The following is a 288,358-nucleotide window of genomic DNA, read 5'->3' as shown; positions in this document are numbered from 1 at the left end:
AATACCTCTAACACCAGGTGATGGCATTTCAACAGTACTACAAATGATACTGAGGTAAACAAGGAGTAATAACACTAGCTAACATTTATTGGGAGCAAGTCCTTTGTTAAGGACTTTTCATGATTTAATCCCCAGACTGGTCCTATCAGGTAAACTATTTATTTCCCCCATGTTACAGATGAAAAAATGGAGACATGAAGTAGTTGAGTGACTTGCCCCCCAAAGTCAAATGAACAGTAAGTTTCTCTTGTGGCATGCATCATGGTCTTCCATTTATTTTCCTAAACTTAACACAACATAGATTTTTGAGTTCCCTTCGATGTAAGACCAATCTAGCTGATGTTTTCACAGTTAATAAGAGAGAAGCTAATTCCTATCCCAGAGACATCAGCCAAAGAATGATGAACAGTCCCCTCTTCTGTGCCCAAACATTATGGCTATGGAAAACATAATGGGTTACTGACTCAAGTGAGAGAAATGTGTTATATGATAGGGGCACGGTTCAGAACAATCTAGAGTTTTGCTTGACTTCTCTTTATGTGTCTACCCTACATTTGTAATCTTGTATCTTTTGAATTAATTGTTCCACAGGAAGAAATCTTGAATTAACTCTTATCTACTCTTCATGGAATGTGGGATTGAAGAACCATTGATTTTTTTTTTTCCCACAGAAAAAGATATCTTCAGTGGTCTTCCATCTCAGCCCTTGTATTTGCCTCATGGAAAAGTTGAGTCTCAGAGAGGTAAGACAACTTGCCTCAGGTCATCTCACAGAGCCAGGGAGAGGAGCCAGGGTGTCTTCAGATGTCTAGGACAGAGGTCTTTCTAATCAAGCCCTTGTTTCTTGCTTAAAGACCACGTGTGGAACTTGGAACCAGTCTCCATGCCCAGAAAGGAATGAAGTCAGCCATCTTCATTTCTTTGGTTTTCAGCGGAATTTTGCTTAGGAATTGTACCTTCTTTTTTTTGTGTGTGTGCAGATATTGAAATGACAAGAAAGGAAGCTATTTAAAGCATAAAAAGGAGTATTTTAAGTGTCTGAAAATCCAACAAAGAAGGCTTGGAGGTCATTTGTCTCTTCTTCTTGGGTCAAATTGCCCCTAACTTGAACTGCAGTAAATACCTCTCTGGTACTTAAAGATCCCCCTGAGAAGGAATATATTCTGCCTCCAATGGGCAACCACTTAACAATCTCTAGAAATTTCTTCCTTATTGCTAGCCCAATTCTCTGGTTTTGTGACTTCGTTCTAGTTTCTTTTATTTGGCACCCAAAATTTTAAAAACTAAGAGCTGAGAGGTTACTATGTGCTAAATGCTATTCATAATCTATGTACTATAACAGTGAACATAGTGGCTAGAGCTAGGGCTCTGGACTCTGAAATTTATGATCAAATCTCAATTCTGTAACCTACCAGCTCTATTATGTTGAGCAGGTTCCTTAACCAGACTATGCCTTAGTTTTTTGCATCTGTAAATTGGGCAAAAGTGGTTCTTCCTCATAGGTTATTGTAATGATTAAAACAGTTAACATACATGAGGTGATTGGAACAATGTTAGCTGCCATGATTATCTCATTAACTCTCATGTAACTCTCATTACAGTTTATAAGATAGTTATTATTACCGACATTCATGTTTTGCAGATGAGTAAATTGGAGCATGGAGAAGTTGAGATATCTATGGACATAGAGCTTATAAGGGAGGAAGTGGGATTCTGAAATCCCAGCAAGTGAGGCTCAGGTCCACTATCTCCCACTTTTCCATGTGTCCTTGCTGGATGAACTAGATAGGAATGGGGAGGGAGCATGCTGTGAGCAAGAGACATGGCCACTGTGAAGAGTCTCAACATCCAAAGCTCCCTTTTCTCTGGGTTTAATTACCTGTGAAGATTGCTTTTCCTCACAGGGAACAGTTCTGAATCCCTTCTTGGGATATAAGGTCTAACTGTGGATCCCACCTCACTCCCTCAGGTCCCCATCATGGTGCATGCATGGGAAGTCTTTGGAGTCATTCACTCCTGGGCCTGACTCAGCTCCACCACTAACTATGCAATTTGGGCACACTATGTGGTCTATCTCTCTGTGTCTTAATTTCCTCATCTGTGTAATCAAGAAGATGATCCTCTGCCTTGACTTTGGAAGATTAATGCTTCCAGAACATAGGCCCTCAACAAATGATCCTTTTCTCTTCCCTATATGAGGAGCCCGAAGTGTCCCAAACTCTAACCTAGAACACTTTCCAACCTATCATGGTCAATAAACTATTATTCCTTGATCAAGTTGCTTACTGTTTGAGCTTAAAATCGTCCACCAAGATGATCTCCTTTAACAATTGAGAGGGGGTGTGGTTAATGATACTAGTAATAGCCCATTCTATAATGGACAGAGCTTCATTCATGAATATGAGAATGACACCGAGGGATGGGAGTTGTGTAGGATATGCCTTCTGAAGACACCTGTAAGAAACCATTTTAAAAAACCACATTACTTTTTAAAAATTACTTAAACATTAACATCCAATTTACCCCTTCACTACATATGATGTTTTAATATATCAATCAGCTCACCAATCCCCAAACTTATTAGGAGGGGCAGCTCTCAGGTGATTATCACAGTAGCAACATTTTCTATTTGTTTATACATAATTTTCCTGTTATATGGATAAAATCCATGTTTTTTCTATTAATCTTCAAAAGATGTATATCCACTTGAACATCCAACGTTCCCCAAAAGGAATCCCTATTCCTCCCCCATCTCCAAATTACCTTCCTTGCCAGAGGCCTTCTGTCATTGCCACCACCTTTTCCCCATGTTCTCAGACCATCAGTCTTTATTGACACAAACCTCTACTCCACTGCTATAAAGTGGTAGGAAACTTTTCAAAGAATTATGCTTCACACATTTTTAATATAATACTTTACAATTATTAAATGCTTGCCATATGCTAGATACTAGCTTACTCTTTATTTTTAACATCTTTATTGAGGTCTACTTTGTATATGATAAAACTCACCTATTTTAAAGTGTAAAATTGTTTTTTTATAATACAGAGTTGAGCAACCATTACTACTGCCAAATTTTAGAATATTCTCATCACACTAAAAAGAAACTCCATACACATTACCAGTCACTTGCCATTTCTCCCCAACCCATTCCACCCCCACTTCCTTTCTCCAAAGGAAACCACTAATCTCCTTTCTATGTCTAAAGAATTGTCCATTCTGGCCTTTCCATATAAATTGAAACATACAATATGTATTTTGTATGACTAGCTTCTTTCAGTTAGCATAATGTTTTCAAGGTTAATCCATGTTCTAATGTATCAAAACTTCATTCCTTTTTATTTTCAAGTAATATTGCATTGTATGGGTATGCCACATGTTTATCCATTTATCAGTTGTTGGACATTTAAAATGTGTTCCATTTTGGGGACAGTTATTAATGCCACTGTGAACATTCTTGAACAAGTTTTGTGTTGGCATATGTTTTCATTTCACTTATATATACATCTAAGAGTGCAATTTCTAAGTCATAGAACAACTCTGTTTAACAATTTGATGAACCACAGTAGTGTTTTCCAAAGTGACTGTACCATTTTACATTACCACCAGTAATGAAGGAGGTCCTAATTTCTCTACATCCTGGACAACACTTGTTATTATCTGTTGTTTTGATGATAGCCATCCTTGTGGGTGTGAAGTATTATCTAATTGTAATTTTGATTTCCATTTCCCTAATAACTAATGATGTTCAGCATCTTTTCATATACTTGTTAGCCACGTGTATATCTTTTTGGAGCAATGTCTAAGCCCTTTGATTTTTTTATATTGAGTTATAAGAGTTATTTATGGCCAATTGATTTTTTTAATATGAAATTTATTGCCAAATTGGTTTCCATACAACACCCAGTGCTCATCCCAACAGGTGCCCTCCTCAATACCCATCACCCACCCACCCCTTCCTCCCACTCCCCATCAACCCTCAGTTTGTTCTCTGTATTTAAGAATCTCTTATGGTTTGCCTCCATCCCTCTCTGTTTGTAACTTTTTTCCCCCTTCCCTTCCCCCATGGTCTTTTTAATGGATTTTTAGGATTTTCTATATATAAGATCATGTTATCTGAGAGTAGAAATAATTTTACTTCTTCCATCCCAAGATGGATGCCCTTTATTTCTTTTTCTTGCTTGGCTAAAATATTGAATACAAGGTTGAGGTCACATATACTTGTTTTTTGTCTTCATATGGGGAAAGCTTCCACTCTTTTACCATTAGGAATGATATGGGCTTTTTGTAGATGCCCTTTACTAGATTGAGGAAGTCCCTATCTACTCCTTGCTTGTTGCATGTTTTTAATCATAAATGGTGTTGGATTATCTAAAATGCTTTTTTCTGTATCTATTGAGATGATAGTATGCCTTTTGTCCTTTATTCTATTAAGATGATGTACCACATTGATTGATTTTTCAGAGTTTGAACCAAGTTTATATTGTTGGCTTAAATGCCACTTTGTCCTGTTGCATATAATCTTGTTTCTATTCTGTTAGATTCAGTTTGCTAATATTTTCCTGAGGATTTTTACATTTATATTCATAAGGGATGCTGCTCTTCCATTTTCTTCTCTTGTGATGTTTTCTTCTGGCTTTGGTATCAGGGTAATATTGACCTCATATAACGAGTTGTGGAGTGTTCCCTTCTCTTCTATTGTTAGGAAGACTTTAGCAAGGATTGGAGCTAATTCTTGTTTAAACTTTGGTAGAATTCACCAGTAAAGGCATATGGACCTGAGTAGTTTTTTAGTTACTAATCCAATCTCTTGTTAGAGATCTACTCAGATTTTCTATTTCTCCTTGAGCCAGTTTTGGTAGTTTGTGTGTTTCTAAGAATTTGTTCATTTCTTCTAGTTGTCTAGTTTCTTGGGAGACCATTGTTATAGTACTCCTTAATAGTCTTTTATTTCTGCAAGGTCAATAGTGAAGTCCCTCTTCCAATCCTGATTTTGTTTATTTTTTTCTTGGTCAGTTTAGCTGAAGTTTTATTAATTTTGTCGATCTTTCAAAACACAACTTTCTGTTGGCTTTCTTTATTGTTTTTATGTGTTTTTTCATGTATCTGTACTCTAGAAATTTTAAATCATTCTTTTTCATGAATTTCTCCAGTCATCTAGTTATTTTGTTGAGAAGAAATGCTATACTCAACATTCTGCCATTCTGGAAGGAAGACTAAATCCATATATTTCTTAAAAATGTAAAGTAATTTTTAAAAATGTAAAGTAATTGCCAACATAAAACAAAATCCAGACTTTTGGACTCTGATAAATCAAACATTTGTCTCACTGCAACCATCTTCCCTGCTGATAGCACCTCCTCTGACCAGAGTCAGAGTTGCTATAGTTACTCACAGCATATGTTCCCCTGTTTACCAGAGCCCTCATATAGCAGATCTGTATAGACATTTGAGTTGCATCCCCTGAGAGTGCAAGAATGTTTTAGGCAAAGGCTGCAGTACAGATGAATGCACAGGGGCACAGAAGAGTACACACTGTTTGAAGAACTACACTGCTCAGCCTTAGTGACAAAAGATAAGGCTGGACAGACCAGCAGGACCAAACAATGGTTAAAAAGAGTAAGTAGAGGAACTGAAGCCTTTTAAGCATAGGACAGGTATAATAGGTATGAAGACCTCAGCTAAGACATACTCTGAAGAATGAAAAGAAGAACAATAGTCTCAATCTGATTTCCTAGTCACTTGACTATTGTGAACTGGTAGGGGGTTGGAGGAAGGATACCATACCATAATGCTTCTCAAGCTCTAGATGCATACAAACTACCTGAAGATCTTGATAAAAGGCAGATTCTGGTTCAATAATTTTGGGCAGAATCTGAAATTCCACATTTCTAACAGACTGTCAGATAATGCCAATGCTGTAAAGAGTGTGGTACAATGAATATGAGCAAGTAAGCGCAAAGTCTGCAAATAGACCTGTATTCAAGTCATAGCCCTGGCACTTTTTATTTGTATGATCTTAAAAAAATTACCTGCCCTATTTGTGTTTTCTTTACCTTACCTATAAAACAGTAGTAGTAGTAATAATAACACTCACGTCATCGTTGTTTAAGAAAAAAACTTGCCCTATTTTCCACTTATGTAGAAAAAAACAGTTTGTCTCCCTTATTACTCACATTATTACTTCACAGACCACTTCAATTTTAACACTTCTGGTCACCAACTGTGTGTGTCTTTTCCCACACCAAGCAAGTCTCTCTGACGGCAGCTGGATATCCTATAACTTAACTCAATTTTGGTAGTATCTACTTGGAGGTAGCATTAGATTCCATAAGTTAAGGGCTCAGTCTTACAAGACTGTACTCATCCTACTTCAGATGCCAGTTGCAGGTAGTAGGTCGCCAGCTTACCCACGAGTTTTGTCAGACTTGGCTACAAATTGAAGGTTCCTATTACTCCCTCCTCAGGTTCAACTAATTTGCTAGGGTCACTCACAGAATTCTGGGAAACACTAGCTTATGTTTACCAGTTTACTTAAGGATCTGATAATGGATACAAATGAACAGCCAGCTGAAGAGATACATCAGGCAAGGTCTGCGAGGGTCCTGACTGCAAGACCTTCTGTCACCATGGAGCTGGGGTGTATTACCCTCCTTGTGTAGATGTGTTCACCAACCTGGTCTCCAAATCCCATACTACTGGGATTTTATGGGGGCTTCCCTACAGGCATGACCAAATATTAATTCTATTTTCAGTCTCTTTCCCTTCTCTGAGGGATGGGGGGTGGGGCTGAAATTTTCAAGCTTCTAATTATGGTAGATCTTTCTGGTAACCAGCCCTCATCCAGGAGTCCATTCAGAGTCACCTCATCAGAACAAAAGATACTCATAGTGTTCTTATCACTTAGGAAATGACAAAGCTTTGAGCTCTGTGTCAGGAACTGGAGGCTGAGACAAATATATATTTTCTATGATTTCACAACAGTATAATTATGAGGGTCAATATAATAATGTGCATAAAGTGCTCAGAATAAAAGAAGGGCTCATTAAATGTTAACTGCTTTTATTATTACTTTGGTAATTATTGCTGTTCTTGTTGTTCTTATATTTGTTACTTGAATCGTGGCACCTTTCATTGAACTGGGAACAATGAGAGGAGAAAAAGTAATGGACATGTTTTGGTTTGGTCTTGTTGAGTAGGAAGTACCTGTGAGTCACACTAGGGAATTCCCCAGCAGGTCATTGCAAATATGGTCCTGGGGCCACAGCTGAACAATCTGGATTGAAGACATGTGAATTTAGGAGTCATTACCATGTAAGTGGTGGTTAAATTCACAAGAGTTGGATAAAATTACTCAAGTTACATGCAGAAAGGAGACTTGAGCTAAAGCCTGAGGATCATCAATATTTAAAGCAAAGGCAGAGGGATGTAAGAGATAAACCTTAAATTCTTTCAAGCTCAGTGGCAGCTCTTAATGTCCAGTACAGGTTGCTTATATATAAATATGTATTTTTATTAATTTTTAAATTAAATTCAAGGTAGTTAACATACAGTGTAGTAGTGATTTCTGGAGTAGAACCCAGTGATTCATCACTTGCATATAACACCCAGTGCTCATCCCAACAAATGCCCTCCTTAATGTCTATCACCCATCTAACCCATCGCCCCACCCACCTCCCCTCTAGCAACCCTCAATTTATTCTGTGTATTTGAGAGTCTCTTATGGTTTTCCTCCTACTCTGTTATTTATCTTATTTTTCCTTCCCTTCCCCTATGTTCATCCATTTTGTTTCTTAAACTCCACATATTAGTGAAGTCATATGATATTTGTCTTTCTCTGACTGACTTATTTCACTTAGCATAATATACTTTAATTCCATCCACGTTGTTGCAAATGGCAAGATTTCATTCTTTTTGATCACTAATATTCATCAGTCAGTGGACATTTGGGCTCGTTACATAATTTGGCTATTGTTGATAGTGCTGCTATTAACATTGGGGTGCATGTGCCCCTTTGAATCAGCATTTTTGTATCCTTTTGACAAATACCTAGTAGTTCAATTGCTGGATCGTAGGGTAGCTCTATTTTTAATTTTTTGAAGAACTTCCATACTGTTTTCCAGGGTGGCTACACCAGTCTGTGTTCCCACCAAGAGTGCAAAAGGGTACCTACCCCTTTCTCTACATCCTCATCAACATCTGTTGTTTCCTGAGTTGTTCATTTTAGCCATTTTGACAGATGTAAGGTGATATCTCATTGTGGTTTTGATTTGTATTTCTCTGATGATGAGTGATGTTGAGCATCTTTTAATGTATATGTTAGCCATCTGGACATTTTTGGAAAGGTGTCTATTCATGTCCGCTGCCCATTTCTTCACTGGATTATCTTTTTGTTTTTGGCTGGGGGTGCTGAGTTTGGTAAATTCTTTATAGATTTTGGATACTAACCCTTTATCCAATATGTCATTTGCAAATATATTCTCCCATTCTGTTGGTTGATTTTTAGTTTTGTTGATTGTTCCCTTCACTTTGCAGAAGCTTTTTATCTGGCCCTAATAGTTCATTTTTGTTTTTGTTTCCCTTGCCTCCAAGACATGTCTAGTAAGAAGTTGCTGCAGCTAAGGTCAAGGAGGTTGCTGCCTGTTTTCTCTTCTAAGATTTTGATGGTTTCCTTTCTCACATTTAGGTCTTTCGCATGTATTTAGTTGAGAGTAAGAGTCAGTCTTCTCTTCCCTCTAATCCACATAATCCAACCATCTACAGATTTTCTTTCTTCCACTCAGTCTCCCTTGCTTCCTTTTGAATACTTACTCGGCTATAATCTAAATGCTTTAATAACACTTCTCTTATCCACACTCCACATTCTCCTACCCACCTTATATCAAGAGAAACAAGAAATGTGGCTCCTGCCGTTCCAAAAAGAATGATCTCCCCTTCCTCCTTGCTCCTTATCACCTGACCTGGAATGGTTAGACCAGCTCTGTTCAATAGAATTTTCAGCAATGATGGGGGCATCTGGGTGGCTCAGTCAGTTAAGCGTCTGACTCCTGATTTTGGCTCAGGTCATGTTCCCACAGTTCATGGGTTTGAGCTCTGTGTCCAGCTCTGTACTGAGAGCCTGGAGCGTGAATAGTATTCCCCCCCTCCTTGTCTCTCTGCCCCCTTCCCCGCTCATGTTTACTCACATTTTCTCTTTCCCTCTCTCTCAAAATAAATACATAAACATTAAAAAAGAAATCTTCAGAAATTATGGAAATGTTCTAAACCTGTTCTGTCCATTATGATAGCCACTAGTCATGTATGGCTATTGAGCACTTATAATGTCACTAGGGAACCAAAAACTAATTTTTTATTTAATTAAATTTTGATTAATTAAATTTAAATACTTACATGCGACTAGTGGCTACCATATTGGGCAGTGCAGCAAAAGATACTGAAAAATATTTATTAGTTGGATGACAGTTACAGGAACTGATCTTTGGCAACTCCTTCCAACATAAGACCACAATCTCTCCATTCCCCCAACAGCAGAAGGGCACAATAGGAGAAATTGATAAGGTAGCTTCTAGGTGTTAGATCTAGAAAGATAAACTTGTGTATATCACAAATTTACCTGAAACTATCATTGTGTATAACAAACCAATACACACATATCGAAACAGGCTTTAAACAATTGTAAAATATATTCTTGCATTGGGATTTCCCAAGGCAAGTTATGCCAGCAGCAAGGCAAGCTTCCTGGGTGTGCATCCTATGCAGTCACACAGGTCACCACACTTACTGAGTTAACTTGGCTTAATATTTTGCTAACACCATCTTGAAATTCTTCACAGTTTTTGAACAAAAGATCCTACATTTTCATTTTGCACTGGGCCCAGCAAATATTGTAGCTGGTCCTGGCCACAGCATTTTGGTAAACTCCCTATTAGAGATTAGCTGTTAAAGCTATGCCTTTGCATGTGTCTAATTGTTTGCTGGTATTTAACATCTACTTATGGAGCGCCTGAGTGGCTCAGTTAAGCATCTGACTTCAGCTCAGGTCATGATCTTGCAGTTCGTGAGTTCGAGCCCCACACTGGGCTCTCTGCTGTCAGTGTGGAGCCTGCTTCTGATCCTCTGCCCCTCCCTCACTTGCACTCTCTGTCTCACTCCCTCTCAAAAATAAATAAATAAACTTAAAAAAAAATCTACCTAAGCTCAATAAAGTAACTGGCCAATTCTCCAATTCCACACAACACTCCCGTGAGTGGACTTTCTCCAGTCTTTGAAAGGTAAAGAGAGGACATGACAACAGAAGAGCTGCCATCTTTCTGGTCTCAGATAGCTATCCAGAAAACTGGGGAAATAGGGATTATAATCACTTAGGCATCTCACTTAGCAGGAAGCTGCATAGAAGTCTATTCTTATCTTATAATTCTGTATAATAATACTTCTCACTAAGTTATTTCTCTCAAAGAAATTTAGTGGAGTAGTCTTCCTATAGTTTTAGACCATAATGGTTTCCAGAATGCTTTAGTTCTGAAATCTCTCTATGTCTGAGCCACAAGGATTTTTTATGAACAGCAAGGATGAAGAGTACTCATTTGGTTTATAAGTATCGGATGTGACTTAGATGTTATTCAAGTATATGTAGATACTTGATTCTTAATATTTTGTATCCATAGTAATACTTTCTGACAAGCAGTTTTGTGAGTTAATCCTTATGGAATTAAATCTGGATGCTCCAAAATTAATAAATGCAATGCAGCTTCAGTTACCAACTTATCCCAGCATATTATCTTTATGCTTAAAGATCTAAATTATGCAATCAACCCAAGAGAAAATGTATGAGGCCCTACTTGTGTCCTGGCTCACAAGTGGCAAGTACTGACACATGTCCTCCCCTCTCATGATGGAGGACATCACTAACACATCACCCATGCCTTTAATCATACAGACTCAAAAGTCTTCCCACCACAGTACTCTAGGCAGTCACTACCAATCAACTGGAGTTGGCATGAAAGATTAAATTTTGTTACCATCCTTGTATAAACTAATTAGGTAAAAGATTTCTCTAAATGCCTTCAGGATTATTTTACATGCTGAGATGAGTGAGTCTCAGTGAAAAGGTAGCTTCTCATACCTCCATCTAAGGCTATGCCCATTACCTTCTGATTCAGAGAATTAAGGGATGATGACAAAACATCTTCTTAGGATGATGTGATGAAGAGTACCAATTCATCAGCCAAATGATACATTAGGCCACTGCCATGCATTACACGGATTATGGGTCAGGTTCTCAATGATGATTCTAAATGTATAAATGAAAGATGGGGCACCTGGGTGGCTCAGTTGGTTAAACACCCAAATCTTGATTTTGGCTCATGATCTCAGGCTCATGAGATTGAGCCCTGTGTCAGGCTCTGAGCTGACAGCACAGAGCCTGCCTGAGATTCTCTCTTTCACCATCTCTCTTTCTGCCCCTCCTCCCCCCCTCTCTCACACTCTCTCTCAAAATAAATAAATAAACTTTAAAAAATAAATAAATGATAAATGGAGAAAATTTGTGGAAAAAATTCCTGATCACAATTCCACATTCATTTGGTATTGGATGAATTAAGCTATAAGATCTTAACCCTCAGAGGCTTCAACTTCTGATATAATCATAACCTCCAAAAAAAATATTTATACTCAAATACTTCTTAGCACAACCAAGAAGCTCGTTGAACTTCAAGTAAGATAAATGCAGAGATACACACCCAGATACATCATAGCCCAGATGCTGAAAGCCAAAGATAAAAAGAAAATCTTGGGAAAAAAAACAAAAGGAAAGTAACTCACAACATACAAGGAAACCTGAGTGATATTAACAGTTGACATCTTATCAGAAACAATAGAGCTAAAAGGCAAAGGGATGACATATTCAAAGTGCAGAAAGAAAGAAAAAAATAAACAAGCATTTTTTATATCTTTCAAATATGAAAGTGAAATAAAGACATTGGCAAATAAACAAACACTGAAAGAATTTGTTGGTTGCAAACCCACCTTACAAGAAACACTAAATTCTTTAGCTTAAAAACAAGTAATCCTAGACAATAACTCAACACACACACACACACACACACACACACACACACACACGCCAAGAGTACCAGTAAAGGTAACTGCATAATTATAAAAGACAGTATAAATGCCTATTTCTTCTTTCTTCTCTTAACTGATTTTAAAAAGCAATTATATTTTTTGGTTTTTATTTTTTTTTAATTTCCCATTTAATGTCCATTATTTTTTAGAGAAAGGGACATAGCGTGAGGAAGGGAGGGGCAGAGAGAAAGAGAGACTCAGAATCTGAAGCAGGCTCCAGGCTCCGCACTGCCAGCACAGAGCCTGACATGGGACATGAATCCATGAACTGTGAGATCGTGACCTGAGCCGAAGTCGGATGCTTAGTGGACTGAGCCACCCAGGCACACTGCAATTATGTTTTTTTTAAAGTGTATATAATTGTTGGGCCTATAATAATTTCATATACCTGACAGTAACAGCACAAAAGAGGTGAATGGGAGCAAGCTGTATTGGTAAGAAAATGACACCACATGGTACATTGAATCCACAGGAACAAGTGTAGAGAATCAGACATGGTAACTAAGAAGATAAATACAACAAACTTCATAAATCTATACTTAATCCCCTTTTTTCTCATTTTAATAGACATAAAATTATATAAAGTAATTATAACAGTAAATTTTTGGTTTTGTACCATACATATATTTAATATTTATAACAATAACACCAAAAAAAGAAGATGAAATAAAGCTATATATTACTAACCTCCCTATATTTCATTGGAATAAGTCTAAGTAGACTCTAATAAGTTAAGATGTACACTATAAGCCCTAGAACAGCCATTAAGAAAATAACTATAAAAATATACTGGAAAATAATTAAAAGAATGATATTGTTACATTCAAAAATATTCATTTAATACAAAAAACAAGCAGTAAAGGCTGCAAGAAAAAATACATGAGGCATTAGAAAACAAAGATAGATTGGCAGACATAAATCCAACATAAATTAATAAAATATTTATCAATAAAAATATAATAAATAAAATATAATAAATACAAATATTAAATTTAAATGAATTAAACAACCCAATTAAAAGGTAGAGATTGTCAGATTGTATTTTCTTAATCCAACTATATCTTCAGGAAACACATTTAAGATCAAAGGATTAAAAGATACAAATAGATTGAAAATAAAAGATATATTATGCAATAGCAACCATATGAAAGCTAGAGTGGTTATACTAATATCAGACAAAATAGATGTTAAGATGAAAATCTTCGTAGTGATAAGGGGGAGTTTTTTTTTAATAACAAGAAGATCAATCCATCAGGAAGATATGACAATTATAAAAATATGCATGTAGGGGCTCCTGGGTGGCTCAGTTGGTTAAGTGTCCAACTTTGGCTTGGGTCATGATCTCCTGGGTTTTGAGTTCAAGCCTTGCATTGGGCTCTCTGCTGTCAGCACAGAGCCTGCTTTGGATCCTCCATCTCCCTTTCTCTCTGCCACTCCCTCTCCTTTCTCTCAAAAATAAATAAATATTTAAAAATATATTTATACATCTAGCAACAGAGTCCCAAAACACATGAAATAAAAACTGACAGAATTGAAGAAGTAATAGACAATTGAACAATAATTATTAGAGACTTCAATATCCCACTTTCAATATTAGATACAACTAGGAGGGATTAGGCAGAAGATTAAACAACACTATAAACCGACTAGACCTAACAGACATCTAGAGAACATTCTACCCAATAACAGCCTAATACTTTCAGCTACACATACAACATTCTCCAGAAAAGACCATATGCTAGGGTACAAAATAAGCCTTAATACATTTTTAAAAGATTAAATTTATACAAAATATGATTTTCTGATCACAATGGAGTGACTTTAGAGATGAAAACAGAAAAAAAGGAAAATTCACAAATATGTGGAAATTAAACAATATATTCCTAAATAACCACTCAGTCAAAAAATTACAAGGAAAATTAGAAAATACATTGAGATGACTGGAAAAAAAAATAAGCACAGTATACCAAAACTTATGGGATACAGCTAATGAAGAGCTGAGAAAGAAATTTATAGCTGTAAATAAGTATATTTTTAAAAAAAGAAAGATCTCAAGTCAATAATCTAGCCTCTTTCCTTAAGAAAATAGAAAAGAATGAGCAAACTAAATCCAAAGCAAGCAGAAGGAAGAGAATAATAAAGATGAGAGTAGAAATGCATAAAATGTAGAATAGGTATAACAATAGAGGTAATCAGTGAAAAGTTGGTTCTTTGAAAACATAAAATTTACAAATTTTTAGTTAGACTGACCAATAAAATAATAAAGAATATTCAAATTACTAAAAATCAGAAATAAAAGTGGGATATCACCATTGGCCTTACAGAAATAAAAAAATATTATAAGAGAATACTATAAACAATCTTCCCACAAATTAGAAAATTTAGATGAGATGGACAAATTCCTAAAAAGAAACAAATTATCAAAACTGACACAAGAATAAATAGAAATATACATAGACCTACATCAAATAAAGAGATTGAATTACTAATCACTAATTGCTTATCAAAAAAAGATCCACAAAATTGAACCCACAGTAACAAGTGTAGAGAATCAGACATGGTAACCAAGAAGATAAATACAACAAACTTCACTTCACTGGCTTCACTGGTGAATTCTACCAAGTATTTAAAAAGAATTAATACCAATTCTTCACAAATGTTTCCAAAATATAGAAGTCATTCTTGAGGCCAGTATTAGTTACAAAATCAGACAAAAAATATCACAAGGAAAGAAAACTACAAACCAATACTTCTTATAAATAGAGACACAGAAATCTCAAAATACTTATAAACTAAATCCAGCAACATATAGAAACAATTATGTACCATGGCCAAGTAGAATTTATGCCATGAATTTAAGATTTGTTTGACATCCTACTATCAATTTGTGTAATACCCTATATTAATAGATGATAAATAAAACCACATGATCAATTTGATAGACACAGAAAAAGCATTTAACAACATTTTTTAAAGTTTATTTATTTAGGGGCACCTGGGTGGCTCAGTTGGTTGAGCATCTGACTCTTAATTTCAGCTCAGGTCATGATCTCATGGTTTGTGGGTTTGAACCCTTTGTCAGGCTCTGTGCTGACAGTGTGGAGCCTGCTTGGGATTCTCGGTCTCCCTCTCTCTCTGAGAGAGAGAGATCATGAGTGAACAGGCAAGGGGCAGAGAGAGAGCCCCCAACATGGGACCCTGACAACATTTAACACCCCTTCATAATAAGAAAAAAAAACGCTAAACAAACTAGAAATAGAACAAGATTTCTGTAAAGGCCATTTACAAAAAACCACAGCTAACATCATACTTAATAGTGAAATAGTAAATGCTTCCCCCCTGTAACGAGGAACAAAACAAAATCCCTCTTTCACCACTTCTATTCAACATTGTACTGAAATTCTAGCCAGGTAATTAAACAACAAAATTAAATAAAAGTCATCATATTGGAAAGGACGAAGTACATATTTCTCAATCTACATATGACATAATCTAATATATAGAAAATTCTAAAATATCCACTAAAAACTATTAGAATTAATAAATTAATATGGCACGGTTGCAGGATGTAAATTCAATATATAAAAAAACATTTGTGTTTCTATAGACTTTCAATGAACAATTTGAAAATGAAACTAAGAAAATAATTTCACTTCCAATAGTATCAAAAAGATAAGCCTATTTAACAAAAAAGGGGCAAAACTTATGCTGTCAAACCCAAGACATTGTTGAAAGAAATTAAAGAAAGCCTAAATAAATGCAAAGGTTTCCCATGTTCATGGATTGAAAGGCTTAATTGTTGGGGCACCTGGGTGGCTCAGTCAGTTAAGGATCCAACTTGTGATTTTGGCTCAGGTCATGATCTCATGGTTTGTGAGTTCCAGCCCTACATTGGGCTATGGAGCCTACTTGGGATTCTTTCTCTCCCCCTCTGTCTCTGCAACTCTCTACTCATGCCTGTTCTCTCTCTCTCTCTCAAAATAAATAAATAAACTTAAAAAATTGTTTTTAAATTCATTTGCAAATTCAAGTTCCCAATACCTAAAACAATCTTGAACAAGAAGAAAATTGAAAGACTCATACTGCTTGATTTCAAAACTTATTACAAAAGGTGCAGCTGTTATTACAAAAGATGCAGTGAGTTACTGGCATAAGGTTAGACCTATAAATGAATGAAATAAGATTGATATTTAGAAATACATTCTTACATTTATGGCCAACTGATTTTTTAATATGAAATTTATTGTCAAATTGGTTTCCATACAACACCCAGTGCTCATCCCAAAAGGTGCCCTCCTCAATACCCACTTCCCCCTCCCTCCCACCCCCATCAACCCTCAGTTTATTCTCAGTTTTTAAGAGTCTCTTATGGTTTGGCTCCCTCCCTCTCTAAATTTTTTTTCCTTCCCCTCCCCCATGGGTTTCTGTTAAGTTTCTCAGGATCCACACAAGAGTGAAACCCTATGGTATCTGTCTTTCTCTGTATGGCTTATTTCACTTAGCATAACACTGTCCAGTTCCATCCACATTGCTACAAAAAGCTAGATTTCATTCTTTCTCATTGCCAAGTAGTATTCCATTGTGTATATAAACCACATCTTCTTTATCCATTCGTCATTTGTTGGACATTTAGGCTCTTTCCATAATTTGGCTATTGTTGAAAGTGCTGCTATACACATTGTGATACAAGTGCCCCTATGCATCAGTACTCCTGTATCCCTTGGGTAAATTCCTAGCAGTGCTATTGCTGGGTCATAGGGTAGATCTATTTTTAATTTTTTGAGGAACCTCCACACTGTTTTCCAAAGCAGCTGCACCAGTTTGCATTCCCACCAACAGTGCAAGAGGGTTCCCCTTTCTCCACATCCTCTCCAGCATCTAGAGTCTCCTGATTTGTTCATTTTAGCCACTCTGATGGCATGAGGTGGTATCTCAGTGTGGTTTTGATTTGTATTTCCCTGATGAGGAATGATGTTGAACATCTTTTCATGAGGCTGTTGGCCATCTGGATGTCTTCTTTAGAGAAGTGTCTGTTCATGTTTTCTGACCATTTCTTCACTGGATTATTTGTTTTTCAGGTGTGGAGTATGGTGAGTTCTTTATAGATTTTGGATACTAGCCCTTTGTCTGATGTGTCATTTGCAAATATCTCTTCCCATTCTGTCGGCTCCAGAGCCAAGAGTAGGCAAAGGAAACAATATGGCCAATTGATTTTGACAAGGGTGCCAAGACAATCCAATGTGGAAAAAGTAGTCTCTTCAATATAGGGTGCTAGAACAGTTTATAAAGTCATAGGCAAAAAAATAAAGTTGGACCCCTATGTCACACCACGTCCAAAAATTAATTTTAAATGGGCCAAAGACTGAAATGTAAGATTAACACTACAAAACTTTTAGAAAAAAAGGCATAAATCTTCATAATTTTGAATTAAACAATAGTTTCTTAGATATGACATCCAAAGCACAAGCAATCAAAGAAAAAAATTAGATAAATTCTACATAATCAAATTAATAACCTTTGTGTAACAAAAAAAACCATGAAGAAAGTGAAAAGACAATTCACATGGAAGAAAACATTTGTAAACCATATGTCTGATAGGAACTTGTATGTAAAATATATAAAGAGAACTTGCAGCTCAGTAATAAGATAAACCAGTTTTAAAAAGGAGAAAGTCTCTGAATAGACATTTAATATGTACAAATAGCCAATACGCATATGAAAAGATATGCAGCATATTAGACATCATGCAAATTTTATGAAAACCACAATGGTATACCACTTCACACCACTAGGAGGTCTATTATCAGAAGACAAATAATAACAAATGTTGGTGAGTCTGTGGAAAAATCAGGACTCTCATATACTACCAGAGCAAATGTAAAATGATACAGTCACTTTGGAGAACAGTCTGGCAGTTCCTTGAAATGTTAAATATAGAGTTATAACATAACCCAGAAATCCTACTCTTAGGGTATAGCCAAGAAAAGTGAAGACATATGTGCACACAAAACCTTATACATGAATGTTCAGAGCAGTATTATTCATAATAGTCAAAAAGTAGAAATAACCCAAATGTCCATTAATTGTGAATAGATAAACAAAATGTGGTATATCCATACAAAGGAATATTATTTGACAATACAAGGAATGAAGTATTGATACATGCTATCATATGAATGTAACTTGAAAACATTATTCTAAGTAGAAAAAAAAGCCAGTTATAAAAGATCCATACATTATATTATTCCGCTTATATGAAATGTTCAGAATAAATAAATCCATAGGGACAGAAAGTAGATTAACGGTTGCCTAGGGATGAGGAATTATGGGCAAACAGGGACATTGTTAATGGGTATGGAATTTTTTTAAGTGATGAAAATGTTTTAAAGTTGATTATGGCAATGGTGCACAACTCTGTGAATATATTAAAAACCACTAAATTGCACACTTTAAATTGATGAATTGTATATGAATTATATCTCAACAAAGCTGTTATTTGTAAAGCTTATGAAGGAGGGTGGGAGAAGCAAAAAGAGAAAAAGGAAGGAGAAATTGATGGAGAAAGAGATAGAAGTCTCTTTAAATTAGAATTAATAACAAAGAGGAGTCCACACAGAAAATTTGAGGAAAACACCAGGGTCTTTCCAAGTTTGCAGTCTCAGTTTCCTCATCTGAACAATTATGAGTTAAATTCATCATCAGATTTCTCAAGGATCTATGTTTCCTGACATCACTGCCCATCTCCAAGGAGCATAAACATTTGGACTAGTCAGTCATCCTCTCTGAGCTTCTATTATAAAATGGATTAAAAACAAGATTCAGTCAGCCTGCCAGCACTTTTTGTGCCTTGAACTCCTTCCCCATCAATTTTTCACTGCTCAACTCTCTTTCAACCCTTGACTTTAGCTTCTCCCAAAGCTCATCTCCAAATTAAAACAAGATCCCTCAGCAACTCAACATTGGTTCATCCTACATGGAATCTCGCGTGTCTGGGACAGTTGCGATTAAGGGGCAACTGTTTACTGAGGTAAACATTGTAACCAAACTTCCGGAAAAAGTTCTCAGCCTTTTTCTGCTGGACCCTCACCCCACTGCCTGAAAAGCTGTGCGTCTGGGAAGAGTATCTCTTTGGGTTTGTGCTCCTTGGTCTCACTTGCTTTGGCTTCCAATGCCTTTTGAACAGGATGTTCTTCATATTTCACCCTCTCCACTGTGCTGTCCACATTTTCTTGTTGCTTCATACCCAATTTCATACTTTCTTCTGCAAACGAAGGACAGGAGAGAAAATATTTCAGCTAATCCTTAGTTATGCGGGCATTGTTTTCCATCCAAATTTTCTTGAAATGTTTTCCTCTCCAAATTCTGAAACGTGCGATCTCTTGACCCAGGGGATGTAGTATGTCAGAGGAACTTGTCAGACCTATGCAAGGCTGTCCTGACCATGTGTGCACTAGAACACACCTCTCTTAAACCTTTATCAGGGCTTATCTATCCTGAGTCCCACACTTCTAAGCCTCTTTTAGGAACCGTCACTTGAGAAACAGATTGATAATGAGCTAACATTTTTCAGAATAAAAGTCAAGAAACACATATCAAAATTTTCTGTTGTGATTATTTTAAAATATAAATATTCAGGCTTATCCCCAAATCAACTAAATCAGAATCTTAGGGTCATGTAGAGATAGAGGAAAGAGAGGTTACCAGAATCTGCATTTTGAACAAAATCAAGGAGTAATTTTTTTGTACTATGAGGTTTAAGAAACATCATACTATAGTGTCAGTGGCTAACAAAGGCAAATCTATTTCAACCTCCACCACTATCCACCATTCCCTTCACTTATATATTTGATTTGCCAAGAACTTTTAAATTGGAGATGTCTTAATCCCACATTTTCCAACTTGCTTGATCATAAGAATGTCTTCAAAAGTTTGAAGTCAGGTCTCCACCAGAGATTCTTTTTTTTAATGTAATTTATTGTCAAGTTAGCTAACATACAGTGTATACAGTGTGCTCTTGGCTCCGGGAGTAGATTCCCATGATTCATCACTTATTTACAATACCCAGTGCTAATCCCAACAAGCACCCTCCTCAATGCTCATCACCCATTTTCCCCTCTCCCCTACCCTCTATCGCCCCCCAACCACCCCTCCCCACCCCCCCACGTCCAGAGGTTCTGATTCAGTAGGTATGGGGCAGAGCCTGGGAATATGAATTGTTAACAATTGTTCCAGATAAATGTAATTGTCACATTAATTTGAGAAACACTGCCTTTACAAAACAAAACAAAATGAAACAACAACAACCAAACACAGAACAGTGACAGACCCAGCCAGAGGACACTTTTATGCAGGAGAGTCCTTCTCAGATCCATGACATCAATAGCAATTATTTTGGAAGATGGCCCACAAATTTCAGACCATTTTTCCATCCATTATTTATGTCACCTTTACAATAACCCTATAAGATTTCTACTTGGAGAGTCTCATCATATGTACCTTGAACTCCCTCTAGCTCAATTCTGTGAACTCCACAGAGAAAGAGAAAAGAAAAAAAAAAGAACCTATTTGATGTGAGTGCTTCGGCCTGCCAATCCTCTCAAAGACCTAATGTCCCTAAATTAGTGATGAAGATATAATTAATCTAATTGGGACAGTTTTCAGAGTAGATGGGGTGATATTAATAATTATGCAACATGTATCACCAGAAAAACAGGTGTACACCAGGACTATTCTAGGCAATCCAGGACTTACCATCATCCTACCTAAAGGAAGCAGGAAAATCTATTAGTATCTCACAGAGAGCCAGCTTAGCTGAGTATGATTTTTATATTAAATATATCTTCTTCTCAGTGTCATCCAAACCAGTGGCCTTGTCTCCAGGTAAAAGGCCCATGATACAGCTCCATCTTGGAGCCTGGGTACATGACCAGTCAGCTAGAAATATCATCAACAGAGGAAAATAAACCAATGTCACCTGACTCTGACACTCATCCCCAGCCAGGTTCACCTCTACTTGTCCTGGCTGTGCTGCCATTATTTCTCTTTCAGTGAGTACTTTCTACATCAGAGAATTACAGATGGGATCCAACAAGCTCCTCTGCCCTGTCCCCCAAATATTACCTCGCTCCTGTCCTCTGTCCCCTCCTGTCTTTGGTGATCTCATTTGTCCCCAAGGCCTTGCCTTTCACCTCAAGGCCACTATCACTCCCAACACAATCTGTAGTTCTAGAGTCAGACTTCCTGAATTTGAATCTCACCTTTGCCACTACCAATTTCATGGCCTCAGCAAAACATCTTAACCTATATTTCCCCATCTGTAGAATAGGGACAATAACAGCACTTGCTGCATAGATTTGAGGATAAGTAAATGAGTTTGTATGCATAAAGCAGTTAAAACTGTACCTGTCACTCGGTACATACTCAGTTGATGTTGGTCCTCCTCCTCATCATTTTCATCTCAACCGGCTATTGAAAATGTCTCTCATTTTGCTGTTTTCCAAGTTCCCCCAATTCCTTAACAACTGAACTCATCTCCTGAGGCTACCTCCCTATTTCTACAAATGGTACCAACCACTCTTCTCCCACCTACCCAACACCCCAAACTCAGGCCTCCTTTGACTGTTTCCCCACCTCCATTCAGTTGCCTATGTATGGACAGTATGCCTCTTCAAGGTAGAACTCATCCTTTTCTTTTCATTCCATTCCAGCCTGATTCCCTATTGACTCTCATCTGAACAATTGAGTCACCAAAGACTTACTGAGCATCTCCTCTGGCTAGTTGATAAGGTGAGTGCAAACAAGACGGATTGATCCTATCCAACAACTTACCACATAGATGTTAAAAGTTCAGGCTCCTTAGCCAGGCAGCCCTACCCTTTCCTACCTGTGTGACCTTGACCAGTGGATTTCTCTTTTTGGTGCCTTAGATTTACCAAGTGCTTTACAGGGTTTCTGTGATAACTAAGTGGATTAATATATATCAAGTGCTAAGGACAGGGCCTAGCATGCAATAAAGTTTGGTTCTGTTTTCTGTTTCCTCTTCTGGGGAAGGGATGGGGAGAAATGGTGAAGAAGACTGAGAAAAGTGGAAATCGTTTTAAAGTTGTGATGATAAGGAATAAGAGTGAAACCTGATTTTTGAAACACAGAAGCACCATGGAGCCAGAGAGAGCTAACTGGGACTAGTGACCATGAATTTGTAATGGTTCAGTTATGAGAACTTTTCCAGCAGTGCCAAGCACTTGGGTGAAGGCATGGAGAAGATGAGCAATTGATTTCACATGATGTTGGAGGTTCTTAGGAAGGTGCAACAGAGCAAGTATGCAACAGAGTTGTGGATACTGGCAAGAGAAGACTTGGGAAAATGGTACTATTAAAGAGAAAAATTGGATGGATATGCTGCAGTCATGAGGTTTCAACCAGGAATGGCAGCATTAGTTTGTCATTTCTGGGGTGAGCAATTCTGGGAGATGACAAAGTCCAGAATGCACCATAGAAATGTGAGGTGAGATATAGGCAAAGAACTACACAGGTGGGAAGGGCAAGGTATTGAATGAATCATCCACCTGACACTGCATCATCCAGGGGATAGCAGTATTGGGGGCAGAGATAAAGACTGAAACAGGAGCCATTACAAAGTCTGTAACAAGTGAGAAAACTTGTCAGGGAGGTCAACCAGAGAAATGTTAGCAGAGGTAAGAAGGTAGCCAGGTTTTCATAAGGTAAAGGGCTACTGTGACAGTCTTCTGACTCTCCTCAGTCAGACCAAACCTAGAGCCGATTAATATTTCCCAAGCCCAGCATGGATTATGACACTCCTCAGCATTAAACCCCAAAATGATAAAGCAGTCCACCATAAGGACCCACTTAGTTTCCACTAATTCCCCATAAACCCACACTAAATTCCAACCAAACTGATAGGATCACCTTCTAGCCCATCTAGTACCTTCCTGCAAGTTAGAAGAAAGTGTTTGGATGATTGCAGCCCAGGGGCACCAGCTTGATGAGGGGACATTCCTAAGTGTGAATTTCCTCTGGGTGGGTGCAGTCCCATGCCACAGCACATAGCTTGGTGAGAAGAACAAGGGCTGAATTTCAGCTAAATATACAGCCCCTAAAAGAGAAGAAGGGAAGTCCATGCAACTTAGAGCAGGATGTTTGGAAGGTGGCATAAAACTGGCCCAAAGAGAAGGAGAAACAGCCAGGGAAGTGCTTAAGGCAAAAGAAGATGGCCAAAGCATATTTGGTCCAGTAGAAAATAAAAACGAGAGCAGAATTTTTATAGTTTTCCAAATTGAATAGTATTTTTAGTCAAACTTTTCTGTGCTAAGTATATGAGAGTCATAGGGTAGTCTGGGGTTCTCTGTGTCTTTGAATTCCTCTAACGTTCCTCTTGGGGAATATCTGATTTTTCTGTTTCATCACTGCTGTCAATGGAAATTGTTTAGACGTGGACACCCTAGAATCAATTTGAGGATGTAAGTGCAGAGTCCAACAGGATGAACACAGTGTCACTAGACCATCCCCATGACATACTGAAACTTTCCACGACCCAAAGGGGGAAAACCCAATGGTGTCTCTCTGGTGGGACTTGTAAGTACCCTTCTGGAAGTTCTATGAAATTGGTTTAAGAGTCTTAAACCCTTCCCACAATTATCATTATGTGTTTGCTTTTGTTTTTGATAGTTTACATCATTTGCATAGGCATCCTTATCGACTTATGATTTTTGTCAATCTCCCTGGAGGCAATGAGCAGCAAGAATGACTGGTAAATTGAACAGGCTTCCAATTCAGGAATCCCTTTAGGAAAGAATAGCATTTGTGATCTGGAAACAGAGTCCAGAAGACATTTTGAAATTCATCTCAGGTGGTAGGGAGTCCCTGACACCATATCATTTTAAAGTGAATAAAACATGGGAAGCACTGAGAATATCAAGAAAAGGAGGAACTAGTCATTGCAAAGAAGGAAGGGGAAGTACCCACAATGGCTCTGGGTGGCTCTCAAGGCATACTGTGTCCCAATTGAAGGAAAGAGTAGCCAGGCTTTAGGTAGAAGTTCTGCTATTTTAAGGCCAGAGGAGGCTGAGCCAGTAGGACGAGTCCTGGGGTTGGGGAGACCGTACCAGTATGGTCTGGGTGCCCTGGTGAAGCTGCACTAAGCATATATTCATAGTTAATGTTAACCCACTGGAGTGTGCTCAAAGCCGGGGCTTCTGGATGTGACAGTCTCTGTGTTTCATCTACTTTCTTGCCTTGTATCCCTCTTCCCTTCATCCTTGTCTGCCTATCTTCTGTTCTCCCCTTCTATTCATTCATTTATTTATTCATCTATTAATTTCTACATGCCAGGTACAGAGAATAGAATGATAAGACATTCACTAAACCATCCCTTAGGAAACTTGCCTTTCAGAAACTTGTTCCACATTAAAATATGCGAATCTCATGAGGGAAGAGGTAGACAGTGCTATGGTGCTTCCTTCTTTCTCCCTCCATCTTGTTTTCCTTTTTTTCCTCTAGTCTCCATATAAATTCTACCTTTTGCTCCTCCTGTCTGTCCTTCCATCTATCCCTTGGTCTCACCTTGAACCCTGATAACACTCAGTTCTCATTGTAAAAGGAACTTTCCCTGACTCCAGCCCCCATATGCACAAAGCCATACATCTGTGAAGTTACTTCTCTGCTCACACATTCAGCACCTACCTTCATGCACACAAGCATGAAGTCACTTGGGAGCAGAGGAAACACAGCTGTTTCCCCTCTATGGAGTCAGATCCTGAGACACATAAAATTCAGAGGCATTAGGTTTCATGGTGAGCCAAAATAAAAAAATAAACACCAGAATTCATAAGAGGTTAAAATTTGGTAAACTTTGAGGGCGTCATACTAAGTTGATTAAGACAGGCAGAAAAAGACAAATACTGTATGACTCATTTATATGTGGAATCTAAAAAAAGGGGGGGGATGGCGGGGGGAATGAGCTCAGGTACAGAGAATAGTTTGGAGGTTGCCAGAGGTAGGGATGGGGGTGGGTGGGTGAAATGGGCAAAGAACATCAAAAGGTACAAACTTCCAGTTATAAAATAAATAAGTTATGGGATATAATGTACAGACTGGTGACTATAGTTAATACTCTATTTGCATATAAAATTTTGTAACTATGTGATGATACATGTTAGCTAGATTTATTTTGGTGATCATTTCATAAAATATATAAATATTGAACCAGTTGTGTACATGAAACTAATACAATGTTTGATGTCAATTATACCTCAATTTAAAAAAGAGAAGTTAAAGTGTGATACACATCAGTTTACAGAGCATTTTCTGCATATATTTTACAACCATGTGAGGTCTGGCAGGACCTCTTACATCTCCATTTACAGACCAGGAGAGAGATAAGTACTTGCCTATCATGGCCATATCAGGATTCAATCTTAGGTCCTCTAACAAGGCCCCATTAATTCTTGATGGGAGCTCACAGCAACATAGGAAGGAGACCTTTGCCCCAGAGATTGTCACCGCTGTTTAACAGCTCCTGCCACTCAAGAGCTTAAGGACAGGCTATGCCTAGTTGTTCCTGAGCCTCTCTGGGATTTTTATTTTTGTATTTATTTTCTTTCTAATTGAAATCCATTACTTTATTTTTTAATACAATTTATTGACAAATTGGTTTCCATACAACACCCAGTGCTCATCCCAACAAGTGCCCTCCTCAAAGCCCATCACCTACTTTCCCCTCTCCCCCACCCCCCATCAAACCTCAGTTTGTTCTCAGTAACCAAGAGTCTCTTATGGTTTGCCTCCCTCCCTCTCTGTAACTTTTTTCCCCCTGCCCCCCACCATGATCTTCTGTTAAATTTCTTAAGATCCACATATGAGTGAAAACATATGGTATCTGTCTTATGCCAAGTGAAATAAGTCAGTCTCTGGGATTTTTATACTGAGCCTTAATCTCCCTGACTGCATGCATGTACCTGTGATCATGAATGTGTACAAATGTACACACACACACACACACACACACACCTCATATAGAAATATCCTGCTCCCCTCCCCTCAATGGCTTGCTCTAATTCCTACTAATTGTCACTTACCTCCCATTTGGAGGGATAGAATTCAATGTCAGATGCTTAAATGAGCAACTGAGAAATGAGAATGTGGTCTCGCACTCATTTTTCTCTCCATGCCTTAAACACACACACACACACACACACACACACACACACACACACCATCCCTCCCACTTAATGTCATAAACTTACTCAGATGCTGCAAATCCACCTCCAAATGAGAGAATCTCTTTATCCTGTCTTGTTCCATTCAGACAGAGGCAAATGAAGCTCCTTTTGAAGACTTCTCAAAATCAACTTTTGTAAAGTCCTCTTGGTATAAAATACCAGGAGGACAGTGATGGCAATAGCCAGCATCAGCCCAATGCAAAGGATTTTGAGGACATTTCTTGGGGACATCTGACACTGCCACTCCCTGTGGGGCTGAGTGTGTCACTGCCCAGGTAAGCTAAGGGTCACAATCAGCTGAGCCTTGTCTCTGCCAGCTGCTGCCTGCTAGGCCAGATATTCTTCGACTGAGAAAGCTGTCATAAGCTGCCTGGCTTCTCCCTGAGCAGTGTTAGGTGTGTGGAGTGTGCCATGGCATCCACCCAATGACTGGGAGGGCACCTGGGCACATCTTGCACTATCACAGAAGTCAGGTTAATGCTTGCTCTTAGAGCTACCTCAGGCTGTGGGGTGGGAGGCTTTTCTCTTTGCGTTTTATTTTATTTTATTTTATTTTATTTTATTTTATTTTGCTTTTTAATGCTCCCTCTCTCTGGTAAAATTACCCTCTGAAAGGACATGTGAGGTCTGGTCCTGTGAAGCATAGGAGATAAATAATATGAAAAAGGAATCCACAAAATGGGGAGTTTCTGTACTATCTGCTTTTTGCGAACAAGAATCACATCTCAGATATTTTTGTTTTTAATCTAACTCTACAGGGTCTTGAACATAGTAGATGTACAGCAAATGCTGGTTCAACAAACTTGAAGAGAGACTTTCCGGTTGGATCTACCTAGAAGCTGGTGAATGAACTGGAAGCAGCCCCTGGGGGTAAGCCCCAGGGGATGGTCCTGCTTCACTGGTCCCGCCCTCTGCATGTCGTCAGCACAGCCCGATACTCTGTGGTTATACTCTGCCCCAGCCTCCACCTCACATTCACCATGTTTGGACAAATCACCTAATCATCATCATTGTAGACTGAACACTTCAAATTGTCCCCCAGAGCCAAAAGCTCATAGTTGTCATTCTAGTGTTGGGTCCTTCCATAATTATATCTCCCTCCCTGTCCCAGTCTCTTGGATGCTTCACTAGGTTCCCAAACATGCTATATGCAGACAAGAGCCAATATAGACATGTGAATTGAAGTAATGTGGATTTTGGAAAATCAGGTAAAATGAAAGAGGACAAAAGAAAAGTAATCAGGTTTTTTGTTTTTGTTTTTGTTTTTTCCCATCAAAGTCCCATGCTTTCACCTGAAAATTGGATTCAAAAATAAATAGGGGCACCTGGATGACTGTCAGTTAAGCATCTGACTCTTAATTTCCGCTCAGGTCATGATCCCATGGTTCACGAGTTTGAACCCCGCCTCAGGCTTTGTGTTGACAGCATATAGCCTGCTTGGTATTCTCTCTCTCTCCCTCTCTCTCTCTGCCTCTTCCCAAATAAATAAATAAACTTAAATAAATAAATAAATAAATATTGCATGATCATGTCCATTTCTGGCATGAAATGGAGTAGATCCACTTATCTCTATTCCTCTGCCCTAAAAGCAGCTAAAGACTCTGAACATTATACATAAAACATACATAAAAAGGCTCTGAAAGGTGGAGAAAAGCAGGCAGATTGGCTGGAGATCTTGGGAGCTGAGGAACAACAGAGGTAGTTCTCTGTGTTTTCTTCTCACTTAATATATCCTACACTGGAAGCTAGAGAAGTTGTTAAACTGTAAATGCCAATGAGAAAAGACAAGAAGAGCCCCCAAGAAAAACCAAAGGAATAGGAAACAAGCAGCCCAGAGATACAAGACATATTTAGATAAAAACTGGCCTACTCCAGCCAAACAGCACTGAAAAATCTGCTGTGCCATGCCCATCCCATCAACAAAGGCCATGTGGGGAGCCTCAGCTTCCACGCTCACCCATCCCTCTCCGGGTGGTGTCAGAGAAAGCCTAGTAGGGAAGCCATAACTTTTATCCCTATTCTTCCATGATGCCAGTAAGGGAACAGTAACAAAATGGCTCTCCTGCCCAGCCAGTGGTGTCAGCAGAGGCTTAATGGGGAACCTGAACTTTCTCTCCCAGCCAGTATACTGAGGCACCCTTACCATCTTAGGTATTGATGGAGAGGGGCACCTGGGTGGCTCAGTCTGTTAAGCGTCCAACTTCGTCTCAGGTTATGATCTCAGTTCATCAGTTCGAGACCCACATCGGGCTTTGTGCTGACAGCTCAGAGCCTGGAACCTGCTTTGGATTCTGTGTGTCCAGCTCTCTCTGCCCTTTCCCTGCTCAGGCTCTGTCTCTCTGTCTCTCTATCTGTCTCTCTCTCTCTCTCAAAAGTAAATAAACATTAAAAAAAATTTTTTTAAAGAATGAAGGAGAAAGCAACACATTCTCAGACCAAAAAAAAAAAAAAATCAAGAGAATTTGTGGCTAGTAGATCCACTCCAAAAGAAAGCTACAGGCAATTATTTTCATAATGAAGAAATGACAAAAGAATCTTGGAATATCCAGAAGAAAGAAAGAAAGAATAACAGAAAGAATGAAAAAATGCAAATATGAATAAATATAAAACACTTTCCTTCTCTTGAATTTTCTGGGTTTTTTTTTAAGTTCATTTATTTTTGAGAGAGAGAGACAACATGAGCAGGGGAGGGGCAGAAAGACAGGGAGAAAGAGAATTCCAAGCAGGCCCCCCACCTTCAGCACGGAGCCCAACACAGAGCTCAAACCCTTGAACTATGAGATCATGACCTGAAACAAAACCAAGAGTCGGGCACCCAGGTGCCCCTTCTCTTGAGTTTTCTAAATTATGTTTGACAGTTGACACAAAAATCACATTGTCTGATATGCTTTTCAATGTATGTGAAGGAGGTATTTAAGACAATCATTATAAAGGGAAGAGGATGAAGAAAGTTAAAATAAGGTAAAATTTTTATAATTCATTTGAACTGATAAATAACAGTAGTAGATCATGATAACTTATGTAATGTGCAGCGGTGATGAACTAGTTCTAAAGTATCTTGATTGTTGTAGTGGTTGCATGAATCTATACATCTGATCAAATGGCATCGCAGTATACACATACATTATCAATGTCAATTTTCTGGCTTTGCTATTGCGCTATAGTTATATAAAATATATCTATTGGGGGAAACTGCATGAAGGGTGCACAGGAGTGGCCTATACTATTTTTGCAAATTTTTGTGAATCTATACTTATTTCAAAATTAAAAGTTTTTTTTCTAAAAAAGATGTGATCCTTACTCTAAACAAACTTACTGCTAATGTACATCACTTTCTGAAATTACAAGCCTGTTTTTAAAAACACACGGAAGAAGGGGACCCCTGGCTGACTCAGTTGGTAAAGCATGCAACTCTTGATATTGGGGTTGTAAGTTTGAGTCCTATGTTGGGTGTAGAGATTACTTAAAAATAAAATCTTTAAAAAACACACACAGAGAAGAATGGTAGTTACCTCTAAGGGTTGCAGGGGCTAGAGCACTGAAGGATATAGGTTGGAAGGAGAATGACTTTTCACTGTACCATTTTTTATATATTTTAAATGTGTCATATTATATAGATTACCTATTAAAAAAAATAAAATAAATAAAAATTTGCATCATGATCATTGTCATTTTATTGTTTTCTAGAATATAACAGAAGTTCACTCAGATGGAGAGACCAAAAAGTATTTCTTTTCCCTATAGTCTTCATCTGCAACAAAAGAGCTAATTGAATGTCTTTGTGGGAATACTAGTTGCCCTCTCATGCATCCTATCAGTGATCAGAACACTGGGGCAGTGATCCTCAAATTTGAACATTTGGTTTTAGTCCATCACCCAGGTAGATTGGATGATTTTACCAGGTATATTGTAAAATGTAGATGTCCAGGTCCCAAGCCTACAGATTCTACTTCTATAGGCCTACTATGGGACCTAAACATCTACATTTTAACAAGTGCCTTACATGAATAAGTTTGAAGCTTGGCCCCAGAAGCTCACAAAGGCATGGGGGAAATGGAGTAATTTACAATGAAAGTCAGTGTGATTAGAACCCTATTGGAGGCATCAACACAGGCCAAGGGCCACAAAAAAGCAAGTGACACTTCTGCCTGGGTATGCAGCATGTTAAAAGGTATGTAACTTTCAGTCCCTCCAGAAGAAGGAATAAGTATGAGGAAGGCTACAGGAACAAGAAAATACAAATAATTTTAGTTAGGACAAATAGTTCAAGTGGTCAGAATGTTGAGGTGGGCACTGCCACAAAAATAATAAGAGCTATTCACCTCATTTTGTTTATAACAGCAAAAAAAAAATGATGATGATAATAAGCTGACCTAAATATCCAACCACAGGGGACATTTGGCTAAGTGAATTATGGTATTTCCACTCCATAGAATATTAAAATGTTACAAGCAGCAAGGAGATACTGTTGGGGAAAGTATGGATGTTAGAGTAAGGTGATTCTATACTCACTAGCTAGGTAAACTCAGGCGTTATTACACCTCCTTCTGCCCTCATTTTCCTTATCTTCAAAATGGGGATATATAACTCTCCTTTGCAGAATTGTGACATTTAAATGAGATAACCTTTGCAAAGGGCCTGGTTTATTCAATAAACATTATATATTGTCATTTCTGTTATCTTTGTTAAAACACTATATATTATCATTTCTGTTATCTTTGTTAAAAAGTTTTCAAAGGCCATACTAGAACACGAAAAACTGCTCAGAAGAGAATGCTAAGTGAAGAACAGGCTAGAAAACCATTGAGGTAGTCTGAGCTTCCTAAATGAGATTTTATAAGTGTCTTCCATAGTGCCACAGTGCTACTAACAGCCCAAATTAATTTGACCCTTACTATGTCTGCTGTTTCAGGATTCCATGCTTCTGCAGACTCAAGTATTTCTGAAAGCCCCCTGAGGGATCTCAGAAGTAGTGCAGCCAGGCTTCATGTATCATCTAATTTTCCTCCTTAGCCCCACCAGTGGGTGGTCTCTCCACCAAACACAGCAGCCACAGTCCACCCACTCCTTCTGTGGAATACCCAGGCACTCCCCCTGCCCCACTTCAGAGAATGTATTGACAGGCATCTTAAAAATGCCAAAAACTATGAGCCATCATGTGCCAATGCTGCAGGGTAAGTTATTCCTACTTTTCATACTCCCTACAGTTGGGAGTAGGGGACACCAAAGCCAATCTATCTTGCATCTATTGCCTTATGAAGTTTCATAGTGAAAACAACTTTCCATTTTTACTCGTAGACAACTCTTTTCCTGCCTAGGACACAAATCTGATGAGCAATGGGAGGAATGTTGAGTCAGGGACACATTCAAACATCACCTACCACACCTAGTCAGAATTACTTCCCCCTCAGATGATAAGGACTTTGTGTTTGTCCACACTTGTCTACTTGATTCCTTTCCTTAGCATATGTTCTTTTCCAGGAGACACCTAGCTATTAGTAGACTCTTGGTTGCCTACCCTAGCATTCTGGCATATGTGCCTAGAAACAGCTAAACCCAAGCAATGAACATAGCTTAGAATCCAGATAGGAACCACCCCGTGGACCAGCATATATCTTTGATTACAGCCATGTACCAATGCCCAGTGCCCAAATTCATCAATATAAGGAACCAGTCCTTAAAGAAATGGTTGGTTCTGGGGCAGAGAAAATACAAGATAAACCTGAAGCATCTTGTAGTATCAAAAAGTATTCAAGGGGCATGGGGTGGCTCAGTCGGTTAAGCACTTGACTCTTGATATCTGCTCAGGTCATGATTTCATGGTTACGAGATGGAGCCCTATGTCAGGTTCTGCACTGACAGTATGGAGCTTGCTTGGGATTCTCTCTGTCTTTGTCCCTACCCTGCTTGTGCTCTCTCGCTCTCTCTCTCTCTCTCCCAAAAATAAATAAATAAACTTTTAGAAAAAGTACTCAAATTCTCAAGAAAAAAAAAAGAAGACTAAAACCAGAAACTCAAACAGAAGTACAAGAAAAAAGACAGGAAGGAAATACACTGAAATAATAAAAATAATTAGATTAATTGTATTAATAAATGTAATAAATAATAAGAACTATTGTATTAAAGCACTACAGGCAATTAATTTTCTTTTTCTATTTTTTAATTATTCTCTAATATGGTCTTATAAACTTCATAATGGAGAAAATATATAAATTAATGATATTTTAAGGGAAAATCCCTAGACATGGTAGTTATCTGAAAATAGAAGCTGAGGGGAGAGAAGTAGTGGAAGAAGATTCTGAAGTTTTTAGCTTCAGCAACCAAGTACGTGGTGATGCCCCACAGTGGAGGGTCTACAAAGGGGGAGGGTAAATATGAGGTGAAAAAGTTGGGTTAACAAGGCATATGTTTCATTTGAAAGGCCTCTGCAAGATCAGGTATGTTTAGTGAGAAAATAGAAATTTGGCTCTGAAGCTCTAGGAAGAGATCAGAGGCAGAAATTTTGCTCAGAGGAAATGAATAAAGTTTTTTAAAGTAGAGTGTATTGGAATCAAAAATAACAATAGGGGCGCCTGGGTGATTCAGTCGGTTAAGCATCCCACTTCGGCTCAGGTCATGATCTCACGGTTTGTGAGTTTGAATCCTGCTTCCAGCTCTGTGCTGACAGCTCAGAGCCTGGAGCCTGCTTCGGATTCTGTATCTCCCTCTCTCTCTGCCCCTCCCCCGCTCGTGCTCTGTCTCTCAAAAATAAATAAATGTTAAAAAAAATTTTAATAAAAATAACAATGGAACATTGTTCAAGTATGGATAACTTTATGTTTATATTGTCTTAATACTATTAAGGAAAACATGCTGATTCAATCATTGATAATGTCTATCTTTTCCTTAGCATAAAACCTTTAGCCAAACAATAAATATTTCATAATGATTTTGTTGATCATAATTCTGACTTTGGGGAGGGAAACTCCTCCCTCTCTCATATTTCCTCACTAAAATTTCTGCTTACTCTATACTCATTTGGGGATAATGTATTCTCAAGAGATTAAGTTTTACCCTTACTTAGATACAAATACCTGTGTAATTTCAGAAGATTCATTCATTTGACAAAAAGTAAGATTGATAATAGTGGCTGAAAAAGTTTATTTCATGTATAGGAGGACAAAAAGGAACTAAATGTTTTGTAAGCATCCTCTATGGCCAGCCAATGTTAGGAATTTTGTGCACATGATCTCATTTGATCTTCATAACTACCTGTGATGCAGGCATTGTTAACCCATTTCATACATAAGGAAACTGAGGATCAGAAGGTTAAGTAATTTTCACTCTTGGTCAGGTCATTCTCTTCTTTTCAGTGTTTTAATCATACTACTTTATGCTATAGTTTTGAGGGTTAGTACAGTTAACCCTCACCTTTCTTTTTGCATGTATTTCCTCACTTCCTGGATAGTTACCTACATATTTATCATTGTCCTAAAGATTTTATATGACATAGAATAAACATTCCAAAACAATATTTTTTCACTGCATACTTTTAGCCAGGAGTGGGAATGTGAATAGTACGATCCAAGAAGAAATAATAATGTAAGCAAGATGGCTGAGTTAAAAAAAAAAAAAAAAAACCTGTCATGTAAAACTCACTTTAAAGATGATCTTTCCTACCAACAATCAAAAGGCTTAGCCAAATCTCCTTCACCATAACAGAGAAAGAAGAATCATACTGCAGAATTAGAGAGCATCATGAAACCTAATTAATTTGTATATAATTAAGAGTGTGAATTAGGAGGGGCCAATGGTATAGTCAATACAATTGATAAATATTCAACCTGAGAAATGGCAAAGTAACAGAATTCTTTGCATAATTCATCATCCCAAAGTACTTATAAGAGAATAGAATTGGCCCAGGGGGGAAAAAAGTAGCCTGGAAAATAGACCAATATAGATAGTTGAACAAGGCAGCAAAAAAAGAGGAGAAATGGGACCACAGCCAAAACATTTTGTTTTTGTTTTTGTTTGTTTGTTTGTGTGTTTGTATGTTTTCTACACCTGGTCGTGAGTTTTATCAGTGATCTAGCAAGGATGTCTTGGACATTACCATTAGAACTAAAGTAGACAATTTTTATACATCCATACTTGTCCATGTAACTCAATTTCATAAGCCTTTAAATGCGGTTCTTCAAATGTTATCTGATAATGATTTGAAGCACTACCTTACCAGCTGCCACCTGCCAGCCAACAGTTCAGTTTCTATGTCATTTAGGCATTCCAGTGAGACTTTAAATACATTTTTTTACATTTAAGTAATTCAAGGTGAAACTATCAGTTTGAAAGAAAATTGGAAGAAGCACTTGGAAAAGATACTCTGAAATTGCAGGCAAGTGAAATTTAGTTTGATAGTCTTGAGAGGATACTTCCTACCTTATATTAAGTTTTCCCTCCTGTCAAAAACAACTATAAAATTGAACACAACATATGAGACAACCGTTTTTCAGGAAATACTCAGCAAAAGACTGATACCTGAAAGAGGAAAACATGAGGTGAGCCCTCAACTTACCCATCTTTTTAGCTGGTAACAATTTTACAACCATTGGATGGTGAACTCCAAGAAGAGCATGATAGTCCCCTGAGCTGAGGAGTAAGAGAATAGGATATGGGAGGTGCTAAAGCATCTGAAATTTTCAGTACAGGGTACCCAAATTCAAGGAGCTACACAGAAAAAGAGGGAGCTTTCTGAGGATTCCCTCTTGATTTTCAGACAAGGGATAAGGAGAATGGGCAAGGAAGAAATCCCATGAAGTCTAGCCTAGAGCAACGGGTTTAAGAGCATAACAGACACTAGAGGCACAGTCTTTGGGGACACAGGAGTTCTGGCTGAGTCACCATGGAGAGATCTTACTGAACACCCTGGGTATTATGCTAAGATGCCAAGAAGACCACTACTTAGGAGTAAGGATCATGCCCTAGGACCACTCTAAAACTACTCTGTAATGCCTAAAAGCAAGTCTCAACAATATCAAAATAAGTTGCCAGTTTACTAACAGCCAAAATAAAACTCAACATTTTTTTTTAATTTTTTTTTCAACGTTTATTTATTTTTGGGACAGAGAGAGACAGAGCATGAACGGGGGAGGAGCAGAGAGAGAGGGAGACACAGAATCGGAAACAGGCTCCAGGCTCTGAGCCATCAGCCCAGAGCCTGACGCGGGGCTCGAACTCCCGGACCACGAGATCGTGACCTGGCTGAAGTCGGACGCTTAACCGACTGCGCCACCCAGGCGCCCCAAAACTCAACATTTTTTAAAGAAAGAATATAATCCAGATACTTTACAAGGACTCATTCACAATGTCAAGGATAAGGTCAAAAATTACTGAACATGTGAAGAAGTAGGAAAATTTGATTCATTAAAAAAGAAAAAGTAGTCGATACAAATTCACCAGATCACCCAAATGTGGTCATTAAAAAACAAAGACTTCTGAAAGTCTATTATTTAAATTTTTAAGGATTTAAAGAAAAATATGGACATAATGATTAATGAGATGGAGAAATCCCAAAGAAAAACTAGAAACTAAAAAAGAACCAAACAGGAATTCTAAAATTGAAATTTACAGCATTAATTTTTAATTAAAAATTTAGTGGATAGACTTAGCAGATTAGCAACTTCAGACTAAAAGCTCATGAATTTCAAGATATATCAATAGAAATTATCCAATGTGAAGTAAAAAGAGAATAAAATGATTTTTTAAAATAGACTCAGTGAATTGTGGGACATAACGTAGTCTAATTGTAATTAGAGCCATAGAGGAAAACAAAGAATGAGACAGAAAAAATATATAATTGAAAAAAATGTCAAATTTCATGAAAACCACAAACGTGCAAATAGAAGTGTCTTTTTTTTCTAAATACATTAAAAAAACACATATAGTCACTACACAATTTTTGGAAACTGCTGAAAAAAATCTCAAAAGCCACTCTAGGGGCAAGAAGGAGGCTAGAAGGAGGCTAGAAGACAATGAAATGACATCTTTAAAGAAGTGGGGAGAGGTGCATAATTAACATAGTATCATCCATCAAGCAAAAATACTTTTCAAAAATAAACACATTTTTGGATAAATGAAAGCTGAATTAGTACGCTTGCACTACAGCAAGCACTGAAGAAAATTCTTCACACCTTAAACTAATGTCATATCTATACTTCAATTAAGAAAAAGAGGGAAAGAGAAGATTTTTCAGACTGAAGGGAAGTATCACTAGAAGGAAGCTCTGATCTATAGGAAAGAATGAGGAAAACTAGAAATAGTAAATATGTGGCTAAATATAAAGGTTTACATTTTTTTCTTTTCTTAATCTTAAAAAACAAAGATTGCTGTTTAAAGCAGAAGTAGTGGGGCACCTTGGTGGCTCAGTAGGTTAAGCATCTGACTCTTGGTTTCAGCTCAAGTCATGATCTCACAGTTCGTGAAGTGGAGCCCCACAGAGCCTGCTTTGGATCCTTTGTCTCCCATTCTCTCTGCCCCTCCCCTGCTTGCACTCTCTCTCCCTCTCAAAAATAAATGAAACAAACTTTAAAAAAAAAAAGCAGAAATAGTGACATTGTGAGGTGGGATTACAATGTATGTACAAGTTAAATATGTAATAACAGCACAAAGCATGAAGAGGTAATGGAATTACAATGATGCTACGTTTCTACATTTTATTTATTTTTTCATATAATTTATTGTCAAATTGGTTTCCATACAACACCCAGTGCTCACCCCAAAAGGTGCCCTCCTCAATGCCCATCACCCACTTTCCCCTCTCCCCTACCCCCCATCAACCCTCATTTGTTCTCAGTACTTGTCTCTTATAGTTTGCCTCCTTGCCTCTCTGTAACTTTTTTTGCCCCTTTCCCTCCCCCCATAGTCTTCTGCTGAGTTTCTCAGGATCCACGTAAGAGTGAAAATATATGGTATCTGTCTTTCTCTGCCTGACTTATTTCACTTAGCATAACACTCTCCAGTTCCATCCATGTTGATACAAATGGCCAGATTTCATTCTTTCTCATTGCCAAGTAGTATTCCATTGTATATATAAACCACATCTTCTTTATCCATTTGTCAGTTGATGGACATTTAGGATCTTTCCATAATTTGGCTATTGTTGAAAGTGCTGCTATAAACATTGGGATACAAGTGCCCCTATGCATCAGCCCTCCTGTATTCCCTGGATAAATTCTTAGCAGTGCTATTGCTGGGTCATAGGGTAGATCTATTTTTAATTTTTTGAGGAACCTCCACACTGTTTTCCAGGGAGGCTGCACCAATTTGCTTTCCCACCAAGAGTGTAAGAGGGCTCCCATTTCTCCACATCCTCGCCAGCATCTATAATCTCCTGACTTGTTCATTTTAGCCACTCTGACTGGCGTGAGGTGGTATCTCAGTGTGGTTTTGATTTGTATTTCCCTGATGAGGAGTGACGTTGAACATCTTTTCATGTGCCTGTTGGCCATCTGGATGTCTTCTTTGTTTTGTTTTTTTTTTTTATTTTTTTAACGTTTATTTATTTTTGAGACAGAGAGAGACAGAGCATGAACGGGGGAGGGGCAGAGAGAGAGGAAGACACAGAATCAGAAGCAGGCTCCAGGCTCTGAGCCATCAGCCCAGAGCCCGATGCGGGGCTCGAACTTACGGACCGTGAGATCGTGACCTGAGCTGAAGTCGGACACTTAACCAACTGAGCCACCCAGGCGCCCATGGATGTCTTCTTTAGAGAAGTGTCTATTCATGTTTTCTGCCCATTTCTTCACTGGATTATTTGTTTTTTGGGTGTGGAGTTTGGTGACTTCTTTATAGATTTTGGATACTAGGCCTTTATCCAATGTGTCATTTGCAAATATCTTTTCCCATTCCATCGGTTGCCTTTTAGTTTTGTTGATTGTTTCCTTTGCAGTGCAGAAGCTTTTTATCTTGATGAGGTCTCAATAGTTCATTTTTGCTTTTAATTCCTTTGTCTTTGGAGATGTGTCAAGTAAGAAATTGCTGCGGCTGAGGTCAGAAAGGTTTTTTCCCACTTTCTCCTGTAGGGTTTTGATGGTTTCGTCTCACATCCAGGTCCTTCATCCATTTTGAGTTTATTTTTGTGAGTGGTGTAAGAAAGTGGTCTCGTTTCATTCTTCTGCATGTTGCTGTCCAGTTCTCCCAGCACCATTTGTTAAAGAGATGGTCTTTTTTCTATTGGATATTCTTTCCTGCTTTGTCAAAGATTAGTTGGCCATACATTTGTGGGTCAAATTCTGGAGTCTCTATTCTATTCCATTGGTCTAGGTGTCTGTTTTTGTGCCAATACCCTACTGTCTTGATGATTACAGCTTTGTAGTAGAGTACATTTTAAAAAGATTAAATTTAAAATTATATAATATTAATATTGTAATATATAATATAATATGTAATAATTATATAATATTAACTCTGGGTAGATAATTTACGGATGCATATTATAGCCCCTAGAGCTACCAATAGAACATAATGAAAAAAAATGAAAAATTAAAACAAAATAATAAAAAGAATTGATCAAAACAAAAAAAGATGGGAAAAGGGATAACAGAACAAAGGAACAAAAAAGGAACAAAAGGATAAAGGAACAAAAAACATATGAGATAAATAGAATACAAATAGCAAGATAGTAGATTCAAATTCAACCATATCAACAATTGCATTAAAAATGAAGGGACTAAACACATCAGTTAAAGGCAAAGATTATTAGACTAAATCAGGCATAGCCAAACTATGATCCTACAGGCCACATCCAGACTACCACCTATTTTTTTAAAAATAGATTTAATTTTTTGTTATTGTTTTTGTTTTGTTTTTTTGCCTGTCTTTATTTTATTTTTTTAAATTGGTTTCCATACAACACCCAGTGCTCATCCCAACAGGTGCCCTCCTCAATACCCATCACCCACCACCCCTCCCTCCCCCCCCCATAAACCCTCAGTTTGTTCTCAGTTTTTAGGAGTTTCTTATGTTTTGGCTCCCTCCCTCTCTAATCATTTTTCCCCTCCCCCATGGTCTTCTGTTAAGTTTCTCAGGATCCACATAGGAGTGAAAACATATGGAATCCGTCCTCTGTATGACTTATTTCACTTAGCATAACACTCTCCAGTTCCATCCACATTGCTACAAAAAGCCATATTTCATTCTTTGTCACATAATATTCCATTGTGTATATAAACTACAATTTCTTTATCCATTCGTCAGTTGATGGACACTTAGGCTTTTTCCATAATTTAGCTATTGTTGAGAGTGCTGCTATAAACATTGGGGTACAAGTGCCCCTATGCATCAGTACTCCTGTTACATTTAATTTTTTAGAGCATTTTTAGGTTTGCAACAAAATTAGGCCACATACAGGGAATTTCCATATGCTCCTTGCCCCCGCACACACATAGGTTCCTCCACTATCAACATCCTTCACCAGTTTAAAATTGGTTTAAATCAATGAATGTACATTGACACATCATTATCATTAATATCAATAGTTTATACTAAAGTTCACTGTTGGTGCTGTACATTCTATGGATTTTGACAAACATATAATGACATGTATCCACCATTATAGTATCATTTAGAATAATGTCACTGCCCTAAAAATCCTCTGTGTTCTGCCTATTTATCCCTCCCTCCCTCCAAACCCTGGCAATCTCTGATCTTTATGCTGTCTCCTTGTTTTTGCCTTTTTCAGAATGTCATATAGTTGGAGTCATATACTATGAAGCATATTCAGATAGACTTCTTGCACTTAGTAATATGAAGTTAAGTTTCCTCCCTATCTTTAGTGATAGCTCAGTTATTCTTGGTGCTGAATAATATTCCATTGATAGATATACCATAATTTAGTCATCCATTCATCTTCTGAGGGATATCTTGTTTGCTTCCAAGTTTTGACAATTATGTATAAAGCTGCTATACATATCTATGTGCAGGTCTTTGTGTGGAAAGAAATTTTAACTCCTTTAGGTGAATATCAAGGAGTGTAATTACTGGGTAGTTTGTAAAGAGTATGCTTAGTTTTCTGAGAAACTGCCCACTGTCCTCCAAAGTGGCTATGCCATTTTATATTCCCATTAACAATGAATGAGAGTTCCTGTTGTTCCACATCCTCACCAGCATTTGGTGCTAAAAGTGTTTCAGATCTTAGCTATTCTAATAGGTGTGGTGTATTTTGCTGTTTTAATTTGCAATTCCCTAATGCATTTAAGTGAAGTATCTTTTCAGATGCTTATTTACCATCTGTATATCTTCTCTGGTGAATTATCTGTTCAGTTATTTTGTCCATTTTTTAACAGGATTTTTAATTTTCTTACTGTTGGGTTTTAAGTATATTTGTATATTTTGGATAACAGTTCTTTATCAGATGTATCTTTTGCAAATATTTTCTTCTTCCAGTCTGTGGCTTATCTTCTCATTCTCTTGACATGTCTTATGCAGAATAGCAGTTTTTAATTTTAATGAAGCCAAGCTTATCAATTATCTCTTTCATGTATCATGCCTTTTGTGTTTTATTTAAAGATTCATCACCCAATCCAAGATCATCTAGGTTTTCCTGTTTTGTATTTTATATTTAGGTCCATGATTCATTTTGAGTTAATTTTTTGTGATGGATGTAAACTCTGTAAATAGAGTCTTTTTTTTTTTTTTTGCATGTAGATGCCCAGTTGTTCTAGTGCCATTTTTTTAAGTTTATTTATTTATTTTGAGAGAGAGAGAGAGGGCAAGCAGGGAGAGAAAGAAAGAGAGGGAGAGAAAGGATCCCAAGCAGGCTCTGCATTGTCAGCACAGAGCCTGATGCAGGGCTTGAACTCACGAACCATGAGATCACGACTTGAGTTGAAACCAAGAGTTAGACACTTAACTGTCTAGTGCCATCTGTTGAAAATCATTTCTTCATTGTATTGTCTTTGTTCCTTTGTCAAAGATCAATTGACTATATTTATGTAGGTCTACTTCTGAGCTCTCTGTTCTGTTTCATCAATCTATCTGTCTATTCTTTTTTTTAATAGTTTTGGGTTTTTTTAATGTTTGTTTTGAGAGAGAGACAGAGACAGAGAGTGCAAGTGGAGGACAGACAGACAGAGAGGGAGAGAGAATCCCAAGCAGGTTCTGGACCATCAGCACATGGCCCACCACGAGGTTCAATCTCATGAACCATGAGATCATGACCTGAGCCAAAATCAAGAGGTGGATGCTCAACTGACTGAGCCACCCAGGTGCACCTGTCTATTCTTTTGCCAATACCACTTTGTCTTGATTACTGTAGCTTTATAGTAAGTCTCCAACTCAGGTAGTATCAATCCTCTAACTTTCTTCTTACTATGTTGGCTAATCTGGGTGTTTTGCCTCTCTATAAATACCTTAGAATCAGTTTGTTGATATTCACAAAATAACTTGGTATTTTGATTGACAGTGCACTGAATCTACACATAAAGGTGAGAAGACCTGAAATCTTGACAATATTAAGTCTTCCAATCCATGAACATGAAATATCTCTCCACTTATTTAGATATCTGATTTTGTCCATGAGTTGTATAGTTTTCTTCTTATAGATTGTATAATACTTTGTTAGATTTGTACTGAAGTATTTCATTTTGGTGGGTTCCAAATGGTATTGTGTTTTTTATTTCAAATTCCAGTTGTTCATTGCTGGTATATAGGAAAGCCATTGACTTTTGCATATATTAACCTTGTTTATTGCAACCTTGTTATAACTTCTTAGCTTAGTTTTCTTGATTTGGGGGGATTTTCGACATTTTCACAATCACATCATTTGTGAACGAATATGTGAAGGAATAGTTTTATTTCTTCCTTCCAAAACTGTACTTCTTTTATTTCCTTTTCTTGTCTTATGCCTTAGGTGCACTTCCAGTACTATGTTAAAAAGAACTAGTGAGAGTGGATATTCCTGTCTTTTTCCTGATTTTAGCAGAAAAACTTCTAGTTTCTCACCATTAAGTATGATGTTAGCTTTAGGGTTTTTGTAAATGTTCTTTATCAAATTAAAGAAAATCATCTCTGTTCCTAGTTTACTGAGAGTTTTTAATTACATATGGATATTGGATTTAGTCAGATGTATTACCTGCATCCATTAATACAATCATGTTATTTTTCTTCTTTAGCTTGTTGATGTGATGGATTACATTAAATGATTTTTGAATGTTGAACCAGACTTGCATAGCTGAGGTTAATCCAACTTGATCATGTTGTATGAGTCTTTTTATAACTTGCTGGATTTAATTTGTTAATATTTTATTGAGGATTTTTACATCAATGTTCATTGGTCTTCAGTTTTCTTTTCTTGTTATGTCTTTGTCAGGTTTTGGTATTAGTGTAATACTGGCCTCATAGAATAAGTTAGGAAGTATTTCCTCTGCCTCTATCTTCTGGAATAGATTGGAGAGAATTGGTATGAATTTTTTCTCCAATATTTGGTAGTATTCCCAAGTGAGCCCATCTAAGCTTTGTGCTTTCTACTTTTAAGGGCTAATAATTATTGATTCAATTTCTTTAATACATATAGGCCCATCTGGATTGAGTACTTCTTGTGTGAGTTTTGGTTGATCATGTCTTTCAAAAATTTGGTCCATTTCAGCTAGGTTATTAAATTCGTGGGCATACAGTTATTCATAGCATCCCTTTATTAACTTTTTAATGTTTATGGGAACTATGGGGATGTCCCTGCTTTTATTTTTGATATTATTATTTTGTGTCTTCCTTTTTTCTTTTTCTTACTTAGCCTGGATAGAGACTTATCAATTTTATTAATCTAAAGCTAAACATTAGTTTATGATTTTGTTGATTTTCTCTATGATTTCCTGTTTTCAATTTTACTGATTTCTGCTCTAATTGTTATTATTTATTTCCTTCTACTTCTTCTGGATCTAATTTTCTCTTCTTTTTCTAGATTTCTAAAATGGAAAGAGATTATTGATTTTAGGTCTTTCTTTTTTTCTAATATGTGCATTCAATGCTATACATTTCCCTCTAAGCACTGCTTTCATTGCATTTCACAACTCTGATAAATTTTATTTTCATTTTAACTTAGTTAAAAGTATTTTTAATTTGCACTTGTGATTTCTTTTTTGACCTGTATATTATTAAGAACAGTCTTAATCTGCATGTATTTAGGAATTTTCCAGCTATCTTTCTATTTTCATTCCATCATGGTCTAAGAGCATGTATTGTATTGTTTCTATTCTTTCAAATTTGTGAAGGTCAGTTTTATGGCCCAGAATGTGGTCCACTTCAGTCAATAGCCCACGTGAACTTGAAAATAATGTGTATTCGGCTGGTGTTGAATGCAATATTCTATAAATGTCACCCATATCCAGTTGATTGATGGTATTGGGCTCAGCTATGTCCTGACTGATTGCCTGCATGCTAGATATGTTTAGTATATACAGAAGTGCTGAAGTCTTCAAGGATAATAGTGGATTCATCTATTTCTCCTTGCAGTTCTATCAGTTTTTACCTCATGCAATTTGACCCTCCTGTTGTTAGGTGCATACACATTAAGCATTGTTATATCTTCTCAAAGAATTTACCCTTTTATCATTATGTAACGCCTCTCATTATTTCTGATATTTTTTCTTTTCTGAAGTCTTCTCTGTCTGAAATTAATATAGTTACTCTAGCTTTATTTTTATTAGTGTTAGAATGGTGTGTTTTTCTCCATCCCTATACTTTTAATCTATGTTCATTTTTATATTTAGAGTGGATTTCTTGTAACAACATAACGTCTAGGTTTTTTTTTATCTACTCTGACAATCTCTTTTAAACCACTGATATTTAAGATGATTATTGATACTTTTGGATTAACAGCTCCCATATTTGCTAATGTTTTCTACTTATTGGCCTTGTTATTTGTTCCTATTTTTGTCTTCCACCCTTTTTATGTCTCTTGTGTTTTAACTGAGCATTTTATATGACTCCATTTTCTTTACTTTCTTAGGATATCAATTATATTTAAATTTTTATTTTAGTTATTCTAGAATTTACAATATGCATTTACAACTAATTCAAGTCCACTTTCAAATAATTCTATAATTCTTCACAAGTACTATAAGCACATTATATTAATAAAATATTCCTAATTCCTCCTTCCTATCTCTTGTATCATTATTGCCATTCATTTCACTTGTTCATAAGATACAATTATCAAATACATTGTTGCTATTATTTTTTAAACAACTGTTATCTGTTAGATCAACTAAGAATAAGAAAACTAAGTTTTTATTTTACCTTTATTTTTGCCTTCTCTATTACTTTTCTCCACGTAGATCCTGGTTTCTGACCCATATTATTTCCCTCCTCTCTGAAAACTTCTTTCTTGCAAGCAGGTCTATTGGCAAAAATTCCTCAATTTTATTTGTCTGAGAATGTCTTTGTTTCTCCTTCACTTTTAAAGAATAGTTTTGTATGATACAGAATTCTAGATTGGTGGAGTTTTTTTCTCACACTCTAAATACTTCACTACACTCTCTTTTTGCTTGCATAATTTCTGAAGGGAATTCAGATGTAATTCTTATCTTCCCCTATAAGTAAGCACTCTTTCTCCCACCCCACCTGGCTTCTTCCAGTACTTTTTCTTTATCTCTAATTTTCTGAAGTTTGTACATGAGATGTGAAGGTGTAGTTGGGAGGGGCGTGTTGTTGTTTTTTGGGGGTTGTCATTTATCCTTTTTTGTGTTGTCTGAGCTGTTTGAATATGTGGTTCGATGTCTGCCATTGATTTGGGAAAATATTCAGTTGTTCTGTTCCTTTCTCTCTGTTTTCTCCTTTTGGTATTCCCATTATGAATATGTTACACCTTGTATATTGTCCCACAGTTCTTGAATATTCTACTCCATTTTTGTTAGTTTTTTTCTCTTTATTTTAGCTTTTAACATTTCTAACATTCTCCAGCTCAGAGATTCTTCCTCAGCTGAGTCCAATCTACTAATAAGCCCATCAATACATTTTTTATTTTTGTTACAGTAATTTTGATCTCTAGCATTCCTTTTTTATTCTTAGGATTTCTATCTCTCTGATTACATTACCCATCTGTTCTTGTATTTTGTGTACTTTGTCTACCTAGTGAACCTACCATATTAATCATAATTATTCTAAATTCCTGGTCTGATAATTCCAACACTCCCGATACTTCTGAGACTAGCTATGGTGCTTGCTCTGCCTCTTCAAACTGTGCTTTTTGCCTTTTAATATGGCTTGTAATTTTTTGTTGAAAGCTGCACATAATGGGGGCGACTGGGTGGCTCAGTCGGTTGAGAGTCCGACTTCGAGTCAGGTCATGACCTGCTTCCCATTCTGTGTCTCCCTCTCTCTCTGCCCCTCCCCAGCTCATGCTCTGTCTCTCTCTCTCTGTCAAAAATAAATAAACATTAAAAAAAAAAAAGGATTCCCTTAAAAAAAAAAGAAAGCTGCACATAATGTACTGGTAAAAAGAACCATGATAGTGATGTAGTGGTAAGGTGGTGTGTGGGGAAGGGAAGTGTTATATAATCTTATGATCAGGTCTCAGTCTTTTAATGAGCCTGTGTCCGGGACTGTGAACTTTACAAATGTTTCTCAGTTTCCCCCACACACTTAGGTGGAACAAGAGTACTTGAGGGGGCTATAGTTGGATATTTCCCTCTAAGTAGGTTAGGCTCTGATAAAGCCCCATCAGATGAAGCTCTTGTAAAATAGAAGCTCTGGTAAAAACAGAATACTGTAGCATATTTCAAAATGATTAATTTTCTCTTCTCACTGCTGGAAGCACAAGAAGATTTTTCTTTAATATTTCCTATGAAAATCTGGTCAAACTCCTGGACGTAAAACAAAAGTGTGGGCACCCTCTTAAGACTGGATCCCCCAAGGAGTTTTTAACCTCATAATTGTTCACACTGAGCCTCCAGCAATTCATCAATTACAGTTTAGGTTTTCTGATCCCAGTACTGGTTCCTGAGGAAATTTCTGCTCCTGGCTCCAATAAGGTGTGACTCTCTGTATCTGCCTGTCTTTTTAATTTTGAGGGCAGAGTTTTGCCATGTGATCTCAATTCTCTGAAGGATCTGAGCAGAGTTGTTTTCATTTTATTCAGCTTTTTACTTGTTAGGACAAAATGACAACTTCCAAGTTCTTTGCATGTTTCATTAGGAACCAGAAACCTCACCTATTTCTGTAAATAAGATTTGGGTGGAATATATAAATGGATTGTCAATGGCTGCTTTTGTGCTACAACGCACATTGAGTAGTTTTGAAAGAAACCATATGGCCTAGAAAGCCTAAAATTTTTACTATCTAGCCCTTTGCTGAAAATGTTTGCTGACCCCTGGACTAGATTTAAAGGCAGGAGTCAACTATATTCTGTCTCCAAGAGACACATTTTAAATATATAGACACAAATGTGTTGAAAGCCAAAGATTAACAGAAAGAAATACTCTGCAATAGTAAGCATAAGAGAACTGGCATGGCTCTATCAATATCAGACAAGAAAGTCTTCCAAACAAAGAGTATTACCAAAAATGAAGAAGAAATTTCTAAAATAATAAAATCACCAATCAGAAAGATATAACAATCTTAAGTGTTTATGAAAATGATAACAAATAATGAAAGCACATAAAGCAAAAAGTGTCAGAACTAAAAGATAAACAGGCAAATCTACAACCCGGGAAAGAATAAATCATAAAACAATTAGAAAAAAAAAGTTAGTATTTGTTTTCTATTGTTGCATAACACATTGACATAAAAATAGTGGCTTAAAACAACACAGTTTTGTAGGTCAGAAGCCAAGGTGGACTTAAATGGGTTCTCCCCCATGTCTCACAAGACCAAAATCAAGGTATCATCAGCTAATCTGGGCTCTATATCCTCTAGGAAGAATTTGGTTCTAAGGTCCTTCAGGCTGTTAGCAGAATTCGATTCCTTGTAGCTATAGCCTTAGGTTCTTGTTTGTTTGTTGGCATTAGCCACGGTCATTTAGTTCCTAGAAGCTACCTGCATCTCTTGCTGCTTGGCTCCCTCCATCTTCAGAGTCAGCGATGGAGCATCACATCTTTCTCATCTTTCTCATGCTTGAAGAAATCTCTCTGACTTCCTTCTCTGCTACCAGCCAGAGAAAACTGCTTTTAAAGAGTTCATATGAATGTAGCAGGTCCACTAGGATAATCTGCCTATCATAAGGTCAACTGATTAATAATTTTAATTCTGCAGCAGCTGGAAGGGGTAGAATATCTTTCCTCTACTCTTCTATGTTTTGGGGTTCCTTTAGCAAAATACAGATCAAAGAGAAGCAAACAGGAGTTTATTAACATGTGTACCTCTTGGAAGATACCAAGGGAAATGAGTAACTCTCAATGTGGTGGCTTAGAATTCAGGCTTAATTATCACCCTCAGCTAAAAACTGAGTGGAAAGGCTATAAGAAGTCCAGTTTGGGGAATGCTCAGAAAAGTATGGTAAATAAGAGGAATATTTATTATGCAAATGTTAATTGATGCCTCCTCTATTGATAGAAGTCTCTTGTCACTCTTCTCTTCCCAGTACAGACAAGGAGATACCCTTTACAAATGGAGATTTCCTTTATAAATGTAAATGTACATTACAAAAGGGTAGCTTCTACTCTATTTTCAGAGCTTCTCCTGTGTCTGTGGTTTCTCAAAATAATCAGTTCAAGACAATCTGTAAGCCAAAGAGGCGTATTTCGAAGTGGGATATTCTGGTCTCTTACAATGGTATCTGTAAAATCCTCTTTTGTCATATAACATAATTTAATTGTGGGAGTAACATTAGAGAGTGGAGATCATAGGGCCCATCTTAGAATCCCTCCTATCGAATTGATGATATAGAAGATGGAACAACATAACCAACATGGCCTAATTAGCATTTTTAGAACACTCACCTATAAAGTTAATTACAGACCTACACTATGATCCAACCTTCTACTCCTGGGTACCGATCCAAGAAAAATGAAAACCTATGTCCATAAAAAAATTTTTATGTGAATATTCATGATATTGTATAATTAACAAAATAGAAAGTTTTAATAACACAATTAAAGCATATGCCTCCTCATAATAAAAACAGAGGCAATTAGAAAGTCAATAATTTTTTTCTGAGGTCACTGAAGAAATGTGAGAGAGCCAAAGATGCTGCTGCTAAATAAATGTTCCAAATCATGTTCTAGCATTCTTTTCCTCCTTCCTTGGGAGTTCTTAGCTACAGAGTTTGGTCTAGCAGTCGCCAGAAAGATCTGCTGTTTCATCCAAATTTGCGATGGTGCACAACATATGAAGGTAGGAAAGATGGTGAGGTAAACATACACTGGGAACGGAAGGATTTGACACACGTGTGGTGGTGGTGCTGATGTGCTTTGGAGTGTCAGAGTTCAGAGCCAACGGCCAAGAAAGAATTCTTGAGATGTCTTCAGTGTAAAAAGGTGGTTTTATTAAAGCACAGGGGACAGGATCCATGGGCAGAAAGATCTTACTGGGGTTGTGAAGAGTGATTGATTTATATACCTTCAGGTTGGGAGGGGGTTAGGGATAGCGTAAGTCTCTAAGGTATTTTGGAAACAAAGTTTCCAGGACCTTGAGGCGGCTAGCTATTGTTAGGAAAAGGTCATTTACTACTGTTCAGCTCAGTCATGAGACCCTTCAGATGTATATCAGTGGGCCATAAGCTTGGAGTATGATTGCCAATATATATCTTGGGGGGCATAAAGAAAGTTTCCAAAGGAATTTTTATAATCGTTTAAGTACACTTAGAGGATTTTGGAGGTTAGGATACTGTTAAGCTAAGACTGCTTTCTGCCCTTAGCAAAGTGTCATCATCAAGGCAGCTGAGCTGAGCTCCCAGAGGAAGGTCACTCTGCCTGTTTTAAGGACTTGTCAATTGGCTGTAGGCAGTAAGGAAATTTAATTTTTCATTTGCCTTTGTTTCTCACATCAGTAGTGGTGGTAGTGATCGTGTTTATGTGTTTGTGTCATGGGATGAGTAGAGATTGCTTTTTCCACGAAGGGTTGAGGCAGCATGGGCTGTGGGATGCTTCTGGGGCAGCTATTACTGCTGTTATGACTTCTATCAGCCATTTTTAATGTTGTCACAGTAAGATTATTTGGGGGTAAGAGGGAGAAATGTTTGCAAGAACTTAGTGATTTTTTTCATTATTCCAGTTTTCTGGGAATAGACTCTTCCTCCTTCCCTCTGCAGTTACAACATATAAGTGTTGTCATACCTCTTCAGGAAGGCAGTATGAACCAAAGTAGGAGAAAGCCTATTATGTATATGGTTTTTTTTAAGGTTTATTCATTTTTCAGAGACAGAGAGACAGAGCGTGAGTGGGGGAGGGGCAGAGAGAGAGGAGAGACACAGAATCCTAAACAGGCTCCGGCTCTGAGCTGTCAACACAGAGCCGGACGCAGGGCCTGAACCCACCAGTGGTGAAATCATGACCTGAGCTGAAGTCAGACACTCAACCAACTGAGCCACCCAGGCGCCCCGTATTATGTATATATTCTAGGTGTGTATGTGTGTGTATGATTGATTTCTCAGCTTCATTCTAAATCTAGCCAATTCATTCAGGCAAGTAATGGCATGCTTGGCATAACTTTTGAACTGGTATAGTTGCTCTACTAAAGGCTCTGTCTGTGCTTCAGGGTTGAGGTGGATCTTGGGAAAGAACTCAGTTCTCCTCCCCTGTGTTTTTTTTTTCCCATTCCATGCAGCTGGAGATTAAGCCTTCCTGGTCTATTCTGCCCTATTTTAGGCAGCTTGCCTAAACACTCCCCTGGCCAGCTACTAAGGCTAGTTCTACATTTCCAGGGAGCTTGGATTTTTACCCCTATTAGCTCTAAGCCAGGAGTCTTTCCAATAACCTCTGAAAAGTCTAGAGACTCCATCAGATGCATTCTCATCTCTTTGGTGTGGCAAACTCCTACTCATCTCGCTAAGTCCAATTTAAACACTTCCTTCTAGGTAGTGCTTTCCCCAACTCTCCATTCACCCATGAAAGTGCTCCCTGTGGGCCTATGGTGTATTGGTTGAATATCTGAAGGAGCATTGTGTGGCTGTGTGTTAATTTATCTTTTTACATACCTGTCTTCCCAAGAGACTTTAGTTTCTTAACGACAGAAAAAATATCTTCTTCATCTCTGATTTATAAAGCCTAGCATACAATTGGACATAGTGGGGTATAAATAAATGGCAAATAAAAGAATGAATGAATGAATGAATGAATAAAACAGTGAACTAATGAGTCTCCAAGTGTTTTCTTAAAGAAAATGTGTTCCTTTTTTTTTCTCTTCTTGTTTTTTATTTTTTTTTTAACTCAATGAAGACTTATTCAGTTCTGATGTACTTGGTGTAGGTGCCAGGGATTCCACAGAAAATAAGACTTTCCTGATTTCAAAGAGCTTACTTGTAGAAATTTTCCCTTAAAAAAAAAAAAAGAAGTGAGGAAAATGTGTCTCTGTCTTTGACAGATACAACAGAACTTTCAACTATCAGCTCATGAAAAAGAAAACCCAATTCAGAGGTCCTCAGATTTGGATAACTATGGTAATTTAAATAATACTTCTGCTATTGATTTTACTACCACATGAAGCCATGTGGTTATTACAGTGAAAACAACAGAAGGTGTTCTAATTAACTAGTCAACTTTTGAGGATAGAGAAGGGAGAGAGAAAGAGAATAAAGTGAAAATTGAATTAGGAAGAATATAATCTGATCTAGGATCTTATCCTACCTATGACCTTCAGAAAGTGACTCAGCCTGTGAGTTTAATTTCACATAATTACAAACTGGGGATATCTACCACATATGTATCAGCTTTGTGTGCAGAAGATGACAATCAGTTTTATTCTTACTGAGCATCAATTCTCAATGTCTTTTTAAGTCATAAGAAAACATATTTTGCTCCCGAGAAGTTTGCGTAGAGTCTATAAAGATAAGAAATAATTTCTAAAAAGAAATTGGTACTCTTCATTACTCTCAAACCTGGACAGCTTGGAGAATATTCATATCTCACTTATGTCTGAGTTTTATGGTTGGCTTCTCACACATTGGAGATCTCAGAAGTAAAAAAGGGCATTTTGCTGATAGCTTATTACATCTCCATCTCTCCAACTGTTCTTTAGGTACACCAAAAACATCCTCTGCTGTCGAATGCCTTCTCTTTCCTGGCCTTTCAAATCCTTCCACCCTGCTTGCCCTTTATAATGCCAATATCAAAATTTAAAAATGGGCAGCAATTGGCTTTTTTATCTAGCAATCACTTATTTTGCCAATTAGAGGTCCATTCTCTAAAGACAGATATATTTAGTCATGAAATATTTGCTGCAGTACTACTGGTAATAGCTGAAGAGAGACCAGCACGGAAAATGCATGTCTGCTCTGGAACTAAGAAGATACAGCGTTAAAACTTCTAAAAATTGTTTTGTCATGAAATAATTGTTTAACCATTTTTCCTCAAATATTGATTTCATCATACTTGTAGCAGTCAGGGCCCCTCCTTGAGGAGGAGCAACTTATCCAGCAAATTATCCACCCTTTATCCTTTCGGTAAGTATTACTGAATACCTATAGTATGTGAAACGTTGTCCAAAGATACCAAGAAGTGTGCTCAGTGGACCTAAAAGATAAATGCAAGTCAGGGAAAGTAATCCCAAATGGAATATACTGTGGTCTCCTCATTTTATTATATTTTATATCTGAGTTTTAATGTTTTTTCGAACTTAGATTTAAATCCCCAGGGTGAACTTTGTTCTTTGCTGGCACCCAGTGTGCACCCTGTAATGACAGTTATTAAAATAGCCTCTATGTCAACATTGCCATTTTCAATGCCCACTACCAACCATAATCCAAAAGAAGTTTAAAAGATATAAATAAGTACATTGATTGATGTAGTCTCTATAGGATCCACAGTATTCTTTCTTCCTCGGGAGTATTTTTGCATAAAACACAAAATTCTCTAAAAAAGTCCACATTTTGGCCCTGTAGTCCAATCTGTCAGAAGCTGCATGCACATCCCTATATGTTTATTGGATTTGAGCTGATGACCACAGTTCTGCGCTCATAACACAGCCAAAAGACATACTTAGTCACACCTTTGGGACTGAACAATGCTTCTTCCAGTTTCTTATATCACCTACCCTAACAATGACCACACCATGTCATAAGTCAACATGATTAAGGATGCACTATGGGGTTTATAGTTGTGAATTCTAAGACTTCATGTGATGAACAAAATACTTGTTAAAGGTCAGTGTCACAGCTCTGCCTATCCCACGAGGAAATACAGATCTGTCATCAGCATTAGTTACTTGTAAGGGCAGTGGACAATTTTATCCTTAAAACGGTCAAGACTTTCATAGGCAAAATACTTTACAACTATTTTGGCTTTACAGCAAGTCTCCAAAGCCTCCAGGGTAGGGACTGAATACAAAGTGGTAGGCAGGGTGCAGAAGAGTTAGCTTTATAGCAGCTCTGTTTCTCGGGAACTGGTCAGAGGGAAAGGCCTTTGGCAAGTACCCATACTTTGCCCAAGGGAATCAGTATTCTGCCTGAGTTCCTAAGTTAATAATAACCCAAGAAGTTTCTCTGGCCAAGACACTTACACAAGCCACTCTCCACATAGTTTTCTATATGCCTCTAATGTAATAATGACAACCACAAAAAATACTGTCAGCACTTAAATATTTTGGTTCCCTCTACAGGATCTCCATGCAGTCCGTCTGGGAAGCAGTGATGATGGTGGGTGTCAAGCACCCTCTTTCTTCCACTCTCCGCTTGGAGAGTGGCATCAGGTACCCAAGTTACCACTGATTCTTCATTAGGGCCCTCACTGAGCCCTGAGTCAGCTCTTCTCTGCTCCCTTCACCCCTGGCCCTCAGAGAGTGGTTCCCAGTGGTTCCCAGGCCCCCTGCTAATACCTCTTGCTGCCCATTTTGGATTTATTTGAGTAGCTAGACTGGGGGAGAGTAGGTCATGCATTTGAGGTTGCCCTAGGAGCACCCACTCCTTGGCTAGGGTTTCAAAACACCTGAGCTATTCCTTTCTAAACCCAATTCCTCATTTCATCCAAGGTCTTGACCAAGGTGAACTTTAGGTGTACTTCATTGGATATTAAGAGTACCATAGAGCTACAGTAATTAAAATAGAATCTAACTTGGCACAAAATATAGTATATTGATGAAACAGTAAAGCTCCAAAACAGACCCTCTTAGTGATAGAACCTGGTATGTAATAATAGCCAACATACACATAGCAGGTAATCATGTGTAAGGCACTCTTAATTGCTCTATGCACATTAATCCATTTAATTCTCATGACCATTACATGAGTAAACATTATTATAACCATTTTACAGAGGCACAGAGTGGTTAACTAACTTGCCTGAGATCACCAAGCTAGTAATTATTGGAGTTGGGATTTGAAACCAGGCAGGCTGGTCCTGTAATCCATGTATTTAAACTCTATCCTATGACAAAGATGGCATCACAAATGATTAAAGAAAATATTTTTTAAAGTAAATAATAGAAAAGGGAAAGGACATAATAGCTTTACTCTATACTTTGCAAATAAAATTCAGATGTTTTAGAGTTAAACATTAAAAAAATAAGAAAACTTGGTTCAGTATTGATACTTGATGTTGAGAAAGGGAAGAATTATGGATGAATCCACAAATGAAAACATTTAATAGATTTGACAAAATAAAAATTTAACTTCTAAGGGGTGCCAGGGTAGCTCAGTCGGTTGGGTGTCCGACTTCAGCTCAGGTCATGATCTCGTGGTTCATGAGTTCGAATCCCGCATTGGGCTCTGAGCTGATAGCTCAGAGCCTGGAGCCTGCTTCGGATTCTGTGTCTCCTTCTCTCTCTGCCCCTCCCCCACTAACTCCCTGTCTCTCAAAAATGAATAAATGTTAAAAAAAATTTTTTTTAATTTAACTTCTACATGTTAAAAGTCAAGTAATTAGCTGGAAAAAATATTTGCATTGTATAATCTATGGTTAATAGCTTTACTATATAAAATAGTTACATGTTGGCAAAAAAAAAAGAGAGAGAGGGAGAGGGAGGTTTATCTTAATTAAAAATGTGCAAATTGAGGGGAGGCTTAGATAGCTCAGTCAGTTAAGCATCCGAATCTTGATTTCAGCTTGGGTCATGATCTCACAGGTGTGAGATTGAGCCCCCTCTGCACTGACAGGGACCTGTCAGGCCTGCTTGGGATTCTCTCTCTCTCCCTCCCTCTCTCTCAAAATAAATAAACTTAAAAAATTAGGCAAATTGTGTTCACAAAAGAAGTAAAATGATCAAAAAACTTAGAAAAAAATAATCCCTCTTATAATCAAAACAATGCACACGAATAAATAGTAAGATATCCTTTATACCCTATTAAATACACAAACATTTCAAAAACAAGGAATATTTTCAGCATTGGTAAAATGGGCTATCACTGGCGAGTATGTAAATTGTGCAAGCTTTCTTGAGGCCAATTTCTCAATGGTTACCAAGAACCTTAAAGATGTTTATTCCCTTCAGCTCCGTAATTCCATTTCCTGTCAAGATCATCAGATGGCCAACAGGCACATGAAAAGATGTTCAACATCACTCCCATCAGGGAAATACAAATCAAAATACAAATCAATACCACCTCATGCCAGTCAGAGTGGCTAAAATGAACAAATCAGGAGACTCTAGATGCTGGAGAGGATGTGGAGAAAGGGGAACCCTCTTGCACTGTTGGTGGGAATGCAAACTGGGGCAGCCGCTTTGGAAACCAGTGTGGAGGTTCCTCAAAAAATTAAAAATAGATCTACCCTATGACCCAGCAATAGCACTGCTAGGAATTTACCCAAGGGATACAGGAGTGCTGGTGCATAGGGGCACTTATACCCCAATGTTTACAGCAGCACTTTCAACAATAGCCAAAGTATGGGAAGAGCCTAAATGTCCATCAACTGATGAATGGATAAAGAAGATGTGGTTTATATATACAATGGAATACTACATGGCAATGAGAAGGAATGAAATCTGGCCTTTTGTAGCAACGTGGATGGAACTGGAGAGTGTTATGCCAATAAAACAAGTCATACAGAGAAAGATAGATACCATATGTTTTCACTCTTATGTGGATCCTGAGAAACTTAACAGAAGACCATGGGAGAGGGGAAGGGGGAAAAAAAGTTAGAGAGGGAAGGAGGCAAACCATAAGAGACTCTTAAATATTCTGCTTTTTTGTGTTTATTTCAAAGAGTCTGATTATGAGCCCCACAACGATATAACCCAAGTTTAGAGCTCTGGATGTAGAATTATATGATGATTTATGTTATCATCATGTTTGTTTTTAAGATATTAGCTGTGCATCTTTATGTAAATGTACCTTGTTTCTCCTTATCTGCAAAAAGGAGATAATACTTTCCTTTCAGAGTGGTTGTGAGCCTAACACAGGGTCTTGCCTGTATCAGAGTACATGTATCAGAGTAAGTGAAATGAGGAGGGGCAAAGACAGTCTTACACGTGTGTGATATGCCAAGTAGACTCTAGTATGGTGCTGGTCACATTTGGTAGGTCAGCAATTTTTGAGATGAATGAATGAGTGCTTTACACACTCTGGTCATGACACTTATTAAGGAAACTCAAAAGTGCAGAAGCTTTGCTTTTTATCCATCCTATGATCCTGCCAGTTTTCTGTAATTCAAAACAATCTAGGTATTAGGTTTAAAGAACCTAAGAATACTTCTTTAGTTGGCACTGAAAGAAATCGCTTGGAGAAGGTGGTGGGTTATGAAAGCTTCTTTGAAAACCCACCCAGGCCACTCTGTTAAAGGATCTCCCTACTGACCTTTCTTGTGAGCCTGATGATCTCACAGCTCAGGCTTGTGCTGGTCCCAGCAAAATTATAAAGCATGATCAGCTTTCCTTTCCTTCTCCAACACCTGCTGTTCCTGGTTGCAGGGAAAACAGTGCCAGGCAGAAAAGTGCTCTCAGACCCCTGGCTTCCTCCCAGCTGTTCTGTAACATGGAGTGCTACCTGCTTCACAGGTTGATGGTGAGGGGGAGCCCTGGGTCTACTTCAGGCCAGCATATGGTACTCCTTGGATCCAGGTTTCTCCTGCTTTCCTGACCCAACAAGGCAGCCTGTGGGCTGGACTGGGCCACTGAGATTTTGAGGCACATACGGATTTTTGTTCGCTCTTTAAAAAATTCAGTCATCCATATTTAAACATAAAGAGGTTTTGCACGTGCACAAAATTTAGATTTTCAGCTTCCCTTGAAAAACCATGGAGAGCTAGTAACATTGACCAACATCCTCGTTTGGAAATAGTCATCTGGAGAAAGCAAATGGGGACTGCCCTAATCAGTACAGTCCCTTTAGTTTAAGGATAATTTTGAACAAAGGTAACAGTTGCAACTTTCATACAGATTAAAAGTTAATACATGTTAAAGACTGCATCTCATTCATTAATGAGTCAAGTGGTGAGGTATTACCACCAGTTCAAAGGAGCATCCAAAGATCAGGAATACTGAAATAAAGGTGCTGTTGGAGGCACAATTAGGGAAGAAGGTCCGCTGAATCTCTGCTGGACAGAATTCATGTGTCTACAAGCAAAGATTAACTTTGCATTGTTATCACTTACCTCCAGCTTACAGAGTTGTGAAACAGCCACCATAGAATCTGAAACAGATAGCCAGGCAGGATGAGCTCTCTACAGCCTAGACTCCAGACAGTGCAGTTTTCCATGGAAGTACACATTTTCCCTTACACTTCCATTTCCGGTTGTCATATTTATGGACTGCCTGACCCCAGAAGTGTTTGTTTACCCAGATCCTACAGAGCCGTCATTTCTCTTGTTTTCATTCTTCTTCAGTTACAATGTGTGCAGATTAGACCTGATATCTCTACCTCCCCTTACAACTCCCTAATTCACATTTCTTAGTACTGACACCCTTCTCCACACACACATATCAACTCCATAAATTATTCATCCTTACTCGGCCATTCGGGTCCTTATCAGTGAGGTATAGCTATTTCAATTTGTGTTAACAGGTGGTTGAATTATGTGATACTTTATCTTCCACTGCATCTGCTTTCATAGCTTCAATTACCATTGCAAACCATCATCACTTTCCTGAAAGCACCCCATGACATTCAGCTTCAAACATCTGCTGCCAAGAAGGCCCAGACATCTATCTGCCAGCGAAGACCTTTGCCCCATAAGACTATGCCTTCCCCCCACCCTCCCACCGGCTCCCGCGACTCCCTCACCCTTGGCCCAGTCCTGGGAGAAAGAAAATCTGTTGATTGAGGATGATGATGAGTGAAGGCCAACCACACCATCTTCCTGGACCCCAGCGGAGGGACAGAGAAAAGATTTAGGTTATGAAGCTAGGATTTTAATTACTACCTGAGACTGGGCATCCTCATGATGAAATTAAGCCTGAGATTTTATTACAAAATTAAAATTGCTGTTATGTGGGGGCACCTGGATGGCTCAGTTGGTTGTCTGACTCTTGGTTTCCACTCAGATCATGATCTCGCAGTTTCCTGAGTTCGAGCCCCGTGTCGGGCTCTATACTGGCAGCATGGAACCTCCTTGGGATTCTCCCTCTCTCCCTCTTCTCCACTCATGCTTTTTTCTGTCTTTCTCAGAATAAGTAAATAAACTTAAAAAAATTATGTGAACAAGACCAGAAAACAAGTTGCAGTTAGATGGAGTTTTCACCCAAGAATAAAGTGAGAAGCCCTCTACTTCATTAAGTATTTACTGAGTGTCAACTAGATTTCTAGCACTGTTTTAGGTGTTTGGCACATTGCAGGGAACACGACAAATAAAAAGTCCCAGCCTCATGTGTCTACATTCTAGTGTCGAGATTTTCTTAAAAAGTGGAGAGACAAAAATTGACATTGCACTTTGGATACTTTGGGAATAGGTTTTATTGAATGTACACTTTTGTACTACTATTATGGTTAGCACACACTATCCTGGTGTTTGAGGCTAATCCCCCACCTGTGCTCGGACTTCCATCCCTTCCACTTCCCCCAGGACCAGGCACCACAGATTCTGGGGTGTTACCCCAGCACGTGAGGGACTTACATCTGTGTACCTCCTGATCAAGAGGTTCTTACCGCTCTCTCAGCATGACTAAACTTTGGACAAGATTTTTCCTGACTCTAGGCCCCTGACCTCCCATAGAGCATTTTCTTTAGAAACCTTGTGAAGTCTTTCATTTCCCTTTGAGATGTACCTAAGATTTAAAAAAGGCTTTTGTCAATTTTATAAGCCAGGAGTGTCTTCCTCAAGGACCTGACAGCCATCCCTTTGAAATTCAATCATCAAGGTGACAGCAGCCCTAGGTGCCAGTCTCTGTAGGGGAGTAGGAGCCTAAGTTGGGCGCCTTGCTCCAATCTGTAGCATCACCTCCTCTCATACAGTTATGAACAGTTTATTTTTCCTTTGGATAAAGCCAATAGACAAACACAGATGACCCATGACCTTTCATCCCAGGCCTCACAGAATCCAGATGGCCTAATGACCCCCAGGACTTGTCCCCCAGCTCACCCCAGCTCTTAAGAACCCTCCCCCATTCTGCTTCAGCGGAGCTGAGCTCAGACTTAGTTTTGGTCTCTCTCTGATTGTAATAGTCTCTTTCCCTTCCTTGCAAAAATCTTTTCAAATAAAATCTCCCCCAAGGTCTGAATTTGCTATTTGACACCTTTCAAACTTCAGTCTTGCTCTTGCTCATTCTCTCTCAGGTCTTTCCTTCACAAGAGAGGCTTCTTCAAATATGCCTTCCATTCTTTACATCTCCCACTCACTCCATAGCCTTCTAGAACGTAAATCGGTCTATGTTCATTTCTCTTGAGCATCCTTAAACCTTTCCTGGAACAAGTCTCCAGTTGTGTAGCCACAGAGACGCTGATCAGAAAACCAGCTCAGCTACTTACTAATGTGGCAATTCATTAATGTGGACTTCTCTAAGCCCCTGTTTCCAGTATTTGGAAAACAGGGATTACTCCTTCCCTCAGGAAAGGGAGCCATTACTTATGAAGTCAGGAAACAAATGCATGGACTAAGACAGCCATGGTATTTCCTACTTAAATGACCACAGCTAATTTTTACTTAGTGCTTACTATGGGCCACGTTCAACATTTTACATGTATTATCTCACTTAATTCCTCACTACCATCCTATGATGTAGATATTTGTAGGTATTACCACCATCATCTCCCTTTTATAGACCAGGAAATTGAGGTTGAGAAAGAGAGATTAGGTAATTTGTCCAAATTTCCAGTTGAGAAGTGTTGGAGTTCATATTTGAACCCAAGTCTGTATAGAGCTTACCTGCTAAACCTCCAAGGTAAAGGTTATACTCCCCATTCTCTTCCCCTCCCAACACATGGACTCTGCCTCCCACTGATAACCACCTACTCTCTATGCCCCAGTGCATTTGCTCATGCTGTTCTCTTTATGCCAAGAGATTGCTTCCTCTTCACCCAAACACACATACAACAAATTCACACACACTCACATGGTCCTCCTGGTTATCAAGGCAGCTTTAAAATCCATTTTCTTTGGAATTTTCCCAACCCTTTCAGAAACAGCATTTTATTCATACTCCCAGAGCTTGTCACATAGATCTCCATATATGCTTCCATTACAGAATTCACATTTGTCATTAGGATAAAGTATATGAGGTGACCTTAGAGCAAAGCAAACCTGAGGGAGATGTACAGAAAGGTCATGAAGAACATGATGAAAGGAATTTACAGTAGGATCAGAAGATAAATACATTTGTTGCATTACAGAGGTGTAATGGTAAGTGTAGGTAAATTATAAATGACAATGTAATGACAAATAGGATGGGTTTATAGTTTGTGGGCTGAAATCAGCTGTGACAATCAAGTTATGTGCAACCTGAATCCAGAGAACATGGGCTCTAAGTGCACCCCTGTGAGAGCATGATTTGAAGTCTCAACAACAAAAACAACAACAACAACAACAACAACATAAAGCTCCTATAAATTAACACTCAGCTCATCCTTCTTTACCATGAAAAGAACCAACCTGGATATGAGTAGCCCAGATTTTATGCCCAGGGCACCATCCCTAGTCACCTGCAATCTCCATGCACTGAGAAAGGAATTCCAAAAAGCTTGGGATGGTATAATTGCCTCCTTAGTTGCTAAAGGTCTTCCACCTGTAAAAGACTTAAAACTAAATATACAGAATGAGGTAATTCAAACCTTGATTAATATTCTAGGTCTAATTTGGGAATAGCCTGGGCATATTTGGTATGGAAAGTATTTATAATATTTAAGGATTTAGCATTTTAGAGTCTAAGATTCATCTTATGATTCCAGTTTCAAATGCGTATTTTATTAATTTAGAGTTTGGTTTTCAAGTTGAAAGGTACGAGAATTTTGCAAAGTTTATAAATAGTATCATGATTACCAGACTTTAATATTAGTTATATAATTATTAGCTTTACTAGATTTGTTCAAGTACATGGAAAGGTTTTGTATATTGCAAAACTTAAGTTATAAAACTTAACAGAAAAAAATAATTTATTAAATTACTAAATTATTTTTATTTAATTTTTTAAAATTAATTTATTTTGAGAGAGACAGAGTGAATGGGGAGGGGCATAGAGAGAATCCCAAGCAGGTTCCATGCTGTCAGCACAGAGGCTGACATGGGGCTCAATCTCATGAACCGTGAATCAAAACCTAAACTGAAATCAAGAGTCAAATGCTTAACTGACTAAGCCACCCAGGTACCCCTTAAATTATTTTTTCAAATGAATTTAACTATCCATGGAAATTTAAGTAACTAAATCGTAAGAACCCCTTAAAATAAATTGTGAAATTCAATAAATTTAAAATTAGAACTGTGGGTTGAATATAAAAAAATTTAAATTATGGTTATTTCAATAAATTATAATTTGAAAATTTCTATACTGATAAACTGCCCTCCTAGAAACCTAAAAATCAATATCGAGGCACAATAATTACTACTTCTATGTCTGTTTCCTGCTACTAAACTATGAATTCATTGAGTGGAAAGCATCCTTATATTCCCATCATCTAGCACAAGAGTACCCAGAAGGCTAAGTTATCCAGCAGCTGATATCATCTGCTTTCTGCCATGACTGTAATATGCGATTTATCTATACGCTCTCAGGGAATCTTCACCACAACCTATTTACACAGTTGAGCGAGGGAACAATGACAACCCAGAAAGGGCTGAACGCTCCCAGTTCACACAGCTGGGGAGAGTTGAAGCCCAGGCTGAATCCAGACTGACTGCAGGGGCTGCATGTTCCCTTACCTTTTGTCACTAGTTGAATGGGTGAAAATCTTTAATGGTGGGACTTAGGACAGTATTATTTCAGCTGAGGACACAATATGCATGTGCTAGACATGGACATAAACTGTCCTGTGGGAACAAGTCACCAGGATCCAAGTGGACCTTCCTGGGAACAATATGAGAAGAGTAAAAAGGCTATCTTCCCTAAGAGACAGAAAACCATAGAGCCTGGAGAGGAGGAGATAAGCAATGGAGAAAAAGAAAGCAGTTTGACTTCATGCATGCAGAAGGATCAGAAAAAGTCCTTGCTGCCTGGTTGTGATTTATTTAATGGAGGCCCACTGGGCATTTCCTTCACGGGCAGTTGGCATTTTGATTTGGAGCTGAGGAGCAATTCCAGGCAACCCAGATTAAGCAAACAAGATTCCTAGGAGTCAAGGAAGATTAAAGAGAAACTTTGGCACTGGTCTCAGGAAGAAGTACAAGAGGACAAGCAAAGGAGGGCAGCCCAAACAAAGGAACAGTATCAGAGGGGTTGGCTGACCAGGAAGTGAAACCCCGCAGAATCACCCACAGAAGTCTGGTTATTGTTCTAATTTGTGGCCAACTATGACTAACGAGTCTATTCTTTTAATTGACCTAACTAGAATCAGCACCAGAGGTGCTATGGGAGGTTTTTGCATTCTGAACTTCAAATGTACGCTCTTCTGAGGAGTGTACTGCAGGGGAAGAAAGAAGTCAAGTGAGAAGCGTGAACCATGGTATGCCCTGGGCCTACCTGACAGAAAAGCCAACAAACAATGTTAGGTGCTTGTGTTGCGCGACTGGCAGGAAAGTGAGGGAAATAGTATACTTCTGCTCAAATGGGGTTTTAGACTTTTAAATTAAACCATCATCTTGCCTAAATCCATCCCTTGACCCCCGAGACAAGAATGCAACATATTTTTCAACTGTTTCCACGGCAGAGATCACAGCAATAGTGGTAAATCCCCCTAGAGGCATCTGGGGAAAGCTGTGGGTATATCTGGTTATCACAATGACTGAGGGGCACCATGAGCATTTAGGGGGCACAAACCAGGAGTGGCAGGCTTACCACAGTGAGTCAGAACACGCAAGTGAAGAGCTGAAACATATCTCATATGACTTCCCAAAACCCATTTGTAATCATCTGAACTTAGAGTCCAACTCTGTTTTACAGATCTAAGGAACTTCTCAGATGGGTTTAATATATGCTGCATTTTCTAAGAATGCAGTTACCATATAAACCTAGGAAGGGATTATATTGTGCTCTGAACTTCACAAGGTGTTCACTAAATACAGAAGCTGATATCACAAACAGTGACAGCGCTCACGGTATTTTGGTGGCATTACAACTCCTGCCCCTCGTATAAGGCCAGTTTACATTTGTGCCATTGTGACTGCCCAGCGGATGCAAGCAGCTGACGACTTCACAATGCCTTCAGTATGGCTGTGCACACGTCAGTATATTGGAGTACATGCTACTGTATTGCGTCCTACTTTCATTTCTTGTCTGTTATTATATTTTGGTCACATGTTAGGTGAGAGCAGTTATGACTTTCATATGAGGATAATAAAGGATGCATTAGAAAATAAAAAAGAAGGCACTGGTTATGACAGGAAAGAAAAGGGTTGAATTACGGCTTTAGAGAAAGCAAGTATGTGGCACCATGACTTATGATTCCAAAGAGATGAGAAACAGCACTGCTGAAACATGCAGGTTCTGTAAGAAAAGACACTGTACATTATAGAATTATGATTTCTTTTCAGATCACACCCACCCATCTGTGTGCCTACCAACTGGCTTGTGACCAACCAGGGTATCATCCGAAATAAGTTATCTTAGCTGAAGACAAAAAGTGAAGCTTGGAATTGGGCTCCTTTCCCTAGAACACGACTCTCATACATTACCATGCAGGAGAATAAACTGGCATGTTTAATAAAATTGCTGGGCATTTTCTCTAGAGATTCTGATTTCGGTCTGGGTAGGACTCAGCCACCTGAGTAACGGAAACAGCACCACTCGGTGCAGTGCTTTCCACTAATGTGCACACAGATCTTCCAGGGACCTTTCTAAAATGCAGCTCCTGATCCAGCAGGACCGAGGTAGGGCCTGGCATTCTAGACTTCCAAAAAGCTCCCAGGTGATACTGATGCCGTTGGTCCATGACCACACCTGAATAGCCGACCTCTGTCCATCTGGGGACCAAAGATTCTGGAGCACACAGAGGGCAGGTAGAGAACTCACCTTCAATTCTCACGTACCTTACTCTGTGAGGATGAGATGGGCGTTGCCAGAACTGGACAGGGTTTTCACGGACATTCCCCTCCTACAGACCAAGGGGTCACACTGCAGGGGGATGCAGTTGGTCACCTTGGCTTCACCACAAATTACAGGGAGTTCTTAATCCTACTGCACGGAGGGATTTGCTCACACTGTACCAACTGTTCATCTGGATTTGGCTGCGATATTAATAACTTATGTAAAAAGTTCTAATCCTTAAGCATTGGCATTACTAAAGAGAGACCATGGCACTTCCTCTGCATGGGAGAAAATCCACCCACAACCATTATCTGAAATCACCTAGATGTCGTCCAAACAGCAGTGGGACAGAGGCCTCGGGGAGTTCAGATCCAAGCAGAGGACTATGGAATTACCACAAGCAGTTTGAAAATCCATATCTACAGACAATGTTTTTACATGTACTGACTATTTTTAAGTGCATGTGGATGTCATTAAGATACATTTTTTTTTAAATACCTTGTGGAATAAGTTCGGATTAGTTATGGGGCACTAGATATTTTCTCAACTAATGGATGTTAAAAAGACAATCACATATCACTTGGGGTGATCACACCACCTTAACATTAAAAAGGGGTCCTCATCTTCCAAAACATATGCCAGAAATAGCCTGACATAGAGAAACTCAAATCCTTCCATATTTCAGAGAATAAGTAACATATGTCATTAAATACATATATTTAAAGAAACTGTGTTCAAATTCTAAATGACTGAATTTTTCGTTTTATAAGCCAAGAGAGAAAGGGCTGCAGCAGAATTTAACCTCAGATGGTTTAATAGAGGCATCACATTCACTATGTACAGGATTCTCCGAAGAAAGTGAGCCGGTCGCTTGCCAGGTGACCCAACCAGCACCAAAACCCCAGAGCAGCTCAGGGGCCGCTAGAAGGTGACAGTCTTGGCTGGCTTCACGTCTTCAATTTCAGACGACAGCCAACGGTATGTACGATGGCGCCGCAGCACCTCAATGGCCTTCAGTTCCAGGGGTGTTGCCTGAATTCCGAGGTCCTCCAAGCCGGGCAGGTGTGGCAATACCATGTCTGTGACGTGAAGCTTTGGACAGACAGAACCACAGAGAACACTGAAAACTGACCCAAACATGAAGTGCTATCCCACCAACACTTCAACACTCAAGCTGGCCTGAGTCCCATTACCGAGACTTGTTTTCAAAGGATACGTGGCTGTTTTTGGTTCCTGGACCTCACTAAAAGCAGACCACAGAGAAAGACTGTAAGTGGGGAAAAAAGGCAAGGTCACCATACAGCAGCACAAAGGTCCCCAGCACAACCCATGAGCGCAGAACACTGGCTCTAGATGAGCCATTCTACAGACTGAAACAGAAATCAGTCTGCAATGGAGATGCGCCAGTCACCATTGTCAGGGTAGCTTTACAGGAGGTTCAGGAAGAAAAATAAAATAGGGGCAAATGCAGAACTAGCCCATTCCCCAATTCTCCTTTCTGCTTCTGTTTTCACTCCTGAATTCGGGAGATAATTAGCATTTGTTCCTTGCTCATTAAGGGATAATCCATTAACCTTTGTGCTCCTGCTATACTTAGTCTGGTAGACTGATGCTCACCACAGATCTAAAACACCAAACCCATCTTGTTTGTAGAGAAGGAGAAGGAGTTGGAAGACTTCCATGATCCTAGACCATCCAAAAGCGTATGAAGACAATCAATCTGCATATAGAGCAGCATGCCCCTTCACCCACCTGACAAAGTCTGCAATCCTTTTACTAGAGTGCTGTGAGACAGCCTCCAAACCAAATCCAAAGCCCATTCAGCCTACTGTATCAACACCGGCTCCATTATCAGTGTAAGAGGCACATTAGCATAAGATACACTGAAGTGCTCTGACAGTCAGTCCTCCAGTCCCATCTGTCATGAACGTAGATGGGATAGATCTTCTTTCCAGACACAGCGTGTCAGAGGGGAGGATAATGCCTGCCCATTCACATCTGTTTCCTGAAGACTGTTTTCTCATCTTGTCTGCATTTTAAGTTTTAGGTAACATTCAGAGGATAATTTGACTGTTCTGGTTGAGAAACGGTCAACAGGCCTTCAAAAGTAGAGATAGTATCGTATTTTCATTTTATTTCATGTCCTCCCTAGAAACAGTTCTACACACAGTGAGGAAGACTAGCATGGGAGACAGCAAGACAGGAAGAGCCAGAGCTCTGGAGTCCAACTCAATGTAGAGGGACAAGAGAGGCAGCCAGACACTGGTCAAGAGACTGAGAAAAGATGGGCACCTGGGTGGCTTGGTCGGTTAAACATCCAACTCTTTGTTTCAGCTCAGGACATGATCTCATGGTTCGTGAGTTCAAGGCCTGCATTGGGCTGGGCTCTGTGCTGAAAGTGTGGAGCCTGCTTGGGATTCTCTGTCTCTGTCTCTCTCTCTTAGAGCTTGTTTGGGAGTCTCTCTCTCTCTCTCTCTCTCTCTCTCTCTCTCTCTAATACATAAACCTTAAAAGAATATTTAAAAAAATAAAAAGGAGAATGAGAAAGAAATAACCAACCGAGTTGGATTACAGCGGGCAGAGTGGAGACCTTTCTTACCTTTCGGGAAGATGAAAATGTTCACTACTATTACACGCATTTTCAGCATAAAAAGTTGAAAAATAAAAGGCAGGGAGAGGCAGGAGTAGTAACATCTGGCATGTATTCTGAGGGCTGCCTGAATAATACTTGCTGATGGTCTACAGCTGTGCTGCCCAGTACAGTAGCCACTGGCCAAATGTGGTAATTCTCATTTATACTTAAATTAATTAAAGTAAATAAATTTCAAATCTTCTTTCTGCAGCTGCATTAGCCATATTTCAAATGTTCAACAGTCACATGCTGCTAGGGGTTATGTTTTGAACATTGTATATTCTAAACCATTTCCATCACTGCAGAGAGTTATATTGGACAATACTGGTTTAGATCCAGAAAAAGAAAGGAATAAATCAGGGGAGAATGCCTAGGTTTCTGGCTTGAGTAACAGAGAGAAGAGTGACCTCGTTAATTAAGATGAGGGAAGCCAGGAGAGAAGCAGGTTTGCACTTCTATTTGTGGACACGTTCAGTTTCAGAAAACTGTAATATACCCAAATACATGGAAGAGTCTGCAGCTGGGTAGGGTAGGGGCGCAATTCAAGGCTGGAGATAAAAATGCAGCCACGAGCTTACAGACAGCAGCTGGAGCATGGGATGAGCTGAAGGTTGCTCAGAGGATGAGCAAAAATACAAAGGGCTGAGGGCAGAGCTCGTGGGTCCCCCAGCGTGTACAGATCAGGGAAGAGAGGGTAAGTCAGGAAGAGAAACCGAAAAGCATGGCCTAGTGAGAGGAGGAAAAGCAAGGGAACGTGGAGATGGCCAGAAAACAGATTGGCAGCCAGGGGTTCAAGGAGAGAAGGGGTGATCATAGGTAATCTTGCAAAGAGCAGTTTGTGGGGGAGAAACGGGAATAAAAGCTTGAATGGAGTGGGCTGTTGCTGAGGTTAACAGCAGGAATAGACAGCTCTCCTGAAGGGCTATGACTAAAAGGGACCCAGACAAACAGGACGGTAGCCAGAAGGGACATGAGGGAGGGGAGGGTTTTGTCTTTAAAAAAATGGAGCACCAAAGGCATGTTTGTGTGCCGTTGGGTATGCTCCAGCAGAGAAGGAAATCAGATCACATCCCAGAGAAGCTTGGGGAGGACGCAAGCACTGGAGCAGGCCAAGACAGCGTGAGGTACAAGGCCCAAGCCACGGAGCTGGCCTCAGACAGGATAACAGACAAGAGCATGAAAATAACCCATGCCAGCAAGCAAACAACGATCAGTTCTAACTCCTCCAACTCTGCAGCTCTCGGCCCGGCACCTGCCCACCAGGCAGATGTTCACCACACTCACACTCACCCGCTCCACTTTATCCCTCGTTGTCCAGGGCTCAAACGGACTCATTTCAAAGAGTCGTGCTACCCACCTGGAAAAAGGAATAAATAGGGCATATGTGGTAAGTATCTCCATAGCCAATACTCAAGCGAGCCTGCAAGAAGCAAAAGGAGAGACGCTGCTGTAGAGACAGGAGTTCACTGATTTTTTGGGTGTTTTGTTTTTTGTGTTTTTTGTTTTGTTTTGTTTTTTAAAGAAAATAACCAACATCCTGGCACCACTACCTGTGAGGTTCCCCTCCCTTTCAAGCTACCCCAGCCTGACTGCCGTAACTCGTGGCACTCTCACTCTTCACGAAGGATACAACAAATCCGAACAAATGAAAACTAAAATAAAGCCATTACTATGAACAAAACAAAAACGATCCAACGTTCAAATCTCATTTAACTTATCTAATCTAATTTAAACCTCAAACATCCACATATGCTTCTGTTAAGAATGCAGGGCAAGCTGAGTACTATGGTAGATGTAAACTGTAATACTTAAAAGCAGGGCCCCCCCCCCCCCAAAAGGAACCAAAATAATTCAAAAGTAAGGAGAAGCCTAAGATGTAGGGTACAAACCAGGAAGCCACCCAGGACAGGAGAGCTGCCTGCCTCAATTAGTGCCATCTCTCCACTCTTAGTCAAAATAGAGCTCTCCTTATCTCTGCCACCAAGATCCTGTCAAGTACACTCAGGGCAGTGGGTTTCAGCTAGCGTCGAGGCCCCCAGGAATTCCCCAGGGCCCCCACAGAGAACTGGGGCACAGGCTGGGAGTCCATGCTTGGAGTATCACCTGTCAGTACAGCCAGACCAGCTCTGCTTTTATCTGATTGATCCAGTGGGCCTTCAGTGGGTCATGGAACACGGGGTTCCAGAGCTTTTTAAAAACTTAACATCATTCCAATGTGCATAAAAAAATGAAAAAGGAAGCTGAAGATTGGCCAAAATTTCTCCAGGAACATATAAAACCTCAGATTCCAGACCACGTGTCCCAGTGGCAGAAAAGGGCACTTTACTGGGCTACCACAGCTTAATTAAAACTCTCGGACAAACCTTCGACTGTCTGTGCTCTGCTTCTACGCTGACAGACGACTTCCGCTGTCTATTTCTGTGTCCCCAGTGGGCCACTCCGTGTGCATACGCCAAATCCAGCTGAAGGTAACTCTCAATTTCATGCATTGCCGAGGAGACAGTGCCCGGCAATCTGGCTGACACCCCTGCCCTGTGCCGAAGCCGCTGACATAAGTGACCTCACCACCAACCCCAGTGGACATTTGTAAGTCCTTTACCTCATGTGACTTTTCTGCAGCATTTCATCAGACAAATACTGACAGAGCGCCTCCTGTGTGTCAAGTACTGTTCTGGGTGCAGGAGATACAGATGTGAAGAAACAGCCAGACTCCCCTTCTTGAAACAGTCATTTCCTCTTTAAAACACCCCCTTCCATTTGGTTTCTAGGCTTCCAAACACTCTACTTGTTTCACTTAAATGTCTGATTACTCATTTTGGGCCTTTCGGTAAATTCCCCTCACCCTGCAGGTCCTCCAAATGGCAGTATTCTCTAAGCTACATCCTCAACCCTCCTCCTTCACATACATTATGTGCTCTTCCCTACTGATATCAGTCACTGAGTATCAAATGAGAATGAAGTAGGCAGCTTGAAAGACAGAACACTCTCAATAAATATTATCATCACACTGCATTCTACTTTTCTGAAACCTCTGTTTGGTCACAAGCTTTCTGAGGGTTTAGTATAGTACCTTGAGTTCCTAGTGCACTGCCTAAGACATAGGACACATTTCATAAATATTTGCTGAATGAATGCAGGAGTGAACTGCCATGTTGGTTTATAAGTCAATCTCTGGCATGGGGTACTAGGTGGCTCAGTCGGTTGAGCGTCCGACTCTTGATTTGGGCCCAGATATGATCCCAGGGTCGTGGGATCGAGACCTGTGTTGGGCTCCGCATTGAGTGTGGAGCTTGCTTAACATTCTTTCTTTCTCTCTCCCTCTGCCCCTCTCCCTTGCTCGCATGCTCTCTCTCTCTCTCTAAAAATAAAAAAATATATAAAATAAAAATGGAAAAAATTTTTGAAAAGTCAATCTCTGGCAGACTGGATTTGAAAGTCTCCCTGACCGGACCACTGTTAAGTGACATAATTCTGAGATCCTAAACCTGCAAAAGGAAGAAGTGAACCAAGAAGCAGGGCAAGAAGAAAGAAGATAAGGCGACCACAAGGCCAAATCAACCTGGCTTCTTCCCCTTCCCCCAACTACATGATCAGACTGGTTTAATAAAGAAGGATCCCCTTTCGACGTCTGGGTGAGTGGTATGAAACAGAAGGAAATCTCATTGCTCCTTTACACAACCTCCTAAGCAAGACACTTCTACAAATTAACTAAGTGGTTTCTATGGAGAGAATTTGAAGAACTATAGATTTTACCTCTCAACATACATTGTAGTTCTCATCCACAGTCATCCACACTCCCTTTCTTAGACACCTCTGGTTCCATCCTAGACTAAGATCAAGACATCAGGAGCACCTCCTACTTAGAGATTCAGAGACTCCACTGTAATGAACATACTCCCTATAACCCTAAGTGAGAGAGCATTACAAACAAATGTATCAAGTTAGGTCTATTTTAGAAGGCATAAAAAGAAGCACTTTACTTACTGATAGGCAAAATGTGGCAGAGGGTACGGGAGGAAAGGTCTGTGAGCCATAGCAAAGACATACTGCACCAGGTCAAAAAGGAGGTACCGACTGGGCCTACAAAAAGAAAATTCATAGTTCTTCAAATTATTTGCTCCTTACAAACTTTCTTCCTAAATTTAACAAAATAACATTTTCTCAGTGAAAGAGGAAACACATAGGCACTGCAGTAAATACAGATTAGTACAAAGAAAAATCAACCATAATCCCAAAGTTAGTATGTTTATATATCCTTACTTCTCATCCCCTTACATACACACGATTTTATTTTTATAAATGTAAGATTGCACAGGCATCCTATTCTGTAATGTCTTTTTCATTTAACATTATCATGGTCACTTTTCTGTGTCTCTCAATATTCTAGTGTATGTTTAATGACTACATATATTGCAATGCGTGTAGTTGTAACTATTCGATAAATTCCCAGGTTGAGGGATATGTAAGCTATTAAAAATATTTTTTCTCTATAAGATAATGCCTTAATGAACATTCCTGCAGTAAACATTTGTACTTATCCAGAATTATGTATTTGTAATATATTCTAGAGGTGGAACTGGCTCAAAATATGCTTGGAAATCTTAAGGCTTTTACTGATACTTCCAAACTGCCTTCCAGAAAGGTCATATTAATTCGCATAAGATGCTACTAGCCCCCTTACCAACAATGAGGTTAGTCATAAAAAATAGGCAAACAAAACTTTGCCGATCTGCGAGGTAAGAAAAGTACCTCAACCTTTTAATTTGTGTTAACTTTCACTCTAGAGATTAAGTTTTTTTCTATAGGTTTGGCTACTTACGCTTCTTTCTTTTCTCTCTTTCCTCCTAAAGTCCCATCTATAAAGAATAATTTGTAAGAATTCTTTATATTTTAATGACATAGTTGGAAACATTTTTTACTGTTTGTATTTTGCTTTGTAATGTTTTGTGGCATACATAAGTTTAAACATTTCACTTAAGCAAAAGTTCTGATTTATGATTTGCCTTTATAGTTAGAAAATCCCTCTACTGTCACCAGTGACATAAATTTCCACATATTTTTTTGTAATGCTCTTAGGGTTCTTTAATCCATAATTTTATGGATAACGTATTTTTATATTGATATAAGGAAAAGATGTAACAATGTTTATTGACTGATCTACCCTTTCCCCATATTCTGAAATGTCACCCTATCACATACTATATTCTTACATATATTTGAGATGGCTTCTGGACCTTCTATTCTATTCCACAAATCTGAATAGTTTTGTACTGGTACAACCTAGCTTTAATAATTATTATTGTTTATAATATATTTTGGTATCTCTTCACCCATTTTCCTAGTCCCCTTTGCCTCAAAAAACCTGTGAGAGCTGAGAGCTGAATTCACACAATTCATTGAGAAACTCAACATTCTGACATTTTAGCAAACAAAAACAAAAACAAAAAACATGAAAATGTCAGCTAGGGGAACATCAGACCAAGCCCTCAAACAGCTTCCTTCGAGTACCAGAAGGACGTGTAAGGATCACTGCTCAGCACGCATGCTATGCCAAAAAACAATCTGTAATCTTTACAACAGGCAATACTGGTATCATGGGTAAACTAATTACACGTAATGTACTTGCTCTTGTCCCCCAGCCGCCTCTCCACTATACTAGCGCAGCAAAGTCCCTCCTCTGGTTCAAGCGAGTATCTGCCTTCTTTGTGCCTGAACCACCAGCAACATGGAGTTGCAGAGAAAATAACAGCTGGGCTACCTGGCTTCACCTATGTTTCTGATCACTAACTTCAAATGGAAGACTCAGTTCTGCTTTGCAACCCTGCCATGCTCTCCTAAGAGGTGTTTGTCCATTCTACCAGAGAATACCTCCTATCTTCAACTCGGTCCTCAAATTTTCCACAGACCTCTCTCACCCACCCCATCCTGCCTTTTAGCCGATGATCTCACCCACCATTTGTCTTTTCATCATTTTCTTAATGGTGCCTTCTGAAGTACAAAAGTTTCCCATTTTGGTGCAGTCTAACATCAATTTTTCGTTTCACAAAGTATGCTTTTGATACCACATCTAAAAAATCTCTGCCTAACCCAAGGTCTAGAACATTATTTTTCTTCCAAAAGTTTTTTAGTTTTAACTCTTACATTTAGGTCTCTGATATATTTTGAGTTAATGTTTTCATGTATTTTGTGAAATTAAGGGCCTATGTTCATCCTTTGGCATGTGGATTTCCCAGGACCACCTGTTGAAAAGACCATCCTTTCCCCACTGAAGTGTCATGACAGTTCTGTTAAAAATCAACCATCCATAAACACAAAGGCTGATTTCTAGACTATCTAGACTATTGATTCAGTTTAGTTAGAATAGAATATTCTTATGCCAGCATCACACTGTCTGGATAACTCTGGTTTGAGAGTTAAGTTCTGAAATTAGGAAACCTAAGTGCTCCAACTTTATTCTTCTTTGTCAAAATGGTTTTGGCTGTTGTGGATCTTTGCATTTCCATATAAATTTAGAATTACTTTGTCAATTTCTGGAAAAAAAAAAAAAACCCTGTTGGAATTTGGATAGGACTGGCTTGAGTAGAGAGATCAATTTGGGGAAAGTTTCCATGTTAACAATACTGGCTCTTCCAGTCCATGAACATAAGATGTCTTTCCATTCATTTAACTCCTCTTTAATTTCCCTCAGCAATGTTTTGTAATTTTCTGGATACTGGTCTTATATTTGTTAAATTTATACCTAAATACTTTATTCTTTTGACGTTACTGTGAATACAATTATTTTCTTAGTTTTATTTTCAGATCGTTTATTTGCAAATATATGGAAACTGAGTTTTATATCTGATCCTGTACCTTCTGACCTCACTGAATTTGTGAATTAGTGCTCCCAGTTTTATGTGTATTATCAATAGGTACCTAATGAATGAATGACAGAATGGACCAACATCATAAAATTAATAACTATGAAAAAACTAGGAGCAAAATTTAAGGTCTTATGCCTCTTTGCATTAGCCTCAAAGTGTCTGAGAAAAAAGCAAAATTTTCCTCTGCGTTGACGAGACAAAAAGAGAAATGCAGACACGTATCCAGTTTCACACACACAAAAAAATGCCTGCGTTTCCATGTGTGCCAAACAACTATGACGTAATGCAGCCCAGCCAATGACCGTACTGGAGAGGGCTGGGGAGCGGTAAAGAGGAAACCGGTTAACTCATCACAGAGCTATTTCTACAGAGTAGGAAGCAAAGTCTGTAAAGCCATTTCTGTTCTTCTCTTCTCTAGAATCCTAGTCTAAGTACCTCTTGACTAGAGCCCGATGGCTTGAGTCTAGTGATGTATGGGCTCTGCGCTGAACACACTTTGTGACTAATTCTCCTAGAGCATGTAACTAATTGCACTGAACTAGGGAACTCAAAGAGAGGCCTAGCCTGCAGCCACTAGATTCAGAAATACAATACAATCATTCACACTGACAAAAATTTTACTAAATGAAATCTATAATAATAGTGAAACATAACAATGGATGAATTCACAATCCTGGGAATGTATACTATGTCTCCTGGCTTAGAGAGAAACGTGTCTTTTCTCTGGAAACAAATATTTCCTAGGAATTAAAGTTATCACTTAAGTGTTGAATCAGATCTCCACCTTTCATGGAACATCAGGTGTCATTAGCTTGCTTCACTGAATGACAGGGTTCTGGGCCAATTATTAAGTGGATTTGGTACTTTTTGGTTTGGCGGACTGAGTCTTAATTTTTTAGTCTTAGTTAAGCCAGAAAAAAGGTCCTAAACCCAGCTGTGACAAAATTTAATAAAATCAGGTAAGTTATACAGTTTAACTGTTTCCTATCTGTCCTAAGTGCAAAGACAGCATACCATAAATGATCAGTCTTGTGCAGCACTAACAACTGTGTCGTAAACCAGGTCATTTCCAACCTTTGGGGGACATTGCAACACTCTATCAAAAGCAATTTGATTTTGCAACTGCACTTACTCCCTAAAAGTGTTCTGTTTGTGTTTCTGAATTTATAGTAACAGCCTTTATTAAAAACATCACTGGAGTAGTACAAAACCATCCTTGGTAATCACTGGACTAAGTATATGTAGTATACTAGGGCAGTTGGTGCTCAGACTTTGGTTGACAGAAAAATCACTTATTAAATCCGATTCTGTGGTTCACTCAAATCCTGATGCAACAGAACCATTCAGGAGATCCTGACAGTGGTAGCTTTTGGACAGCTCTTTGAGACACAATGGCCTCAGGGCTAAGGGAATAAAATTTCTGGAATAAAAATAGTTGAACAAAGACACTAAAAATGCAACAAATACATCTGTTAGTGGTAGGTTTAGATCTTATTGTTCCTGTAAATCATTACAATTCATTCATTTTAACAGGTAGTTTAAAGTCAAACTCTAGCCACCTACCCAACAAAGGCAAAAGATTTCCCTCTGGCATCTGGATCCTTAATGGCATTAACAATTCCTTTTGATACATCTACAACCTATAAGAAATTGTAACACATGTTTAAGCAATCCTTGAAAGAGAGAAACAGAGAGATGGGAGAGGGAGGGAGGGGGGAGAGAAGGGAGGGAGGTCAGAAAACAGGCCACAACAATCACAACCAAAAAAAAAAGATAAAATGGCATTGTCTGTTTCCAGAAAGCCCCTTAAAGAACCCACTCCTCAAAAGCTCAAATGATCTGCACATTGGAAGGTTCACCTATATATTTTTTCTAGTCAGAGCACATTCACGCTCAGGCGGCTGTCGAGGCCGTCTGATTTGACTTTGCCTACCATCTCTGCAATCTCACACCTTACCACTCGTTCCTCTAACGCTGTTACCATGCTATCACAAACAAGTAGGCTGAATCCCATGGAACTGCCAACATTCTACCATTTTGCCTTTCCAAAATAATACTTTTATATGGTTTCAGATCCCAAGGTTTTCAACTGGGGGCGATTTTGGCTCCCAGGGGACCTTGGCAAATGCCTGGACACATTTTTAATTGTCACAACTGGGGAGGTAGTGCTACTGCCATCTGGTGGGTAGGAATGCTGCTAACCATTCTACAACAGCCCCTCTGACAAACGATTATCTGGCCCAAACTGTCAATAGTGCCAGATGAGAAACCCTGATTCAACATAATATGGAACCCAACACGCTCTCTCCTCTGGGCCCCTGTACATGCTGTTCCCTCTGCATGAAATGTTCTTGCCCAACCACCTCTCATATGACTTGCAGCTAGTCATCTTTAAGACCTCACCGTAGATGTCATTTCCTCTGGGAGGCTGTGCCTGACCCTCAAGTCTGGATTAGGTGTCCCTCTCTGCTGTAATTATATAAATCCTCTCCCTATCATAGCACTTACCACATTGCACGGCAACTGCTTTGCTAGCCTACCCTTCCAGCCTGGGGATAGCAATGTGTGTCTAGTTCATACCTCTATATGCCCAGTGACAGGTACAGCGTGCCTAGTACACTCAACGTATTTTCTTAAATGAGCAAACAAGTGAACACACAGAGAATACATGTAGCTCTTAAGTAAACTGAGAGGCAAGCAGTTGATTCAAGCTGAAAAGAAGAATGATGGAGTTACAGGATTAAGATAAAACCAGAATACTATGACCTGACTCTGAATCCAGCCAAAGCCCCTCCACCCAGGGTACTTACATAGACTGGTTGTTTCACTGTCTTCTTGCCCAAGGAAATAAGAGGTACACCACCAAACCAACGGATATCTGGCAGAAGAATGAGAAGTATTCTTAGAAGGCCTAAGGTCCTGGAAGACCCCCCCAATCTCCAGGTGCTCCAGGTTAGCATAATCACTTTGCATAACTGAAGTAATGGAATAGATGTAGCTGACTTTGAGAGAGCTAGTTGGCAGTCACTTGTTTTTCAGATAACAAAGATGGAAAGTAAAAAAGCCAAATCTTTAAGAACATGGACAGCAAGGGAAAGTGGTCAAATGGCTTGGCCACTTGATGCATGGCCACTCCCAAGACTGGAGTCTAAACTGCACCCCATACTAAGGAGGCACATAGGAATCAATAGATCAGTGGCACAACATAGGAAACCCAGAAAAAGACCCTGGGTTTTTAGTATGGGAATTTAGTAAATGATGAATGCATTACCACAAATATGTGAGAAATGGAAAGATTATTTATACTACATGGTGCTGAGACAATTACTCTACTAATTGGGGAAAAAGAAAGGGAGGGAGAAAAGCCTCATCTCTTACCATAAACCAAAGTAGATTAAATGTAAAGATAAAAAAAAAACCTTATAAAAAATTTTAAGGTAGACATTATTTATAAGAGCATCAAAAAGAATACAACACTCAAGAATAAACTTAATCAAGTTGGCTAAAGACTTGCATGCTGAATACTAGAAAACACTGTAAGTCACACACAAATAGAAACACATCTCACGTGGAAGACAATACTGTTAAGATATCAAACTACCCACAGAATCTACAGAGCTAATGCAGTCCCTGTCAAAATCCCAATGGTGTATTCTGCAAAGTACACAAAACTACACCTTAAAATTCATATGGAATCTTCAGAGACCCCAAATAGCCAAAACTATCTTTTTGTTTTGGTATTTTTTTTAAATGAAATTTATTGTCAAATTGGTTTCCATACAACACCCAGCGCTCATCCCAAAAGGTGCCCTCCTCAATGTCCATCACCCACTTTCCCCTCCCTCCCACCCTCCATCAACCCTCAGCTTATTCTCAGTTTTTAAGAGTCTCTTATGGTTTGGCTCCCTCCCTCTCTTTTTTTTTTTCCCCTTCCACACCCCCATGGTCTTTTGTTAAGTTTCTCAGGATCCACATAATAATAAAAACATATGGTACCTGTCTTTCTCTGCCTGACTTATTTCACTTAGCATAACACTCTCCAGTTCCATCCACGTTGATACAAATGGCCAGATTTCATTCTTTCTTATTGCCAAGTAGTATTCCATTGGACAACTTCTTTATCCATTCATCAGTTGATGGACATTTAGGCTCTTTCCATAATTTGGCGATTGTTGAAAGTGCTGCTATAAACATTGGGGTACAAGTGCCCCTATGCATCAGCACTCCTGTATCCCTTGGGTAAATTGCTAGCAGTGCTATTGCCGGGTCATAGGATAGATCTATTTTTAATTTTTTGAGAAACCTCCACACTGTTATCCAGAGCAGCTGCACCAGTTTGCATTCCCACCACAGTGCAAGAGGGTTCCTGTTTCTCCACATCCTCTCCAGCATCTATATTCTCCTGATTTGTTCATTTTAGCCACTCTGACCGGCATGAGGTGGTATCTCAGTGTGGTTTTGATTTGTATTTCCCTGACGAGGAATAATGTTGAGCATCTTTTCATGTTACTGTTTAGTCAAAACTATCTTGAGAAAAAAAAGTTGGAGGTCTCATGTCTCTTGATTTCAAAACTTACTACAAAGCTATAGTTATCAGAGATCAAAACAGTGGCATAAAGATAGACATATAAACCAGTGGAATAGAACAGATACAAATAACCTTTATATGTATGGTCAAATGAATTTTTTGGACATGGAACCAAAACCGTTCAACAGGGAAATGACAGCGTTTTCAACAAATGATGTTGGGAGAACTGAATATCCACATATAAAAGAATGAAGTTGGATCCTTACCTTCCATCATACACAAAAATGAACTCAAGATGGATCAAAGACTTAAACATAAGAGCTAAAACTACAAAATCCCTAAGGAAATATGGAAGAAAGCTTCATGACACTGGACTCAGCAATGATTTCTTGACTATGATACTAAAACATAGGCAACAAAGGAAAAGCAAATAAACTGGACTACATCAAAATTAAAAGCTTCTGTGCACTGAAGGACAGAGTGAAAAGGCAGCCTGCAGAGTGGGAGAAAATATTTTTAAGTCATATATCTGGTAAGGTGTTACTACCCAGAATATATAAAGAGCTCTTATGATTCAACCATAACAAAAAACAACCCAATTGAAAAATAAGCAAAGGATATGAACAGACGTTTTTCCAAATAAGATACACAAATGGCTAACACATGAAAAAAAAAAAAAAGTTCAACATCACTAATCATTGCAGAAATGCAAATCAAAATCATGAGCTATTACCTTACCCTCATTAGGATGGCTACTAACCAAAAAACAGAAAATAAAGTGCTGGTGAGGATACAGAAAAATTCGCACCCTGGGCTCTGCACTGTTGGTGAAAGTGTAAACTGGAAAAACCACTATGGAAAATAGCATGTAACTCCTCAAAAAATTAAAAATAGAACTACCATATGATCCAACAATTCTACTTCGGGTATATCCCCCAAAGAACTGAAAGCAGGGTCTCAAAGAGAGATTTGTATATCTGTGTTAATAGCAGCATTATTCACAATAGCCAAAAGGTGGAAGCAACCTAAGCATCCACTGACAGATGAACGGATAAGCAAAATGTGGTGTGTGTATACGGTGGAATATTACTCAGCCTTAAAAAGGGAAGAAAATCCACCGGGCACCTGGGTGGCTCAATTGGTTAACGGTCCAACTCTTGGTTTCGGCTCCGGTCATGGTCTCACGGTTCCTGAGTTCGAGTACCACATCCAGCTCTGCACTGACAGCACAGAGCCTGCTTGGGACTCTGTCTCTCCCTCACTCTGCCCTTCCCCCACTTGCGCATGCGTGTGCTCTCTCTCTCTCTCTCTCTCTCACACACACACAAATAAACATTTTTAAAAAAAGGAAGGAAACATAATAAATGAGGACATTATACTAAATGAAATTAACCAATGACAAAAAATGGTGTGTGATTCCACATATACGAGATACCTAGAGCAGTCAAATTCAGAGGGGCAGAAAGCAGAATGGTGCTTGCCAGGGGCTGGGGGAAGGAGGGAACAGGAAGGTGTTTACTGGACAGAGTTTCAGTTCTACAAGAAGAAAGCAGCTGCACAGAATAGCTGCAGCGTGAATACACATTAACAGTACTGAACTGTACACTTAGAAGTCAGCTCAGGCAGCCATCACAAAATACCGTAACGGGCTGGCTTAAACTAGAGAAATGTATCTCCTTGCAGCTCTGGAGGCTGCAAAGTCCAGGATCAAAGTGTCAACTGATTTGGCTCCTGGTGAGAACTGTCTTCCTGGCTTGCTGTCAGCCAGCTATGTTCACCCTCAGCCTTTCCTCAGTGCACATGTGCAGGGAAAGAGCTCCTCTTCTCTTAAGGCCACCAAGGACCCCACCCTTATTTCTTTATTTAACATTAATTACCTCCTAAAAAGCCCTATCTCCAAATACAATCACATCAGAAGTTAGTGCTTCAAGAAGAATCTGGGGAGAGGAGGGAAGACAAGGACATAATTCAGTCCAAAGCAAATGGTAAATTTTATATGTGTATTTTACCACAATTTTTTAAATTGGAAATTAATGCAGAATGTGAAACGACATGAGCAATCAGGAGGAAAAAACACACAAAAACACATGATAAAAATATCTAAATTGGACAAATGAACTGTGGTCCATCCATACAATTGAATATTATATTGAATATTATTTAGCCATAAAAAGAAATAAGCTCTCAGCCATGAAAAGACATGAAGGAAACTCTTTTTAATGTTTTATATTTTGAGTGAGTGAGAGAGAGACAAACAGACAGAATGTGAGCAGGGGAGCAGCAGAGAGGGAGAGAGAGAACCGAAGTAGGCTCCAGGCTCTGAGCTGTCAGCACAGAGCCTGATGCAGGGCTTGAACTCACGAATCCTGAGATCCTGACCTGAGCGAAAGTCAGATGTTTACCTGACTGAGCCACCCAGGCACACCCTGAACACAGATTTTTAAGGCAATGAAATTATTCTCTATGATACTCTAATGGTAGATGTTATCATACATTTGTCAAAATACACAGAATGTACAACATAAAGAATGAATCCTAATGTAAATTATGGACTTCAGTTAATAATAATGTATCAATATTGGCTCATCAATTGTAACAAACATACTATACACTAATGCCAAATGTTAATAATAGAGGAAAGTGTGGGGAAAGACTGAGGGATTAAAGAATATATGGGAACCTGTGCTTTGCACTCAACTTTTCTGCAGACCTAAAACTACTCTAAAAAAAATCAAATGGGGCGGGGCGCCTGGGTGGCTCAGTCAGTTGAGCATCTGACTTCATTCAGTTCACGTCATGATCTCACGGCTTGTGAGTTCCAGTTCCACGTGGGGCTCTGTGTTGACAGCTCAGAGCCTGCAGTCTGCTTCAGATTCTGTGTCCCTCTCTCTCTTTGCCCCTCCCTCACTCATGCTCTGTCTCTCTCTCTCTCTCAAGAATAAATAAAACATTAAAAAAATAATAATAAATAAAGTCTATTTAATTTTAAGATAACTCAAGTAAACATGCCAACAAAAAAACTGCAGCAAATATAACCAAAGATGTGTACCCTTAATATACAAAGAGTCTAGACAAATTAGTAAGAAAAACACCTCTCAAAAAAAGCCAAACATACATGGACAAAGGACAAAGAAAAGTGAAAGAAATAATATAAATAGCTAATGAGGAGAAATAGAAAGCTAATGATAAAACTGTGCCTCACTAACCATCCTACTACTCCCTAGGAGAGGCAGAATCGTCTCCTAATATATAAGTGAATAAAATGACAGGTACCTGGTAATTTGATAGAATCAGAAACTAAAGCTGGGTTCTTATCACAGACTTTAAAAATATATTCTCCCCCCAAGGGTGCCTGGGTGGCTCAACTGGTTAAGCAACTGACTCTTGATTTGGCCTAGGTCATGATCTCACGGTTTGTGAATCTGAGTCCCACACTGGGCTCTGTGCTGACAGCATGGAGCCTGCTTGGGGTTCTCTCTCTCTCTGTCTCTCTCTCTCTCTGTCTCTCTCTCTCTGCCCCTCCCCCGCTCACACACGTGCTCTCTCTCCCTCTCTCTCAAAATAAATAATAAATAAAAAAATGTATTCTCCCCTGCCACTCCTGCAAATGTACAGGGAAATCATTTTTTTCCTGTAGAATCTCAAAACCTCATCACTTAGTCAATGAGACTGATTTCCTTTGCCTAGACAAGTCTAATTATTAAACAAACAAAAACCCTGAGAGTAAGCATAACATGATGCCCAGCTCATGAAAGCAGTTTACATACCAACTACTTCCAGTTTACCAATGGCCAAATTAATATTTACCAATCCCTAATCCCATTCCACAGAAATGGCTATTTACAAGGAAGACCTATTACACGCACCTGACAAAATATGACACTACCTCTCTGTCTTTCAGATCAACATCTAAGTGACTTGACTGAATGTGGACTAATGTGAGAAAGTAGTTAGGAAACAGGGGCTTCATAGGAAAAATAAGTAAGGCCAACATTTAAGCAGGTACTGTGGGCCAGGTGCTGTGACAGGGGCTACTGCATTCCAGTAACACGCCAGTCCTGAGGCAGACATTATCATCTCCATTGCAACAGATAAGGAAGCTGCCTCTTGTGGACTTGCCACCCTCACAGAACTCCCACGACCTTTCTGTGAATCTAAGGTGCTCTTTTCACAGGCTGTAACGAAGATCACACTAGGCAAATAGGACCTCTGGGGAGAAAAAAAGCAACTGGGGGAGAGAAAATACACCTTAGTCTGTCAAATCAGAGAACACTGTTAGCTTACGCTTCACCTCAACCTGGTTAACTCGTATCCTCTTTTCTATGACTAGGACAGAACACAAGCATACATACTTGCAAAATGATTGAGGAATCTATCTTCTCTTCCAAAGATGTCCGACGGCTTTATGATAATGGCTTCCGGAAAGGCATCTCTCACTTCCTTCTCTCCAACAGCCTAAACAAGCAACCAAACAAAGCAGAGTTCTGAGAGGAGAGAACAAAGCTCGAATTCCTTCTACTATTAGGACGTTACTGGTATTTCAAAGGTCAGTTTCTGCAGATTATGGTATGATTCATAAAGGTCAGTTACCCAGAATTTTTGTTTTTAAATAATACACAAAAATGCCCTGCCTCATATGGCTCTTGTTGGGTTCCTTCCCGTATTTATTCTAGGGAAGCTTAGGCTGAAGAAGAAAGGAGAAAAATCAGAGTAGAACTTTTCTAGCTTCCATTTTTCTTTCTACTTACAGGTCCTCTAGTTTGTGTCAACAATCTAGCAGCCTGCCAGAGAAAGGATAGCGTGGTGGGAGGCCACGATATGGAAGTGGCAGCACACATACATACCCAGAGGAGTCGGGGAGGGGCCAGGAACCTCCCGAACCTCAACACCCTTGCCTATCATCTATCTCCTCCTAGACAAGGCCTCTTTCAATGCAGGTATCAGCACTGAGTCCAGCCTTCCTCTCCACCTGCATGACTCCTGTGAGTGACCTATATGTCCAGGTAGGCTTGAACCTCTCAGTTTCTTGAGCTTCTCAATTCCAATGACCTCCTCTTCTCTCCACTTCTGCCCCTCTCAACTCATTCAGGCCACAGTCCATATCAACAACTACAAGTGCCTATCTTCTGAAACACTAAATGAAGACATCCTGCTCTCAGATGGCAACCTCCCATACCTCCAGGTGCTTCATTCATCTCTTCCTGAGATATCTGGTCTTCACCTGAATTCTCAGGCGTTCTAGCCCTCTGATGCTGCTTTCCTACTCATCAAGCCCTCCTAACCTGCCTCAGATTAGATTCCATGGCCCAACTTTTTAATCACTCTCTTACCAATATTGTAAATTACTTTGTCCCTTTGTCTTGACTCCACCCACCAGGCAAAATCCCAATTCTGAAAGAACCCTGTTAGCCTCCTTTGAGCCATGCACTCCTCCTGCCTTCAGAGATGGAGGAAAATAAATCATAATCGGACAACTCAATAAAAAATAAAACCACCCCAATTTGATTAAAAAATGGGAAGAAGATCTGAATAGACATTTTTCCAAAGAAGACATACAGATGGCCAACATGTATAAAAAGGTGCCCAGAATCACTAATCATCAGGGAAATACAAATCAAAACCACAAATAGGTATCGCCTCACACCTATTAGCAAGGCGATTATCAAAAAGACAAGAAATGACAAATGTTAGTGAGGATGTGGAGAAAAGGGGGCCCTTGTGCACTATTGGTGGGAATGTAAATTGGTGCAGCCACCGTGGAAAACAGCACGGGGGTTCCTCAAAAATTAAAAAATACAACTACCATATGATCCAGTGATGCCACTTCTGCTAATATGTCCAAAGGAAATGAAAATACTAAGTTGAAAAAATATCTGCATCCCCATGTTTACTGCAGCATTATTTACAACAGCCAAGACATGGAAGCAACCCAAGTGTCCATCGGGGGATGATGGATGAAAAAAATGTGATACACACACACACACACACACACACACACAGAATATTTTACTCAGCCATTAAAAAAGGAAACCTTGCCATTTGCAACAATATGGATGGACCTTGAGGACATTATGCTAAGCAAAATAGAGAAAGACAAATACCATATGATCTCACTTATACATGGAATAAAAAAAAACAAAAAACAAACAAAAAGCCACCAAACTCTTAGATACAAAGAACAGATGGCCAGAGGCAGGGGATGAGGGTGGGTGAAATGAGTGAAGGTACAAGGTATAAGTGAAAGGAACAAACTTGGGAGTTACAAAATAAGTAAGTCTCGGGATGTAACATAAAGCATGGCAACTATCGGTAAGGAAAATACTATTTCAAAGTTGCTAATCAAAGAGTAGATCTTAAAAGTTCTCATCTTGAGATAAAAAATCTTTGAATATGTGTGGTGATGTTAACCAGACTTATTGTGGAGATCATCTCTCAATATATACTTATGTCGAATCATTATGTTATATGCCCAAAAGTAATGTAATGTATGTTAATGACACCTGAATTTTAAAAAATCATAAACTGGTACCACTATACACTCATGTCACCCATTTTAACTGCATCTTCAACATTTCCCACAAGTAGTGCTTTCTTCTAATTAGGTATTCTCTCATGACAGTTTCAAACACTCTCTATCCTATTCAGATTCCTCCCTTACTTTTTTCTTCCTTCCAGTAACCAACTTCACCTTCTAATTCAAAGAAAATCCAGCAGCAGACAAAAACCACCTCAAGTTCCCACCACAAAACCTACAATTCTCCTCCTTTCTTACCACACAGGGAAATGGCCCTGCCTCCCATGCTCCAGGGCTCACTTGCCCTTCCTCAGGAACCTGCCCAATTGACTCTCTCCTTTATCCTCAGTCTCTTAACCAGAACCTTCTCACCAGCACTTAAACAATGTCAAGGCCTTGAAAGAAAGAAAAGAAAGAAAGAAAGAAAGAAAGAAAGAAAGAAAGAAAGAAAGAAAGAAAGAAAGAAAGAAAGAAAAAGAAAGAAGAGAAGAAAAGAAAAGAAAAGAAAAGAAAAGAAAAGAAAAGAAGAGAAAAGAAAAAGAAAAAGACAAAGATTCCCAACTCCACATGCTCCTCCAGCTGCCTGCCTCCCTCCATCCTCTTACCAAACCACTTACACATGCTGCCTGCCCTTCCAATCCCCACTGCCTCGGCTCCTGCTCACTCTCTGCTCACCTGTGCTCTGGATTCTGCCCTAACACCTGCGCCCAAACCATTCTTGGTCAGATCACAGATGACTTCCATGTCCGCAGATCCAAGGTGACTTTCTAGTTCTCACCTCCCTTAGCTTCTCAATGGCGTTCGTAAGCAACTACTCTCTCCTTGCGACGGTCTTCCCTTGGCTTCCATGACCTTGTACTCTCCTGGTTTCCCCACCTCACCACATCTACTCCTTCTCAGTCTTTTTACTTGTTTGGGTTTTTACAGGTGTCTCCTTGTCTACCAGAGCACACTAATCATTGGTACTCCTCTGGGCCCGTCCAAAGTTCTCTCAATCTATGCTTCCTCACTAGGCAATCTTATTCCCAAACATTGCTTCAATTAACTGGTTTTGTATCTCCAAACCAGACCTCATTTCTGAGCTCTAGGATCATAAACCCCATTCACCATTGTGACTTGGATGACTGACACATACCTGAAATGCGACCTGAGTACAAAACTAGATCATCCTCTTCCTTCTCTGTAAATATTCTATCTCAATCTTTGCTGCACAGTGGAACTCTCTAGGGAGACTTAAAAAATACCAAATACCCAAGGTCTATCCCCAGAGATTCTATTTTCATTGGCCAGGGTGAAGCCTGGGCATCAGGATTTTTCAAAATTTCCTCAGTGATTCTAATGAGCAGCTACAACTAAGAACCACTGTCCAAAAGCCTTGTCCTTCTCAAGTGTTTCTCACCTTATTCAACAGCACCACCATCTGTCCAGTGGTGTAAGCTACAGGGCTGGGCATCTTGGAGTCTTCTCTCTCCCCCACCACTGACTCCAGCCCCAGCCCCTGCCCTTCCAAATAACCATGGATTCAGAGGATTCTGTGAATGCCAGGGGAGAGGCAGGCACAGAGTGCACACACCCATTCTCCTTCATCCATGCAGTATGAAAATGGTGAGGCTCAGATATGCTGCTAGCCAGCTCTGTTTCTTACAGAAACAGAGCTTACACAAAAAGAAAGAGGTGAAAGAATCACAGAGAAACAAAGCTGAAACCCTGATGTACCCTGGCACCAATGTGGCTAAGCTTCCCTATCCCAATTGCTGGATTTTTCAGAAACATGGGGACTTTAACATTGGGTTTTCGGATGCTAGCAATTAAATGCACCTGACTGATAGATGTCCTCTCTCCCCCATTATATGCTCTTATGGCACAGTTCGCTCTTATGGCACAGCTCTCTACTTTGCAACACCAGGCACAACTGGAGTTATTTTCCTCAGTGGACTAGAAATGAGATATGGGCTAAGACCAAGTCTGTTTTATTCATTACCGTATGCCTACCGCCTAATTCAATATGCAGCATGCAGTAGGTACTTAATAAATAATTTGTTCAATAAAAAAATGCAGTGGGTCAAAAAGCTGGAGCCATTGTCAAAGAACTCTGAGAACAGGTAATAATGTTCTGTCTTTCTCTGAAGCCCCTTACCATAGTTCCCTGCAAACAGAGGGCACTTAACCAAATTGTCAGAACACAACACACACATATCACACACGTCAATCTAGTTCTGGATACAGAGAATCAGAAGCCCCTTTTAATTCTGGAAATGTCAGTGAGAAACCCTTCTCACTTAACTCATGTTTCAAAGGGGCCAAGAAACTCTGGCTCTGTGAACCACTTCCCAGGTCAACTTGTCACTTACCTTATTTCTCAGATATCTAGAAGGGCTTTTAATATCAGCATTCAGATGTGAAACATGAATGAATTTTTCAACTCCAGCTTCCTTGGACACTTGAGCAATTGCTTGGGGAATCTTCACAAAAACATCCTCAAAATCAAAGTTTCTGAAAGACAGAAAGAAAAAAGGAGGATCAGTTAAGAACACTTGACTCAGGATTTCAAAGTTTTCTGTGATAAACTGGTTTTCCATACTATTGCTGGAATTCATAACAGTTAAACTTTTATTATTTATTTTTAATTTGTGTGTGTGTGTGTGTGTGTGAGAGAGAGAGAGAGAGAATGAGTGAGGGAAGGGCAGAAGGAGGGAGAGTGGGGGGGGAAGAGGAAGAGGGGGAGAGAAAGGGAGGGAGGAAGGGAGGGAGGGAGGGGGAGGGGGGAGAGGGGGAGAGGGAGGGAGGGAGGGAGGGGGAGAGAGAGAGAGAGAGAGAGAGAGAGAATATGAATCTCAAACAGACTCCATACCTAGCATGGAACCCAACATGAGGCTAGATCCCATGACCCTAAGATCATGGCCTGAGCTGAAATCAGGAATCAGACATTCAACCAACTGAGCCATCCAGGCACCCTCATAATAGTTAAATGTTTAAATGGCAATGATTTAACCCAAAATCAAAATATATATGTAAGAAAAAAAAAAAATATATATATAGTATATATGTGTGTATTTTTTTTAACTTTACTGCTCACTGTCATTACTGTACATAATTTAAACCTCACCATAAGTTATAAATCAGCACACATAATATTCTCTGTCCTCAAGGAATCCCAAGGCTGAGACCCTTTAAGGGTATCTGGCTGCAGTGGTTGGGTAGGGAGGGGGCAAGTGTTGGGAGCTAAAAAGGAACCACTTCTTATGCTTGGGCCTTCTTATCCTTTTCCCTCCGGGAAAAAAAAAGAAACTAAAAAATCAGTCACCAATTTAATACAATAACGTCAACATTACATAATAAGATTAATACTCTGTACAAAGCACTGCTATAAGTCACTACAGGAGATATAAAGTCAAAAAGTAATCAAAGAACTTAAAAATATGTGCTAAGGCAGACATAGATAATCAAACTTAATAAATATTAAGAAAATGGTGTGAACAAAGTGTTGCGGAACTGTGAGATTAAAACACTATTTGTTGATGAACAACCCACACAAAAGGTAAAAAGAACTGTTCAAACCAATATTCATGTTATCTTTAACAGTGTGAACAGATCTAGAACACTGTTTACACAAGAAAAACCAATGTTCAGTTTGACAAACAGCAGGATAGGCAAAATCCTCCTACCTAATCCATCCCAGCTGGACAAATCCAAACACAGCATCAGTAATTCATGAACAACTGGTGGTTCCGTCAAGTTGATGACACCAACCATACTAACACAATCTCTATTAGCTTTTTATGGGTAACATATCACATTGCTTACATACCAGACTTACCGCCGACTAAACCTCTTGAAAGGGTGTTATTGGGTATATAAACGGGTGTTCAATATTAATGCTTAATGATGGACTAATAAAAAATGTGACAACTACAATGCCTGACAGTAGAAGGTACCCAGTGAATGTCTACTGAAACTAAGTCATCACATGCAAAGAAAAAACAAGAGACATCCAGATGGCTAACAGACACATGAAAAAATGCTCAACCTTGCTCATCATCAGGGAAATACAAATCAAAACCATAATTACTGCCTCATCCCTGTCAGATGGCTAACATTAACAACTCAGGAAACAACAGATGTTGGCGACGATGTGGAGAAAGGGGCACCCTCTTACACTGCAAGTGGGAATGCAAAGTGGCCACTCTGGAAAACAGTATACAGGTTCCTCAAAAAATTAAAAATAGAATTAGCCTACGACCCAGCAACTCACTACAAAGTATTTATCCAAAGGATACAAAAATGCTGATTCAAAGGGGCACATGCACCCCAATGTTTATAGCAACACTATCAACAACAGCCAAATTCAGAAAGAGCTCATGTGTCCATCAACTGATGAATAGATAAAGAGGGTGTGTGCGTGTGTGTGTGTACACACACACACACACACACACACACACACACACACAAAATGGAATATTACTTGGCAATCAAAAACAATGAAATCTTGCCATTTGCAGCAACGTGGATGAAACTGGAGTATATATTATGCTAAATGAAATAAATCAGTCAGAGAAAAATAAATATTGTATGATTTCACTCATATGTGGAATTTAAGAAATAAAACAAATGAACATAGGGGAAGAGAAGAAAAAATAAGATAAAAACAGAGAGGGAGATAAACTGTAAAAGACTCTTAAATACAGAGAACAAACTGAGGGTGGCTGGAGGGGAGGCGGTGTGGGGGATGGACTAAATGGATGAAGGACATTAAGAAGGGCACTTGTCGGGATGAGCACTGGGTGCTGTATGGAAGTGATGAATCACTAAATTCTGCCCCTGAAACCAATACTACACTGTATGTTAACTAACTTGAATTTGAATTTAAAAAAAAGAAAAGAAAAAGAAAAATCAAGCCAAAGACTTACTTGGTTTCCCATTCTCGCCCAACAAGATTAATGACCACATTGCTGTGCTTCACTGCTCTTCGGATAGAATCTTTGTCCTTGCCATTCCATTCCTAGAAAAACAGTAGCCGGTCAGATGAAAACATAAGGGGTCTCCCCTGGCACGTTTCAAAATAGGCCATCTGATATAGTCAGAATTTAGTACCATTTTATATAGGCTCCATTTATTACAACAAAAACGGTCATGAGGTCTGAACTCCTTGCTGATTCTCTAGCTCTCCTGGAGACAAATAGGTCAAAGAACATCTATTTCATTCAGGTAATGAAATGACAGAATTAGAAAAGACAATATTCATTTCTAGTGGGGCATATCCATTTTTGGCCACCCAACTGTCCCCAGCAAGTTTGTAAGGGATTCTAGTTACCAAATCTCCCTTCCTGAAACACAGCCAAAGACCAAGGATTATTTGGGAGGAAAATGGACTTTCCCTTTTGGTGGCAACCAGTTACAGACTAAAGACAAGAGGACTATCTCCTAAAGGCTAATGTTAAAATGGGAGCCTTCGTGACTATTTTCTTATTTCTTTTTAACTCTTTCCTCTTCACAATCCCAGATCTAGTCATTTCTACTTCAAAGACATGTCAAGCACACTCGGGGAGGTGTGACCTGCCCCAAAGTGCAGGCTGAGCCCATGGCAGATTTTCGTGTAGAACTAAAGTTCTGAGTGATTCAGACTATAGTCAGACTGACGATTTGGGTCCAAAATAGAAACCGGGGATGAAATAACCCCTAGCAAAGGTACAGCATTTTCTACATTAAAATGAAATTGGATTTTTTAAGCATTTGAATGGGAAATAATAAGCAGTAAGAAGTTTCTTAGGGTCAAATGCTAAGGTGTACGTAAGAGTGAGTGGGGAGGGAGGTGAGGGGGGAAGTGAGCAGGAGGGGGTGCACTAACATCCCTGTGCAATTTAGAAAAGAGAGCCATGGCTACAGAAATCCGATTCCAGAGCAAAAGATGAAGCTCTCAGAAGGAGGAACTAGTTATAAGCGAAGAAGTGCGGGGGGTGGGGGGGGGGGGGACAAGAGAAGTGTAGAGTAATAGCTGTGGAGTCAGACAGGAATGCAAATTCCATTTGCCTTTTTATAAACTGTACAAATTCTCCCAACTCCATGTAAAATTTGAAAATAAAAAATAAAAAATTTGAAAATACAACCTACCTCATGTGTTTGTTATGAAGATCATGTAAAAGAGACATAAAATCTGCTGCACGGTATGTGACATACCCAACAAAAACAGCAGTTCTACACATACAGAGCTGAAACTTTTTTAGAAAAGATGGCAAAGGGAGAAGAAAAAGAATCCAAGAAGATTCACAGTGGAAGAGATTGGTGCATAATTGCATGAAAGGCCCAAGAGGGATGCCTGGAGAGAAAGAACTAAAAGGAAACCAAATTCCCAGGGATGAGGCCCAGGGAGCGCACTCAGGTTAGCAAACCAAGTGGCCATTAAGACAGAAGTTTCCAATGGAGACCAAAGCAGGGAAATCAGGGCTCCACACCCAGTATGGTCCATCCTTCTCAAAAATAAACAACAGTGAAGTCTCCCCTGTTTTACCTTTCCTGTACTTCCCCTTTTGTAAACATTATTACATTCAAAGTTATATGTTTAGTCTCCACACTCTCTTTTAAGACTGAGAGCTCCCTGTGGTCTTACTCATCAAAGCTTAAATACCTGTGGTAAAAACGGAATATACATCATATGGCTCAATTCCAATGACTCTGCATGTGTAAGCCAGTCAAAGTGTTCACCTATTATTTGCGAAATACTTTAATTCTGAGGACTGACAAGGCGACCCATAATCTCAAGTCACAAAGAAACAGGAGAAAAGCTAAGCTCCCGTAACTGTAACACCATGAAGATTAAGATTTTAGAAAAGAAAAACACTTTATAGAAACAAGAAATTTCCAGTATAGTATTATACTTAGCTTGTGAACTTTCAGTAAAGAATAAATGAAAAGCTATTAAAAGTAAAAATGTAAGAGAGATCACAAATACTCTGAATGAATGTATCAGAGATCTTAAGGATGTTTACCAAATATTTTTTAAGAGGGGAAAGTGGATTTTGAGAAACTTAACAGAAGACCATGGGGGAGGGGAAGGGGAAAAAAAAGAGAGAGGGAGGGAGGCAAACCATAAGAGACTCTTAAATACTGAGAACTGAGGACAATAAATTATATTAATTAAAAAAAAAAAGAGGGGCAAGTGTGTAAATGGAAGAGCTCAACTCCATACAGGATGATAAACACAGGAAAATTTAGGCAGAAGAATAGGAGAGGAAGCATCCAGAGTGTTTCTCAATAGGGTAACTGTAGACATTGGGGCAACAGAGCTCTTTGTGGAAAGGGATTGCCTTGGGCACTGTATGCTACTTAGCATCCCTGGTCCCTAGCTAATAAATCAGTATGATCACCAGTCATTGTGGCAACCATAAAGGCCCACACATTTCTAATCACAGCACTGAAGGGTCTCCCCTACCCTGTATCCCCTGCCTCGCCCCATAGGCAACCACTGGCCCAAAGAAAGAACCTTCAGATTAAAGAGTAACAACAGGGAAGGCACAGCAAGCAGTGTTCTAAGCTAAGTCTGTGCCAAGGAAGCAAGTCATAAAACACCGTATGTGTGATTTTCAGTCTACGGAAGCACTGTCCAACAGAAATATAACATAAGGCACATAGGCAATTCTGAATTTTCTACTCTCACATTTACTGTTATTAATTTTTTTTTTTTTTTTGAGAGAGAGAGAGAGTGAGAGAGAGAGTGAGAGAGAGAGAGAATATCTTAAGCAGGCTCCATTCCCAGCACAGGGGCCCGATGCGGGGCTCTATCTCATGACCTGGAAATCATGACCTGAGCCGAAATCAAGAGTTGAATGATTAACCAATTGAGCCACCCAGATACCTCTCCACTAGTCACATCTAAAATAGTAAAATGAGGAGCGCCTGGGTGGCTCAGTTGGTTAAGCATCCCAACTTTGGCTCAGGTCACGATCTCACGGTCTGTGAGTTTGAGGCCCACGTTGGGCTCTCTGCTGACAGCTCAGAGCCTGGAGAGTGCTTTGGATTCTGTGTGTGTGTCTCTTTCTCTCTATGCCTCTCCTCCACTCACACTCTGTCTCTGTCTCTGTCTCTCTCTCTCTCCCTTTCAAAAGTAAATCAACATTAAAATTTTTTTTTTTTTTTAATTTTAGGGGCACCTGGCTGGCTCAGTTGCCTAAGCATCCAACTCTTGGTTTCGGTTCAGGTCATGATCTCATGGTTCAGTTCGTGGGTTCGAGCCCCACATCAGGCTCTGCGCGGACAGCTCAGAGCCTGCTTGGGATTCTCTCACTCCCTCTCTCTGCCTCTCCCCCCAAGCACACACATGTTCTCTCTCTCTGTCTCTCTGTCTCTCTCTCTCAAAATAAATAAATAAATATTTTAAAAACTTTTTTCTTAAAGAGTAAAATGAAACAGGCGAAATTCATTTTAATAATATACTTTATTTAACCAAATATACCCCTTATATTATTTTAATATTTAGTAAGTGTAAAAAATTATTCATGACTTATATTATTTTCTTTGTACTATGTCATTGAAATTTGATTGTATTTTATACTTACATCACATCTGAATTAAGATTGGCCACATTTCAAGTGTTCAGTGGCCACATGTGGCTAATGGCTACCATACTGGATGGCAGGGGCCTAGAGCAGGGATCAGCAAATTATGACCCATGGGCAAATCTAGCCTATAGTCTAACTTTGTAAATAAACTTTTATTAGAACACAGTCACTCCCATTCATTTATATTTTATCTATGGCTACTTTCAGGCAAAAGGGGAGAGCTGAGTAATCATGACAAAGACCCTATGACTTACAAAGGCTAAAATATTTACCAACTGACTTTTTACAGAAAATGACATTTGCCAACTGCTAGATAAGAGTTTATAAGAATGAGGTAAATGGAGGATGCCCTTGGTTCACTCTGAGATGAAACTGCTGCTTTATTATACTGCCTCTCTCTCCTAAAAATGACCTCAGTACTTTACATCAGTCAACTCCAGTAATCAGCAATCAGTCACACAGACTCTTACCAGAAAGATAATCTGACCCAGGTCACCCATGGGACGAAGGTGCATGGTGTCATATGCTTCACACCGATAGGGTATGATCACCTGTGACCCCATACGTCCTAAAAAAGAACGGATTGAAACAAGGATCAATACTAACATAGTATGTATACTTTATACAACAGTGAGTTGGTAAATATTTAAATTACAGCATGACAAGTAAATGGAAATCATGTTTCACAAAAACATATTTTGCCCTGCTAGAGATGCCATAACTTTTCAGAGACCCCTATTCCTGTTTCAACATCCTACAGAGGAAGAGTGATAATGCTTCCTAACATACAGCAAATCAAAATTACATAAATCCAAGATACAAGTAATTTGTAACACTGTTAAATTGAAAAGAAACATGGATCATGGTTTTCATTAGGCAACCCTAATAAGTGGCACTGAGCATACTGAACTCAAGGAACTTTACTTACCAAGGCGGTTGACAACATATCGGCCCAAGAATCCCGTTGCTCCAAACACAGTGGCCACAACCCCACTGACTGAAGAACGCCCACCTTTCCCATGAGGTATGAGTGAATGATGAAGCTGGCGACGAGGAGGGCCATGAAACACAGCTACGGCTCTCGCAGTAATAGAAGAACCTTAAAGAAAACCCCAGAGTATAAAAAAGTGGCAAATGTTAATATAAAAGTGAGTATGAATAACCTCTTTTCCTAGAAACTTGTAACATTATTTTGCTATCAGTACTTCCAAATACTTAAGTTTAAAATGAACTTTTAAACTAAAAGTTATAATGTAAGTGCCTACAGCAATAATAAACACAAACAGCTGCAACAAAAAATCCATACGTCATAAGGAAATATATAAAAATTAGAAAGTACAGTTGATCCTTGAACAACATGGGTTTTAACTGCATGGGTCCACTTATATGAGGATTTTTTTTGATAAATATAGCACAGTACTATAAATGTATTTTCCCTTCCTTATGATTTTCTTTAATAGCATTTTCTTTTCTCTTGCTTACTTTATTGTAAAAACACAACATATAATACATACACATAAAACATACAAAATATGGTAATCAGTTCTTTACGTTACCAGTGAGGCTTCTGGTAAACAGTAGGCTATTGGTGATTAAGTTTGGGGGGAGTCAAAAGTTATACATGAATTTTTTACGGCATGGGGAGGGGAGGGGGTCAGTGCCCCTAACTACTGCATTGTTCAAAGGTCAACTATAAATTCCCTGCCCTATGGGATACAATATACAATATATTGTGATACAATATTTAAGTCACATTAAAAAAATTAAACAGTTAAAAATTAAGAGAGTAGAAACCTCCACAGTGAAAGGCACTGAGAGAATGCAAGGAAGGGAGCAATAAATCAGATAATTATGAGGAAGTATTCCTGGATAAAGTAGGTTTGGGGGGGCCTTTTTTTTTTCCAGTTTTACTGAGAATGAACTGACATACAGCCCTGTGTAAGTAAGTTCAAGGCATATGGCATGATGGTTTGATTTATATATATATATATAACGAAATGATTACACTAGGTTCAGCTGGCATCCACCAACTCATAGAGATCCAATAAAAATGAAAGAAGAAAAAAACAATTTTCTCCTTGCATTGAGAACTCTTAGCATGAACTCCCTTAAATTTTCTATGTATCTTACAGCAGCATTAGCTAAAGTCACCATGTTGTACATTACATCCCGAGTACTTTTTTATGTTATAATGGTAGGCTTGTACCCTCTGACCACCTTCCTCCAATCCTCACTCCCACAACCCTTCACCTCTGGCCACCACAAGTCTGAGCTCTTTTTCTACGAGTTTGGGGTTTTTTTTTTAATTCCACATATAAGTGAGATCACACAGTATATGTCTTTCTCTGTCTGACTTATTTCACTTTAGGATAATGCCTTTAGGGTCGATCCATGCTGGAGCAGATGGTAGGATTTCCTCATTTTTTATGGCTGAATAATATTCCAGTGTGTGTGTGTGTGTGTGTGTGTGTGTGTGTGTGTGTATGTGTGTATATATATATGTGTGTGTGTATATGTATATACATATGTATATACATATGTATATACATATGTATATACATATATATATACACATGTATATACATATACACACACACATATACACACTACAACCTATTTATCTGTTCATCCCCTAATGGATACTTAGGTTGTTCTCACGTCTCGGCTACTGTAAATAATGCTGCAATAAACATGAGAATGCAGATATCTTTTTGACTTAGTGTTTTCACTTCCCTTGAATATATATTAGCAGAAGTGGAATTGCTGGATTGTACAGTTGTTATTTTTAATTTTTTGAGGAATCTCCATGCTGCTTTCCATAGTGGCTGCACTGCTTTACAATCCCAACAGCAGTGCACAAGGGCTCACTTTTCTCCACATCCTCGCTAACACGTGTTATCTCTTGTCTTTTTGATGATGGTGATTATAACAGGTGTGAGGTCATAGCTTACTGTGGTTTTAATTTGCATTTCCCTGATGACTAGTAATGTTGAGTACCTTTTCATGTACCTGTTGGCCTTCCGTATATTTTCTTTGCCCATGTTTTAATTGGGTTATTTGTCGGTTTTTCCTACTGAGCAATAAACTATTTTGAGAAAGGTTTTAAAGAGGAGTAACAACAGATTTCCATGTGAAACATGTAACACATACAACAATGTAGAGATGGAAATGAATAAGCCTAGTGCAGGTAACAGAAGATTTACCTGGAACAGACTCTGAAACTGATGATGAATGAAAAATAAAGTTGATGATATATGCTGGAGGTAGAGGACTGTTCGTATAGAATATTTTTTTAAAAAAGCGTACAGTTCACACTTAACATAAAACTACTGAAAATCATCAAAAGTAATGACAAAAGGAGTGTTTGAGAAAAGATTTCTGAACTTTGGAAAGGTTAATAGTGATTTGTCAAACCTCTCCCTATTTCTTTTTCATACACTCAAGTTCTTGATCCTCAAAATTCCTGCATCAGTGCTTTACATCTTCTCCACCCAGTCTATATGTGCAAGGAGACTATGTGGCCTTAGCCCGAACGTCTGCCAGGCTGGGAAACACCACTTCCCATGGCAGACCGTACTCATTCCATCCAATAGTGAGCAAGTTCCACCACATGGGAGATCAGTGGCTGCTTCCCAGTAGCATTGATCCCTATGTTCCTCTGGAATGACAAAGGACAAATCTAATCCCTCTTCTACACATAAGTGTAGCAACGATATCTCTACTAAGTCTTCTCCAGGTTACACATCCTAGGTTCTGTTAACTATTCCTCATTTGGCAGAAGTGTAAAACTCCTTTGGATACATGTCAATTTTCAAGTGCCTTGAAACTCATTAGGGCAGTTTTAGAGCAAGTTACCTAATGTTCAGGGAGTAAGTAAAAAAACAACTGAAAGGTCTAAAGTGCTGATAAACGTCTGCTCCAATCAACAAACTGCTTACCAAGAGCACTAGTGCTTTGTAAACTTGGGGAAAGCTAAAAGAAACAAATAGAAATTGCTTTAGAAAATCTGTGTTTGGAGGAAAAAAAAGTCAATTCAAGCCCCAAGTTGGGCTCTGTATTGGGAAGGAAGGAAGGAAGGAAGGAAGGAAGGAAGGAAGGAAGGAAGGAAGGAAGGAAGGAAGGAAAAAAAGGAAGGAAGGAAGGAAGGGAGGGAGGGAGGGAGGGAGGGAAGGGAAGGGAAGGGAAGGGAAGGGAAGGGAAGGAAAGGGAGGAAGGAAAGTAAATAAGTAAGTCTGTGTCTATTTTCTGCACCAGACCCTCAGTGGCACTCTGCCCAGAAACCATGGTTTTTCCCTATGCAAAAGCATGAAATTACACAAAAAGCCTAGCTTACTGAATAGCATCTGAAACCACACTAAAAAGGTTAAAACAAACCTAGCTTACTGAAAAGCGTCTGAAACCATGCATCTGAAAGGTTAAAACAAACACTGCAGATCAGACACACAACAATAACTGTCATAGTAACAGCAAAACTTACAAAGCTGTTACCCGATGCCAGGCATTGTTCTATGTGCTTAGTAGGTATTGTCTTATTTAATACAATTTTTACTGTCAGATTACAGACGAGGAAACTCAGGCTCGGAGAGGTTAAGTGATTTGCCTGAAAAGCCAGCAAAGGAGAATGAAAAGCAGTCCAGTAAGGGAAGGGGGAAAAAAAAAAGGAAATGGTAGGAGCCAAACGAAGAGAGTGATTGATAGAGGTAAGAGTTAACTGTCAAATGTTGAAAAGTAAAGTAGGATGGGGACAGAGGACCACAGATCTAGAAGATGTTGGTTCTGAATGGCCTTAATAAGAGCAATTTTATTGCAGTGGGGATGACAGTCTACTGGAGAGGGCAAGAGAGAATGAAAGGCAAGGGAGTGGGAAAAAGAGTATCGATGATTCTTCTGAGGAGATATGGGGAAAAAAGGACTAGAACATGAGGACAAGGAAGGATTTTTTTTTTTAAATATGAGCTATTATAACATATTTACACACTGATGGAAATGAGCTGGTAGAGGGGAAACATTAATGATTCAGGGGAGGAAATGCACAGGTAATTGAGGATGGGATGGATTGCAAAGCAAAGGAACTAGCCTCAGATCAAAACGAAAGGAGCTCATCCACTTTAACAGGAAGGAAAGTTGCAAATTATTGCAGCTCAGCTATTAGATTTTTGTGGTGGAGAAAAAGATTGTTCTCATCTAATTCCTTTTTATTTTTTTTTTTATTTGAGAGATAGAGAATAGGGGAAAGGTGCAGAGGGAAAGAGAGAGAATCCCAAGCAGGCTCCATGCTGAGTGTGAGCCCCAACATGAGGCTTGATCCCTCGACCCTGGGGTCATGACCTGAGCCAAGATGGAGAGTCAGATGCTCAACCGAATGAGCCACCCCATGCCCCTGACACTGCTGATTTCTAGGTTAAGTTGAGAATGAGAGAGAAGCACATGCTAGAAGTTTTAGGAGATTGGCAATGGTAAATAATCATTACAGAGAAAGGGAAAGCAAATTTCTTTGAAAAAATGTAGTACTGAAAATCTACTTGATGTTTGTATTCATGAATTTAAAATAAGTCAGTTTGGAGTTTTCCCTAGTTCAGTTCTCTACTGCTCAGGGGTAAGCAAGAAATATGTGGTAAGCTTGTTTTTTTTGGTTTTTTTTTTTGTTTTTTTTAATGCCACAGGCAGATGCACTGGGAAGTTGAGAATTTATAAAAGGGAATGATTAAAATGATGAGTAAGGAAGGAAATGAGGACACTGGACAAAGGACAGTTAATAAATTGTGAAAAATGACTGCAGCCAAGGAATTAATAATGCCTCAAATGGTTGTTATGAGGATTAGAGTAATGTATATAAAGTATTTAGAACATTATCTAGCACATGTTAAGCTCTCTATGAGTAACAGATGCTTTCATTTGTTATTACTTCAAAATTCCTGAGGTGATATTACAGTAACCTCATCTAATTATTTGGGTTTTTTTTCTCCAAAAATTATGGACCAAGCACTATTCTAAACTGTAACTAGCACAGTAAAAAAGACAAAGTGCCTGGCCTCAGGGAGCTTACATTTTAGAGGGTTGACATGAAAATTAATATATGAGTAAGTACCTGTCACAGTGCTTTGCACTAATAGGTGCTCAATAAGTAAATATAAGTTGTTTGGCTCCAGCCTATTTTCTTCCACATATTATGAACACCATTAGGAGAGTAATATCCTTTATTCATTATATTCCTTTGCTCAAAAACCTATATTGGTTTCTTACTGTAATATTTAAATTACTGTAATATTAAACCAATCTTTCCAAACACATTTGCTTGCACACTGCATTGGTTTATTTATTTATAAATTACATATACATTCTATGTAGTACCAATATGTTGTGTACATTATAAAACATACTAAAGCACTTAGAATAGTAGCTGGTATATAGTTTGAACTACAGAAATGTTAGCTATTGTTGTTATTATTACTAAATATGTTTCTTAAGTTCTGATACCATATATTTTTTTTTATGTTTATTTATTTTGAGAGAGAGAGCATGCCTGGGAGCCACGGAGGGGCAGAGAGAGATGGAGAGAGAATCCCAAGCAAGCTCTGCACCATCAGCATAGAGCCTGACACAGGGTTCAATCCCACAAAACATGTGATCATAACCTGGGCCAAAATCAGAAGTCAGATGTTTAGTCAACTGGAGCCACCCAGGCATCCTGTGAAACCACTTTTTTGTATGCCACTGATTCCTCTTACAAAACCCACTTTGGAGACCACTGGTCTAAACTGCTGGACTTCCAAAGGCCTCCATTATTTAAACCCATCTAATGCATTCAACTTTCTTTTCTACTACTCCAGATCTATAGGTAGTCATTTCACTCCCTTCTAAGTACTTTGTGATTCCATTCTTGTGAATTCTTCTGATTCCACCTTGTCCTTGCCTATGCCCGTGCCGGGAAAATACCCAGCTTCTCTGACTTTCCAGATTGTAACAACCCTAAAAAATCAGTGGAAGCTTTGCAATTCTCTACTGGTCTTCCAATCTAATTACTTCAAATGATACAATATTTCCCTTTTCTGATTTCCTATGGTACTTAATAGTCTCTCCACATTTCACCATATATAACGTATTACACAGTTCTGTTCTATAGTGTTTTGATTATGTTACACACTAGACTTGCCTCTCCAGAGTTTATGCAAAAGCTTATTTTACCACAGACAATAAAGCATACTGGTTAAGAGCACAAGCAATGGCTTCAATTTAAAAGGGGTACGTTACAGTGAAAATGTTTATGGAAATATTTAGGATTGTGGATAGCAGATAGCAGATACTCAACCAATAGCAGTTATTATCATTCATGATCTACATTATGTCACACCAATGTAATACTTTGACAAGAACCAACAAATGTCTTGCAAAGAAGTCATGACTACAAAACCATCACTATAAATGATGTGAACCTTCCCTCCCAGTAGTATGCAGAAGCCCTACCCAAGATGTAAAACTAAAAAAGTCCTCCAAATACTTCTGACTTGCTTCTCAGCCTAAACATCAGAACTACTTGTGTAGCTTTTTAAAATTTAAGGTGCAAGGAGCCGATCTCAAAAATTCTGATTTAATACCTCTGCAATGAGTCCCCATTTCTATTTTTTCTAAAAGCATTAAAAATTATTCTAACATGCAGCTAATTTTGAGAACAAACAATATTTGGCAATGACTAGAATACACTACGAAAAAATACAACTTTTGGAGGCTGATTGGGTCAAATTTGTGAAAGGATGGAGGCAGAAGAATGATAATGAACCGTAACTGTATTTCCAATTCCTTGCTTTTCTTGCCTCCTTGTGTGTGTTTAAGAGCAAATATATACTGTATTCTTAAACTGAGGACCGTGACAGCAGATCCAATCAGAATAGAAGGAAAAATAAACAACGCTTAGACAAACACTAGATATCCTTTACTCTTCTTCCCTTTTCTTTCCATTAAACTCCTGACTGTTGGTTCTCTCTCCAGCATCCCTCGCTCCCCCAGACCTCAGTGCCTCGACCTAACACACTCTACAACTGCAGAAATGCCTCGGACTTAGAAAATGCTTTTATAAATGTTACTTTAACCGTTTCAGAAACTCCCTGACGTTGTGGTATTACCGCCACTGTAACAGGAAGAATCTCAATTTGAGAGAGATTAAGGGTTTGCACAAGATCATACAGTCAATCCATTAAGAACATTCTCTCACTATCTTTTTCCCCCCATCTTTTTCTGATTCTTCCCCCCACGGGGGCCCAAAAGGCCCGCTGCCGACCACACACACTTGTCTCATAATCTCAAACCGTTCCAACTCTACCAGAACTCATTCTTTCGATCCTTTACAACCCCCCCCCCCCCCGCCACGTTCTCCTTTTCCCTTCCCGTTGCTCATGTTCGCTCAGCACAGACCCCTTTCCAAGTGTACAATTTAATATGTGAGCCGGGGAGGGGAAAAGGAAAGCAGAAACTACAGGCAGTTCCGGACCTAGAAAAACCGAGGTGCCTTGGGAGTAGGCATGAACGCTGCAGCACGGCACCACTCCCAACACTTCAGATCCCCTTCTCGGAATCCCGATAGGGAGCCCCAGCTCCCGGTGACACTTACGTGACATTGGCAGGGCTCGGACAACCCTAGGGTGGAAGGCGGCCGCCATCTTCTCCCACAATCCCCCGCAACCGGCGCTCTGGCTACGGCTACTGAGCTGGGCCAAAAGTAATCTTCCACGCCTTGCTGCGCAGGCGCCAACGGGAAAAGAAAGGGCGGGTCAGAGATTAGGATAGGGTGTAAACTGGAGGGAACTGGGGAGGAGAGCAAGGTACGAGGGAGGGTACGTGGAAAAGAGGGCAAAAAGGGGAAATAGAAAGTGAAGAATTTTGGGGTCAGAATCTCAGATCTGGAGCCGACCGTAAAGATAATCTCATTACCAAGGAATATGAAGTTCAGAGTCTGCCAGTGACTGGCTCGAGGGCATACAAAATGGCACAACCCGAGCTGCCTGAGCCAAGCTTTCCTGACTCAGTTCAGTTCATTATTTCCTGAAAATGTCAGATAGAGAAGTTCTGGTGAGACTAGGGGAAAGTAGAGGCGCGGCCCCTGCGCTCGGGAAGTTCTCGAAGGAGAGAACCAGGGTCTAGAGGAGAAGTCAGAAAAGAAAGGAGTGAAGCAGAGACGAAGAGAAAGGGAGGAATTAAAATAGAAATGAGGATGTGCACGTCGAACTCGTGCACATTCTCTCCCCGGAGACTTAGCTCTTGTTGTACCCTTTGCCTGGCAGGCTCACTTAGATGTCTACTCCAGCTCAAGTTTCTGCTTGAAGAAAACTTCTCAGACACCCAAGGTGGTCATCACTCCATCAGTGTCTTCGTTGCTATTTTATATATGAAATCACTTACCACCAACTGACATGTGAATCCAGGTATCCTTATCCTGGTGTATGATTCATGAGTGGACTTAAGGAAGTCTGTGAACCTCCTGAAATATTAAGTAAAATCTAGTGGGTACGTATGCCACTGCACATTTTTCTAGAAGGAAACTCAAGATGACTCTAGAACAGTGGTTCTTACTTTTTTTTTAACTGTGGACCAATTTGAGAATCTGCACTGTTTTAGAAAGAGGTATCTAGACTCCAAGGAGATTCCAGAAAGATTAAGTACTTGGCTTTTTTAACTAGTCTATTTTGGTCGTTCAAGATATCGGAGTAGGAGACAGCAAACTGCTGTGAGACATCTGCCTTGGGCTTATCAGAACAAACTAGTTGGGGGATCTTTCTAGATTGGTAATTCTTTCAGTGTTTTGGGGTTTTGTTTGTTTTTTGGTGTGTGTGTGTGTGTGTGTGTGTGTGTGTGTGTGTGTGTGTTTAGGAAGAAAGCAGTGCGAGTTGCTTGGATGGACAAAAGTCCCATAATGAGCAGAGGTTATTAGGCTTGTAAAATTGGTTGTAAAAGTCAATCTACCAAATTGAATTGCAAGAGGAAAGAAACTTTTGAAGAAAATCAGAGAAGTTTAAAAATGCTACACAGTCTTAAATCTCTTGGCCTCGTCCAGTTTTCACCCAGCGCTTAAAATTTTCTGATATTTGATTCTGGGGTCAATATGATTATAAAAAACTGGTTCTGAAAAGTTGACAGACCCCATTATCATCACTATCCTCCTAACACCTGTGTAACATGCCAAGTATGGTATTTTACATTTCCAAGTCAAACACTGATTGATGTTCTCAATACTAGTTTCAAGGTGGCATATTTTTCAAAAAGCACTGACTTAAAACTCAGAATGTTAGATCCCAGTCCTAGCTTTACCAGTTAATAGTTGTGACCTGGGCAAGTTTCTACACCTATCAAACAGGGAAAGTAATACCTGCCCTATTACCTCAAAAGGTTATTGTGAGGATCAGATGACATAATGGGTGTGAAGGTACTTTCTCAACTGCAGAATACTGTATGCATGTAAATGAAGTTCTATTTAAATATCACTGAAGTATCAAAATCCTAGACTGTTAGAACTTGAAGGGATGTAAGACATGAGTAAGCCCAATTTCTTTATTTTAAAGATGAAAAAACTGAGGCAGTATAAAAAAATCATCAATAGATAAATAACCTTGTTGAAGAAAGCCTGTAACAAACAAGTCAGTCACTTTTGAATTTGTTAACAATTGTAAACTTTATCTTGTGACCTTGATCAAGATTCTTCTTGTTTCATAGAAACTACATATCAGTCCTATATGGAGTCATTAATTAAGAGTACCTAGGATAACATTTCTAAAGGGGATGTACTAAAAATAAAGTCCTCCTCAAGGAAAGAAATTGCCAATCAAATGCCTCTTGGTCTGATTTATCCCAGCTCATTCTCAGGTCAAGGCATTGTAGAGAAAGGATTAGTGCTATTGTATCTGACCATCAAAAACAAAATTATAACCCAGAAATGGTCAGTTTGGGCAAAATATCTGCAAATTTATTATTATTATTACAAAAGGTAAGATGCTTATAACAGAGTCAAGGCTGAGTCCATAAAATGAAATGATTCCATGGGCTTTGTATAAAAAAATTAGCAGATGCTCAGTTTTTATTTCTTCTCTGTACCCATCTGAATTTGTTTGTACATAACACTGTTGTTTTAAGTGCAACCCATTGGTAAAATTCCCCGTCCCGTATTCCCTTCCTAAATTAGATACTTAAAGGAGAAAAATAATTGGAAGCAAGTCAGCCCAGTCCTTCCAAACTAAGCATCAGAGCCTTGAAGTGTATCTTCACCTATCCCCCTTGTCCTTTGACAACTCAGTTTCTGGTAGCTTCACTACTGTTGCTATAGAGACAATGATATCACCAGTTGTGATTCTGATGTCACTCTTCAGTCCCAACAAGGGAGAGGTACATGGAAGGCTGGGGGAGGAAACAAGATCTTGAGCTGAGCAAGAACATCCCAGCATCTTCACTGGGCATCACTGGAGTCTTCTGTGGTTCACTATTCCAGTGCTACAGAGGTAAGAAATTCCACTGGACTGATAAAACAGCCCATTTTCTGAGCCTCTGTGTTAAAAAGGAGAATTCAGTGACAAGCTATGGTTAACTTTTAGTATTCATCCCAGCCTCCTTCTTTGCACAGTTTTAATTTTTGCATCAGTTTTCTGGGAATAAATAAGCCTCTCACTCAGTAGCATTACAGCTAAAGCTACCATCTTTACTGCTGAAATTTTTATTTTGTTGCAGATTTGACCAGATCTCCTTGGCCATCTTTTTGGGATCATGAGGGGCTCTTACTCCCTGCTTCCCAATTTGACAATGAGACTGGAAGCTTGACTACCTGCTGCCTTATTTTCATTGTGTAGCTGTTCCAAAAGTTTTTTGTTTTTTGTTTTTTAACCCCAGTGCTCTAATAGCAAAATCAGACTGGTGTAGCTCTGAGTCCCGAATCTCCTCTACTTTCATTCTCTCTACTATTATTTCTGAAGCCTTGGCTAGACAATATGTAGCCATGTGGAGGAAGTGTCTGTACTTTATGGTGCAATAGAGGAAGAAACTAAGGGAAAATGAAAGTGAAGGAGATTCACAGAGAAGCTTAACACTGAATGGTATCACCAAGGGAAAAAGACACACACACACACACACACACACACACACACACACACACTTCTTATCCTTAAACAAAATCAATTGTAACTGATGTCAACAATAACCAAATTTATTGAGTGTGTACAATGCACCAGGCACTTAGAGGAAGGCAGCAAGACAGAAAAAGAGAATATATATAATTGAATATATTCCTTTTTAAAACTAGTTACGAAACTTGGTTGAATGAACTTTAAAACCTAATATGATATGTATCAGCCCTGCTTCATATATGTTGTCTGTAGTTTGGGCTTTTCTGTGACTTTAAGAACCTTGAGTAAACAGGAGCCTCTTGCTTATGATGGATACAGAAGAAAACAGTCTTGAGATAGAGTTATGGTCTGGAGTACAGCAACCATAACCAAACCCCTGTGTTATGCCCTCTCTGGCTGGTATTCATGATTTGCACTCCTTCTCAATTAGTATTGAGGTAGCAATCACATTGGCACTTTTAAGAAAAATCCCTTCTATTGGCTGCAGGATCCCTCTATTGGCCATAGAAAAATTTCACAGCTTGCAGGATGCTAACCTGTATAATTTAAAGTAGTATGTCCATTGTTTTTAACACTCCCTTTCTAAGCCTCAGTTTCCTAATCTGTAAAATGAGGTTGTTAGAATGGTTTCTAGGGTCCATTTGTCTATACATTGTATACAGTTATCTTTCTTTCCTCATCAAATTTAATAGATAATACAAAGCATTCGTTTTGTCTTTTACATCCTACCCTAACTCCAGGGTATTGTTCACCAACTTTAAGCATAAGAAATTTATGACACCATTCATTGGCTCCATTAAATTCTAGAGTTTCCTTCCCTCTTTTCCATCTTATTATGAAAAATATATACAGATTTAGAAGTCTGAATATTACCATCAAAAGATATTTAAGTACCATATATATTATTATATACATAGTACTATATATATAGTAATACTATACATATATATACACTATACATATATATAGTACTGTGTATATAGTAATATAATGTACTTATTGTATATGTATACTATGCATATGTGTATACTATGTATATATGTATGCATATACATGTATATATATATACTATGTATATAGTAATATATTTAGTACTATATATATAGTCTAAAGGTCCATGGATGCAGATAAACACGCAAGAAGACATAGAAAATACAATAAAAAATGCTAGTACATCTAGGTGGAAGTGTTTGCTGGATACATGTGACTAAAATATGTTCTTTCTGTTTGTGAAAGAAGTTCAAGAGCACTTTTGAAGTGCTGATTTATTTGTATTATTGGGATAGGATAGTCTGTTAATAAACCACTATATATATATATATATATATACACACATATATATGTATATATATTTACACATATATATGTGTAAATATATATATGAAGAGAGAGAGGGAGAGAGAGTTATTCTCAGATTCTCCTATTAAAGAAAGAACAGTTGACACTATCTGGAATTAGAAATGGGCACTATTCATATATTCATTCTTTCAGCAGACAATTATTAAGCACCAACTTTAATACACTAGTTATGAGGGATACCAAGATGAGTAAGAAAATGCATCTGCCCTTAGAAAGCCATCTAATAAAGGAGATGAACTATATGTGAGCAATTAAAAAACTAGATGGGATGTAAAGGTTGAAGCAAAATATGACGTAAACCTTGATGGAGGACCAATCACATTGAATTAAGTATTTAGGAAATATTTCATAGATGGGGTAAGCTTTGTCCTGAACTATCAAGCAAGGGTGGTATTTAGAGAGACATCACTAGGAGGTTGGGTGGATATTCCAGTATGAGAGTACAATGCCCTAATGTCTTAAAGTACAGTGCCCTAATGTCCTAATTTAAATGTCTTATAAGAGGTAGTGTAAGGAAGATCATTGATCTGGAAGTTATATCTAACTAACTATAAATCCCCTTTACAACATGAAGATGTACATTTCTCTTAAGTCCTCAAAAGAATATTTACAGAGTGTTTTGAGATCCATGAATTAATTCAGGGCACTTATTCTTCATTCTAGCTATTTATTTTTTGACTTACTAATCAAGCAAGTTTGAGATTAACCTAAAAACTTTTAGTTTCGTCATTGTTATTTAAGGCTATAAATCACTGATTTGGAAGTGGAGAATAATAATAGTCATTTCAGGAACTGTTGGCCAAAAGATAGAACCTTTTTTTGTCATCTGGGAATCATCAGACTGCACCCAGAATAAGATCTGGACTTGAAATTTGAATGTCATTTTGTGCTCATGACTTGTGTGCTACATGTGAAAAATAATGTGTAAGTCAAAATCATTATTTGGTAATAAGGGCAATTGGGTTCATATGTAAAATTAGTCATTTTTATCTGTGTCTTTCCATTGCAGATCCCTTATATTTCATGGCAGGAGGGGTGGGTAAATTTAGGGATAGTGAAGACAACAAATTAGTCAAGAGCTTTCCTCGTATCTCAGAACCTGTCATCAGTAAGAGTAAGTGATCACATAATTTCCTTGCTTTTGCACTTAATTTTCACTCTTACTTTTTAATTGTGACATATAGCTTAAATAAGTTAGGAGATCCTGTTGAGTTTGTCATTTTCTATTAGAAGCAATTCATTAGGATGTAATATCAACTGGAGATTGAGAGGTAAGCTATTGACTCTCACTTGTTCTGTCAACAGTCCAGAGCAACCTGTTTCTAAGTCTTCTCATTATTTGTCCAAGTAATAGTAATATCCATTCCTTTATTCGTGGTAATGACTCAAGCATAAGGATATTAGCATATAATAGCTGCTGAGAGACCATACTAGGCTTAACTTCATAGACTTTAAAAACTCCCTTGTTAGGGTTAAAAGAAAACTATTAAAATGAGATACCAAAGAACTTTAGGAAATTGTAGAAATTTTTAACGAAAAGAATAAATATTTATCTTTCTGGAGCTGGCCAGTCTTTCTCAGAGAGAATCTCTCCAGATAAACCCAGGCCCAGGGATTCTCATTCTTATGCAGATGTATATTAGAATCATCCAGCGAGCTTTTACAAAATTCAATGTCTAAGTTTCCCCACCCCAAAACCATTGAAATAAGATTTTTGGGGGTTGCCTGGGTGGCTTAGTCAGTTGAGCATCCGACTTTGGCTCAGGTCATTATCTCACAGTTTGTGGGTTCAAGCCCCTCATCAGGTTCTCTGATGTCAGTGCAGGGCCCGCTTTGGATCCTATGTCCCTCCTCTCTCTCTGCCCCTCCCCTGCTTGTGTTCTCTCTCTCAAAAATAAATAAACATTTTAAAAATGTTTCTTAAAAAAGGAAATAAGATTCTTTGGAAGGTAGTATGTGTGTCAGTATCTTTAAACAGCTCTCTGAGTGATTCTAAGGTCTAATCAGGGTGGAGAACCCATTGCTTACCCAAGGAATCTATTGTATTACAGTGTCAGGAAGAGTAAGAGAAACTGTGTCCCTAACTCAGGAATCTGAATTAGTGATTGGGGTATGAAAATACGTACAAATCCTTGTGGGAGCAAAAGACAAGTAGCTCTTAAAAGGTCTTCTGTTTTATTATTTATTTATTTATTTATTTATTTGAGAGAGAGAGAGAAAGAGAGAATGAGCTGGAGAGGGGCGGTGGGGGGCGGGGGGGAACAGAGGATCTGAAGCAGGCTCCAGGCTCTGAGCTATCAGCAGAGAGCCCGATGCAGAGCTCGAACTCCTGAACCACGAGATCATAACCTGAGCAGAAGTTGGACGCTTAACCAACTGAGCCACCCAGGAACCCCTATTTTCTTTTTAATAATTACCCATAATATTCTATATGACAAGAATAATAAATCTGTTTATAAGTAAGCTTAAGTCATGTGTGTAATCTGTATTTTATTTGTGTTGGTTTAATTTTGAGGGAGGATGTCAACCCCCACCACTGCCCAAAGTCCTTTAAAACAAATATTTCCAAGTAACCAGCTATTCAACCCCTAATAATGCTTATTTCAAGCAAATTTTTATAAAATGCAATTTCACTGTAAAAAAAATTAGGATGAGCTTTTGGACTTTACTGTAACAGTTTAAAACAACTTATAACAATTTAAAATACTTGCTTTGCTTTGTGCAAATCAAATATGAATCTGTATATCTGCTTAATAAAAATTTTTAGGCACATTAGAGAGGAAATATTGGCTTATTCTACCTTATTGAGAAGTATAGATGTAAGCAAACTTTGTAATGAAAGCAGGGAACTTCAGTATGGAAGCCTGGTAATGGAAATCTGGCATGGAAAAAGAGGTCAAAGAGAAGCTTCTCATACTTGTAGATTAGCAGTGGACAAATATTATGATAATTGGCCATATTTTTGAAGACTGTCAAATAAGATGCAATGGTATGGAAAGTGGACAAGACTACAGCAAGGAATATAAGAATAGGGGCTATTACATTAAATTTTGAGGTGAGCCAAAAGCAAGTATAAGCAATTCTTTCATGACAAATGGCAACAAATGAAAGAAGACAGTGGTAGCAGCTAGATGGAGGCTTGTGGTGGGAGAAAACAACTAAAATGATTATCAGCTTTCTGGTTTGGAAGACTAGCTAGATCGCAGTGCCATTATTGAGATTAGGGAGTAGAGCAAAGTATTGGGAGAGCTATAGTACAGTCAGTATCAGCAAGGGCATCCACGCAAAGGCCCATTGGATGGTGCATGTGGTATCTCTTTTCTCTCGGCCTCAAGAATATTGGCTGAACCATGGAGACTAAGAATTCCCCTAGGATCCTTGGCTACTTGGAGGAGAGATTGGTCTTAAGGAGGATCTACTAGACTTATTGTTAATGTAAGTTAAGCTAGTGCTCTAGAAATTAATGAAAATTAAGCATATATTACTTTAAAAATAAGCTGGTGGGCAAAAAAAAAAAAGTTGGTGGGACAACAACAGGCAGAAAGACACAAATTAATTCTATTTTGATCACATTGAGTTTTGAGTGTCTACTGAAAATCCAGGATGTGGAAGGGTTATCAAGCAAGAACACATAGAGCAGAACACATGGCTACATAGGTTCATTTATGAACAAATCTGTATTAAGCACATCTACATATACCAAGCACCAGCTTCCGTACTAGAAACACATATATTTAAGAAATCTTCCTGCAGTTGACAGCTGAGGATGAAGAGATCCAGAGTTCGGTGGGTTGAAGTAGCTTTTGGGATAGGTCTCTCTATTGAAAGCATTGCTCCTGTTTTCCACACCTCAGCCATTTGCCTATTTCTCTTTATGTTCATGTAACCTGTCCCTTTGATGACCCTTTCTCATTTTTTTTCTACTTCCAGATGTCGGATAGGGTTGACTGGCTACAAAGCCAAAATGGAGTATGCAAAGTTGATGTTTATACTCCTGGAGACAGCCAAGCCCAAGACTGGAAAATGGTAAGGGTCAACCACTTTTTATAGATACTAAATTAGGAATAAGTGGAGTACTATTAAGAGTAGGCTTACTCTCTCTACCACCGCTACCCCACCTCTTATTTTCTTTTTTTTTTAACATTTATTTATTTTTGAGACAGAGAGAGACAGAGCATGAACAGGGGAGGGTCAGAGAGAGGGAGACACAGAATCTGAAACAGGCTACAGGCTCCGAGCTGTCAGCACAGAGCCCGACGCGGGGCTCGAACTCACAGACTGCGAGATCATGACCTGAGCCGAAGTCGGCCGCTTAACCGACTGAGCCACCCAGGCGCCCCCCCCACCTCTTATTTTCAACGGTGAAATTCTTGGGGAAAAATATGAATTCCTCTAGAACAAAAAGTTACCATCCATATTGTTTTGGGGGTAAATTCTATAATATGGTAATTTCATAGAAGAAATATTTTGTAATTAATGCAAAACATAGTACACCTGTAAAATTTTGTTAGTTTTTAAACAGAAAGGGATTGGATTTCAAACAGAAATGTCTCAAAAGTTCACAAACTATTTTCCGAAATGTAGAACACCTCAAAATTCTCAAAAGCATAAATTCTCATCTAAGTAACATTATCATTCTGCCTTCATCAGCCAACAAACATTTATTAAGTACTTAGTGTCAGGCACTATAAATCAGGGTTTAGTTAGAAGATGGAAACCATATCAAGTAATTTGATATTAAAAAATTTAGTGAGGGGTTCCTGGGTGCTCAGTTGGTTAAGCATCTGACTTCGGCTCAGGTTGTGATCTTGCTGTCAGCACAGAGCCTGCTTCAGATCCCCCATTTCTCTCTCTCTCTGCCCCTCACCTCCCAAAATAAGTAAACATTAATTTTTTTTAATTTAATGAAAGGTAATTAACTAAGTTAACCACTAAAAGCTGTAAAAGAAAACTGTCTAAGAGTTCCAGAAGTAGCAAGTGTAGAGAGAAACCACTACCCCTAGGCTGCAAGAGAGTGAACAGGAAGAGACTAAGAACTCACAGAAGCTGCTTCTCCTTCAACCAAGGCAGCTTCAGATTTCTTTGGACAGTGTGGCTGCCACAGGAGCACTAGCCTGCTGGTGCAGAATACATTTGCCAGAAGGTGCAAGTCGGCCAGAAGTTCAGTGTCTCTCCAGTGCCCTCTACTAACAAAGCCAGTTGCCAAAGAAAAAATGGTAAAAGGGGTCCAATTCCAGTGTCACAGAGCAAGGCAAAGGATGGTAGACTTGGAGTTGAGAGACAGTGTGGATAACTGGCACAGACTCTGTGCTTAGTCCTAGGGTCAGAGATATAAAAACAGGTTAGACAGAATTCTTTTTCTTAATTTAAGGGTTTCATAATCTAATGGAATCACTATGGTGATTCTCATCCTTAGTATTAATATTTATCAAACACCTATTTGCATGTAATGTTGCATGACCCATCTATTTATTCAAAATCTATTTGGTCTATCTTATATAGCCTAAGAGAGAAAACACTAACAAATATGCACAAAACATTAAGACATATAGATAATGAATATCCAGTTACTATAGAGTAAGTGCCAATCAAAACTGCTTCTATTAGATCTTTTCTTTACCTTTGCTCTTTCCTGTAGAAAAACAAAAGATACATAAATTTTAATACTAAATCAAATTAAAAAACAGTCACAATTTATCATTAAGGAAGGAACACTCTGGGGTATGCAACAATAAATAAATAAAAACAGTTTCTGCCCTCATAGACCTTGCCATTAATTTGGGGAAATAAAAACTATACATGTGAAATATAAATATAATATAAAAGTTCTAAATAACCAGTAGCCCCTAATTATGTCTAAATAACCAGTAGACCCAAATTATCCATTTGCCAAATGGATTTTCTGGCAGTAATTGCTATAGGTTTTTAAAGAATAGATCCAAGTCGGAGGTTGTCAAGGAAAATTTCATAAAGTATGCTTAGCAGAGCTAGAGGTGAAGAAGAATAGAATGGGAGCTATATATGTTAACTTCAAACTAAAGTACTGGAGCAGAAGATGGCTGAGGAGAGAAAGTTAAAACCCTTAACCCTTTTTATGTTCTCTTTCATGGATGTGAAAATTTTCCCTGGCCTTGATTAAGAAAGACTCAGAGGGGCGCCTGGGTGGCTTAGTCGGTTAAGCGGCCGACTTCGGCTCAGGTCATGATCTCGCACTCCGTGAGTTCGAGCCCCGCGTTGGGCTCTGTGCTGACAGCTCAGAGCCTGGAGCCTGTTTCAGATTCTGTGTCTCCCTCTCTCTGACCCTCCCCCGTTCATGCTCTCTCTCTGTCTCAAAAATAAATAAACGTTAAAAAAAAAAAAAAAAAAAAAGAAAGACTCAGAAATGAGACACCTGGGTGTCTCAGTTGGTTAAGCATTTGACTTTGCCTTAGGTCATGATCTCACAGTTTGTGAGTTCAAGCCCTGCATTGGGCTTTGTGCTAACAGCTCAAAAGCCAGGAGCCTGTTTCGGATTCTGTGTCTCCCTCTCTTTTTGCCTTTCCCCTGCTCTCTCTCTCTCTCTCTCTCTCTCGCACGCGTGCTCTCTCTCTCTCTCTCAAATATAAATAAATCTTTAAAAAAATTTTTTTAAAAGAAAGACTCAGAAATAATTTGGCATCCACCTTCCCACCTGTTCATGATACTACTGTATAAGAAGAGAAAGAATTAAAGGTTGCAAGAGGGCAATGGGGTTTGGAAGATATAGATGTTTGATTGTAGACTTCATTGATAGAAAAAGTCATGTGATTAGTCTTTCAGTCAGTCATTATGGCCTCATCAACCACTTTTGCAAAGTTCTGGATGGAATAATAGATATAAGGTGCACACTTTTTAGGTTTAAAAATGTAAATAGGCAATAAAAACCTATAAACACAGCCAGCTAACAGTTCTTTATACTCTATCATAAAGTTGTATGCTATGCTATAATTTTTTCAATGTTCTGTGAAAAGAATTGAAAAAGATAAGAGAAATAAACTTTACATCTGCATTATAAGACTTCCCTGTACATGTTACAGCCCAATTATGGAGCATGTCTATTTGCAGATAGTGTGCCTATCTTTAAATAAGTAGGTAATATTGAAGGATAATTTTCAAAAGGTAAAATCAGGACTCCCAATCAGATATTAAAATGAACACATGTTAAAGATTTTATTTAACTCATTAATGAGGAAATTGGTGAGGTGTTACAACCAGTTCAAAGGAGAATAAAAAAAAAGAGATTTATTATAGATAAGAAATATTGAAATGAATAGCAAAACTGGCCTGTTCCACAGTGCAGAAGGGAAATCAGCTGAACCTCCACTAGACAGAATTTATGTGTCCACAGACATGTAGAATTATTCTGCATTGTCGTTCAACTACCTACAGCTCACAGTTGTAAAATAGCTCCCATAGGATCAGAATCAGATTATGTGGAGGGCTGTAAACAATGCTTAGTCTATAAACTATAGACTATAGGGAGTGCATCATTTTCTACTGGAGGACAAATTTTTTTACCTTAGTTGCCTACATTTTGATAAATCTCGAAATAAGGTAACTTTTGCTCACAAAACAAGGCTAATTTCACCAGATTTGGTCTGATTATTTACATAGGTATAGCAACCAGATAGGCCCTAAGTTTGCTTTAATGGAAGTTTTCATAAGGAATCTCAGGTTGGACTTTTAAAGACCTCCATCATTTGATATCCTGAGACTAGGAAGTCGAGACTAACAAACTCTTCCTACCAGGTTTCACCTGTAGTTCCTAGAAAAACTCGCCTGTACACAGCTGGATTTCCGTGAAACCATTGTTCATAAAAATAGTTAAGTGATACTAACAAAAATGTTTAGGCCAAGAACTTTCCTTTTTTTTCTTCACACACACACACACACACACAAAATGTGGGGAGGGGTAGGTATATAATTGTGAACTGTTACACACAAGCTAAAGTGCAGACTAGCCGAACTCATGAACACACATATGACAACTTTCACAGCCATTTACATCCCTCACATAACCAAGTGGCAGAAGTAGACACATTAACAGACCCAAAGATATAGCCTCTCTATCATAATAAAAAATAAGAAACAAAAGCATACAAACTATTTTTAGCCATCAATGTTTCAGTATTCTATCTTAGAAATGAGCAAGGTAGGGGGGGATCGTCGGAAGATGGCGGCATAGGAGGACGCTGGGCTCACCGTGCGTCCTGCTGATCACTTAGATTCTACCTACACCTGCCTAAATAACCCAGAAAACCGCCAGAGGATTAGCAGAAAGGAGTCGCCGGAGCCAAGCGCAGACGAGAGGCCCACGGAAGAGGGTAGGAAGGGCGGCGAAGCGGTGCGCACTCCACCGACTGGCGGGAGGGAGCCAGGGCAGAGGGGCAGCCTGCCGGCCAAGCAGAGCCCCCAAGTCTGGCTTGCAAAAGCGGAGGGGCCGGAGGGAGTGTGTTCCAACAGCAAGCAGGACTTAGCATCTAGGAGGTCATAAGTTAACAGCTCTGCTCGGAAAGCGGGAAGGCTGAAGGACAAAGGGAGGGAGAGTTGCTGAGCCCCGGGACAACAGAGCTCAGTTTGGCGGGGAACAAAGGCGCTCACCAGCGCCATCTCCCTCGCCCATCCCCAAGCCAAAATCCCAAAGGGAACCAGTTCCTGCCAGGGAACTTGCTTGCTCCCCGCAAACACCCAACGCTGGGTTTCTGTGGAGCCAAACCTCCGGCAGGGGATCTGACTCCCTCCCGCTGCCACAGGGCCCCTCCTGAAGTGGATCACCTAAGGAGAAGTGAGCTAAGCCTGCCCCTCCTGCCCCTGTGCACCTTGCCTACCCACCCCAGCTAATACGCCAGATCCCCAGCATCACAAGCCTGGCAGTGTGCAAGTAGCCCAGACGGGCCATGCCACCCCACAGTGAATCCCGCCCCTAGGAGAGGGGAAGAGAAGGCACACACCAGTCTGACTGTGGCCCCAGTGGTGGGCTGGGGGCAGACATCAGGTCGGACTGCGGCCCCGCCCACCAACTCCAGTTATACACCACAGCACAGGGGAAGTGCCCCGCAGGTCCACACCACTCCAGGGACTATCCAAAATGACCAAACGGAAGAATTCCCCTCAAAAGAATCTCCAGGAAATAACAGCTAATGAACTGATCAAAAAGGATTTAAACAATATAACAGAAAGTGAATTTAGAATAATAGTCATAAAATTAATCGCTGGGCTTGAAAACAGTATAGAGGACAGCAGAGAATCTCTTGCTACAGAGATCAAGGGACTAAGGAACAGTCAGGAGGAGCTGAAAAACGCCTTAAACGACATGCAAAATAAAATGGAAACGACCACAGCTCAGATTGAAGAGGCAGAGGAGAGAATAGGTGAGCTAGAAGATAAAATTATGGAAAAAGAGGAAGCTGAGAAAAAGAGATAAAAAAATCCAGGAGTATGAGGGGAAAATTAGAGAACTAAGTGATACACTAAAAAGAAATAATATACGCATAATTGGTATCCCAGAGGAGGAAGAGAGAGGGAAAGGTGCTGAAGGGGTACTTGAAGAAATAATAGCTGAGAACTTCCCTGGACTGGGGAAGGAAAAAGGCATTGAAATCCAAGAGGCACAGAGAACTCCCTTCAGACGTAACTTGAATCGATCTTCTGCATGACATATCATAGTGAAACTGGCAAAATACAAGGATAAAGAGAAAATTCTGAAAGCAGCAAAGGATAAACATGCCCTAACATATAAACGGAGGCCTATAAGACTCGTGACTGATCTCTCTTTTGAAACTTGGCAGGCCAGAAAGGCATGGCAGGAGATCTTCAATGTGATAAACAGGAAAAATATGCAGCCGAGAATCCTTTATCCAGCAAGTCTGTCATTTAGAATAGAAGGAGAGAGAAAGGTCTTCCCAAACAAACAAAAACTGAAGGAATTCGTCACCACTAAACCAGCCCTACAAGAGATCCTAAGGGGAATCCTGTGAGACAAAGTATCAGAGACATCGCTACAAGCATAAAACATACAGACATCACAATGACTCTAAACCCGTATCTTTCTATAATAACACTGAATGTAAATGGACTAAATGCACCAACCAAAAGACATAGGGTATCAGAATGGATAAAAAAACAAGACCCATCTATTTGCTGTCTACAAGAGACTCATTTTAGACCTGAGGACACCTTTAGATTGAGAGTGAGGGGATGGAGAACTATTTATCATGCTACTGGAAGCCAAAAGAAAGCTGGAGTAGCCATACTTATATCAGACAAACTAGACTTTAAATTAAAGGCTGTAACAAGAAATGAAGAAGGGCATTATATAATAATTACAGGGTCTATCCATCAGGAAGAGCTAACAGTTATAAATGTCTATGCGCTGAATATGGGAGCCCCCAAATATATAAAACAATTACTCATAAACATAACCTTATTGATAAGAATGTGGTAATTGCAGGGGACTTTAAGACTCCACTTACAGAAATGGATAGATCATCTAGACACACGGTCAATAAAGAAACAAGGGCCCTGAATGATACATTGGATCAGATGGACTTGACAGATATATTTAGAACTCTGCATCCCAAAGCAACAGAATATACTTTCTTCTCGAGTGCACATGGAACATTTTCCAAGATAGATCATATACTGTGTCACAAAACAGCCCTTCATAAGTATACAAGAATTGAAATTATACCATGCATACTTTCAGACCACAATGCTATATGAAGCTTGAAATCAACCATAGGAAAAAGTCTGGAAAACCTCCAAAAGCATGGAGGTTAAAGAACACCCTACTAAAGAATGAGTGGGTCAACCAGGCAATTAGAGAAGAAATCAAAAAATATATGGAAACAAATGAAAATGAAAATACAACAATCCAAACGCTTTGGGATGCAGTGAAGGCAATCCTGAGAGGAAAATACATTGCAATCCAGGCCTATCTCAAGAAACAAGAAAAATCCCAAATACAAAATCTAACAGCACACCTAAAGGAAATAGAAGCAGAACAGCAAAGGCAGCCTAAACCCAGCAGAAGAAGAGAAATAATAAAGATCAGAGCAGAAATAAACAATATAGAATCTAAAAAAAATGTAGAGCAGATCAACGAAACCAAGAGTTGGTTTTTTGAAAAAATAAACAAATTGACAAACCTCTAGCCAGACTTCTCAAAAAGAAAAGGGAGATGACCCAAATAGATAAAATCATGAATGAAAATGGAATTATTACAACCAATCCCTCAGAGATACAAACAATTATCAGGGAATACTATGAAAAATTATATGCCAACAAATTGGACAACGTGGAAGAAATGGACAAATTCCTAAACACCCACACTCTTCCAAAACTCAATCAGGAGGAAATAGAAAGCTTGAACAGACCCATAACCAGCGAACAAATTGAATCGGTTATCAAAAATCTCCCAACAAATAAGAGTCCAGGACCAGATGGTTTCCCAGGGGAGTTCTACCAGACGTTTAAAGCAGAAATAATATCTATCCTTCTCAAGCTATTCCAAACAATAGAAAGGGAAGGAAAACTTCCAGACTCATTCTATGAAGCCAGTATTACTTTGATTCCTAAACCAGACAGAGACCCAGTAAAAAAAGAGAACTACAGGCCAATATCCCTAATGAATATGGATGCAAAAATTCTCAATAAGATACTAGCAAATCGAATTCAACAGCATATAAAAAGAATTATTCACCAGGATCAAGTGGGATTCATTCCTGGGATGCAGGGCTCGTTCAACATTCGCAAATCAATCAACGTGATACATCACATTAATAAAAGAAAAGATAAGAACCATATGATCCTGTCAATCGATGCAGAAAAGGCCTTTGACAAAATCCAGCACCCTTTCTTTTTTTTTTTTTTTTCAACGTTTATTTATTTTTGGGACAGAGAGAGACAGAGCATGAATGGGGAAGGGGCAGAGAGAGAGGGAGACACAGAATCGGAAACAGGCTCCAGGCTCTGAGCCATCAGCCCAGAGCCTGACGCGGGGCTCGAACTCACGGACCGCGAGATCGTGACCTGGCTGAAGTCAGGCGCTTAACCGACTGCGCCACCCAGGCGCCCCCAGCACCCTTTCTTAATAAAAACCCTTGAGAAAGTCGGGATAGAAGGAACATACTTAAACATCATAAAAGCCATTTATGAAAAGCCCACAGCTAACATTATCCTTAATGGGGAAAAACTGAGAGCTTTTTCCCTGAGATCAGGAACACGACAGGGATGCCCACTCTCACCGCTGTTGTTTAACATAGTGTTGGAAGTTCTAGCATCAGCAATCAGACAACAAAAGGAAATCAAAGGCATCAAAATTGGCAAAGATGAAGTCAAGCTTTCACTTTTTGCAGATGACATGATGTTATACATGGAAAATCCGATAGACTCCACCAAAAGTCTGCTAGAACTGATACATGAATTCAGCAAAGTTGCAGGATACAAAATCAATGTACAGAAACCAGTTGCATTCTTATACACTAACAATGAAGCAACGGAAAGACAAATAAAGAAATTGATCCCATTCACAATTGCACCAAGAAGCATAAAAAACCTAGGAATAAATCTAACCAAAGATGTAAAAGATGTGTATGCTGAAAACTATAGAAAGCTTATGAAGGTAATTGAAGAAGATATAAAGAAATGGAAAGACATTCCTGCTCATGGATGGGAAGAATAAATATTGTCAAAATGTCAATACTACCCAAAGCTATCTACACATTCAATGCAATCCCAATCAAAATTGCACCAGCATTCTTCTCGAAACTAGAACAAGCAATCCTAAAATTCACATGGAACCACAAAAGGCCCCGAATAGCCAAAGTAATTTTGAGGAAGAAGACCAAAGCAGGAGGCATCACAATCCCAGACTTTAGCCTCTACTACAAAGCTGTAATCATAAAGACAGCATGGTATTGGCACAAAAACAGGCACATAGACCAATGGAATAGAATAGAAACCCCAGAACTAGACCCACAAATGTATGGCCAATTAATCTTTGACAAAGCAGGAAAGAACATCCAATGGAAAAAAGTCTCTTTAACAAATGGTGCTGGGAAAACTGGACAGCAACATGCAGAAGGTTGAAACTAGACCACTTTCTTACACCATTCACAAAAATAAACTCAAAATGGATAAAGGACCTGAATGTGAGACAGGAAACCATCAAAACCCTACAGGAGAAAGCAGGAAAAGACCTCTCTGACCTCAGCCGTAGCAATCTCTTACTCGACACATCCCCAAAGGCAAGGGAATTAAAAGCAAAAATGAATTACTGGGACCTTATGAAGATAAAAAGCTTATGCAGAGCAAAGGAAACAACCAATAAAACTAAAAGGCAACCAATGGAATAGGAAAAGATATTTGCAAATGACATATCGGACAAAGGGCTAGTATCCAAAATCTATAAAGAGCTCACCAAACTCCACACCTGAAAAACAAATAACCCAGTGAAGAAATGGGCAGAAAACATGAATAGACACTTCTCTAGAGAAGACATCCAGATGGCCAACAGGCACATGAAAAGATGCTCAACGTTGCTCCTTATCAGGGAAATACAAATCAACACCACACTCAGATATCACCTCACGCCAGTCAGAGTCGCCAAAATGAACAAATCAGGAGACTATAGATGCTGGAGAGGATGTGGAGAAACGGGAACCCTCTTGTACTGTTGGTGGGAATGCAAATTGGTGCAGCCACTCTGGAAAACAGTGTGGAGGTTCCTCAGAAAATTAAAAATAGACCTACCCTATGACCCAGCAGTAGCACTGCTAGGAATTTACCCAAGGGACACAGGAGTACTGATGCATAGGGGCACTTGTACCCCAATGTTTATAGCAGCACTCTCAACAATAGCCAAATTATGGAAAGAGCCTAAATGTCCATCAACTGATCAATGATAAAGAAATTGTGGTTTATATACACAATGGAGTACTACAGGGCAATGAGAAAGAACGAAATATGGCCCTTTGTAGCAATGTGGATGGAACTGGAGAGTGTGATGCTAAGTGAAATAAGCCATACAGAGAAAGACAGATACCATATGTGTTCACTCTTATGTGGATCCTGAGAAACTTAACAGAAACCCATGGGGGAGGGGAAGGAAAAAAAAAAGAGGTTAGAGTGGGAGAGAGCCGAAGCATAAGAGACTCTTAAAAACTGAGAACAAACTGAGGGTTGATGGGGGATGGGAGGGAGGGGAGGGTGGGTGATGGGTATTGAGGAGGGCACCTTTTGGGATGAGCCCTGGGTGTTGTATGGAAACCAATTTGACAATAAATTTCATATATTGAAAAAAATAAAAAAAAGAAATGAGCAAGGTATCCAATTAATATCCATGAATTAACTCAATTTAATACCAATGTTTTAAATTACATTAAAGATGCTGGAAATTTAAAATCAAGCCAACAATACCATAAAATATAATAACTGTTGTAATAAAGTTTGTCAGAATAATCATTCAATTTGATTAAACACAAATTTATATTTTTCATGATCTTAAACATTAAGTAGAAGTAATATAGCTTATTGGATTTTTATAACCTGTATAAGTTTATGAATAACATACCAAAGTAAAATAAAAATGCATACTTACATTATACTTAATACTGAGGAGTCATAAAAGACATAGCTGTTTTTATGAATTCAAAATTATTTAATTCAATTTGTTTGTCAAAGATTATCCTAACTTATGTGAACTTAAGCTCCTAAAATCTTAACCTGATTAAGATTCCTTTATAAGAATACTTTTTCCAATCAGAATAGAGATCCTTTAATTTAAGACTTTATAATCTAATATAGCATCATGTGGAGTATGAAGATATTACTGCTTACACTTAATGCTCTTTTGAATGACAAATACTGATAGCTTATAGCCTCAATTCTAAACTTGCAGCCATTAGATTCAAATGCCCAGTTTTCAACAAAAATCACAAGGCATACAAAGAAACAGAGTAGTGTGGCTCACTCAAAGGAAAAAAAGTAGGTCAACAGAAACTGTGTCTGAAAAAGACCCGATGGCAGGTCCACTGGACAAAGACTATATATAAAACAGCTGTCTAAAAGGTGCCCAAAGAACTAAAAGAAACATGTGGAGAAAACTGAGAAAACAATGTGTGAACAAAATGCAAATATCAAAAAGAGATAGAAAACCTAGAGATAACCTAAAAGAAATTCTGGAGATGAGAAGTATAATAACTGAATTGAAAATTTCACGAAAGGGATTCAAAGGCAGGTTTGAGCAGGCAGAAGAAGGAATCAGAAAACTTGAGAACAGGATAATGGAAATTATCAACTCTAAGGAACAGAAAGAAAAAAGATTGAAGAAAAGTGAACAGAGCCAAAGGAACCTGTAGGACACCATCAAACAAACAGCACATTGTGGGAGTCCCAGTAGGAGAAGAGAAAGAGAAAGGGCAGAGAGGATATTTGAGAAAATAATGGCTTAAAGCTTTGCAAATATGAAGAAAGGCATGAATATAAACATCCAAAAAGTTCAATAAACTCCAAGAAAAATGAACTCGAAGCGACCCATGCTGAGACACATTACAATCAAACTTTCAAAAGACAAAGACAAAAGGAATATCGGTAGAAGTGATGTTTGACATTTCCAGGCCTGGACCACAAAAGTCTCCCATTCAGTTCTCTGTGATCTTGATATTTCCCCATAAACCTGAAGAATAGATTTTGAGGAGAGTGAAACTATGCAAAAGCAGAGCCTAGGTCCCTGAATCACTGCAAAGAAAGCTTCTCATTGAATGTCCTCTGTAAGCAAAGTGATTGAGAAATAAACCTCTACTTTCTTCTACCACTGATACTTCAGGGGCTATTTGATTTAAACCTAGCATTATCCCAAATACTATACTTTGCATATGTCATTTTGTTGCCACGCCCACCCTGTTATATCTGACTACCAAAATGTTTAAAAGTCCATCTCAAATGCCACTACTTTTTCTAGTCACCCACCCCAAATTATCTGCCCCTTGTGTAACATTAAGCATCTCTCTTTTTATTCTTTTATAACACTGATCACATAGTATTTAGTAATATTTGTGTTCATATTTTGTCTCTACAGTGGACTTTATGCTTCCAGAAGGCAAGATCATATTTATTTCATCTTTACATGTCCCACAGTTTCTAGTAGAGTGTGTTGTACACAAACACTGTATACATATTGAATTATGCAGATAGTTTGTATTACACATCATCTCCCCTAAATCCCTAAATCACCTCTGCAGTAGAGGGCCATCAAGTTGGTCCTACTGGTGGATAGTTTGTGTATTGGAACCTGATTTTTCCATTTCTTGAATGCTGTCTCTCTCTGACTCCACCACCTTTTCTCTGTCCCTTTCTTGGACATGCCTATAGGCAGCACTCTTTCTTAAAACTTCTTCTTAAAGCTAAATTATGTCCATATAGAATTTCCCACTTTTTACTGATCTTTGGTTCAGAAAAACAATTTTTGTAAGTTTATTTGAGAGAGAGCACGAGTGGGTGAGGGGCAGAGAGAGAGAGAGAGAGAGAGAGAGAGAGAGAGAGAGAGAGAATCCCAAGCAGGCTCTGCACTGTCAGCACAGAGCCTGACGTGGGGCTTGAACTAACAAACTGTAAGATCATGACCTGAGCTGAAATCAAGAGTCAGACACTTAACCAGCGGAGTGACCCAGGCACCCCAGAAAAAAAATGTTAAAAAAAATTCATCACAGAAGCTCAGCAAGTAGCTGAACTCCTACCTGGTCTGATAGGAATGAATCTCCCATAGCTCCTACCTGGTCTGATAGGAATGAATCACAGTACACATCCCTAGCCATACTGTCTTCCAGTACTTCGCTTTTCATCCAGGGCAGTACTTCCCATATATACAGGAAGTCAAGTTAGGGGTTTTTTTCAATTTTTTTAATGTTTATTATTGAGAGACAGAAACAGAGCATGAGCAGGGGAGGGGCAGAGAGAGGAGGAGACACAATCTGAAGCAGGCTCCAGGCTCTGAGCTGTCAGCACAGAGCTGGACATGGGGCTCTAATTCACAAACCGTGAGATCATGACCTGAACCGAAGTCAGACGCCTAACCGAGTGAGCCACCCAGGCACCCCAGGAAGTCAAGTTTTATTCCCTAGTACTCCCATAGATGGCCAGCTATGTTTCACTGTATTATCAAGCTTATTGACTTCTCTTAATCTTCTCTTATCTCTTCTGAAATCTAATCTCAACATGAAATGTTGGAGTAGTATTAATCATATCCACCACCATAAGATTACACAGTTTTGTGCATATTATGTCATTTAATACTAATTGTAACCACATGAGGAAATTATTAAAATTAATAATTTTCATATGATCCAGCAATTCCTTTGTATATCTGAAGGAAACAAAATCACTATTTTTTTTTAATTTTTTTTTTTTCAACAGAGAGAGACAGCATGAGCAGGGGAGGGGCAGAGAGAGAGGGAGACACAGACTCCGAAGCAGGCTCCAGGCTCTGAGCTGTCAGGACAGAGCCTGATGTGGGGCTCGAACCCACAGACTGTGAGATCATGACCTGAGCCGAAGTCTCGGCGGCTTAACCGACTGAGCCACCCAGGCGCCCCCAAAATCACTATTTTTAAGAGATAGCTGCACCCCTGTGTTTATTGCAGCATTATTTACAATAACCAATACATGAAAGCAACCTAAGTGTCCATCCATGGATGACTCAATAAAGAAAATACACAACAGACTATTATCCAGCCATAAAAAGAAGGGAGTCTTGCCATTTGCAATAACATGGATGGACCTAGAGGGTATTAAGCTAAGTGAAATAAGACAGAGAAAGACAAATACCATATGATCTCACTTATATGTAGAATCTTAAAAAAAAAAAAAAGGGACTCATAGATGCAGAGAACAGGTGGGTGGCTGCCAGAGGTGGGTGTTGTGAGAGTGAGCAAAATGGGTGAAGAGGGTCAAAAGGTATAAACTTCCAACTATAAAATAAATAAATCCTGGGGATTTAATGTATAGCATGGTGACCATAGTTAATAATACTATGTTGTATATCTGAAAGTTGCAAAGAGAGTAGATCTTAAAAGTTCTTGTCACAAGAAAAATATTTTGAACTATGCATGGTGATGGATGTTAACTAGACTTATGGTGGTGATCATTTTGCAATAATGCAAATATTGGATCATTATAATTTTAATCTGAAACTAATATAATGTTATATGTCAATTAAATCTCAATAAAAAATAATGAACTTTTGGCCATTCATCAAAAGTAAACAGAAACACAAAAATCACATGTGCATAAATCAAAGAGCTCTTCTCCTTCCAAGTGGGCACAAAATTCTTAATTACTTTGAGCTTGAGAGGAGCAAAAAATACGTTGTCTCTTGCCCAATAGAAAATAAATCTCTATAACAATTATTCCATTAAGGAATCACAAAATGGTTAAGCAATAAAACCAAGTTCTTGATCATTGCTGCCACCAATGGTTATTGGCCATAAAAGAACCAAAATGAAAACCAAAAGCAAAATCAGTACATAGGAAAATTAAAAATAGAAAAAGAAAATGTCTGCAAAGTTCTATTGCCACCTTGAATTCATCTCTGGGGTCAAAGAAAAAATGTACCTGGTACACTTCCCTCAATATTCTCTAAAGATGAATCTTTTGGACATCTTGGCAAAGACTTCCAAAACTATTAAAATATCATTTTCAGAGAAGGGTGAATTAATAAGCTTCATATATGTATAGAAATAAACTCACATTAAAGGTTTTCTTTAATCATTGACAAGGAACTGGTGAGGTTCAAAGGAAAATCAAAGAAAAGAACCACATATATGGTTCAGGGATATTGAAGTGAAGGTGCAAATGTAAGCAAAACTGACCTTTTCCACAGTGGGGGAGGAAGTCAGTGGAACCTTCTCTGAGAATTAACATGTGTAAATAAGGATTCTATTGAATTGCTATCACTTATCTACAGAGTTGCAAAATAGCTCCAAGAGGATCAGAAGATGTGGAAGACTATGCTATAAGATTATGCATAGTTTTCCACTGAAGTACAAAATTTCCCTGAAACAGCTATTATTCAAATTAGGAGAACCATCTAGGAGGACTTTACACCAACTGCCATGGCCCATGGATCCCTTAAACCAGCCCCATAGACTGATACAACTGCTTTTCTCTTCTTTCCAAGTCATTAAAACACAGCGGTGTACTGTAGGTGTGGAGAGCCAATTCTGGAGTCAGAACTGTATTTGGATACTAAACTCCATCATATGGTAGCTCTGAGATACTAGCCAATTTATGTATCTTCTCTAAGCCACAATTTTGTCACCTATGAAACTAGAATAGTAATACAGCCAGTGTAGAGCATATATGTAGATTAAGTGAAATAATGTGTGTAAAGCACCTAGTCCAGTGCCCGGAAAACACAAGTATTTAAGAAATAGTATCTAGTAACTATATGACACTTGGTAATTAAAATGACAAATCATTATTTTTTTTGATGGTTATAAATTATCTCATTTAATCCTCATAATAATACTACGAAGAGTTTGCTGTTATTCCCATTTGACAGATAAGAAACTGGAAACTCAGATAATAAAGTATCCAACTTAAGAAACTTTAATAGAGTTAGTTAAAAACACAACAAAACAAATAACACAAAGGTATGTCAAAAAAGGAAAATGTTTAGATCACTCATATTTCTACCTTTCTGTGGTTACTACTGTGAACCAAATCATTCTTTAAAGATGGGTGATACTTGTAGTCATTCCTAGACAGACATTACTCTATTACACTGCTCCTTTACATTTGATAGTAAATAGGACACTTTCACATATTATTTTAGCCTGTGTCCAAGTGAAAATTATAGATTACAATATGTAAACATATACTATATGTACATGTGCTTATCACAGCTAGTGTGCATTAAAGAATCTGTATTCATTCAAAACTGATAAATTATCCACAGATATTAATTCCTCTATTATAAATTAGATTGTTCACTTAAGTGATATCAAATAGTTCACTGGAAGCCATTTAACATATCAAAATTGTGCTTGTGTAACTGGCAGAGTGATCAATTATGTACAATTGTCCTTGAATTCTCTAATTTTCTGAAGACTATAGTTGTGGTAAGAGACCTAAATAAAAACAGATAAACCATAGGAAATAGCAAGTAATATAAATATAATAAAAACTGGATTCAGTTCCAATGCTAACTCTGTTGCGTAGCTGTTGACTTTTCAGATCTTAAGGATGTATGTTGTTAAAAGCAATATCATGTAGTGGCTGACAGTAGGGATTCAAGAGTCAGACTGCCTAGGTTGGAATTCCTGCTCCGTCAGTGATTAGCTGTATAACCTCAAATAAGTAACTAACTGAATCTCTCAGTTCTTCAATTCCCTCCTCTGTAAAATGCAGATAATAAGAGAGCTAACATTTAAGTTCACTGCAAAATAATGTTAAATGAGATAATAGTATTGAAATACTTATAACAGTGCCTGATACATACTAAGTACTCCATAAATGTTGGTTACTTTTATTGTGATGATGCAGCAGTTAAGGCTTGAGAGAGGTGACCATTTTTGTAACTAATCTTTGAGGTTGTTCTGAATGTCCCATATCTTTACTCTGTTATAGTCGGATGAATCCTTGTCTATTTTTAAGGAAGCCTCAACTGATCCTATCAGAGTGCTCAGCTGGCTACGCAGAGACCTGGAAAAAAGTACAGCAGGGTTCCAAGATGCTAGGTTCAAGCCTGGAGAATCCTCACATGGCGGGGAAATGAGCAACCCAGGAGGAGACCCCCACAGTGGTTTTTCTGTGGACTATTACAATACCACAACCAAGGGCAGTCCAGGAAGATTGCATTTTGAGATGATGCACAGAGAAAACCCTGTCCAGGGCCCCAGTGTCCCACTTGGTAATGGGAGTTCAGTAGATGAAGTTTCCTTCTATGCTAATCGCCTCACAAATCTAGTCATAGCCATGGCCCGCAAGGAGATCAATGAGAGGATAGATGGCTCTGAAAACAAATGTGTCCACCAGTCATTGTACATAGGAGATGAGCCCATACCCAGCAAAAGCTTGAGTAAGGTGGCATCAGATCTGGTGAACAAGACAGTCTCTGCATGTTCCAAGAATGCTACCTCAGATAAGACTCCTGGCTCTGGTGACAGAGCCTCAGGATTATTACGGAGTCCCCCACATTTGAAATATAAGACCACTCTGAAGATGAAAGAGAGCACCAAAGAAAGCAAGGGTCCAGATGACAAGCCTGCTTCTAAGAAGTCTTTCTTCTATAAGGAGGTGTTTGAATCTCGTAACGCAGGTGATGCCAAAGAGGGTGGAAGGTTATCTGGGGAGAGAAAGATGTTCAGAGGGCAAGAAAGGCCTGATGACTTTACAGCTTCTGTTAGTCAAGGGATAATGACCTATGCTAACAGTGTGGTATCTGATATGATGGTTTCCATTATGAAGACACTGAAGATCCAAGTGAAGGACACAACTATTGCCACCATCCTGCTAAAGAAGGTACTGCTCAAGCATGCAAAAGAGGTTGTCTCAGATCTCATTGACTCCTTCATGAAGAACCTCCACAGTGTCACAGGGACCCTCATGACTGATTCAGATTTTGTCTCAGCTGTGAAAAGAAGTTTATTCTCTCACGGAAGCCAGAAGGCCACAGATATCATGGATGCCATGCTGGGTAAGCTATACACCGTGATGTTTGCAAAGAAACCTCCAGAAATTATCAGGAAAACCAAGGACAAGTCTGAGAGTTACTCCCTTGTCTCCATGAAAGGAATGGGTGACCCTAAGAAACAAAATGTAAACTTTGCATCAATGAAATCTGAAGGTAAATTGAGGGAAAAAATGTACTCTCCCGCATCCAAACCAGAAAAGAAGACTTGTGCCGAAACTCTGGGTGAACACATTATCAAAGAGGGATTGAGCTTTTGGCATAAAAGTCAGCAAAAAGAAGGAAAATCTCTGGGTTTCCAACAGGCAACATTTGCAGCTCCCAACAAACAGTATAAGCCTGTACCAGACATTCCCCTGGGATATCCTCTGGATACTTGCAACCTCAGCCCCCCTATACAATGCCGAGAGAAACCTGAGAATTTTATGTGTGATTCAGACTCCTTGGCCAAGGACCTGATTGTATCAGCCTTACTTCTGATTCAGTACCACCTGGCACAGGGAGGAAGCATGGATGCACAGAGCTTCCTTGAAGCTGCTGGCAGCACCAACCTGCCTGCCAACAAGTCCCCTGAAGTTCCTGATGAGTCCAGCCTTAAGTCTCCTCATATGGGAGGTGACCAAGATGAAGCAGAAAAGAAGGATCTAAAGAGTGTTTTCTTTAACTTTATCCGGAATTTACTTGGTGAGACCATTTTCAAGAGTGACCGTAGCTCTGAACCCAAGGTACCAGAACAGCCAGTTAAGGAAGAATATAACTACCAGTGTGAAAGACCTGTAACCCCTTCTTCCATCAAATTAAGTGAAGGTGATGAGGCTGGTGGTACCTTTGCTGGGCTGACCAAGATGGTTGTTAACCAACTAGATGGCCACATGAATGGGCAGATGGTAGAATATCTGATGGATTCAGTGATGAAGTTATGTCTCATTATTGCCAAGTCCTGTGACTCTCCCTTGGCAGAGCTGGGCGATGATAAGTCTGGGGATGCAAGCAGGCCAACTTCAGCCTTCCCAGATAATTTATATGAGTGTTTACCAATCAAGGGCACAGGGACAGCAGAGGCTGTCCTGCAGAATGCCTATCAAGCTATCCATAATGAATTGAGAGGTATATCAGGACAGCCCCCTGAAGGGTATGCAGCACCCAAAGTGATTGTCAGCAATCATAACCTAACTGACACAGTTCAGAACAAGCAACTCCAAGCCGTACTTCAGTGGGTAGCCGCCTCTGAACTCAATGTCCCTATTTTGTACTTTGCTGGTGATGATGAAGGAATCCAGGAGAAGGTAAGGAAGTAGAGCCAGAGGAATTTGGAGAGATCTATTAAGGGTTAACTAGGGTTTTAAGTTCTGTTTTCTTTCTGAATGGGAAGATAGCCACAAGAAGGGTAGAATGGGGACAGCAAGAATTTGAAGATGCCTCTTGGAAGAAATAACGGATAAAGTAAAATTAGATTTTGCCCAATAGGAAGCATATCAAATGGGGAAAAGAGGGATAGATCTTATATAATCACATATATAAGTGGGATAAGTTTTATATTCATCACATATCATGTATGTGATATGTATGTGTGTATGTGTGTGTGTATATATATATACATGTATTTTTCTGCATGTATTGTTGGGAATGCACAGGTAAAAAACCTCTAAGAGGTTTAGCAAGAGTCAGATAAAGGTCTGGGCCTCAGGCTGAAGTTTGGATAAGACAGCATATTTCCCAAAGTATGAGAAGGAGCTGCTTGGAGGCATCCCGGGGATGTGTTAAGGGAGTTGGGAGTGGGGTAAAGAATCCAGGCTCATACCCTTTCAAACCTGTGATTATTCTCTCAGCTGATTGTCTAGGAAGTATTGGGGATTTGAAGGGATTCAATAAATAACATCCCTCTTCCCCATACTCTAAGTTCAATTGAGAAATAAGAGTAAAGAATAAGGCAGATGGGAAACCCAAGTTTTCACTGTTATTACTGGTAAAGGTAAGAGTGCCTTGTGCCTTCGAACTCCTTGCTTCTCCACGTATAGGCCTTGGAACTGCTTACTGAAGAAATGTGTGTGTGTGTGTGTGTGTGTGTGTGTGTGGTAGAACTGGTATATAACAAACACTACAGGCAGACCTCAAAGACATTGTGGGTTCTGTTCCACACCACTGCAATAAACTCAAATTTTTTTGGTTTCCCAGTGCATATAAAAGTTATGTTTGCATTATAGTGTAGTCTATTAAGTGTGCACTAGCATTATCTCTTTAAAAAGTACATACTTTAAAAAATGCTTTATTGCTAAAAGTGTTAACCATTTTTGAGCTCTTAGAAAGTATAATCACTAGTCAAGATCACTACAACAAATATAATAATAATGAAAAAGTTTGAAATATTGCGAAATCACCAAAATATAACACAGAGACAGAGTGAACAAATTCTGTTGGAAAAATGGCACCAATAGATTTGCTTAATGCAGGGTTGTCACAAATTTCACTTTGTTAAAAACACAATATCTGCAAAGCACAATAAAGCAAAGTATAATAAAACTAGTATACCTGCATATCTGTTTCAGGTATACAACATTATAATTCAATATCTGGATATACTATAAAGTGATTTTCACCGTAAGTCTAGTTACCATCCATCACCACATGATTCAACTCTTTCACCTATTTCACTCACTCCTAACCCAGTTTCCCTCTGATAACTACCAGTCTGTTTTCTATCTCTATGAGTTTGTTTTTGTTTTGTTTTTTAGATTCAAGATATAAATCTGGAAATCATATAGTATTTGTCTTTCTCTGACTATTCCACTTAGCATTACACCCTCGAGTTCCACCCTCAAGTTGTCACAACTGACAAGATTTCCTCCTTTTTTATGGCTGAGTACTGTTCCATCACATACACACACACACACACACACACACACACACACACACACACACACACACACCCCATACCTTCTTTATCCATTTACCCATTGAAGGATACTTGGGTTGTTTCCATATCTTGACTACTGTAAAAAATGCTGCAATGAACATACAGGTGCATATAGCTTTTCAAATTTGTGTTTTTGTATTCTTCAGATAAATACTCAGATGTGGAATTGCTGGATTATAGGGTAGTTCTATTTTTCATTTTTTGAAGAATTTCCATACCACTTGCCACAGTGCCTATACCAATTTACATTTCCACCAACAGTGTGTGAGAATTTCCTTTTCTCCACATCTTCTCCAATTCTTGTTATTTCTTGTCTTTTTTATAATAGCCATTCTAACAGGTATGAAGTGATATTTTATTGCGGTTTTGATTTGCTTTTCCCTGATAAGTACTTCAATTAGATATTGAACATCTGTCTTCTTTCAAAAAATATCTATTCAGATCTTCTGCCCATTTTTTGTTGCATTATTCTTAAAATTTATTGAAATATGGTTGGCATACAATGTATTAGTTTCAGATGTACAAAGTAGTAATTTTATAATTCTACACATTACTCAGTGCTCACCACAATTAAGTGTAGTCACCATCTTTCACCATACAAGGTTATTACAATGTTATTGACTTCATTCCCCATGCTGGACTTTTCATCTCCATGACTTATTTATTGTATGACTAAAACCTTATACCTTTTCATCTCTTTCACCAGTTTTGCCACCCTCCACACTCCTTCCCTCTGGCAACCCCTAGTTTGTTCTCTGTATTTAAGAGTCTGTTTTTGTCTGTTTGTTTATTAATTTGTTTTGTTTTTTAGATTCCATATATAAATGAAATCATGCAATATTTGTCTTTCTCTAAATTATTTTTTAATCAGGTTGCTTGTGTTTTGTTGTTAAGTTGTAGGAGTCATATATTTTGAATATTAACCCCTTATCAGATGTGTAATGTGTAAATATTTTCTCCCATTCAATAGGCTGCCTTTTCATTTTGTTGATGGTTCTATTGTTCTGCAGAAGCTGTTTAGTTTGATGTAGTCCCTATTTGTTTCTGCTTTCATTTCCCTTGCCTTTGGAGTCAGACTCAAAAAAAATCACTAAGACCAGTGTCATGGAACTTACCACCTGTGTCTTATTCTAGGAATTTTATGGTTTCAGGTCTTCTATTCAAGTATTTAATCCATTTTGAGTTAATTTTTTATATGATGTAAGGTAGTGGCCTAGTTTCATACTTTTGCATGTAGCTGTCCAGTTTACTGAGCACCATTTATTGAATAAACTGTTCTTTCCTTGTTGCATATTCTAGGCTCCTTTTTGTAAATTAATTGACTATATATGTGTGGGCTTATTTCTGGGCTCTCCATTCTGTTCCATTGACTTATGTGTCTGTTTTTAGTGGCAAAACCATAATTTTTGATTAGTATAGCTTTGTAGCACAGTTTAAAATCAGCAGGCATGGTACATTCAGGTTTGTTTTTTCCTTCTCAAGACTGCTTTGGCTATGTGGGGCCTTTTGTGGTTCCTTACAAATTTTAGAATTATTTGTTTTAGTTCTGTGAAAAATGCCACTGGATTTTGATACATATTGCATTGAATCTGTAGATTGTTTTGGGTAGTATGGACATTTTAACAATGTTAGTTCTTCCAATCCATGAGCACAGGATACCTTTACATTTATTTGTGTCATCTTCAATTTCTTTTATCAGTGTCTTACAATTTTCATTTCACAGTACTTTCACTTTTTTGGTTAAATTTATTTCTAGGTATTTTATCCTTTTGATGCAATTGTAAATAGGATTGTTTTAATTTCTCTTTTTAGTAATTTGTTATTATTGTATAGAAACAAAACAGATATCTGTATATTGATTTTTTTCCTGCAACTTTACTTAATTTCATAAATTAGTTCTGACAGGTTTTTGGTGGTGTCTTTAGGGATATATATATATTCATGTCACCTGTAATTAGAGAGAATTTTGCTTCTTCCTTTCTGATTTGGATGCCCTTCATTTCCTTTTCTTGCTTAATTTCTGTGACTAGGACTTCCAATAATATGTTGAATAAAAGTGGCTAGAGCATTCTTGTCTTGTTCCTGATCTCAGAGGAAAAGCTTTCAACTGTTCACCATTGAGTATGATATTAGCTGTGGCTTTGTCATATAAAGCCTTCATTGTATTGACGTAGGTTCCTTCTATACCCACTTTGTTGAGTGCTTTTTATCATAAGTGGGTATTAAATTTTGTCACATGCTTCTTTCTGCATTTATTGAGATGATCATATAACTTTAATCTTTTACTTTGTTAATGTGGTATATCATATTGATTCATTAGTAAATGTTGAGCCATCCTTGCATCCTTGGAATAAATGCCACTTGAGCATGGTGTATGATTCTTCTATTGTAATGTTGAATTTGGTTTGCTAATATTTTGTAGAGGATGTTGTATCTATGTTCATTTAGGGATGTTGGCCTCTGATTTGTTTTTCTGGTGTCCTTATATGGTTTTGGTATCAAGGTAATGCCTGACCTGTACAATGAGTTTGGAAGTGTTCTCTCCTCTTCAATTTTTTTGGAATAGTTTGAGAAAGACAGGTATTAAATCTTCTTTGAATGTCTGGTAGAATTCACCAGTGAAGCCATCTGGTCCTGGACTTTTGTTTGTTGAATCAGATTACTGACTCAATCTCCTTGCTAGAAATCGGTCTATTCAGATTTTCTTCATGATCCAGCCTTGAAAGAGTATATGTTTCTAGGAATTTATACATTTCTTCTAGGTTGTCCAATTTTCTGGCATGTAGTTTTTCATAGTACACTCTTATAACCCTTGGTATTTCTGTAGTATCAGTTGTAAACTTCTCCTCTTTCATTTCTGATTTTATTTGAGCCCAGTGTGTGTGTCCTTAGATCTGAGGTAAATCTCTTGCAGGCAACAAACAAATGGGTCTTGTGGGTTTTTTAAATCCAATTTCATGATTATTTTCTGTTTTTGTTGTTCCTCTCTGTTCCTTTCTTCTCTTGCTTTCTTCTCTTGTGGTTTGGTGATTTTTTTTAGCGTTACATTTAGAATTCTTTTTCATTGTCTTATGTGTATCTAGATTATTGCTTTATGGTTACCATAAGGTTTACATATAACATCCTATATTTACAACAGTCTATTTAAGTTGATAGCATCTTAAGTTTGAGCACATTTTTAAAATTCCTTTTTTGCACCTCCCCCATGTTCTGCATTTTTAATGTCCTAGTTTATATCTTTTTATTTTGTATTCCCTTAACTGTTATTATAGTTACACTGGATTTTGCTACTTTTGTCTTTTAACCTTTATACTAGCTTTATAAGTGGCTAATTCACTACCTTTACTAACATTTGCATTCACCAAAGAGATTTTTACTTTCATATGTTTTCTTGTTACTAGTTAGTGCCTTTTGTTTTTAGCTTAAAGAAGTTCCTGTAACATTTCTTATAAGGGTAGAATAATAATAATGTACTTTTTTAGCTTTTGCTTTTCTGGGAAACTTTTTATCTCTCCTTCAATTTTGATTGATAACCTTGCCAGTAGACTCTTCTCAACTGGAAGATTTTTTTTTCCCCCAGCCCTTTGAATTTATCATACCACTTCCTTCTGGCTTGCAAAATTTTTGCTGAAAAATCTCCTGATAGTCTTATGGAGGTTCCCTTCTATAGGACAAGTTGTTTTTCTCTTGCTGCTTTTAATATTCTCTTTTTATCTTTAACTTTTAACATCTCAATTATAAATTAAATAATCTCTTTGGGTTCATTTTATGTGGAACTTTCATTGTTTCCTGGAGGTGGATGTCTGTTTACTTCCCCAGGTTAGGAATGTTTTTAGCCATTATTTATTCAAATAAATTTTCTACTGTCTTCTCTTCTGGGCTCCTATAATGCAAACTTCTGTTTGAAGTTTTCCTACACTAAAAACTTCATTTTTCTTTTTGCTGCTCTGTTTGGGTCATTTCCATTGCTGTCTCTGGGTCACTGATCTGTTCTTCTACTCCATCTAGTCTTCTATTGAACGTCTCTAGTGCTTTATTCAGTTTAACTATTGTATTCTTCAGATCTGTGACTTCTGTATGGTACTTTCTTATCTTTTCCATCTCATTGTTCGTTCTCACCATGTTTATCTATTCTTCTCCTGAGTTTGGTGAGCATCTTTCTGACCACTACTTTGAACTCTTTATCAGGTAAATTACTTATCTCCATTTCATTAAGGTCTCTTTTTTGAAGTTTTGTCTTATTCTTTTGTTTGGAATATATTACTCTGTCTTCTCATCTTGTTTAACTCTTTGTTTGTTTCTATGTATTAGGTGAAACAGCTCTTTCCTAGCCTTGAAGGAGTGGCCTTATATAGGAGATGAAACTTATTATTCAGCTGTGCCCTAGCTTTTGGCTGTTTCTCAGATCTTAGTGATTTTCTGATTAGCTTGATTTGTTCTTTTTTTTAATATAATGTATTGTCAAGTGTATACAGTGTGCTCTTGGTTTTGGGGGTACATTCCTGTGATTCATCACTTATATACAACACCCAGTGCTCATTCCAACAAGTGCCCTCCTCAATGCCCATCACCCATTTTCTCCTCTCCCCTGCCCCTCCCATCAATCCTCAGTTTGTTCTTTGTATTTAAGAGTCTCTTATAGGTTTACTTCCCTCTCTGTTTGCAACTATTTTTCCCCTTCCCTTCCCCCATATTCTTCTGTTAAGTTTCTCAAGTTCAACAGATGAGTGAAAACATATGATATCTGTCCTTCTCTGACTGACTTATTTCACTTAGCATAATACCCTCCAGTTCCATCCACGTTGTTGCAAATGGGAGGATTTTATTCTTTCTCATTGCCAAGTAGTATTCCATTGTATATATAAACCACATCTTCTTTATCCATTCATCAGTTGGGCTCTTTCCATAATTTGGCTATTGTTGAAATCACTGCTATAAACATTGGAGTACATGTGCCCCTATGAATCAGCACTCCTTTATTCTTTGGATAAATTCCTAGTAGTACTATTGCTGGATCATAGGGTAGTTCTATTTTTAATCTCTTTAGGAACCTCCACACTGTTTCCCAGAGTGACTGCACCAGTTTGCATTCCCACAGTGCAAGAGGGTTCCTGTTTCTCTACATCCTCACTAACATCTGTTGTTTCCTGAGTTGTCCATTTTAGCCACTCTGACCAGTGTGTGGTGGTATCTCAGTGTGGTTTTGATTTGTATTTCCCTGATGATGAGTAATGTTGAGCATCTTTTCATGTGTCTGTTAGCCATCTGAATGTCTTATTTGGAAAAGTGACATTCCATTCTGCCCATTTCCTCATCAGGTTATTTGTTTTTCGGGTGTTGAGTTTGGTAAGTTCTTTGTAGATTTTGGACACTAACCCTTTATCTGATATGTCATTTGCAAATATCTTCTCCTATTCCATCAGTTGCCTTTTAGTTTTGTTGTTTCCTTCCCTGTGCAGAAGCTTTTTATTTTGAAGAGGTCCCAATAGTTCATTTTTGCTTTGATTTCCCTTGCCTTCAGAGACATGTCGAGCAAGAAATTGCTGTGGCTGAGATCAAAGAGATTGTTGCCTGTTTTCTCCTCTAGGGTTTGATGGTTTACTGTCTCACATTTAGGTATTTCATTCATTTTGAATTTATTTTTGTGTGTAGTGTAAGAAAGTGGTCCAGTTTCATTCTTCTGCATGTTGCTTGTCCAGTTCTCTCAGCACCATTTGCTAAAGAGACTGTTTTCCAATGGATACTCTTTCCTGCTTTGTCAAAGATTAGTTGTCCATATATTTGTGTGTCCAGTTCTGGTTTCTCTATTATATATGTCTGTTTTTGTGCCAATACCATACTGCCTTGATGATTACAGCTTTGTAGTAGAGGCTAAAGTCCAGCATTGTGATGCCTCTGCTTTGGTTTTCTTTTTCAACATTGCTTTGGCTATTTGGGGTCTTTTGTGGTTCCATACTAATTTTAGGATTGTTTTTTCTAGCTTTGAGAATAATACCAGTGCAGTTTTGATTGGGATTGCATTGAATGTGTGGATTGCTTTGGGTAGTATTGACATTTTATTTTATTTTTAATTTTTTTTAACGTTTATTTATTTTTGAGACAGAGAGAGACAGAGCATGAACAGGGGAGGAGCAGAGAGAGGGAGACACAGAATCTGAAACAGGCTCCAGGCTCTGAGCTGTCAGCACAGAACCCGACGCAGGGCTTTAACTCACGGACCGCGAGATCATGACCTGAGCCGAAGTCGGCCGCTTAACCGACTAAGCCACTCAGGCGCCCCTTGACATTTTAATAATATTTGTTCTTCCAATCCATTAGCATGGAATGTTTTTCCATTTCTTTGTGTCTTCTTCAATTTCTTTCATAAGTTTTCTATAGTTTTCAGCATACAGATATTTTACATCTTTGGTTAGGTTTATTCCTTGTTATTTTATGGTTCTTAGTGCATTGTAAATGGGATCAATTTCTTGGTTTTCTGTTGCTTCATTATTGACGTATAGAAATGCAACCGATTTCTGTGCATTGATTTTTGTATCCTGCAACTTTGCTGAGTTCATGTATCAGTTCTAGTGGCTTTTTGGTGGAGTCTTTTGGGTTTTCCATGTAGAGTATCATGTCATCTGCAAAAAGTGAAAGTTTGACTTCTTTGCCAATTTGGATGGCTTTTATTTTGTCATCCGATTGCTGAAGCTAGGACTTCCAACACTATGTTAAACAACAGTGGTGAGAGTGGACATCCCTGCCATGTTCCTGATCTCAGAGGGAAAGCTCTCAGTTTTTCCCCATTGAGGATGATATTAGCTGTGGACTTTTCATATATGTCTTTTATGATGTTAAGGTATGTTCCTTCTATCCCGGTTTTCTTGAAGGTTTTTATTAAGAAAGGATGCTGTATTTTGTCAAATGCTTTTTCTGCATCTATTAACAGGATCATATGGTTATTATCCTTTCTTCTATTAATGTGCTGTACACATTGATTGATTTGCAAATATTGAACCAACCTTGCAACCCAGGAATGAATCCCACTTGATCATGGTGAATAATTCTTTTAATACACTTGAATTCAATTTGCTAGTATCTTGTTGAGAATTTTTGCATCTGTGTTCTCAGGAATATTGGCCTGTAACTCTCCTTTTTTGTGGAGTCTCTGTCTAGTTTGGGAATCAAGGTAATGCTGGTTTCATAGAATGAGTCTGGAAGCTTTCCTTCTATTTCTATTTTTTGGAACAGCTTGAGAAGATCGGTATTAACTCTGTTTTAAATGTCTGGTAGAATTCCCCTGGGAAGCCATCTGGCCCAGGTCTCTAATTTGTTGGGAGATTTTTGATAACTGATTCAATTCCTTGGATGGTTATGGGTCTGTTCGAATTTTCTATTTCTCCCTGTTTGAGTTTTGGTAGTGTGTGGGTGTCTAGGAACTTGTCCATTTCTTCCAGGTTTTCCAGTTTGTTGGCATATAATTTTTCATAGTATTCTTTAATAATTGTTTGTATTTCTGTGGTGTTGGTTGTGATCTGTCCTTTTTCATTTGTGATTTTATCTATTTGGATCCTCTCTGTTTTCTTTTTGAGAAGTCTGGCTAGAGATTTATCAACTTTATTTTTTCAAAAAAAACAGCTCTTAGATTCATTTATCTGTTCTACTGGTTGGGTTGGGTTTTTTTTTTTTTTTTTTGGATTCTATATTGTTTATTTCTGTTCTAATCTTTATTATTTCTCTTCTTCAACTGGCCTTGGAGTTCATTTGCTGTTCTGCTTCTAGTTCCTTTAGGTGTGAAGTTATATTTTATATTTAGGATTTTTCTTGTTTCTTGTGATAGGCCTGGGTTGCAATGTATTTTCTTCTTAGGACTCCTTTGCTGCATCCCAAAGGGTTTGGATTGTTGTGTTTTCATTTTAATTTGCTTCCATATATTTTTAAATTTCTTCTCTAATTGCCTGGTTGACCCATTCATTCTTTAGTAGGACGTTCTTTAACCTCCATGCATTTGGGGATTTTCCAAATTTTTTTCTTGTGGTTGATCTCAAGTTTCATAGCATTGTGATCTGAAAATATGCACAGTATGATCTCAATTCTTTTATATTTTTTGAGGGCTGTTTTGTGACCCAGTATGTGATCTATCTTGGAGAATGTTCCATGTGCACTTGAGAAGAATGTGTATTCTGCAGCTGTTGGATGAAAAGTTCTGAGTATATCTGTCAAGTCCATCTGGTCCAGTGTATCATTCAGGGCCATTGTTTCTTTATTGATTTTCTGCCTAGATGATCTGTCCATTGCTCTAAGTGGAGTATTAAAGCTACCTGCAGTTACCAGATTCTTATCCAAAAGGTTGTTTATATTTGTGATTAATTGATTTATATATTTGGAAGTCACCAAGTTGGGGGCATAAAAATTTATAATTGTTAGCTCTTCTTGATGGATAGACCCTGTAATTATGATATAATCCCCTTCTTCATATCTTGTTACAACCTTTAGTTTATAATCTAGTTTGTCTGATACAAATATGGCTACTCCAGCTTTCTTTTGACTTCCAATAGCATGATAGATGGTTCTCCATCCCCTCACTTTCAATCTGAAGGTGTTGTCAGGTCTAAAATGGGTCTCCTGTAGACAGCATATAGATGGATCTTGTTTTTTTATCCATTCTGATACCCTATGTCTTTTGATTAGAGCATTTAGTCTATTTACATTCAGCATTATTATTGAAAGATACGGATTTAATGTCATTGTATTATCTGTAGGTTTCATGCTTGTGGTGGTGTCTCTGGTCCTTTGTAGTCTTTGCAGCATTCCACTCACAAGGTCTCCCTTAGGATCTCTTGTAGGGCTGGTTTAGTGGTCATAAACTCCTTTAGTTTTTGTTTGTCTGGGAAATCCTTTATCTCTCCTTCTATTCTGAATGACAGTCTTGCTGGATAAAGGATTCTTGGCTGCATATTTTTCCTATTCAGCACATTGAATATTTCCTTCCACTCCCTTCTGCCGAGTTTTAGTGGACAGGTCTGCTACTACCCTTGATGTGTCTACCCTTGTAGGTTAAGGCCCGTGTGTCCCTAGCTGCTTTCAGAATTCTCTCTTTATCTTTGTATTTTTCCAGTTGCATTATGATATGCTGTGGAGAAGACCTATTCCTGTTAAATCTGAAGGGAGTTCTCTGTGCCTCCTGGATTTGGATGTCTGCTCCCTTCCCCAGATTAGGGAAGTTCTATAATTTGTTCAATAAACCTTCTGCCCCTTTCTCTCTCTTCTTCTTCTTCTGGCACTCCTATGATACAGATATTATTATGTTTCATTGAACTACTTAGTTCTCTAATTTTCCCCTCATGGTCTAGTACTTTCTTATCTCTTTTTCTCAGCTTCATCATTTTCCATAATTTTATCTTCTGCTTCACATATTCTCCCCTCTGCTTCTTCCATCCTTGCTGTCACTGAATCTAGTTTATTTTGCACCTTATTTGTTTTGCACCTTATTTACAACATTTCTTAATTCATCGTGACTGTTTTTTAGTTCCTTGAACTCTGCAGCAATAGATTCTCTACTGTCTTCTATGTTTTTTTCAAAACCAGTGATTATTCTTATGGCTATTATTCTAAATTCTTGATTAGATGTATTGTTTATGTCTGTTTTAAGCAATTCTCTAGCTGTCATTTCTTCCTGGAATTTCTTTTCAGAATTCTTCTGTTTCATCATTTTGGCTAGTTTTCTGTCCCTTATGTGTTTTAGTAGCTTCTTATGTGTCCTGTACCTGCAAGCACTACTATATTAAAGAGGGGTCATGTGATGTCCAGGGCCTGGCCCTTCAGGAGGTGTTTTTGGAGTGTGTTACATGCTAGCTGTTGTTGTGACTCTGATTGCTTTATCTCCCTACTTGTAGTGGTGGTTTGGACCTTCCACCAGGTGTGCTTTGATTTGTTCATTGACATAACCCTTGGGACCAGTGGCTGCCCTAGTGTGGACGAGGGGCCGTCTGGTTCAGTCAGTGTCAATCTTGCTCTGGTGGGTACACAGTTACCAGGCATGGATGGGTGTGGTGTGGCATAGGCATGTCCCACCTCCACTGTGGGCCCCTTGTCCATTCCCTGAAATCCCACCTTGTTGGTGATGGGGAGAATAATGGCAAATCCCCATTCTCTCCTCCCCAGACTGGGTGTCCCAAACCACTCTGTTCAGACCATCTTTACAGTGCCATGCAGGCATGAGCAGGACAGTTTGTTCCACTCCACAGTCTCCTGTGCCCCCCAGGTGCTTGGCTGGGATTCAAACCCCAATGTATTAAAGGATCTTGCTCTGCACACCCTGGTTTCAGGGAAGTAGTACTCCAGCCAGCCAGCCAACAAAGGGCCTCTGGCTCCTCACAGTGCCACGTGTGTGTGAGCGGGCTGTTTTGTTCCAGTCCGCAGTCTCCTGTACCTCCCAGGTGCTCGGCTTGGATTCAAACCCCAGTGTCTTAAAGGATCCCACTCTGCATGCCCCAGTTCCAGGGTAGTGCCACTCCACTCAGCCAGCCAACAAAGGCCTCTGGTTGGCGGGCACCTGCGGGGTCTTTTGTCCTTGGAATGGCTCTGTGCCTTCTTCCCACAGCACTTAAGGGAGGGAATTGCTTTCTCTGACTGCAGACTGCACCTCTGAGCTAGTTACCAAGCCTGGGACTGGCTCCCCTCCTCCCCAGGTGCATGAACAGGGCAGCTGGCCCCAGTCCAGAGAAAGCCCTGCCGTTAGAAATTGATTCTTTCTCCATTTTGTCCATTCCCTGGTCCGTGGTTTTCTCTTATCCAAATACAATCCTACACTTCCACAGCCTCTCTCTTCCTTTTGTCTCTCCACAGAAGGGGATCCCTCCCCTCTGTTCCTATGCCACCCATTTTATCTCTCCCAGTTTGCAATCACATACCTATGGTCTGCCAAGTTGTCCCCGTGGGCTCTTGGAGATGTCTGCCACTCCACAGCCTGTACTCTTGGAATTCCAAGTCCTCTGGCCTCAACAGTGCTGTGTTTGAGGGATGAGGGAACTTCGGGTTCCCCTATTTCACCACCATGTGGACTGGAACCTCACTTGAATTGTTCTTAATAGGTCCCAGTTGTTGAGGGTGTGCCCACATCTGTCAGTGTTCCAAAGGGAGGGATCTCAGACATTGCCTAGTTTCAGGTTAATTGTAAGCCAGATCCTCAGGCAGCAACTTTTAAGGTATGTAAATATACCCACAGTTGTAATCCCTGAAGACTTCCAGACCAGGAGATCTGGAGGTCTTCCTGGGCAATAGTTGCAAAATTCATGTATTTAGACATGTGCTTAAGCTCCTTTTTAGGAGATATCAACAAACTGTGGCAAGGCCTTTTTCACATGAAGACTGAAGATGTATTTCAGTCTGCTGTCTGTGCAGTGCCATGGGGTGGTAGCCTGCCAAGGACTGTCTCTCTGTTGCAGACCCATAGGGCCCAGAAATGCAATTCCCCTTGGCCCCAAGATCCAGGTGCTCAACGAGCATCCCTTTTGTGGTTTGTGCCTATCCATTGGCTGTGGCATGGTGAGCCATGGCTGCAGTGTGCAGGAACAGCGTGCTCTCACTGGAGCTAGCAGGCCTGTGGGTGGTGTGAAAATGATATCTGCCAGTATTGGCACCAACAAGGCAGAAGGAAAACACAAAAATAGCACCTGCCTTCATACTGAGAGTCCCAGTAGGTTTCTGCTTCTGTGACAGATGCTTTAAGATTAAGAAATGAGTCTCCTTTGCATATAGTCTAGGAGCCTTTCAAACTGTTGCTTTTGTGCTGTGTTCCAGGATGAGTGGGTTTGTATACAAACCATTTAAGAGCAGATTTTTCATTCCCTATAGCCATTTGGTTCTCCTGGGAGTAAACACTGTTGGTTTTTAAGGCCAGACATGTTAAGAGCTTACCTCTCTAGCACAGTTCATTAGGGTTGGGTGTCTGATATGGGGCACAAACCCCTCACTTCTCAGGGACAAGCTTCATATTATGAGATTCCTCCTGAGTGTAACTCACTGTGCATTTTCTTGCTAGACCATGTCTAACTGCCTCTCCTACCCATCTTAATGTGGTCCTTCTATATTCTCTTGTGGAAGCACTGTTCAGCTAGCTTTGGGGTCCTTTTCAGAGGGACTTATTCCATATGTAGCTGTAGATTTGTTGTGTTTGTGGGCAGAGGTGAGTTCAGGATCTTTTCATGCTGTTATCTGGAATCCTTCCCTGAAATCAAATTTTGAGGCTGGAAAGCATGAATACTTATTCAAGTTGCTGCTTCATGGTAATGTAGAGGAATTAAGGAATAGAGACCATCCCTACCACACATATACACATACACACACACTATACACTTAGGGCTTTTGATAATTTCATTTCAATTGAGAGAAATAGAATAGCACCAAGTAAGTAGTAAGCATGGCACAAGAGGTTGGAATTATTTATAAAAATAATTCATCCTCATAGAAACCAGAGGATGTGGAAGAATAAGTGGTATTGGTAACCCTTGTAACTGGGTTACTTTGTTTATCTGATTACTGAAAAGACACAGGATTGTATAACATACAGAAGAGGCTATACTATATAAGAAACTCTGTGATTTATAAACTTGGAACTAAAGTGTGTCTGTGGACCAACAGCACTGGCATCACCTGGGAGCTTGTTATAAGTACAGAATCTCAGGCTATATTCTTGCCCTACTGAATTAGAAACTCAATTTTAGCAAAATCCCCGGGTCATATGTGTGTACATTTAAGTTTGGGCTAGAGGATATAACATGGGGTTCCAATCCTAGATATATCCCTAAGAGTTCTTGGCAGATTCTGTCTCTTTACAGTTTTTCCAGTCTGTAAAAGACAGCTATTTTGATACACAACAATTAGTAGAGGGGCCTATATTCACAAAAGCTTTAGATTGAAGAAAAAAATCTAAAAAGGAGCATAGGTTTCATGTGTATGATATGTGAAATGCTTTTGTTCTATAGCCATATTGTAAGTCAAACCCATTATACATAACATACATAACACATTCTGGTTTTATATTATTTTGAATTAGAATGTCTGTAATATACTTAATTAAAATGAAGGCAACATACTTGCATTCCTCTTATACACACAAATACATACACACATACATACATCTTTGCCCAGTGTAAAGATAAAGATGATCATCTATTTTATTAAAGGGAAAGAATGGAAAGGATGGGCAACAGCATGTCCAAATCTCAACTAATAAGTAGGTTTGCATTGAATATCAGTATATTTTTAGTAACAGTTGGATGAAGTATACATCAAAGAAACTACCTGAAAATTATTTGAGATTTTTTTTTTTGGCAGAAGGGGAGATATGGAAATACTCCCATGCTAATGCTGTAACACTGTGATGCCCATGAACCCAATTTCTTTAAACAAATTTGTATCCATATTTGAATAGATAATATGTGTATAGTACTACATCCAAAGTCACAAAAGGCACAGTGAAATTAAGGATTTTTTTCTATCCTTATCTCCCAACCCATTGCCCTCCCTGGAGAAAACCTTTCTGATTAATTTCTTCTTTATCCTTCCAGAAATACATATGCATATACAAGCAAATGCTTATAGGTATATATCTTTTCCTTAAGTCAGTATATATATATATATATATATATATATATATATATATATATATATTCTCTTCCACAACATATTACCTGCCACATTCTTCTTAGTGGCTATATATTATTGTATAAGGATATTTAACCACTCTCCTATATATGGACATTTCAGTTGCTAATATTTTGTTCAAAAACAATGCTAAACATACAGATTCAAATGTATCTGTATGTGCTAAATACCTAGGAAAGGAATTTCAAGATGTCTCAGAGAAATGTATTTGTATATTAGATATATATTTCCAAATTGCCTCTATAGAGCTTGTACCAATTTGCACTCCTATTAAAACAATATGAGAGTGCCCATTTCCCATGCTTTAACCGATAGTAAGTGCCAAACTTCTCATCTTTGCCAAATGTTGCCTTGCTTTGCACTTTTCTCATTAGAAAAATTTGAGAGCCACTTGAATTTCCTTTTTCATGGATGAATTTTGTTCATAACCTCTGCCCATTTTTCTACTGGGCTGCTACTCCCTTTCTTATTGACCTATAAGAGTTTTATATATGCAAGAAGATTAGCCTTTATGATATTAAATACATTTTTTGTCACTTGTCTTTTGATTGGTGTTTTTGTTTTGTTTTAGTTTGTTTTGCCATATAAAATTTTTTAAATGTTTATGTAGTCAAATATAAGGCATTTTAAAATTTTGTTTCTGAGTTTCATGTCATATTTTGGAAAACATGCTCACTACAGGATGTTAACAAAAATTACCAATGTTTTTCTCTAGTACTTTTATGATTTTTAAAAATATTTAAGACTTTGATCCATTTTCAATTCATTTGTACATAAGGTATGAGGTACGAATGCAATCTCTTATTTTTTTCTAGGTGCTACAGGTTGTTGGTTCTTTTCTTGAATGTTGTGTTCTGTTACATTGAATTGTCCATTCCTAGTATTTTACTAGCATATTGTTTTAATTACTGCTATTCAGTAATGTGTTTTAGTATCTGATAAGTCTAGGAACTCCTTACTTCTCTATCTCAGAACTTTCTAGGGTACATTTCTGTTTCTGTCCCCCAGCCACATGTAAACATTTATGTTTTCCATCATCATAGGTTTACCTTTCTTTCATTTTCTATAATGGAGCCATAAAATATGCAGTCTTTTACATCTGTAAAAGACTACACACACTAAGCATAATATTTTTGAGGTTTATCCATGTTGTAGTATGTATCAGTAGTTCATTTCTCTTTATTGCTGAATTTCATGAAATGGATATATAATGCATTTTGTTTATCCATTCATTAGCTACTGGAAATTTGGATTATTTTCACTTTTTTGCTATTATGAATAATGCTATTATGAATACTCACATACAAGTCTTTGTGTGGACACATGTTTTCATTTCTCTTGGGTAACAAGGAGTGGGATTGCTACATGTTATGGTTAGCATAATTCTTAAGAAACTTCCAAACTGTTTTCCAAGATAGCTGTACCATTTTACATTCCCACCAGTGGTGTATGTGGGTTTCAGTTTCTCCATATTTTTGTCAACATTATTTTTTTATAGTTGTTATAATGGTATTTCACTGTAGATTTAATTTGATAAACATCATTTTATGTGCTCATTAACCATTCATATATATTTTTTGGTGAGTTGTCTGCGCGAATCTTTTACCCATATATTTTTGTTAATGTTTATTTATTTTAGAGAGCACAAGCAGGGAGAGAGAGGGAGACAGAGAATTCTAAGCAGGCTCTGAGCTGTCAGCACAGAGCCTGATGCAGGGCTTGAACTCATGAACCGTGAGATCATAACCTGAGCTGAAGTTGGACACTTAACCAACTGAGCCACCAAGGTGCCCCTCTTTTGCCCATATTTTGACTGGGTTGGTTTCTTCTTAACCAAGTTATAAGAATTCCTTATATATTCTGGATACGAGTCCTTTATCAGATAGAAATGATCTGCACATATTTTCTATCAGTCTACAGTTTGTCTTCTTACTCAATGGAGTCTTTTGAAGAGCAAAAGTTTTCAATTATAAAATCTAATTTATTTTTTGCCTTTATTGCTTGTGTTTTTTTTAATAGAAATATATTGTCAAATTGGTTTCCATACAACACCCAGTGCTCATCCCAAAAGGTGCCCTCCTCAATGCCCATCACCCACTTTCCCCTCCCTCCCACCCCCTATCAACCCTCAGTTTATTCTCAGTTTTTAAGAGTCTCTTATGGTTTGACTCCCTCCCTCTCTAACTTTTTTTTTTCCTTCCCCTCCTCCATGGTCTTCTGTTAAGTTTCTCAGGATCCACATAAGAATGAAAACATATTGCTTGTGCTTTTTGATGTTATATCTAATAAATCCTTGCCTACCCCAGTGGTTCTCAACTGGAAGCAGTTTTGCCCCCAGGGGACATTTGGCAGTATCTAGAGATGTATTTTGTTGTGTCATCAGCTGAGAGGGAGTTGCTACTTGCGTCTAGTGGAAGAGGCCAGGGATGCTGCTAAACATCCTAGAATGCACAGTACAGCCCACAACACAGAATTACCTGGCCCATCACGTAAATAGGACCAGATTGAGAAACCCTGACCTAACCCAGCCATGAAGATTTTCTCCTTTGTTTTCTTGGATAATTTCAGCTCTTATATTTTGGTCTGTGATCCACATTGAGTTCATTTTTGTGTATAATGTGAGGAAGGCATCGAAATTCACCTGTTGCATGTGGATATGAGTTGTCTCAGTATCATTTGTTGAAAAGACAAATGGAGAGCTGGCCCTTATGAATTATCTTTCCCCTTTTTAAAAAATCACTTGTCCATAAATGTTGAGGTTCTAACTTTTTTTCAATTGATGTTTCAATGATACATTTTTTTCAATATTTTTACTTTTAACTTACCTATACCATTTGAAGAGGTTTTTTCTTTTTTGTAGGTAACATATAGTCTAGTCATGTTTTTTTTTAATCCATTCTGACAGTTGGTATGTTTACATCATTTACATTTAGCCTAATTATTGATATGTTTGGATTTGGGTCAACTGTTCTAATTTACCTCCTTTTCCCCCATTTGTTGCCACCTTTTGGATTATTTAATTTTTTTTTTTAGTATTCTGTTTTAATTTATTGTGTTTTTGACTATATCTCTGTGTTGTTTTTTAAGTAGTTGCCCTAAGGATTACAATATACATACTTTTTAGAGTCTATGTAGAATCAATAGTTGCCACTTAAACTGTGGTGTAGAAATCTTACTACTTTATAGGTCTCATTACCTTCTCCCTTACGTTGTAGTTATTTAATATAATCTACATATATTAGAAAAATCCTTAGACAATGTTATTTTTGCTTTCAATTATAAAAAATAAAGTCACACCTCATTTTATTGTGCCTCACTTTATTGTGCTTTGCAGGTATTGCATTTTTCACAAATTCAAAGGTTTGTAGCAACCCTATATCTGCCAAGTCTGTTGGTGCCATTTTCCCAGCAGTATTTGCTCACTCTGTGTGTCTGTGTCTCATTTGGGTAATTCTCAAAATATTTCAAACTTTTTCACTATTATATTTGTTATGATGATCTGTAATCAGTGATAAAAATTCACTGAAAACTCAAATAATGGTTGACATTTTTTAGCAATAAAGTATTTTTTAATTATGTACATTGTTTTCTGGACATATGCTGTTGCACACTTAATAGTGTAAACAATACTATTATATTTTTTTGGTTTGACTCACTTTATTGTGATAAAAAAATTGACTCACTTTATATAAAGTGTGATATCACTTTATTATGGTGGTCTTGAACTGAACCCACAATATCTTCAAGGTATGCCAGTATTTTAAAGAACAGAGAAAATTTATTATTGAGATTTTTACTGTTTCTGTTGTTCATCATTCATTCCTGATGTTCCCAGTTTCCTTCTGACATAATTTTCCTTTTGCCTGAAGAATTAGAACACAATTTCTGGACATGACTTCTTTTGTGTTTTTTTTTAAGTTTTTAAAAAATGTTTTATTTATTTTTGAGAAAGAGAGACAGAGTGCAAGCAGGGGAGGGGCAGAGAGAGAGCGAGACACAGAACCAAAGCAGGCTCCAGGCTCAGCTGTCAGCACAGGTCATGATCTCACAGTTCATGGGATCAAGCCCCACATCAGGCTTTACACTGCCAGCATGGAGCCTGCTTGGGATTCTCTCTCTCTCTCCCTCCCTTTCTCTCTGCCCCTCCCTGGCTTGTGTGCACTCTGTCTCTCTCAAATAAATAAATAAACATTTTTTACCTTATTCCTGATGTATAATTTTTGATACAGGATTCTGATTTGGCAGTTCTTTTTAGTGCTTAAAAGTGTTGTGCCATTTCCTTCTGACATTTTTGGTTTTTGACCAAAATATGCTGTCATTTGAATTATTCTTTTAAAAATAATTCAGCATTTTCTCTGACTGCTTTCAGATTTTTCTTTAATTTTCAGCAATTTGATTTTGATAGGTCCTAAAGTGAATTTCATTAGGTTTATCTTATTTTAGGCTCACTGAGCTTTTTGAATTTGTCAGTTATATCTCTTGGCAAGTTGGGGAAACTTTCATCCATTGTTTCTTGCAGCATTTTTTCTGCAAACTCTTTATTCCTCTCTTGGAACTCTAATGACATAAAAGCAAGGCCTTTGGCATTATTCCACAGGTCCCTGAGCTCACTTTATTTTTTTCAAAGAGGTTTTATTGAAGAAAGTTTAATCAATTTCTTATGTTGTTCAATGCAGTTTATTTCTATGAATCCATCTTTAAGTTAACTAACTTTTCTCTCTCATCTTCATTCAATTTAGCCCATCTGACAAGTTTTCATTGAGATTTTATGTTTTTAGTTCTAAAATTATAGCTTCTCTTTGTTGACTTGGTCCTTCCATTTGTTTTAAGAATATCCATATGTTACTTTATTCTCTCTCATGGAAATTTCCCCCTTTGGAAAAGCTCCTGATACTTGGCCTATTTATTTTCCTTTTAACTCTTTCTCAGAGAGTCAGATGCAGGATACACAAAATAAAAATCTGGTTGTTTTTATTTGACAGAAACAGTGCAAGTAGGGGAGGGGCAGAGAGAGAATCCCAAGCAAGCACCACCCTCCCAGCACAGAACCCAATTCAGGGCTCGAACCCATGAAGAAGCCGTGTGAGATCATGACCTGAACTGAAACCAAGAGTCAGACGCTTAACCAACTGAGCCACCCAGGTGCCCAAAACTCTGGTTACTTTAGATGAATGGTGATGTACTGTGTTCATATGGTCAGAATTATTGCTTTGGCTAATTTTTCTCATTTTGAGCTTGGAAAGAGAGAGGAACATGGGGTTCAGAGATCTGGATATGCATGTTGCTTCTGCTAATTTCTAGCCCTGTATTACTGACAAGTCTCACCACCTCTCTGAGCCATGTCTTCATGAGGGTTGAATGGATCTCTGAGTTGCTCTTGTGCTCTAGCATTCTAGGCTCTCTGTTTTGTGGGACATGGAAAGCAACATGTCCGTTTGTCCTCTGGTTATTTCACCCCTGCCCTTGTCGGTCTTAGGACAATGGTGGAAGACTGTTTTATGATATTACAGTGAGCTTAAGAACTTTAAAAGTCTTAGAAAACAAGATCACTCTTGACCAAATACCTACTGGAGGAAGCAAGATTTAGTCTTAGTGGGAGATCGTACTTTCCATATGATGTACAGGTGGATGCTAACATCTCTTCTTTCCAATTATGGAAGTCTTCTCAGCATCTAATTGGAGCCCCTTCTTCCGAAGTTTTCCAAGTTCTGCCCAGCCTCTTTGTTCCTTGTCAGGCCCTTTCTGGTCTGCCCTGGGATGCTCTGTCCTTACACTACTGCTTTCTTTCCTTTCCACAGCTACTTCAGCTCTCGGCTGCTGCTGTGGACAAAGGACGTAGTGTAGGTGAGGTCCTGCAGTCGGTGCTGCGCTACGAGAAGGAGCGACAGCTGGACGAGGCGGTGGGAAATGTTACACGGCTGCAGCTGCTGGACTGGCTGATGGTGAACCTGTGATCGGCGCCCACCCACTGCTTTCCCTTCTCCCCATCCCTTCTTACTTCCACAGCTCTCCTCTCCATATCCTTACAGAGCCCTATCATACCACTCACATCAAAGACGTCATCTTATGCTAGTCACTGGATTTTGCAGATTTTCCCGTCCATGCAAGCAAGGACACAAAATTAAAAAGATTACAATGAAAGGACTCCAGGTGTTTGGTCTCCTTGGGATCCAATGGACAATAAGGTCAAGAAATTTCAGGAATTAAAAAATAATCAGATGGATAACAAGAAGAAAAATAGTGCTGGACTGAGAGGCCTGCTAAGGTGTTTCTATGTATCCTGTCTGTGCTACAACTTGCAGATCTCTGGCCTTAAAATGTTCTCTAAGAATAAGACTATTTAGCCTTTATAATCATGCAAATCACAAAGTATCTTCTATTCAACCTGAATCATTCTCATTATAATATGGAGGACTTGGCTTCTTCTCCTATCTCTGTAGAACAATGGTCTTCCTCAATTTTATTCATAGTTGGTGTCAAAAAAGGCCCAGAAGACCTGAGTTCTATTGCCACGTCTATACTTTTCTGGCTATAGGACCTGGGACAAGTCACCTGTTAGGACATTTCTCCCACCTAAGGCATTTTCTGTTCTTACCCTCAACTTTCTGTGAAATTTTATATTTTTGATCTTGCTAGAAACTTTCTCCTTTGGTTCCTAATTTCTGTATTAATTCCATCTCTTGGGGGCTCTACTCAATTCTGTCAACCCCTGGAATATTTATCTTTCCTATTTCCTTTTGACCCTCTGCTATTCTCATTCTGTTTCACCTTTCCTGGGTAAAAGGTGTCTCCCTTCATGGAATATGACACAGTGATTAAAAGGAAAACTATAAAGTCAGGTATATTTTCTATGTTGTTTATGAGGTTATGATCTTAAGTTTCTTGTAAAATTGTATCTGTTCTATAATTACAATCATATAAAGATTATGTATTCATGTAGATAAGGACTAGTAAACCAAAAGAACCTGATTAGATTTTGAGGATGCTGGATGAATGAACATATCCTGTTGTTTACTCGACTTCCCTTCCTTTGGGAAATATTCTGTCCCCTACTCCACATTCCAAGAGAGGCATCAGTCATGGTGCTACCACCATCACAGTATAGGCTTGTGACCCAGGCTGGCCAACCACAGGATCCCAATATCTCAGACATAGTGCTTGGTTCAAATCCAGTAATTTCTGAGATTTTCCTGCCAGCACTGCATCTTTTGACTGGATAATGGTGGTTACTTTAACATCTTGGCAGAGCTTGTCTTTAGAATGAAAACCACAAAAAGAAGCAAAACTAATAGGTGATGAGGGAGTCTGAGCCCTATGACCTTGTCTGAACTTTTAGATTCTGCTGTGACTGAAACTACACTTACTTACACCTCCTGATTCCCCAATTACATAAGCCAATAGATGTCCTTTGTTGCTTAAACTAGTTAATAGCTGAATTCAAACTAGTTTTTCATTTTCATTTTCAAATAAGAGTCCTAACAGGTTAGCTGTCTTGTGGGGAAAAGAAAAAAAATTCTTTTATTTAGAGTTCTATTAGTGATACTATACCATTGAATACTTACCCCTCCCCCCCACCCCACACATACATTGTTTTATCTGATTGAGGGCATAAGAAGGGAGTGTAGGTGCAAGGACATTCTCCCGCATCTCTCATAATAGGAATCATGCTTAACTAGCCATATGAATAAAGTTTTTTTTTTAAAAAAAAAAAACCTTTATGCATTAAAAAACAACAATCTCTGTAATATTGTACAATATAAGTGCTGTCTCTAATAAAAATCCTTGGTGGAAAGGAACAGGACACACCTTCAGCAAAGGTCATACAATAGGTGGTAAAATATTCATGTTTTTGGATGAGGAGTTTTTACTTTGATGCCCTGGGGAGGTTTTGGACTCCTCTGGTCCAACAAATGCCTCTGGCTTTCTGGAAGCTTCTGTTAGCTGAGGCAACTGGACAACTTCAGATGTGTGCTGGAGAATGCCCTGCTGATCACCTGAATTCTGAACCTGCTTAGCGGTGCCACCTTTTATTTTGTCTATGGTCTCTTCTTTGATGGTCACCTCTGCCAAAGGAGAGAGAAGACAGAAGGAACAAGTGTTCAAATGTGAATTATATTCTATTAGACCATAAATCACTTTGGGAAAATCCTGGTAGTAATGATATAAAAACAATTCATTTGTAAAGAGCATTCTCTGTGTCAGGCATTATTCTAAGCACTTTACATTTATTAATTTCTTTGAGCCTTTTCACAACCATAGAGAATAGGCATTATTCTCATTCTCATAAATGAAGAAACTGAGACACAGGGAAGTTAACTAAATTGCCCAAGGGCCTACACCTTGGTAAATGGTAGAACCAGAATTAATCCCAGGCAACCTGACCCCAGGGATGATGTACATAACCATGAGGCTATATTGCATATAAAAGATATCTGCATAATGCCATAATCAGTCTGATAAAAATTCAAAAGCTAATTATAGGCAAGCCAGAGGAGGACACAGTGAAAGAAAAGGAAAGGACAAGAAAAGAATTGAAGACAGAGAAACATGGAAAATCCTAATGATAACAGGGCAAAAAGGGGGGCAAATCCAGCTAGAAGCAAGACTCCTGAAAGAGGTTATACTCAAAAGTGAGAAATGGCAGGCTCCTGGTGATGTAGTCAGAATAATTATCCAAGGTGGAGGTCAGAGAAATTGACATACAATCCTCCAGAGGTACCCGATCCCGGGACTATAGGAAGAGGACTGACTGTACCTTTTTTGCCCAAGGGATGATGCCCTTGAACCTTTTCCTTCCGAGCCTCAGAGGGGAAACAGAGACTGGGTTTCCTCAGGGTCTGGGGCCTGGACCGTGGTTTGAAATTCCATGGCTCATGAATCCAAGCATGCTTGAGGGCCTGGTCAGGGGTCATGCGAAGAGAAGGTTCCCATCTATACACCAACAAAGCCCAGCATGGGTTATTGTTTTGCTTCCCTTTCTAATGTTGAAAATATTTAAAAAGACCCTGACAACCTCAATAAGGTATAATAAAAGTAGTTCGTTCTTAACCAATCTAAGCTGCGTTATACCTCAAAGATATCATAGATATCAAAGATATCAAAGATAACAACATATAAAGTACCTGGAAACAACTATGAAAATAATCTTTTTAGGAAATTTGCATGACAAACCAGGGAACATATGAGAGCCCAAATCTTCCAGAGTTCCTGGAAATTCCCTCAAAAGAAATATTATAATATTATAGAAAATCTTAACTGCTTGGGATTTAGGGTTCAGTAAACTAAGATCAAAACAGAGATGCTTAATTTCAATTCCCAAAACTTGGGACTTCAATTATATCACACAGAACATTATAGAATGCTAGAATATTAAGCTTATAAGGAGATTTGGGTAGAATCTAGTCAAACCTCCAATGCAGTGACAAGGCATCTGACAGAAACTTCAACACAGAATCATCTTGCTATTCTTTTTTTTTTTTAGCTATAATATTCTTGTCTTTATTTATTTTTTTAATATATGAAATTTATTGTCAAATTGGTTTCCATACAACACCCAGTGCTCATCCCAAAAGATGCCATCTTCAATGCCCTCACCTACCCTCCCCTCCCTCCCACCCCCCATCAACCCTCAGTTTGTTCTCAGTTTTTAAGAGTCTCTTATACTTTGGCTCTCTCCCACTCTAACCTCTTTTTTTTTTCCTTCCCCTCCCCCATGGGTTTCTGTTAAGTTTCTCAGGATCCACATAAGAGTGAACACATATGGTATCTGTCTTTCTCTGTATGGCTTATTTCACTTAGCATCACACTCTCCAGTTCCATCCACATTGCTACAAAAGGCCATATTTCATTCTTTCTCATTGCCACGTAGTATTCCATTGTGTATAATAACCACAATTTCTTTATCCATTCATCAGTTGATGGACATTTAGGCTCTTTCCATAATTTGGCTATTGTTGAGAGTGCTGCTATAAACATTGGGGTACAAGTGCCCCTATGCATCAGTACTCCTGTGTCCCTTAGGTAGATTCCTAGCAGTGCTACTGCTGGGTCATAGGGTAGGTCTATTTTTAATTTTTTGAGGAACCTCCACACTGTTTTCCAGAGTGGCTGCACCAGTTTGCATTCCCACCAACAGTGCAAGAGGGTTCCTGTTTCTCCACATCCTCTCCAGCATCTATAGTCTCCTGATTTGTTCATTTTGGCCACTCTGACTGGTGTGAGGTGATGTCTGAGTGTGGTTTTGATTTGTATTTCCCTGATGAGGAGTGACGTTGAGCATCTTTTCATGAGCCTGTTGGCCATCTGGATGCCTTCTTTAGAGAAGTGTCTATTCATGTTTTCTGCCCATTTCTTCACTGGATTATTTGTTTTTCGGGTGTGGAGTTTGATGAGCTCTTTATAGATTTTGGATACTAGCCCTTTGTCCAATATGTCATTTGCAAATATCTTTTCCCATTCCGTTGGCTGCCTTTTAGTTTTGTTGATTGTTTCCTTTGCAGTGCAGAAGCTTTTTATCTTCATGAGGTCCCAATAGTTCATTTTTGCTTTTAATTCCCTTGCCTTTGGGCATGTGTCAAGTAAGAAATTGCTGTGGCTGAAGTCAGAGAGGTCTTTTCCTGCTTTCTCCTGTAGGGTTTTGATGGTTTCCTGTCTCACATTCAGGTCCTTTATCCATTTTGAGTTTATTTTTGTGAATGGTGTAAGAAAGTGGTCTAGTTTCATTCTTCTGCATGTTGCTGTCCAGTTTTCCCAGCACCATTTGCTAAAGAGACTGTCTTTTTTCCATTGGATATTCTTTCCTGCTTTGTCAAAGATTAGTTGGCCATACTTTTGTGGGTCTAGTTCTGGGGTTTCTATTCTATTCCATTGGTCTATGTGTCTGGTTTTGTGCCAATACCATGCTGTCTTGATGATTACAGCTTTGTAGTAGAGGCTAAAGTCTCTACTTTACCTCCTGCCTCCTGCTTTGGCCTTCTTCTTCAAAATTACTTTGGCTATTCAGGGCCTTTTGTGGTTCCATGTGAATTTTAGGATTGCTTGTTCTAGCTTCAAGAAGAATGCTGGTGCAATTTTGATTGGGATTGCATTGAATGTATAGATAGCTTTGGGTAGTATTGACATTTTAACAATATTTATTCTTCCAACCCATGAGCGCGGAATGTTTTTTCCACTTCTTTACATCTTCAATTTCCTTCATAAGCTTTCTATAGTTTTCAGCATACACATCTTTTACATCTTTGGTTAGATTTATTCCTAGGTATTTTATGCTCTTGATGCAATTGTGAATGGGATCAATTTCTTTATTTGTCTTTCTGTTTCTTCATTATTAGTGTATAAGAATGCAACTGATTTCTGTACATTGATTTTGTATCCTGCAACTTTGCTGAATTCATGTATCAGTTCTAGCAGACTTTTGGTGGAGTCTATCGGATTTTCCACGTATAATATCATGTCATCTGCAAAAAGTGAAAGCTTGACTTCATCTTTGCCAATTTTGATGCCTTTGATTTCCTTTTGTTGTCTGATTGCTGATGCTAGAACTTCCAACACTATGTTAAACAACAGTGATGAGAGTGGACATCCCTGTCTTGTTCCTGATCTCAGGGAAAAAGCTCTCAGTTTTTCACCAGTGAGGATGATGTTAGCTGTGGGCTTTTCATAAATGGCTCTTGTGATGTTTAAGTATGTTCCTTCTATCCCAACTTTCTCAAGGGTTTTTATTAAGAAAGGATGCTGAATTTTGTCAAATGCTTTTTCTGCATCAATTGACAGGATCATATGGTTCTTCTCTTTTCTTTTATTAATGTGATGTATCACGTTGATTAATTTGTGAATGTTGAACCAGCCCTGCATCCCAGGAATGAATCCCACTTGATCATGGTGAATAATTCTTTTTATATGCTGTTGAATTCGATTTGCTAGTATCTTATTGAGAATTTTTGCATCCATATTCATCAGGGATATTGGCCTGTAGTTCTCTTTTTTTACTGGGTCTCTGTCTGGTTTAGGGATCAAAATAATACTGCCTTCATAGAATGAGTCTGGAAGTTTTCCTTCCCTTTCTATTGTTTGGAATAGCTTGAGAAGGATAGGTATTATCTCTGCTTTAAACATCTGGTAGAACTCTTCTGGGAAGCCATCTGGTCCTGGACTCTTATTTGTTTGGATATTATTGATAACTGATTCAATTTATTCGCTGGTTATGGGTTCATCTTGCTATTCTTGAGTATTTTTAGTGACAAGGCACTTACATAATTAGCTATTCCAGTATTGATAAAACTAATTCTTTAAAAATTCTTCATTTTAATTGAGCCTAAATTTACACTTCCCAGGAACTTGCACACTAATAACAGACCCAGGTTCTAATTCTGCCTACTAACATTACAGTAGTCCTCCCCTTCTCCATAGGGTAATACATTCCACCCCCAATGGATGCGTGAAACTGGACAGCACAAACATCTGTATATACTATGTGTTTTCCTATATACATACCTATGATAAAACTTAATTTATAAATTAGGCACAGTAAGAGATTCACAACAATAACTAATAATAAAATAGAATAAGTATAATAATATACTATAAGAAAAATTATGTGAATATGGTCTCTTCCTCTCAAAACATCTTCTAGTGTCATACTCACCCTTCTTATGATGTGAGATGATAAAATGCATATGTGATGGGATTAAGTGAGGTGAATGACACAGGCAGTGTGATGTAGTGCTAGGCTACCAATGACCTTCTGACGAGATGTCAGAAGGAGGATCATCTGCTTCTGGACCACGGTTGACTGTGAGTAACTGAAACCATGGAAAGTGAAACCGCGGGTAAGGGGGGGCCACTGTATAGAGAATGGGACAACCCACCTGTATTTTATGGTACAATCCTCCAACTATCCAAAAACACTTACATTGCTACTAAGTGTTGCTCATATGATATGGTTGCCACCTTCCTGCATAGGAGATTCCAGCTATTGTCTTACTGGTGTCCACCATGCTGGGGATAGCTTTTAACTGCAGGTAGATGGCATTAATATTGTAGACTCATCAAGCTCATAAACAACTCAATCTCCCAGTTCTTTTTCAAATGAACTGCTGTTAAGCTACAACTCCCCACAGGACTTTACATTTACCTCTCTTAAATTTGACTCAAAACTTCTAGTCTCTCATTCCAAAAATTTGCTAATTAGTAAAAAGAAGAAGAAGAAGAAGGGAAAGAAAAAGGAATGCTCAGATAATGGGCCCATTAGCGTGACTGCTTCTTGCAAGTTGTGAACAGCCAGCCCTTTGCTCTAAAAAAGAAAATAATTTCTTTCTTGGTTCTGAGCTGTGTTCTGGATGGCTGGGGTTTATGGATAATTCACCTCAGTCTCAGTAGTGAGTTTTTGTCATTTGTTAAAGCACATTCATTTTATAGCCTCAGCAAGAAGCTGGCAGTGGGTGGTGACATGGAGATAATGATGGAGTACAGGATCCTTCTCTATCTCCATTCTACAGATGAGTAGCATGACCTCCAACCTTCAGAAGTACTTGACGGCTTATCCGCTGAGCTAGTGCACAAATGCCAGAAGAGTATTTTGCTAAAACTACTCCATCCCACTGGAAGAATGAGAGGCCATAGACCTATGGTCTCTAAAAATGCTAAACACTTATAGGACTGATATAACTAGAAGGCACCTTAGGAATACCCGTATTATACAGAAAAGGAAACTGAAGCCCACAGAGAGACAATGACTTATCAAATATCATGCAGCTAATCTATTTGCCATTCAGTGGAAACACACTTGCAAAACTTCTTTTAAAATAATGACAAGAGCTAACATGTTCTAAACACCTTCTAAATTAGGCACTGCTCTGAGTGCTTTTTTTACTGGTCTTTTTTTCACTGTGACTTGAATGAAGTACAGAACCTAATTTCTCAGAGTCAAAATAAGCATATAGGTTTGTAAAAGCTGTACAAAACAAATGGTTTATAGATAACCCCTTCCCTAATTCCTCAATACAAAGAGGATTTAGGCTTTATTTCCTAGGGAAATAGGGAGGGAACCAGAGACATACACTGGGTATGTATGTAAACAGTTACAACATAGAGGAGGTTGACTTCAGTTCATGAAGCAAAAGCTATTCAGAACTTGCCTACACCTTGCTGCCCGGCAGTTTGAGGCCAAGAAGGCAAGTTCTACCCACACACTGTAATCCAGGGCAAGTCACTGAGCCTCAGACTCCACATCTCAAAATTAAGCAAATCATCTACTTGCTAATCACACAGGAAGGGAAGATAGCAGTCTGATGAGGGAAAGCATTATATAGACTTCAAGCTCTATGGTCAGTATTTGTTATTATTTTTATAACTGTGTCCCAGTCCCAGACTTTCACCAGCAAATGAGTGGGAAAGTACAGTGTTTAAGAGGACACCTAGAGGCAAAGACACCATGACAAACTCACACCAAACATCTTCTGAGAAAGTCCAGGAAGCTGGCATCGTAGGTTTTCAGCACCATCGTGAGATCCTTGGAATCTGGGTATCTTTTTCTCCCCCTGTTGTTGGTCATATTTTTAGGAAAACCTTTGGAATCTTTGGAGATACAACATTCTGTGTTTAGTTCCAGGTGTTAATATCCATTGGTCACATCACAGCTTTTTACTCAACCATGCGGCTTCTTGGAATGGTCTTTGCAGCTCTATCTCAGTCCTATACCATACCCCTCCCATACACACGAACATGCCCTCAGTCTCAGTCAGACAGAAAGAACCACATGTAGATTATCCAGTGAATGCAATTAACCTTTACAAACAATACTCCCTACTATCCAGTATGTTCTGAGCCTCCTTCCTGCCTCCTCCTGCCCAAATCAAATGACTTAAATGGTTTAACATTAACCAAGGTAAAATAATAATGATAATGATAATACAATAATAATAAATCTAAAGTGACAAAAACATCAGCTCTGAACAGAAAAAGATGTTGTCTATTCTTGGATTTTCTATGCCCTCTCTCCTTTCTCACTAGCCCAATAAAATGAGAATTTGGGATATGCCTAAAGTATAACAAGAAAGTTATTGTAGGAGAATCATCTGCTTTCAGAACTCATTTACAAGCCACACAAGCAAATAAATCGCATTACTTTCTATAGTCACATCAAAATTTTGTCCATAAATTGGAATCACCAAACTTGGTTTGTTGCTTAAGACAGTCTGGAAGTCTCTTTTCTTCAGTCATTTTTCACTGATTAAAACCCTTACCAAAGGTATTTGTCATGCCTGAAAAGAAGCCCTGAAGACATCTCCAGAGGTTTCCCTAAAATGCTCTGTGCAGTGCTTTGAAGGTGAGGCCACTCATCTGGATATCTATACTCTGGTGTGCATGTTCAGAAAAGACCACTTTTGCTCATACCTTGTAAATCTGCATAAGGATGGACATGAACAGATACATACACTTTGCATACTAAACTGAATTCTCACAAAAACTCAGTGGGGTTCACATGATGGGCATTCTGGAAGGTGTATAGTGAAGCCCTTCTATTACTTTTGTAATCAATACAATTTGTGGGTCCTCAAAAAGAACATCTGCTCATACTGAATTCCTAGAAGAAACCACAAATGTGTATATACACATACGTGGGCATGTGTATCTACAGACATAAAAATAAATTGGGGACATTGCACAGGGTATATAGGTCTTGTGAACTCATATAAACCCCATTTCCTTTGTTCAAACCCCATTTCCTTTTTTACTGTGGCACTAGTACTCCCATTTGATCTTATATTTCTCTTTTTACAAATGACCGAAGAATCAGGCTCACAGGCTTATAAAAATAACAGCTCATGAAGTTGTCAGTATGTAATTGTTTTTCTTGTTCAAGTTTTTCTCATTGCTCTGACACTCCCCAATATTTAATTATTATCTCCATCTCCTTTTTGCAGCCTGGAGCAACTAAGTAGCTTACTACCCTTGAGGCAACATCACTTTCTGCTAATCAAACATATAAACTACAAGTTGCTGGGGTTTGAGGAGCTTTTGGCAGCCCAAATATGGGCAAGGGAGAGCCAAGAATTGAGGTGAACATATTGTTTCTCCAACTTACTTTATCATAAGCATCACAAAGAGCTGTTGTTAGAAACTGACTCTTGAGTTCCACCTCAAATCTGCTATATCATAGGTTATATCGGAAGATAATGGGAATTAGCATTTTTGCCAAGTTCCTAACTGATTCTTTTCTTTTTTAAGTTTATTTTTAGGGTGTAAGGAGACACAGAGAGAGAGGGAAGAGAGAATCCCAAGCAGACCCCATGCTGTCAGCACAGTGCCCCATGTGGGGCTCAATCTCATGAACCATGAGATCATGATCTGAGCAGAAATCAAGAGTCAGATGCTCAACGGACTGAGCCACCCAGGCTCTCCTCTCCAGCTCTGATTCTTATAATCAGATAAAGTTCGGGAAACACTGAAGAGGATGCAGCTCCCAATAAAGCCTTTTCTTATGCAGGAAGTGAAGATCTGTGGATGTTGCCACCAAAAACACATCATTATTTTAAAGCCTCAATGCTGATGGTAAAAATCAGTACTCTATGAACCAGACCCTCTTACCATGCCTTATATTGCTTTCCTTTTAGTGCCCCCCACTATAATTTTGACTTCAGGGAACACCACTATCCCTACTTTTCTTTCCCTAAATCCTTTGAAATCCAAAAGGCTGAATTAAATATGGTAGACAGGAAAAATATATTTGGGGTTAAAAGACCAATTCCATTGCTCTATGTATAAGTTATACAAACAAGCCAGCCAGATCTTCCTACCTAGCCATCAGACTGCTCTAGAAGAAGTGTTAGTGCATGGACATGTTCTAAAGCAACCAGGACACTGATCATGCCCAAAGGGAAGGTCTTCAAAGCTCTGACTACAAGGTGACATCTCAACGATTTAACCATTGGAGTGGCATGGGACTGACCAATCAGAAAGGATGACATCTTTGGCACTGAAACAAGATCATGAGGTCTGCTTGCCAGGCCTTAAAATTTTAGTTTCTGGATCACAGAGTCCAATGAGTCCTGGAAAAGGGGCCAGGGAGCCTGTAGCTGTGGCAGTGGTTTTTTACCAAATTGTGCAGATGGAGGCTACATTTTAACCCCCCACATGATTGAACCAGTGTATATGACTCATCACTAACATGATTAAAACATTTTAGTCCAGAAGGATCCCCCATTAGGGTATCTTTAACTCTTTTGTTGATGGGGCAAGTTAAAGAAAGTAGAGGATTCCCCCCCAAATTTTGGGGGGGGGCCTCTTGGGTGGAAATAAGATGTGAGATGGCTAAGAGTGATGGAGATTCCACAGCCAATATAAGCCTGTAAATTGACCTGACAAGAATGGCTCATCAGAAATGTCATTCCAGATGGCGCAGAGCCCCTAATTGTGGAGTCCCTTTTACATCACATCTGGCTTCGTTCCATGTGGCTGAACTTCCATTTCACTATGGCTTTTTTTTTTTCATAAGAATCCCTTAGGTTCTTGTGATTCTTTAAAAGGATTTTAGATATGGGACTGAGTTCATCTTTGTGGTGCATAGTGCCCTGGAAACCCTGCCTCAGTTGGACCTGAGGTAGATCATTGATCTACCTGTCCACATTGTACAGCACCAATCAAATAGAAAGGCAGAGGGTCAGAAAATCCAGAGCCTGGAAACAGCATGGGGCCATCGATGAGGCTTAATTCCAACAATTAGGCAGATGTCCTCCACATAACTGGCAAGCCACAACATACCCACAGCCAAACTGTTCTGACAACCTTTATTTACCCATTTTATAGCCAAGTTTCAATGATCCTGGCATAGTAAAGATATGGGGATTTAAGAGAATTTCAGCAGGAAAGAAATGCTCCATTATTTATATAACAAAGAAATTTCCCACTCTTCTGGAAAAGAAGCTTCTGCTCTTTGATTTCCCTGAACAGTACATAGTGTGAAAGGGGAAACTGCTTGCAGACATAAGGAGAATTTACAGGAGATGACATAATTATAATATTTCAAGTTTTCAAGATCTGCTGATAGATTTTCTGAACAGGAACCTGGTTATTTTTATGCCAAGACCTCCTTTGCAATGTGACTGCCCCATCCTATCTCCATCATGCTTTCTGGTACCACTTCTCAGCATCTTTTTACTTTTCTAACAGAAACTCCCAATCACAGCTTGCCCTTTGGGATGGAGCCATGGGAAGAGAACTAAATGGGGTTTAGAGTATGGAAGATATCTTCAAGGTCTGTAAAAGCTCATCATCACAATGGGAGAAAGAGATTTAGACCTGGGGACTTACCAAAAAATGTCTGTCTCCTGGAGGCTGTCTGAATGAAGTGGGTTGGCGGCAGGCCCAGCACCTTCAACAAATACAATGCAGTGGGTTCACTCTTGTGGACTCACACATTAGAGCTGGTGGGACTTTGGCCAAACTTTGCTTCTACAGACAAGGACCCGAGGATATTAAGTGATAACCTCAAGTCAGTGGCAAAAAGGCCCAGAGCATGGATCTTCTGACTCCTAATTTAGGGCTGTTTCAGTATCCTGAGGATCAATATTAGCCATGTTATTCTAAATAAGCATTAGCACCAACTAGAGGTAGGCCACTCTAGATGGCAGCCAGATCTCATTGTCAGAATAAATAAACCAGTGTACATGCTAGCCACCCTTGAATTAAGGAATGACCTCCCTGGGAAGGGAGGAGGAGAAAAGGAGGTGGAAATCACCAGATGGGCATCAGTCTACTATTTGACAAAATATCTTCTTGAAAAGAAAAGTGTAAACGTTATTATTACCTAAATTATTTTTTAATGTTTATTAATTTTGAAAGAGAGAGAGAGAGAGAACGACCAGGGGAGGGGCAGAGACAGAGGGAGAGAGAGAGAGTCCCAAGCAGGCTCCACACTGTCAGCACAGACACCAATGTAGGGCTTGAACTCACAAACTATGAGATCATGACTTGAGCCAAAATCAAGAGTCGAACACTTAACTGACTGAGCCATCCAGGTGCCCCAATTACCTAAATTATTTTAATACTTATTATTTTCAATCATGAAATGAAACTATGTTTACTAATTCTCAAGGGTGTGTGTGTATCCCTCTGAGCACCTATAACTTTGAGGCAATCTGGAAAATAGAATTTTTGGATTAATGGGTGGACAGACAGATAATTAAATAGAGTAACATAAATATATACATGGAGAGAGAAAGAGAGAGAGAGAGAGAGAGAGAACAGAGACAGAAAAAACAAACAGGGAAATTAGATAGATCTTTGTTCACAGTCAAAATATCTTTGTTTACTGATATAATAGTAAAATGTGAAATTTCCATTTTTTAGGGTTATTTTCTCCTGTTTTATCTTCCATAACAAGAAGACTTTAAGAAAAATATACGATAAATAATATACAATGAGCCTTAGTAAAGCCTTCTTATTGGAAGATATTCTTCCCAGAAAGTTAGGATAATGAATGACTAATGACTGAACAATATATAGATTTGGATAGGTGTCATCTTTGGTTTTTAGATTCTTCCGAGCATATTTGAAAGGCTGATATAACAGTTTAATTTTAAAATGTCACTATTCTAGCTGAAAGAGAAATTAAGAAAACAGTTGCAATTACAATTGCACCAAAAATAATAAAATACCTAGGAATAAACTTAACCAAGGAGGTGGAAGGCCTGTACTCTAAAAACTATAAAACATTGATGAAAGAAATTGAAGATGACACAAAAAAGATATTCCATGTTCATGGATTGGGAGAATAAATATTGTTAAAATGTCCATACTACCCAAAGCAATGTACAGAATGTAATTCCTATCAAAACATCAACAGCATTTTTCACAGAATTAGAACAAATAATCCTAAAATTTGTATGGAACTCACAGAAGACCCTGAATAGCCAAAGCAATATTGAAAAAGCAGAATGAACCTGGAGGTATCACAATCCCAGATTTCAAGATATACTACAAAACTGTAGTAATCAAAACAGTATGGTACAGGCACAAACATAGACACATGGATCAATAGAACCAAATAGAAAGCCCAGAGGTAAATCCACAACTATATGATCAATTAGTCTTTGAGAAAGTAGGAAAGAATATGTAATGAGAAAAAGTCATTTCAACAAATGGAATCGGGAAAACTGGACAGCAACATACAAAAGAATGAGACTGGACCACTTTCTTACACCATACACAAAAATAAATTCAAAATGGATAAAAGACCTAAATGGGAGACCTATAACCATAAAAATCCTAGAAGAGAGCACAGGCAATAATTTCTCTGACATCAGCAATAGCAACATTTTTCTAGATATGTCTCCTGAGGCAAGGGAAACAAAAGCAAACATAAAATATTGGGACTACAACAACTAAAAAATAATGTACTGAATGGGAAAAGATATTTGCAAATGACATATCTGATAAAGAGTTAGTATCCAAAAATATATAAAAAATTTTTACAACCCAACCCCCAAAAACTAAATAATCCAATTAAAAATGGGCAGAAGACATGAACAGACATTTCAACAAAGAAGACCTATAGGTGGCCAACAGACACATGAAAAGATGTTCAACATCACTTATCATCAAGGAAATGCAAATCAAAACCACAATGAGATATCACCCATACCTGTTAGAATGGCTAAAATGAAAAACTCAAGGAACAATAGGTGTGGACAAGGATGTTGAGAAAAAGGAACCACCATGCCCTATTGGTGGGAATGTAAGCTGGTGGAGCCACTGTGGAAAACAGTTTGAAGATTCCCCAAAACATTAACAATAGAATTACCACAGATCCAGTATTTCCACTACTGGGTACTTACCCAAAGAATACAAAGATACTAATTCAAAGGGATACATGCACCCCTTTGATGATTATTGCAGCATTATTTACAACAGCCAAATTATGGAAGCAGCCCAAGTGTCCATCAATAGATGAATGGATAAAGATGTGAGATATATACGTGTATATATATATATATATATGTGTGTGTGTGTGTGTGTGTGTGTGTGTGTGTGTGTGTGGGTGTGTGTGTATAATGGAATATTATTCAGCCATAAAAAGAATGAAATCTTGACATTTGCAACAACATAGATGGAGCTAGAGAGTATAATGCTAAGTGAAATAAATTAGAGAAAAACAAATACCATATGATTTCACTTATTTTTGGAATTTAAAAATCAAAACAAATTAACAAAGAAAGTAGAGACAAAACAAAAACAAAAAACAAAAACAGACTCTTAACTATAGAGGATAAATTGATGGCTACCAGAGGGGAGGTGGGAAGGGGAATGGATGAAATAGGTGAAGGGGATTAAGAATACACTTATCATGGTGAACACTGAGAAATATGTTGAATCACTACATTGTATACCTGTAACTAATATAGCACTGTATGTTAATTATACTGGAATTTAAAAAAGTGTTAATGATAAATAAATAAATAAATAAATAAATAAATAAATAAATAAAATGTCACTATTCACAATATGCTGGAAATTTCATCCTCTGCAACTATTTAAATTTATGATAAAAATGCTAGGTGTCAACTCAAAAATGTACAGAGGGGCACGTAATTCCAAAAATATTTTAGAGAACATGCAACAGCAATAGGAAGTATTCAGGCCACTGCCCTACAGCGAGTCTGATGCAGCCCCATGTTTCAGAGTGTAAGCTGACCACCCTGTGGGACCTCAGTCCTCCTCCTCACCTCCATGATGCAGGCTAGCTGCTCTACTTCATTCTCCCCAGGAAACAGAGGGTAGCCCGTGTACAACTCAGCCATGATGCAGCCCAGGCTCCACATATCAATGGCCATGTTGTAGGGATGGCCTAGAATCACTTCTGGGGATCTGTAGAACCGGCTTTGGATATAGGTATATACTGTGAGGAAAGAAAGAGAGCCACCATGTAAAATCCTCCTCTCCAAAACACGCTCCTCCAGGGCACCTTCTCATGTGAGGGCCCAGGATAACTAACACTCCCTACCACTTTTCACTCTTTCAGCTTGGCAGGGAGATGGAAGGACAGCCAACCAGCACATCTGAGTCACACTGCATATTTAATCTCATCTCTCAAAATAAATAAATAAACTTAAAATTAATATAAAGCTAAATTTTCAACTATCATGTGAATTTGGGGTAGAAACTTTCTTTTTTTTATTTTTAAAAAATGTTTATTTATTTTTGAGACGGAGAGAGACAGAGCATGAGCGGAGGAGGGGAGAGAGAGAGGGAGACACAGAATCCGAAGGAGGCTCCAGGCTCTGAGTTGCCAGCACAAAGCCCGACGTGGGACTCAAACCCATGAATTGTGAGATCATGACCTGAGCTGAAGTTGGACACCCAATCGACTGAGCCACCCAGGTGCCCCTGGGGTAGAAACTTTCTGAAAGTATTGTGATTTGGCAAGGGAAGAGGCATATTAAAATGGAAAAAGAAATACAAAATGCAGACTCTTCTAATGTGTATTGAATATATTATGTGCATTGCATAAAGTATAGAAGGAAGACCCCAACAAAATCTGAGCAAATGAAGCCAGCAGAAGAAGACAGTACTGTGGGAAGCCTAGATTTTACAGTGGTAGGAGAAATGGGACGTTATAGTGATTTCCACATGCTGTTATAGGGGCGGGACAGGGATTCTGCAGTCACTTCTCTGTTGTTTGCATTGGTTAGAGAAAACAGGTAATAATTTTGTGATTTAAAATACAATAAAGATAGGGGTGCCTGGGTGGCTCAGTTGGTTAAGCATCCAACTCTTGGTTTCAGCTCAGGTCATGATCTCGTAGTTCATGGGTTTGAGCCCCACATCAGGCTCTGTGCTGACAGTGCAGAGCCTGCTTGGGATTCCCTGTCTCCCTTTCTCTGTGCCCCTCCATTTGTGCGCTCGCTCTCTCTCTCTCTCTCTCTCTCTCTCTCAAAAATAAGTAAATAGCCATTAAAAAATGAATAAACAAAATAAATACATAATAAAAATGACTTTTATACTCTGCCTGCTTCCAAAATGGATTTGATGTAATTTGCAATCAAAGTACATATACGCACAGCATAGTTCTTTAAAAATTGATTTAATGAACAGTTATATAATCCTTAACATGTGCCAGGCACTATTCCAAGTGCTTTGTACAGAGAACCCCTTCAGTCCTTACAACAACCCTATGAAGCAGGTACTATTATTGTTCCCATCTAAAAATGAGAAAACTGAGGCATACAAAGATTCAAGAAATAATTAGAGTCAGTAAGCTGTAAGTGGCAGAGCTGGGATTTGAGCTCGGGATGTTTGAGTCTATACTGGCTAAAATAAAGATAAAAGGAAGTCAGAAAATATGTAAAGGGGAAATGACTATCTGAAATAAGGATAGGATCATTATAAATTCCATTTGGAGCATCCTGGCAGCCAAGACAAGAGGTTGCATGCTTTTGTAGCTGAGAAGAGTAAGCAGATGAGTGCTTTGTGGGAGGCATATTGTTTTCTAGCTGGAATTTCTTTGGGGTTCCATACATAAATTGTAAAGAACATGTGTCTTCAAAAGTAGTGCTGCAAAATATTTGGAAACAGCCATCTTTCAGGGGTTTTTTTCAGCCTCTGATGAAGAGGGTCCTCTGATATCCCCTGCCACCATGAAAGCTGGTCCCAAAGTCCCTCTTTGGTGGGCCCTTAACCCAGTCTGTACATATTTGTAATCACTGCACCTGTCATATTACCTGTATCTTTGTTTCTTCCGCTGAACTGTAAGCAAGCAGAGCACAGAACATGTTGGGTTTATTTTGTTGTTCCTGTGTCCAGAACAGTAACAGACACATAGAAGATACTCTAAGTGTTTGTTAAATGGTACATGTTCTTGCCATCAAATTTGATAAAAGTCAAAAGAAGAGACACTTAAATCAAGTTCAGTGAAGTTTATGCAAATGTGCTCCAGGGATGCTTTCTGGATTCTAACCTGGAAAATATATAGTCTACAGAGCCTAGGGCAGTGAATCCCAAACCTCAGAATGGCTGTGTACTCTAAAATGCAGACCCCTGGGTGTTCCCCCAGAAATTTAGGTTTGGTGCATCTGGGGTGAGGCCCTGGGAGCTGTAATTTTTTAGAGGCCTCAAGTGATTCAGATATACATCTGGTTAGTTTGGGGACCCAAGGCACTAGGATAATTCCAGATTCACAGAATCTGAGTGCTGCAAAGGACCCTTACGGTATTTGAGTCTGATCTTCTCATTTTGTAGATCAGGAAACTTAGAGAAGTGAAGCACCTTGTCCAAAATCATTCTTGCAATTGTTGTGACTGAGCCCAGACTAGAGCCCAGGTGACCTCGCATGGGAAGTACTGTTTCAGTAAGGGAAAGAACTCACATTAGAAAAATTCAGACAAAGGGGCCAGAATGGGCTTACCTTTCTGGTGTTCATAACAACTTGATCCAAAGTCAATGACCTTAACAGAGACTTGGCCCTTTTGGTATAACACTATATTCTCCTAGAGAGAAGAAGAAAGACATAGTTAGGTTTTAAAAACGTTGCTCTACACACTCTGTTTACCTGAATGCCTGCCATCTTCTGGGACCCAGTTCAAAATGTGACCACCTCCAAGTGGGCCTCCTCCCATGCCTTCTCCAAACACCATGTTCTCCGTATTCCTCTGACTTCCTATTCAATTTGTGGTCTGCACCTCTTGTTTGGACTCAGTATTTGCTGCTTTGAAGTATTTCTTTTGCATAGATTTTGTCTCTTTCTGCATATAGAATGTGTAATTCCTGAACACTGTGGTTTATTTTTCTCTCCTTGGCACCTGGTTCTATCCCTTGCTTGCATAAGGTCTTAGAAATATCACTGACAATTTAATGTTTCCATTAAGTGCTCCACCAACATACTGATATGTCAGTAATGGACAAAAAAAAGGGCAATAATTTAATTCGAGTTGTGATTCTTTTGCTAACTTCGGGGGCAATGTGAAACCAACATCCCAGGATAGTCATGGTTAAGCAAGCAGAGCTCATGGACTCTTAGAACATGAGGGTGTACTACCTAAAGGCTAGAAGATTAAAGTCCCAGTCATGGCTTCATGGCTCTCAATATCAGACGGATTGATGATTATGAATATCAGATTAATTGCTTGCTTACTGAGTTCCTTAACTTTATTGCTATGGCATAGCAGGCTTGGTCTAAAGCCTGGCACCACAAATTAAGAAAGTACAAACTTAGTCCATAATATCTTTTCTAGACAATATCTATATAACTTGAAGAATTCAATCAGCAAGTGTTTAAGAAGCAGACATTTCCAGTGTGTCTGCATCCCAATGGAAAGTCTCCTTAACTAAATGGGGCAGGCCTTCCTACCATATTGACAGAAACAGCTCTATAGAAGGGATGGATGCATCACAGGTCATTGAAACTAACCTTTGAGTACATAAGAATTAACTCCCTGATTCTTGATCTACACACATCAAACACTCTCCTGGTTGCATGTGTACTTTTCTACTGGGCACATATATTCTAGGTTACTATTTCTCAAGCAAACCTATTATGTCATGTCAATTTCCTTAGTAAGAGTCAGTACCCAAAGTCCATGGATGTTGTAACCCTTTGAAGCTGCAAAGCTTGAATATGGAGAATAAATCAATGTATCACTATCCTGTGAGACTCCACCAGTAAACCCTGAAAGAACAACCCTATCTTGTCAATATTTAATTTTAAAAATATCTCACATTTACCTGACGAGTTTCTCCAAAGAGTTAAAGATAGAACTGCTTTATGATCCACTAATTGCACTACTGTGTATTTACCCCCAAAATACAAAAACACTAATTCAAAGGGATACATGCACCCCTATGTTTATAGCAGCATCATTCACAACAGTCAAATTATGGAAGCTGAGTGGATAAAGAAGATGTGTATATATAAGCAATACAATATTATTCAGCTATAAAAAGGAATGAAATCTTGCCATTTGCAACAACATAGATGGAACTAGAAAGTAAAATGCTAAGTGAAATAAGTCAGTTAGAGAAAGACATATATCATATGATTTCACTCATATGTGGAATTTACGAAACAAAACCAATGAGCAAAGGGAAAGGAGAGAGAGAGAGAGAGAGAAACCAAGAAACAGGCTGTTAACTATAGAGAACATACTGAAGGTTACCAGAGAGGAGGTGGAGGGGATGGGTGAAATAGGGGATGGGGATTAAAGAGCACAATTATCATGATAAGCACTAAGTAATATATAGAATTGTTGAATCAATACATTGTATATTTGAAACTAATATACCACTGTATGTTAACTATACTGGAATTAAAATTAAAAATTCAAAAATTTTTGGGGTGTGTGAGGAGAAGGGAATGAGGAAAAGTTAAGGGATATTTAAATATTTGTGAGGGTCATGCTGTTTCTGGAACCAGTTCCTGACCCCACATTTTCACACTCTTATACCTTTCCCCTAGCTACCTGTACTCCTCCAGTTTGCAATCATTAATTCTTCTATCAAGCATTAATTTGTTGCCTACCATTATTATTGTCAGGTACCATGTCAGAGCCTGGGAATAAAATGGTGAGAATACATGGTCCCTGACCTTGGGGGAGCTTGCAGTCAGTGGAAGATAAAGAAACCATTCCTACATAGCAACCAGTGCAATAGTAGAGCTAAGTACAGAATACCAGCAGGACCTGTGAGAAGGGCACATCCTTTTGGAATGGAGGAAGTGGTCAGAGATTTGCTGTACCCTTAACACCACTTCAGAGAAGAAGGGACAGAGTCAGGATTTAGTACAGCAGTGCTCCATCTCTCTGCATAAAACATCTCTGTACACCCTTAAGCCTTTCATAGGAAAGCCCTCAGACCTTCCTGTTCCTTCCTGTCTCGGTGATGCCATATCTCTCTGCATTGCCTTGACACCTGTCCCTTAATCTTTACTGCATCATTCTTGGTTTACATAACGTATAAACATAACTGCTTGGCTTCCACCCTGAAACCTTGGCCAAACAGCTTCCCAGTTTCCATTGGAGAATAGAACAGGGAAGTTTCTGAGGGTGGGAAACAGCTCCCTCGACAGGACAGAGTTTGTACTCACAGGCTTGAGATCACAGTGAATGATTTTCTCTACATAAAGCATTTGCAAACACTTCAAAACAGAGAGGGTGAAGCGCCGAACTATTGACAGACTGAAGCCTTGAAAGCTATTATTCTTCATCAGCTCATACAAGTTGATTCTGGAAAAGAGAGAGAGTGATGTGTATGTATCAGTGCAAAAGGTATAATACTTACTTTGAACCCGCAAACCATCCCATATCACTTGATTTCCCTCTGGTAGTAGGCAAGTCTCAGACCAGGAAGCAAGACTTTTGTGTCATATAACCTCAATTTTCCCTTTGATTCATGGTGGATCCAATGTGAAGCCCAACTGTGCTGGCCTCTCTGATGTCCCCTTGTTTCTTATGTGGCAAGGTCATTAAACCACTTTGTTACACATGTGGGTGTTAAAAGGTTGGACCAAACTTCTGAAATATTCATAGCTTCTTAGGCCCTTGGAAGGGATCTAGAAAGTCCAACACCCAACAAAGTGGCCACTCCTGCCCCAAATTGACAAGGCTATCTAAAGACATCAGGTTCCTGACAAGTAAGGGAAAAAGAGAGTGGGCAGATGGGGGCTGAGGCAAAATGGAGAAGCCCGACCCTATCTAAAGTAAGCCTGGCTGCTTGGTCCCATCTGACAGGGTTTACTCTTGCTAGATTACCCTAAAGTTTTTAGGCAGGTAGAAGCCTGCACTACTGTATGGAAGTCTGCTCTATTATATGAAATATGCTGACTTACAAATGTTGGAAACAAATGCAAGGCATTTTAACAAGAAAAGCGTATCCACGGGCTGCTAGTTTGTGACTGTGCAAACCTCAGTGATTTGGGGAGAGGTGGGAAAGAAAGGGCATGATCCAGAAACAACTCTGCATCAACTTCTTCCTAGTTTCCAATCTTCCATTCCTAAGCCTTCTCTAACACTGGCAGTATTTAGGAAGCTGTTCATTCTTGAGGGGTACAGAGAAGATGTGAAGCTCCAGCCTCATCCTGACTGGCTGTGTGACCCTGGGAAACTCCCAGCCTCTTTGGTCTTTGGATTCTCCCTCTGCACACCTGCCCCTCCCGACCTCTCAGGGCTCTTTTAAGAACAATGGCATCTAACTGTGCACTGTGCCTTTCTAGGCAGCCTGGCTTGTCCATTTTGATGCATGGAAGATAACTCATCTCTGCCTACTGGAAAGCAGAGCACATTCTGCACTCATCAGAGATGGTGAGAAGGGTGTCATCCTTCCTTCTGACTCAAATTTAGCTGGTTCCCAGAATTTCACTGACAGCAATGGTGTCCTGGGAGCCCCAGGCTACCAGCTCAGTGAATCCCATAACACTGGGCCTCTGAGAGCCTACCCCAATTATCCCCCTTTGCTAAATGCACTCTGGGTTTCTGATTTTGTTCAGATTGTGAAATACGGTCTTCTCAGAGAGAAAAGTAATCAAACTAGCATGCCCTTCCAATTAGCACACCCTTCCAGTTCCAATATTCAGCAAGGTGATGCCAGTCTATTTCAGTCAGGTTCTGTTCCCTGCCCCAAAATATCTGCTCGTATCCTTATTTTCTGAAAATCATAGTTCTTTCCCTATGCTGAGAAGCTAGCTGCCTGTCCCCTTGGTTTCCAACCACTGCACCACAGAATTATAAAGCCAGTGAGTGGAGACATGGACAAGGACAGTCCCTTTCAACATATCTAAGTTTCAGTCTTGAGGGCAGAGACCTTGTATTGGTTATGTCACCCAGTTTGTCACCCAGAGCTTGTGCAGCACAGCCAGGGTATGCTGGCAGTTGACAGGCATGACTGAGGGATAGGGTGAGATGGGTAGCTTTAGGTCCAGCTCTTTGCTCCTTGGCTTTCTAGATAACTGAGTGGCCATTGTGTCCACTCTAGTCATTAAGTATTCACACCCAGAAAAATCTAGTGTTCTGACCTCAAAGTTTTTCTTCTGTCAATTTAAGCAACTTTTCAAAAGAAAATGAATTAAAGAGGAAAAGCAGCTAACCCCAAGAGTTCAAAGGTGATGCAGAGATGATTGCGAAAATAGAAAAAGTCTTTCATGTGCACCACATTGTAGGTGTTGTCTTTGTCCTTCCTTCTGAGAGCCTCCAGGATCTTCAGCTCCACCAGTGCCTGGTGGTGAAATCTGAAGGGGTCAGGGAGTGGCAGGGAGGGCAGACAATGGGGACAGAGGACACAGTGTTATGTCATGCTGCAGCAGTAAGCCCCTTTCCCGAGCCTCTCCCCATCTCCCCAGCAAGACTGTCCAGAGGGGCAGAAAGCACTAAAAGCTCCACACTCTTGCCCCCTCTTTGCCCCATCGTAGAATCAGATAGGTAGAGAGAGAAAGAGGAAAAAGATGAGGAAGATCAGAAGAAAAGGCAGAGTCAGGAAGGGTTGGCATTATGAAGGGGCCAGAGTCATGCAGGCAACCCCCCCCCACCCCCGCCCACCATGGTCTATGCCATCTGCCAAGCCACACCTCTTCTTGTTCCTGATGATTTTCAAGGCCACCAACTCATTATTTTTGTGATCCAAGCACTTGGCCACCTGTCCAAAGGACCCTTTCCCGATCATCTCCAAAACCTCATAGCGGTAGGCAATGTGGTCATGCAGGACCTGCAGAAGCCAGGCCAGAGTGAGGAACAGAGCCATAAACTCTGGGACTTCCCTCACACTGGGGCCCCTGAGTCAGCTAAGGGCTGACTCCTAGAGGGAACTTTCTGAACTGCCAGGCATTGGTGCAACTCCCACCCTCCTCTCATTGCTGCTGCAGTGGTTAGGTTGTTGCCTAGATCCCAGGCTCCACATGTGGTGCCAGGAAAATCCCACAGGTTCTATCTGTCATACAGTGCAAAGAACATTGGATGGTCTTCAGAAAACTTGGGTTCTAGTCCCAGTCCTGCTACCACCTCTAGTTTTCCACATGTGTGGAAACCTATAAAGCAAGAGGATTAAACAAAGTGTCTCGAAGGTCGCTTCCAGTTTAGACATTTCCTGATTCTTGAATGCAGTTGAGCAGCAGCTTCAGTATGGAGGAAGTTCTCTTTCTTTCCCCTGATGTGTCGCCACCAATCAGAGAAGGCTTCATGTCTGCTCTGCCTCCTTCTGGTCAGATCTGGTTCTCCTCTTGACTCATCCAGATTTAATTCTAACTTGGAGTTAGCAGTACAGACCTAGACTCTTTCTCAACTAAGAGGAGGAGCATTTTCCAAGACCCAGAATCACCCATGTCCCTTCATGGGCTGCAAACTAGAGAACAGGTATTTATTCACAGCAACAGGAAACCTTCAATTAAAAAGACTTTATCTGTGTGTCTTCAGACAAGTCACTTACTCACTCTGAGCTGAGTGCCCTCATCTGTAACTGAAGGTTCTGGATAAGAACCTCTAAGGCTCACTCTGGAAAATAGTATGGAAGTTCTTCAAAAAATTAAAAATAGGACTACCCAATGACCCAGCAATTGCACTACTAGGTATTTATCCAAGGGATACAGGTGTGCTGTTTTGAAGGGGCACATGCACCCCAATGTTTATAGGCATGTTTGACAATAGGCATGTATGTATGGAAAAAGCCTAAATGTCCATCAACAGATGAATGGATAAAGAAGATGTGGTACACACACACACACACACACACACACACACACACACACACTGGAGTATTTCTTGGCAATCAAAAAAGAATGAAATCTTGCCATTTGCAACTACATGGATGGAACTAGAGGGTATTATGTTAAGTGAAATTAGTCAGGAAAGGACAAATATCATATGTCTTCACTCATATGAGGAATTTAAGATACAAAATAGATGAACATAAGGGAAGGGAAGCAAAAATAATATAAAAACAGAGAGGTGGACAAAACATAAGAGACTCTTAAATATAGAGAACAAACAGAGGGCTGTTGGAGGGGTTGTGGGAGGGGGAATGGCTAAATGGGTAAGGGGCATTAAGGAATCTACTCCTGAAATCATTGTTGCACTATATGCTAACTAACTTGGATGTAAATTTAAAAATTTATTTATTTATTTATTTATTTATTTATTTATTTATTTATTTATTTATTTATTTATAAAAAAGAACTTCTAAGGCTCTGAGAATCCCTGATTCCTAGTTTTACATTCATGAATTTGGGAGAGGTGAAAGACAAATGTTTGTGTACAAGTTCTCAGGATGTGGTTGTGATTCTGTGGTGGTGATTTGTTCATACAGCAGGAATCAAGATCATGAATATGAACAGGTACAACTTTACTAATATGTGGAAGTGGACTACTCCACCTATAAAGGTCTGTCATAAAAATGTACAGGGAAAGGGAAAGGGACAGGTTCTGCACATGCTGGTGTAAAGGTATTTGGTATATATTTTACACAGGCCACCAGTTTGGATATATCATAATTATTTGTCTACATGTCAACTTTGACAATGATTGTCATCACTTGAGGCCAAGGATCAAGTTGTACTCATTTTTATTGTTCCCTTCATATTTCCAGAGTCTAGCAGATGCCCCAGCATGGTAGTTTCTCTCTCAATAAATAGGTATTAAATTAACACTTGCTCACAGAATAGAAATGAGAATGCAGTGGGCTGCTTGTTTCGGAATTTGGTTCAGTGAATTGTCTATTTGTATGTGCAGAATGTAATGAAGATGGAGATTTTGAGTGTACAGTGAGCATATGTTATCCCCCTTCCTGCCTCCACCAGTAACATAGCTGCCTAAGATTTAAGACTGAGGAACTGAGTTTCAGTGAATTAACTTAAAGGTAGTGCTGGCATTGCTGGGGAATTTCCCAGAGATTCTATGCCCGGGTAGGAGGGTGGGCAGGGAAGGGGTTGAGGATATCTAGATGAATTGGAGGTAAGGATTACATTGGTGATTCTTGACCAAGGATCCATTATTAACCTATCCCTCTTTGAAACTTTGTGTATGTTCAGGGTGCCTCTTCTGGGATGAGGACTGATAGCTTTTGTCAGACTCCTAAAGGGATCCTTTGCCTAAAAATGTTGAGAACCAGGGCACTAGATAGAGGATGTGTGCTAGAAACTCTAAATCCATCCTTTTCAGAGTGTGGCCCAAGAACCAGCAGCATGGACATCACCTGGCAGATTTTGAGAAAGGCAAAATCTCAGGTCCCATCCCACACCTGCTGGATAAGAGCCCACATTTTTAACAAGATCCCTAGGTAATTTGTGTACATAGTAAAGTTTGAGAAACACAGCTCTAAATACTCTTAAGAAGTATGTCTCTTCTATGAAGCCTCACAGACCAATCTTGTCTCCTTTAAATGTAAATGAGTTGTGAGAAAATGACCAGAGAAGGAAATTCCCAGCAGCCCAAAAACCTAATGGACTAAGTATCACACACATCTGGACATCTTTGGAAGTGGACATTTCTTTCCAAAGCAAAAGAGACACTTTTCACCGCCCAGATTTCACCTTCAGGCTGGTAAGAGGCACTGTCCTGAGGAATTCTCAGATACAATCAGAAAGGAGGAGAGATTCATCTTTGCTAGGATCCATCTTTGGAAAACTGAAGAAAATTGAGCATTAGGGACCAGGGGCTACAGTGACAAGAACTTTTTTTTTTTTTGGTTGAGAGTAAATGGCAATTAAAATAAAATTGAAAGAGGTCCATGTGTGGACTTGTATGGAAGACCCAAAAAAGAGAATGCTGGGAAGAATGCATCTTATTCCATGGAGTCTGGCCTTTCCAATGGGTCCAGGTTTGTGCACAAGAAGAGCTTGTGGGAATTTGCCAAGGATGCAAATCTGTTACCCCAAATACTCTTGGAGAAATCAGTATTGTTAGCAGAGTAGTTGTTATATTAATTGCATGTTTTCCCATTTTTAAACATGGCATGTTCCCATTTCCCATTTTTAAACATGGCATTTCTTTGGTTTAGAACCTACTAGAATCCTTCAGGATGCCTAGTCCAAGGTATATTGGCACCAAATGCTATAAAATACCCCACACTTTTTTCCTTTCCAGATTACCTCTTGTCCCCAAGCCCTAGGCCCCTGGAGATACCATGATCTACTCCCCTGTCACCTTCATATAGGAGCCATGTTCATCATCAAAACTCGTTTTGCTGAACTCAGGAGTCACGTGGAGCTTCTTTGCTTCCAGCCCCAGGAACCACAGCTCCGTGTAGCCCAGGATCTCACTTTGTTCATAAGAAGACAGCTGGTTCTTAAAAAACTTTAGGGCCTCTGTGTGAAAGACACTATCATTGTCAGTTGAGGCAACAAGGGGATTTTCCCAGAGGGCTGATGATGGCACCCCTTCCAGCTCATGAGCCAGTCACTCTTTTCCTCAACTAGATGGCTTACTAAGGATCATGTGTCTTTAATCTCACAGGATAAAAATGTGAAGGATAAATGCTAAGGTGTCATATTCATTTCAACAAATCAGGAGGGAAACACAAGGGAAGGGAAAGGGAGAATTTAGACCTCAAAAAGCTATGAGTTGCAGCAGCATGGTAAAAATTCCAGACATAAACCTAGTGTCAGTAATAGTATGTAGTTATGGCAGCAGTTTCCAAGTTAATATGGTTTGGGGCTACACAAATGGTTTATCCTGGGAGGGTTTGCAAACTATAATGACTTCAAGGACCAGACAGGTAGTTTAAATGCAACTTTAAAGGGGCCCAGGAGATATTCCCACTCAAATCTGCAGCTAAGCCAATGAGTACCTCCAACTACAAGGAAGGAATGTGTGTTCACTCTTCTCTAACCCTCACTGATTGCCAAACCCCATCAGGTGTTTGGTGTTTGGTCTGAGGGCAGGTGGGGTAGGAGAGGGAACTGCTGGAAGGAAACAAGACATGAGAGAGAAAACCTGTGTGAAGAGCAGTCATGTGAAAGCTGAAAATGGCATATTCTTAGCTCAGAAGACAGAACCATGACCTAAGAGCACTAGGAGCAGATATCAGCTCTGTAAAGGCAGAACTAACTCAGAACAGAAGTGATGTGGTCATGGATGGTTCCTGAGATTGTTTAAGAAGAAGGACAATAATTTCAAAGCTGCAAGTAAAGAGCTCTAAGCATTGGATAGTGTCGGCATAGTGGATATTGGTTCTCCTCCTTTGAATTCTAATAGAGGATGAATCTCTGAACCTTGTGAGAAGTCAGGCTCCTGGCCAAAAACTGATGTGTGATTTTTCTGGCCCAACACCTGGAAGCTTAGCCCTCCCCACCCAGTTCATCTTGTGACACTTTGGCCATCTAGAACCAGCCCCCACTATACTCTGCTACCACTCCAGAGACATACCTGCTGCTGTCAGAGGCACCTTGTGCTTTCTTGGTGGTTTCTCCTCTGGCTTGGGATCTTGGGTTTTAATGCTTGAATGGAAAGGCATTTCTGAAGTCTTGAGCTCAGAAGCTGACATCTGATTGTGAGTCTTATTCTCCTGTCCAGACAAAGAGACTTGAAATAAAGGACTGCTTAGACTTCTCCGGGGTGTCACAAACCATTTATCAGACCAAGGACACCCACATCCAGCCAGACTCTTCTCCTTCCTTCCCATGGAGAAAATGGTAATTATGAGACATTAGGTTTTCTCAATCTTCCTCTCAAAGGAATCAATCTCATGATTCTCTGTGAGGCCCATGCACATTACCATGTGTAGTTGACTACCCCAGTGACATCTTACTGCAGGAAGAAATGGAATAGTTTTTTTGTTGTTGCTTTTTTTTTTTTTTTTTTTTTTTTTTTTTTTTTTTACTGCTGCTCTGGAGAAGGCCAGTTCCTAACTAGATAAAGTGACTTGACCAAGGGCACAAACACGTGAACTTATGTGTCTATAATACCTCTTTAACTTGGCACTTTCTCACATCTCATTTGTCCCTTACATAAAAAAAGGGGACACTGGAGGAAAACAATTATTCTGTATTCTTCTACCATTTGTACATCAGACATTTCATTCTTCCTTTCCACAAAGAATCCTCATGACAATCTTATAGAGAGCCCATTTTGATTAAAGAAGGTCAGTGATTTATTCGATAAGGTTTGCATTCATTGTAAGGGGTGAGAACAGGACTAGAGCCCAAATATTCAGGTGCCATTGTGCTTTCCCCACCATCCTAGGCCTTCATAAACTTGGTTGTAGACTGAAGTCACATCTTTAACCTGCCTGCTCAGGGCCAGGTCCATTGCCCTGTACTTACCTGATACAGCAAGGGTGGCTTTAGCAAGATTTTGTTGCTGATGTGTGGGAGGTTAACCATGTTCTTCTTCCCCTTGGTATCCACAAAAGGGAGTGAAGTAATGCTGGTGTTTGTATTCTATATAAGAAGGAAGTGGATAAGGTACAGACACCTCAGGCAAGAAATCTATGTCTTCAGGGAGTCATTTCTCCCAGGTTTCCCACCAGAGCAAGAATGAGCCTAAACCAAATACAGGCCTAAATCTATTTTCAAAGCTCTTGTGGAGAAAATAGAGTGGAAAAGCATATGGGCTGTGGGTTTGAATCCCTTCTCCATCACGTACAGCTGTAGACCTTGAATGGGTGACACAACTCTTCCTTTAAGTTTTAGTTATCTCTTCACTACCATGGGGACAAAAATGGGATCTACCTTATAAGGGTTTTGTGAGATAAATGAGGCAACTCATGTAGAGTATTCCATAAGTGTTAGCCATTATTATCATCATTTCAATATCTTACCACCATAATATGGGGCAGTTCTTCCTGCTATATAATTTACATCTTCCTTGGTATAACATAAGCTCCCACCTCCTCTGCATTATTGATTTGACCTCACTTGGACCCCTGCTCCCATGCATTGACTGACTGATTTATTGATTATGAGAGGTAGTCTATCTATCTATCTATCTATCTAGTGAATAGCAACATTTAAAACTGTGTGGAGATGAGGCAATGGTGATGTGGATAGAGCATATGCATCATATTATGCTGAGGTGACCAAAAATGCCTCTGAAAAGCTACCCTGTAGCTGGGAAGCTATCCTACCTATCCTCATCCTTCCCTAGAGAAAACACACTATCACTTCCTACCTTAGGCAAGAGTCGAGTCATTCTGAGGTTCTTGATCTTGGGAGGTGGCTTCTGGACTTGAACCAAAGGCTTACACTCAACCTAGATCAAGTACAACAGTATTGGAATAGTGCTTAGCATGCTATTACCTCAAGCTGTTGAGACATATGTTTTGCTTCATTATCACAATCAAGATACACTTGAAGCCAGCTCTCCTGACCCCAAAGCTAGGAAGAGCTAAGAGAGGCTCAAGAAGTACTGAATGAATGTACGAATGAATGCATATAGAAACAAGTGTTCTTTCTCACAGTGCTTATCCTGGATTGAATTTTACTATGGTTTTCATACTTTTTTTAAAAATCCATAGAAGCCTTTCTTCAAATAAAATCTTAATTAGGCACCCTGGACAGGGGAAGAAGTCAAAGCTGAGCTGTTCTTTCTACAGAGAAGGAAATGCCCAAAGTCTTGCCAAGGGACTCTTTATGCCCTCAGAGTGGCTCTGAAGGTACCCTAGTGGAACCCACTAGAATACAGAAGACCAGCCTGAACACCAGTGATTGATCAGAAGAGACTTCACATCTAGAAAGGGGTCTGGAGGAAAAAGACCAAAACAGCAGAGCTGTGTCCCCCAAAGGGTGGCAAGCACACAAGGAAAGTGTGTGACATAATTGTATATAATACAAGATAACAGTTATCTAATGGTTATGCATTTATTTTAGTATCCACGTAAAAACTATAGCACATTAAACCTGTAATTTTGTAGTTGTTACTATGTAAAATGATATTAAACTTTAAGGCAAAGACAAAAACAAAAACAAAGTGTGAGTGTTATGGAGATATGGCAAAAACCATGAAGGTGGCACTGAAATGACTAAAGTTTGGCAAAAACAGGCTACAGTTTGAATCTAGGTTCTGCTCTTTGAAGCAGAACTCATGGGTTCCCTCCTTCCAGCCGTCTCTTAGGGAACTGAATGACACTTACCCAAAGCTGAGACAAGCTGGTGCCAGATCCACTTCTATAAAATTTGGTATACTGGCCACATTGAAATAGGAACTGGGTATAGTACTTTAATATCATCCAGCATAGCTAAGCACTCTACAGAGCTATAATGAAGGGAACCATTTAGAATAGTACATCTTGACCTCCTAGAATAGGGACATGCTCTGAGGGAGAATGGGCTGCATAGAGCATGTCTCATAGCCTTACACCAAACTAATTTGATTCGTTAACATATACTAATGCAGGATTTGATTGTCTATTGAAAAGGCAATGATGCTATCTGAGAAAATACTGCAGTCACAAATCTCAGAGTCCCAACTTCTCATCAAATAAGTTTGTGGGACTAAAACTTATAACAATCACCAACAATGACAAGCTAGCATTGAGAACAAGTTGGGGAGACTGGACAGAAAAAAATATATTAACAAAACACAACTAAATACCAAACAAAGGGCATGAAGATTGAGTGTCAACAAAGAAGGAAGAGATCACTGTAAATAAAGTCTTCCCAGGTGGATGTGAGGAGGCTTTGTGGAAAGGGTGTCACTTGGCCTGGGCTTTAACTGGGAGGAAGGGTAGAGAGCATGTTCATTAGGTGAGACAATATCTGGGAATGCTCTGAGGGTTTCCACTGCTCATGCTGGGTAAGCTGGAGCAGAGGGTACACTGGATTGTGGAAGGCACTGAATGCTAAGGTAAGATATGTGATCTTTATCTAATGGGCAATAGTGAATCACTGACAGTTTGTAAGGCTGGGAGTTACATATGCAGAGCAGTATTTCAGAAAGACCCTTCTAGCAGCAATGTGGCATAAAATAACGATTAGACAAACTCTGAAATCAGACCTTAGTTTTAAATCCCAGCTCCACTACTGATTAGTTGTTTAACCTGGGGCAAGTTATTAACCTTTTTTTCATGTAATATGGAGATAATAACAGTACCATCTTCCTAGGGTTGTTGTAAGTATTAAATGAGTTCATATGCATAAAGTGCTTAAACCAGTGCCTTGTATAAGCCAAGGGTAAGTGTGTGCTAGACCTCATTCTCCTCTTTTGTAAAATGAAGAGTGATTTTGGTTATTTCTCATGAAACAAGAAAATCATGGACTTAGAAATGATGGAGAATGAGCAAGATGATGCTGAACTTAAAACGGTTAAAGGAATTGAAGATGTTTAACATGAGAGAAGATAAAATAAAATATCTAGGAGGTTAACAATTCTGATACTGCCATCATATACACTGGAATCAGATGACTAAATAAATGGACTACAGATGACAGGAACCAGGTTTCCCAATGTTGGACTGGAATTTATAGATAATCAAGATCAACATCAACATTATCACTACGTGATAATAGATTAGAGTTGGAGACATAAGTAGGAACTCATGTTTAACTCAATGTACATACAAATGGTTACACATAGTCATATTTATAAATATGTGTATATGCAAGGGTTAATATATGTGCGTGTGTGTGCGTGTGTGTGTGCTCACACACGCACACACATTTCTTTGTTTTATTAGCTTGAGAGGTCCTAAAAGAAATAACACCCCAGTAGAAACAAGGGAACCTAACACTCACAGCTTGGCTTTTAATACCATTCTCCAGTAAAAGGAACCAAGCTCCTTAGAGAAATGATTGGTTCTAGGACTGAAAAAATGTACAAGATGAGCCTGGAGTATCTTCTAGTGACATAAAGTAAGGAAGGAGTAAAAAAAAACACAAAAACAATAACAAAACAAAAAAACACATTGATGAGAGTGTGTCAAAGGGGCATAGGAACCAGCTGAAAAAGTTCCCAATGGCCAAAGCTGGAACAATTGTAGCAACAAAATAGTGTTGGTTTGTAACACAAACTTTAAAGCAAATATCTATGAATCCATACAGATATAAATGAATGATTTAATAAAGAAATTGGCAGAAGAAAAGAAACAAATCTTCCATGCAGAAGAGTACCTAATATATTATACAGATACTCCACCACAGAGGGTGGGAGCACAACTCCCCACTTCTTAAGCTGTGCATAGTGGCTGGTTTCCCAAAAGTATAACAAGGAAAGGAGAGAACAAAAGCAACTTTACAGGAGAAACCAGACAAACACTACCTCAGCCAGGTAATCTAGTCAACATCAGCAACCATGAAGCATGTAGATAGTAGGTGTCATTGATATAATTTGATGAAATGGCATTTTGCTTTAGTGGTCTTCTTCCCAAAGCCTACAACCCCAATCACATCATGAGAAAAACAGACAAATTCTGATAGAAAGGCAACCCACAATATACGTGGTCAGTATTCCTCAAAACTGGCAAGGTCATTGAAAACAACCAAAGTCTGAGAAACTATCACAGCCAAGAGGAGCTTAAGGGGACATGACAGTGAAATGTAATGTGACATCCTGCATAGGAACATGGATAAAGGACATTAAGTGACAATTAAGGAAATCTGCCTAAAGTGTGGAGTTTAGTTAAAAATGTATCGCTGTCAGTTCATTGTTGTAACTAAAATACCACACAAATACAAGATTTTTAATAGTAGGGGAAACTGGGTGTGAGGTCTGGAGTGGTATAAGGGAACTCTGTAGTAGCTTCTCAGCTTTTCTGCAAGTCTAAAACTGATCTTAAATAAGTATATTAATAAAACAAACAAAACCCCTGAGGGGAGGGGTGATATCAGAAGGGCTATTGCTTATGACTCAGTATGAACTTGCTCTACGTGATCTGAAGGATGGAATGAGGTCAAAGTGTGGGATTTATAGAGAGGTAGTTTCGAGTTCAATAAAAAGAAGGATTTTCTAGAGCTTAAATGGAACGGGAGTTCTTATGAGGTAGTGAGTTCTCCATCACTGGAAGTGCCAAGTCCACCTAATGAGCACCTGTGAGAAATGTGCATGGACTCGATGAGTGGGCAAGATGTAACCTTCAAAGTCCTATCTGTCTCAAGACTCATTCAAGTGACCCCTAGGAGTGCATCTTGAGTGCACCCGTCATCCTCTCATGGAACCAACGTTGAGGACCATCGTATAGAACAATGTTTCCCAACTTTGTCATACCACACCACACATAAAAAATTATATTTGTGTGACACTCTGGGGCAAAAAGAGGGGGCAGCTCATAGACAGATGCTACCAACACAGGGTTCCAGCTGCCTCAGGCTCATCTGCCCTGAGGGCTGCTGATCTCTACAACTGTGCACACCTCTACCAGTGTGTCCCACAAGTTTACAAACTTTCTGCTTGTCTCCAGCAGCTTCCTCAAGAGACACACGATGGCCCATAACAACATTTCATTCTATCGTGGTATCCCCAGGAGGCAGGAAGAAGAGGGTGTGATCTCCCATATTCGCAGTGGCAAAGCAGAATTTTTCCTTTAAGACCATGAGCTTTGTGGCACTGTTCTATGATCCCTGACTAATCTCTGAGCCAATGTAACAGGAATCTCTAACAGTCATGAGATCTATCTCCAAATTTAGCGTTCTCAGTGTAAAAAAATGTTTTATTCACAGGGTACATAGCATAGGCAGTGACTCCTATGCTGTCTAAAACCTGGGCACTGGCCCAAAACTAGAGAAGCCTCTGGAGGAGCCAGGAGATAAAAAGACAAGATATCTGAGGATGCCACCAGGGCCCTTTCACGGCTTCTTGTTATGAGCATCACTGTTTTTGGAGGCCTTCTCAACAGCCAGGATTGAACTATGAAGCTCCTCTATTTTCCAAATTTCTTATACAAACATGTACTGCTTTTATAATTTAAAAATACCGTTATTTAAAAACAATATTATAACAAAGAACTCTAAATGGTTCATTGCAACACTAGCAGGGAAAGGCGTGACAATGGCAGGGGGCACTCTTTCCGTGAGAGCCTGAAACAGAATCAAACCTGAGAAGACACTGTCAAGGAACCTGGACTCAGAGCCTCAGAGCATGGACACTGCACTGTACAGATCGAAAGAAGGGAGGGGAACCCCCGTGTTCACAAGTGGGTTCAAGTTGCTAGGAGACCCCTGTGTTCACAAGTGGGCTCAGGTTGCTAAGATTCCCCCATGTCTAGGCCCATATTCAAATATTGGGATTCTCCTTGGGTCTCCAGCTATTCTTGCTGTCACTGGGTGATGATCCAGAGGGTCTAGGCACTGCCCCAACATGCATGGTGAGAAGGCTGGTCGATCAGAAGCCTGGAGTCTCAAATCCTGACCCTGGGCCCCTCCTCTACCTGTCTTGTGTCTCTGTCTTCTGAGCTAGAGACTCTTAGGTTCTCACAGTTCTTTTGTTTTCTCAGCAAAAGAAAAAGGCAAATTCTATCTCACTACTTTGCAAAAGCCACCTCACCTTTCTCAAATAAAAGCTGAGTTTGGCTTAAAAGCTAATTCGAGGAAGGTGGGAAAGCTGAAACCCAGCTGAAAGCTCCACCCCCCACCCACATCCCCAACATTCAGGCAAAAGAGGTAACAGGTGCTAAACCATTCCAGTTGCTTATTCCTGTGACTTGCTCTCAAGGATTCTTCCAGGAACACCTAGGTCCTGCCTCCCAGGCCAGGAGGATATACAGAATCACAGAGTTGGGATGGACTTTACTGATGCATTCATTTTTAACATATTTACTGAGCGTATCTATGTGTCAGGCAGTGTGCTAAGCACAGATCACACAGTCCAGAGGTTTCAAATTTACTGAAAAGCTCTTAAAATGTAGAATCTCCATCCTGACCCCAGACTCCTCAGTGGTGGGGCCTAGAAACCTGTATTTTTTAAAAAGTTTCCCAAGTGAGTAATGTGTAGCCAGAACGGGAGCCACAATCTAATGCCATCCCCTCCTTGGGAATTCATCTCTTCCTGCCTTGAAGTTGGCTTTCTTTTATGTCCTTGATGTTTATGTTTCCTTCCTTATTTTTTGTGAATTCTTATCTCCCCTGAGTAAGAGTGTACGGCAACAAACATGAGGCCCCTCAAGAGTTTTCCCTCTGGATGGTTCGTGTAGGGGGTCCCCACAGTGCCTAGCCATGTGTTAACATCCATGGCACCCATAGTCACAAGAGCCTGGACTGAGCTGAGACCACCTGCAGAGACAATCTTGCATTTGCTGGGTGTCTGGGATGGGGGCAGGGCATGTCATCTTCCTTGCTGGTACAGTGGGATTAGCTATAGGCTGCTTCTAATGAAGGCTGCCTCTTCGTATGTTGTCACAGGGGCGTGCCTTTGTTATAAATGTGGATTATTCAACACAAGCTGACTGCAGTAAGCACAACCTCCCACTTGCAGGACTGAATGAAAATATTTTCAGAAACTTGCAAATTATCATTTATGATTTCCTACCATGGGTGGCATAATTGTGTGAGAATGGAGATATCCCTCCAAGACTCTGCCCACCATATCCCTAGTTTAGGCACCTGTTGTAATGGTCTCCTAAGCACTACCCTGCCCCTTTCCCAATCCATCCTCTACTGCCTAAGACCTCATAAATTAAACATGAACCTCTGATCTTGTTGCTGCACTCCTTAAACCTCCCCAATGACTTCCCAGGGCATGGATGTCCTGGCATATAAACCTTCCCAGCTTCATCCCTTGTCATGGCCTTGGCCCTGACCTTTTGGCTCCAGAAATAATGAATGCCTTGCAGTTCTCAAACACTTTGTTGGTTCACATCTCAGCACTTCTGCTCCTGCTGTTTCTGCTTGGAATATTCTCTCATTGCCCAGTTGTCACCTTCCTCCATTCCAAGTCCTTGTCATTGAACTTTGTCATTGTCCTTGAACTTCCAAGTTCAAGTCCCAGCCAAAGTGCCACATTCTCCATGAAGCCTCCATAGCCACTGCATGTGTAACTTTCCCACTACCCCATGCTTCATACTTGCTCTGACCACAGCACCTGCAAAGGTTTGTTACACAAGGTTGTCTTACATCTGCCTTCTTCTGCCAGACTATGAGACCCTCTAATAAAAAATCTGAGTCTTATTTCAGAATCCCAAGCCTAACATGGTATCTCACACATAGTAGTCACTTAAATATTTGCTAAAGGAAGGAAGGGAAGGAGAAGGGGCAGACTGAAGGAGCAGGAAATCCCTAGTACTTGTTCTCAAAGACTTGAGCTGACTCTCAGTCACCTGGGATGATGAGGGAGAATAAGACGAGCTGAGGGCAAAGTACAGGCTAACAGCACCCTTCCACACCCAGGTGAGATGTATGTGATATTCCTCAAACACCCATGGCTTCCCAAGAATAGGGGAAAGGAAAGTAAATGGTTGACTGACAGAGATCACAGTCATGCAGGATGGGAGTCTCCTTTGTTTACAGATAACTCAGCAAACTGCAAGAAAAAGGCAATTTTATCAATAGCCTAATATCCAGAAACCTATAGACTCTGTTTCCTGGAGCCCTAATATCACCCTCATCAAGAGGTAAGGGGGGGGTTAAGTGCTTGCCATAGTGATATGGGAAACAAAGACAAATGAAAAATTAAATTTCCTTACTGCCTACAGCCTATGGACAAGTTCTTGAAACAAGCAGAGTGACCTTCCTCTAGGAGCTCAGCTGACTCGATGATGACGCTTTGCTAGGGGCAAAAGGGAACCTTGGCTTAATATTATCCTGACACCCCACCCCCTCAGGATCCTGTAAATCTACTTTAACATATACAAATTCCTTTGGAAACTTCTTTTATCTCAACTCCCCCAAGATTTATGCTGAGAATCATACTCCAAGCTTATAGCCCCCTGATATACATCTGAAGGATCCCATGATGGAGGTTTTACTAACCAGTAATAAATGACGTCTTTCTAACAACAGCTAGCCCCTCAAGGTCCTGGAAACCTTGCTTCCAAAATTCCTTAGATAATTATGCTGTCCCTAACACCCCCCCAACCTGAAGGTATATAATCACTCTTCACAACCCCAGTGCAGCTCTTTCTGTCCATGGGTCCTGTCCCTGTGCTTTAAGAAAATCACCTTTTTTTGCACCAAAGATGTCTTCAAGAATTCTTTCTTGGCCATTGGCTCCAAATCCCACCATCACCCCAAAACCCCATCAGGGAGGCAGTTGAGCTTGGATGTCAGCGTCTCTGCCTTGTTGATAGTCCACTCTCTCCCTCATGTCACCACATTCCTTCTCCTAGTGGCTTCCTCTCCCACCAGGGGCCAGTGCTCTCCTGCTCCCTGGCACTTCCTTTTGGAAGGAATGCCTCCTAGTCAGCAAATGCACACAAGAGAATTCCCCTGTCCATACCCTCTTCTCAAAGGTAGTTTCATTTTCAAAGAGAAAGCCTAGAAAAGAACATATTTTGGTGCAAATGAATGAATCTCTATTCACAGAAGACTTCCTGGTGCTGGGGAACTAGATGAAAGAGAAATCCCATGTCCTGCATCAGTGCCCTCTCCCTGGTGGCACTGTGCCTTCCTCTTCTCTACTTTGCATTCTCCTCAAGCCAAGCCCCCACAACAACATGTGTGGTTTACCCCTCCATCACAGGGGAGTATATTTTCTGCCCCTTCATAGATAGCTAAAGGATAATAGGTCAGGTCCCTTTGCAGGGCTCATTAGAACAGAACCTCAAGGCTCACTGTCTCATCTTATTACCTTGGACAGAGCCCTGGGTGTCCCCCTCATTGGCAAAGTTCAAGGGAGAATGCAACTGGACTCTCAGCAGGCATCAAGGCCACCCTGGTCTCCTGCCCCTGGGCCACCCAGCCTTTTCAGAAAGGCACACTTCCATCATACCACCCCACCTTGATCATACCTCACAGGCTATTTTTCTATTTTCTCAGCTGGCTCCTCCTTGTCTCTTCCTCTTCCCTGTTACTTAAAAAAAAAATAAAAATCCCCCAGTGCATGGCCAGGGTTGGATGAAGCTCAAGTTTGATGATATCAAATCACAGCTTCCTCCTTGCAGACTCCATAATCCCTTCCCAGAAGCCAGAACAACTGAGAATTCAAAACAAATGCATTAATGCAGAGAAAGGGTGTGATGAGAAGAGAGAAAAAAATCTTTGGGGATTCTATATAGAGCACAACAAGTTTGACAATTAGGCCCATCAGAGCACCATGAGAGCTGGGAGAAAGAGGCGGTTGCTAGGCTCCTCACATCCCCAGCTAAGGCATTAAGCTACTATCACTGCACAGAGCTTAGGCAAATTGCAGCATCTCTCCCATGGCTGGCTACTTCTAGCTAAGCTTCTGCCCTGAAAGCCCCTTTGGTGTGTGAAGAAGCCCAGGATGCCTGGACAGAAAAGAGTAGCCTCTTGCTTATACTCACAGCCAAGCCTGGACTCAGGAGACCCATTAGAAGAGTGAACACAGCCAACCACTTGGGAGGGCCAGACTTTGATCTCACTGATCCAGTATCCTCTCTGGAGTCCTGCCCACCAGGCTGTGTCCCTGGTGAAGGTGGAAGAAGGAGAGCCTTGGCATCCTTAGGGCTTGAGGGAGGGGCAAGAGCTTGAGTCTGAAAGCCCAGATGCTTGGTGCCATTTTCTAATGGACTTAGTGCATGGCCTAGGGGGAGACATATCCCTTCTGATCTTCTGATAAATGAAGTTTGGACACTTATGGTGCTGGAAGCCACCTTAGGAATCTGTAATCAAATGCCCTCATTTCACAAATGGAGAAAGGGAAGTTAAGGAGGCTATCCAAGTGACCTGTCCAAGATAACACAGCAGTAGCAAACCTGAGTCAAGAATCTATGCCACCAAGTGCCTTTTTACTGTACCATGCTGCCATCAGATGATGTCTGACCTCTTTTGTGTTCTGCCATGAAACTGAATGGGAAGAGATTATAAAGCATTTCCCCTCCAAAGGTCTCTAAATACAAAATAAGATTATGCCTTTATTCTGATGGTGCCTGGATAAAGTTGCCAATAGACAGAAACATTCAGAAAGCAAGAATTTATTCTATAAATTAGACACTAAATTCTTGCCAATAAAAAGTAGATTTATGCATCCTCTAAGAGTTAGAGCAGCTGATTTCTAAGGTTCTATTCCCATTGATTCAGATTCATCCAATGCATTTGCAAAAGTTATTCCTTCTGCCTGAAATGCCTGCCTTCCAACTCACCACACAGCCTCTTTGCATAACCCCAGCAGGACATCATTCACTTTGAAAAAAAATGTGAATAATGAGCCCTATAACTTGTACCCCTTGATGGGACTGTAGCTGATTGGCATGCCATTGAAGCACGATCATGTACCTGGGCAGTAACAACATCTTAAGAAAACTTTCTCTAGGCCCTCATAGAATTTTGTTTCTACTTTAGTGACTACACTAACCATGCCCTATTGTCATGTATCTTTTTACATGTTTATGTCCCTCACTATACTATGCACACACAAAAAGGAGATATATATGTTTATTTTTGTGTCCTAGCACTGAGGATAATGCTTGGCCCAAAGTTAGCTCTCAATAAACACTTGTGGGATGGTTTATGAAAGAATTCATCCATCAAAGGTCTTTAAAGCTTCACAGAAGAGAAAAAAAGTACTTGACTCTAAAGTCAGATATTCACTGGAATTCTTACTCTGCTACTTGCCAATAGTGTGACCTTGGCAAGCGATTTGTCTTCTCTCAGGCTCAGTTTCCTTTTCTGTAAAATAAGACTAGTAACCTTACAGTAAAACTAAAAACAAAAACAAAGCACGCATGCACACAGACACACACAAAAATAAGGTACTGTAAGAACTAGCAGAGACTATAGATACCAGAATCAGAAACCTTCCCCCTCAAAAGCTCCAAAAACTGAAATTATCAGGTAAAAACTGAAAAACAATCATGTGTGATACGCTTAAAGAAATAAAAAAGACTAAAATATAAGCTACCATGCAAATAACCAGATTTAAAAATAAATAAATTAGAACTTGGAAAAATAAAAAATATATATAAAAATTGAAACTTAAACCTTGATGAATGGACTTAATAAAAAATATTTAAGCAAAAAAGGCAGAACCAGGCACTTCACAGAAGAGGAAACACAAATGCCAATTAACATACAAAAAAAGACTCAATCTCATTAATCATCATCAAAATGCAAATCAAAATACATTAAGATATTGGTACCCATCTACCAAACTAGCACATAGAAAGCCATACAATAACAAGTGATAGAAAGGATGAGGAACCATTAGAACTCACACATACTGCTGGCCGCAAAGTACTTTGATACCAATGTTTTAGAAAAGAGTTTGGCGTTATCCAGTAACGTTAAGCATCTACATACCCTGATACCCAGCAATTTCCCTCTTAGGTGTCTACTCTAGAAACCCTGCATATATGCACTAGCAGATGTGCACAACAACATTCATAGCAGCACAATTTTTGATAGCAGAAACCAGCAAAAAACCACATGCCATCACCTGCAAAACTGCAAGAAGTGTGATATGCCCATACAATTGAATACAGCAGTGAAACTGATTTATAAACAGGTTCCTGTGAACAGAAGGATTGATATGGACAGTACCTAAGGGACATAGGCACTGAGCAATCAGAATGGAGACCTGATCAATCCAAGCCAGATGCTGTACCAGGGTATGCTGACTTAGTACTGGGCCTGAGAAGTGACTGTAGAACAAAAAATGAACAGCACGATTCCATGTATATAAATCCAAAAACATGCAAAATTAAACAATACATAGTTTAGAAGGATTATAAACATGTAGAGAAAGAAATGAAATAACATGTAAAAGAGTGGTTACCTCAGAGGGGTCAATGTAACGTAAGATGGGGAGAGACACATAGGAGACTTCTTCCTTAAACTTCCTTAAACTGTGTAATATATACCCACAAGGGTGTTCATTGCATTATTATTCTTTACACCCTACACACATACTTAAATATTCTTTTAGATATTCAATACTTAATAATAATTTTTAAAAAGCATTAATGAATTATAGATAAAATCTGAATCCCGATTTCAGTTTTTATTAGTAGAATGGTTTTAGGTAACTTGCTTAATCTAATCTCTTTGTATCTCAGTTTCCTCCTCTATAAAGTGGGGGTGATAACTGCCTCAATATTGCTGAAAGAAGCAAAGGTAAAAGGCTAAACATACATAGGGGAGGAGGTCGTATTTCTAACATATCCATATCTCCACCTCCAATGTCACTTTCAATGGAAGTTGCCTATTCAGTCTGATTAATTCTGATACTCAGAGAAACTCTCCATGTCTGCCTGTTTCACTTCCTTGTCACAGCAACAGAAGGCAATCTGCAGTCTTTCTCTCTCCAAACCAAGAGCACCAAAGGGAATGCAAAACAAAGGAACTGGTACTTATTATGTAGATCTCAGAAGGAAGCATGAGTCCCAATGAGAAAATGGGAAAAAGTAAGTAAGCACTCTCCTTTGGGAATGGATGTGTTGGCTTTCTCTCTTCAGCTATAATTGACTGTGACTTCTGTTTCTTTGCAATACCCAATGGTCAGAATGCTTGTTTTTCCTATGGAGCACCAATAAAGAAATGAGATGGTGTAAACCCTCAGATCTTTTTTCACTGTGGAAGACTCATTACTAAGTCTGTCTGCTACATGAAACCCCTTTCTGTTCAATGAAGAGGAGGGAAGGTAAAAGAAATCAATATTGAATGGCCCTCCGCCGGCAAGCTCATCCTCTTATCTCATTAATTTCCACCGCAACGGGAGAGGGGGTTTCTAGGAATAACTATACCAAGTTTCACAACCAAGAAAGAGCCTTAACAATCTAACCAAGGTCTCATAGCTGGTGTCTAAATAGACATCTGTCCCCACATGATAGAAAAGAACTTAAAAAAAAAAAAAGTGTTCATAATCCCAAGAGATTCTGATTTCAGTGGCCTTTAAAACCTTTCCCAAGTGGGGCACCTGGGCGGCTCAGTCGGTTGAGCATCCGACTTCAGCTCAGGTCACGATCTTGCGGTCCGTGAGTTCGAGCCCCGCATCAGGCTCTGGGCTGATGGCTCAGAGCCTGGAGACTGCTTCCGATTCTGTGTCTCCCTCTCTCTCTGTCCCTCCCCCATTCATGCTCTGTCTCTCTCTGTCTCAAAAATAAATAAACGTTAAAAAAAATTAAAAAAAAAAAACCTTTCCCAAGTGATTTTAAATATCCAATCAACATTGAGAACCACTGGTCTAATTCCATCTCAGCTCTCACTGATGAGGAAAATAAGGGCTGGTCTGTACCATTCTCGGCATTAACCTGCAACACCTGACCTTTCTATAAAGAATTCCAATTTTAAGCTTCAGGAGAGATGGGATTGTTTTGTTTTTTTGTTTTGTTTTGTTTTGTTTTCTTTTGATCTGTTTTGTTCTCCACATCCCCAGCACCTAGAACAGTGCCTGGAATGAGTAGGCACTCCATAAATAATTGTAGAGAGAAAAAATAAATAAACACTTTCCTGGTTTCTATTCCACAAGTACACATTGAGTTTTAATCTGTGTGAGGCACTGTCCTAGGTTCCAGGCATTTAGCACTGAACCAGACAAACAATATCTATGCTGTTACGGCACTTCTGTTCAAGAACAGCACTATTCAATAGAAACATCATGCAAGCCACGTGTGAAATTTTACATTTTCTGGTAGCCACATTTAAAAAAATAAAAAGAAACAGGTGAAATTAATTGTTATGTATTTTATTTGACACATCATTTGCAGAACACTACCTTAACATGTAATCAGTATAAAAATTTTTACAGTGTTATCAAGGTGTTAACATGCTACAAAACCCACCCAATTATAAAAAGTTATCAGTAAGGTACTTTACATTCATTTCCTCACACCAAGTCTGTGAAACATGGTGTGCATCGTTCACAATGGCAGCATACCTCCAATTGGACAAGACCCATGTCAAGGGCTCCGTAGCCTTACATGGCCAGTGGCTGTACTATTGGTCAGTGTAGTTCCACAGGGTGAGGCAGACAGTAAACAAGTACACAAACAAATACAGAATATAATTAGAAAGGGTGTTGAGAAAGGCTTATCTAAGGAGGTGGTACTCAGAAATCAAGTGACTGGAAGGATAGAGGATAAATAACAGAACCTGTTCTTCCAGTGCTGAAAATAGAAAATGTATCTTTAGAGGGCTTAGTTAGGAAGTCCTTTGTAGCTCCAATTCATCAACTGTCAGAAAAGCTGTAAAGTAACACTCTATATTAACAGAGTTCCCTTCCCCAGACTTCTCCCAGGTTCTACTCCTAAATGGTCTAAGAGAGACCCCGGAGTGCTGCTAGGTCCTCCAGGCCCAGAAGCTGGCCGTTAGGCAACACGTTTTCTATGAACAGAGTTACGGAAGAGCCAGATATCATCCAACCTACTAGCTGAGATAACTGTGGTCCAGAAGAGAGGATGTTCCCGCTGCTGGCAGTCAGGACAAACTATAACACAGGAGCATTTTCCTCAAGTGCGGAGAGATCCTGTGTCATTGGGAGCCACTGTGAGAGCCCTGGGACCTTTGCCAGCTAAGTGGAGAGGACAGGGACTCTCCACAGGCATCCAAGGCAAATGACTTCCTGCAGAGATCTCTCTGTGGCAGATGGCTCTTTAATATTTAGTCAAATGGATGGGGGCATTTTTTAAAGCATCCTACATTACTATCCAGCGATCACCCTGTTGTCTTAAATCCAGGTGAAATCAATTATTAAAAACAACATTTTAAAACTCTCTTAGCTGGGGCACCTGGGTGGCTCAGTCCGTTAAGCGCTCGACTCTTGGTTTTGATTATGATCTCAAAAGGTTCGTGAGTTTGAGCCTTGCATCAGGCTCTGTGCTGACTGCAGATTCTCTCTCTCTCTCTCTCTCTCTCTCTCTCTCTCTCTCTCTCTGTCCCTTCCCTGCTTTCTCACTCATGCTCTCTCTCTCAAAATAAATAAACTAAAAAAAAAAAAAAACTCCCTTAGCTGAAATACTACCAAGATCCATATTTAAAATAAATATTTAATTATTATTATAAATATTATAGTTATAACTTAGAAGATTAAATATTGTGAAAAAAATATACATTATTATCAATTCATTCAAAAATTCAAAATATTTTTTCCAACACTTGCTTGGGGCAGTTGATAGGCTGAAATTCAGAGCACTCTTCTCATCTTCCATGTGTTTTTAGGTCAAGAGATTATAATTCCTTCTTTTCATCCTCCAATTAATATGATTATCCACTGAAACCCAAGATTTCACATTTTGTGGATGGTTATTGACTTGTTTTCATTTCCTTACTTAAGCCTATTCAGCTCAACTGGATAAGAAGTCCATTGGGGAAAATGAACAGATGGTGAAATGACATTTATTTATGGCCCATAAGAATAATTACCAATGTAAAGACAATAGTTATAAGTTTAGATGGTATTTTTTATTATTGATTTTTTTTAAAGTAGGCTTCATGCCCAGCGCAGAGCCCAACATGGAGCTCAATGTAGGGCTTGAACTTATATGACCCTGAGATCAAGATCTGAGCTGAGATCAAGAGTTGGACACTTAACCGACTGAGCCACCCAGGTGCCCCTAGACAGTATTTCTAAATGGTATTGTCAATTGCTGGCAGTTACAAAAAATACAACATAAATGAATTTTTATTCAGCATGATTTTTAAATTTTTTTGGACAATTCTTGTTGTGGCAACTATAGCAGAATAGGTTTTCCTTAAAATTAATATAAATATATGAAGGAATTTTATAGGACAACATTTAACAGAGTTGACCTGACTCAGCAAAGAGGCAATGAATAGAGTGGTTAAGAATATGGGTTTGGGGCTCTGGGTGGCTCGGTGGGTTAAGGGTCCAACTTTGGCTCAGGTCATGATCTCACAGTTTGTGAGTTCAAGAGCCACACTGGACTCCAAACTGGTAGCCTGGAGCCTGCTTGGGATTCTCTCTCTCCCTCTCTCTCTCTGCCCTTCCCCCACTCATGCTCTGTCTCTCTCAAAATAAATAAACATTAAAAAAAAGAATATGGATTTGAATTCCATCTGCCACTCAATGGTTTATGGCCATGGCTAATTAACTTCACTTGAATCTCAGAAATCGGGATAATAATTGTACTTGCCTCTAAGATTCATGTGAGAGTCATCCAAGCACTCAGTAAACAGGAGCTCAAGCAGATTAAAACAAATGTAAGTTGCAAAACTCATGGTGATTTTTCTAAGTCATGACCAAGACCATTCTGTTTGTATAATAGTTTTAAATGTGAACAGAATGTTGTCTTTATTATCCTGTTTGATGTAGATTTACTATTTTAAATTAAATATTAATTTTTGCTTTGTCAAAAGAAATGTTTTAGGTATTAATAAATTTTTGTACCTATGAATTATAAAATAATGGTTTTGTTGTATGTGATAATGGCAGGGATAAGGATGGGGAACAACGGACATCAGGATTCATTTTTATGAGTTATAACCCTGAGGGGGAGAAGGCCAGGGTTAAATCAGCAACACTGCTTGGAGGAGGTGACCTAATAGTCATAATTTTAAGGAGGTGGTGTGTGATCTACAGGGAGGAAAACTTTCACCAGGCCTCAGATAGGCTGCTGAACTCCAGTTCTTCAAAGCATTGACACGAGCAGGACTCAAGGTCAAACCTAATGCCCCAGACTCAAGTTTGCCACAGAATTTTCAGAGCAAGGACCCCAAATAATACGATCTTTTGAGGAAAGTGTGAAATTAAAACTGAGGGCATTAGATGAAAAAGTACGCCTGATTTAGAAGTAGATCTTGTGATCACAAAGTCACCACATCACAAAATTACCTTCAGTGCTGTGGCATTTTACTAGTTTTGAAGTAAAAAGGAAGGCACCATGTCTGTGTTAGGGAACACACACACACACACACACACACACACACACACACACAGACGTTTTCTGGAAATTTCTTGCATACATGTTTGGAACATTCTGGGACACTTCTAGTGTGGTTCCAGAAATACGGAGCACAATACAAGACACTGTAGAAGAGACATAGCCTCAGGCTACCTGTTCGATGAAGGCCCTGCAGTTCTGGAGTTCATGACACTACACTCTGGCCCTGTAGCCAATTTCCCTCCAAGCCCGCCCAGACCTGGCTCTACCAACCAGCCTGGTCCCCCCACAGTTCCCTTCCCCTCACACTGTCATCAGAGGTGCTTGGGGCACAGTGGTCACCACTGGGTCCAGGGTCCCCAAGTCTTCATAATGATACCCCTCCTCCCCAAATGAAATTCAAGGATCTTTACCTTCACAGGGTTGACATCCTGTTTCTTTCTTGTTTTCAAAACCGGGAAGGATGTTAAACTGCATTTCCTTGGCTTTTTAGCATCCATTGTAGTCCTACAGGAGGAAGGGTAGAAAGAAAATTGGCAGTAGGAGCAAAGTGTCGGTAATGGCCCCAACACCCAAGGCGGGAAGAACACAGGGCAGGCTTGGAGACAGAAGTAGGTGGCGGGCCTGAAACAGTGACTGAGTCTCTGTTACTCCTTTTGTTTCCCTTCTGGTGACTGATGATGTCAGAAGAGGGGGCGTCTTGGCATGAGACTTTGGGTGCTCAGAGCAGAGGGAGATGGCAGCCAAGGAAGAAAGATGAGCTAATAATGTGGCCAGCAGTTTAGGACACCAAACAAAAAGACCCATTTCCTCTAGCTCACTGCAAAGTAAAACATTCTCTTGCCACACACACCTTACACTCTGAAAGATACATACATTAGCAGTTACTTGGTAGCTGAATGCCTATAGAAAAAGAAAAAAAGGACAATTGGTAGAAATGCTTTCCCTGGATCTCATTTAGCCATTTTTGCACCTTCTTTACTCAGGGCACAGCTCCATGAATAATGAACTCGCTGCAAGAGGAAGAACTAATTCAACTTAAGTTTATGGCATCTAGAGTGGTGATTTATGTGAGTGGAAGAGTCTTAGAGGCTCTCATGCCACTGCTACACACCTGTTCCACAAGCAGATGGATGCTGGAACTCTGCTTTGTGTCCCTTGGAAGTCCCTTGTCAGCCTCCAACTCTAGCAAGAGCCAAGGGAATCGGGAATATATGAATAAGGACAGAAAGGGAATCAGTGCAAATGTTATCCTGGCTTCTGCCTACCATTCCATTGTTTAGGTTCTTACAGACACTATAATAGTGACAGCATCACAATTTTGAAATTATTCAGAGGACTGAAGACAAGTCACGTCCACTGTTCTTTCAGCATAATGTTGGAAAATCAGAAATTACTTGTCTCTATATAAGGAGAAGTTTAAAAATGCAGCAATATGTATTATAGACTATGATGCGATCATTTAAAAAATGAAGCAAATTTCTATGTATGCCTGTAATATATTGAATAAAACAGAATAACATGAATGATTCCATATTTATTTAAGGAAAACCAAGATGTCTGCATGACTTTACACAGGCATATTGAGGAATATAGAAAATTAAACCATAAAGTTAATTACCTTTGAGGGACAGAGCTGAGAGAGGGGGGTGGGGACTTTAATTTTAACACACACACACACACACACACACACACACACACACACACAATATAAAAAAAGTCCTTCCCCCCAACCGTGCAAGAGGGTTCCTGTTTCGTGCCCCCATGTTTATAGTGGCACTTCCAACAATAGCCAAATTATGGAAAGAGCCTAAATGTCCACCAACTGACGAATGGATAAAGAAGATGTGGTTTATATATATAATGGAATACTACTTGGTAATGAGAAAGAATGAAATCTGGCCATTTGCAGCAACATGGATGGAACTGGAGAGTGTTATGCTAAGTGAAATAAGTCAGTGAGAGAAAGACAGATACTATATATGTTTTCACTCATATGTGGATCTTGAGAAATTTAACAGAAGACCATGGGGGAGGAAAAGGGGGAGAGAAAGGTACAGAGAGGGAGGGAGGCAAACCATAAGAGATTCTTGGATACTGAGAACAAACTAAGGGTTGATGGGGGATGGGGGAGAGGGGAAAGTGGGTGACGGGCACTGAGGAGGGCACTTGTTGGGATGAGCACTGGGTGTTGTATGGAAACCAATTTGCCAATAAATTAAATAAATAAATAAATAAATAAAGCCCTATGCAAACAGTATGGAGGCTCCTCAAAAAATTAAAAATAGAACTACCCTATGACCCAGCAATTGCACTACTAGGTATCTACCTAAGCGATACAGGTGTGCTATTTTGAAGGGGCACAGGTACCCCAATGTTTATAGCAGCACTATTGACAATAGCCAAAGTATGGAAAGAGCCCAAATGTCCATCGATGGATGAAGCGATAAAGAAGATGTGGCATATATATATACAATGGAGTATTACTCAGCAATCAAAAAGAATGAAATCTTGCCATTTGCAACTAGATCAAATCAAAAAGAATGAAATCTTGCCATTTGGATGGAACTAGAGGATATTATGCTAAGCAAAATTAGTCAGAGAAAGACAGATATCATATGACTTCACTCATGAGGACTTTAAGATACAAAACAGATGAACATAAGGGAAGGGAAGCAAAAATAATATAAAAACAAGGAGGGGGACATAACATAACAGACTCTTAAATACAGAGAACAAACTGAGTGTTCCTGGAGGGGCTGGGGGTGGGGGGAATGGCTAAATGGGTAAGGGGCATTAAGGAAGACACTTGTTGGTGTGAGCACTGGGTGTTATACATAGGGGATGAATCACTGGAATCTACTCCTGAAACCATTATTGCACTATATGCTAACTAACTTGCATGTAATTAATTAATTAATTGATTGATTTAAAAGTCCTATGCAAAAGCAAACAAAAAGTAATAGTTGCTTCTCTTCAAATGATCATAATGTCCCTTCTTTCTTCCCTTCCTTCTTTCATTTCTACAAACATTGCTGAGATAATTCCTCTGACAAACCAGACATGGCCTCTGCCCTCAAGGAGAGTTTGTAATCTAGGAGGGGAGACACATGGACATTACAACGTACATGATCATTACAATGCACGTGATCATGGCATTAATAGAGGCCTGTGCAAAGAGCTAATGGAGCACACTTCCAGGGATGACTAACGTCTGTTGGAAGAGCTGAGGAAGCCTCTGCACTTAAGCAGAGTAGAATTGTCCTTGCGGAATAAACAGGACAGGAATGGAGTCAAGGGCAGTTGGAGAAGACTGTGTAGGCACAAAAAGTATGAAAGAGCAGTGCCTTCTCCAGAAAGTGTGAGTACATGGACATTGCTGGTGGAGGGCCAGAGAGCTGGTTAGACTGTAAAGAAAGGGTCGCATGGTTTATTCTAAGCCTGAAAAAATCAGACTTGTACTTTAGGATCATCTCTCTGGCAATGCCATGGAGCAAGGTTTGGAGGAGCTCAAGTAGGAAGCTGTCTGGAGCATCTAACGCAAGACATGATGCGGGCCTCAACCAAGGCAATGATAGTAGGACAGAGTGCAAGTGGGAACCTGGGATAATTTGGGGGACAGAACCGGTAGAATTTGGGCCATCAATCTGATGTGGAGGTTGTAAAATCTGAACACTGGGGAAGAATGAATATAATTCTTTCTGCCAGGGCTCTGTATCAAATGTTCCCTCCATCTACTTCCCAAGGATATGGGACACCATACAAGTCCACGTGCCTCTTTCCTGGCAAGTGGAGCTTTTTCTTCATTTCAGCTTCAGGTGCCCTGTCGGTGAAGACTACACAAAGACCTGAAGAAGATGCTGAGGGATCTTGGAGTCTCATCTCAGTGCTGCCCCCAGACAGATTCTGAGCAAGTCATGTGCCTTCTCGAGACTCAGTTTCCCCATTTGTAAGATTTGTAAAACTGGACCAGATGACTTCTGATGTCCCTTTCAGTTCTAAGCTTCTTTGATTCTAACTTTATTAAATATTGTCAGATTGGGGGAAAAATTCTATTGTGACTTTGGATAATTCTGTGGTTCTCAAAGACTATTTTGTGCCATTTTTCCCCTAAGAATGCATTCAATCTAACTTCCATTTAATCCATGACACTTAGTCCACACTCAAAGCTTCACAAATACAATGTTTTATCCTCAAAATAAGTGGTGAACTATGTAGAGTATGTTTTATAGCTTGTTTATAACTGTTGCATGAAGGATTAGAGAAAACAAATAAATTCATCTCAGAGCTAGAGTAAATATTGCTTTGATAACTGAAACTAAGACTTAAAAATTACTCCTATTATTTTACATGAAGATCAGTTTCCCTACCTCTCCAGCTTATATACCCATCTCTTTCCTCTGGATTTCAGAATTTTTGCTTGTGTTACTTGATCAACAACTTTATTGTTAATTATTTTAGGGGTAGACACTTCATCTCATCTTGATTGTGAATCTCTTGGGGGCAGGAATGATGAACTTGGATTTTGTTTTATTTTACTTTATTTTATTTTTTATATTTTTCATAGGGGCATGGACAATGACTTGTCTACTGAAAGGCCTTTGTACAAATGTTCTGAAGAAAGAGAAATCTAAGACAGTTTAGATTAATTCATCAAAAAAATTTGAAATCACCATCTGAATGTCAGAAACTGTGCTAAGCATGGGGCATTGAGAGATAAATAGAACAGAATCCTTGCTTTCATGGAGTTCAGTCTTGTGGGCATGACAGACCCATAAACAGTGGACTGCAGACACAGTATTTTATACATAATGCATTATCTATGTACACCAATCTTCGATGCCCAGAAAGGATATATATCTTTTGAGATTTACCTGGTATGGTTTTAGTATTTTTACTGTAGCTGTTCAGTAGCTAGTTCTTTATGCCCTGGAGAGCTACCTTTGGGGCAGAAATTGTGGCAGTGAAGAACTTTGCAGGGACTCCCTTTGCATTTCTGTGAACAAGAGACAATGTATTTAATGCATTTAACTTACTGTCACTTCTGCAAAGAGAACTCCTCAGGTCCCTTTGCAATTATCCTTGAAACCCTTCATGGTCTGTGGACTCTCACAGCTGGAAGGGGTTTTAGAGGCCATTTATCCATTTCCTGCCTGGGAGAAATCCTCCTTAGGGTATCCCTGGCAATCACTCAGTCTCTGCTTGAATATTTCTGACAGAGCTCACTGTTCTTCCAGGCAACTCATTTCTCATCCAGCTGCTGATACATATGATTGGTGCCCAGCAAATGTTGGTTGGAAGAAATGATATTGAACATACCCTCCACCGATACTTGTTATCTTCTGCAGAACAACAAAGAACACATCTACCCTCTCTTCTACTCAAGAGTTCTTGAATATTCAAAACAGTGGCTTTTGCTTCTCTGGAACCTACTCATCTCCAGGCATTCTGGATTCTTATTTCAAACGCCTCTTCATATGATACAGCATCCAGGCATGATGGAGAGAACCTATATTGTAACTATTCCTCTCTACTGTCTAGTTTTTTGATGACCTTGCTTTAAGAGGCTACAGTTTTCTAGAGTCTAGGTTATGGACTGATCAGTGCTAACTCAGGCAGGAAGACCTTTACATCATTCATCTGTTTGCTATATTTCTATTAATGAAGCCTAGACCAGTATTTTCCCTTTTTAGCCATCACAACACACTCATGTTGGATTTGGCATCAGCTAAAACCAATGACTCCCAGGACTGGGTCCTTGGCAGGTTTGAGAAGTATCTTTCTAGCCAAGTTCCTGACAACAGTACGGAGTCGGGGAAGGCGAAGTCAAAGAATGGCTGGCACACTACTAGAGACTGCCTTCGGGTTTATCATTACCCTCTCGGTAAGGACTAAAACAGACAAGGGAAATAACAGACCAATTAGCGGAGTCCAGGTTTGGAGAATTCCTTAGAACTCCTCGATTTTACGTACCCAACACACATAAATGATGAAGTCCCTCAAGCAAGACTGGCAACAAAGGACCCATTTGTCCTTTCATAGTCTGAACTTTCTATAAATGGCCTTGCACTTTTGACCATCAGTCATTTTAAAACAGGTCTGAGGGTTCACAAGTTACTTAAGCCCTGAATTGACTGATGGACATTTCAAACGTAGCAAGTAGCACAAATCAACTTAAATCAGATTTTTTAAAAACCCAAATTTTGTATTCTTCATCCCTCTTTTGGGGAAAATATTTGCTAAAAGGAGCATCACCCTGGAGTGGCAAGTATCACCAAAAGGAAAGCGTTGCTCTGGACGTACGATCCACCCACCGCTTTGAGTCGCCCTGCATTGGGCTCTGGCTGAACACGGAGGCGTGCAGGGTCAGAATAGGCTCGTGTCAGCCAGATCCTAGGGCGTCCACGTGAGGCGTGGGGTCGTGGGCTCACTTTTGACCTCCAGGAGGACCAGCCAGGACGTGAAGATAAATAAAAGGGGAAGAAATTTTGTGCCCCATGTTGTTGAGGCCAGGGCTGGAAGCGATTTCAGGAGAGGTCTTATGACCTCCCTAAAATCCACCTCTCTCCACCACGCATTCAGCCCAGGTCAGCGATGCAACATTCTGTTAGGAGGAAACTGTATCCACGTTGGGTTGTGAGGACAGAGCGGTTCAGAGCACTTTCCTCCAGTCCGCGCTCACACTCAGCCTCTCTCTCTCCTCTGACCACACTTCTACTACATGCATTCTCTGCTCTGCACCTCCCTTGACCCCGCTCCGCACCACATTCTTTCCCCACAGCCCCAGAGCCTTTGGCCCGCCAGCGTCCACCCCCCACCCCCACCCCGGCCTTACTTGGTCCCCACGCGGGCAGAAGGTGGGAGGAGCTGCATCGGGCTAGCGCAGACTTGCCGGGTGGCCGCTGCGGGACACTCACTCCAACACCCCGCCTGCAGGCCCGCCCGCGCGGGCCGGGGACCACGCCCTCCTCCCGTCGCTAGGGAAACTCTGTCCACCCTTTTTGTGACTCCGGACCTGAAAGGACTTAGGCTCTGGACCGGTCCAAACCACCTTTCACACCAGATCCTAGAGGACACCTCTCTTCCCTTTGCTCCAATTCAATCGCCCCAGAGTTGAAGGACATCCCAAGGATGGGGAGATTAGAGTTCACCCAATTGCCCTAGGCTCCTGAAATTATCCCTACTTTCTCCCTCTTCAAAAGTCTGTGGTTACCAGAAGCTCACAGCAAAAGTTCTGGATATAATATATTCAGATGAACACTTCTTGAGCATTTGCTCTGCATCAGGTTTTAAGTGCATAAAACTAACGGAAGTTATAGTTGAATGACAGTAGCAGGGCCTGGAAGAATACAGTCTGCTTCATAGAGGAAACATTCACAAAAAGCTTTTTGAAAGAGCAGAGTTGAACTGGATTCTTCAAGGCCAAATAGGAATTAGCAATGTAAAGCAGGCAAACAAGAGCCAGGGTAAAAGCCCAGAGCGAGGGGTAACAACATGGTATCTTAGGTGCTGGCACAGTCCGGAGCAGGAGACCAGGTTGAAGAAGCAGGCAGGGAACAGCCAAATGGGAAACATCTTGCGAACTGAATGTTCATGCTCAGATTTTAGAAAACTTTCTGGCAATATGGTATGAAGGATAGGCCAGAGGAGGTTAAAAATCAAGGCAAGGATGCCTGTGAGAAGTAGTAAGTGACATTTCAGAGAGGACAGCTCTGCGTAATTTATGGAATGGAAGAAGCTCAGTGACCAGTGTGAGGGGTGGATGTGCCTGAGGCCCTCCAGTTGATGGTGGTGCCACTTACTAACAGAAAATACAGGAGGGGAAACGCTGGGGGGCAGGGGGAAGTTACTGATCCAGTGATGCCTTATTGCATCAAATTATCAAAGGACTAGGTAGGCTCTTGTGTAGAACAAGATCTGGGCTAAAACTCCTGACACAGTCTACCACTGGACTTTGAAGTCACCTAAGCTTTAAAAAAAACAAAAGGCAGGGGAAAAGAATGGAATCACACAAAATAGGACATTATGGTGGGAAGAGTGAGTGTAGGGGACAGAAAACATTGGAAAGCTGAAAAACAATGAAGAACAGGCAGAGATGTGGGGAGAAAATTATACAAGAATAGTGTCACGTGGGACCAGGAAATAAAATGTGATGAATAGGGCCTATAAGACTAGGTAAGAAAAATGTACACTGCATTTGACAATGAAAGGCCATTAGTGCTGTCTGCAAGGCCAGTTTAAACATAATTTAAAGTCGTTTTCAATACAAACTATTACTCTGAATGACACAAGAGAAAACAGGTTCATCACGCTGGTGCCTCTGGATGACTAATCAGTGACATCAGTACCTCATACATGGCAGGCTCTTAATAAATGTTTCCTGTTGAACTGCACCAGACAGCATGCATCTCAATACGTTGTACCTGAATATATGTTTTCAGAAGTGGATGTCGCGGGGTAGGTTAGGAGGTACATGACAGTGTAAAAACATATGCAAGAAAAAAAATGTATAATAGCAACAGGCAAATGCTCACTTCAGTCATAATTCTAAATTACTTATTTTCACATTAACATAGATGTTTCTACAAACATGTAAAACTGAACTAGTAATATTATACATGTTTAAATGGTTGACATGATTTGAAGAGCTTTTATTAAAAAGTGATCAGGAGCTGGCTGAAACTCTCACCAGAAAATGTAAAATATCCATAACTACTTTTATTCATAACAAGTTCAGAGCTAAGCTTCCTGAAAAGCTGGATTATCTAATATCATAATAGAGATGACCAGATACTTGACAGCCATCATCTAAGGTACCGGCTTAACATAAAGTGATGATTTGAAGAAACAGCTCCCTCCAGCCCCACCCCTTATATTCACAACAAAAAGACTAAGTTTTTTTTTTTTTTCATAAAGCATTCATTTAATCTAATGAAATATAGACAACCTAATGAAATGTAGACAAATGTAGACAGGTGCAATGGGCTCAAGGAAAGAGCATATCAAAACTTTTCCACTTTTATTAAAGGCTTTGATGAGAACTTCATAAAATGTCATGAAATTCTATTTGCTATACAATAAACATCTACTTCTGAGTAGGCGACATAGGTCATTATAGCAACCATTTTAATGGATAAATGAATTCTGAATTCTTAGTATTTGACTAAAATATGAAACATTTTTGCAATTAAACTGACAATGTAGCTTAAGTAAGATTTCAGAAATGTCTCCTGGAAAAAGTGGGAATGTTTCCTTTTAAACTCTGAATAGTTACAGTTAAGGTGCCATAAATTAGACAAAGCTAGAAAGGAGCATCATGTTTCTAGAAAAGAATAGCATGCAACATGGACTTTCTCCATGTCAAACTGACAACCACTGAATGACAATGACTTATTATACACAGGAAAAATAGAACACATTCTCCAGAAGGAAAGGGCATTACAAGATAATTCTGATAAACAAACCCCTTATTGAAATCTTGAATAGCTTCAGAGAACATCATCATGGAATGGGTAGAGGCAATTTATAGGACATTAAAGGATTCCTTTATCTTACGATACCCTCCTTAAATATAAACACACATCAAATATAAACACACTTGTAAAACTGTGATTCTCTTAATCAAACATGTGTTTACTATCACACTCAGCTACTAGCGGCATTTGGATGCAAAGGTTTAACTCGTGCTAATCTGGACAAACCCAGGCGGAGACTCTGATTTGGAGACTTAACAGACACGCCTGCCAGTGGGCTCCTGATGCTGCTGCTTCCGGACATCGCTGAAAGAAAACATAGCACCTGATGCTGATGATGTTAGAAATCTCCTAACAAAGATCAACTTACAAAACAGAAGATGCAAAAAAAGGTAGGTAGAGATTACTCTGGTATACAAGCTCTATTCAAGCTACAAACAAGATCAAAAGAATGAACAGTATTAAAGATTAGAAAGAATATAGTACTGCCTATCTTCAAACATGCTCCGAAGGCAAGGTAACGACACCAAAACTTTAAGCATGAAAGCTGAAGTTGGTAAGTTGGGAGCAAATAACATTGGTTGCAGAGGCATAGAGAATAAAGAAATGCATGCGGTTATAATTTCTAGTAGTAGAAAAATCTAATGCATTTTTTAAAAATCCCATATTTTTCCAAATACTCCTTGAATCTATTTTTTTCAAATATTAAATAACTGTAAACACGACCAATACTCTTTTTACTTATTTATACTAGTTCTTTTAAGTGACATCGTATAGTATTTGCCTTCTCTGACTGGGGCTGGGGTGGGTGAGTGAAATAGATAAGGGGGGGGATAAAGGAGATTAAGAGGTACAAACTTCCAGTTATAAAAGAAATGTCCCAGAGATGAAAAGTATAGCACAGAGAATATAGTCAATAATATTATAATAATGTTGTTTGTTGACAGATGGTGACTACACTTATCATGGTGAGCACTGAGTAATGTATGGAATTGTTGAATCAAGATATGCCTGATATTTCAGAAGATGAAATAATTAAGAGACATTAAGTAATTATGGAGTCTCAGACTGAAACCCTTTCCTTTTAATGCTTTTTTTTTTTGTAATATTTCAAGCTTTTATTTAAATTCTAGTAAGTAACATATAATGTGATATTAGTTTCAGGAGCAGAATTTAGTGATTCATCACTTACATATAACACCCAGTGCTAATCCCAACAAGTGCCCTCCTTAATGCCCATCACCCATGTAGCCCATCCCCCTACCCACCACCTCCCCTCCAGCAACCCCCAGTTTCTTCTCTATAGTAAGAGTCTCTTATGATTTGCCTTGCTCCGTTTTTTTTCCCTTAAACTCCACATATGAGTAAAATCATATGGCATTTGTCTTTCTCTTATTTATTTCATTTAGCTCCATCCACATCACTGCAAATGACAAGATTTCATTCTTTTTCATGGCTGAGTAATACTCCATTGTGTGTGTGTGTGAATACCACATCTTTTTATTCATTCATCAGTCAGTGGGCATTTAGGCTCTTTCCATAGCTTGGATATTGTTGATAATGCTGCTATAAACTTGGGGTACACGTGCCCCTTTGAATCAGCATTTACCCAAAGGATACAAAAATACTGACTCAGACTGAAATCTGTTTATTAATATCTAGTTATCAGGGAGTGACCACTATGGACCAATCAAGAAATGTCAGTAAGGGGCACCTGGGTGCCTCAGTCATTTAAGTATCCCACTCTCGATTTCAGAGTCAGATATGATCTCACAGTCATAAGATTGAGCCCCACCTTGGGCTCCAAGCAGAGTGTGAAGCCAGCTTAAGATTCTCTCTTTCCTTCTCCCTCTGCCCCTCCCCCAATCTCTCAAAAAAAAAAGAAAAAAGAAATGTCAGTGAAAAGAAGTAAACCAAACCTGAGTAGATTTGGAGGGACTTAGAAAAGGAAAGGGGACAAAGGGGGAGAGACATACCAGACAGAGGAAACTGTATACAGAGAGGCTCTTAGAGAAGATATACATTGTGTTTAAGGAAGAAAAACTGTATCAGTTTCACTGGACTAGGAAGTGGACACAGGACCAGTTATGAAGCCACAGGTAGCTTGGGCATGAAATGAATGGGGCCTGGACTAGGGTTTTGGTAATGTCAGGAAGGGTGAAAGCCAAAGAATTCTTGAAGGATCAGCAAGGCTTGGCTGTGGAACAAAAGAACACAAAGGGAAGAGAAGTCAAGTCTGCTAGGGCATTTGTGAAATGCTAGAAGTCCCACGTACAGGTCCTGAGGCTTCAGTCAGACTATGATCAATGGATCTTGAGCAAACAGACTTGTTGCCAAAAATAAATATCAGGAATTTAAAATGTGGACACTCTTTGACACTGTAATTCCACTACTAGAAATTTATCCTAAGAAAATAATCAAGGATGTGCCCACAGATTTCTAAAATAAGGATGTCTGTGCTTCTTGTAACCTTATTTATGACATTGAAAAAACAATAAGCAATCTGGATGCTCAGTATAAGGGAATGATAAATGACAAATAAATGCAGCAACTAAAAACCTTGGTTTTGAAGAATACGTAATAATATGGTATAACATTTGCAACTAGGAAAAAAAGCTGACAGTGATAATTTTCCAAGCCTCTGCCCTTAATCAATAAATATACCATACCTGGTGGGACCCACTTAGGTTTTTTGTTTTCAGCCAAAGGACTGTGTATTTGTAATGGTTTCCTAGTGACCTCCGAAGAACCAGAAACGTTTTTTGGTGAAGGCTGAAGTTCTGATTTCACAGAAGCTGGAGCAGAGTCTCCTGAAGTCACTTTAAAAAATATACATAGAAAAAGGTTTTCACAGAGGAAGAATAAGTCTGGCAGGTAGGTATAAAAATTATAAAGTTACATAATCTCATAAAAATTAAAAAGGCAAGATTATCAATTAGAGAAACTCTAATTATACACAAACATTTATTGAGAGCCTAAGAACAGCCATCTTTAATGAGCATTTATATGCCAGGCAGTGTGGTAAGCATGCCATATATATCACTTTTAACCCTTAGAGCAGCTCTCATACCGATATTCCTAGCCCCACTGCCAGATAAGGAAACAGACAGGCTGAGCAGTCTGCCTGCAGTATGCCAGCTGGTGCGTCCCCGAGCCAGGATTAGGAGCCAGGTCTGGCTCTATAGTCCATACATTATATAATGGCGTCTCATCAGTATGTGTCAGTGAGACAATATATTAGGCTCTAGGGTTACAAAGAGCTCACAGATCCTGCTGCCAAGGAATTTACAGTTTGGTCACTAGACTCTAGTAGAAAGGGGAAAAAAGTAAAGACATGTGTATAATGCAGTGGGGATAAGAGATAAGACAAAGTCTAGAGGTATACACAGGAGGGAACCTACAATCTGTATGCATACCTGCATAGGGGTAAAAGTTACAAGGAAGTTGTTTGAGGATAGTTTGAGCCAAATTAAGGCTGAAGAGGAAAGATGAGTCAGAGGGAAGTTTTCCTGGCAGAGGGAGTAGAGCATGCAAAGCTGGAGAATGCAGCAGGCCCCAGGACCGGCCTCTGGTTCAGTATGGCTGGAGCAGGAAGGTCAAGGAGAGAGACACGGACAGGATGCACATCACTGATGAAGAGCTGTGTGCCCCAGTGAAGGTGTCTGGCTAGTCACAGTCATGTACTGGTTTTTCTTGGGAACACTTGTGTTATGAACACATCTTTCTAATGGTAGCGTATGGCAAGCAGACCACCCAGAAGGCTCTTCAGGTTATAAAGAGGTGGGAGGTGATAAAGGCCTGAACCCAGGGAGCATGAAGGAAAGAACAGCAGTTGGAGATCTTTTAGGAATTAGATGGGGGGAGGTAGTGATGGAGATGAAGAAATAATCATAACTTGCAAGTTCCTGTCATGGGCACACTGCTGGATGGTATCATTTACCCAGAGATGAACACAAGAATGAGACTAGGTTTTGGTGTCTGGGGTGGGGGGAGAGAGGGATGTGCTGGAAATGAAGGGAGGAGAGGTAGAATATAAATTCACTTCTGAGATAATGCTTGCTGTGATATACCTCAGGATATCTAAAGGTATTTGAAGATGAACATTTTCACTATATACTCTTCTTAATGTTAACCTCTATATTCCCTAGATCAGCACTGTCCAACAGAAGCTTTTTTGCTGTGATGGAAATTCTGTGCTATCCGTGTGATAGCCACTAGCCACATGTTGTTATTAAGCACTTGAAATGGGGTTAGCAAAACCTGAATTCACTTTTAAAGTTTATTTAATTTTAATTAAGTCTAATATAGCTGTATACAGCCAGTGGCTATCGTATCGGACAGCACAGCTCTCAAAAATTTTCTCTATCAATGGAAAAATTGTAACATGTGCCTGATGAAAAGACTCTCAATGGTTATTCCATATGTTACTAGTGGGACTAGTAATATATTCCATATTTCCTAATTCATAACCCCATTATTTGGCAGTTAAATTTTACTACTAAAATTATATTTTAAGCTTCCTTGTGAAACAACTTGCTCCAATCCAGTAGACCTGAAATGGTAAATTCCAATGTGTAAACTAACATTTTATTCTTAATTTTTAGTATGTCTTGGTGAAGAAGCATAAACAAGCATCCAAAGAAAATATAAAATACATTCATACTGTCAATGACTTTTTCATATCAGTTTGTGGTAGGCAGAAGGATGGACCCTCAAAGATGTCTATATCCTAATTCCCAGGACATGTGTATGTCACCTTCCACAGCAAAGGACTTGGCAGATGTCATTAAGTTAAGGATCTTGAGAGGGGGAGACTATCTTGAATTATCTGGATGGCCCAATGTACTCACAAGGGTCCTTATAAATGAAAGGGAGAACCAGGAGAAAGAGAGAGAGAGAGAATCAGTGATGTGATGTGAGAAAGTCCCTGCCTTTTCTGGCCTTGAAGGTGGAAATGGACCCCTGTGGACCACCAGTCAAAGGGCACAGGCAGACTCCAAATGCCAGAAAAGTCAAGAAAAGGAATTTTCCCCCAGAGCCTCCACAAAGGAACACAGTCCTGCTACTAGCTTGATTGTAGTGCAGTGAGAAGCACTTTGAACTTGTGGCCTCCTCAATTATAAAATTTTAAATTTGTGGTTTTAATCCACTATGTTTGTGGTTATTTGTCATGGCAGCAATTGGAAACTAATATACAGTTTTATCTCTAAAACTCACTGCACTTAAAACCTAATTTCTGAAAACCAGATGAATTTGTCAATTTAAAAAGACACTAATTAAAACCTTATTAATTCAGAATACAGTTGAGGGAGGAATATGAATTAGTATTTAGTCCTTATTTCTCAGTAAGTACTCAGCACCACACTAGTTAAGGTGACAGCAGCTCCCAGCACCAATAAATGGAGTCTGAATAATGGAAATCTTAGTTTCAAACAATGAAGACAGAAAAATATATATCGATAAGTAAAGAAAAATCAAGTTAATGTAAGTTATAGTTTATAATAATCTATTATATATTATGAACTCAAGAAAAACAAAAAAAGCCCTAAAACACATAGCAAAAGGGTTCTCAAATCAAAGACTAAGTCCAGCATGAAAGCAAGAAATTAGAATCATGTAAACTTCCCTGTTAACTGCCTGGAAAAAATGTGGTCCAGTGGCTACAACTTGGGCTCTAAATGGACAAAACTAGGTGCAAATTCTAGCTCCTCATTTAATTAGCTGTAAGAATTCCTACAAATTATTTAACCTGTCTGAGCCTCAGTTTTCTCACTATCAAATGCAGGTGATAATAGCTACCTCAGAGGGTGGCCATCAGTGCTAGTGGAGGGTAATTCTAGTAAGAGCTGGTAGGCAGTAGACAGTGGGCAGAACTCGTCTGCTTTTCTCCCTTCCCCATCCCTCCTTCCATCTACATATCTTAGCTAGAAATGAACACTGGCAAAATGTTACAGAGAACAAAGGCAAAGGTAAGAAAAACACAAATAAACCAAATATGTTTTATAAAGTTAGTGTTTTGGATTAAGCTTACCCAAAGTATTACATTTGGATTTAGGTTTCTTCTCCTTCTTTTCAACTGGGGATTTGACCTTCACTTCTTTCTTTTTAATTTCTTTCACTTTATTTTTTCTCACAGTGAAGTCTTCATCATTATCTTCACTCTCACTAAAATCAGAGTCATCCTCGGACTCTTCACCTAAAACAAGAGGATTGCATATACTCGATCTTTGTTCTAAAAAGTGAGGCTTCCATGTATACCTGAAACTAACACGACATTGCTTGTCAATTTACTTCAATTAAACAAAAAATGGGCTTCTATGGCCTTGAATTTACAGCCTTTGCACTAGAGTCTTGTGCGCCTCCTGCTATGCTATGCCACCGCAGTCACTGAGAGGTCACCTGGGTTTGAATCCTGGCCCCTCGGCTCACACTTTGTGTGACCCTAGGGCGCTCACTTCACTCGGCTTAAGTTTTCTATCTATAAAATGAGGATCACCATAAAACCTACATCATAGGGTTGCTATGTGGATTCAATGAGTTAATAGAGGCAAAGCCTTTAGAATGACATCTGGCAGACAACAAGCAAAACAGAATTGTTTGCTCTTACTATTATCATTATAGTTCCCATCAGTAATCTTTGCTTCCAATATTTCCAGTTTAATTCAGTGACTTTCAGAAAGAATGATAGGGTACAACGTTACCAACTCTTTCAAAACAATGACCTTGATGGTGATAGTAACATTATACCTTCCCTTAATCACGTAAACTTCAACATTCTAGAATAGAAACCCAATGGGAATCTAGAACAGACTAACCATACCACAACATCTTAACTTAGAATCCTACATATGATTTCATTTGGGCACACCTGTTATTTCCCACAAACCCTTCTCTGTACTGCGATGCTACAAGCCAGAGAAGTAATAGATTAAGGAGCTACAGCTGCTCTGGGAATAAGCACAAAGAATAGCTGATAATCAAGCAACGATTCTTCTATTTTGGGTGGGGGAGGGCAAAGGTGGGGGAGGGGGTCAGAAAACCATGTCTTGTAAATAATAAATTCTGAATGCTAAGTGTAAATAAGGATTATTAGTACTATATTCATAAAAACTTTACTTTTTTTTTAATTATAAAAGCAGTATATGCTTATTGCAGGAAATGTAGACCACAACAAAAAAGTATTAAGGCAAAAGAAAATCTCCTAATCTCACCACTCAGAGATAACTGTTATGCCCACCACATATAATCTATCTGTAGGAAATATTTTATATAAAAATAAATATCCATAAAGTTTTTCAAGCATACACAACCTGAAACAGTAACACAGCACTCAGATTCAATATTCATCAATACTTTGCTACATCTGTTTCATCTCTCTCTCTCTCTCTCTCTCTCTCTCTCTCATCTTCTTCCTTTTCTTCTGGAAGTATGTTAAAATAAGTCTGAGGCATCAGGTCATTACAATTGTACATACTTCACACTGCATCTCTAGAAAACATGAGCTTTTTTTAAAAAAACACAACAATGTCATTATCATATCTTACAGTATCAACGATAGTTTCTTGGTATAATCTTCTATCCAGTCCACATTAACCACTTTTTTTTTAAGCCCCCAACATGGGGCCTTGAACTCATGACCCCAAAATCAAGACTTGAGCTGGGACCAAGAGTCGGACACTTAACCGACTGAGCCACCCAGGTACCGTTTAATCACTTTAAAATAGAGCTATTGAAGTAACCAAGTCAGTTGTCCTATAGAACTTCTGACATTCTGCATTTGTTGTCTGCTTTCTTCCTCATGGCGTTTTGCTTATTCTGTGAGCTGGAATTTTCTCAAGGCCCAATTAGAATCAGGCTCACCTTGTTATTTTTTTGTAAGAATGTACTTCATAAGAATGCTCTGTACTTCCTATTATATCAGATCAGAAAGCATAGAACATATGGTTGTCCCACTCTTGGTTGGCACAGTTGCTGCCAGCCTGAATTCTCATCGTGAAGATCCTCGTCAGCTTTCCATTGATGGCCTTTGCCTAAATTAACAATGTCATTATGATCTTCAAATTACTATCTCCTTATTCTGTCTTTCCATACAAATAAAAACTTAAAAACACATGAGAGTAATCAAGCCACATATTCACATGATGATTACTGGGTTATATAATACCAGCAGACCACACGAAGGCTGCTATATATAGTACTTTGAAAAATCAAATAATTGGGGCACCTGGGTGGCTCAGTCGGTTAAGTGTCCGACTTCAGCTCAGGTCATGATCTCACGGTCCGTGAGTTCGAGCCCCACGTCGGGCTCTGTACTGAGGCTCAAAGCCTGTGCTCAGAGCCTGGAGCCTGCTTCGGATTCTGTGTCTTCCTCTCTCTCTGACCCTCCCCCGTTCATGCTCTGTCTCTCTCTGTCTCAAAAATAAATAAAGATTAAAAAAAAAGAAAAAAGAAAAATCAAATAATTATTTCTGGAGTCCCAAAAGGACCTAGGTTCAGGGAGGGCAAGTAGTGGAGTTTCTCCAAAGTTTCATAATATAGACTCTAGAAGGACAAAACTTCCTATGTATCCCACAGTTCTGGTAGTGCATGTGTTCTTTTCTTGGCCTGAGAGGATAAATGGTAGCAACTGGCTAAACTCTACTTATCAAACTTATCTAACGGTAAGGTCCAACTGACCATCATCAGTCAACAGAGAAAGCAGTTAAATCATCTGGTGGTGGTAAGTGGAGCTCCCAGAATTCCAAGTCATTAGCATACCAAATTGGTGAAGCTGAAAGGCCCAAACAATGGGGTTACGGATTCTGTGAATCTTTAGATGTCCTTAAGAAAAGTCTATGTTCTCTCCAATTTTCATTTTTCTTTCCCTGCTGAAGGTCACAAATGATCCTTTCTCTTTTCATCTAACTACCATTCTATTTTGTTTCTATGAATTTGGCTATTTTAGATACCTCTTATAAGTGGAACCACCCAGCATTTGTCTTTTGTGACTGGCTTATTTTGCTTAGCATAAAGTTTTCACCCAAGTTGTAGCGCATGATAGGATTTCCTTCCCTTTGAACGCTGAAATTCTATTGTATGTATAGACCACATGGTGTTTATCCATTAAACTGTTGATGGGCACTTGAGTTGCTCACCCCTTAGCTACTGTGAATAACACTGCTATACATATGGGTGTGCAAATATCTGAGACCCTGCTTCAATTCTTTTGAATATATACCCAGAAGTGGGATTGCTAGATCACATGATACTTCTATTTTTAATGTTCTGAGGAGATGCCACCCTGCTTTCCATGGCAGAAATCCCACTAAGAGTGAACAAGGGTTCTAATTTCTCCACATCCTTACCACACTAGTTATTTTCTGTTTTTTTGACATCCTAATGGGTGTAAGATGACACCTCATTGGGATTTTGATTTGTATTTCCCTAATGATACTGATATTGAGCATCTTTTCATATGCTTTTTGGCCATTTGTGTTTTTGGAGATTTTAACAACTTCCTTTCAAAGGCACAGAGGCGACTTTAAAGTCACTATCCAAATTATAATCTCGATAAAAACTTACTTTTATAAAATTATTAGAGAGAGAATATATGAGGTTGGAATGCAAATAAGAGAATATTATTCTTTTTAAATTCTATCATACCTCTAGAAACATAACCCATTAATTACATAAACCCAGCAAACAAAGCAAGTGATTTCATTTCCACACAAACATTTTTTAACCACTATTAAAGACAAATTAATTTCATTGGCATGTTAAGTAGACTTGCAATTTATAACTTTAAAATTGTTGACTGATTTTTCTGACAAGCATGTGTCAAATAACGATACTGACATTCTGGAAGTGCTACAATCATATCCCTGAAGAAACAATTAAACTGACAAGGAGTTATTTTCTTATTTTGGGCTTTTTTTGTATTAAGTAACCTTAAGTTGGGAAACATTCAGTCCATGCTCTACTATGCTTCTTCAGGGCATTTTCTTTCCGTGGCTCCTACTTTCCGGTGCTCTGGTTACATCAGTGTTTCTCAAAGTAAGATCCCTAGACTGTCTGCTTTGGGATGACCCAGGTCATATAAAGGGGCAGGTACTGGTTCAAAAGGCAGACGTCTGGGCTCTACTCTGTCTTCCTCTTCTACATAGCTCTTCTACGATGACACTTGATACATTCTACATTTCATTACTGTCTGTGTCCCCTCACTCGACTTTAAGCTTCTTAAGGGAGCTCTGTTTTGTTCACTGCTATATTTGTAGTGTCTTCAATATAATGTACATAACAGATACTCAAATATTTATAAAATGTTGATGAACAAATCCATTTGTCAATAGCATGTTAAAATCTATCAAAATATAGCATCTGATTTGGCACAAATTTATGGATTTATTCATTTTAATTTTTAATTAATATATTATGATGCTCTGTCCAGGTCACTATGCTTCCCATTTGTCCTAATTTCTGAATGAATCTGAAAAACAAAGTCAAAAATAAAAATATAGGTTTCATATCACTTCATCCCCAAGATATTTCATGGATTTCTAGTATTATAGAAAGAAGTGTACACTTCCTAGAAAGTGCCAGCCTGCCTCCTTAGCCTCTTCTAGAACATTCTCTGCCCCACGCTTCCTGATCACTTTCTTCTATGTGTGCTTGTCTATGCCATTGTTAATGCTTTTCTATCAGTCAGGAACGCTATTTTACCCTTTTAGTTTGTGTAAATACTACTTATTTTTCAAGGTACAGCTTAAAGGTTACCTCCACATGAAGCTTTTTCCCCAAATGGCAGAGCTGGATGTAACTGTCCTGTAAGTTCAAGTTTGCATATACCAAACATTTAGCACAGTGCTTTGCATCCACTAATGGTCTTTAAGAACTTTTTACTGAATTTCCATAGGCTTAATTTGGAGGTAGGATATAACTCACCAGTTGCAAAGTCTGGTTCAGAGTCATTAGCACTATCGCCATCACTGCCTTCCAGAAGAATCTTCCTCTGTTGTACCATAGCCTTTGATGCTGCTTTTCTTTTCCCTTGAACACCAGGAAAATCATCTTCCTCAGTAATCTTATCCAAATCTTCAGGAGAGGCATAAAAACCAACAGAAAACTTTTTGTGACAGATAATATTGAAAGAACTGCAAAATAGACTTCTATCACATCCGTTGTTTTTATCTGCCCAGCTTCATTCCTCCGCTGCTTCTAATAGATCACATAGTCCAATGTGGCACAACCATGATAAATGTCAGTATCCTGACAACAGAGTCCAGTTTAAGGATAAGTGTGAGACCCAACTGAGGAGGCTTTCCCCAAGAAATCTGAAAAGTGGAGCAGGGAAGATGCAGCCCCTTTCTTCAGTGGTCAACAGCTATCAACTAGAAGCCACAGGTAGTCATGACCTTCCACCAGGGAAGAAAAGGAAAATTGGTCTGCAGTAAAAGAGAAAAAGACTAAAACACAAAGAAACAAAGGAGAGGAGGTGAAGAGAACCTTGACAAATTTAAATATCTTGGTTCTAGCTACAGTGTCAGGTATTGAAATAGAAGTTAGAAAAATAGCTTGTTGATAGAAAAAATTAGTATTATTATTAATATCAAAGCTTACCTAAATAATCGCTGGCTACACTGCAATTGGAGATATGAGGGGCCTTACTCATTGTTTCACTTCCACGACTGTCACACTTTTCAATGCCTAAAGATAAGGAAGAAGGAAAAAGATACAGATGCACCTTAGTCAATGGGTAGAAATAGGAAAACTGGTGTTCAAATGTAAAAGCATTCGGATACAGATGCATGATCCAAGCTCAAGCTAGTATGACTTACCTTGGAAAAGTCAGCATACGGTTTAGGAGTTGGGCTCTGAAATCAAACACACTTAGACTTAAGTTGAAATTCAGGCTCTACCCCTCCAACTGGCTACACGAGTATGGGAATATGGCTTATCCTAAGACTTAATGTCCTCATCTATATTGTGGAGAGAAAAAATAGAGCGTGGACTAATTAGGTGTATTGTGGGGAATCAAAGTGGGTCACATGTAGAAATTGCTTACTGTAGCGCCCAGCACATAGGAAACAGTCAATAAATACTATCATTTCTGTGTAATAGATACATGCTTTTACTAACAAAGACTTTTCAATCATTATAATAATGTTAAAATGATCTAAAGTATTTCAAGAGGACTTTGAGTCATGGTAACTGTACTATTAAATCCCAGTGCTATAAAGTATATTAATCTATGAGAAGTGGTACTTCCAAGGAAATCCTGCTATATATTCTACCAGCTCTTACAGGAGAGAGATGAGTTCCATTTTCTCAGTTTTGGATATAAGATAATTCTCTTTGTTTCTTTGATTTCCTGATTAGTAAATGGCTCCCTAATCAATCAACAGTGTTTTATTTACTGTCAAATAGGAGGCAATAATGACTGAAACATCTATACCCCTAAATGAGCTAATGAGTTAAAAATATCCTCCAACATAAAAGAAGCTAAGTCAAAACAATTTCATCCAAAAAGCATGCTAACAGTTTGAATGTCTTTTCCAAGAATAATGATTTCTGCCTCTCCAGAGTATCAATATTGCCATCTGCTACACAGTTGCTAGAAAAATCGAAGGAGGAAAACCCAGAGAAATCCAGAAGTCCTACATCTTGTAAGTCCACTGAGCCTGCTAACCAAACTAGTACCTTCAGCCTTCGTAAATAATAAAAATTACCCTCACCAGATCATGTTTAACTAATTTGAATTTTGAGAGAAAAGAGATGGGTTATTAGGACTGTATAGACCAATTCATTTGCTTAAGAAATTAAATTTCCACTGTAAACAAAAGTGACTTGCATCCAAGCTCATAGTCCATGACTTAGTCCAGAGTTGGCATCAGGTGTTAAGCAGAGAGATGTGTGTGCATGAACGACATTCATGCAGAATAAAGCACGGAATCTAATTATGCCAGTTGCTCCATTTGCTATCCAAAGTATTACACTCTTATTGTTTCCTCTATGAAGGCTCATCCGGAGACACAATTACAAAAGCAATGAGGTTACAAAAAGAAATATATAGAAAGTAAAGTTACTTTTATCTTGAGCCTCTTCCGCATCAGTGGTGACTGTTGGAAGTTCCTTCACTGATAAAGCAAGTGCGACTTCTAAGTCTCGCTGGTAGAGCTTGTCATCTAAAGCTATCCTAAAGGGAGGCAAAAAAATAAAAATGAGTTTTTAAAAATATCAATCTCAACCAAACAGCAAAATGAGATTTTTCTGAATCACTATTTAAGAGCTGCTAACCTCACAAAAATGTTTTCTAAACAGTAATCGTGATCATAACTGACTTTAATGGTTAAGACTGCTAATGTGAAGTAATGTCATGTTACAGGTGCATACGAGATTGAAAGAGCAGCAGTCTGTGCTGTTGTATGTATTGCCTCCTTTCAGGGTAATGTCAGTCCTTGTTACCAATGCCAAGCGCCTGCTCAACCTAGAATAAAGACTTTCCTCAAAAATCCACTTAGAAATCTTCCTTGACCTCACTCACACCTCCTTAGACAGGTATTATAGCTCTTTTATTAAACTATTCCTCCCAATCTAGACTTTAACAAATATGTCACCAAGTACTTACTGTGTATGAGGCACTGCACTAAATAGAATACTAAAAGTACCCTGAAGGAGTCTGCAATTAATGAGGAGGGTAGGGAAATAAGACGTACTGATAATTTTCCTATATGAGCAGATTATTATGTCTCCTATTAAAGGTGGTCAGAGTGTTAGGGTGTGTAAGAAAAGAAATCAAAGACAGATTTAAGAAAAAAGTTATATAAAGGACGAAATACTGAGATGCACCTTGAAGGATTTATTTTTTAAAAATAAGTTTTATTGAGATATAATTCACACAGCATTAAACTCACCCTTTTAAAGTGTACAATTCAGCAGTCTTTAAGTATATTCAGAGTTGAGAAACCATCACCACTATCTACTTTCAGAATATTTTCATCACCCCCAAAGAGACCCTATATCCATTAGCAGTCACTCCCTGCTTACCCGCCCCTAGCACCTGGCAACACTAATCTACTTCCTGTTTCTATGGACTCACCTATTTTAGACATCTCAAGTCAATGGAATCATACATGCGGACTTTTATGTCTGGCTTCTTTTGCTCAGCATGTTTTCAAGGTTCATCCATGTTGTAGCATGTATTAGTACTTCTTTTTACTGCTGAATGATATTCCAGTGTATAGACAGACCACATTTTATTTATCCACTCATGAGTTGGACAGACATTTGGACTGCTACCATTTTCTGGCTATTGTGAATAATGCTGTGAAGCTTTGTGTCCAAGTTTTTGTGTGGGTGTATGTTTTCATTTCTCTTGAGTACATACCTAGGCAGGGTCATAAAATAACCCCATGTTCAACATTTTGAGGAACTGCTACTCTGCTTTCCAATGTGGCTGTACCATTTTACATTCCCAGCAACAATGTACGAGAATTCCAGTTTCTCCACATCCTCATTAACATTGGTTATTGTCTGTCTTTTTGTTTATGGCCATCCCAAAGGGTGTGAAGTATTATCTCACCATGGTTTTGATTTGCATTTCCTTGATGGCTAAGGATGCTGAGCATCTTTTATGTGCTTATTATTAATTTGGAGATGTTCTTTGGAGAAATGTCTACTCAAATCCTTTGCCCATTTTGTAAATTGAGTTATTAATCTATTTACTGTTGAATTGTAAGACTTCTTTATATGTTCTGAATACAAATCCTTCATCAATTATATGATTTGCAAATATTCTCTCTCATTTGTAGGTGTTTTTTTTTTTTTTTTTCCACCGTACTTAAACCTAGCACAAGAATCTCAAAACCAAAAACAAAAAAAGAGAAAAAAGTAAAGAGCAGGACATGGGGTAACTTTCTCTGTGTTAATGAGCTTTTCTCCAGCTTGCAGCAGTGAACCACACCATCCCCCGTGTTCCATTTGTTAATAGTCCCCTTCTGCCAATCTCCTCTCCATACTTCAGGTTTGGGGCCTCTCAGGACTTCCTTCCCTCATTCTCTCTTCTCTCTTGGAACTAGTGGAAATCCAGAATTCGTCTAGAAACTATAGGACCTTTTCAGTGCTGGACCAGTCTAAACAATATAAAGAAAAAATATCTTTTATCTGCAGAAAAATACATGGTTTCAATTTTTATAAAACTATCTTTACAGATTGTAATTTTAAACAAAGTAGTCTTGTAAGACTTGAAGACTTTAGAGACAGAAATACAGTCCTATAAAGTAAGCTGTACCTCCTAAACTTTGTAATTGTCTTTAATGATTGTCTTAATACTTAAATGAATATTTCCTAACATGTTTGTGAATTTCTTTTTTAAGGCAGAAAGTCAGAAGGGGATTAATGGTACATCCCTGTTCTCCTACATGCACTAAATAAAATAATACCTGCAACTGGGCTCAAGTTCTAATTTAAATGAAGAGTTCAAGGGACGCCCAGGGGGCTCAGTCGGTTAAGTGTCTGACATTAGCTCAGGTCACGATCTCGTGGCTGGTGGGTTTGAGCCCCATGTCGGGCTCTGTGCTGGCAGCTCAGAGCCTGAAGCCTCCTTCACATTCTGTGTCTCACTCTCTCTCTGCTCCTCCTCTGCTCATGCTTTGTCTCTCTCTCTCTCTCTCTCTCTCTCAAATAAATAAATAAATAAATAAGCATTAAAAAAAATTAAACCAAGAGTTCAAATTTGTCCCTCTTTTAAGTTAACACATCGAATGTATATTTACTGTATGTCTTACCTCTCACCTTTTTTTAGGGGTTTTCTCTTGCAATGGGATATCTTCTTTCTGGAGATTCTTCAGTTTAGGTTTCCTTGTTTCTAGTTTTAACTCCTTTGGTGTTGTTCTGGGTTTTTTATTTAAAGGTGCAGTTGCAGAAATAAAGTCATCTATTCGTGTGTGAATCAAAAATAAAAGAATATATAAAAAATTAATTAAACAAAATAAAATATGAAACTGCTTTTCCTAAGAAATAAAAACATTTTCTTAGCAGCTGAAATTCACTACAGTGTGTGTTCAAGGTTTAAACGTTAAGAAAGTTGTTTAATTGCCATCATTTAAAAAATGTTGGCGTATTATTTGTCTTTATTCTCACTCATGCTTTTCAACTTTGTTTTAGTGGCCTTTGTTTATTAAAATATAAGTCTATCAAAAGCCAATTCACTACAAAATGTGATCTAGTTCCATTGACACTCAACATAAACCTGCTGTGGTAGTTTTTTTTTTTTATGTTTATTTATTTCTGAGACAGAGACAGCATGACTGGGGGAGGGGCAGAGCGAGAGGGAGACACAGAATCAGAAGCAGGCTCCGGGCTCTGAGCTGTCAGCACACGGCCCGACGCAGGGCTTGAACTCACGAGCTGTGAGATCATGACCTGAGCCAAAGTCAGATACTCAACCGACAGAGCCACCCAGGCGCCCCCTTGCTGCGATAGTTTTTACACACATGTGCAGCACATGGATGAATACCCTCAGGGTACACGTAGTCTTGATTGCAGCGTTAGCATTTATTAATACATGTTGTCTCTGCCAAGTTTCCCCATGTTGGAATATGTTAACTTGTGACTTACCCCCACGTCCACCCCATAATGTCTAGAACACTACTGTCAATTTATAAATATTTGGTGACATACTGATAACAGTAATAAAAAGCTACAGGTCAGAGTCTACACTATTTTCTCCCAAGTCTTAGACACATTTACAGTTGAGCCCAATGCAAAAAACAGGTTCCTTCAAACCTCTGGATAACTGAACATTTGACTCACAGAAAGCTCTGAGAAATACAAAACCTATTTCGAAATATGATGTAATCTAACTAAATGTTTCTCACACTTTTTGACCAAAGTTTCCTTAACAGCAGAGACAAAGAAATATATAACCCAATAGACTATAGCCTATGCCCAACCTTTCTTCAAGGTCTTGTTTTTGTTTCTTTTTTCCTTTCCAAGTTTTTATTTAAATTCCTGTTAACACACAGTGTAATATTAATTTATTAGTTTCAGGTGTACAATTTAGTGACTCTACACTTACATACAACACACAGTACTCATCACAAGTGGTACCCTCCTTAATTCCCACCACTTATTTAACTTACCCCCCCTCCACTTCCTTCTATAATCATCAGTTCTCTATAGTTAAGACTCAGTTTCTTGGTTTGCCTCTCTTCCCCCACCCCATGTTCATTTTACTTCTTAAATTTCACCTGTGAGTGAAATCATATGGTCTTTGTCTTTCTCTGACTGACTTATTTCACTTATCCTCTAGCTCCATCCACATTGTTGCCAATGGTAAGATTTCACTCTTTTTTATGGCTGAGTAATATACGATCTAGCAATTGCACTACTAGGTATTTACCCAAAGGATACAATAATACTAATTGGAAGGGACACATGCACCCCAATTTTTATAACAACATTATTTACAATAGCCAAACTATGGAAAGCACCAAATGTCTATCGACGGATGACTGGATAAAGAAGTGGTATAGAAGGCTGGGGCGCCTGGGTGGCACAGTTGGTTGCGCGTCCGACTTCGGCTCAGGTCATGATCTCACAGTTCATGAGTTCGAGCCCTGCGTCAGGCTCTGTGGTGACAGCTCAGAGCCTGCAGCCTGCTTCAGATTCTGTGTCTCCCCCCTCTCTGACCCTCCCCGCTCACTCTCTCTCTCTCTCACTCAAAAATAAATAAACATTAAAAAGAAAAAAAAAGTGGTATAGAAGGTCTCATTTTATTGTACAGTTAATGAGGATTTCACATTATATTCTGTAACACATTTGTGTTTCAAAAGACAATGTGTTCCTTCTTAGGGAAAGAGATAGGAGGAGACAAACCACACTATGAGAAACATGGACCTAGAGTAGTTTAGATCTAAAGAGCCATTTCACTAGGTCCTGTTCATTTATCACTTACCTACATAATTCTTGTCAGTGTAATTATCAGTAGAATTATCCCAAATGCTTAGAAAATTACTTTTGCAGCCCTAGCTCATATACAATTGGGTAATATGTTCAATATTAGAGTTCTATATGTCATATGAATTCTGAGAAAATAAATTTCCAAGTTTTTAAAGCAAAAATATGAATCTCTACTTACCATCACTGTCAGAGTCCTCAAACTGTGAGTAATTGACCGATTTCTTATGCCTATGAGCAAGACAATTTTTTAATTACACAAATGCCAATTTCCCACCTCTAATCCTTAAGACCATTGACAGTCTGAGTAAATGAAAATGTGTTTCGATTCTCTTAAGAGTACTTAAACTTGACAGGGCACCTGGGTGGCTCAGTCAGTTGAGCAACCGACTTTGGGTCTGGTCATGATCTCATGGTTCATGAGTTCAAGCCCCGCATCGGGGTCTGTGCTGACAGCTCAGAACCTGGAGCCTGCTTCTGATTCTTTGTCTCCCTCATTCTCTGCCCCTCCCCAACTCATCATGCTCTTTGTCTCTCTCAAAAATAAACATTAAAAAAATTTTTTTAAAAAAGAAGTTGGATTTTACAGTAGGGACTTAGCATTAGCTAAAATAGTTATAACTATACTTGATATACCTGATAAGGAAAAAAAATAATTCAGATAACCCTCAAAGTAAAAATAATATTATTAGCACAATTTATATACCGTTTAATTGCTGTGGGGCATTTATAAGTTCCTGTTGTATTTGTTCTTTTGTTTTATATATGCATTGTCTTCTTACTAGATTATAAATTTGATACTTAAAGATATTTTCTCTCTCTTTTTAATCTCCCCACAATACTAAATAATGTTCTTTATGCAACGGACGTTGAAACAATGGTGACTTTGTACCTACCACCTCAAATGTATCTTCATACTACTTTAGAAAACCATTAGAAGAAAGTGATATTCAAAGTGAAAAAAAAATAAATTCACTTTCTTCCTTCTTCCTCTAAGCACTAAATGAAATGGCCTTGTAGTTTTCTTTTCTACCTTCCACCAAACACCCAAGTGTGAATAACCTAGTAGGTCAGTTGTTCTTTCAAGGAAAATGGGTATTCTACGAAAAAGAGGTCAGGTCAGCTCCCAACTCAAACAATCTCACAAGTGCTTTGCCTGAAGACAACCACCATAGAAGTACTTTATGTATGTATTTCATTTCCTCATGTAGAATATTAAAATGAAGAATACTCTTGTTATTCTCCTACTCTTTGGAGTTAACGAATTTTAAAAGCTGAATAAAATATGAAAGCCTCTTTAGAAATTCTGAAACTGAATCATAGTAAAAATAAAAACTCTTAAAAAAAGAATATGCTCAGTAATTGAGCTACAGTGAGGATGACAATTTTTACTGCTTCATCAAGCACATTCTTAAGTGAAACTGGTATTTTTTTTTTTTTTTTTGTGCAGCAGGAAAGAATACAATGACACTTGTGCAATATGGTGCCACTGCCTTGATTCATGCTAAGGTGTCAGCAGTTACACCACCATTGCAGTGCAGATGATAGAACAATGAAAAAAGTGAGCAATGTCTTAGGATTATTGTGAAAATAGTTTTGACCTCATGGACCTCCTCAGAGGGCCTCAGGGAACCCTGGGGGTCTTCAGAACATACTTTGACAACTGCTGTTCCAGACAAAGGGATTATGTCCTCGCTACTTGGGTGGACATACTGAAAATCCATTTCAGACTTCATATGTTCAAAATGGAACTCCTGATCCCCCACACCTCCTGAACCTGTTCCCTTTCCTAGTCTTCCTCATCTTGGTTAGTACAAAGACCAACCATTCAGTAGCTCAGGCCAAAAACACTGTGAAATCATCCTTTTTTCCCCTTAACCTCCACATCTATTCCATCAGCAAGTTCTGTCAGCAGTATCTCCAACATATACCCCAAATCCATCTATCCCATTCCATGTCCAATGATAACATCCTACTCCAAACCGCTATCTAATGATGCAGTGGTTTCCTTGTTGCCATTCTGGTCACCTTATCTCCCATTCTTTCTCCACCAGCAGCCAGTGAACTTTATAAAACCAAAATTAGATTTTCCTGCCCTATCTAAAACTCTCTGTTGACTTCCCATTGTTCGTAGAATACAATCCAAACTCCTTTTTAAAGCCTGCAAGGTCCTACCTACTCTGGCCTCTGCCTATTTCTCTGCCTTAATCCCCTACAATTCTCCCCACTGCTTGTTAATGCTACAGCTTTAGAGGCCTTCTTTCTCTTTCTCAAACAAAGTCAAGCTCAGGGCCTTGGCTTTTGTCCCCTCTACATGGATTGCCCCTGATTTTCGCTGGCTAGCTCTTTCTCATCACTCATGTCTCAGATCATGTATTATCTCCGCAAAGAGGCACATCCTAACTACAGTACTTACAGACTTTCCTCCTTCTCACTATCACTTTGCGGTATTTGTGGCCCCCTACCCTCACCCCTGTAACCTCCCACACCTAGTGGGATATATTAATCCTTATTACAATAACTTTCTAAATGAATGGCTGACTGTAGGCCTCCATAGCACTCCACTGTGGTTAAGTAGAGCAATAGTTTCAAATAGCATAATGGAAAACACAGAGGCTCTGGAACCAGTACGATTTAGGTTTGAGCGTTATCCTGCCACTCACTAGCTGTTTGACTCCGTTAACTTGGCCTTTATGCCTGGGAGTTTAAATCGATAAAACAGGAATATCTAGACTGCTATATCAAAGAACTATAGTGATAAAATAAATAAGTAACACGTGAGTAGATGGTTGAAATGTAAAGCGCTGTTCGAATGCTAACAGACCAAAGGCTTATTTAAATGGCTGGGTGGGGGGCAGTAAAAGAATCGGCAATTGCTGCCAAGGAAGGCATTGAAGGATAAAGGTAGGATGCTAGGATACTGCTGTGGAATGGGCGGCTCTCAGTGGAGGCTGGAGAGCTCCACAGAAACCGTCCATCCCACCTTCGCTACCCACCGTCCTATTCGGCCCTTTCCCGTCAATCGTGTGCAGGCCAAGTTGCCTACGGCGTCTTCCTGCTTCTTCCCATCCCCGCAGATGTCATGAACTACCCACCTCACAGGCCGCACCATGGCCCCCTCCAAGGCTGAAAGTTTGCAGCTTTCAAATTCTTGCTGGCAGCAGTGGCTGTTTCAATTCCCGCCCAAAACCAGACACTAGAGCTCTCCGCCCCCTGCCACCAGCCCTCCAATGATTACCAGCCATCCTTGCTGCGGCGCATGCGCACTGAGAAGAACTGCTGGCTCTCGCAGTTCCCAAGATATTGCCCTTCCGCATCCGGTCTACCAAAGCGGAGCACAAGCTTTGCCAATGCACTTTCATCACGACAGTGGATTTTTTTTTTTTTTTTTTTGAGCCTTCTCTGAAATTCACAATAATAGTAGAAATACGCTTTTTTACATTTTTAAATGGTTAAATTGAGGCGATATGGGAAAATGGGGCACTTAGACCTGGAATTTTCTGTAGAGTGTCGAGGAAGAGGAAAAGGTATGGACGAATCTGCTCATGCAGATCTGCTGGCTGTAAAAACAGGTCTGTAAGTCAGCTGATGTTGCCGGCGCCCCAGCTCGTTGATATCTCCGGTGTGTGGACTGCTCGGGACTTAGGCGCTAGGGTAGGTGAGCCCAGACAAAGAGGGAGGGACGGAAAGCGTTCAGACTGAAAGCGGCTAATGAAGAGGGTGTTTTCCTTACTCGTCTGGAGCTTCTGGTGCCCACAGCCTACCCCTTCCTTTCCCTAATTTGAGCCTCAGAACCTCCACTCTGGCGGCAGGAGTTCGGTCCAGCCCACATTTTCCCATTTCAGTTTTGCCTCGGAAGCCTTCCTTAGTTTCACCCCTGATTTAAAAAAAATTTTTTAAGTGAGGACAGAGAACTAAGTTATCGGTTTGTTGAAACATAATAAGTTTAAATGTTGAGCCGATTGATACCAGAGCTAATGGTTTTTGTTTACCGAAAATATTGAATTTAAATAAGATTAGGCCGTAAACCTATTTCTGTAACTTTCAGTTCCCTGCTACAGTGTTCCTTTACTCTTTGTCTTCATCGTGTGTATTCAGTTAGCAACCTGTGTTTTTTTTTGTTTTTTTTTTATTAACATGCTCGTGAAGAATTTCTTTTATTATTACTAGTTTTCATCTGCTGATCATCCTATGTTTATCAGATGCTTCGTATTTATTGTTAGATTAATCCTTATAATCTACGAATTAAAAGCCTCCTCAGTGCCTAAGATGAGATCTGAAGAATGATTAGTTGTTATCCAAGGAAAGAAAAGCGGTAAGAGTGCTCTGGTGTCACTTTTTCCACTTCAAAAAGGTTGGAAGTGGAAGGAGAGGTTTAGTATTGAAAGGAGTTCAGTATGACTGGAAAATTGTGAATTTGTGTGTTGGTGAGGAGGGGTACAGGTGCTGGGAGAAAAAGTCTGGAGATATAAGCAGAGACATGGTAAACTGGATTAAGGAGTTTGCATTTTTTAATGTAATTATTTATTTTGAGAGCGACCATGCGAGTGGAGTAGGAGTAGAGAGAGGGGGGAGAAAGAATCCCAAGCAGGGTCCTCGCTATCTGCAGAGAACCCTTGGGTGGTAGGGCTTGATCCTGGGAACAGGGAGATCATGGTCTGAGCGAAAACTAAGAGCTGCTCCCCCGAGTGAGCTACCCAGGCGCCCCAAAGAGTTTGAATTTTATCCTGAGAGCAATAGAATATGATCAAAGGGTGTTAAGCAGATGAGCAACACAATCAGATAGGCGCTTTGGAAAAATTACTGTAACTTTAGCATAGAGATAGTGTGAAAATTGTTCTGATGGTGAATAGCCTAGAGATAGGGAGCCTAGTAAGGAGGCTGATAAATAAATCTTTAATTGGTGTTGATTCTTACTCTTTTTGGCCAGATTTTCTTCTTTTTGAAAAGTGTCCAGTTTGCCTTTTGGGATATCCTGTACCTTTTTTTTTTTTTTTTTTGTATGTCTTTTCTACATGGAAATCTTTCCAACACCATCTTTCTTCTATGTTCAATAAGATCACATATCTAAGATCTTCAAGATCACTTCTTAGTCCCTGATCTATTTCTTTGACTTGGTATTCCCCATTGTTTCATAAGCTCTCTGTCTACCCATTCATCTCTTTCTAAGCATCTTCTCTGCTCTTCTCTCCATGTTCTTCCCTTATTCTTGAGAACCCTGCCTCAGAATGAAAAATACTTTATTGGCATAATGGTTTTTTCCCCCTAAGTGAAGTTTAAAAGGAGCTTTTTTCCTTAAAAAAAAAAAAAAAGAAACATCATTTTCTTCATGAAGATGAAAATGCAGGAATAAAGGTAGGAAAACCTAGAATAATAAGCTCCAAGGCACACAAACATAATTAGTGAGTGGTGGAATATTTTCTTAGAGGTAGTACGATATAATGAAACATGATTTTTGTGATTTACAATCTGATGGATTTTGGTTTGTTTGTTCTATAGAAACCCTGCGAAAGAAGATGAAGAAAACCAGAGAAAGAGTCTACAACAGAGAGAGGGAATTTGTGTATAAATTCAAAGTAGGAACTCAATGCTTAGAACTGAGGGTACCTCTCAAATTTCCTGTTCAAGAGAATGCAAGTCATTTACATGGACGTCTGATGCTGCTGCACAGTTTACCATGCTTTATAGAAAAAGGTGAGGACTGATTTTTGTCATAAAACTTTATTTTCCTATTATCTCTTTCCTCTGACATTTCATATTAGAAAGAATAAGCCTAAGAAGCTTGAAACCACAATAAAATATGAAGTGTTTAACTGCTTCCAAGAATAAGAATATTCCCCAGATCTTTGTTTTATTGTTTTTTTCTGTACCCCTTGAGTTGTTTAAAAGGCAGTTTAGTATAAAAATTAATTTACAGGGGTGTCTGGATGGTTCAGTCTGTTGAGTGTCCAGCTTTGTCTCAGGTCATGATCTCAGGTCATGATCTTGCGATTGGTGAGTTCTGGCCCCTCATCGGGCTCTGTGCTAACAGCTCAGAGCCTGGAGCCTGCTTCAGATTCTGTGTCTCCTTCTGTCTCTGCCCCTCCCCTGCTCATGCCATGTCTCTCTCTCTCTAAAATAAATAAATATTTAAAAAAATTAAGGGGCACCTGTGTAGCTCAGTCTCTTAAGCATCCGACTTTGGCTTAGGTCATGATCTCAGGGTTCATGAGTTAATAAAGCCCCGCGTCGGGCTCTGTGCTGACAGTGTGGAGCCTGAGCCTGCTTCCGATTCTGTGTCTCCCTCTCTCTCTGCACCTCTCCTTGCTTGCTCTCTCTGTCCCTCTCTATTTCTGTCAAAAATAAAACATTAAACATTTTTTCTTAATTAAAAAAAATAATATAATGAAAACTCAGTTACAAAGTCTGGGTTAGAATGCTTAACATCTTAATTTAGTTGGGTGGATTCATTTCAGCTATCCCTGATTATAATATAGAACTGTATTCCCAAATGCATTGCCCTTTTAATGATCTGGTCCTCAGTTCCTGAGATGTCATGGGAGAGAAGATATACTAATCTTTGAATAATTTGTACTTATCTAAATCAATCCCATAGCCATCGGTATTAAACCATTTTAAAAGGTCTGTGTTCTATCCACAGATGAGGAAAAAATTTTAAATTGAGAATATGTTGAATCATGAAAAGTTAGACTTAAAAGGAAACCTAGGAACTATCTAGCACAGGCTCATTGTACAAATAAGGAATCTGGTGCATTGAAATGTTAAATTGTTTGCCTAAGGCAGTAGTTCTCAAAAGCTGTTACCTGATCAGAATCTACAGCATCACCTGGAACCTTGTTACAAATGCACATTCTTGGGCCTCACCCCATTCTTGTAGAATCAGACACTCTGGGGGTGGCATGCAGCAGTCTATTTCAGTAAGCCCTCCAGGGAATTCTGATGCATGCTAAAAATTGAGAACCACTGGTCTACAGTTACAAACATAATGACAGAGTCAAGACCAGAACACAGGTATCCTGATTTCTATCCCTGTTCTGTTTCCATTATATTATCTCTAAGTAGTGTCTCTAAAATTGAAATTACAGATCATCCCAATTAAATTAGTTTTAATATGCTAATCATTCAATTTCTCTTTCAAATAATATAACTATATAGGATATAAATGTTTTTCATTTAAATACAGTAGCCTTCAGACCCTCAAAATCTGTAGATTTTCCTTTATATGCTTTTACCTGCTTGGTTTCAGATGCAAGCTTGATAAAAGAAAATTTCATGTTGGAACACCTAACCAAGTAAAATGTTCCCTGTTCATGTCTGGATTTTGCTTATGTTGGTATTTTTTGTCCATGTTGCAGACTTAAAAGAAGCTCTGAGCCAGTTTATAGAAGAAGAATCCCTCAGAGATTATGATAGAGATGCTGAAGAATCCCTGGAAGCTGTGAAATCAGGTGAAGTTGATTTACATCAGCTGGCCAGTACATGGGCCAAAGCTTATGCTGAGGTGAGAAAATAGATCAGATTGCAAATTTCAGGGATTATCTGGACTTTGATGAAGATTATTAAATTGCTAAAGTAATATTGAAACAATTGTAGAGTCCTTTTATCTCTACATACAACACTTTATTTCATAATGTACAATATAAATTGATGGTCATGTGCCTCTTTTCTGTATCAGGTGAGCACTTATGACACAATACTTTATGTAATGCCTTTGTAAAAGAGGAACTACTTTTGTATTTCTAACCAGCACAGGGTTGGCAGAGTTAGTGATTAAAAATACAGGGCACTCACATGTTCATAGATGGATGAATGGATAAAGAAGATGTGGTATATGTGTGTAATGGAGTATTACCTGGCAGTGAAAAAGAACGAAATCTTGCCATTTGCAACTACATGGATGGAACTAGAGGGTATTATGCTAAGCAAAATTAGAGAGAGACAAATATCATATGACTTCACTTGAATGAGGAATTTAGATACAAAACAGATGAATATAAGGGAAGAGAAGCAAAAATAATATAAAAACAGGGAGGGGGACAAAACATAAGACACTCTTAAATATGGAGAAACAAACAGGGTTACTGGAGGGGTTGTGGGAGGGGGGATGGGCTAAATGGATAAGGGGCATTAAGGAATCTACTCCTGAAATCATTGTTGCACTATATGCCAACTTGTAAATTTTAAAAGAATAAATTTAAAAAAATATAGGGCACCCAATTAAATCAGAATCTCAAAGAATGAATTATTTTTTAGTATAAGTACATCCCATTAATATATGGAACATACTTACAATAAAATTTATTCTTTGCTTATCTGAAATTCTAATTTAACAGAGGTAACCTGTATTTTATCTGGCAACCTTAAACTAACAGGGGTAGCTCATTTTAAGCTTTGATTTACTTTTTTTTTTAAGCTTTGATTTACTTTTGTCTTTTCATTTATCCTCACTATTGTGTTACATAACGTCATCATTTTCCATTTAAATAATATATCTTATTTTCATAAAGTCTTAAGATGCCACAGATCATAGCACACACTATTATCTTCTTTACTACTGAGAAAGAACACCAGGACCACTTACACTATGATAGGGTAACAACATACCATCAGTGCAAGATGCATTCTGATTTCTGAGAGTGGTAATGTGAAAACATATGCACCTTGGAGTTGATGAGGTATAGTATGTTGAGAACCTACCCTATGCCAGGTGCTGTGCCAGCTATCAGACATAAAACAGTGCACAAGGCAGACACAAAATGAAATTTCTGTTTTAGTTAGAGAGCCAGAAACAACTATGTATATAGATAAATTCAATAATTGTAAAGTATAATGAGTGAATTACATCCCAGTGTAAGTAATGTGGTCTATGAGAATTTGAAAATCAGTTTTATGGGGTCATGTTTTGTTACTCAAACCAGTTTGCTTCATGCCCATTATGGTGTCCTAATTTACTTAAAAGATGACGCTATTTACATGTAGTATTTTAAATGTTAAGAATTGTTCCATTAAAAAAATATATGGAGGGGCGCCTGGGTGGCTGTCGGTTAAGCGGCCGACTTCGGCTCAGGTCATGATCTCGCGGTCCGTGAGTTCAAGCCCCGCGTTGGGCTCTGTGCTGACAGCTCAGAGCCTGGAGCCTGTTTCAGATTCTGTGTCTCCCTCCCTTTCTGCCCCTCCTCTACTCACACTCTGTCTCTTTGTCTCAAAAATAAATATTAAAAAAAAATTTTTTTAGAGAATAATTTCGGGGCGCTTGGGTGGCTCAGTCAGCTAAGTGTCCAACTTCAACTTAGGTCATGATCTCGCAGTTTGTGGGTCCAAGCCCCGCATCGGGCTCTGTGCTGACAGCTTGGAGCCTGGAGCCTGCTTCAGGTTATGTGACCCTCTCTCTCTGCCTCTCCCTCGCTTGCATGCTCTCTTTCTCTCTCTCTCTCTCTCTCTCTCTCTCTCTCTCTCTCTCTCTCTCTCTCTCTCAAAAAAAGATAAACATTTAAAAAAAACTTTTAAGGAAAAAAAAGAAATAAAAAGAGTAGTCCCACTAAACTTGTTCAAGCTGTATTTTTTGTATGTCTGAAATGTGTTGGATACACAGCTGAGGATAAGTCTTTGCCTTCAAGGAGCTTACAATCTAGTAAGAAGAGACAAAGAAATCTCTAGCCTATAACACTGTGCAGTCAGTGTTAGGATAAATACTGTGAGAACATGTGTGGAAGTTAGGGGAGGAATGAGTGGTCAAGAGTTCTTGAAGAAAGCAGTCAATCTCTCCACTAGGATTACTATTGGTTTGATACAAAATCTGGAAGCAGATCCTCTTCTATCCCTGATTTTGTGTAACTAAAGAGAAAACTTCCCAATGGTCAGTCAATAGGCTTATGTGTTGAAGTTTATCTTACTATTTTTTTAAAGTTTATTTTTATTTATTTTGAGAGAGAGGGAGAGAGCATGATCGGTGGAGGGGCAGAGAGGGAGAGAGAGAATCCTAAGCAGGCTCTGTGCTATCAACGTGGAGCCTGAGGCAGGGCTCAGTGCCATGAACTGTGAGATCCTGACCTGAACTGAAATTGAGAGTCAGACACTTAACCGACTGAGCCACTTCGGTGCCCTGAAATTTATATTACTATTTTTAAAAATTACCATATTTACTAATTTATGGTTTAATCTTATTCTTCTGCACATTAGCCATTCTAAAAACAGGAATTTGACTATCTTCCAGGTGAATGATCATAACAACAGTAATATTAATATAAGAAAATAAGAACAGTGTATACTGACTCATTTAATCACAAGAGTTCAGATTTACATTGAATTAAAATCAACAAGCCTCAACTGAGCAAGTACTCTGTTCTCCCCCTGTGCAAATTGAGTAGATACCTAGCACCTCTTGTTATATAGAGTTCAGCTTTCTAGCAATGCCAAACTTCTAGAAGTATAGTTGCTTGTTTTTATTTTTTATTTTTAATTTTAATTTTTTTATGTTTATTTTTGAGAGAGAGAGTGTGTGAGCAGGGAAGGAGCAGAGTGAGAGAGAGACACAGTCTGAAGCAGGCTCCAGGCTCTGAGCTGTCAGCACAGAGCCTGACCACGGGGCTCAAACCCACAAACTGTGAGATCATGACCTGAGCCAAAGTAGGATGCTTAACTGACTGAGCCAACCAGGCGCCCCTGTTTTTAAAGAATTAAGGAAAGATAGAGAAAATAAGCTAATTCTAACAGTAAAAAAAGAAGAAAAAAAAAGTAAGTTTTGACAGGAAAGTGAGAAGACCCAAATATTGTTATACCCACTGGATGTATTTGGGCTGTCACTAGCTGTGAAAATTGTAAGCCAAACAGCTCAATACAAGCTCAAGAAATGTGGGTATCAGCAAGGAAAAAGAAGGAACTGAAAATGAAAGGGGAACTATGTTGCAGATTGCCGAAGGGCCTGCAGAGGTTAGAAGCCTCGGTACTGTGGAGACCAGAAGGATCACAGCGTGACTCTGATAGTGGAAGCAGAATGGAGTAGAGGACGGGACAGATGGGGGCTAATGCATCTCTGCCATATATGGGTAAACACTATTTCAGTAACCTGAGAAGAATAACTGGACCATCAATAAAGAGATAAAGTGGCCAAATGTTTATGGTAATACCAGTTACTTTGGTTTATGAAGGAATGAACTGCATTTACTGTGAATGGATTTACTAGATATTTCAGTTGCGGAGATATTTAAATCATGAGACTTTTACATTAATCACCTTTTGACAAAGATCTTTAAAAAATGTAGTACAAGGGTGCCTGGTGGGCTCAATCAGTAGAGCATGTGACTTTTGATCTCATGGTCATGAGTTTGAGGCCCATTTTGGGTGTAGAGATTACTAAAAAAATAAACAAAAAAATTTTTAATAAAAAGCGTAGTACACATTTCCTTGTGCTTTCTTAAGCACAGTATATAAAATTCAGCTCTAACTTCTTGTTGACTCTGAGTCATCATTATAAATGTAAGTAATTCCCTGTAGGGAATACCATGAGGCATTGCTGCAAGAGAGGACTGTGTGTCCTATCACAGCACAGATGTACTGAACATGCTGCTGTTATAAAAGGAATTTTCACAGTGGGGACCATTGCCCCTGATAACACAGCTGTGCTTTCATATGTACTTACCTGGTACAGGAGGTTCTGATGGTCTACCAAAATGTGTGTGACTGTAAGTCCTACTTTGTACAGTAATTCTATTTTATTCTGTGTTTCCTTTTCTTATCTACTGTCAGGATTAGTTGCTGGTCATGTTGTTCTCCTTCCAGCCTCCAAACATCTTATTATATTGCTTTTCCTAATCACTGCAGCATCTTTTGCTATTGCATTAATTTTTTAAATAATGGGAAGTAAGCCTGGATAGATCAGGAAAGCCAAACAGAGCAAACTGTTGACAAAATTGTACAGTTGGCTATTTTTGGTGGTGCCCTATCTTCCATTTCAGTATTCTCTTCTTAAGTCTCTTTGTATTCATCCATTCATCAAATGTGTACTGAGCATCTGTTAGATATCAGATACTGTGTTAGGCACTTGGGGTTAGCAAAAACAAAATAGACATAGACACAATTCTTACCTTCATAGAGTTTACAGGCTGACAGCAGACAGATATGTAAAATTAAAAGGAGTGGAATATATTAAGTGCTACGGTAGGGGGCAGAGTGTGAGGAAAGCACAAAGCAGGTACACCTATTTTAGTCTACAGAACTTCAGGAAAGCTTCCCACAGGAAAGAGAAACTGAGTTAAGACCTGAAAGATTAGTTAGAAATAGGTGGGTGAAAGGTATATGGTGGGAGAGTGGAGAAAGAATGTCCTGGGTAGAAGGTAAAACATAAAGTCCTGGAGGTGAGAGAGCCCATGGCACATTAAAAAAACTGGAAGAGGGGCACCTGGGTGGCTAAGTCAGTTGAGCATCCAACTTCGGCTTGGGTCACGATATCGCGGTTCATGGGTTCGAGCTCCACATCAGGCTCTGTGCTGACAGCTTGGAGCCTGGAGCCTGTATCAGATTCTGTGTCTCTTCTCTCTGCCCCTCCCCCACTCATGCACCCCCCCCCCCATAAACATTAAAAAAGGGGGGGGGCAGGCGCTTGGGTAGCTCAGTCAGTTAAGTGTCCAACTTCAACTCAGGTCATGATCTCTCAGTTCATGAGTTCAAGCCCTACATTGGGCTCTATACTGACAGCTCAGAGCCTGGATCCTGCTCCAGATTGTGTCTCCCTCTCTCTGCCCCTCCCCTGCTCATGCTCTGTCTCTCAAAAATTAAATGTTCAAAAAAATTTTTTTTAATTTTTTTTAAAGAAAAACTGAAAGAAGTTCAGAATGGCTAGGAAAGAGTCTTACAAGGCATCTTGACTTTTGTCTTTTTTTTTTTTTTTTAATAATTTATTGTCAAGTTAGTTAACATACCATGTATACAGTGTAGTCTTGGCTTCGGGACTAGATTCCCATGATTCATCACTTATATACAACACCCAGTGCTTATCCCAACAATGCCCTCCTCAATGCCCATCACCCATTTTCCCCACCCCCTAACTCCCCACCCCCATCAACCCTCAGTTTGTCTTCTATATTCAAAAATCTCTTATGGTTTGCCTCCCTTTCTGTTTGTAACTTATTTTTCCTTCCCTTCCTCTATGGTCTTCTATTAAGTTTCTCAAATTCCACATATGAGTGAAAACATGATATCTGTCTTTTTCTGACTGACTCATTTCACTTAGCATAATACCAGTTCCATCCACGTTGTTGCAAATGGCAAAATTTCATTCTTTTTCATTGCCAAGTAGTATTCCATTGTATTATATCCCATCTTCTTTATCCATTCATCAGTTGATGGACATTTGGGCTCTTTCCATAATATGGCTATTGTTGAAAGTGCTGCTATAAACATTGGGGTACATAAGCCTCCACAAATCAGCGCTCCTGTATCCTTTGGATAAATTCCTAGTAGTGCTGTTGCTGGGTTGTAGGGTAATTCTATTTTTAATTTTTTGAGGAACCTCCACACTGTTTTCCAGAGTGGCTGCACCAGTTTGCATTCCCACCAACAGTGCAAGAGGATTCCTGTTTTTTCACATCCTCACCAACATCTGTTGTTTCCTGAGTTGTTCATTTTAGCCACTCTGACCAGTGTGAGATGGTATCTCAGTGTGGTTTTGATTTGTATTTCCCTGATAATGAGCAATGTTGAGCATCTTTTCATGTGTCTGTTGGCCATTTGGATGTCTTCTTTGGAAAAGTGTCTATTCATGTCTCCTGCCCATTTCTTCACTGGATTATTTGTTTTTTGGGTGTTGAGTTTGGTAAGTTCTTTACAGATTTTTGATACAACCCTTTATCCAGTATGTCATTTGCAAATATTTTCTCCCATTCCATTGGTTGCCTCTTATTTTTGTTGATTTTTTTCCTTCATTGTGCAGAAGCTTTTTATCTTGATGAGGTCCCAATAGTTTGTTTTTGCTTTTATTTCCCCTGCCTTTGCAGATGTGTCAGGTGAGAGGTTGCTGTGGCTGATGTCAAAGAGGTTGTTGCCTGTTTTCCAGAATTTTGTTTCCTGTCTCACATTTAGGTCTTTCATCCATTTTGAATTTGTTTTTGTGTATGGTGTAAGAAAGTGGTCCAGGTTCATTTCTTCTGCATGTTGCTGTCCAGTTCTCCCAGCACCATTTGCAAAGAGACTTGTCTTTTTTCTAGTGGATACTCTTTCCTGCTTTGTCAAAGATTAGTTGGCCATATATTTGTGGTTCAAATTCTCGGTTCTCTATTCTATTTCATTGGTCTGTGAGTCTGTTTTTGTGCCAATACCATACTGTCTTGATGATAACAGCTTTGTAATATAGCTTGAAGTCCAGAATTATGAAGCCTCCAGCTTTGGTTTTCTTTTTCAACATTGCTTTGGCTATTTGGGGTCTTTTGTGGTTCCATACAGATTTTGGGATTGTTTGTTCTAGCTCTGTGAAGAATGCTGGTGCTATTTTGATTGGGATTGCATTGCATGTGTATATTGCTTTTGGTAGTATTGATATTTTAACAATATTTGTTCTTCCAATCCATGAGTATGGAATGTTTTTACATTTCTTTGTGTCTTTTTCAATTTCTTTCATAAGCTTCCTTTAGTTTTCAGCACACATATCTTTTACCTCATTGGTTAGGTTTATTCCTAGGTATTTTATGGTTCTTGGTGCAATTGTAAATGGGCTCAATTCCTTGATATCTCTTTCTGTTGCTTCATTATTGGTGTATAGAAATGCAACTTGTTTCTGTACATTAATTTTATATCCTGTAACTTTGCTGAATTCATGTATCAGTTCTAGCAGTTTTTTGTTGTCTTTTGGGTTTTCCATGTAGAGTATCATGTCACCTGTGAAAACTGGAAGTTTGACTTCTTTGCCAATTTGGGTGTGAGTTAAGATGGTGGAGAAAGAGGGGTCAGAATGTCCCTTAACCCTCAACTCAAACACAGCAGTATTGAAGTCAGAACACTTGGAATACCAGGAATCCAGGCTATAGAGTGACAGAAAAATATCCACAGGTGGAAAGAGACAGCCTGGCAGGACAGAGGTGTGTATTTGTGAATTGGGAGACATAAAACAGGCGGTGTAGGCACAGAGGAGCGGGGGAACCCCTTTGGTAGAGAAACAAAAGGAAGAGAAAGAGAGGCTGTGGCAGTGTGGGATTGTATTTGGACAAGAGAAAAACCTCCCTGGACCACAGACTGGGGAACAAAAAATACAGAGAGAGCCAGTGTCTACTTTGCAAATAGCCTTAGGAGTGAATATCAGAGTTTTCAGGGTTGCTCGACTTTCTCCAGACTGGAGCTGCTGCCTGTGGGGGAGGGAGCCAGCCCCAGGGCTCAGTATCAATCTCAGGGGCGCCTTGGGAGAGGACAGTCCCCTTCCTTGAGTTTTGTCTTTATGCTAAAGGTAATGAGCAGCTTTGAAAGAGTTTAGCAGAGTGAGATGATCATATTTGCACTTCAGGAACATCAGTTCAGTGCATTAGTGTAAAGAATTTATACTGCAAAGGGGAAAAATTCAAATAAGTTGGAAGACTATTGTATTTAGGGAAGAAATGATGAAAGGTTTGTCTGGAATAGCAGTAATGGAGTTGAAGAGAAGATAACAAATGACTTTTCATTCATGCATTTGTATATTCAACAAATACTGTTGTGGATCCTGTGCTAGGCATTGAAGATATATCAAAAGAACAAATCTGGTCCGTGTTACCTTCACTAATGGTAGTGAAGAAGACAGTTAATAAACAAGTATATAAATTATAATCATAAACATGTAATAAAGGAAATAAATAGGGTACCATCATAGGAGGAGGGGGAGAAGTGGGATGGGAAGACCTGTTTGTATGGGGTTAGAGATCTCCTCTCTAAGGAGGTAACATTTAAGCTGAGACTTGAAAGATAAAAGATCACTTGGCCCAGATTTCTGGCTTGGACAACTGGAGGAACAGTAGAAGAGTGGCTCCCTTCACTTGAGAAGCAAGGTTTGGCATAAAAGTGATGGCTTCAGTTTTATATCTATTACATGTGAAGTGCTTACAAGACATCCATGTGGAGATGTCTCATAAGCACTTAGCTATCTACACCTGGCACTCAGGAAAGATTATTGGATTGGAGATAAAGGTTTTGGAGTCACTTGTACATAGATGAATTTTGAAGTCATAGAAGGAATGAAATTGTTCAAGGTGACTGTGTAGAATGAGAAGAGTAGATGCCTGCACAGAATCCCAATGAAACCCTGTATATAATTATCTATTGACGTATCTGTATCTCTTACTTATGGATAGCCACTTGGAAATGTTTAGTTTTTTCTCTGTTATAACTCTGGTACCTAGCCCAGTCTCTGAAAAGAACAGGGCTTTGGTATGGGTTGGATAGATGGGGTAGATGGATGGAAGAAAAAAAAAAAAGATGGGTGAATATACAAGTAAATGAAGACACTAACACTTGAGGATGAACGGCAGAAGAAGAACCTGCAAAGGAAAGAGAGGAACTGGCCCAGGAAGTGGAAGGAAGACAGAAGATTATGGTTTCATGAAAGTTGAGGAAAGAGAGGTGCCAAGAAGGAGGGAATGGTCAGTAGTGTCAGATTCTGCCAAGAAAATGTAGTAAGAAAAAGACTCAAAAATATCCATTGGGTTTATCAGGTAATCTTATCTGTGGCAAGATCAGTTTCAATGGATTGGTGGGGGCCAAAACTAGATTTCAGTGACTTTAAGAATGTGTGGAAGTGTGGAAATAGATTGAGTGGAAATAGATAACTCAAGCAGCTTGTTTGCATGGAGAAGAGAGACAAGGCATTTGCAAAATGAGAGCACAGGGTCCAAGATTTATTTACGGTGGCAGAGAGGAAGTCTAGAAGGTACAGAATTCAGAACTCAAGTAGAGAGTTAATCTTAACTGGGAAGAAGGACCCTTCTGTTATGGCAGAAAGGAGGAAGGAAAGGGTGGACATAGATTCTGAAAATTGTACTACTTTGGTAGCAGGAAGTTGAGGACATTCTCTTCTAACTGCTTCTGCTTTATCTGGGAAATAATAAGGACAGACCACTTGTAGATGAGGTGGGGAACTGATAACATAGTTGGATGTTTGAGGAGAGAACTGACCAGAGAAAGATAGCATTGCATCATTGAAGGGAAAGATTAGACTGACACCAGTCTGCCACCATAAACTTTACAGTTTTGTAGTTTTTCTGCTGCAGCATTCTATAGCCCAACTTCAGGCATAAAGAAGAGGAATAAGATTAGAGTTTTGTTAGGTGGGCAAGAGAAAGAACATGAGTCAAGGTAGTTGAGGATTTTGGCAAGACAGTGGTTAGACAATGGCGGAGGACTGAGTAAAGACAAGGATTCGGGGAAGTAAGAAGGCAGGGCATCGGGTTGGGTTATCCACATGGACATCCAAGTGACTCAGGTTGATGACAGGAGGTGGAAATGAGAGGAAGTCTATGAACTCAGCACCAAAGTTTTATGTGGGAAGGTGGAAGTGGAGAAATAATGGCCGGGACATTAGTTTTCTCTCTGTAGTCCTTTCCTCAGTGCCCCATTCCCTTCACCTGTCACAGTTCCCTTTCTAGTATGGTCTCTCCGGAGGGAGTGGTATGAGTTAGGTTAAGGGAAAACTCTGTTTAGTGTTTCTCATGTAGGTAGTTTCTGCCTATTCATAAGGCTTGCTCTAGGCTGATTTTTAAATTGATGTTGCCAGTTATTGTAGTAACCAATCTGGTTAGTGGGGTGACTGGATGTCCGGTATTATGTATGGGCAAACAGATCCCTACGATCTCTCACTAGCTCCTTTCTACAAAATTTTAGCCTGAACTTGAAGTGAATTTTGAATGGAGCTTAAGTCATGTGGGCTGGTTATAATTCCTACAGCAGTTATCAGAATGTGCTTTCAAGTTTTCAGAGTCATTAGAACAGATGAAATCCATGTTTTAATCACCTTAAATTCTTCCCTCGTGATCTGGCAATTGATTGAAATATAGGTGAAAGAAAACAAGGGGGAAAACTTTACGTATTGATTGACTGGATTCAAGATACCTGTCTCTGAGATTTGTCCATTTGTTTTATTTTAGGTAATTTATTACTTGGAGTTATGTCATTGATTAGTTTTTAATATTGGTAAGAAAAGGGAAGAATTCAGATTGTTCTTTTTTCACAGATGTCTGTCTACAAAGATCAATAAAGGAAAAAATATTGAATTCTTTGTGTTATTTCCACCTTTGCCATTAAATTGTATGATCTTTGACAAGGGACTGATCAGCTAGTTTTCTCACCTATAAAGCGCTGTATCTGTCTGATGTGTTGACATATCCACAGGTCCCTGGGACAGGAATCTGTACCTCCCTGGATTTGTGTGTATACTTCCCTGGATGTATCTGTGCATGTGCTGAGGGTATCCCCATTTTGCCTCTCCTTGTTTCTGTTTTTCTTGTTTATCAGTGTTTACTTGGTCCCTTATCATTTTGATTGCTGTTTTCCTAATCTTAAAAGCATGCTTACATTTTTTTAAGTTTTTTTTTTTTTAACATTTATTTATTTTTGAGAGACAGAGCTCAAGTGGAGGAGGGGCAGAGGCAGTGGGGGGGACACAGAATCTGAAGCAGACTCCAGGCTCTGAGCTGTCAGCACAGAGCCCGATGCGGGGCTTGAACTCACAAACCGTGAGATCATGACCTGAGCTGAAGTCGGACACGCAACCAACTGAGCCACCTAGGTGCCCTTGAGCATGCTTACCTTTTAAGAAGAATACTAAAATACTAGAAAAGGTCAAAATAAGGAAATCACATATGTTTATCTTGATATAAAATCTTATGCATGAATTGGGTTTTCAGAGTCATTGCATCACTAAATAGGTGACTACATACATAACCTCATTTTCCAAATGTATATCCTTTTTTAGCAATGTATTATTTATAATGAGTAGTTTTTTCTGATTATAATAATACATTATAATATAAGTAAAGATTATCGGAAATGCCACTCTTGCGAAATTGCCACCATTAGCGTTTTGCTCATCATCCCTTCGTGTGTGTGTGTGTGTGTGTGTGTGTGTGTGTGTGTGTAGTTTTACAGAAATGAGATCATAGCATCCTTAGTTTTTTTTCCATCGTGCGTACCTCCTATCCCTTCCTCCATGTTAGCACCCCCTCCTCATCCCTGCCTCCAGGTAACTGCTATTACAACTTAGTTTGTATCTTCCCATATTTTTTGTATACTAAAATAATCCTATATAACCCATATATGCACATACATAAATAGGTCTTTCTCTCCTTGTCTGATGTACAAAAATGGAATCATATTATATGTACCTAGAGTGTATTAAATAAAAATACTGTATCATGATTTATGTGCGTATGATTTACCGTATCATAAATGTCTGTGTATCATCTTGTAGACCACATTAGAGCATGCGAGGCCTGAAGAGCCCAGCTGGGATGAAGATTTTGCAGATGTATACCATGACCTAATCCATTCTCCGGCCTCTGAAACTCTTCTAAATTTGGAACATAATTACTTTGTTAGTATCTCAGAACTGATTGGTGAAAGAGATGTGGAGCTGAAAAAGTTACGAGAGAGGTATTTCAGATTCTTGCGTTATCATAATTAAATGTTACATTGTCAGGTATGATGGCTGCAGAACAATTTTCATTCAATTGTAAAATTGAAAAATAAAATAGAAAAAATTCTCTAATATTAGAAATTAGTTTTTTGTGTGTTTCAATCTGTAATTTCAACTAGGAAGTCCTCATAGGTTTATAAAACTTCTCAAGTGATCTACCTGAATAAATTATGGTAGCTTCATATATTATTTCTAGTAAGAGGAATAGCTTACATCTTGTTGAAGGCACCTCTTGTCAAAGGCTTTATTCTAGGCACAGTGCAAAGTGCTTTAGATGATGTCTTAATCCGTTCAGACTGCTATAACAAAATACCATAGACTGGGTGGCTTACACAAGAGAGATTTATTTCTCCCAGTTCTGGAGGCTAGGTAGTTCAAGATCAAGGTGCCAGCAGATTTGGTATCTGGCAGACCCATCTGCTTCTACACCATGCCTTGATGTGTGCTGCCATGGCCTTTCCTCAGTGTGCCCTCCTGGTGCGTATCTTTTAGAGAGAGAGCTCTAGACACTAATTCTGTCATGAAGGCTCCAACCTCATGGCTTCATCTAAACGTAAGTACTTCCCAAGGCCCCACCTCCAAATATCACATTGGGGATTAGGATTTCAACATATGAATTGGGGGACACAAACATGCAGTCAGTAACAGATGCCCTATCTCATTTAATTCTTACCAGAATCCTATTATTACCACCTTTTACAGATGAGGAAACTGAGGCTTAAATAAGTTAAGTAATTTGTCTAAGGACAAGCTGGAATTTGAAACTAGGGAGTCTGACTCCAAAGCTCTTAACCACTGTACAATGCTCTCTCCCTGTTCAGAACCTCTTTAAAACCCTGCCATTACTATGTTCATGGTCTCTCTCAGTTCATTTTGTAAGTTTATTTACATGAAGTAAAAAATAACACTAGTCTTATTCCAAGAAATTTTAATTAGATTTTAATTCATTGCAAGCAGTATGCAAGCAGTCTTTTTGTCTTTCATTTTTTTCTTCAGAGTAAGTAAGTAAAAAATTGCTAGCATTATTTATTTTAAAACATGACTTTCCAGATCGCTTCCTGGCAGTTCATAAAATGTAATAATCAAGACATGCTTTTTCTAGATAATCCATTTTGATCTAGCAGAATCTAATAAAATTTATTACCTTAAAATATATACTTAAGACTTCAGGTATACATGGCATTAAGATAATTTTTTCAGTGTTGCTGATGTGAAATTTCCTTGATTGTGAAAGTATATTAGAACCAAATCACATGTATTTTGTGTGACTAATTTCATAATCTGTCCCAAAGTAGTAAATTTAAAATAACGTATACTGGTTTGCTCCTGGCTCTCATTTGCTTTGTATTAGAAAATGTTGGGACTAGCAAGATGAGAATAAACTGTTATTTTGATGATTGTCATAGTTAAGAATATGTAAAACACAAAAATCATAAGCAACTGAATTTAATAATTCTTCCTGAGAAATACTCTTCTGTGTACCAGATCAGCATTTTTACTGTATTGCATAGATTTGTACATTTTTGTAACAATTCTACACCACTCAGCCTTTTTTTCCCCCTATCTAATAAAATATTAGAACTGTCCCTGTCGAAAAGAACTTGATGTCTTGACATTTGTTACTCTGTATGTAATTAGCTGTTTTGAGGCAGTTTATTCCTTTATAGACAGGATACCTGCAGTATAGGTAGTTGCCATCAGGTAGATAGTTGAAGCTGTCTCCCAAAGGAGATGAAAATTTGATGGTTTTTTTTTTCCCAGTCTTTTATGATGTAGCCAGTAAAACTGTAAATATATTTTTAGAATTAACGAAATATAGATTCAATTTATATAAATATATGAAAGTATAATTACCTAATACTAATTGATTACTTTCTGTTGAACTTCATTTATTTCATTTTTTTCCTACCATGGCTTCAAATAATATAACCTTCAGCTCACTCTGAATCTGCTCTTGGTTCTCAGGTTTTCTGGGACTATCCTCATTCTCCTATTTAGGTATATTAAAAAAAATCCCAGCTTGGCTATAGTCAGTATCAATGTATTCTATAGTCCATATCAATAGCTATGAGTAGGACTTTCATTCAGCTGGTAAGCTACTCTGAATTGTGACTTTGCTATCTGCTCACTACACCTCACAGAAAATCCCATATCTGGCCACCAGCATTCCGTATTTTTTTTTTTCTAAGTCAGAAGAAGATTCCTATTCCACATGATTCTTCACCTTTTGGGAAGCTGAATTAACTTACTAATTATCTGCATTTACTGATACTTCATACATTTTTTTTCTTTTGTGTAATAGTTTTTTTAGTAGGAGTTTGTTTGGGTTAATGTTATTTTTTGAAATGTCCTTTGGACAAATTTCTTGATAGAGTTTTGCTTTCTTTTTTTCTTTCTAAACATAAACAATATTGGAATACATTTATTTTGACAACAGCTTTGCAATTTATTCTCCACATATCCAAACTGTTAGCTGGAAAGGAAAAACAAGCTGTGTTCCTCCTGAGGTAGGTAAATAGTGTAAAGGTGAACAGTGTAACTTAAGGCAAGTTGGAATTCACTGGTATCTGGAAGTTCACCCAATTCACTTACCCAATTCATGAGCAGAAGTGACACATTTTCTTATTTCTGTCTTCATTTTAATTCCACTTTACATCTTAAAAAGACAATTTCTCACCACAGCATCAAGACTGTTATAATCCTTTATTTCTAAATGTCTTCAAGATAATGTTCACATTGTTAGAATTGTCACACCTGACATACTAAGCCAATATCTAGTTAGGTATGGCTAGAAATATAATGAAATTTCGTTTTATCTTAATCATAGAAAATGTATATTGTATCATTAACTGTATCATTAGCTACTTGCATTTCTGACACATTTAGAATGAAATAAATGTTCATGAAATTTCATTTGTTGAATTATTTATTAGTCTTTTTTTTCCTCGCTGTTAATTTCCTGTTGTTAGCAAACCAGATATAAAATATAAATATTTAAAAAATATTCATATATTGATATTTAAAGATACTGAATCCCTAAAACTTAAAAATGGCAATGATACTTTTTATCCACTAGAGGGAACATGTGTAATGTAAAATATTAATCTATTTATATCGAACTTTATATTTATAAATGTTTAGCAATTATTTATGTTTTAAATAAAATCTTACTTGCAAGCACATGGCCCCCAGTAGTTACAAAAAGTTACTGGGGTCACCTGCATTAGAATTAGGGGGATACTAAATGATATTGCATATTTAATACTAGAAAGTATATATAGAAATGTATAAATGTATAATATATATATGAGTTTTATTTACCATATACATGTAAGTGTCTTAATCAGTTGTTATAAGTAAGTATAAATTCTCTTTTAAGAGCAATTAAATTAATGAGAATGATAGTAAAATCCTTTTGGTTCACATCTTTATTCTTTCCACATGTGTTTGCAATATATTTTAGAGCAAACTTTTAAAATATGATTGTATTAGAAAATAATTTTTAGATTCGAAAATGTTCAATGAACTTATTTATTAAAATATACACACATAAAAGACAACAAACTGTAGGTGTACAGTTAAAGTACGCACACCATATAATCATCACTCAGATCAAGAAATGGAATATTTCCAGCACTGCAGAAGGCTCCCTCGGGCGCAGCTGGTCACAACCCATCTCTCCCATAAGGAACTTCAGTTATCTGAACTTCTAACACCATTGATTAGTTTTTCCTGTGGGAAAACCATGTTTAATTTATGCATATTGTTTATTTAGATAAATGAAGAAGGTATAACTAAAACATATCTTTAGAATGTATCTTATATTCCTCTGTAATGAGAGCTTTATGACTTAATATCGGTTTTATTCTTAGAACCTAATTGGTAGCTTTGGGCAATACTATATAAGCTGACTTCCAAACCTTGAAGTCACTTTAACTCATGTAAATAGAAGTAGAAAATATGTTAAAGCTGGAGTTGCAGAGTATCATCTTTGAGGAAATCTGCAAATGGAAAGGAGTCTTGACTTTAAACATTAGCCATAGAAATTGAAAGATTACCTAGATTTTGACCACATTCACTTATGGGTTAAATTTAGATTAAAATTTAGCTGTACAAATGACGTTGGTATTATATGACTTTATCATTATTTCCACATCTGCATTTCCAAGGCTTCAAAGTGCTTTCCTGGTATTATAGTTGCCATTCCTGGACATACTCCTTTAAAATAAATTTCTTCTTTTCTTTTTTTTTTATTATTTAAAAAAAATTTAATGTGTATTTATTTTTGAGAGAGAGAAAGAGTGCGCGTGAGAAAGAGTCAGGGAGGGACAGATATAGAGGGAGACAGAATCTGAAGCAGGCTCCAGGCTCCTAGCTGTCAGCACAGAGCCTGCGGCGGAGCTCGAACTCACAAACTGCGAGATCATGACGTGAGCAGAAATCAGACGCTTAACTGACTGAGCCACCTAGGCGCCCCAAAATAAAAATTTTATTTTTGCTTCATAGAGATTGTTCAGTGATTCTGGAGTGGCCATATACCTTAAAGATTTTATGACCATATTTTATCTTCTTATTTATGTTTTAGACAAGGTATTGAAATGGAAAAAGTGATGCAGGAATTGGGGAAATCACTGACAGATCAAGATGTAAATTCACTGGCTGCTCAGCATTTTGAATCCCAGCAAGTAAGTGAAGTAGAATGACTTTTAGATACACAATTGCGTTTTCTTTTGCTTATTTATTTTTGTAAAAAAATTAACCACTTGGTGTACTCTCTTTTTAGGACTTAGAAAATAAATGGTCAAATGAATTAAAACAATCAACTGCCATCCAAAAACAAGAATATCAGGAATGGGTGATAAAACTTCATCAAGACCTAAAAAACCCCAACAACAGCTCCCTCAGGTATTAATCATGTATGGTTCTTATTAGATGAAAGTTCGTTGTGGGTATGAGTTTGTATTTGTTGTAAAATTGAACATTTTTAGTTGTAGATATTTAAAAAATTTTTTTACTGTTTATTATTTTTGAGAGAGAGAAAGAGCATGAGTGGGGGAGGGGCAGAGAGAGAGGGATACACAGAATCTGAAGCAGTCTCCAGGCTCTGAGCTGTCAGCACAGAGCCCAACTTGGGGCTCAAACCAATGAACTGCGAGATCATGACCTGAGCCAAAGTCGGATGTATAACCGACCTAACCACCCAGGTCCCCCTTCAGTTGTAGATATTTTTAAATTAGCAATGACAGTTCAAGATAATTTTATGCTTCTAACACCTTTGGTGTAATTTGGATTTATGTGGATTATTTAGGGAGGGGGGTTAATTGGTTGGCCTAAAATAGTGATTCCTACCCCCCCTAAAATTTAGCTATAAATCTCTTAGGTGTGTATATCTAAATACCCCAACTACTACCTCTTGGGGTTTTTATTTATATTGAGAGTGAGAGCATGCACATGCATGCACATGTGAGTGGGGGAGGGACAGAGAGAGAGAGGGAGAGAAAGAGTATCCCAAGCAGGCTCTACACCGTCAGCTCAGAGACCATGACCTGAGTCAGAATCAGGAGTCAGATGCTTAACTAACTGAGCCACCCAGGCACTGTGTATCTCTTGTTTTTTTAAATTGGTTTCTGTTCAGTGCAATATGCATTGATTGAATGCATCTTAAATGCCAAGCACTCTCTAAGCAGAAAAACAAAGAAGATGCCTACCCATGTGGAGCTTATATTCTAGAGAGACTGACCTATAAATAAAACAGTACTGTATAGAATGATACATGCAGTAATATAAGCATGTACCAGGTACAAAAATAGTCTATTTGTCTACAATTTGTCTACAATTTGTAAGTTGTACAGTACCTGATGTATTTCATATATTGCCCTAGAGCTTTTACAGTACCTGTGTTATTTCCTGGCTGTGTACTTGTGTGTTTGAGAATTTCTTTCTTTCCAATCTTAAAGTATATTCAACTGGAAATGTACTTAGTACAGTATAATAATCTTATTCTCAGCTTTTGCCTGTTATTTGGTATAAACAGTTAGAAATAGCATTTTATTTGTATAATGTCAGTCTCCCCTACTATTCTTGCTTTGAAGACAAAAGCCATGTTTGTTTTTTCTATTGTTGTATACCCTGATCGTTGCCAAGTGTCTAGCTCTTAACACTGGCACATAAAACATACTCAATACATATTGATGGGATGGGTGGACAAATAGGCAGGTGGATGGATTGTCATTAAACTCTTAACCTGATACCTATATCACCTTTTATCTATATACATAATATTTCATTTGCCTTATTTTCCCCAAGACAACACCTTAGAAATACTTAAACAATTTTTATGATTAGAAATGGGATAGCATCCTTGGCACTAACATATTTTACATATTTGACTATAGTTCTCATTTCAAATAAAAATATTAACACAATACAAAGGGAGGGGTGGGTGGAAAGATGGGTTGGGAACATCTCTTTACTGTAATGTAAATGGTGTTTCTCAAACTGTTGGTTTCAATCTGTTAGGATCATTCTAGATTCTTTACTTTCCACTCAGACTTTTAAAAATAACAATAAAATGTAATGGAATGAATTGGAATGGAAGAGAGTAGAGTAGAATAGGTGGAAAATATGAGAGCACATCATGCATGAAGCTTCCTATAAATAAATGTGTGTATTAAGCCAAAATGTAAAGTATATACTGTATGTTGTGGTCAGAAAAGTGGAGAGTCAACTGATTTCAGGAAGCTGAGAAAGCCCCTTATTATAAACATTATCTGGTCAGAAAAGTGGAGAGTCACTGATTTCAGGAAGCTGAGAAAGCCCCTTATTATAAACATTATCTCTCATTTTGCTACTATAGTTTCAGAACTTCAATCTATAGAATCAGTTCCATTGTGTACCTGTTGGCTTCTAGCTGGTGCTACTTTTAAAAACTAAATATTCCTAGGAAAACTGTTTTTAATGTGACTTTGTTAGTTTGCTTTTCTTTCCAGTAGGGGTTTCCTTGGGCAGCAGAAACCTGTTTTCAACACAATTCCCTATAGATTTCCTACAAGAAATTGCTTAAAGTGGTATCTTTTTTAGTCATTATTTTTGTGTTTTTAAAAAAGCTATTTCTCGGGGTGCCTGGGTGGCTCAGTCGGTTAAGCAGCCTACTTCAGCTCAGGTCATGATCTCGCGGTCCATGGGTTCAAGCCCCACGTTGGGCTCTGTGCTGACAGCTCGGAGCCTGGAGCCTGTTTCGGATTCTGTCTCCCTCTCTCTGACCCTCCCTCGTTCATGCTCTGTCTCTCTCTGTCTCAAAAAAAATAAATAAACATTAAAAAAAAATTAAAAAACAAGTTATTTCTCTTGGGGTGCCTCAGTCGGTTAAGCATCCGACTCTTGATTTAGGCTTAGGTCATGATCTCACAGTTGTGAGATCAAGCCCCTCATTGGGCTCCACACTGGGCATGGAGCCTGCTTGAGTTTCTCTCTCCCTCTCTCTCTGCCCCTCCCCTGCTCACACTTTCTCTCTCTCTCTTTAAAAAATAAGTCTGTTGAAGGGTAAATTATATAAATTAAAATTTATGTCTTTTAAGTTTACATTTTGATGAGTTTTGACAAACTTAACTGGTCATGAAATCATCACCGCAACCAAGATACAGCATTTCACTTGTATACTTTTATAACCCATTCCTTTCTCTTTCCCTTCTCCTGTCAACCTGCTCTGATTTCTGTCCCTGAAGTTTTTATTCTTTTCAGAATGTCTTATCAATAAAATCAAACCGTTATGTAGCAGTTTGGTGTCTTGCTTCTTTTACTTACAATGCATTTGTGACTTATGCATGTTGCTTCATTTGTGAGTAGTTTTCTTTTTATTGCTCAGTTGTATTCTAGAAATTTTATAGTTATAATGTATATGTATGAGTCATAATGTATTATTTCATACACATTATATATGAAAATATAAGTGAATATGTCTACTATAAGATAATGAACAAGTATATGTATATGTGTATATATATGTGTATAGTTTTGTTATAATATATTCATTTGGTTTTGGCATCTGGGTAATGACAGCATAAAATAAGTTGGTGGTCTGCCTATGAGCCTGTCAAAGGAATTGGTATCTGTGATCATCAATCTGTATCATGTTTTTATTTCTAGCACTTTCATTTCTTTTCTCTCTTTGCTGAAATTCTTTGTGCATCCTGTGTGTTGTTTTCCAGTAGATCTTTCATATTGGTCATTGTTATGTGAAAGTCTTTTTTTTTAATTAATTTATTTTGAGAGAGAGACAAGGAACACATGAGCAAGCACAGGGGAGGGGCAGAGAGAGAGAGAGAGAGAGAGAGAGAGAGAGAGGAGTCCCAAGCAGCCTCCATGCTGTCAGTGCAGAGTCCAGTGCAGGGCTTATCTCACAAACCATGAGATCATGACCTGAGCCGAAATCAAGAATAGGATGCTTACCCAGCTGAGCCCAGGTGCCCTGAAAGTCTTTTTCTTTTAGGCCCAGTACCAGGGTCATCTCTCAGTCTGTGTTTGTTGATTGCTTTATCTCTTGACAATGGGTTATTTGTTTCTTTTGCTTGCTTTTTTTGTGTCTCTCTCTCTTTTTAAAAAGATAAATGCTGGGCATTGTGTGTGTTTGTAAAGAAGAGACTAAGGTAGATAATATTTATGTCCAGAAATGAACAGGCCATTATTGTGAATGTCATGCCAACCTAGTCAGCAGTTGAGCAGAGTTTGGTTTTTTCCTTCAATGATACCGCAGGCTGCATTTTCTACCATAGTAAGCTGCTGCCACTTTGTATTTAGAGTGGGGCTTTGGGTTCTAGAGGGTTTTTCCCTGTCATTCTGCTCCATCCTCAGCTTTCAGTGTTTGCAGTCCTGTGCCAAGCATGAGGTCTCTATGCTGTTGCTCTACCCCTCAGGAGTAGACCATTGTTGTTTGTGATGTGATGCTAGGCTCATATTGGGGGTGGGAAATAGGTCTCCGTTGTCTTTGTCCAGCTTCAGTTGTGTGCAGGCCATATATATCTAGGGCTTGGGTTTGGGGCATTCTTAGCATTTCTACCTGTGCCACAAAGGAGGCTCTCGTGTCTCCTGCACAGCCTCCAGTGTTTTCTTGGAAACACCTGGTGGAGGCTGATGAAAGAGATTTTGTAAGTACATGCAAATTTCCCTTGTGCCTGAGGCTCATAGCTATTCTAAATTTACATGCTAACCCACACTTGTCCTTTAAGAATTGTTAAACTTTTAGCCATTTCTTCCTATCTCCTTACATTGCAGCAACTCATTTCCACCAAGCTCTGCCAAAGATGAAAACTGTGTCTCCTGTCTGTCCTTGAGGGGTGTGTTGCACTTTAGAATTGATTGGTTGCCTCGTTACCTCAAATTTCAGGAAAGTTATGATTTTATAGATTATCTGGCTTTTTCTTGTTGTTAGAGTGGGAGCAACAGTCTCTTGTGGCTTTTCACATCCTAAAGTGAGGATGTTTTGTTAATATCAATTTTTTAGGTTTAAATTTGCCGTATATACTAATGAAGTCAATCAGTGAGACTAAGAGACTGTTTGGAACAACCCCAAAAATGTAGTCCAGAATGACTATTATAGACTTATATCATCTTCCACATACCATGAAATTTGAATTTACAATTGTACAGTTGTTGAATGCCTCCATGGAAACCTTTTCAGCAAATACAAGAATGGAGTAGAGCAAAGAGAGAAGTCTTTCAATGGGAGGAGGCTGTTGACGGAAAAAAAGCAGGAAATGGTTTTAAAAAAAATAGAGGATATGAATACATCAAAATGAACTTTCTATTTTTTTATTATTCCTTTTATTTGACTTTTTAATTTTCAATTTTTATTTCTATCACGTCACCTTTTTTAGTTTTGCCTAGAGCCAATCCTGATACAGGATATATTATATATTTTTTCATTATGCCATTTTAAAGTAGTAAGTTAATCACTTCATTTAATCATTTTCTTAGACCACTAAGAAATTCTAAATGGTAATATATGAGCTGATATTGCAGTGACTGGAAAGAATAATATGCATTACTTGCTGTGAGGAAATGAAAGAACAAGTAGGAATTTTAAAACCTGTTGGTGTATATGATTCTTACTTGTTACCATAGATTAAGGATAAGTTTAGGAATAGTTAAGTGGTACTTACAGACTTCACTTTGCCTCATTTCATTATAAAGCTTTCTTTCCTTCAAGAAAAGTTCTTGACAAAGAGACGAAAAAAGCATACGAATAATTTTATTAATTGCAGTGAGGAAATTAAAGTTCAACCGAGTCAGTTCAGAGAATCCGTAGAAGCAAATGGAAGGATTTATGAGGAGCAGAGAAAGTTGGAAGAAAGTTTTACCATTCACTTAGGTAAGTGGACTCATTTTTTTGTAGGCGTAATTTATTGTAACTTCTGAAGCTTTTTTTTATGTTGTAAGAGAAAAATCCCCAGCATATGAGTAGATTGTACCCATGTTATTTTTAATTACGAACAATGTCCTGCTCCTGAAGTTTGTTGGCTGTATGCTTTCTGTATTCGCTAATATATTATCTTTTACAAATAGAAAAGTGAAATCTGAGAGGTGCCTGAGTGGCTCAGTCAGTTAAGTGTCTGACTCTTGATTTTGGTTCAGGTCACAATCTCACACTTCATGAGATCGAGCTCCGTGTCAGGCTCCACACTGACAGCACAGAGCCTGCTTAGACTCTCTCTCCCTCTCTCCTCTCTCCTCTCTCTCCCTCTCTACTCCTCCTCCCTGCCTGAAATAAATAAATAAACTTGAAAAAAATAATTAAAAAAATAAAGGTGAAATCTTAGTAGTTATTAGGTTGGGAAATTGCAAAACCTATTTCTAATTATTTGTAGCACAGATTTATCTGAATTCCTGCCATAGAGATTTACATCCTGTTATACTCGATTTTTGCAGCTGTCTAAGTTTCTTTCTGGGACTGTTGCCCACCCCCTAGGAGCCCAGTTGAAGACCATGCATAATTTGAGATTGCTGAGAGCAGATATGCTGGACTTCTGTAAGCACAAAAGAAATCACCGAAGTGGCGTGAAACTCCATCGACTCCAGACTGCACTGTCACTTTATTCCACCTCTCTCTGTGGCCTGGTTTTACTTGTAGACAATCGAATCAATTCATATAGTGGTATTAAAAGAGGTAGGTTAACATTACATATTTATTTCGTTAAATTTCTCCTTTGAATACCATTCTTACAAAGAAAGGGATTATAGAAAAACAAAAATTTTAGTTAACCCTAGTATTCTGGTAGCCAAGCAACACACATCCCCAGCCTTGGCTATTTTAGATTTCTGTCATACTTCAGCATGGGTAAAGTGCTTCAGGATATTTACTGTTTCTTAAAATTGTGTTATCTCATAAGTAATGCTCTTATAGGATTCTTGCTTCAAGGCATAACAAAAAGAATAATCAAGATGTAAATGTATTCAGTTCAGAAGCAGATCCTGGCTCAGTGAATTTTAGCTCATCCTTTTGTCCTTTCTTCCTTGTTTTTTTTAGATAGCCTATTTCTTAAATGTGCTAGGTAATAATCTATGTTCCCTCTGTAAAACTCACTTTTTATGATTTTTTAAAAAATTTTAAATATATAAAGTATATTGAATTGTGTAACTTTTTAAAGAAGCTTGAATAGAGTTTATTTCCCACCATAAATATGAGAACTTTCTTGTATTTTTTAACACTTTCGGGGACTTGATTATGATTAAAGTATCTATTACTTAAAGCAGGTTTGGAATTATATAAAAATGTCCGTGTTTATTAATTATTTACTCTTTTGAGTGATAGAGAGATTAAGTTTCTGATTCAAACAAAATTGATATACCCTAACTTAAGACATAATTATTAAAAGGAAAAGTATAAGAAATCATTCTTGTGAATTTTGTATTTTATTTCTGCTAGCTCTCATTATCCTTAAGTAAATACTAAATATTTGATAGCCCACCTTTAAAAGTTTGTAAATGTTTTGGGTCCCTTAGATTTTGCCACAGTTTGCCAAGAATGTACTGACTTCCATTTTCCCCGGATCGAAGAGCAACTGGAAGTTGTCCAGCAGGTGGTACTTTATGCTAGAACCCAACGAAGGAGTAAGTTGAAAGAATCACATGGTCAGTAAAACTCAAATTTTTCAGTTTCACTTTCAGTGTATTTTGTCCCTAAGCACTCTAATAGCATATGGACCGTTGTTAAAATAGAAAGTTGTGTTGGTGGAAAAGTGGAGGAAAGAAATTAAGGAAAAAACTCAGGATCTTTAGAAGGTTGAATTCTGTTCTAAATTTTCTTTTTTGCATGATTTTGTTTAATAGCCTTAGCAAAAACTTTTTAAATTTAAATTCTGTAATTATACTTGAGGTAGGCACTCAATGTAAAGTTGATGATTTTCTTTTCTTAAGATTTTTTTTTGAGACAGAGAGAGAGCACACAGGGGCAGAGAAGGGGCAGAGAGAGAAGGGAAAGCCAAGAAGGCTCTGTGCTAACGGCAGGGAGCCTAATGCAGGGCTCAAACTCACGAACCTGAAATCATGACCTGAGCTGAAGTCGGATCTTAACCGACTGAGCCACAGAGAGGCCCCAGTGATCTTTTGGTCTGAGTTCTATATCTCTAAAATGGACATAATTACTATGTTTTGAAGTCATAGAATTAATAGTAGCACAAAATACACACTTTTTATACATTTCATCTTTGATTCCTCCTAGGTAGCAGGATGTCAATTATAAGAATTGTTTTTGATTGTTCTTTAAAAAAATCACTATGTCCAGAACTATGTCCTGCTTTTTTCATATTTATCCACAATTTAAACATCCTTTCTAACTCTTTGGGAAATTATTTTTAAAACTATAGAAAACATTCACGACATCTTTCTGTGTAAGATCTCTATTCGTAGACTTAAGGGAAGATAGAGGTAAAAGAAAAATCTTTAACTCAAATTACAGAATAATTCTATTTTTTTAATTGAAAAATATAAGTTTTAAAAGTGGTTTCTTTATAAGTTAAATTGGCATCATAAGTTCGTTTAGTTAAGAGCTAAATATAAGGGTAATATTCATAAGAAATATACATAAGTTCCATTTTTCTTATTTTTCAGACATTTCATATTATGTAACAGGCTGGAAATAACAATGCACGTTCTCATATGGCTGGAATGCATAGTCAGCATTTTAATTTATTTTTTTTTTATAAAAACTTGATGTCTTGCCCAGGAAATAAAATATGGCAGGTTTTTTTTTTTTAATTTTTTTTTAACGTTTATTTATTTTTGAGACAGAGAGAGACAGAGCATGAACGGGGGAGGGTCAGAGAGAGGGAGACACAGAATCCGAAACAGGCTCCAGGCTCTGAGCTGTCAGCACAGAGCCTGACGCGGGGCTCGAACCCACGGACCACGAGATCATGACCTGAGCCGAAGTCAGCCGCTCAACCGACTGAACCACCCAGGCGCCCCAAAATATGGCAGGTTTTTAAAGTACGGCTGGTCAAACTTTTAAATCAGCTTATGTACTTGGATGTCTTTTTTGTTGGTTTATTTTGCAACTGCAGTGTTTAAAAGAAACCATTTGATAGTACTTTTGGTTCCTATGTTTTGTGTTTTGTAGTGAGCAAAGAGACTATTTTATCTTTGCTTGCTGTCTTTGTTCCTCTTCCCGTATTAATTGTAGAATTTCTCACTTTCTCCTGATGCTAGAATGTAGCTTTCTAGACTTAACCTTGGTAAGCATTCACTATAGTTTCCGTATTTATTCAATAGACCTTTTTTTAAAAAAGTTTTATTTTTTAATCATTTCTTAAATAGGTAAAACAGTCTCAAGATTCCCAATTCAAACTGTATAAAAGAGCATACAGTGAAAGTCTTCATAATTGTCCACCAGGCACTCATTTCCCACCCCAGAGACAGCCAGTGCTGCCCAGTATCCTCCAGACATATGTTTATGTACACATCAGTGCATGTGTGTATGTATTTATTTAATTTTCCCTTTTACACAAGTGGCATCCTTCTCTGCACACTTTTCCACACTTGACTTTTTTTACTGAATATTTATCTTGGCCATCATGTTGTATCAGTGCATAAAGAGCATCCTTATACCTTCTGCTGTGTAGTATAGTCCATTGCAAGGTATCCAGTTATTAATCAGTTCTGTGATGACACTTAATCCATCCCAACATTTTTTCTATTATAACAAATAATGCATGAATCATGTTACATATATAGTGCCACGCATGTGTGAACCTATCTCTAGGAATAGACTTCTAAGAGAAATTACTGTGTTAAAGGGGACATGCATTTATAATAATATTGATAGTGTTCGCAGTTGCCCTCCATAACAGTGCCACCAGCTTATATTCCCACTCCAGATAACTGTAGCTTTGCTGTGGCACTGTGTGTTACATATGACACGTGTCAGGAAATCATACAGAAATGTATCCTAACAAAGGACCTTTCAGAAAGTTCCAGTATGTCCTCTTATTCTTCTACCATCTTCTTCCTCTATCTCATTCAAACTAGCAGTGATGTGATCAGAAACATTTTAATATTATTCTTAGTAGTGACTAAAAGCATGAAGATTGAGATGACAGGTGTGGGAGAAGGAGGAGGATTCTAAGTATATTTATGAGAGATACAAAGTGTGTAGCAAATGACAGGAAGTTTTCAAACCACATACGGTTAAGGCACTGTGTGTAAATCATGGTATTATTTTGCTCTTGTTCAAGCAACTATTTTGTGGTTTAAGTGAGTCAGTGAAACAAGTAGGTTTATAAAACACAACTTTCTTAAAGGAACCCACATGTTGTCATAGAAGAGTTCTGTGAAAATGCTTTCTCCATCTTTTCCTTTTCTGTGCATGCCCACATATTTGTTCTACCCATTTACATCCCGATACTCAAGTACTTGTTTATTCTAAGGCACTCCATCACTTGTTTTTACTGTGTTCATTATATTAGAATCTTTGTGTTTCTGCAGTCCATTATAACAAGCCAAAAGCAATTTAGTTTTCTGTGCACGTTTTATGTACATTTTTTTAAGTGAAAAAGTCATTTTCTTAGTATTGCAAGGTGTTAGTGAAAACATGGAGGGGGAATAGACTATGAACTGTTCTCTCTTATTCACTTAGTAGGAATTCTGTCTGTTCATACCCCATGTGAACAAAATTATTAGAGTCCTTTTTTATCATTTGTTTTCTGGGCCAATTATTCATTACTGATTATATGAAGTTACTTTCATTCAGAACACTTTTGAAAGCATAATTCCCCTTGATATTTTCAGTTACCCTTTTGAAGTTCTGTTTTCAAGTGATTTTCTGATGCTGACAGCCTTTCCAAAATAGTTTTGTATTTAATTGAAATACACAGATACCTTCTTAAAGATAGCTGCTTTGAATGCTAATATTGATTCTGCATTTTCAAGTTTTGGTAGAAGATACATCTGAATCTTTAAAAAAATTTTTTTTAATGTTTATTTATTTTTGAGAGAGCGAGTGTGAGAGGGAGAGGGGCAGAGAGAGATGGAGACACAGAATCGGAAGCAGGCTCCAGACTCTGAGCTGTCAGCACAGAGCCTGAGGCTAGGCTCGAACTCACAGACTGCTAGATCATGACCTGGGCCAAAGTCAGACGCCTAACTGACTGAGCCACCCAGGTGCCCTGAATTTTATAAGAAATCTGTTAAAAATAGATGTACGTGTATAAAATAATGTGTGTCCAAGTATAATAACGTACGGTCAATTGCGATGTCTTATTTTACCAATATTTATCCTTCTAAATAATATCATGCCTTCTAGAAAAAAAGATTAACTATTGAATACCTAATAAACAATCTTCCATTTGGGCATTGAGGAGGGCACTTGTTGGGATGAGCACTAGGTGTCGTATGTAAGCGATAAACCACGGGAATCTACCCCAAAAACCAAGAGCACACTGTGTGTTAGCCAATTTGACAATAAATTATATTTTAAAAAATGTTCCATTTGAAACAAAGTCTCACATATCTGTTTGAAATACATTGTATATGGTGTGGATAAGAAGTAACCCCAGATTGCAGAATGGGCTATATATCAAGTGATTCCTGGTACTACTCGCCATTTGCTTGGAGTCCTGGACAAGTTATATCAACAACAGTGACTCAGAATCTAAAAATAAAGATGGCCACACTACAACTATTTAACGAAGTTGTTTTATGTGTAGTTAATTTAGTGCCCTGAACCTCCCGATGAAAAATAGGGTGCTGGCAAGTGTAATGTGGTTAAGACCATAGGATTTGGACTCTGGGTATATGAGTTCAAGACCTGGTTCTACCACTTAACTGTGAATCTTTGGCTAAGTTACTTAACTTATGTAAGCCTCTGTTCCTTCACATATACAATGAAGACAGTAATAGTACCTACCTTGTAAGGCTGTGGTTTTAGGGGTTTTGTAAGAATTAAATGAGACTGTGCATGTAAAACGTATGTCAGAATGCCTGGCAACTAGCTATCCTTAGAACATTTTTGCTGTTATTGTGATTGATTGGGGAGTACTAGAAGTAATGTGTTCTCATATGTTGTATGTTCTTTCATGTTGCATTATCTTATGAATAGATTCTGGAAACCGAAATGGAGGAAGTGACGATAAGGCTAAAAATTCTGACAGGAACTATTTAAATATTTTACCTGGTAAGTGGTATTTTACTTGAAATTGCAGTTTTCTAAGAATCACATACATGGAGATCGTAGATTTGAAATACAAGTTCTGAAATTTAAGTTCTTATAAAAAGTTTGTCAATGTGTTACTTTGAAACAACATTGTATCTACATAATATGCTTTCACAGATGTTCTGCAATTTAAATCTTTATTCTCATACTAGTACTGACTTGCTAGATCCATACAAGAAAAATTTTTCAAAGTTGCAAAAGTTTACTCATATTTGCTATTTTAAATTTCTTCTGTTATATATTGTTCCTTAAATGAACCAAGAAGTCATTTTTATTCTGAAATACAAACAATACTAGAGATATAAAGAGTTGAACTTGTAGACAGAACATGAGTCATATAATTTCTTATTTCCACTTCCCCATAAATTTTCCTGTTTCCCATTTCTTTGATTTCCTTTATTATTTTTTGGCATATTGTTTATCAACTGGAAATTCAGGCCCTCTTCCAGATTGAATTCATTCTGATGATGCTTAGTAGTGTTTATATGACAGGGTATGACAAGGAAGACGTATCTGTTCACAAGCATGAAATCTTGTAAGCTTTTAATTATTTCAAGCTTGCATTTTCCTCAATAGGTTGTTTCCTCACGTTTTCTGCCCCAAATTTTCTCCCGTGTAGGTCACATTCCATTTAATGTAAGCAGGTAGCACGCCCCTTTCTGGTATTCGTCTTGTCAGTCCCAGGCAGTTAGCTTGTGGTCATCAGCTTCCGAATTTCCTCCCACCTTCAGATATCCTACCTTCGTGGGTAATGTTAGAGGCAGGATTGCATCACCACACGCTGTTTCCTCCACTTTGTGGAACAGGAAACTGTCCTCCTCTCTATCTAAAAATACCTTCATTGAGACAGGATTTATTGTATTTCTCTTCACAGATCCCTAATTTAAATCATCCATATTTTGTGGCTTTCTTAAAATGTGCCAATCTTATTATCTATTCCGGAGGTACTGATGTGTGGGGTTTTTTCAACTTACTTCTTTCTTGCTATATTTATTTCCTTCATTGCTCCTTTTTGGGAAAAGCCTATAAGTTAGTATTGCATTATTACTACCAAATCAGGAGACTATGTCATAGTCCGCATTAGAAACGGGTATCAAACTATTCAGTTAGATATGCTAACAGCATCTGAATTTCCATGTAGTTAGGGGATGCCTGCACAGCCAGAAAGTTTACAGGAGATGAAGAAAGACCCAAGTCACATATGCTTTTAAGTTTTTAAGTTGCAAAGGAAAATAGTTTTATTTATATATTTTCACCAGTAGGTTTACTTGATCATTACCTAAGTATTTACAGTTTATATCCTCTAATTCTCACAACAACTTTATAAGGAAAGCAGTCAGGCATAATTTTTTGCATTTCTTATACAAAGTACAGTTTAAATTGAATTTATTTGCCCAAGATCAACTCAGCCAATAAAGGCTAGAGATCCAATCTTCTTAATACCCAGTCTAGTCCTTTTTCTTCTATATCATCTTATTTTGATTACCATTGCCCGCTCCATGACCCCCATTTCAGTACTGGGTAAAATGAGGCCAAGAGACAAGTCATGTAAGGTCAAACAAAGCAGTGCCAATTTGGGGATTAGGAGCACCTGACTTGTTCACTAAGTCATCTGCCTCACTGCTGGACCGCAGCCCATATTTAATGCTGTGACTTCCCTCATCTAAATTATCAGTAGGAGTTGAGGGGGTAATGCACTTCACTGGGCCCGGAAGGATATTGTCTCATACAGTCTGCCAGGTTTCTGATAAACAGTCTGCCTCTTATATTGCCTTCCAAGGAAATCATAACTATACTTGCCACCACACAATTTTCCTTTTTTAAATTTTTTATTTATTTATTTTTTTGTCTAGTTAAGTCAAAAAAAAAAAAAAAAAGACCTTTGCATGGGACCTGTCACTAGCATCTATAGGTATAGCTTACCAACACTGGTAACTACAAATGAATTAACACTATGCTAAAGTATATCAAATACTTTTAAGCATACATGTATTTATAAATAAAATCCTAAGGTAATGACTTTGAAGCAAGTGGAAGCAGAATTTGTGAAGGCATGGGTTAGTGATGAAAGTGTAGTACTTAGAAGAGCAAAGCTTTCCTAGAATTTTCATATCAGAGTTTCCAAGGAAGCATGTGTATTTGTAAAAACATATTCTTCATATGCTTGTATATTTTATATACTTATTTTGACAGAAGCTGCAGAATGTACAGGCTGATGGCTAGTGTGGCTCCATACAAAATGGAGTAATTATAGGAAGCATGAATTCTAAGGTTTGATAAATGCTGCTCCAGCATTCAGTCTATAATCATTTGTTCATCCAGCCATTCAACAATTGTTTATTAGGTACCTCCTATGTACCAGGAACCATTCTATGTGCTGGAGATAGAACATTAAACAAGATAGACAAAATCCCTGTAGTTGTTGAGCATAAACAATGGTCTCTTTAATCTCAAACAAATAAAGAATTTCAGTGCTGAGAAGAAAATTAAACAGAACAATGTAAAGGAGAATATGTGAGAAGTATCCTATCAGATAGGATTGTCAAAGAAGATCTCTCTGAGGAGGTGATCTTTGATCTGAGGCATCTTTGGTGAAAAGAAGTCAGCCATATAAGAATCTTGGGGGAAAACTTCGATGAGGTAGCCCTGATTTGGGAACAAGTTCTACGTGTTTGAAGAACTTTACAAAAGCCTGTGTGGCTGGGCAGGAAGAGAGGGTGAGACAACAGATGTCAGAAAGATGGGCAGTGTTCAGATCATATAGGCTGTGCAGACCACAGTAAGGGGCTTGGCTTGTTTTCTGAATGAAGTGTGAGCCTGTTGGATGATTTGAAGTAGATGAGCGATATAATCTGATTTATACTGAAATTGTTTTGGCCGCAAATGTGGAAATGGTTTGTAGGTAGGCAAGACTGAGAGCAGAGAGATTAATTAAGAGGCTATGACAAAAACCTAGGTGAGAGATGATGGTAGCTCGAGCTAGGGTAATAGCAATAAATTGAGTATCCCAGATTTGAGAAAATTGTCGGAGGTATTACTGAAAGTAGTTGATGGTGAAGTGTATTGTGGAGTAGGGAATAGATACTGAGATAAAGTAGCTAAGGGCAATTTCTATGTTTCTGTTCCGTGCCACTAACTGGAGGGAGGTTAGATCCAGAAACTGAGATGGAGAATTGCTGCTTTAGGGTATGTGCAAGACAGGTAGTCAGCCTGCTTTTACATATTCACTTTGAGTTAAGTAGGACATTTTGAGCATTTACGTCAAAATAGATGTGCGTACTCATTTGATTTACTTACTACTTGGTGATCACTTCATACCAGTTTATGAACCTATGCAAAATTGGCTATTGTCTCTTTTTTTTTTTATCACCTTCTTTCCAAGAATTAAGGAGCAATGGCCATATTTGTTTCCTGAGCTCAACATATAGGTTCCTGATATATCTCTACTAGTTCAGCTCATTGACTTCCCTAATTATAGTTATTTATAAACCCTATTGCTGAAAGCGATTGATGCATTTGAAAATCATGATTGCATTTGGTGTTCACAGGAGAATTTTATATTACACGGCATTCTAATCTCTCTGAAATACATGTTGCTTTCCACCTTTGTGTGGATGACAATGTGAAATCGGGAAACATCACTGCTCGAGATCCTGCCATTATGGGACTCCGAAATATACTCAAGGTTTGCTGTACCCATGACATCACAACAATAAGCATACCTCTCTTGCTGGTGCATGATATGTCAGAGGTAAGCAGATACAAAAATACCATAATTTTATAAATATGTTAACCCTTAATATGTAATAATAATAAAATCCACTTTACATTTTAAAAGCACTTTTTAAAAACTAATGCACTTTTGTATCTCCTATCTGGTTAATAGCATTGAGTGACAGATGATACAAACCAATGAATAATCCTTAACCATTTATGTTCAGAGAATTCTGGGTTTATCCTACAGTACACAAACGAGAAAATAAAGTCATCTTTAGCTTTGGATAAGGCATATGCCCTTACTCCTCCCCCTTCTCTCCCTCTTCCTCCATTTTTGTCTTAAGTGGCATTAGATTTCTCTCCACATTTATATTTGGCTTACACTAAGATTAAAATTAGTCTGCATTCTTGGGGGTGGGGGTTGCAGCGCCTGACTGGCTCCGTTGGTTAAGTGTCCAACTCTTGATTTTGGCTCAGGTCATGATCTCACAGTTGGTGTGTGAGTTCAAGCCCCATGTCGGGCTCTGCGCTGACAGTGCAAAGCCTGCTTGAGATTCTCTTTCCCTTTCTGCTCCTCCCATTCTCTCTATTTTTCTCAAAATAAATAAATTTTAAAAAGTTAGTTTGCATTCTCTGAGTATGCATTAATAGGCAATAGAAGGAGATGCTAGATGACAAGAAGAAGCCAGCCTCGTTTTAACATTCTCCCAAGGATGCTCTTTGGGCAGTTCAAGTATTGGCTTCTACAATTAAAATGTGGCATAACCATTCACTCGTTTTATTATGTACTGTGCATTATTGTATATTTTGAAAAAAAAAAAATCTTTCCATGACTGTTTGCTTTCTCTCCTGTTTTCCTTCTCATCCACATACAAACTGGTTAGAGGGGATAAGCTGAAGAGATAATACATACAAAGACTAAAAGGTCAACTTTCAATAGTCTGGAGAAACAAAGTAGCTTCAGCACAGTGGATGTAGGCAAGTCCTTCTGGGAGAGCCAGTGGTCAACCTGGTGATGAAAGGCCCATGTCATCAACTTGGTGCCTGCTGGTTTTGAGGTGGCTTTTTTTTTTTTTTTTTTTTTTAAGCAAAATGGCTTAATGCAAATCCTGAATGCCAGGAAGGAAGTTTGGCCATTCATTATTAAAAGGTATTTCCCAAAGTAAAGGGTATGTATAAATGCTACTTTTTAGAGCAAAACACTTAGACTCATTAGCAAAGGCTTCATTTTAGATGCAATACCCTATGTAAGCACACAAAATCAATTCCAGGTAAGATGAGGTGATTTTACATGATTTTCCCCTTTCAGCCCATTTTTATTTTCATCAGACACATTGTTTCGATGAAGAGAATTCTGGCTCCATCCTGAGAGCTGCATCAGACTGCCTAACTTCTCATTCCGCTCACTTCTGTAGCCTCAGTTATACCTAATATGGTAGCAGGAGAAATTGACAAATGTGGTTTGTTTGGGATTTTTTCGACTGTCACTTTATAAAGCTTTAATTCCATCAGGAATTTTTAGCCACTGTTAAGTTATCATCACTAACTAGTCCATCTATAAAAGTCTTTGGAGAATAACAAAAAGTTTGTGATGAATTCCAGCTGCAAGGAAACATCCAAACATTCCTGCAGCTGGACTCCTGGTTAACCAGTTTATAAAAATGGTTATATGTAGGTGGGAAACAACCTCAAAAACAGTATTTCCTAAAGTCACTAAGTTTGGATTTACTTCCAGACATCTGATACTACTAGCATTCCCTCTCCCACAATGTTACAAAAGTTACATGTTTTAAATCGGGACAGCCAGCTGCAGGACATTAAGTTTGTTTCCAAAGTGTCCATTTTAATTCACAAAAGTATATTGAGCCATGATCCTCCCATTTGTTGTATTTAAACATCCATTCGGGTCAGGAGGTTTATTCTACGAACTCAGACAACACTGCACAGGATATACAGTTAATCTTTGCTTTAGCTTTCATGCAAGGGCCCCAGAGCATTTTCAAGTGTTGTTTACTTCCTCTAACAAAACAGTTTCTAGACACTCAGTTACCACATTTTAGTGTGTGCACAGGAATGAGGATGATGTCTGCAACAGCCCATGTTCTGTGGTAGAGCTGTAGAAATTAATTGCAGTGTTCAAAAAAGAAAAAAAGGAAAAGAACAAATATTCTATCAGTGGGAAGAAAGACATCCTGATTTCACCAGTTTAACTCTGTAGATCTTTGTGATCTGAAGGTACTGGAACCAATCTAACCTAATAGATGTACAATGAATCTGCAGGCCAAGAATCCAGAGTTCCCGATTTCCTTTTATTTTTTACTGTTAACCAGTTGAATAATTTGGGACTTAGGGTTTAGTTATTATAACTGTGGTTGATGAAGGTGTTGTTTTTAAATTTGTATTAGAATACAGTACACATATAGAAAAGTATACATAAGCATATAGCTCAAATTTTCACAAACTAAACACCCATGTAACCAATACCCAGATCATAAAACAGAACATTACACCACCCAAAAAGCCACCTTCATGCCGCCTTCCAGTCACATAAACCACACTCTTTCCATGAGGGTAACCATTTTTTTCATTTTGAAAAGCATAGATTACTTAGGCTTGTTTCTGTAGTACATACTGCTGTATCTGGCTTCTTTCGCTCAATAATTATGTTTGTGAAATTTACTCATATTATTGTCTGTGGTTATAGATTGTTCATTCACACTGTTATATATTATTCCACTGTGTGACTAGACAATTATTTAGCCATTCTACTATTTATGGACATTTGGGTAGTTTCTAGGTTTTGATTATTATTACTAATGCTGCTATGAACATTCTAGTACATATATTTCTGTTAGATATATACTTAGGGATGGAATTGTTAGATGTCATGGCATGCATATGTTTATCTTTGGTATATACAACCAAATAGTTTCCCAAAGTGATTGTTTTTGAATGCGAAAAATAAGATAGCCAGACTGTTCCTCACCTTCAGGTAATGGCTGAGAAACTGATTAATAGGAGTAGGTCAGATACCTCAGAGGCACATACTTGAGAGTAAAGAATAGTTTTTCAGTTTCTCCCATGGGTGCATAAACTCAGAAAATATTTCTGATATCTAACTTTCAAGACATCTACCAACTAAATCTTAATCACCTTTGCAGTTCAACCTTATCCTAATCAGAAGATTCAAGTTGAGTAGTCGAAGTATGGCCATTTTCTTTTTAGAAAGTATTGTCTGTAATTGTAACCACAGTTGACATTTTTTTATCTTAATTGCAGCAGAGTTAACATACAGTGTTGTATTAGTTTCAGGTGTACAATATAGTGATTCAGCAGCTCTATACATTACTCAGTGCTCATCATGATAAGTACTCTTAATCACCTTCACCTATTTCACCCCCACTGCCTTCCCCTCTGGTAAACGTCTCTTTGTTCTCTATAGTTAAAGAGTCTGTTTCTCGGTTTGTCTGGGTTTTTTTTTTCCTTTTTTCATTTGTTTTGTTTCTTAAATTCCATATGAGTGAAATCATATTGTATTTGTCTTTCTATGACTTATTTCACTTAGCATTATACTCTCTAGATCAATCCATGTTATTGAAAATGGCAAGATTTCATTCTTTTTTTGGCTAAATAATATTTCATTGTGTATATATACCACTTCTTCTTTACCCATTCATCAATCAATGGACTCTTGAGCTGTTTCCATAGCTTGGCTATTGTAAATAATGCTGCAGTAAACATAGGGATACATATATCCTTAGGATTGGTGTTTTTGTATTCTTTGGGTAAATACCCAGTAGTGTGATTACTGGATCATGTGATAATTCTATTGTTAATTTTTTGAGAAATCTCCGTACTGTCTTCCACAATGACTGCACCAGCATACATTCTCACCAACAGTGCACGACGGTTCCTTTTTCTCCATCTATTCACCAACACTTGTTTCTTGAACTTAATTTTAGTCATTCTGACAAGTGTGAGTTGGTATCATTGTGATTTTGATTTGCGTTTCCCTGGTGATTAGTGATGTTGAGCATCTTTTCACGTGTCTGCTGGCCATCTGTGTGTGTTCTTTGGAGAAATATCGATTTGTGTCTTCTGCCCCTTTTGTAATTGGATTATTGGTTTTTTGGGGTGCTGGGTTATATCAGTTTTTTATATATTTTGGATACTAACCCTCTATCAGATATGTCATTTGCAAATATCTTCTTCCATTTAATAGGTTGTCTTTTAGTTTTGTTGGTTACTTCCTTTGCTGTGCAGAAGCTTTATATTTTCATGTGGTCCCAATAGTTTATTTTTGCTTTTCTTTCCCTTGCCTCAGGAGACATATCTGGAAAGATGTTGCTATGGCCGATGTCAGAGACATTACTGCCTGTGCTCTCTTCTCGGATTTTTTGGTTTCAGGTCTCACATTTAGTTCCTTAATCCATTTTGAGTTTATTTTTGCATATTGGTGTAAGAAAGTGGTGTAGTTTCATTCTTTCGCATGTAGCTGTCCAGTTTTCCCAACACCATTTGTTTAAAAGACTGTCTGTTTCCCATTGGATATTCTTTCCTACTTTGCTAAAGACTAATTGTCCATATAGTTGTGGGTTTATTTCTGGGCTTTCTATTTTGTCCCATTGATCTATGTGTCTGTTTTTGTGTCAATACCATACTGTCTTGAACCACTACAGCTTTGTAATATAACTTGAAGTCTAGAATTGTGATACCTCCAGTTTTGTTTTTCTTTTTTCAATATTGCTTTGGCTATTCAGGGCCTTTTGTGGTTCCATACAAATTTTAGGATTGTTTATTTTAGCTCTGTGAGAAATGCTATTGGAATTTTGTTTCCTTTTTCTAAATTTTTTAAGTTTTTATTAAATTCTAGTTAACAGGCAGTGTTATATTAGTCAGGTGTACAATTTAGTGATTCAACACTTACATACAACACCCAGTGTTCATCACAACAAGTGCTCTCCTTAATACCCATCACCCAGTTAACCCATCCCCCTGCACCTTTCTTCTGGTAACCATCAGTTTGTTCTCTATAGTTAACAGTCTTTCTTGGGGCACCTGGGTGGCTCATTCAGTTGAGCATCCGACTGTTGGTGTTGCCTCAGGCCACAATCTCATGGTTCATGGGTTCGAGCCCCATGTTGGGCTCTGAGCTGATAATGCAGAACCTGCTTGGGACTCACTCTCTTCCCCTTCCTCCCCTTCTCTCCCCCGATCTCTCTGTCTCAAAACAAATAAATAAACTTTAAAAAAAAAAAAAAGAGGGGTGCCTGGGTGACTCCAACTCTTGGTTTCATGATCTCATGATTTCATGAGTTTGACCCCCACATCAGGCTCTGCTGACAGTGTGGAGCCTGCTTGGGATTCTCTCTCTCCCTCTCTCTCTCTCCCCCTGCCCCACTCATGCTATCTCTTTCTCAAAATAAATAAATAAAACTTAAAAAAATTATTTAAAAAAGTCGTTTATGGGTTTGCCTCTTTTCTTCCCTTATGATTATTTGTTTTGTTTCTTAAATTCCACATATGAGTGAAAACATATGGTATTTGTCTTTCTCTGACTGTCTTTCTCTGACTCCATCCATGTTGTTGCAAATGGCAAGATTTTATTCTTTTTTTATGGCTGAGAAATGTTTCATTACATATATGTATACATATAAATTTTAGAATTGTTTGTTCTAGCTCTGTGAAAAATGCTGGTGGTATTTTGGTAGGGATTACATTAAATGTGTAGATTGCTTTGGGTAGTATAGACATTTTAGCAGTATTTGTTCTTCTGATCCATGAGTATGGAATATCTTTCCATTTCTTTGTGTCTTCTTCAATTTCTTTCAGCAGTGTTTTCTAGTTTTCAGAGCACAGGTCTTTTACCTCTTTGGTTAGCTTTATTCCTAGGTATCTTACAGTTTGTGGTGCAAATGGGATTGTTTCCTTTTTTTTTTTTTTTTAATGTTTATTTATTTGTTTTTGAGAGAGAGAGAGAGAGAGAGAGAACACAAGCAGAGGAGGGACAGAAAGAGAGAGGGAAACACAGAATCCAAAGCAGCCTCCAGGCTCTGAGCTGACAGCTCAGACACAGGGCTTGAACCCACAAACTCTGAGATCGTAACATAATTATGTTATGAAAATGGCACCTTACCTCTGTTGTCTTTCCACCAAAACTGATAGCTTCATTTTGACCATGAGAAAAACATCAAACAAATCCCAGTAGAAAACATCCTATAAATTACCTGACCAGGACTCCTCAAAAACAAGGGAAGTCTGAGAAACTCACAAGCCTAAGGTGACATAATAACTCAATATATGGTAGTATGCTGGATGTGATCCTGGAACAGAAAACATCTTAGGTAAAAACAAAGGAAATCTGCATAAACTGTGAACTTTAGTTAATAATAAGGTATCAATAGTGATTCTTTCTCTTTTTTTTTTTTGGTTATTAAATTATTTGTTTATTGTACTGCATTTAATGCACCCAGTAGAAAGATTAAAAATGTATTCAGGGTTTATTTTGAACTGACAGCAAATAAAAATCCTTTTGAGATCATGACAATTTGACAGCATTATGATTAAATTCAATAAAGGTACATGGGGTATTTGGAAGATCAGATTCTATAGCTGCCTCTCTTTAAGGCTTCTAATTCATCTAGTTCCTTAAATGATAGGGGGGAAAGCCCATATTTGGTCAGGAAACATTTCAAAATAAAGTCATAGGTTCTCTCAGTAAAATGTCTTTTCATGTCGGTTATTAAAATGGAGCCGTGGGGTGGGGGCTTTTTTTAGAAAAATGGATGCATTTGGTTTGGTAGGTGGCTGGAATGGGATGTTTATTTCTGTTACTTTCATATGTATACAATAAAAGCATTTTAATGCACTGTTCAAATATTAATACAATTTAATGGAGTTATTCATGCTAAAGTTGAGAGTAGTTGGAGTTCTTATGTCATTTATATTTGTCTTTAAAATTAATTCTCTAGAAAGTTTTAAGGGTATGTTTAATTTTTTTAATTACACTTACTAGGATAATTAAATTGGTTTGTATTCCACAGATATAGTCTAACAGCCATAAGGAGTTATATACCTAAAGACCAGAAGAAATCCAGCTTACGTTAGCCAAAAGTTGCCTGATCCTGTTCGCAAAGTAGATGGTCAATGTTATAGACAAATTAAGATCTGATTTTTTTTTTCTTACCGAGTTCTGTTAAAAACATATGATATGTTTTGGTTCTGTTTTTAGGAAATGACTATACCATGGTGCTTAAGGAGAGCAGAACTGGTGTTCAAGTGTGTCAAAGGTGAGCATAACCTTATATTTAACAACATGATCTGTATTTCTTATTCCCAAATATTGAAACAAGATCAACCCAGGAGAAAGAATATGAACATTACCTCTGTCATCTCGTACCTCAGTTAAAAGTGGTTTAACAAACAAATATGTTTTACTTATCTTTTTCCAGTCATAAAATAAATCTCTGGCCCTCTTGAAATACAGGAATATTTGGATGTTATTTATATTTTGCTCTGATTATAGCTTGCTCTCTATTGCCTTTTTATTTTCTTAAAAAGAAAAAAATAGAACCACATCTTCAATTAATCTTTAATAACCTGCTTTAGCTTCATTGTATGGAGATTAAATAGGACTTGAGAAATCCTAAATGAGAATACGTTGACAAAATTATGTTATACCTCTCTGGCATGGAGAATTAAGGATTGTAGAAATTTATCTGGTCTTTGGATCTTGGCTCGCCTACACACTAGTGGCTACCTGAAAAAGAAGGACACAAAGCCCCACAATGATAATTCAGTTTATTTCCATAAGGGACTTGTAGGTTTGAAGACCAAAATTCATAATTCAGCAAAGTGTTGTTCTATTTTAGGTTTCATGATGGAAATGGCTTCTTGGGATGGAGGTATTTCCAGGACGGTGCAGTTTCTGGTACCACAGGTGTGTTATGTGAATAGATCTTTGCTATAGTATTGCTCCTAGATATAGCTAGGCACACTGCCCTAAACTCAACATAATATAAAAACACTAACAGCTTTCTATTTGTTAAGAGAAGTGTTTGGATTCCATAAAGGCATTTAGTTTATTGTCAGGGATGTCAGCATCTACCACTCAAGGGATCTTTTATTTAATGCCAAAAATGTATTTGACTCATCTTTTGTTTTTTTCCCCATATTTATGTTATATAGATCTTGAAGAGTCCATGTAAAAGGGCATTAGCAGAAAATGATTCTGTATTCTGTACTGAGCTTAGCAAAGGTAGTGGTACTTTTGTTACTGATTACACTAGAGCTATCTAGGAATTTTTCTGGCAATCAAACTTATTATTTGACAGAAACAACATAGATTCTCAGAAGATTGAGCCAGAAAAACACCCCCTGCCCCATGACCCTGTGGTTAACTCAGTCATGAAAGAGAATTTTCATATATCTCTCTCCATATCCAAGATTAGTTCCATATTTTAAGTTACTTTAAAATTTTTTTTAAAAGTGATGATTTAACAGATGTGAACTTTTCTTTTTACCTCTTACAGAGTATTTCTGAAGAAATGTTCTATCAACTTAGTAACATGCTCCCCCAGATCTTCCGAGTGTCATCAACGCTTACTCTGACGTCCAAGCACTGAACCCTTAGAGACTGACACTCTGGCAGAAGACTGCCAAACTCTCCAGGAACCTGAGCTGTGCTGGGCTTCTGTCAAGCAAAAGATGCCCGGAAAGAGAACTTGCATTCCAAGCCACAAATCAAATCATGATGTATGTCTGTGAAACCTTCCAAAAATTCATATACTGTATAGTCTAGTGATCAACATTTTACTTATATATTTACTCTTAAAATGCCTTTTTGAAAGAAATCTTTCTTTCTACTGTTATGTCCTCACTGTGAATATTAGTAAGTTAAAACATCCTATATATCATATCTGGACACTTGCTGTAGGAGATTGTTGATTACATTTTCATGGAGACATTTGACTTTTCCAAAAGGTTTGAATCCTATCTAGTGCAAGACTTAATCAGCCATATAAATAAAATCTTCCCTTTACCTTATTTGCCAAGTGAAAATTAAAAGACATTGAGATACGCATTTCAAGTATGGATTTCTCATGAAAATCTTTGTGGAAACACAAGCCTATGAAACAGACATGCTTATTCTTTTAAATTCTCCTGTTTGTAAAACTTGTTTTTATTGTACTCTTCCTAAAGTTTTACAAGAGTCAGAAGAAAAAGAAATGAGTCAGAAAAAGACTTTGGATTCTTTACCTCTGTCTCATCTTCTCTATATTATTGACCTTGCCCTTGTCTATTAATAACATTTCATGTGCTAGGAAAATAGTATGCTTATTTGCAAGCCTAATAGAAAGTTAGTCTAAACCAGCACCTGGCAGGATTTTAGTGCTCATCAACATTATGACAGACAACAAGGATCGTTTTTATTTCTCCATCCTGCTTCCTGCATTCTCAGCTTCCTTAACCATTCTACTTCCTGCATTCCATTTTTGATAACTATGTGCCCATTTCTTTCTCTGCTCTGTCTTCCTTTTCTATGGTCTTTCCTACCTGCTTAGATGCCACATGTCACTTATTTCTCCCATCTACAACATTTTTATAACATCTGTAACACATTTGCTATGAGTAGTGGCTACATTAAGCAAAGACATTTACAAAAGCAATAGTTTCCTCAAATCCAAGTTATATGGATGTTGTAAGCGGCCAGTGAAATGAAATGGAGGACGTTTGACATCATGATAAGATGGTATATCTTGATTCCAAGGAACATAAAGCACTCTTGTTAGTATACCTAAAGACCTAAATGTAGTAACTTATAGAAACTCTTCTGACACACAAAATGCTTTCCCATAACATGGAATGTGTCTTGATTTTCTACTCAAGGAAATGACTGCCCAAGTAACAACGCTAAGAACACCCACTCCAGACTGTCCATTACACACTAACATCCTTCCACATTTTTCAGGGAACCTGATGATCCCACCAAGAAAAAGGTAGGAATTCTGCTTTCACAGCAAAAAATTGTGTTCCAGGCGCCACTGGTATCACTGAGACTGATTCTAATGCAAAGCAAGGTAGGCAGGGGTGGAAAATAGAGGTGTGTTAGAGCAGTATCAGAGACTGTTTTAGTTCATAATATCAAAGGTCAATTGGAGGTGGGTGGAGTCGGATCAATAAAAGGCATTCAAAAAGAGGAACTGAGAATCTTTCTATTGTAGTCCTGTAACTAAGCTAAGTGGACAGCTAACAGGGGCGCAGCCAGAGGTCAGGGGGTAGGAGTAAGTGTTCATTTATGGAAACTTGGTGAATGCTAATGCCCACTTATTCCTTTTCCACCATATAATGTAGTGGCTTTCACCCCAGGACAGTTAAGGGTAATATTTGGCCTGTGAAATCAAGATAAATATATTTAGTATCCTTTTCTCATCTGTACTGTAATTTGATATATATGGAAGTGGTTAAGATTGGGAAAATGCTTATGATATTATACACTACTGCTATGAAGACATACCAAGTCCTAAGCTAATAACAAATATATAATTCAAAGTACTAATTATTGGGGATTTTAGTGAAACTGTGGGTGAGAGTCTGGAGTTTTGTGTTTGGACCAGGAAAGGTGACATCATGATCTTTTTCTGAGTGTTCTAGAGAGCTTTGTGGAGAGGAGGGGTTTCAGACACTTCCTGAGTGATGTGAAGAAAGTACCTTAGCAGGTTGAGAATGGAAGGGGAATTCTAGATCTAAGATAAAGATAAGAACAGAAATAGAATGAGGGAGGCACTGATAAATGGCCAGTAAATTGAGAGAAGCTGACCACAAGAGCCTTTTAGGGGTAGGGGTGGAGGGCCTCAACACAAACATGGGCGAGGAGTGTTCCAGTGAGCATGAAGCTTTCTATTTGCATAAACAGCTAAGTATTCCTAAGACAGATGGACAACATGGGCCTCAAGGCCTTAAAAATATGCTTTGGAAATCACTCAGAGGCATTGAGCCTGGTGTCTCCATTCCATACTGCTCTTCCCCTTCCCCAATTTTTGTTCTCAAAGCACAAAACCAAGTAAAGCTATAACCTCGCCATTGATTGTGGTCATGTTCTTAGCACGACCATGTGACTGGAATGGAAGAAATGCATGAAAAAGAATTTCAACAGAAACCCAACTTCACTTGCCTGGGAGCTGGCAGATCTCTTACTGGCACAGTACACACATCATTTGTGCCACTTTGGTTAGATGCTGGCTCATTCTCACAAGGAGAAAAAATGTTCCACAAAGGAAGGATGAACTCATGGCAACATTCCTGTTCTAGAGGCCCCAAGGAGAATCAGCAGAGCTGTGTCCAAAAGAACAGATACAACCTAGAGAGTGGAGTCTTGGCAATTTCTCAGTTTCTAGGTAAAAACGATTACTTTTCTGTTACTTCATTCTCCCATTTAGATGAAACTGGATTGCTTTGCTCAAAAGTAGTTACAGAAATAGAAATTGTTTTATTATGGGATAGAACATGTTTTACACCTGTTTACCAAAAGTGCCATGTATTCAGAACCACTGAGATCACTGGTTTTCTATCCTTTAACCATCAAAGAACCTTTCCATTAGCTCCCCCATATTTCTCTGAAATGTTTTGAAAATGTTTACTTAGCAAGCAAAGTCATCTGAGCAGTAGTCTTTGTTGTTGTAACAGACCTATCTGTGGAGCTGAGTGATAGTATTAGCAAGTAACACATAGTGTTCCCACATAGGTATCATTGTATAATTCCCATACTACTTTTTTCACATAGAATACATAGAATTATCGTGTAGTTCCAGGCAAATTCACAAAAACAAAAAACAAAACAAAAAAACCTTGCTGTTTTATTTAACCTGTAAGGTCTCATCCCAGTGAAATGTATTTTGGAGAGGTTTTTTGTTTTTTGTTTTATAGCTCAATAACATCACAAAGGACCACTAATTCCAAGAACCTCAAGCTGAGAACCACAACTTTGGGCAGAAATATTTACATGAGTGCATTGCAAAGGGAGGGCAGAGATAAGGACAACATGAGTGACAGATGGACCCAAGAACCCCATTCAATAAATGCCAAGTGTTTACTGAGTTTCTCCCATACACAAAGGCATGGTGCTAAGCAAGATTCAGCCTCTAGAAGGCTATACAAAGGCTGTGGGACTTGAGGAACTATTTGATTAAGGTAATAAGACTTTGCAAGCTTTTCTGTGATCTGTGATGATGCCTATGACCAAGCCGAAATCCCAAGTGAAGCCAAAGGGATGAGTAGCTTCCTGAAATGACCTACAGAACTAAGAATACCGGCTCATGTCCTTTCAGTATACACAGCTAGTTAGTGCAGTACAATCCAGATCTCTCCTGCTGTCCTTTTCCTGATCTATCTAAATGTAAGATTTGGCTGAATTTCATGCCACTCATCGTTAATCATGGATTCTATATGATTTCACCTGCTTGCTCAAATTTGTAACTCTAAAATTAACAGCACTTGCCAAGGCACATAGTCATTTACAAAAACAATGGTTTTTATCAAATCCAAGTCATGTGGCTGTTGTAACTGGCCCACACAATGAAAGGGAGAACCTTCGGCAGCACTTGAGCAGCACTCGAGTGAAAAATTCGAGTAGACACACACCTTCCCAGCTGAGAGGAACAAGGCCACTAACACTCTGCCTTCTGGTGTCAGCTCTCGTTACGTAAACAAGTGTCCTTTTCATGGTCTATTTAGTGTCATGTTTTTCACACCTTTATGCATTTTGTTGCTGATTTTGCTGTTCAGTGGCCCCCAAGTGCAGTGCTGAAGTGCTATCTAGTGTTCCCAAGCCTAAAAAGGTTGTGATGTACCTAATGGAGGAAATGTGTGTGTTCCATAAGCTTTGTCCAGGCATAAGCTACAACACTGTTGGTCGTGAGTTCATTGTTAATGCATCAATAATCTATATTAAATAAGGTGTCTTTAAAAAGACACATTTTAAAAGGTTTTATGTTTATTAACTCACAAAAATGTAATGCGAGGCTTGCAGGAACCTGAAGCTGTATTTCTAGGAGCAATGGCTCGATATTTCCTCCTTTAGTGTTCACAGTGCTAGAATCAATTGTATGTGTGTGTTCTCTCCCAGGCCAGAGCACGTAAAGAGCTACCTGTGGATATCTTTGGCACATGGGGAATGAAACATGGAACGTATTACCAGAGAAGCAAACAGATCTTTTCTGGGGGTGTTTAGGAATTAAGCAGAAGCTGCTGTCACAGATTAGATATGGTATCTGCAGGAGGAGATTGTATTTGTGGGTTTCTCCCGCCCTCTTTCATTCTCTCCTGCTTTCTATCCTTTGCTCCTTTTTTTTTCTTTATAATGAATTCCTAGTTTCTTTATTAGCAAATATGTGCTCAAAACTACTCAGAATGACAGTATGGCATCAGAGAGGGGGAGCACAGTCTCTAGAGTTAAACAAAGCTGGTTCAAGTGCCAACTCCCTGATTGACATGCTGTGGCTTCTCACATTGAGCATATTACCTAACACCCGTAAGCATGTTTCCTTGTCTGTAAGCTCTGAAAAATTAATAATAGTATCTACCTCATTGAGTAGTTGGAAGGATGAAGTAAGAAAGCACATACTACCTGGCATATAGTCATTCTATAAATATTTGCTGCTATTATCCTTCCTTCATGCCTTCCTGTCTCCCCTTCCTTCCTTTCTTCCTTCCTGTCTGACCTTTCTCCTTCTTTCCTTCCTTCCTTTCACTAGATAGTAGTGATACTAAGTCACTTAAAACATCATGTCCTCAAGTAGTTTACAGCCTTATTGAGTTGAGAAAGGAACACATAGTAACTCACAGTATTAGCCAGCATATAGTAAGGGTATACAGTCAGTGCCAAATAGAGTGTACACAGAGTACTGTGGAAGTCAAAATAGAAACATGAGCAATACATTGGGCTGAGAAGGATGTTGAGCCCCTTGAGAGCTGCTTAGCCCTGCCTTTCTCTGGCATTGAGTAAGTATCCGCTGGGAGCCCTTGTTACACTCAATAGGTCAAGCACAAATCCTCCTGGCAGGCAGACAGAACACCACCTGTGCCAGTGGCAGCAACAACTTCAGAAACAAAGGACAGTGCAGGTTATAATGTCAGGAGGAAGTCACAAGGTAGGTAAGTAACCCTGTATTTGAGTGAAGCAGGAAGTACTATTACATTTTTATCAGGTGAATCTAGATTTTAGACAACAATGGTATAAAGTAGTTATAAAACTTAAACTCTCCTAGCCCTGTAGCAGCCATATAGAGCTCCTATAATGCTTCTCTGGTTCATCTCTTATGATTCTCTTGTCAGATGACCAGAAGTTTCCTATATTACAGATGACTGAAGCCAGAGGATTAAGTGCTGGCAAAGGACTAAATGCTAGAAAGCTACAGGGAAAAGGTCCTGAGGATGAGAGGATTAGAACTTAGACATCACTCGTTTACTTAGTCTACTTTGTGCGTGTGGTGGCAGTGATAGGGGAAGGGGTAATAAATACATCTCTTTATTTTAAAAATCATCTTGGCTAACAGAATAGCAAACCTCTCTGAAATTTACTGGCTGAAACAGTAAGCAGTTTCTAGTCATAGCTCTATGGGTCACCTCTATAATAATTCTTATCTTACCTGGACTCATTCATGAGTCTTCAGACCTACTTCAGTAGGTCAAATAGTCAGTTCTGAGGCTGCAATTGAATGATCTCAGCTAGGGCAACTGGACATGCCTTCACTGGGTCTCGTCCTCCAGGAGGCTACCCCAGAATTTTTCACGTAACAGTAGCGAAGTTAGAAAAGAGAGTGGAATCATGTAATGACTCTTGAGACTTGGAGTTGATACACTAACACTGCCACCACATTCTACTGGTTAACACAAGTCACAAAGCCATCCCCTATTCAAGGAGTGAGGTAGTAGACTCCACATTTTGATGAGAAGGGCTATAGGAGTCACATTGTAAAGAACATGGACATAGGATGGGGAAAAGAATTGGGAATATTTTTGCTATTAATGTATCACTCTCTCCCATAACCACTTTCTTGATGTTGTTGTTTTTCATTCTTATTGGTTTATTTATAGTTTCAACTCGTATCTGTGTAGTGTAGCCTTGTCTATACAGTATAGCCATAAAATGTGTCATATTGAAATGTGCCAAAAGATCATATGGAAAGCTTTATTTTCTACATATCATTCAACAACTTGCTTTTTAAAAATCCAACATCATGTTTTTGAGATTTAATCATATTGATACAGATAGAGCTAGTTTGTTAATTTTAGCTGCTATATATTATTTTTGAATACTCTAAACTATGCACTTGCAGCCCAGTTTATTCATTCTCCTATTGATGCACAATGAGGTTACTTTCACATTTGTGCCATTTTTGTACTGTGCTGCAGTAACCACATTCTTACACAGGTGTTGTGCATATGTGTTAGTTTCTCCAGAGTATGTATCTATGAATGGAACTGCTGGATTATAGAGTGTTGACATCTTCAAATTTCATAATTCCAAATATTACTCCCAAAGTAGTACCAAATTCTCCTTCTACTGGCAGTATATCCTTCTCCCCTTTTCTCCATATCCCATATAACCTAGGCAATAATTTTCAGAAATCTTAACTTTTGTTATTTTGATAAGTATGAAATAGCATCTCATTGCTCTTTTGTTTTACATTTCTGTGGCTACTAGTGATGATGAGTTGCCTGTGTGAATACTATGTCTATTTTTTCTATTGTGTTGTCTTTTCCATATTGATTTTTAGACTTTTTTTTCATATTTTGAACACTAAACCTTTATAAATTATTCTTGCACATGTTTTTCCCACTTTATAGTTTTCTTTTCACTTTTTTATATTTTATTTTCCACACAGTTTTAAATTTTAATAATATAATTTATCACTCTGAGATCTGAGTGGAAAAGCAAAAATAAATCTACATCTAGACCCTTCATGGTAAAACTGTAGGACACTCAAAATGAAAATGAAAATTTTAAAAGTATTCTAATTTTTAAAAAAATTTTTTGAGTGTTTATTCATTTTTGAGAGAGAGAAAGACAGAGAGAGTGGGGGAAGGGCAGAGAGAGAGGGAGACACAGAATCTGAAGCACGCTCCAGGCTCTGAGCTGTCAGCACAGAGCCCAATGCAGGGCTTGAACCCATGAACTGTGAGATCATGACCTGAGCTGAAATTGGTCACCCAACTGACTAAGCCACCCAGACATCCCAAAAGTATTTTAATTTTTTAAATTAAAACCAAGCAAAGAGAGATTTGAATTACAATCTCAAAAAGAGCAGACTCCTCAGCAGCAACAACAGATACAACAGATACAGATACAACTACAGAATATGATGAAAGAGTAAGAGAAAATAACCACTACCTAAAAGTTTTATACCCAACTAAACTATCGTTCAAGACATACATCTACATAAACACATTTAAGTTTATGTTGATACAGAATAGAACTAGTTCATTAATTCTAGCTGCTATATATTATTTTGAATGCTCTAAATTATACACTTGCAACCCAGTTTATTTATTCATTCTCCTATTGATGCACAATGAGGTTACTTTCACATTTGTGCCATTTTGTATTGTGCTGCAGTAACCACATTCTTACACAGGTATTGTGGTGCATATGTGTTAGCAGAACTCTAAAAAATCTCAAGGAAACTGCTTTACTTCAGAAAAAAGGAAACTTATCTTCAAAGGAAGGGAGAATATTTCAAATGAGAGAACATATGGTTTATTTAAATAAAAAGCAAAGGGCCAAGATAAAGTTGACCAAGTAATCAACAAAAATATTTAGTTATTTATGGATTTTCTGAAATGCCTTGAGAGTTTAGCCATGGAGCATGGCAGGCTGTCTCCGTGTAATGCCTTCCAGTGTCCTTCTGTTGTGATATCCACCTTATTCAATCAAGATACCATTTCCCTTACAGAATTTCTCCATCCCTAAACTTTTATTTCATACTTTCCACCTATGGTACACTGTAAGTCAATACCTTTTATCTGTTATCTGTTCACTTTTCTCTCAGTTTGTATCTAACTTACTGTTTATTTCGATTTCATTTAACTTCAGTGTCAAGGACCATGTATTTTTAATATAGAAATTCTACATTATTTTCATTTCTAAAAATTCTTTGTAAATCTGCCTGGTATTTTTTTGTAGTGTCTTATTCTTATATTTTATATTCTATGACTTTAATCATTTGAGATATATTTATTATATATATTTATCAGACCACTCAATTATTATTACTATTACTATTATTATGACTATTATTTTTTGGTGAAAAAATTTACATTCTCTCAGCAAATTTCAATTATATAATACATTGTTATTAACTATAGTCACTATGTTTTACATTACATGGTGATAAGATGCATAAAACTTAATATATTTTATGGAAGTTTGTATCCTTTTACCAACCTCTCCCTATTTCCCCCAACCCCTCAGAGTTTGGCTATTTTTAAGATTCCAGGTATAATCGATGCCATGCAGAATTCATCTTAGTCTAGCTTATTTCACATAGCATAATACCTCAAGTTCTATCCATGTTGTTGCAAATTGACAGGATTTCCTTCTTTCTCATAGCTGAAATTAGTGTGTGTGTGTGTGTGTGTGTGTGTGTGTGTGCACATGTGTGTTTATATACATACATACATCTCCTTTATTCATTAATCTGTTGACAGACATTTATGTTGTTTCCATATCTTGGCTATTGTGAATTATGCTGCAATGATCATGGGAATGGAGATAACTCTTCGACCTGTTTTCTTCTCATTTGGATATATACCTAGAAGTGAGATTGCTGGATCATATGATAGTTCTATTTTTAATTTTTTGAGAAACCTCCATACTGTTTTCCACAGTGGCTGCACAAATTTACATTCCTACCAAGAGTACACAGGGTTCCTTGTATACTGTATGTACACACACATATACATATCACATTTTCTTTATCTGTTTATCTGTCAATGGATACTTAGGTTGTTTTTATATATAGGCTATTGTAAATAATGCTGCAATTAACATTGAGATCCAGATATCCCTTCAAGATCACAATTTCATTTCCTTCAGATATATACCCAGAAGTGGAATTGCTGGATCATATCATAGTTTGATTAATTTTTTGAGGAACCTCTATATTGTTTTCCATAGCGGCTGCCTAATTTACATTCCCAACAACAGTGCACAATAGTTTCCTTTTCTCCACAGCCTCACAAATATTTGTTATCTCTTGTCTTTTTGACAATAGCCATTCAAACAGGTCTGAGGTGATATCTCATTGTGGTTTTGATTTGCATTTCCCTGATAATTGGTGATATTCAGCACCTTTTCATGTACCTGTAGGCTATTTGTATGTCTTCTTGGGAAAAGTCCTGTATAGTTCCTGCCCATATTTAATCAGATTGTTTTCTTTTTTTTTTTTTTTTTCTATTGAGTTGTGTAAGTTCTTCACATGTTTTGGATATTAACCTCTTACCAGATACATGATTTGCAAATATTTTCTCACATTCCATAGGTTTCCTTTTCATTTTGTTGGTTTCCTTAGCTGTGTGGAAGCTTTTTAGTTTGATGTAGTTCCTCTTCTTTATTTTTGCTTTAGTTGCCTTTCTTTTGGTGTCAACCTCTCCCCCCCCCAAAAATTGCCATGGAACTATGTTCTCTTCTAAAAGTTTTATGGTTTCAGGTGTCATGTTCAAGTCTTTAATCCATGTTGAGTGGATTTTTGTGTATGCTGTAAGATAGTGGTCCAGTGTCTTTCTTTTGCATGTGGCTATCCAGTTTTTCCTACACCATATATTGAAGATATTGTCCTTCAACTGCCCCATTGCCTATTTTTGGCTCTTTATCATAAATCAATTGACCATATAAGTGTGGGTTTATTTCTGTACTCTCTTCTGTTCTATTGATCTATGTTTTTATGTCAATACCATACTATTTTGATTACTGTATCTTTGTACTATAGTTTGAAATCAGGAAGTATGGTGCTTCCAGCTTTGTTTTTCTTTCTCAAAATGGATTATGCCATTTGGAGGCTTTGTAATTCAACACAAATTTTAGGATTATTATTTCTATTTCTGTAAAAAAAAATGCCACTGGAATTTTGATAGGGATTGCATTGAATCTATGGATTGCTTTTGGTAGTGTAGATATTTTAATTTTCATTTCTTTTAAGTTCTTATTTAAATTCCAGTTAGCAGACAGTGTAATATTAGTTTCAGGTGTAGAATTTAGTGATTCATCACTTACATATAACACCCAGTGCTCATCACAAGTACTCTCCTTAATACCCATCACCCATTTAGTCTGTCCCCCCATCCACAACCCCTCCAGCAACCTTCAGTTTGTTCTCTATATACAGTTAAGAGTCTGTTTTATGAGTGAAATCATATGGTATTTGTTTTTCTCTGACTTATTTTGCTTAGCATAATACACTTCAGCTCCATACACATCGTTACAAATGGCAAGATTTCATTTTTATTTATGGCTGAGTAATATTCCATTGTGTATATATACCACATCTTCTTTATCCATTCATCAGTTGATGGACATTTTGGCTCTTTCCATAATTTGGCTATTGTTGGTAATGCTGCTATACATCCAGGTGCATGTGTCCCTTTGAATCAGTACTTTTGTATCCTTTGGGTAAATGCCTAGCAATGCAATTGCTAGGTCATAGGGTAGTTCTATTTTTAACTTTTGAGAAACCTCCATACTGTTTTCCAGAGTGGCTGCACCAGTCTGCGTTCCCACCAACCGTGTAAGAGGGTTCCCCTTTCTCCACATCCTCACCAACATCTGTTGTTTCCTATGTTGTTAATTTTAGGCATTCTGACAGGTGTAAAGTGATATCTCATTGTAGTTTTGATTTGTATTTTCCTGATGAAGAGTGATGTTGAGCATCTTTTCATGTGTCTGTTAGTCATCTGTATGTCTTATTTGGAAAAATGTATATTCATGTTTTAACTGGGTTATTTGTTTTTTGGGTGTTGAGTTTGATAACTTCTTTATAGATTTTGGATACTAACTCTTTATCTGATATGTCATTTGCAAATATCTTCTCCTATTCCATAGGTTGCCTTTTAGTGTTATTGTTTCTTTCACTGTGAAGCAGCTTTTTATCTTGATGAAGTCCCATCCTGATGAAGTTCATTTTTGCTTTTTTTTCCCCTTGCCTCTAGAAACATGTCTAATAAGAAGTTGTTATGGCTGATGTCAAAGAGGTTGCTGCCTGTGTTCTCTAGGATTTTGATGGTTTTTTTGTCTCATATTTAGGGCTTTCATCTATTTTGAATTTATTTTTGTGTATGGTGTAAGAAAGTGGTCCAGTTTCATTTTTCTGCACATCACTATCCAGTTTTCCGAATATCATTTGTTGAATAAACTATCTTTTCCCATGGATATTCTTTCCTGTTTTGTTGAAGATTAGTTGACCATATAGTTGTATAGTTGTGGGTCCATTTCTGGGTTTTCTATTCTGTTCCATTGATCTATGTGTCTGTTTTTGTGGCAATAACATACTGTCTTGATGACTACAGCTTTGTAATATAGCTTGAAGTCCGGAATTGTGATGCCTCTGGCTTTGCTTTGCTTTTCCAAGGTTGCTTTGGCTATTTGGGGTCTTTAGTGGTTCCATACAAATTTTAGGATTGTGTGTTTTAGCTCTGTGAAAAATGCTTTTGGTATTTTGACAGAGGTTGCGTTAAATGTGTAGATTGTTTTTGGATAGTATAGACATTTTAACACTGTTTGTTCCTCCAATCCATGAGCATGGAATGTCTTTCCATTTCTTCTTCAGTGTTTTATAGTTTTCAGAGTGCAGGATACCTAGGAATAAACCTAACCAAAGACAGCAGTGAGGGGATTTTAACAATATTAATTCTTCCAATCCATGAGCATGGGAATACCTTATCATTTATTTTTATCTTCTTCAATTTCTTTCATCATTGTCTTATAATTTTCAGTGTAGAGATCATTCACCTCTTTGGTTAGATTTATCCCTAGGTCTTTTATTCCTTTTTATGCAATTGTAAATGAGATTGTTTTCTTAATTTCTCTTTCTGATAGTTCATGGTTAGTATATATAAATGCAACTGATTTTTGTGTATTGATTTTGTATCTTGAAACTTTACTGAATTTATTAGTCCTAACAGGTGTGTGTGTGTGTGTGTGTGTGTGTGTGTGTGTGTGTGTGTTGAGTCTTTAGGGTTTTCTATATATAATACCATGTCATATACAAACACAGTTTTATTTCTTCCTTTCTAATTTGGATTAAATTTATATCTTTGTCTTGCTTAATTGCTCTGGCTAGGACTTCCAGTACGATGTTGAATAGAAGTGGGAAGAATGGGCATCCTTGTTTTGCTCCTGATCTTAGAGAAAAAGCTTTCAGCTTTTCACCATTGAGTATGAAGTTATCTATGAGCTTGTAATGTATAGCCCTTATTATCTTGTGAGGCATTCTCTCTATACCCAGTTTGTTGTGGGTATCATGAATGGGTATTGAATTTTGTCAGACGCTTTTCTTTCTGCATTTACAGAGATAAGCATATAATTTTTATCCTTTATTTTGTTAATGTAGTGTGTAACATTGATTTTTGGATGTTAAGCCATCCTTTAATCCCTTCATCCCACTTTATCATAATGTATGACCTTTTTAGTATATTGTTGAATTTGGTTTGCTAATATCTTGTTAAATATTTTTGCACCTATGTTCATCAATAATGTTGTCTTATCACTTTCTTTTCTTGTATTGTCCTTGTCTGGTTTGGTATCAGGTTCATGCTGACCTTGTAAAATTAGTTTGAAAGTATTCCCTCCTCTTCTGTGTTTTGGAAGAATTTGAGAATTGGTGTTAATTCTTCTTTAAATGTTTGGTGGAATTCAACAGTAAAGCCATCTGGTCCTGAACTTTTCTTTCTTGGGAGATTTTTTTTTATTACTGATTCAATGTCCTTACATTGGTCCATTCAGGACCAATAATTGGTCCATTCGGGTTTTCTATTTCTTCATGATTCAGTCTTGGTACCCTGCACATTTTTAGGAATTTATCCATTTATTATAGGTTATCCAAATTTTTGGCATATTTTTCATAGTAGTCTCTTATGATTTTTGGTGGTATCAGTTGTAATGTCTCCTCTTTAATTTTTAATTTTATTTATTTGAGTCCTCTTTTTTTCTTGGTAGGTCTAGCTGAAGTTTTTTTTTATTTGTTTATATTTTTAAAAAGACTATCTCTTAGTTTTATTGGAGTTTTCTATTGTCTTTTTAGTATCTGTTTTCTTTATTTCTCCTTTAATCTTTGTTAATGCCTTCCTTCTACTAACTTTGAGCTTAGATTGTTCCTTTTTTTTTTTTTTTTTTAGTTCTTTGAGGTGAAAGTTAAGTTGCTTATCTTTTTGACTTTCAGTTTACTTGTCTAGAAAGTACAATTAATACCTTTTTCCCTCTCAACTTCATACAATCAGGCAAGAAAAAAATGAGATGAGAGAATGCTTTAAAAATTATAAAGTTTTAAAAAAAGGGTAAGATTTAATTTGATTCTTAAAAACCAGGACCACATTTGAATATGAGAATCTTATTTCCTATGGGGGATTGCTGGACAGAAGGAAAACTAAAATTATCCATTAAGTATTTATTGAGTATCTGTTCCATGTCATACATTATTTTAAATGCTAGAAATATTACATAATGGTAAAAAAGATATCTATGATCCCATACCCTGCCTAGTATTTGAGATGTAATAAATCAAGAGGTAAACACATATGTAATTATAAATTATTAGGACTCCTATGAGAAAATTATAAGAAGAATATAGTTGATATGGAAATACAGGAAGGCTTTTAGGAAGAAATGACATTTAAGCTAAGACCTGTACAGTTAATAGTAATTATCCAGATGAAGAGTTGAGGAAGAGGCTTTCCTAGGCTGAGGAAATAAAACAAAGAACAAATAAAATTAAAAATAAAAATTCAGCAGCTTCAGGAAGTACACAACTGAGTGAAGAACTAAAGCCTCATATTTCTGACTAGAAGATTAAAAATAGGGAGACACAGGGAAATCATAGAATGTGAGAGATTTAATACCCCATAAAGTTGCTTATGAACTCCTGGGCTTACTCCAGGGATGTGTCGGCATGGATCCACCATGAGATAAACCACTATGCAGATTCTAGACTGTCCACTGACCAGCATACATGTGAGAAAAATTTAAATAGCACTGAAAAGACTTTGAAGATGGACCTGACATTGAAACCATAACTAACAAAAGTTTGTTTTGAATGTATGGACTGAAAGAAATTCAGTTGACTGCCAGATTA

General features: G+C 38.6%; 5 protein-coding genes across 18 annotated transcripts; 2 read left to right on the top strand and 3 right to left on the bottom strand.

The window, feature by feature from the left end:
• Positions 1 to 64,748: 64,748 nt before the first annotated feature.
• On the bottom strand, positions 64,749 to 101,797 carry NDUFA9 (NADH:ubiquinone oxidoreductase subunit A9). The gene is made up of 11 exons (XM_015061416.3): positions 101,651 to 101,797; positions 93,974 to 94,144; positions 93,516 to 93,613; positions 89,401 to 89,492; positions 86,845 to 86,986; positions 82,332 to 82,434; positions 76,262 to 76,329; positions 75,015 to 75,091; positions 70,573 to 70,668; positions 67,879 to 67,945; positions 64,749 to 65,048 (listed from the first exon to the last, which is right to left on the bottom strand). Exons 1-11 carry the CDS (start codon positions 101,697 to 101,699, stop codon positions 64,878 to 64,880), a joined length of 1,134 nt encoding a protein of 377 aa, XP_014916902.1. The 5' UTR covers positions 101,700 to 101,797; the 3' UTR covers positions 64,749 to 64,877.
• AKAP3 (A-kinase anchoring protein 3) lies at positions 101,763 to 153,701 on the top strand. 5 transcript variants are annotated; one of them, XM_027074080.2, is made up of 7 exons: positions 101,763 to 101,861; positions 102,321 to 102,461; positions 104,397 to 104,525; positions 107,512 to 107,616; positions 110,433 to 110,528; positions 127,146 to 129,494; positions 150,568 to 153,701. In XM_027074080.2, the coding sequence occupies exons 5-7, from the start codon at positions 110,433 to 110,435 to the stop codon at positions 150,721 to 150,723; spliced, it is 2,601 nt and encodes an 866-aa protein (XP_026929881.1). In that variant the 5' UTR covers positions 101,763 to 101,861; positions 102,321 to 102,461; positions 104,397 to 104,525; positions 107,512 to 107,616; the 3' UTR covers positions 150,724 to 153,701. The 5 variants fall into 5 exon arrangements, with proteins under 5 accessions (XP_026929881.1, XP_014916898.1, XP_026929882.1 ...); XM_015061412.3 differs by having other exon boundaries at positions 102,321 to 102,543; XM_015061415.3 differs by having other exon boundaries at positions 101,764 to 101,861; positions 102,321 to 102,543; positions 127,173 to 129,494.
• On the bottom strand, positions 152,491 to 204,498 carry DYRK4 (dual specificity tyrosine phosphorylation regulated kinase 4). 5 transcript variants are annotated; one of them, XM_027074083.2, is made up of 16 exons: positions 204,387 to 204,498; positions 202,426 to 202,547; positions 197,965 to 198,058; positions 180,844 to 180,924; positions 179,997 to 180,113; positions 179,101 to 179,239; positions 177,880 to 178,040; positions 174,315 to 174,451; positions 173,838 to 173,978; positions 171,843 to 171,981; positions 169,170 to 169,251; positions 166,492 to 166,664; positions 163,079 to 163,139; positions 159,214 to 159,343; positions 153,525 to 153,700; positions 152,491 to 152,832 (listed from the first exon to the last, which is right to left on the bottom strand). In XM_027074083.2, the coding sequence occupies exons 3-16, from the start codon at positions 198,049 to 198,051 to the stop codon at positions 152,588 to 152,590; spliced, it is 1,869 nt and encodes a 622-aa protein (XP_026929884.1). In that variant the 5' UTR covers positions 198,052 to 198,058; positions 202,426 to 202,547; positions 204,387 to 204,498; the 3' UTR covers positions 152,491 to 152,587. The 5 variants fall into 5 exon arrangements, with proteins under 5 accessions (XP_026929884.1, XP_026929885.1, XP_026929886.1 ...); XM_027074084.2 differs by lacking the exon at positions 204,387 to 204,498 and adding an exon at positions 203,866 to 204,122; XM_027074087.2 differs by lacking the exon at positions 152,491 to 152,832 and adding an exon at positions 157,413 to 157,569 and having other exon boundaries at positions 153,563 to 153,700.
• Positions 204,499 to 206,486: 1,988 nt separating this feature from the next.
• On the bottom strand, positions 206,487 to 228,230 carry RAD51AP1 (RAD51 associated protein 1). Of its 2 annotated transcripts, none has more exons than XM_027074088.2 (9): positions 227,955 to 228,230; positions 225,140 to 225,189; positions 222,793 to 222,934; positions 220,086 to 220,195; positions 218,620 to 218,706; positions 217,945 to 218,094; positions 213,056 to 213,220; positions 209,694 to 209,843; positions 206,487 to 207,330 (listed from the first exon to the last, which is right to left on the bottom strand). In XM_027074088.2, the coding sequence occupies exons 1-9, from the start codon at positions 228,068 to 228,070 to the stop codon at positions 207,197 to 207,199; spliced, it is 1,104 nt and encodes a 367-aa protein (XP_026929889.1). In that variant the 5' UTR covers positions 228,071 to 228,230; the 3' UTR covers positions 206,487 to 207,196. The 2 variants fall into 2 exon arrangements, with proteins under 2 accessions (XP_026929889.1, XP_014916910.1); XM_015061424.3 differs by having other exon boundaries at positions 206,489 to 207,330; positions 228,054 to 228,228.
• Positions 228,231 to 228,460: 230 nt separating this feature from the next.
• CB4H12orf4 (chromosome B4 C12orf4 homolog) lies at positions 228,461 to 274,262 on the top strand. Of its 5 annotated transcripts, none has more exons than XM_015061418.3 (14): positions 228,461 to 228,612; positions 230,458 to 230,652; positions 232,314 to 232,459; positions 244,376 to 244,557; positions 249,186 to 249,285; positions 249,384 to 249,505; positions 254,860 to 254,966; positions 255,564 to 255,761; positions 256,598 to 256,705; positions 261,189 to 261,263; positions 264,851 to 265,053; positions 272,251 to 272,308; positions 272,891 to 272,958; positions 273,551 to 274,262. In XM_015061418.3, exons 2-14 carry the CDS (start codon positions 230,475 to 230,477, stop codon positions 273,641 to 273,643), a joined length of 1,638 nt encoding a protein of 545 aa, XP_014916904.1. In that variant the 5' UTR covers positions 228,461 to 228,612; positions 230,458 to 230,474; the 3' UTR covers positions 273,644 to 274,262. The 5 variants fall into 5 exon arrangements, with proteins under 5 accessions (XP_014916904.1, XP_014916903.1, XP_053081710.1 ...); XM_015061417.3 differs by having other exon boundaries at positions 256,598 to 256,726; XM_053225735.1 differs by lacking the exon at positions 228,461 to 228,612 and adding an exon at positions 228,638 to 230,313 and having other exon boundaries at positions 256,598 to 256,726.
• The last annotated feature ends 14,096 nt before the right edge of the window (positions 274,263 to 288,358 follow it).

Source organism: Acinonyx jubatus, chromosome B4 (assembly GCF_027475565.1).
Source record: "Acinonyx jubatus isolate Ajub_Pintada_27869175 chromosome B4, VMU_Ajub_asm_v1.0, whole genome shotgun sequence".
Taxonomy (NCBI): domain Eukaryota; kingdom Metazoa; phylum Chordata; class Mammalia; order Carnivora; family Felidae; genus Acinonyx; species Acinonyx jubatus.
Note: the sequence above shows the minus strand (reverse complement) of the source record. Positions and strands in the feature narration are given on the sequence as shown.

Bases quoted from the DNA above. Each gene is read 5' to 3' on its own strand.
- DYRK4 (XM_027074083.2), bottom strand. From the start codon at position 198,051: ATGGATGCTAAAAAGCCAAGGAAATGCAGTTTAACATCCTTCCCGGTT. The intron at 180,925-197,964 runs GTAAAGATCCTT...TACTTGATCTAG, and splicing joins AGGATGTCAACCCTGTGAAG to GTTGAGTGTAAGCCTTTGGT. The intron at 169,252-171,842 runs GTGAGTACAAAC...TCTTCTCTCTAG, and splicing joins TTCACTGTGATCTCAAGCCT to GAGAATATAGTGTTATACCA.
- AKAP3 (XM_027074081.2), top strand. From the start codon at position 110,433: ATGTCGGATAGGGTTGACTGGCTACAAAGCCAAAATGGAGTATGCAAA. The intron at 110,529-127,145 runs GTAAGGGTCAAC...ACTCTGTTATAG, and splicing joins AAGCCCAAGACTGGAAAATG to TCGGATGAATCCTTGTCTAT. The intron at 129,495-150,567 runs GTAAGGAAGTAG...TCCTTTCCACAG, and splicing joins ATGAAGGAATCCAGGAGAAG to CTACTTCAGCTCTCGGCTGC.
- RAD51AP1 (XM_027074088.2), bottom strand. From the start codon at position 228,070: ATGGTGCGGCCTGTGAGGTGGGTAGTTCATGACATCTGCGGGGATGGG. The intron at 222,935-225,139 runs GTAAGTAGAGAT...ACACACGAATAG, and splicing joins TGAGGACTCTGACAGTGATG to ATGACTTTATTTCTGCAACT. The intron at 213,221-217,944 runs GTGAGTTATATC...CTCTTGTTTTAG, and splicing joins TGAACCAGACTTTGCAACTG to GTGAAGAGTCCGAGGATGAC.
- NDUFA9 (XM_015061416.3), bottom strand. From the start codon at position 101,699: ATGGCGGCCGCCTTCCACCCTAGGGTTGTCCGAGCCCTGCCAATGTCA. The intron at 76,330-82,331 runs GTATGTATGCTT...TTCTTCTGCCAG, and splicing joins ATTCCTCAATCATTTTGCAA to ATATCCGTTGGTTTGGTGGT. The intron at 65,049-67,878 runs GTGAGTGTGAGT...GTCTGTCCAAAG, and splicing joins CGAGGGATAAAGTGGAGCGG to CTTCACGTCACAGACATGGT.
- CB4H12orf4 (XM_015061417.3), top strand. From the start codon at position 230,475: ATGAAGAAAACCAGAGAAAGAGTCTACAACAGAGAGAGGGAATTTGTG. The intron at 249,506-254,859 runs GTATTAATCATG...TATTAATTGCAG, and splicing joins CCCAACAACAGCTCCCTCAG to TGAGGAAATTAAAGTTCAAC. The intron at 255,762-256,597 runs GTAGGTTAACAT...TGGGTCCCTTAG, and splicing joins ATATAGTGGTATTAAAAGAG to ATTTTGCCACAGTTTGCCAA.